The sequence below is a fragment of the Camarhynchus parvulus genome, chromosome 7, assembly GCF_901933205.1.
Source record: "Camarhynchus parvulus chromosome 7, STF_HiC, whole genome shotgun sequence".
NCBI lineage: Eukaryota > Metazoa > Chordata > Aves > Passeriformes > Thraupidae > Camarhynchus > Camarhynchus parvulus.
This window is the reverse complement of record NC_044577.1, coordinates 415,049-678,109: the sequence shown is the minus strand read 5'-3', so window position 1 is coordinate 678,109 and position 263,061 is coordinate 415,049. Positions and strand designations below refer to the sequence as shown.

Here is a 263,061-nt window from a genome sequence, read left to right as displayed (position 1 = left end):
TCCTTCCGTGCTGCAATTCCCAGATTTTCCTTGGAAAAAACCCCACTTTGTATGAGGGCACTGCCAAGCAGGGTTAAATCCTGGCTTTTCCTGGCACCCCAAGCCAGGGCTGAGCCTGCTTGTAAAATAGTGCAGGTGTGTTTATTGTAATCATCTCTAACTAAAAAGAAACAGGTTCAGGGGCTTTAAATATAATTAGCATGAGCTACACTCCTGCCTTTAATCACTACCTTGCTGGTTAATATAATCAAGAAGGTAAACAAACAAGGATTAACTCCATTAAATTAAAAAAATATATATTCTACTGGGACGCTCACGGAGGAATTTTGTTTTGTTCCGCTGCTGCGGAGCATCATTTTACTTCTGCTTGGCAAATTATTTTTAACATAGAAATATTCTTGTCTTGGAGGAGACCTCTTCTTTCTCTGCTTCCCTGAAGACAGAGACAAAACAAAACCCCCTTTATTCATATTTCATATCCGATGCAACCACTTTGCTCTTTCGTGGCATCTTTCTCTACAAGACATCCGAGCTCTCTGAAATGTTTCACTGCGCATCAAATTAAAGATAGGCTTGGAGTAACACACCTGCTGCTCTGACAATTTATCCCAAACGATATGTTAGGTAGAAAACCAGGTTTCAGGCACAGGCATCGCTGTTCCCAAATGTTCAGTCCCCACATTGTTGTAATGACCGTGGCTGGACCCTCTTTGATCCCAGAAAACGCTCGAATCTGGAACTGACTTTTGCCCGCTTGGACACGGGGCAGGATATTCTGAAAATGAGCTTTAGTGTAACACGCAGGGCTGAATAACCCTTCATTCCACCTGGAAAGCTCAGTTTAAACTGTGCCTAAACACAGGAAATGCTCTTATCAGCAGAGATAGAGGCACGAGGCTTTAACCCACGGCTCGCTGTGATCCCGAAGTTTCCCATGGGCAGGAGAAAGCCTGGATAAACGCAGCCACACCGGTGGGGCGTTCAGCATCTGAGCCTATTTTTAAATTTCTTTATTCATCTTAAATCACACCGTAACTGTGTAAAAAAAAAAAAAAAAAACCACACCTGAGGGGAAAAAAAGGAAAGAGAAAACCCCACGGCATTCTTCGGCCGTTCGCAAATAAACACTGACATTTCCACTTAGGGAGGAGAAAAACATGGGAAAGGGAATATTCCTCCCAAAATCCTGCATTTTCGAAGCGATGCAGGAGTCAAGGCAGGTTCAGGAGATGCCCTGTGGATAGGTGGTAGCTGAGACACGAGCCTGCAAAGCGTTACTGCAGCAACTGAGCCCAGTTCCCAGGAATTATCTGATAATGCAGGGATCTATTCCCTCTGAGCAGCTCCCCGGGCTCAGGGAATCTCGGTGCAGAGAGAGAAAAACCTTAGCGAAGGCTCGGCCACCTCAGAACCAGAGCTCGTGGGATCTTTACACCCTCCACGCTCAGAGAATGATTAAGAGGGACCCTAAATAAAGCCAGGCTCAAACACTTCACTAGATCAGAGATGAAGTAACAACCTCAGAAATTATTAAAAACTGCAGCTATTGCAAGGGAAATGTCCGTCAGCTTTCCTGTTCTAGCGGCTGGTTAGAATGGTAACTCTAAGTCCAGGTCTAATTAGAATTCTAAGTCCAAATCTAATCAGAATTGTAAGTCCAATTATAAGTGTAATTCTACATCCAAGTCTAATCAGAATTCTAAATCTAATTACAATCCTAAATCTCCAAGTCTAATTGCAATTCTATGTCCAAGTCCAATCAGAATTGTAAGTCCAAGTATAAATATATATCCAAGCCTAATCAGAATTTTTAGTCTAATTAGAATTCCAATTCTAGGTCCAAGTACAATTACAATTCTAAGCCCAAGTCTAATCAGAATTCTAACTCTAATTAGAATTCCAATTCTAGGTCCAAGTACAATTATAATTTTAAGTCCAAGTCTAATCATAATTCTAAGTCTAATGAGAATTCTAAGCCTAATTAGAACTCTACTTTAAAGTCTCATTAGATTTATAATCTTGACTTTAAAAAATGAAATTAGATGTACCCATCCCAATATTAATGCAAAGTTTTCCTCCACAATATCTGGGTTTTTTGAAGCCAAATGCTGATTTTACGGCACACTAAAAATGTTTCATAAAAACTGAGCCGACTTTTGCTTATAACCAACGGTGTTTTTCTGATTTTACAGTCCTAATTTTGCATTCAAAACGCAGGGAAAAAACCTAAACGAACACCCTTTTACACAGAAAATTTGGTTTTGCTGGGAAAAAATAGAAATCTTTAAAATTGGCCATTTCTAAGAACAACTGGGAAAGGGTGAAAATCTGAATAACGCAAGTCCTGTTTCTGCCTCTCATCATTCCTTGCCTATGGAAGTTCGGCTCCTGGAGCTCATCTGTTCTGTCAGACAGAAAGGTGACCTGAACCACATCTGTCCAGAGGCAAATTCTCCCAGAGGGAATTCTGTTTTGCAGCTACACGTGCTGGATGTGTGTTTTTTGTTGTAAATACACCGTGTCAGGGATGAGTTAAAGGGATGGCAAGAATGTAGCTCAGCTCCACTTTGAGGACAAGAAATATCCGTGCACTGTGTGCGTTTGGGTTTGTTTTTTTTATTTTAAGGAAAAGATATTCCAAAGTCAAATAATATTCAAATCATAGACTGAGCGCTTGGAATAAATTACAGCTCTCAGTGAGCGATAAATTTCTCTTGGTGCCCTTTGAAAAGGATTTCAGGTGTTTATGAGCTTCTTCTGCATTTCCCAGAGTTTTGCTCAATGCTGGGGAGCTCTGGAGCAGAGGAGAGGCCTGTGGGGCTGGGAAGGTCGGAGCCCCTTGGATCCTGTCCATCCCCATCCCAGCATCCTGGTGGCTTCATTCGGCTCCAGTGATGAGCCAAATTCCCAGCTGCTGGAAATCGAGGCTGGAGATGAGCAATGCCCCATCATCGTCCCATCGGGGCCAGGGCCGCTCACTGGGGGCAAAATGAGCCCTTTCCGCTCATTTTTTAGGGCAAGCAGTTGAAACAACAGTGGGATTTTTCCAAGGCAGCGATTTCAACGGGAGCAGAGACAGATTGCAAAACATTTAGAAACTCCTGCTGTCCCAGCACCTGCCAAATCTCAGGGCTTGCCACAGAGTGGGACTGAGCCCAGCAGGGACTTCCAAACACCATTAAAATTGGGCTGAGATTATCTATAAGAATGAAACCAGTTCCTTGCTGCCATAGGGCCTCCTCTCAGTCCCTTCCCGCAGCTCCCTGGAACACCCCATCATGTTTTCCCAAAACCTGCTGATGCCCTGGAAAGCCACGAGCCATCCATGATGTGTCCTGGATGATGATAAAGGCACAAAGAGCAGCAGCAGAGCCAGAGATGGTTGGGACATACTGGAGCAGGAGAAGAGTAGGATTGGTTTGGAAGCTGGAGGTCACTGGGTGGTTGTCACCACTCACTGATGGTGGGGACCAAAATGTCTCTTTGGAACACCAGGATCCCTCTAAACCTCCCATTTAGGAAGAGGCTGGAATGAGGTGGATGGCAGCTAACAATGATTTTTGGAGCTCTGAAAATTCATGAAACTGAGATAACTTAAGAAGCAGAGGAGATGTCACAGTCGTGTGCTTTATGTGTTCGTGGAGCATCATTAGGAAGAACATCACCACAGAACTTCAACCCAAACTTCTCTATTAAGAAAGAATGTGGATCCACTCCTGTTGAGTCTGAAATAAACCATTAGTGTTTTTCCCATTTGTTTCCCTCCCAATTCCAGAAAATGTTCATTTTCCCAAACATTTTTTCAAATATTTGGAAGTATCTGTTACTGTGGCTAACCTGACTGGTCACCCTCATGTGTGCCCCAAAGCAGAAACCCAAAAAAAGTGAGTGAAAACGAACAAACAAAAAAACAAAATACAGAAAAAGGAATTATTGCACTAAAATTCTGATTTTTGAAGCAGTATTGTCATGAAAAAAGTAGATTAATTTGGCAACGTAAAACAGGGAATCAAGAGGAGCAAAGGCAAAATTCTGCCATGCTTTCTTAGGTGCTTCAGCACAAGCTTTGTAAAGCATTTATTTTGGGGCTGGGTAGTTGACACACCTCTTTCTTCCTCCCCAAGAAAAACCCAAGAAGGCATCAATATTGATTGAGTTAAACTTCTTTTACTTTCATCCCTTAGGCCAGCAAACAGTAGGGAAAGAAATGTTCTGATCAAACACGACATTTCATTGTATCTGAGACAAAATGTTTCAGTTTTGGCTCAGGGTGAATTGTACACTATTTAAAAACACAACATTTAACCAAATTTAGCCTCATAATATTTTGTTGAACTCAAAATATTTCCCATCTAAAGTTTCAGAAATAAACCAGTTTTAATTAGGGCAAACCCCACCCTTTTCATTTAGATGTGACTTCTATTCAACACCAACTCACAAAGAGTTTTTGTCAAACTGAAAAATGCACAATTTGGGCACATCAGCTCAACATTTACTGGGCTTTGGTTGGAGGAGGAGCCACTCTGTGGTCCTGATGTGCACTTTGGGTACTTGATTATTGCCAGGTCTGCCCTGGGCTGCTTTTGTGCCAGGTGCTGTAGAAGACACTAAGAAAAATACTATTATTATTATTATTATTATTATTATTATTATTATTATTATTATTATTATTATTGTTGTTGTTGTTGTTGTCGATGTTTCACCAACAAAACAAATCAACAAAATTCCCCTCCTTTTCCTTTTTATCTTTGGATTGAGCCATCTTTCTTTTGTCATCCCCATTCCACATGGTCCCAGCAGCTCCAGCTACACTTGAGGCCTGATTTGAGGGACAGGATCAATAACAAAGAGCAGCAGAAAGAGATGATCACCCACACAAGATTATAATAACATCATAATATCTGCTCTGGCTCTTTGGTGGCTCCGAAAACGTGCAAGTATGGTTGGGGAGATGGAAAATAATATGAAACACTCACTAACAGCATGTAGCGTAGAAACTCCGAAAACCACCGCAGTCATTGACTCCCAGATGGTCAAATGAACAACATGTTTCTATTCCTGTATTTAATTAAATCTTAATTATGCCACCAACAGGGTTCAAAACAGCGTTATGAAACAGCTCTCATGAATAGCAGGACACGATTGGCTGAGGGGGCTTTGAACTGGGGTAATTATCTCCCCAAAAAAAGCGCTGACGGTGGGGCCGCGCCGGCCCTCTGCCAGGCAGCCCGGCGCACCAGGGCTGGAAGGAAACGTGTGGAGATAAACCCAGCCCAAGGTACGGGGCTGGGCAGAGGAGAGGCAGATGCCAAACTGCCAGCTGGGAGCAGCTGGGAGGTGCTGGAGTGCCAGGGAGGCTCCCCACACCTGGGCCGGCCGCGCTCAGCCTCTCACCTTCGCCGCTGCTGAAGAAAAGGGACCGACTCTAATTTAATTCTTCCACCAGCCAGTCACGTGGGTAATTAAAAGCAGCTGCCTGAAATATTCCTTTGATTTATCTTCTTCTGTCGTTGACAGAGGGCCTTTATGAAAAAGAAATATTTTGGAGGATCTTTCTCTTTCATTTTTAATATGGCAGCTAAAAAACCCAAAAGCACTTGTAAGAGCACTTTCCCAAGGAGTTCAGCTTTTTGCTTCCCTGAGCAAGGGGCTGGGAAGGCTCATCCTGAATTTATCTCCCAGGATTTTCTCACACCTTTTAATGACATTTCAAGCTCCTCGTCACTTGAAATTCAGACTAGGGATCACCTGCCCCTTCCACACTTAAAAACATCACAGGGAAGAGCTACTGCGTATCTGAGAGCATCCGAGGTTCACCCATCCCACAAGGCACAGGTTCCAGAAAAACACAAAAGACCTTAAAAAAAAACATTGCCAGATTCAATTTTTATGAAAGTTTCCCTTCTTTGGCAGTATTTTTATTGGGAGGCACTCACAACATCTCCAGCACTGGTCTGAAAAGATAATTTTTGTGTGCAGATCAGCAAAGGGCAAAAGAAGGAAAATGAAGAAATAATTGTATTTTAATTTTTTTTCCTTTAATGTACTAAAATTTAAGCCATTCCTGTGAAAATTCAGTAGGAAAAGGATGCAGTGCAATTCATGGGTGGTTACATGAACTCTCTGGGTTTTTATGGAGGTGGGCAGAGAGAAGGCAGAGAACAGGGCTCTGTGTGGATTTAAAATTTAAAATAAAAAATAAAAATAAAGAGAGGAAGAGAAAGAAGAAAGAAAAATGAAAAGAGAAAGAGAAAAGGAAAGTTAAAAAAAATGAAAAAAGAAAAAAAAGAGACAGAAAGAAAGAAAAAGAGAAAGTTACAAAACTGCCCGCAGTCAAAATTTTCTTCCCTAAATCCATACTTTGTGAGGGTTCGATTTTTTTTGTGAAAATTACATATTTTATATATATTATATTAAAATTATGTATTTTAGATTTTTTATGTGAAGATTATAAATGTGCAAGGAAAGGCTTTAAATTTTAAAAATTTTTACCTCCTCTGCCCACCTTTGGAGGCATTTTTCCAGATGAATTCAAATTTCTAGGTAAAAGAGACCCCTTCCAGAAAAACACTTGATAATGCAAAAAAAATTCATTGGATGAGGGGAATTGACTTCACCAGGGAACTTATCCCAGTTTGAATGTTCTGTTGGGTTGGGTCAGCTGAATTTAGGATTAAAAAAAAAGCAACCTGCATTGGAAAGGCAAATGTTCTTTGGGAAAAAGAAGAATGGGAAACTCTTGGAAGAAGTCTTGGCTGGGGACACTGCTGGAGACCATGGAAGTCTCCATGGAAGTCATCCCACCCCAAGCTCTGGATGCTCCTCAGCATCTCCCTTTGGGAAGTACCCACTCAGGGATGGAGGAACTGCTGCCACCACCTTGCTCAGGTGATAAAGTCCCTGGGAAAAGTGTGCATGGAAGCCTTTGCTCCCTTGAATTTCCATTCTGGGATGAAAACTTACCCACACATGCCCAGTGCTCCCATTTCCTGCAAAATCCCACTGGATTTCCCGAGACAAGAGCATTTTTCACACCCCTTACTCACACTCTTTTTATCTTCAACCTAATTTTTACCCATTCATCTCAAAAGGAGAGCACAGTTTTGCTCGGGCTTTCCTTTTTTTTTTCCCCAGTGAGGCCTCCCTCTGCCTGAAATCCCCAAAATCGCTGACACAGTGCGCTCCTCCAGGAATCCAGAGCCTTTCCCACTGAGTTACAAGCTGCCAAGGAGGCTATATTATAACAAAAGCAGTTTTTATATCCTCCTGTAGGCAGAAAACTGGAAACCGCCACGAAATGTGCATTATCCGAAGGGGATTTGTTGATGGATAGAATCAACTTATTTAGGAAATTTCCAGCTGATCTGTAAACACGGCCCAGGGAAGGATGGAGACAGCAACAGTGGTGCAGGCAGTGTCTGAACCCTCTTGGCCTCTATCCTGGGACTTAATACCTTAATAACTTGTCCTTATGAGTCACTGCAGGGAAGGAGCCAGCACTGCTCTTGTCACACTGGGTCAGTGGACTGAAAGGCTGTCACAGGCTGAGCAGCTCAGGATGGGGCTGGGTGAGACATGTCCAGCCTGCCAGGGATGCTGCTCTTTGCTTGTTTAGGGGATTGAAAGGAAAAACAGCACAGGGGGAAATAAAAGAGTAGGTAAAGATAAAAAGGAAGAGGAAGGGAGTGATAAATTTTAGGCAAACACCTCAGTGAATTGTCTCACCAAAGTTCTCCAGGTCCAAGAGATCAAACATTCCCGTCTGGCATTAAAGTTCTGGATTAAATCAGTGAAGAGCTCTAATGGATCCCAGGAGGCCAAGCCTGAATTTTCACCAGACCAGCAGGGTTTGGTCCATCCCAGATTCTCCCAGCTGTACAAAGGAATGCCCACAGGTTCTGCCTCTGCACCCAACAGGAACCTGAGAGGCAAAATGCAAGCTGTGACAGCAAAAAGATCTGGCAGCAAATGACCACAACCGACAGAGGGTTAAAAATCAGGGTGAGGGGTGATTTTCTTTCTGCCTTTTGGCTCTGCGTCACAGGCAACGCAATTTTTGCAGGCTGAGCTACGGTCACACAAATCCACTCCCTCCACTCGCTTGCACTGATCTCCCTGAGCAGAAGCTGATAGGAAAAGAAGGAAAGGCTCAGGGAAAGTGTTAGACTGCGCCCATGAGCGAATCCTGCACATCCCAAAACAAACCTGGGAGCAAACAGGTTTCCCTTGGGGGAAAATCATGTCTTTAACATGCAAGATTCGCAGGGTGAACCCAAACTCCCTCTGTAGCCAGCAGAGTGTCTGTAAGAGCTGCACCTTGCGGGTTCCCTGCACCCAGGCCTGCCAAGTGCAGCACAGAACCAGGCTGGGCGTGTTGAAGCTGCAGATCCAGGCAGGCTCTCCCAGGGAGATCCATCCCCGCTACGGCTCCCGGCTTCCCAGGACGCCTTATCCCAAACCCTCCCGCCCAGCCCAGCTCCTGGCACGGACGTGGGAACAGGAAGGAGCCCTGCGAAATGTTGGGGTCCCAGCCCACGTCTTGCAAAGAGACACCAGGTCTGCCCAGACATGGGGGTCGAGCTTTCCCACCCCAAAAATTCCCCTAGAACGGGGCTTTCCTCTGCAGCTCGCCGCGAACTCCGTTTCCTTGCCAAGAGTGGGGGTAAGAGGGGAAAGGATCTGTCATGCACTACCCCCCTCCCAAGATCATTCATCCTTCCTTTCTGTAAAAAGTTAAAAAAAGGGGAGAGAACCAGGAATCACTTGATAATATAGTTTAAATATATCTGTTTTTTCCACTCCCCGATTTTCTCTGCTTTATCCCCTTTCTGCTGACAGGGAGAGCTTCCCAAAGGAAAAGCAAAAGGGAACAGAGTAAAGGAATTAAAGAATTTGTCCCCAGAAATATTTGTCTGCTTTTCTCCTAAACCTCAGAGACTTTTATGTGACTATTTCAAAATGAAGATTTGGAAGGAGTTCTTTTAAAGAAGACATAAAAATACAAGAAAGTAAGATTTCTTCCATATGTAATTGTTCCCCAAAAAGAATGTGGGAGACCTGAAAGAAACTGGGAGTTTCACATTAATTTCCAAATTAAAAATGTAGACATATCTACATTTCATTACTTCCTCGTGGTGAGAAACACTGAAGAGAAAATATGAGAAAACTGCAACTTGCAAGAAACAGCAATCAGGATTTTTTGTGTGAGGTGTATTTTCCAGAAAAAACATTTTTTTAAAAAGGAAAAAAAAAAGAGAGCGAGAACAAATCTTATCAGTGACATGTTTTGGTCCCTGCTATCCAACAGCCTTTTGAATTTTAACCCCAGAGATTTGAATCTAGGTCAAGAGTCCGCCCATCCTCCTCCCCCGGCGCAAGACCGAGCCTATCATTCCTCAGGTTAGAAATGCCTTTTGCAAAACCCTCCTTGGGTCAGCGATGAGACCGAGCTCAAGGCCAATTCATATTCCATATGAATCGCTGGTCCATTCCCGGTGACACTGGCCAGGATATCAAATATACCCCAAAACTGGCCTGCTTGATGATATTTAAAACATATGGCACGGCCACAGGCCCGGCATTCCCATAGCTTCACGTGTGCCTGTTACTGATACGCTGGGCTCTATAATGAAAATATTGGGACACGTTGGATCGCTGGCCCCCTCCCCCTCAGCTCTGCCTGCAAGGATTTCATCACATGTCTGCTCCGCTCCGCTTTTGGGATTTATCTCCAAGTGCTCCGTGCCCGGCAGATGTTTGCTCGCAAATCGCTCTGCACCGGCCTCGCCTGGCTCCTGCAGGGCTCACCGGGAGCTGGTGCTCCCCACTCCCCACAGGGGCAACACTCCTGGGAATGGAGCTGGGAGAAGCGCTGGGAACACGCACTGGGATTGAGGAAACCCCACCCCATCTCCATCCCCCGCATTCAATCTGTCACAAAGCAGAACGACGGTGCCGACACTGAGATGTGCCCAAGGTCTGGGGATGTCGGGGTTCAGCACCCACACCCTGAGCACATCTGGCTGGCTGACCCAAAATTGTCACTTAAAGCCCATTTTTCCACCAGCAGGTTCCCATCATCACAAGACAGCACATGAAAGCCATCTCCTCCAGCGGCCCACACATCCTCAGCTGCACATTGTGTTTCTGGGTTTGCCAAGGCACCACCAAACCTCCCTCAGTCGTCCTCCCCAGAAGTGCTTTTGCACGAAGTAGAGCAGTCACACTTTGGAGCTTTCAAAATTCTCATGTCAGCAAGGTCATGGTTGAAGATTGATCTTTTGTAACACTTGTAGCAACCCTGCTGCATCAAACTTCTGCTTTCCACCAAAGAGAAATTTCCACGCTTGTGAAAACTTCCTTTAGAAAGTTCTCAGCTTCCTTGAAAACAAGGTGTCTAGTTGCAACCAATTATTTTTTTTTATTATTATTTGCTTTCTGAATCAGTTTTTCACCATGTGCTCCCCACAAAAATATTAGGACCTCGCTTTAAGAAAAGAAAAAATAAAACAGGGAGCAACACTAATTACAAAATATCAGAGCTCTGGTTGCACAACTCGCCATGAGACGCTGACGTTTCTGGCTGTTAATTTGGGCTTTGCCTCATAAGCCAGAAAGTATTTGTCCCACCAGCCATGCCAAAGGTTTGGGAAGTGCTGTCTGTGCCTGCGTGGTGATGAACTGGAGACCCTGGATCTTTGTGAGCCACCCAAATCTCACAAATCCCCAGGCAATGCCAGCCCGGGATACACTGGAGCTGATGGAAGCGTCACACCCCACCCAAAGCTGCTCATCACCCTTTTTATTTTTGGTGCAGCCAAGTTGTCTCCATTCTCCTCAGGCTGCTTTCCCTGCTCAGACAGGGAGGGGAGTTTTCCAGGGAAAACACGGTTTTATGGAGGTGAGCTCTGAGGAAGTGGCTGCTCATGTGCTTGCGAGTCGCTTGGTCCTCACGGAGGACTTCGCATGGAAATCGGGTGGTTCAGCTGGAATTTATCAGAAATGTTCCCTCTGCCTCCTGGTGAGGCCCCAAAAAATCAAGAGGGACAAGTGCTTCCCTGATTCACCGTGGAATGTGCTGCTCCCAGGATGTCCCTCTTGAGCAGGATCTAAAGGGATCTTGTAAATTGAGGATCCTTGAGACATTCCTGTTTTTTCCCCCCAGTCCTTCCAGTAGTTAATGGATCATCTGTCCTCCTGCTTGGACCTGAGTTTCCACCCAAAATCTGTTGCCTCTCCCACTTCACTCTCTACTATCCCCAAGAAAATGGCTCATCCCACTGCTTTACCCTTCCCTCTCCAACGAGACAGAATCATTTAGGTTGGAAAAGGCCTCAAGATCCTTGAGTCCAACTCGATTCCAGAGCCCTCGATGGCACCTTTATCCCAACCCCGAAATATCTGCCAAGAAGAGCTCCAGAGGAGCTGCATTAAAGCCCACCAGACACCTCCATTTCCAGAGCCCAGGGCATCCTGTGCAGTGAAGTGCCTCCAACTGTAATTCCCTCTAAATGAAAGGCTGCCCAGCAGCATCCTGGAAATCAGGCTTTGAAGCCGGCTCACGGCTCCCTGAGCCCATTATTGCTTTTTCAGATATTCCCCACTCCCTCAAAACTGTGCAGATGGCTCTGTCACGAGTGCAAAGGCAGCGCTCTCGGTGTCTTCCCCACACAGGAGATGTAAGCCAGCTCATACAGAGGATCTTCCAGCTCCATTTCCTCCATGTGTTATTTTTATGTATCTTCCAGGGAAATGCGACTGGAGAATTTGAATTTAATAAGTGCGGGATATGGGGCGCTATTAAGGCTTCAAAGCACCATCAAGCAACAGTGATGGATCAAAGGCCTACGAAAATATTGCATGGAATTATTGGCCCTTGAGGAGAGCGAGACACGACAAATGCCTACTGGATCCCCGCTCCAGCCCCCTTGGAAGGAGGGAATTATTAAAGGTCGCTGCAAAGCCTGCTGAGAGCAACATAAAGTTTTCTGCTGAGTGTGCAGGTTGTGGATCAGACCCCGAGTCACCTGACAGGGCCCAGAGTGGAACCGACAGCAAACTCGAGCCCTGCCAAGAGCGCCAAGGAGGAGGAAATGAAACCTCACTGCCGGATTGATGCCAGAAAAAAAAATAAAATAAAAAGCAACCAACAAATTGCAAAGCTCAACTGATAATGAAAAAGCTGGGGGAGGTTCAGGCCGAGGACAGGTATATTTTATAGCTCTCCTCCTCCAGCAGCCACTTCAAGGATGTTTTGAGCTAAAACACACAAAAATGCACAGGTTGGGCTGCTCGTCCTCCTGGCAGAGAGAGCTACCAGGGAGTGGTATTTAATTCCAGGGTTGGGTCACATGGCAGCTAGGCCATATCCACAGGCTGCAGCTGCTGCCCAGGTCACCTCCTGGAGAAGGTTTGAGCTCACCCATCACCGCCTTAATTTCATGCAGTGATTTATTTATACATTTGAAGCTGACCATGTAGGATTTTGTTCTCTCCCACTGAGACCAAAACCTGTCCCACTATGAGGATGCATCCAGCACTGGAATGCACCTCATAGCTTCAGCCAAAGGAGCGTTTCTCAAGGCCACCTCTCCTGGGAGATGCTGCAGGCAGGGTGTGGGCAGCTGGGACGGGAATTAGAGGCCAGGAATTCTGCTGGAGCACTGCTTCCCACCGGCCAATCCTACTGAGGTTCAGGACACCTAAAGGAGGCCAGCAAGGAATCTGGATAGGAAATTTGGACAAGGGCCTGGAGTGACAGGACAAGGAGGAATGGCTTCACACTGACACAGAAAGGGTTAGATGGGATATTGGGATGAAATTCTTCCCTGTGAGGGTGAGGAGGCCCTGGCACAGGGTGCCCAGAGAAATTCCATCCCTGGAAGTATCCAAGGCCAGGTTGGACAGGGTTTGGAGCACTCTGGCATAGTGGAAGGCGTGGGATGGGACCTCCAAGATCCTTCCAACCAAAGCCATTCTGGGATTCAAGGGCAGCAATGATCAAGCCAAGCCAGGCACACCAGGGATGTGATAGGAAGGGTGAAGGATGTCCTGGGTGCAGCAGGGCCCGGGAGGTTCATACCTGCTGCCTCATCCAGACATCTTCCCTGAGCCTACACATGCGAATCCACAGATGTTCTGCAGGAATGCTCTTCCTGTGCCTCTGAGGGGTGCAGCTGTTTCCCTGATCGTTTCATTCCCAGTGTTTGGGCTGCCATGCACACACTCCCTCACGGCAGTCTGGTGTCCCCAGCTCCTCTGTCCACAGCCACACCCTTGTCCAGGAGACTCCGTGCTGTGGCTCCTGACAGCCCAACAAACAGGCTTGTTGCCCCTGAGAAAACAGGCAGTGCACTCAATATTCCTGGAACAGCAGCTCAAACCCAATCACGCTCATTTTATTAATTTTTATGGTTTCTTCTTTTAAATTCAAACAAATCCTCGAGTTTTGAGGACTTGTTTGTTTGGCTTGGGGCTTTTCCACCTAATTGTTTTTGAAAGAAATAATGGGCCTTTCCTGCTTTTTCCTCCCCAGATCTCACTAGGAATGTCAAGCCTGGTTTCCCCTGGATTTGTTGAGGGTCCCAGAAGTGGAACTCGAGCTTTTGGGGGTCCAGTTGAGCCTTTAACAAAACTATCTTTTCTCCTCAAAGTTTATTCAGGTGCTCAGTTAAACAGGTGTTGGTAAAGACAAAGAAAAAAGCAGGAGTTTTAATCAGTCTAAGAAAAATAATTTCCTCTCTCAGCTGAGCAGCTTTGGCTCTCCCTTCTGATGTTGTGAGTATAGTTACTCAGTAATTATTATTTTTTTCTTCCTTAAATGGAAGATTTCAACCTTTCAGCATCAAATTAAACACCAAAGTGAAACCAAATCAGCTGGTAGCCAAGAAACTTGATCAGAAGGCACCAGCCCATTGCTGCAGCAGAAACCTAAACTGCAACACATGGAGGTGAGGGACTCAGGGTGCCTGGTTTTCCAAAATAAATCAGATTTTCCTAGGAATTCTGGCACATTTCACAGAATGTTGCTCTATTTAGAAACCTAACTTTTTTTCCCCCTCTGTAACTGGTTTTAGAAAACTGTCAGGTTTTCCTTTATATACTTGCAGAGGAGTCCACCAGTCACCCAGGGCATTGTCCCTTCCCTCTTCCAGGCCACTTAAATCCTGGAAAGCAATGCCCAGAGGACCCAAACCCAGAGACAGAAGGTGGAGCTCCCTGGTTTAAGCAGATGAATCTTCAGGGAGGACGAGCCCAATTGCCAAACCAGCAGAACTTTTCTTTCTGGGGGCCCAGGTCTCATCTCAATGACCCCACAGGGAATAGGAACGCTCCAAAGGCAGGACTTCTCACTGCTGGGAAAGAAGAAATTATAGGAGAAATGCAGTGCTGTGGGATGAGACATGAGGGCAGAGATTGCCCATTTTAACCAGGCAAATGAGAGCTCCAGGCCTTGCAAACTGTGAGGAGCTTGCTCAGGTACCTTCACCAAAGCCAAGGTGAAGTTCAGAGCTGGACAAAGAACCTGCAAAGGACTGATTTTACCCAACTCCATCCTCTTCTCCAGGACAATTCCATTTTTCCCGCTTGAGAAACCCCAACAAATCTTCCCTTGTTAGGCACTGGCGTTCAAAATTGTGACTGTTCCAAATCGTGGCAATTCCCAAAATCCCAGTGGGCTCCAGCAGGGAAAATGGCTCCCAGCTCTCCAGCTTCCTGGGAACAGTTTTCCCTCTGCAGGCACAGCTACCAGCTCAGGGGGCGGTCATTGTTTTGGCTTCCCTCTCCCCAGCATCTGACCTTGCTGCTCAAATTCCAGAGCCAACAGTTCCATCCCATCCCCAGGAGTTAAAAGTTTGCTTCGGGAGAGGTTCTTCCCTGCACCCACGAGGAAAACCATTCATTGCAACAGCAGCTTAATTACTCCAGGGCTTTCCTTTGTTTTTCCCAGCACCTTGTTTCTATCTTTTCACCTCACAATGTTAACTACAAGGCTGGTTCACATCTAGGATTCTGGTTAATCCTCAAAAATACTGGAACGCAGAAATACAAACAACAGGCTTGGAGCAGCCTGGTATAGTGGAAGGTGCAACACTCCCTTGAAGGCGCTGCTGCAATCCAAAAAAACATTAAGAGAAGCTTGACCCTTCCAGCCATTCCTGAATGCTGTTGGAACACCCAGGCTGGCTTTGGATTCACCTTTATATTAGTGGGAAGCCCTTCTTTCCCAATTTAACAAGACCGGAAACGGGGAAGGAAAAGGTGAGGAGAATGAAATATTTCCTGTGCTTTGATTTTCCAGTCCATGAAACAATATTTTCATTTTTCCTAGCCCAGGTTTTTAAGCTACGGTTGCTACTGCTGCAGCCACAATTAATATTCCACCTTCCAAAAAGAGGGAAAAAAAAGTTTCTTGCTCGTGGATTCCCAGGGAGACGTTCCACTCCGATCTGCAATTAGCGGTGGCCTCAGGCAAATGGTCCAAAATAGAAATGTTATTTTTGGACTGGTGATAGCCACCACGTTTTACTCCCCAGAACACCCCTTCTCTCTGCTGTGTGCTGTCATTAAAAATAGAACCCACAAGGGCCACAGCACTGCCTTTGGGTTTCTTTCCTATGGCAGGACATGCACTGCCATCCCAGTGCTGCGTCTGCCCATATCATATCACCAGTCTCATCCATCCCAGTGCATGCCATGCATCCAGCTGCCATCCCAGTGCTGCCATCCATCCCATCCATCCCAGTGCTGCCATGCATCCCAGTGCTGCCATCCATCCCAGTGCTGCCATCCATCCCAGTGCTGCCATCCATCCCAGTGCTGCCATCCATCCCAGTGCTGCCATCCATCCCAGTGCTGCCATCCCAGTGCTGCCAATGCCAGGAATTACACGGATTTCTCATTTTTCCAGGAGTCCCTGAGCAGATCTGACACACTGCACCCCATGTTTGAAGCAGAGCTAGGTCTGTCCCAAATTCTCCTCGTCCTCCTGACAGTGGTGCAGATGGCAATGGGTCCCCAACAGCTTCGGGCTTGAGATCCTGACCCAAAACCTGTAGAAGACACTGAAGGTTTCCCTTCTTATTCCAGAGGGGGAGAAATCCAGGCCTGATTTTAGTATATCCATAACTTTAAACACCTGCCTGTGGTCCTACAGGAGTTAAAAGGGCTCAGAAGCACCTTTCCTCTTCAAGACATGCTCCAGTGGGGCAGCCACAGCTTCTCTGGGCCTCACCACCTTCACAGGGAAGGATTTTTCCCCAGTATCCCATCCAAACCTTCCCATGGCACTGGGAAGCCATTCCCTGTGTCCTGTCCCCTCAGTGCCTTGTCCCCAGTCCCTCTCCAGCTCTTCTGGAGTCCCTGTTAGCCCTGGAAGGGGCTCTGAGCTCTCCCTGGAGCCTTCTCCTCTCCAGGATGACCCTTGAAATTCACACCTTGCTTGGTCAAAGCTTGGATGGAGCTGCCGCCTTCATAAAGGAGATGGACAAAGGGCTTGTGGGCATTTCCTGGGAGAAACAGACATCCACTGGGAAAATCTCCAAGCCCTCCCCTTGCCTTTTTTCCCCTGTCAGCCTCCCGCAAAGAGAAAGCAAGCTCCCTATTTCCAGGCTCCTCAAGCACCAAGCTGAGGGATCCAGGTGGATCTGCCGGTGCCGCTGCTGCTCCGGGGCTTTGGAAGGGGAGGAAGCGGAGGGGAAGAGCGGGCACATCAGCTGGTAACAGTTCAGAAACAGATGTACATTCCTGCACAGAGCCCCGGCCGGAGCGGATCCAATTTCTTTGCAAGCGCGCTCCGCCCCGAGCGTCTCATCCCTAAAAAGCCCCGCTGCCCGCACCTCCCGCCCCTTTATCTGCGCCGCCGCTTTGCTTTTGATTATGAACTTGTCACCGCAGGGGGACACGGGGCAGGAGAGAACAAAGCCAGGCACCACAAGCAGCAGGGACAGTCCCGGCAGCACGGCAAGGTGCCCACGCCGGGTGGCTCCACAAGCACTGAGGAATTATCCCCTTAAAAAAAGGAGGGGAACAGTGAATCAGCTTAGTCAGGTCCTAATCAGCTTAATCACGTCTTAATCAGGTCTCCTTCTGGCTGCGCTAGAGGTGGTTGGGTGCTGGGTGAAATTTGGGAGCGGGATGTTTCTGGAAGGAGAAGGGATGCTCTTCTCTCTGTTTTATAGCGGGAGGGAGCAAGGAGGAGGAAGGCAAAAAGCACAACAGCGTCTGGTTTTCCTCCAGTTCGCTCCAAAAATTGGCGTCCCTGGCAGCTCCCCCGGCACAGGGCAGCTGGAGGAGCAGCCAGGATGTAATGAAAGGATATTACCGGCACTGTCAGGGCATCCACTCTTTTCCTTCTCCCCATGACAAGCAGAGGGAGGGGCGGCAGGAGGCTAAAATCCAAACCTTCTCCTCTTCAGCACAGGGAGGCCAGAGGGTGATTTTCTGGCCAAACCCTGCCCAGGAGACATCTGGACCACAGGCTTCCTACGGAGAACAAGCACTGACCCCAAATCCCAGTCCACACTCATTACTGCCCGCTAACACAAAGATCTGCGAGCCTGGTAAAGGCAGGGAACAACATGATAGTGAGGGTCACATTCAAACATGGCATTACAATTCCACTAAAATTACTTTTTTACATGGCATTCTTCATTCCCGAGCCTCTCTCCCACCTTGCCGCGGCCGGAGGAAGGATGGATCCAGCCCAGCCCGCTTCGCCAGCGGCTCCCTTCGTGCTGCTTCCCGCACAAACCTCCCCAAACTCCCCTTTCCTGCAGGAAAGCCGGGTCACATTTCAGCCGGGGCTGGTCCCGCACTTTTGGGCTGCTCCAGGGCAGGTATTTGCAGGATTGTCACCGCGGGACTTAGCCCTGGCACCAAGCACTGCAGCAGTGGAGGGTCCAGACACACACACACAGCAGCTCCGGAGTGATGCTCGCCGGGGCCGGGCTCAGAGACTCCATAATTACCCCACGGCCAAATCCCACCATAAATTTCCCCTAATGAAGCCTGCCTGATACTAAAAGGCTTTGCACGTTTAGAGGTTATGCACAGCAGCAATTCCCTTAGGGAGAAATCCTGCCTCGATCCTGCAAACACTCCTTCGGTCTCATTTGCTGAAGCGAGGCGGGTTTTTATTTAATTTATTTACTTAATATTAGCTGTTTAACCCAGAGGAGCACGGGGCTGCTCTGTGCAGCCTGGAGAGGCACATCCCAGAGAGCCAGGAGCAGCAGCCACTCGGCTGCACCAGGATCACGCCACGTGGCCACAGCTTTTTCCCAGCACGGCTCCAGTGAAATGCCCAGGAGCTGTGGCCGTGCTTGTATGGGATTATCCCGAACACCCCGGGCCAGCTGAGAGCTGGGCATGTTGAGATCCAATCACACAGTCCAGCCCCAGAAGTTCTGTGTCGCTTGTAGGATCAAATCCCGCCCCATGGAAACACCTCACACTCTGGGAGATGAAGCCCCGCTTTCGGTGGTCATGGCAGGCCCATAAAAAGCTGGAAAATAAATGCTGGCAGGGCAGGGAGAGAGGAGAGGCACAACCAGCAGCTCCACTCGCCCTCCTCACCAGCTGGGATCATCTTCCCTTGCTCCTGGTGCTCTCAAACACAGCACAAAACATCCCTGCTCCCTCCCTGTGGGCACCTACAGCCCTCTTGGGCAGGGTGCCCCGGGAGCTCAGCCCTGCATCCCCCCTGGCTTCCTGTGCTCCATGAATCCCTGCATCCCCTCTGCCCTCCTGTGCTCCATGAATCCCTGCATCCCGCCATCCTCCCATGCTCCATGAATCCCTGCATCCCCCCAGCCTCCCGTGCTCCATGAATCCCTGCATCCCCTCTGCCCTCCTGTGCTCCATGAATCCCTGCATCCCCCCATCCTCCCGTGCTCCATGAATGCATCCCCTCATCCCCTGTGCTCCATGAATCCCCATCTGCCCTCCTGTGCTCCATGAATCCCTGCATCCCCCCAGCCCCCGTGCTCCATGAATCCCTGCATCTCTCTCCCCCCCCCTCGCTCCATGAATCCTGCATCCCCCCATCCTCCCATGCTCCATGAATCCCTGCATCCCCTCATCCTCCTGTGCTCCATGAATCCCTGCATCCCCCTGCACTCCCGTGCTCCATGAATCCCCGCATCCCCCATGCCCTCCCATGCTCCATGAATCCCTGCAGCCCCCATGCCCTCCCATGCTCCATGAATCCCTGCAAACCCACAGCACCTCAGCCCCAAAACGCCGTGCCATGAGCCAGGAACCTGTTTGCTGGGAAAACCAGGAATGGTGCCCCTCCAGCCTTCGGTGCTGGCTTCCCTCAATACTTGGGAAGGATCCCAGGCACTCAGGAGGCTCCTGAATAACCCCAGCACAAACCAAATGCCCCTCATAAGGGGCAGCATCAGCTTTGAGTTCCGTGGTAGGCGCCATCCCAGCCCACTTGCACTCATGGAACTCCAGGATTCGGAGACCCCAACCCTTCTGGAAGGCGGATTTGGGGTGGGAGTGGGAGCAGCACCCGGCCCTGCCCGGCCCACCGGGGCCTTAAATCGGATTAAAAATCTATTTGCAGAACGGCCTCGCTTTCCGACTTCTGTGCTGCACCTGAGAACCTTTCCTTTGGAAAGCAAACACAGGCTCTCCCCGGGGGCTGCCTGGGGAAGGCTTTCCACTATAAACATTACCTACCAGCAGTGCAGCCAGCGCCAGGCAAGCCAAAAATTCCTTCTCCTACCAAGGAACACTTTCCAATCAAACCAGACATTATTTTTTCCGTTAATGAGTGTTGATACCTACTGGAAAACTTTGTAAAGAAATCCACTCCAAACTAATTCTTCTGATACAACATCGACATTTTATGAGTTTCTTTTGTCTTATTTCTTTTTTTATTATTATTATTGTTATTTTATTTCCCTGCTCCGTACTGAAAACATGATCTTTGCCGCTCAGGAATGCATCTGTTCCTGCAATTTGGGCTGTGACTGAAGTCAGAGGTCCAAATCTGATTTTTCTCTGCCTTAGCTCCACAGAAGCAAGCAGAGTTTTCCCACATTTCCCCCCACGGCGTGATGGAGAGGAAAAAAGAGACCTGTTGTCTTCTGTTGGATAGATCAGAAATCCTGCTATCACGGTTTTTGTGTGCTGGGATACCACGAATTCAGCAGCAGGATATTCTGGAGGAGGAAAAAATGTCCTCCTACCTACTTTGGTTGCTGATTCCCTCAAATGTATTGTGGAAGGGGGGGAAAGTTGGGAGCAAATGGCAATGCATAGCCAGTGTTGCTTCTCCAGGGTCCTCTCCATGGGGTTTTCCATGAACTACTAGCTGCTTTCCAGCTCATCCATATTTTGGGTTTGTCCAGGAGGAGTTTTTCCCCCCACAAGTAGGGGTTTAGCCCCTCTGTCCCCAAATCTCCACCATTCCCATTCTTAGCGTGCCCCAGGGAAGTTCTGCCGCTCCGAGGTCACCCTGTGGGATGGGGAGGCAGGTCCCCACCCCATCCCTGCAGGACAGGGCATTTGCAGCACCCCCAGCACCAGGGGCTGGGAAACAGGGCCCCATTCCATGGAAAAGGAACTCTCTCTCATGTGTGGGGGGCTGGATGCCTCTGCACCCCAGAATCTCTGCAGCCTGGCCACGGAGCTGGGAGCAGGACCCCAAAAACCCCGGGGTGGGTTATCCTGGAGGGGTGCTGCAAACCCAGCATCCCCGGGGGCGGGGGGTGGCGTTCGCCAGCTATCTTTGATTTGAGGTGCATTCCCAAGATTTTAGTTAAGTGTAACATAAAACTGTGAAAGTTTAGCGGGGGAAAAGCCTTCCTCCCACCGACCTGGCCGGCCAATCAGGAGGGAGCCCCGCACCTCCCTCACTTCTGACAACTATTTAGCAACTGAGCTCAGCTAAAGTTTCCAAAAAGTTAGAATAACTTCCTCTCTCCAAGACCTCAATTTTTTTACACAACCTCGGTCCTTGAAATAAGAGCCCTTCAAGCAACCTGGAAAACGTTTGGTCAGCAAAAAAAAAAAAAAAAAGGAAAAAAAAAGAAAAAAAGAGTCCTCCTGTTTTTCCAAAGGATCTGTCTCAGGAATTTAAAGCACATTTAAGACACACACACACTCACATAACATAAGGAGGGGGGGAAAGGCTCTTCCCCTCCCCTTCTTGCAGAAAGCATGGAAGAAAGCTCCAGTTCTCCTGTTTCCCCTGTGGATAGCTTGGGGACCAGTGAAGAGGAGCTGGAAAGGCAGCCAAAGAGATTTGGCAGGAAGAGAAGATACAGTAAGAAGTCCAGCGAAGATGGCAGCCCCAACCCAGGGAAGAGGGGGAAAAAGTCCAGTCCCAGCTCCCAATCGTACGAAGAACTGCAGAGCCAGAGGATCCTGGCCAACGTCAGAGAGCGGCAGAGGACTCAGTCGCTCAACGAAGCTTTTGCCGCCCTGAGGAAAATCATCCCCACGCTGCCCTCTGACAAACTGAGTAAAATCCAGACGCTCAAGCTGGCGGCTCGGTACATAGACTTCCTCTACCAGGTGCTACAGAGCGACGAGATGGACAGTAAGATGACGAGCTGCAGTTACGTGGCTCACGAGAGGCTCAGTTATGCCTTCTCCGTGTGGAGGATGGAGGGAGCGTGGTCCATGTCGGCCTCCCACTAGCCACCGCCCGGGCCGGGCCAGCCCAAGGGGTAGGTACCCGTTTCTCTTCTCCTGAACGATGCTCTGGGTCTGTTTCCCTCCCTTTGCCCTTTGTGGAATGCTGGGGATGCTGGTGGGTTTGGGGTCGCCGACCTGGAGGGTAGGGTAGGCACGTCCAGTTCCTCCCGCTCCCCCCTTTGCAGGAGGAAATTCAAACAAATGGAGCTTCCAGGAAGGCAAAAATGAGATATCTCCAAAATTTTGGGGCTTGGGGGAGGGAAATAATATTCAGCATGCTTTTGCTCTGTGGGAATGGGGAGTAAGAGGGGGATGGTGTTGAGAGCTGGGTGATGAGGGACAGAGGGGAAACCGTCACCATGTGACATTTGCCAGAAAGCGCTGCTTCAGAGAAGGGCTCGGAGAGGAAAAGGTGATGGCCACAACAGGCTGACAAGGGGATCCAAAACAGCTGCTGCCCCGCTCTGTGGGTGCCTGCACCCCAAAAACACCAGGGCTGAGCCCCGTGGTGGTCACATCCCCTCCCAGCTGCGGGGCCGGGGGTCGGCAGGACCCACGCGGGGCTCGGCGACGGGTTCGCCCCAGGTTGTGTTTCTCTTAAAAGAAACAAGCAGCAGATGTCGGCTGCAGTCCCGGGCTGTGCCCCTTCCCCCTCACACAGCAAAAAGCAAACAGACATAGGAGAAAGTCTGCTGAATTTTTGGGTTTGTCCAGTTTCCCTTCCCCAAAGTGACGGTAAAGCAGCGGCTGGCGTTCGGCGCAGTTTCTTATTTACTCTCCTCACCAAACCCTTCGTCGTCACTTTCCATTAGCAGAAAATTACTTCCTCTTCAGCTGCCTTTGTAATATTTGGGGAGGGAGGAATAAACAGTCAGAAAGGAGGGGGGAAAAAGCCTTTTAATAACACCCTCATCTCCAGCTAATTAAGCAGAGCAGCTCTGCGTAGTGTCAGCCGGAGTTTGGGTCTGGCCAGGCGCTGTCTGGGGCTCCCTACATAAAACAGAGCTCACAAACCCATTTCACCAAGCAAACACTCTGAAGGGACATTTTTCCCCGCCACCCTTGTGATGTAAAAAAGAAATAATTTCATCATGTGCAGAGTAGCAGAGGAAAGCTTATCCCAGCCCATTGGACGGGCTTGTTTAAAGAGGCAAATCCATCTTTGTTCGGTCAGCAATGAACGGCCCCTTTGAATAAAAAATATATAGAACCAGGCAAAAACTTGATGCAACTGCAGTACCTCAGTTCAAAAAGGTAAAAAAAAGTGAAACCAGGACTTACTAGTGGCGTAAAATGGACTTAAAACCATTTTAGATGTAAATGTTTCACTTGCATCCTGAAATGGTTTGGAATTTGCACTTTGGTGCTGGAATTAAGCTCTTCTAGTGATTCCTCAAAATATTAAAAAGTCTCAAAATTGATTATTCTGCCAATTGCATGAGCTGCCTGGTTTTGGCTTTATTTAACTAGGTAACATTGTTGTTGTGGGGTTTATGGCCATCGCTGGTGTTCTTATATTTTGCACATCGTGCCCCGATTTCAACGGCAAAAATCCAAAACTGAGTGGGTTTTTCAAAAGCAAAACCCTCCGTTTATACAATAGAGAGCCTTTTCCCATGCTAAGCTGGCTAAAAAACTGCAGCAACAGATTTAAGAAAAAAATCCCCGCACAAAAACCCAGGCTTCTTGTCAAAACCAGATGTAAAATGTCGCGAACACATATTTCTTCAGCAGTTTAGATTGGCTGAATAGGAAAGTGCTGGGCTGGAACAATGCATTGATTCTGTTGTTTCCCAAATGATGTGTTGCCATTAGCCAAGGATGGTTGGAAATCTGTTATCTAATACACAACCCTCCTAGCACATGGGGCAAAACTTGCCTTTTTTAAACTGTGTTTTACACCCCACATTGACTCAATTATTATTAACATTGCTCTGATGAGGCAGACTTTATAGGTAGGTGCTCAGATTGTTCCTATCCCCCAAAAAATGTGTGGATATAATGGAAAAATTGCGATGCAGAACCAAACCCCGGCACGCTTGGGTTTGATTTGGAATAAATCAGAATTCGGCTCCTTTGCCGTAACCCAGCCTCCAACCCAGTGCTCCGAGGTGGCTCTTGCAGAGGAAGATCCCAAACTTTGCCCCTTTCCCTGTGCCTGTGCTGTGCAGGAACACGCGTGTGGTTGGACTGTTGAAAAGGTTGTTGACAAATGGCCTGGTGCGGTGCGGTGTCAAATTCTATCGTTTATGGCGACAGAAATTACGGCTGCCAGAAAATAAAAAATAAAGCTACAACGAGGTCCTCAAGAAACCCTTGAAAACAGGCAAGTTTAGTTGGGCGGTGGGACTTTTTATGGGCTAGAGGAGAGCAGCCTGTGCTGCCCCAATGGACAAAAAAATCCATAAGAAATTGCTGTGTGGGTTTGGGATCAGCGCCTGCCTTTCCTAGGGGATAGAAACTGCAAATGTGGGGTAAGCACTGCTCAGGCTGGGCTGCCATCCTCCCTTTTCCTGAGCTTTTGGGGAGAGAGAAGCAAGGAAAGGTTTTCTCCTTGGGGGAAGGCTCATTCCCCTCTGGCTGCAAGCAAAACAAAAATCAGAGGAGCTGTTTGATTAGAAAATCAGAGCCTTGGGAACTGGGAAAATGCCACCTGGCCCCTGCGAACGTCAGCAGGTCACTGCTGCTCGCTCCCCTGGCCACGAGAGCTTTTCCTGTTCTGCTCCATGGAATTCCAGACAACTGACTGCGGGAGTTGCAGGAGAAACAGGCACAGATTTTGCACCTCTAGGACTGCAGTGGGATGTTTCAGCCCAGCCTTCCTTCCCCCCAAAATCTCCCCATCCTCACCGCCGGCACCTGCGCCCTTCCCCTGGCAGCCACCTTTCCCTTTTGCTTTCAAAATGTTCCACAGGCTCTAAACTGAAAAGAACAATTCAGGAAAAAAAAAGTATATTTCCTGATACTCCTTTTAGTAGCAGGATAAAACCTGTCCAGCTGGGATGGCACGACCAGCAGCACAGCAGCACAGCCCTGAGCCCCGCACCAGTAAGACCAGGCTGCTGCTCCTTCCCACTCACTGGGAACGAGCCCTTTGCCTCCCCTGGGCTGGCATGGAGCTGGGAACCGCTTTTCCCACCTTTTCCATGCTGGAGAAGCCACGTTCAAGGCGTGTGTTCAACCCAGAGCCCTCATCCCATCGCCCCTTCAGATTTACAGGGCTGTTTCCAGTATAGAACACCAGCATCCTATTTCATTTTTCTCCTTAAAGGAGCAAACAGATGTTATCTCTGCTGGCCCTGGGAACAAAACCTAATTCTATAGTGTCTGCACAGTTAACTGGGGGTGTAGTGACACTGGAACGAAGCCCTTTTTTGTCCCAAAAGCCCCATTTTTTTCTATACGCATCCTTCAAAAAATGTAAATAAGTTAGTTTCCTTGACAGGAAGGATTGTAAAGTTTGGTATTTACATTAATAGCCTTGTAGCGGCGGGGAGGGGTGGGGGTTTCATCTCAGTGCATTTAAAAAGCCCAGCAAAATGCATTTTGGATCCTCTGTTTACGTTCGTGTCTTTCCTTGGGAAAGGATAAATCTGTTACCCAGCAGACACCAAACACGCTGCAGTCAGCCAAAAACCGCTCAGGCTCAGGGATCTTTGAAAAAGAGGGTGCAAGGGAAATGCTCCGGAGAAGGAGACATGCGAAGAGACAAATCTGCCAGGGGCCAGACGCAAATAAATGAATTACCCATCAGAAAGAGCTGGAGACACGCATGGTGGAGGGAAAATGCTGGATCGGGTCCGAAGGAACGCTTAGAAAAGCGGTAAAAACATGTTATTACTTAATCTGCTGGAGGCAGAGCTGCGGTGAAACTCCTATCGGGAGAGATGTGCGTTGAAGGGTCATTAAGGGAACAATCGAGGCAGACATTTGGGCTAAGTAGACCTAATTTGTCTCCAAATTAGTCATCCTCACACCCGCTCAGCTCCGCAGAGCAGCCCTAATTTTCAAAGCATCCTCATTAAAACGAAGGGAGAGATTGAAACGCTTCTCCTGAGCAGCCTCCCCTCACATTCCTTCCTACGGTGCTTTTTGGGGGCATAATTCCTGCAGTTATAGGTAGCAGCGATAAATGAGCCCTGGAGATCACAGCGGGCTCTTACAGAGCTGGGACAGATCCTGTAACCACCGCTGAGATCTCTTTTGGGGACATTTCATGTCACTCTTTCCCCCGGCAATATAATTATTTTTATAGCCGTAGCCCTCAGAATCATTTCCATGTGCTTCAGCACGACTTTTGAAATCTCCGAGCCCAAAGCCTCCAGAATTTATGTCTTGTTGGAGAGCTACAGGAAGGGTTTGATGAGGCCACGAACATGGAAAGGGACGGCACCAGAGCCCCGAAACGCAGAGCAAGCTGGAAATGCCGTCAGGGAATCCCAGCTGGATGGGGAAAGCAGATATTTCGGGGAGCTTTTTCACCCCCTCTTCCCGGGTTTTGCAGAAAATTGGGAAGGGGGAAGAAAAAGCAAATTGCTCCTTGCAAGCTGCTGATCCCACCAGACACCTCGGTGGCTGCTCGGAGCTCCTGATTCCCTTCTTCGGGCAAATTCGGAAGTGATGAAAACCAAGAAACCATCCAGCTGGATATTAGCAGGCTCGTGCTAATTAATGATCAGTTCTCAAGAATTAAAACAGTAGAAATATTTGCCAGAGATTTAAAAAAAGCCAAAAAAAAAAACCGAAAAAACAAACAACAAAACACCAAAACAACACTTGGCATCCCGGCATTAATTAGATTTGTAGTTGTGGACGATGACCACTCAGCAACAACAACTAATCACGCAGAAAGAGCAAATTAACTCAGCCAGCCCATAAATCAAGGCAAGGCAGCCCTTGCCCTCAGAGCCATCCCTTTAACCACTTCCACACGAGCCCCGATGTCCTTGTCCTTCCCCTGCCAGTTGCGCAGCAAAGACGTGGGAATCAGGGCTCTGGGAGCTCTTCGGGATGTGCTTCTCCTCCTGCCTTAGAGCGGTGATTTGGAGGCAAAAATAGAGGATCTCTCTTTGAATTTTATTTGTGATCTGCCACCCAGAGCCCAAGGTTATCAGTGTTTAGCAGTAAGGAGGGTTTTCCCTCGGGAATGGGGGAGAAAATTAAAAAAAATCAGTCTTTCTCTGTCACATCAAGGGAAGCAGCGTCAGGAATTTGGAGAGAGGTTCCTTGCTGGAGAAGGGTGCAAACGGGACAGGGAGGTTTGGTTACCACTCCCATAAAAACGTGAAATAAGGGACAACAACTCCTAAGCCCTGGTGTTAATAGAGGGCTCTAAGTGGCCATTAGATCCCTGAATTCTCCGGATTTGTTCCCCGACTTCTCCGGGGGGCTCTCCCCGTGGCCTGAGCCTTTTAGGTGGAAAAGGTTTGTTGATCTAATACTCCAAAACAAGCACAGGAAAGGCAGCATGGATTCTTCATTCCCAAACCAGCGTCCAGGGGGTGTCTGGCACTGCCCAGGGGCTGGGATCCACCTGGATCCAACCTCTCTTTGTTATAATTACGTGATTTGGCATTTTGAAATAATTTTGTTTTTTACACCCGTGCTTCAGCAAGGGGTGGGATTGAGGCAGATCCGCTCTCCCTCAGATCACAAAAGCGGTCAGACACCGAAACAGAAAATAATCCTTGTGCCCTGCACTCTGTGGTGAGCGACAGTCCCTGCTCTTCCTCCCATCTCCCCTCCACCTTTCAACCACAGCTTGGAAAACAGAAAAAGGAGGAGGTGGGGGTGAGAGAAGAGACAGATGTCTACGGGTTCAGCCTGAGATATATATTTACTGGAAGAGGTCCAGTAAGCCTGGCCTAGCTTTAATTGAATTCCTAATAAGATAGTTTTGCCTTGTTAGCTGCCACCCCCAAGAAGCATTTCCTTAGGAGTTATCAGACCTGCCAAACACACGCTTTAAAATGCATGAATTGGGTTTTGGGTGAGTTTAGCCACCAAAAATCCTCGTGCAGTCATTTATCTGATTATGCCCTCGGTTTTAGCTGTTTGGGCCTCCTTTAAAAATCATATGTTTGTGCTTAAATGTAAATAAACCCAATTGCTCTGCTGAAATGGGGGAATCACGGCTGTGCTGAGCCTCCTATTAAAAATAATTAGTTAATCCAGCTTGGAAAATTCAGTAGGGTATGATGGAGCCGGGGAGAAGCTTTCATAGAAAAAACAGTATTTTGGGTGGCTGGGGGTGGGGGTCCCCAAGGCATCCACACCCAGTGTCCCCAGAACCAAGCTCCTCAACAAAATTAACCTGCCAGAAACACAAAAATTCACATTTCAGGCTGACCCTTATGGCAAATTTTATGCACATCACGGTGTGATTTCTCTGTATGAGAAATTCTGCTCCTTAGGCAGAATTCCTCTCTGGAGGGAGAAGCTCAGAAATGCGAGGAATAAAACAAATGAAATTGCGGACTCAGGAGGAAGGTGAACAAGGAGATGCTTCCCAGCAAACAACTTGGCATTGGTAACTGGAGACAAACCACCTTGTTAAGGGAAGAAAGGAGTTTATAATTTAATCCATTTGCACAAAACCCACCTGAGCCCGCCAGAAACCCCAGTACCATCACCCGTGGATGCTGTCAGGACCATGGCTTGCCCTGCAGCACAAAAATCCCACCCTGAATATGGCCAGGAAAAAGACACAACGAAATTTAGTAATGACCCATTCTTCAAAGGGGTTTGGATGAGGAAAATAAGTTTTCTATTTGTCCCAGCTGAGCACCTGCCTCCCTGTCCTTCTCATGTGGATGTGGGGTGGAGGGATGCCCAGCACCACCTCCACCCCACAACCTCCCAAAATTCCTCTCACAGGCACTTTTATGCCAGTTCTTGTGAGTTTGAGTCTTTCTTCCCCCAAAAACACAGGTGAGCTCGTCCATCAGTGGGCTCCAGAGCGTAGGATGGGTGGCAGGAATTGAGCCTCTGCATGGAAACAGAGCATTTTCACCCATGGCAGTGCCTCTGGGAATACCAGGGAATCACCCCCATGGAAATTGCCCAGTGAGAAACCAGGGCATAAAACCACGTAATAAAAACAGGCCGGATGAGATAACAGCAGTTTTTTAAAAAAGCGTTCTGCACACAGCATATTAACTTGTACTTTTGCACATTGGATAAGATGGCTACTCCGCATATTTTAATTTATTTTGCTTTATTATTTTGCCTGATAAGCCCAGGAAATTTCTGATAGCACCAAGCCCTTTTTGCTGCAGTTATTGCGAGTGCGACGCTCCGGGCGCAGCCCCGCGATCTCCAAAGTTCCCTTCCAGCTCCGTGGGGGTTTGTGCACAGAACAACCCGACATTTTACAAGGGATTCTTCATCCCTGACCCCAAAAGGGGCTGTTTAAGATATCCCTGGGTTTGCCAGCTCTAAATAATCTATTTTATACCAGATGGGGCTGAAATGTGGGAAGGGAGTTGGAGTGCGGCGGAGCGGCCGCGTTCTCGCCTCCATCGTGGTGTAATGAGCTTGCACTTGGGTCTTGGGACTGAGAAGAGGTTCAGGCTTTTAAATGTTTAAATCAGCTTGCACCTCTTGAGCAGGGGAGATCAGAGATCCCTTTCCAGTGATTCCCTTGGAAACTTTACAATTGAACAACCTGATGATCAATATTTCTCGTTGTAATGCGCGCAAAGGACTAGCTCACCGCTGCTTTCCCTGCTCACTCCAGGGAAGTTGGTAGTGGAAAACACCTCAAAAAGACCCTGTCACACCAAAACCACAATTCCAGGCACCCTCCAGGGCAATGCCATGCGCTCAGAAGGCTGAGGGTAGGGAATTGGGAGCTCAAAACACGCTGATTTTCAATAGGACCAAGTTAATCTGGAAGTTTTCCTCCTAAGCGCTGTTATTTTGTAAACCAGGCAATACTTTCACTCTCAAGGAGTGGAAAAGGGTAAATATTTTAAAGTTGCCGAGGGAAACAGACACGGCTTTGAAAATTGTAGCTGTTCCTTAACTGTGCATATTCGTGAAATCGTAAGGTTTTTCAGGCTAATAATGTCAGAATCAATTTGTGGAATCATACGGTTTTTCAGGATAATCATGTCAGAATCAGAGAGAAAAACTCCTGGCCTTAAACACAACAGTCTGAAATCTATTCCCCCTTTTTCATACTGGTTTATTGTTCTCACATATGCATCACTGGCTTATTTTCTGCCGCAATTAGCGAGGTTTTCATGCCCACTGCAATGCCCGAGGTACATGTACAAGTCCCAGGGACAATTCTTAGATCTGCCCACTCAACCCTGCTCCTCCAGAAAATAAACCTCCTGTTTAGAGCACATTCAGAGCTATTTCCTAATGCCATCATTTCACCTGCTGTGAAATGTATTTTTGTCCTCCAAATGCTGTTTTTCCTTAATCTTTTGCTGAAATGCTACTGCACAGTTTCTCACACCACTACAGCCACATTTGTGTTGTTTGAAGATCCAAAAGCTCTTTCTGGAGAGGAAATCCATAGGCTCCCCCCCTGCCTTGAATTACTCATCCACTGCACTGCTCAGGCTGCCTTGCAGCTTCTCTGCAGCTCAGGCACATCCTTAAAATTGCACACGGGGCTAAAATATTCCAAAACACCAGGGGGGTTTGGGTCATTTCTGAAAGAGGGAGAGGAGGAGATGAAGGTTTCCTGGAGCTGTCACAGGGAGCCTGGGCCAGGAATCAATGCCTAAAGCTTTTCAGGGGGAAAGCTGCTGGGACAGTTTGGGACCTGGGTGTTTGGAGCTGCTCCACTGAGGCACAGGGCAGAACTCAGGAGAGTTGTGAGCCTGGTGGAGAGCTTGTTTTACCCCCACTCCCAGCTTCTCCCAGGGGAATGCCTGAGCCAGGAATGCCAAATCACCCCCAACCACAGCTCCAGCCCTGTGCTGGCACTGCTGGCACCCCAAGCCTTAACCCTGGTCCCCTCCCCAGCCCCTGGGAGCAGGAGAGCAGCCCTGGAATTCGGGCTCTCCCTCTCCCTGGCTGCCAACATCCCAGCAGCACGGAGGGATGCAGGGACACCAGGCTTTGCTCCAGCAGGTCCAGGAGGCATCGGATGGGGCTGGGAGGCAGATGAGGCTGCTCCATTTCCATTCTCTTAGGAAACTTAAGAATTTTTATAAAAAAGCGAGCGAGGATTTGGCAGCGAGCGGAGGGTGGGGATGCCTGCCAAGGCCTGGACAGCTGTACCTTCTTCACTAGCAAGTTGTGCGATCAGCTAGGGCCGTGCTGAAAGCCAAGAGGAGTTACCAGAGCTGCCACATCGCATTTGGCTGATCCTCCCTCTGGGAGACACCTTAAAGAAACAAACCCACCCTGAGAGCTCCGCCAGCGTCAGCACAGCAGAGCCGGGGGTCACCCCACAGGCTCGGGGAGCTGCTCTGGTGTTCCCCCCCGCCACCGGCCTTTCCCCAATTTGGGATCCAAGATGAGGGGACAGGGGAAGGAGGAGACTTATCCGAGGCTGTTTTTCCATTTTTGCTGGCGTTCCGAAGCCCTGCCTGCCCCTCCCGAGCTCGGCCGGACCTTCCCGACAGCTTGAAATAACCCAGGAAATTGTGCAAAGGCTGCGGCGGGCCCGGCCGGCGTGAGGGAGAGAGGGAGGGCGTGAGGGAGGCAGGGACACCCAGCCCGGCAGAGCCAGCACCAAGGGTGGCACCGCACCCCTGCACATTCCACACCTTTGCTCTGCTGGGCTCTTCAAAGTACCAGGAGGGTCAGAGCAGAGAGAGGGAGGGAGGTACGGTGGGCTGGGAGGGGATTTGGGGAGCACTGTTGTGCCTGCAGAGCCCCGGCTGTACAGGGAGCCTCCCCTCCTGGCAGAGAAGGAGACAAAAGGCTCTCAGATGAATTCCTAAACAGAAAATTATCCTCCCTTTCCTTCGAGAGAAAAGCAAGAGATCTATCTCCAGCTGTTACCCCATCCCTTACATCTCCAAGCACTTCCCAGGCTTGAAGATTTCACTTCAAGCTCATCATTGAAACAAGCTCCGAAGCCTCCCCTCGCACGGCCTGCCACGTGTATTCCCATTCCCCTCACAAAGCTCATTTTTCCTTGCAAACATCTCCAAAAGCTCCTTCCAACCAATGGTGCTCGCTCCAAAGCTGCTCTGAGGTGCCCGCTCCCCACACATTTGTGCACAGACACTTCTGGCCACATTCCTTCCTCTCTCCCCAGCCTGGCAGCCCCAGCAGCCGCAGATTCCCCAGGCTGGGAGAAGGAAAAGGTGGAAAACCACAGGAGCTGCTGGCTCAGCACCTGCTGGCACTAGAGGGCAGGGTAAACTGCATTAAATCAAGAATCAGGTGGGCTTGGGGTTGCATCCCAGGAGAACATCTCCTGTGTGTCCATCAGGGATATCTGGGAGCAGCCAGGAGCTGTCTCACTGCCCGAGAAAAGGAGGAACCAAATTTTGCACTGGGCACATCCCACGTCAGTGATCATCAGGAGAGCAGACTGCCAGGTTATTTAATTTAGGGTCAGAGTGTGCTTCCACCTTGCAGTCACAGCTGCCTTTCTAAAGGAAAAACTCTTAAAAAAAAAAAAAAATTTCTCTGCTGTGTTTTCCTGAGTACGTGATTAACCCTGTCCAATCCTCCTCTTAACAGGAGATTTTAAATTAGCTCTAAACACAAAAAGCACATGTCTACCCCATTCCTTTATCAACAGCCACTTCAACAAACAACCCCAGTTTTTAAAGATGACTCCAAGAGGGTTGGGCAGTGCAGTCCTTTCATGAGGGAAAAACCACACAGAGCTGGCAAGGCAATTTGTGGCCTAAACACAAGGAACAAAACCTCCCAGGTCGGCCCTAATCCTGCAGGACAAGCATCCTCCAGAGCTGCTGATAGCCACAGAAAGCATCTGCCCTTCCCTGAGGGACTGGATTCCTTAAAAATCCAAAGATTGGGGTGCATGAGAAGCAGCTGGAGCCCCGAGAGATGTGGTGCCCATGGGGCTCCTGCAGCACCTCAGCACAGGCTGAGACCCCAAACACTGCACAGAGAGCTGGCAGGACCATCCTGAAGATCCTGGGGCAAGGAGTGGGGAGGGACAGACCCCAAAATCTGAGACATTTCAAGGATCACTTAGAAGAGAGTCACTAAATGCTGCTGGGCAGGGGATGTGCAGGGGTTTGGTTGGGATTTGGGAGTGAAAATGTCTCAGGCCTGCTTTGCTGCTAAGGAACAAGGGGGGTCTGTGACTCTACACTGAAAAAAGGGGGTTTGAAGTGTCAGATTATACCCTTTTCTGACTTAGAGATGGGGTAATTGAGAAGCATTTTAAAAACTTTTATTTTGTTTTTAGTCTGATAAGAAGGGTGAGACAGTATAGACGTTATAATTTATGCTATTACAATCAGAAGCTATTTCTCTAAAGTATCTAGTCTTATTTGTAAGGTTTATTTTTTGAAACTTGTTTCTAGTTCTATTCCTCTCTCAATAATGTTTGTTTCATTCAAAACATTCATTAAATATACCCCAAAAATAAAAACCACACACATACACATGGAAGCACAGCAAATTGCAGGGGCGATGGGTGAGGAGGGAGCCCCCAGCTTGCTCCCATCTGCTCTGGTCATCTCCAGCCTGTTTCCCACTGCTTTTGGCAGGCAGCACAAGTGCCACGGGATGCTGAGGCTCTTTCCAGCTGGATGGTGCCTCAGTTTCCCCTCCAAAAAGCAAATATTAACTCTTGCAGTGCCCACCTTGCCCCTCCCCAGCAGGCAGGACCCTGCCAGCAGAGGGAAAGGATTCATGTGCCACCCAGGCTGGATTTACATTCAGCCCTTTATATTCCTTTCAGAGCTTCTCATCTCAGAGATCTGAATTGCAGATGTTGCTGTGCCTCAGATTTGGAGGGGGACAAAAACGGAAGGAAAAAGGTTAAGCAGCTCTGTGAGTCACTCCAACACACGACCTACTGTTGATTTAGAAACCTACCTCGGCTGTAAATACAGAATAAGCTTCTCTGAAGTGTTTAACCACTTGTATTCTGTCCAGAAAAACTAATAAATGAGAGCAAAACATCCCTCCTGAGTCACAGAAGCAACAAAGCTGGAAAACCCTGCCGTGGGTTCAGCTCTGAGGATAAAGTGACCCAAAACAAGTGACCTAAGGAGGGAGGGGAAAAATAAAAAAAGAGGCATTAGTGGGGCAGATAATGAAGAGAGCAGGCTGTGCTGCTCTCTGGGATCTGCTCCAGGCAGCAAGGGTAGGGAAAAACTTCCCAAACAAGCAGAGAGAGGCTGTGCCATGAATAAAATAAAATACAGCCCAAACCAATAGCAGGACTCTGGCTCCACAGGCACCCACTTGGTGCACCCAGACTCTCCTTGGAGTTGCACAGGCTCATCACAGCCATCACAACCCCAAATCATTTATCCACAGGCTGCTTTTCTTCTGGGGCTTTTGAGAGGCAGAGGACATCTCAGCCACATAGCTGGGGAAGGACTAGGAGAAGAATTGCAAACAGGAGAATCAGCTTTGCTACAGGTCTTGCCATGCATCAGTGCCAGGGCAGCTCTGGAGAGGGCAAGCTGAGCATGGAAATGTCCTGATTTCAGCTTTGGAAAGTCCTGATTTCAGCTTTGGAAATGTCCTAATTCTAGCTTTGGAAAGCCCAGTGAGTTTTAGAAGGCAGCTGAACCATCCAACTCCCTCCTCACACACACACACACACACACACACACACACCACCCCCCCAACTTCAAATATCTTGTTGAATCATCTTTTGTCTTCAAAGCAGAGGGTGTAGCAGCGGAAGGAGAGCTTTCCCTGGGATTTGAGGCACTGAGTGGGAGTTGAGAGAAAGGCCAGCATCTGCTGATCTCAGGGTACCACCAGGAGAATTCTGCCCCAGGATCCCGAGGAGGTCACTTGGGCTGGAGCCATCCCGAGGCCTCCGGTTCGAGCAGGATCCTGCAAAGTGACTGAGGGGGGCTGGAGAGTCCCAACAACCCCAGTGATTAAAGGGAAAGCTGATGAGCCAGCAGTTCCAGCATAAATCAGGCTGGCCTTAAAGATTTAGGCGTGATTTAAATCAGCAGAGATGTGGCTCACAAACCACCAGAGGTTTTTGTAGGGATGGGGATGCTTTAAATAAAAATAAAAGTCACCATTCTGGTCAGCACACAGATGTAAAACTCAGGGCAGGGAAAACTGCCTGAGTAGTGCTGTTGGATCATTCAGGCCCAAATAACTCTCGGAGTAATTTTCCTCCAGTCCCTCCTTATTCCAAGGCAATTTCCAGTTCTAATCAGACATGAAGTGAGGCAGGATTCCAGAAAATTTATTTTCAGCTCTTTTTTGCTAGTTAAAACTCAAAGATTACATGCTCAAGCTTTTCCACCTAAAACCCAAAGGCTGGAAATTTACCCTATTAAAAATACTACATTAACTGATTAATCAAGTTAATAATCTGTTGGGGTTGATGATGAGCAGACTGAAGCCAAAGAGATTTAGGGCCCCTCCAGAGCTGGGAGTGTTTTGAAAGACACCAAGTTTTCTTGATTCTTTTGAGAACACCAGCCTAAACTCCTATCCAGCAGCCTTTATCATTTAGTTACTCTTTGGCTCTCTAGGAAAAACTAAAATCCCTGACACACAAGAGCAGCATAAGTAAGGATGAAGCAGCATCGTCAAGTTTGGAGCACACAGCTCAAGTCCAAGTGAAGGCACAAGCTGGTCAGAGCTGTCCCCACATGTCCTGGGCTGTCTCCATGTCTGGTCTCAGCTCCTTTGCCTGGCAAGGAAAATCCCACAGGCTCAGCCAACAAGATGACTTGGCTGGATCTCACCAGGGAGCCAGGCAGTGAGTCCCCAAAAATTAAGCCCCAGCCCATGCACACAGGAGGATCTTGGCATCCATGGAGAAGTGGGGCAGATCCCCTCAGAGCAGACCCAAATCACCAATTCCTGCAGCCAGGGCCTGGCTGGTGTAACCAGGCACTGGAGGAATAAACTCAGGTCTTTTCACCCTCAAAGATCTTTCAGGTCTCTTCCAACCCAAACCAATGCATGATTAATGGAGCAGAGATGGAAATCATCTAGAGAATTCCAGGAGCCTCATCCCCTGGCCTTAAGGCCCTCCCAAAAGCAGAGGTGGAACAGCCAAGTGAGGAGATGGGAGCAGAATGAGATTATCTCTGGAAGGAAAAGCAATGCCAGCAGCTCTCCTGAAGTGTCTGGAGCTGGCACAGTCCTGCCAGCCTCCTTATTCCAACCCCACAGAGCTTGGGAACGGCATGCAAACACTTGGAAGGGAAGGAAGAAAGCATTTAATAAGTCTGAAATAATTTTCTTACAAATTCATTAGCTATTATTTCAGCTGTGTGACCTCCTGAAGGGACTTTCTAGAGGGCCAGATTATGCAGTCAACTGAAAATATAAATAAGTATGGAGGGGGCAGAGATCACTTTTTTCAGCCGAACCGTGTGGGATGTCAGGTTAGGGTTCCTGTCGGGTGCATCCGTGAGGGGAGGAGGCCCAGCACTTGCATTTCTTCTGCCATTTCAGGCAAAATCATCTCATTTATTGGGGTTGATTTCAATTACTGCTGCTTTTAGGGAGCCTTTAACCTGAATGTCTGTGCATAGATTCACACTGATGTTTACTGCTGGGGAAGTGCTGTGCTGGAGGTGAAAAGTGCAGTGCACACACAGATACAGATCTTCCCCAGCCCTGGGAGTGTCCAGAGCCAGGCTGGATGGGCTGGGAGCAGCCTGGGATAGCAGAGTGTCCCTGCCCATGGCAGGGGGTAGAACAAGATGAGGTTTCAGGTCCCTTCCAGCCCAAATCATTCTGTGGTTTTATGGTATGGTGAGGCCCATCTGTGCCTGTGTAACAACGGCAACTAGAAATTTCACAAGAAAACCAAAGCATTTTTAACACGTAAAAAGCAAACAGAGGAGTGAGAATTTCTTAAATTGAGTCACCCCAGACATCCCCCACACCCAGATATTTAATTGAATCTGGGATCACAGATGATCTGTGTGTTGTGTGCAGAAGCATGAACACGTTTCTCTAGACAGAGACAGATCCAAGCTTCCCTATTCTCTCCCTGCATTCAATCTGATTTCCTAATAAGCCTCCAAACCTCATTTCAGTCACTAAATGTAACACCCAGCCTCCCTCCCTTCACAAATACCACACGCTGGTTTAACCTGGAGAATTCCAAACTTAAACATCTTGTACTGCAAGTATAAACCGTGTGTAAAACTCAGTTGTACAGAGCAGAAAAGATGTTCAGCATCAACCAGAGGTTCCCTTCACCCCTGGGCTTGAAAAAACCCAGTCCAGAGGAAGGTGTCGGATCAGACGACCTGTAAAGGTCCCTCCCAACCCAAACCATTTTGAGATTCCTGAGCTGCAAACCCGAGCAGAGGAGCCCATCAGCAACTTCTGAGCAAGCCCCTGGCTCCCAGCAGCACCAGCTCAGCTCAGCTGGGCTCAGCTGGGCTCAGCTCTGCCCGCAGTGGAGCCCAGAGAGGAGCAGCACGGCCAAGCTCCAGCACGGAGCCTTTGTTGGGAGCAGATGCTGCTCCTCCTGCTCCCCCCAGAGCAGGGATTGCATCAGTGCCACAGGTTATTATCCCAGTGGGAACCTCGCAGGGGTCACTCACCGAGGCTCAAACAAGCCCGGCTTTTGCAGCTGGCAAACCTAAACAAGGCCAGCCAGCTGCTGCCGAGCTGAGTCAGCCGCGCTCACTCGTCCACTTAACCCGTTCCTTTAATCACCCAAACCCCAAAAACCTGACAACTGCAGACAGGAGAACACACATCTGCCCTTCTGCAGCATGACAGGCTGGAAAAGACCGTGGAAACCGATTTTCCAGGGCTTTTTTCCCCTAGGCTGCTGAGTGCGTGCTGCACACAAATCATGTTCCTGGGAGTCGCTGGCTGCGCTGCTCTGAGTCAGCAGAGCATGTGCTAAACCCCAGCCGGCCAGCGGGGCGAGCAGCTCGCACTGAAATAGTGAACATGTGATTGCATCCTCTGCTAAACACCAACCAGCCGATCTGTTTGCTCCTTGAGCAGCTCACTGAAATAGTGAACATGTGATTGCATCCTCTGCTAAACACCAACCAGCCGATCTGTTTGCTCCTTGAGCAGCTCACTGAAATATTGAACATGTGATTGCATCCCTCTTGCTTAAACACCAACCAGATGTGATTGCATCCTCCCCTAAACACCAACCAGCTGATCTGTTTGCTCCTTGAGCAGCTCACTGAAATATTGAACATGTGATTGCATCCTCCCCTAAACACTGCCCAGCTGATCTGCCTGCTCCCCGAGTGTGGTGGTAGCAGTTGTTGGTTTCTCTGGGTCTGGGTTGAAGGCACTTGAGGAGGTAGTTCATGTTCAGACTCAAGTGTTTATTATTTTTATCAGTAAAACAGTCTCACTGCTGTGAGTTGGGCAGCTTTTCATCAGAAGGCACAAAATGGCCAACAATCTCTTGTTATAAGGTCTCCTAAGACTAAACTATCCAATTAAGAACTGACACCTGGATTATTTCCCCTTTTAACCCGATAACTGATCCCAAAGAACGTGCAATGGGGACTTTTCTGCCCAATTACAAAATGCCACCCAAACCCATGGAGAAGGAGGAAGAAGAAGCATGAAGAAGAAACCCAGGACGACACCCCGTGCCCTCCATCTTGCTTCCATCCGCAACTCACTAAAAATCCCAAAAACCTCAATTTCTCACCAGTGACACACCTACACTGCTCTCTGTAATCTATTTCACACTTTTGTGGATTCTAGTTTATCTTGAACTCTAGGAAACTTTCTCCATGAATGAGGGTCAAAGTCAGTGCTGTCCTGGGGGTCAGGGCACCCCAGAGCAGACAGAGAAATATTCCCGGTGCTCTGGGGGTTTCCACACTCGTGCAGCACACACTGCAATATTGAACATTTGATTGCATCCTCTGCTAAACACTGACCAGCCAATCTGCCTGCTCCTCGAGCAGAGAGGTTCCAGCTCTGCACACTTCTTCCTCTGAAAATTTGAACTTGGTGTTTGCTTCCCTTTGGAAAGCAGCAGCAAGGGAGTGATAACTTTGTTTTACCCCTAAAATCCAGAAGTGTGATGAAAAGCTGACACGAGAGCTCTGAAGGGGATAATTTATTGATAGGAAAGGGACAGGGAGCAGCAGCACAGACAGCAAGCAGAATAAAAGAAGATTCTAGAAATCATTAGTCAGTCATTGCTTCGGGAATTAAACCCCTCAGGGTGTTCATTGATGGGAGGGGAGGCTTTTGGAGCAGAGCAGAGGGTTGGGAAGCTCCTGGCACTATCCAGGCTGGAAACTGAAGAGGGTGTGAGTAAGATCTGGCTCTCTGTACCACTCCCTGTGGTTTCCCTGCCCAACACGACCCATGGAGCAGTTTCAGGGAAGCCCATAAACAGCTGGCCAGCCCCATGCCGGGCTCAAGGCAGTGATGCTGCTCCTTGGAGTCTTGGAAAAATGATTCATGGATGCTCAGAGCCCGGACGGGGACTGGGGGGATGCGCTGACCACGGGAGGAGGATGGCAGCATCCAAACCCACAGAAATAAAGATAAAATATTCCCACCCTGACCAGCCCCAGGGGAGATTCACAGCCACTCTGCTGTTGCCTGCATCAAATCCAGCTCCTGGCCCTCCACAAGAGACCCCAAAGAATTGGGCACCCCCAGGAAGCCCTTGGGAAGAGGCTGGCAAGGAGAGGAGGAGGAAGAGGAAAGAGAGGGGTAGACATGGTTATAAACACCAGGGCAGGGAACAGGCTGAGTACCTTAAAGGGCTGGGGCTGAAATCCAGAGGGCTTGGTGTAAGAAGCCTGGTTTAAGGGTTTTAAACCTGGTTTAAATGGGATATTCTGTGATTCTAAGCATGGGCAACGCCATCTCCATGGAAGGCAGCAGCTGTAAAATTTAGGAAAACAAGCAGTACTGTGTGGTACTTGCTCTAAAGGCTGGAAGAAATGTGGGGCTGAGGGGAGATGTGGGACTCAGGGTGGCTTTTGCCAGGCTTGTGCTGTGCTGATGTAGCTGCCAGGACAAGGAAAAGGGAGAGAAAGAGCAAGAGGAGATAAGGCAGGCAGAGCAAGCTGGGCCTATCACACCTATTCAAATTTCAAGTCACTGTCACCATTCCCGGGGTGCCAAAACCCCAACCCCAATGGTTTACCCCAGCCCCACAAAATCCAGAGTGGCTCACTCCATGTCTAGGACTCCTTCCCCCAGCAGGACTGTTTGTCATATAAAATACAACTCCCCCTTCACGAGGGCAGCACCCTCTAACCCCAGGTATTTTAAAGAGTTGAGCAATTCTTGCCGTAAAAAAAAAGATCAGAGGGCCTTTATTGACTGCAGCAGGGTTAAGCCGGTTTATTCCAAGTGAGAATTTGGCCCCTTGACTTCAAGGAAGACATGCTGATTAATCCCAGATGGAGACCTGGCCAGGCACAATCCCTTCCCAAAGTCCTGGGGCTGAAGCACCTCCACTGCTCAGAGCCCGGGGAACAAGGAACAGCACCTGCCATGTGGGAAACACTGAGGATGGGGCCAGGGAATTGGGATTGAGGAATTCAGGGACTTTCAGGGTGTGCCTTATAGTGGGGGAAAGATGCCAGAGTAGCATCCTTTCTCCTGCAGACATCTGGGAATGTCACCTGGGATGGGAGTCCAAAACCTGGGCATTGAGCACAGCGGGCAAGGAGATGGGGAATCTTCCTGGCTTCTTCCCACTGAGGGCTCCTTGTGGTGCTCTGTAAGGATCCATGAGAGTAAAAACAGGATTAAATCCATCCATGCTGCAGGGAAGCTGCCCCAGCCTTTCTTTGGCAGTTTTGAGAAGCAAACACTGCTTCATTCCTATTCCAAATGCCAAGAAAAAGGATCTTTTTTCAGCAGTCATCTCCAAGGCTAACTCAGGACAGGCAAGATTTTGCTTCCCAGAGTTGTAGGCACAAGTGCCATACTTTTTTGCAGGAAAAGATAAAATACTTTACATATGTGCCCACGGAGAGATGGCAAAACTGTGGATAAAAACAGAATACACCAATTCCATGGCGGGTATTGATGAGGTTTTGGGGTCTTAAATGCAGAGGGGGTGGGACCTCCCCCACCAGGGGCAATTTTTAATGCAGGGGCATTAAAACTTCACAGCTGTGAGATGCCAGTGTCTCTCCCCAAATTTCCCCTGGGGATCTCTGGCCCAGATTTGCACGGTGCAGGCCAGGGGGACTCTTGCTGAGGGCTTTGCGTGCGGAGGAGACTCCTGAGAAGGGGGAGACGCCTGAGCTCCCAGCTCCCCCCTCCAGCCCGGCCCTCCAAGCTGTGTTTGTGAGGGCCAGCATCTGGAGCGGGGTGGGAGCCGAGGGCTGATGGGCAGCAGCACACGTACAGCTGTGCACATCTGGCCTGCAGGTGTCTCAGCTGCTTTGTGTCAGGGACATGAAAAAGCACCCCGAGTTCCCGGGGCATACCTGTCCTGTGGATTGTTCCCAGAACCCCCCAGAATTCCGTGGGTTTTATGTCTCTGCTTTTTAGTGGGTGGCCCCAATTTTTTTTTTGCTTGTTTGTTTTTCCATTATTTTATTTGAAAGAAGGAGTTTAAACCCTAGATGCTTTTAAAACAGGGGGGTTGTGTTGTTATTAATTCCACTGGCATGAATCCACGCAGCTGAGTCAGTCATAATGGATGGCTGTCATCCTTCCCCTGATTTACTCCTAGGAGTAGAAGTTACTACAGAGCCTTTGTGCTGCACTGATGAAAGAAACTGAGGCTGCTCCTCCTTATGCTCAGCCGCAGGTACAGCCAGACTTGCTCCCAAAATATTTAATCTGTGCAAGGACAGGCAAAGTGGGGAAACATAGGAAAAGTCTCATCCGTGGGGTAGGAAAATCCCAGAGCATCCCACAGGGATGCTGCTGCTGCTGGGGCTTGGGAACTGCAGCTGCACACAGGAAAACTGTGAGAGCAGAGGAGCTGCTGGCTGAGCAGGCCAGACCAACAGAGTTCCCTTGGAAAAAGAAGAAAGGCACAGATGTATATGTTTATTTTTAGAGAAGGTGTCTTTCCTAGAATTTGTATTATTTTGGCAGGAGCGCTGAGGGGGTGGAGGAAAGGTTTCCCTCTGGCCAATAATATCTGCTCTCCTAAAACGGAGTGGAGGCAGGGGGGTGTTCTCACAGCCCAGTTCATATCTCAGTGCTGTTTATCCCTGCAGAGGCATAGAGGGACCAGAGACCATGTCCCAGTGACTGCCAGCTTTGTCCTAAATCACATTAAATTCAATTAAATTCCCCCTTGGGCTGCCAGCTGTGTCTGTGCAGGGTGGGATCTGTCACTGTGAGCATCTCAGCGGAAGCAGATGGGCCACCTGTGACAAGTCCACCCTGCTCCCCTGATTTCCAGCAGCCATTCCCACTGCTTTGGCCCCGTTTTGGGTGTGCATTTCAGGCAGTGCCTGGCAGCTGGAGCCCGCCTGGATCCGGGAAGGCTGCAGGATGTGGGACCCAGGAGGCAGAGGAAGGTGGGATGTGGCTGCTCACTCCCTTGGTGTGAGCCTCAGAGCCGCTTTTTAGGGACACATCAGAGTCTGTGCAAGCTCTCCTCCCCAGCCTGGGTATTTCCCTGGAGCTGCACCAGCAGAACACCTCATTCCCTGCCTTTTCCCCCCTTTGTTCCACACCTTTCTCCTGTTTTTCGTGTGGGGCAGTGGATTTGAGCCAAAGAAAGCAACGATGAACCAGGAGGGCCATGGGGGCCACTCCTGCCCCTCTTTGCCCCTATCCCTGGCCCAGGAGATGCCACTGGTGTCCCTCAGTGCTTGTTGCCCCAAACCACCCACCAGGCAGCCAGGCAGCTCCTGGCTCTCCCAGACTACACGGGGCAGCTCTGCTGCTTTTCCCTGCTCCGCTGCTCATTAGTGGCTTCTGCCCCTCGGCAATTCCGAGCTGCCATTCCAGTGATGTGCTGCCAAGGTTTTCAAAAAGGGGGCTCCCACAAACCTGCCTCCTCCTCCTCCTCCAGCTGCCACCAGCCCTGCTCGGCCTGTGGAGGAGTGCAGGGCTGGGGGAAATGGGCCTTTGCTGTTTAAAGCTTTTTTTAATGTTGGTTTAAAGCTGTTTTTATATTTGTTTTAACTTTCCGGTGAGGGAGGGACGCAGCACCTTGGGGCCAACATTCCTGGCTGCCCAAATATTGCTGCAGAACCTAACAGAGAACATCTGAGCATCCCAGCAGCAAAATGCTTCACTTGTCAGCATTCCCTTCTTCTCCCTGTGGTGAGCACAGGCCCACAAGGCTGATTTTAGCTGGGCTACGACCTGAAATGTTGAAGAATTGGCTCCTTCTAGGTGTTTTGGGCCCCAAAGTTTTTCCATGGGAAGTTGCTGAGCCCACAGGTAGAAGCCATTGAATTCCTCTCCTTGGTGAGCATCCCTCTCTTCTTCTCAAGGGGTTCTTTCCATTCAAGGCCATGTTGGACAGGGCTTGGAGCAACCTGGGGTAGTGGGAACTGTCACTACCCATGGCAGGGGGTGAAATGAGATGGGCTTTAAGGTCCCTTCCAACCCAAACCATTCTGGGATTCTGTGGACACCAATAACCCTTTCTGCAGCTGTGTGAGGGGGGGAAAAAATATTTAAAGCAAAATTATGGAGTCATTTCTAGCAATATGTGAGAGGAGCACTCACAACTGGAGCTCTCTGATCATTGCCTAACCTCATGGCCATGCTCCATCCTGTTCCACTGGCTGGGAGCAGACCCAGGCAGGAAGGGACCAGGGCTCTCCCCTTGGCTTCTTCTTGTGGCATCACCTCTTTAGGATCCTGTGTTCTCCCTGGCCAGCGAGGTGTCAGCAAACTGATGCACAAGAGGGTCTGGAGAGGGAGAAACAGCCCCAGGGGGAGGAGACAAGGCTCCAACCTCCATCTCCTCACGCCACACACCCATCAAACTGCTCCTGATAACCAACTGGGGAGCTGCAGGATACGGGGAGGATGTTTCACCTCCAGGCAGCCGTGGGCAGATAAATCCCCCAAGCTCTGCAAAGGCTGGGGTGAGTCAGAGAGAGGCTTCTCCCCGGGGCTCAGGAATGAGCCTCTGCCAGGGATGTGTTTTGAAATGGTTTCCCAGCTGTAAGATGCACATAATTGTGGCTTTCCCTTCATCTGGGAGACTTCAAGAGCGGATGGTTGATAAGGGTAGAGCAGCACAGCCCGAGCCAGGGGATCTGGTTTCAGTCTGTCCCTACCCGCAGCACTCGATCTGATTTTGGCCCTCTCTCCGCCCCCTCGCACGGACACAATTATCTGAATTCCTTTCCCTGCTGCTTCCTCCCCTCTGAAGCCTTGCAGCCTGGTCCTGCTGCCTTTTCCAGGGCTCCCTCCTTTCCTGCCTTGTGGAAATCAAGGGATTTCTGCTGGGTTTGTGCTTTCCTGGTAACACCCCAAAAATCAAGGGATTTCTTCTGGGTTTAGGCTTTTGTGGTGGGAAACATCCCAAAAAATCAAGGGAATTCTGCTGTTTTAAGGCGCTTTCTTTTTTTCTTTTTTCTGCACCATCCAAATCACGAAATGGTTTTACATTTAAACAAGGACAGGCTTAAATTGAAACAGGTTTATATTTAAATTAAACAAGCTCAAATTTAAATGAATTTGAGCAATTTAAATTTAAGCAAGGCCAGATTGGATGAGGCTGTCAGCCTCATGGAAGGTGTCCCTGCCCATGGAATGGGATGAGCTTTAAGGTCCCTTCCACCCCAAACCACCCTCTGGAGTGGCTGCCATCCATTCTGGCTCCAGGGACAGCTGAGAACTCCATGAAATAATTTGGGAACATCCCTTCAGCAGTGATCCTCCTGGTCATGGGGATGCCATCAGCAGTTTTGGCTGTTTCCCACACTCCCCATACCCTGAAACAGCTGGGCCGTATTTTTATTTGCCCACAAGACAAAAACAATGGCAAGAAAGGAATCACCATTGGGCATGGAAAAGTCTGAGCTCAAGCAGCGAAAGTTCTGGGAGGTTTTTGAGGGGATCACACCCCATGGGATGCTGGGAGGCCAAGTGTCCAAACCTGACCATGGATCTTTTGATTGATCTGTGCCACGGGGCTTTTTAGGGGAGTTATTCCCAAAACAGCTAGGAATGGGATTTTAGGGATTTCCTAAAGCAGGAGCATCACCTTTTGTGCTGTAACCCAGCACCGCTTGAAGCTACTGGTGGGGCTATTCCAGAATAATTTTTTACACCAGAAAGAGGAGAGATGCAGTGAGGAAGAAAATTCCTCACTCTGAGTGTGCTGAGGCCCTGGCACAGGGTGCCCAGAGGAGCTGTGGCTGTCCCTGGATCCCTGGAAGTGTTTAAGGAAGGGCTTGGAGCAACCTGGGATAGTGGAAGGCGTCCCTGACCATGGCAGGGATGGAACAGGATGGACTTTACAATCCCTCCCAACCCAAACCATTCTGGGATTCTATGAACACTACATTTTCCTCACCTTGACATGTTTGCTCTATCCCATCTTGTTCAGGCCTTACCTCTGAGAAGAACCAACTCCACATGGGATTTTTCCTTCCCCATTCACCCTAAAATGTGCCTGCGATGTAGGGCAAGAAAACAAAAAAAAACCCTGGGGGCAGAGCCTTTTTTCTACACCCTCAACTTTAAAAGAACTTGGAAAAGCTACCTTAAAAAAAAAAAACCAAACCAAACAAAACAGCAAAACCCACCAAAACCAAAAAACCCAAACAAACTCCAGCAGTTTTCCTGCATTTCACATTTCATTTGCACTCTCGGCCATGTCACGGAAATGATTTCAATCCTTTTGTAACCAAACCCACCCCAATCCTGAATAAGCAAAGGCCTGGGGGACCTGTTGGGAAATTTCCTGCAGCCAGGGCCGTGCTCCTGCTGCCACCTTCCATCAGGCCAGCAGCTCCTGTGACATCCATGCTGGGCTGGGGAATGCTTCAAAAATGGGGAAAAATGGATCAGCAAGGCCTCAAACAGAGGAAGCTGTGCTGAGGCAGGGCATCACAGCTGGGCTCTGTGTTAGGGTGAGAGAAATGCTTGGAAATCCCCGAGAAATCCCAGGGGAAAGCAGTTCCCATCCCTGGGAGTGTGCAAGGCCAGCTTGGATGGCTCACAGAGGGTTTTGGGGCATTTCCCCTCTTCCTCAGCCCTTCCTTCCCACTTCCCCCAAGAGCCAAACTGGGCTGACATGAGGATCACAAGCCAGATTCAGAGTGTGATTTCAGAGTGATTTCAGTGTCTGATTTCAGAGCACCATTGCACAGAATCACTGCCCGGTTTGGGTCAAAATGCACCTCAAAAAAAAAAAGCCAATCCAGTTCCACAGAACCAGCATGAGGGGGAATGTGGCAGAGCCATCCCAGAGCTCTGGAAAATCTAAACAATCCACAGGGCAGGCCATCACCATCCCCTCACCATAACAGGGAGGGAAATCAGCACCGAAGTGCTGTGGAATTCCCAGTTCTCCAGCAGGAGCTGGAAACCAGAAAGAACCAGTGGGAAGGAGAGGCCTCAGGGCAGCAGCAGCCAGAGCAGGGGGTCTCAGCCAGGGTTAAAGACGTCAGCTCTGCCCTGGGAGCAGCTTTGTGCTGAGCTCTCTGCTCTTGGGTGGGATTTTAAAAAATCCCTGGAACCAGACCAGCTTTTTATCTGGTTTTACCTCGGTTTTGTGTCAGCCATATTCAGAGAGGAGCAGGGCACAGCAAAACCATCCTCCACCCCTTCCTTCTGCTGGCTGGAAAAAAATAATAAATTTAAAAAAAAATAAAATCAGCAAATTGCTCCGTGGTATCTTCCTGCTCCCTGGGTTTTATTTTGCTTTCCTGGAGCACTCCTGGATGGGGAAAGGGTCAGCCTGTCATCTGTCAGACGTGGGCATCCCCAAACCACCGGGAGAGGTGGAGCTCCCCTAAGTGCTCCTGGGCAGCCTGACAAGTCCCCGAGCTGGTCTGCAGAATGTGGTTGTAATTAGATAATTAATAACTTGGAGAGGGAAAGGAGAGGAAATCAGCTAAATGGAAGCTTTCCTCAGTGGGAGGAAATAATTATATCTGCTTTTTGATATCTGAGCTGAGGTGGCTTTGCTGAAGGCAGGAACAGCACCTTGCCTGCAAAGCCATCCCTGCCCTGAGCAGGAGAGGGGACCCCAGGGGCACTGCTGGCTCATGGAGTTTGTCCCACAGCATTTACCCTGCCCCTGGAAGGGTTCCGTGCCAGGTTGGAGCAATCTGGGATAGTGCAAGTTGTCCCTGCCCATGGCAAGGGGAGAGGAATGAGATGAGCTTTAATGTCCTTCCCAACCCAAACCATTCTGGGATTCTGCTGTTTTGATGGAAACATTGCTCCTGCCTATGGATTTACCATTTAAACCCCAGTGCAAACCAGGCTGTGACATTACCAGACTCTGAATTTAGGCTGTCTATCCAAAAGCCTAAGGAATTGTGCTTCCACTTGCACATTGGATCGTGCCCAGTGCCTGGATTAACTCCACGCTGCTGGAACCAGGAGCAGGATTCAACACCTGCTGATGAACCACAGCCTGGATTTGTAGGGAAAAAGCCCTTCCCACACAACCTAGCTCAGAAAGATGTCCTGCATTTGGTGTATTTATTTTTCTTCTCTTTTCTTTTTTTTTTTCCTTTTCTCCAGACTGTCCAGTGTCTGCGACTGAAGTGGAATTGGGATATATCCAAGTTTGTAGCTTCTGAAACCTTAAAAACCTCAAGAAAACTGGTCCAAAAGACCCCTCTTGACCTCCCTCGCTCTGAACTCTTGCAGAGCATTTCAGACTGAGCAGCAAAACGGCACCGAAGAGAAGGGGCTGAGCCTTTGCAGCATCTCTGCCCAGAACGACTGACCAAAGAGAGAAGGAGAAGCAACATTCCTGGTTGTTCATTGTTGTTGGGGTTCTGTGTCTGTCTGTCTGTCTGTCCGTGTGTTTGGTGTTTTATCGCTGATTTTTTTTTTTTTTTCTGGAAACAATCTTAATTCAGGAACGCATTTATGAGGCATCTCTGGGTTCGAGTTTTACTTCCCCTTAACTGTATTCTTCTTTTTTTATTTTTTTTTTTTTAATTCCAAACCTGATTTCTTGTACAGTCATGGCAAAACTGGACCAAGGCTCTCAGCAAAAAGAAGACAAGAAGGAAAAAAGCCCACCACTATGCCCCCAGCCCCCTGCATGAATTGTTTCAAGTACAGCCTGGATTACAGACTGCCCTCCACACTCTGCCACCTCTCCCTTATTGCTCCATGATTTGCTACCGCTCATCCCCTTCCCCCTTTTTTGATTTTATTTTTTTGATTTTTTTTTTTTTTTGTTTTCATTTTCTGTTCCAGTGTATATGTTGCTTATTTGTTTTATTTATTGAGATATTTTTAACGAGCTAAGAGACTGCAATGTCGCTGTGTATACTGCTTCTCTTGCCAGTAAAAATAAAGATGTCATGCAGCTACCGAGGGTTTGGGATTTATGTTCTCGACTCCACAGCCCCCAGCAGAGTCTGAGACTCTTCCTTGTGCCCCACAATGTTTTGACACTCAGAAATTTGGCTAAAAAACCCTTTCCCAGGGAGTGGGGTGATGGGGTGCAGAGGGTGTGAGCATCACTGATGATTTGGCTTGGAATGGACCTTATAACCCAACATCTTCCTCTAGACCAGCATCTGGAAACATGGGGCAAAATTAGCCCAAATGACCTTTTCTCCTCATCAACTATGGGAAGAAAAAAAAAAAAAAAAAAAAAAAAAACTACACAAAAAAACCCAACAAAAACTCCCTGCTGTGGTGTCTAGGGCCATTAAAAAATAAATCATGTCATTCCATCCAAACCAGCTTCGGGGGAAAACATTTTAAGATGCCAAAATCACGGCCCTGTCTGCGTGTGCATCAGATGCATTCATTCCCTGATAGCTTCCCGAGCCCCAATGTCAAGTGTTTATTTTAAAACAAGCCCCGTTGCGTGGAGGAAAATCCATCACATCCATTAGAAGCTCTTACTGGGGAGTAAATGACATCTCAGCCTGGGCTCTGGGTACCAGCAGAGCCAAAAGCACCATTTAAGAAGGTGAATTTAACAGCTGTCAGAGCACGCAGAGCACGGAATGACTTCCCCCCAGCCCCGAGGAATGTGTGCTTTCACATCAGTTACTGCAATTTTGGGAATCTCTAACCCTGCTCCACGTTGTCATGTCACCACAAGAAGTGACGTTTTTTTTTTCAAGCACTGGCACCGAAATCCAAATCCAGCTTTTCTGAGGGTTTGTCAGGGAGCCTGTGGTGCTGCTCTGCTGTGCCATGAGGTGCTCAGGAGCAGGAGGACAGGCTGGATTTTCCCAAGGATCTGTGCCATGTTTCTTCCTCGCTGCTGCAGAGGGCCAGGGCTGCTTCCCCCAGGCTCCAGTGCCATGGATTTAAGGATCCAAAGCCTTCGACCCCTCCCTGCAACTCTAAACAAACACCAGTGCTCACAAAGCACCTTTGGAACCTCTTCCATGAATTCTGGGGGTCTCCTGAGGCTCCTGTGGGTGTATGGCCTTGGAGAGGTGGATTTGGAGCCTGGAATTAGGGTACAACATTTGTTTTTAGGCAGAAAAGGGAGTAGCTGTTCAAATGGAGAGAGTGCCCTGCTATGGGGCTCAGATGGGTGCATGCAGTTCCTGAGGAGAACCAAGGCCATGAAATGCTCCATAAAGTTTGGGAGCAGTGAACTCCCCGGGTAACAGATTTTTAACAGCAAACACACCTGACTGCATGGAGGGGGAGGCAGACAATTCCAGCAGCTGCTGGGAAGGCTTTTTGTGTGCTTGGGGTTTGTCTGGCATGAGCTGGGCACTGAGGAAGCCCAGACCCCAAACTGCAGCTGTGTCCTCGTGGGCAGCGCATGGATGCATCTAAATTTTCTTCTCCACACACAGGAGTCTTTTCCAATGGCATTTATCCACCCCTAATTCCCAAGGGGATTGAAACTGTCCTTCCCAATCCCACCTGTGATGCCACAACTCCCTGTGGGAGATTAAGGGATGTCACCAAGGGCAGGGGCAGGGTGGCTTGTGCAGAAGAGGATGAAAGCAAGAAATCCCTAAAAGCAGCAGGATCAGATGATTCCCAACAATGGGATTTCTCCTCCGTGGCAGCACACACGCCCACGTGGAGCCTGGCTAAATATTGATCCTGGACTTCTTGGTCTCTGTGCACATGAAAGGCTACCAAAAAAACTCCCCACAAACCAGTACAAACTATTCCAGCAAACCACAAAGCAAAATATTCACTTGAAAGAAGCCAAGCACTGAGGTGAGGATGTAAAACTCACTGATCTGGGTTTTTTTAAAAAATAATTTTTACTCAATCCCAGCTCAGCTTAGCACCTCTGACCCCTCCATTTCTAAAAGGGGGGCAAGAAAAGTTTTTGCACTTTCAGCCAAAGTCAACATGAAAAAATAATAACTATTAAAAAAAACCCAAACAAATCCAACCCCCAGTCCCACCCCTTGGGATGTCTGCTCTCCCCAAGGCCACCCCGTTTCCACACAAAACCAAGGAGTGCTGACAGCAGGGAGGGATGGGGAAAGGGGGGAGCCCTGAGGATTTTTCCCAGGGATCCTTGGAAACTTGGAAGTGCTGGGACCACCCAGGCACCGTTTCTGGGATGGCAAATGCAGCCTTCCATCCCCCCCCTTGCAGGGTGACAGCAAAGAGAGGTCGGTGTCACCTCAGCACGGAGATCTTGGCTGGGGGAGCTGCATCCCACACAGACCTGGGAGAGCAGGGAGGACCCACGCGCAGCTGCTCGCCCAGGACAAGGATAAATCCTCTGCTTCCTGCTCTTGGAAAGGGCAGGGACAAAGGGACCTGCATCAGGCTGGGGCAGAAAGATAAAAACTGAGATCAGGAGCGATGTGAAAGCGACTCCCCAGCCCTTGGATGTGGTGCTTGGGGACAGGAATTATTGGCGGCCTTGGCAGTGCTGGGGGAATGGACGGACTCTGCTCTCAGAGGGCTTGTCCAGCCTAAGGGATTCTGCCATGCTTCAGGCAGACCAAAGCTGCTCCAGCAGCAGATGGATGGCTGGGAAGGGATGGGAAGCAAAAGGAGAGGTCAGTCCCAGCAGGACACAGCCCCTTCTTTGTCACTCAGACACGGCCTCTTTGCTTTACAGTAAAAATCCCACATTTATGTCTCGTCTTTAAACCTTCCTCCCACCTGCAGCACCAAAGCTGGGCAGAAGCTGCTCGCCTAAACCACAAAAAGAAGCAAACACCACAGACTGAGGCCCTGGCAGAGGAACTGTGGCTGGAATCCCTGCAAGTGCCCCGGGCCAGGTTGGACTTTGGGGCTTGGAGGAGCCTGGGATGGTGGAAGATGTTCCCTGCCCATGGGATGGGGTGACCTTCATCCACCCTTCCAAGCCTTCCATTCCATGGTTCCATGATTCCATTGTTGCCAGCATCCTGCCCGTGTTTTGAGGGAATAATTCCAGGTCTTTCAGCTGCACCTTGATGCTCTTTGTGGTCTCGGTGCCATTCCCCTCACCTTTGTAGTCTCAGGATTTGTCTGGAGCTTGCTAAAGTGCACTCAGCCCTTTTATGATTTCCTGTCCTGGTTCGGAGCCCTGCGCTGAAAGACTTTAGTTGCCTCCTAAATCTTTTTCCAGAACTCTCCTGTCATTTTAAATATGGGCCAGCATTTTGTTAGCTTCAAGACTTTGAAATAATATCAAAGTCAACCTCAAAGGAAAATAACGCAGTAAAGGGGAAGGTTGGGGCTTAATTCATATTTAAATAAAGACCCTTCACTTCGGCTTGGGTTACTGTGTAAAATGACTGGGAGCAAATGGAGCTTTTAAAGGCCTTATTCCCCCTCAGGGGTCTGTTTTAAAATGATCAGGGAGCCTACCAGGCCCAGGAATGAAATTGCCTTCCCAGGAAAAACTCCCACTGGGAAGAAAAATCCTTGAAGTTCTCCAGAAGCAAGATGGACATTTTTTCCTCCCTCCCCTCCCGAGGTGTGACCCAGAGCAGTGTTTGGGAATGGTGGGAAGGCAGACAGGATCCCTGTCAAAGCCTTTGGAGAAGGAGACGAGGAGCTCAGGATTGATTTGCATGTCATTTTTCATTCATTTTCTGGGGCTAACCACACATACTAACAGGAGACACCGCCCTTTCCCCCTCCCAAAATGCTGGTTTTCCAGGAGAGAGAGGAGGAACCGAGGGCTGATTCCCAGCAAGCCCCAGCACCTGACAGGGATTTGCCCAAGCGTCAGAATCCCGAGCTGCCTGCCCAGCTCAGGTCCCTCCACAAGAGCAGCCAAGCACTGGGCTCTGCTGGGCTTTATCCTCTGAAATTCCCCTCTAAGCTCCACATCCTGCTGCAGCCCAGAGCAGCAGTGCTGATGGATTTCGCCTTCCACGTCCCCTCTGCCTTTATTCCTGATTTCCTACTGCAGCCCCAGGAGCAGTGGGCGGCAGGGATGGCTTTTGCTAACGCCAGCAACCTCCAGATCTGCCAGAAACCCCGAACAAAGGCTGTGAGAAAAATATTTCTGCAGGAAGCACTGGCTGAAACATGATTCATTTCTCCAAGATAAGTCATATTTCCCCCGGCCAACACTTAGAAAAGGCTTCTCCTCCCTCATCCCTGCTCTGGCCTGGCTGATGGATACGGCCCCGGCATGTGCTTCCAGTTGAGGGCTGTGGAATTGCTCCGTGTACAAGCAGTTTGTGGCTCATTCTGGGTTCTCCTCATTGTCACTGGTGCCTTCTTCCTGCTCTGGAAGGGAACTGTCCCCATTCCCAAAGGGAACTGTCCCCATTCCCGAAGGGGACTGTCCCCATTCCCGGCCTCACGCCACCACTTCCAGCATCATTGTTTCCCAGCCGGCTGTGACATCCCTGCCTGGTCGCTGTGGCTTTCTCACCAGCTCCTGCAGACAATGGGCTCCGCGGGTCGTTTGCAGTTCATCACGTCTTTGGAGCTGTCCGTGGCAAAAAAAGAAAACCCCAATTCCTGCTTCCCACACGGCCGGGAGAGCCATAATGGAATTTCCTAACATCCCTCACGGCGGAAAGCCTCGTTGGAGAGGGGCCCTGCCAGGCTTGCTTTCCCAAATTAGTGATTGGGTGGGAGCTCAGCCACCACAGAACATCCCGGTCTGAGGACACAGAGCTGCTTGGGCAGCTGGGACCAGGTAAAATCCAGCAGAAGAATTAATATCCACCAAATCTCGAGCCCCAGCCTTCTCACATAAGGGCTGAGGTGAGGTTTGTCCCTCCTGGAGTCACACCACAATAAAAAGGAAAAAGAAGCAGGAGTGGGAAGGAAGAGAGAGGTGCAGAGAGGAAGAAGAGGATTAGGATGAAGTACAGACAGGAAGGAAGGCAAAGACCTGCTCCTTCTAGGCCACACATGCAGAGCTCAGGGTGGAGATGGATGGCTCCTGCAGGCCCCGAGTCATTTCCCATGGATCGGGTGATCCTTTCATCCCTGCTCGACTCTGCTGCTCTGCACGGGCACTTCAGCAGTGCCTTGCTAAGCCTGTGTTTGTTAGTACTGCCCTAAAATAGAATTACATCAAAAATCAACACCTTTGTCCCAAGATTTCGGGGAAATTTGGCCAGGATCCTGCCCCATGCCTCAACTTACCGGTGCTAGAGAAATAAAGGTGGCAGGGAGGTGAAACCCCACAGTTGCCTCTTCCTGGTTTTAATGGCTCTGCCACCTGTGTTCCCACGGGACCAGGGCCCTGTTTGACGTGCCAGGGGCTGGAAAGTGCAAAACCAAACCCCACTGTCTGGAACACGCGTGCTTGCTTTGCTTTGGAGAGAAAACAAGGGGAAAAGAGCAGGAGATGCAGCTGGCTTCCAGGCTAGTTCATGCCCCAGAAAAGAGCAACCCAAACTGCCCAGGACAAAGTGCAAAGCATCATCTGTGCTTCTCCTGCTCCTGGACCCCTCTGTTTTCTCTGAGGCCACCAAAAAGTTCAGCCCTGACATTGTTTTTTTTCTGGTCCTGAAATCTCTTACAGAACTTTTCCAGCAGTGGTTCTCAGGGCTCTGCCTTCCTCCTTCCAGGCAAGTTTCAGAGCTCAGCTGGCATGGGGAAAGAATTTGGTGATTTAGATAACCCCAGAACTGTTTGTTAAGAGTTTTGGCTGCTCAAATCCAGCCACGGGGTGATTTCTGAGCTGTGAGGTTCATGTTCAGGTTCAGCTTGGACAGGGCTTAGAGCACCCTGGGGTACTGGAAGGTGTCCCTGCCCATGGCAGGGGTGGAATGAGATGGACTTTGAGGTCCCAGCCCCAAACCACTCTGTGATGTTCCTGCACCACCTTGGCCAGGGAACAAACTGCTGCTTTGTCCCTGCTCCCCCAGCCCTCCTGGATTTCTGTCCAGGAAACTTTATCCCCCTCACTGGGTCATGCCCAGCTCCCCCTCCCAGCCCAGCCTGCAGGACAGTGCCTGGGGGCTGGTGCCATCGTGTGGATACAGCTGCAATCAAGAGGAGGACGAGGAGAACACTGGGAAAAGGACAAATCTGGCATTGTCCAAGTCTGGATGTAAACCAGGTTCCCTCCCAGAGATACCAGTGGGTTTAGGCGCTGCTTCCTCCAGCAGGTGAATAAATAAATCAGCAGGAGGATGCACCACCTGCCCCACTTGCACCCTACAGCATCTCCTGGTGCCACAGCAGATCCCAGAGGGAGATTCCCCTGAGGAAAGCAGCAGTGGTTGAGATTTAGATCCCTGCCAAAGGCCCAGAAGCTGGAACCACTGTACCTTGCTGTGCTTTCCTGCTGGAAGCAGGGCTGGAGCACAAGCCCTGCCTGTGTCATCCCCTCCAGGACCTCCAGGGCTGTCTGGTGAAGCAGCCCAAGCACACTCCAGGGCCTGCAGGAGGATCAGGCTGTGGATTTTGGCCCCTGGCAGAGGGTGTGTTCTGCACTCTGGGCTCGCAGCCTGTCCTGGAAGTCACGGAGCCCCCAGCCTCCAACTCTTGCAAAACTGAGGAGCAATCCCAGCCCAGGATAAAAATAAAGTGTCCACAGGGCCCTGCCACTCTGGGGTCAGCTGACACAGTGGATGCACATCCAGGCTCCTTCTTGTCATTTTTCCACTGCTTTTTACAGCCTGGAGCTGAAGCGGAGCCAAATGACAAGCAGGGGGGAGAGCAGATCAGGAGCCTGGGGTTTCCTTTGGGTGGCCAAAATCCCACAGCAAGCCCTGCTGGCTGGGATGTTCCCATTATGCTGCAGAGTGGAGCTCTGAGCTGCAGTGAGCTCCTTCCCAAACCCCATGGGCTGTGATGGAGAGCAACCTGCCCCGACTCCTTGGGACACAGGGGTGTGGGGATGAGCTTGGAGCCTCAGGGAGGGCAGGGATTCCCTGAGCGCCCTGTCCAGGCCCTGCCCTGCCTCCCTCCCACCTCTGCACCTCCCACTTATCCAGCCCTGTCGTGGTTTTGGCTCCCCCTGCCCAAATTCCCACTGCCAAGGTGTTTGCAGAGCGATTTCCTCTCCGAGTCCTGCTGGCTCTGCCAGGACGGCTCTGGATCTTGGCTCTGGAAGGGGCACAAAGGATGCACCAGCTGGCCAGGGCTCAGCCACTGAGCTGTGCTGGCTGTCACAGGGCTGGAGCACCCCTGGATCTCCAGTGATCCATCAGAGCATCTCCAGCACATCAGGGCATTCCCAGCGAGCTGCTGCCCCATCCCAGCCAGGTTCAGCAGCACCTGCATCCAAAACCCATGAAGGAGCCAGCCCCACGGTGCTGTTTCAGATGAAATGGTTCCTTCCCATTGTTATTTGGGAAATGCAGGAATTTTTTCCCATCTGCCTTTGACCTATAAAAAGAACATCCCCCAGAACCGAGAGGTTATTGCCAGCGAGGACGTGTTGTCATTTCTGGCCTTTAAGCACACATTTCATGGTTTGCCAAGACTTTTTAGGAGGCTAAAAACTCAAGGCCTCAACTCAGCAGAGTGCTTCCAGCACGTGCCAGAGAGGATTTAGGTGTACACTTGTGTCTGAGCACATGTTGCAGGCTGCTGGACAGAGGTTTGCCCAAACTGGTGCCAAAAATCATCTTCATTGACTCCTGGACTCTCTGATTCTGTCCTCGGCTTTATTCACCTGCAGGTGAAATTTGGTTTGCAGATGTGCAGCTCCTGGATTGCAGGGAGCAGCTCTTTATTTGGTGAATGCTGCATGGGGATTTGGGAAGATGTGAAAAGAAGAGGTGGTTGATGCTTTCTTGAAAACAGGATTTTAAAATCACAACAACTGCAGAAATTTCATGGAGTGTTCAACAACAGCAAAATCGGGAAGAAAAACTAAGAAGGCATATTTGAAGTGACTCTAAGTGAAAATTCTGATTTTAAAAAGAAATTTTACAATATAAACCACTGTTCAAGTGAAATATTTAACTTCAGGCTGACTGAAATACCTCTTTATAAAGAATATCTCTTCTTTCTCTCCTTTTCTTTTTTTTTTTCAGTTTTGGTTTGCTAGAACCATCATTTCATCATTCTTCCATCATTTCATTTTTCACCCCAAATCCTTATTTGAAGTTTTTGGAGCTGTGCTGCTAGGAAAGTCAAGGATTATGTATCCAAGTACACCCTGAGAACTGAAAACAGAGCTGGATAAACGAAGAGGGAACACAAAATTCCGACCCTCAGGTTTGTCTTTAAGACCTTGCCAGTCATCCAGGAGGAATTCAAGATACCCCAACTATCAAAAGACACGGGATCTGTGCTCTGCTTCCAGGAAAGACACATTTCAGCATCACAAGGAAATACACCAGATGACAACCAGCCCCCTCCAAGCTTCCAGCATTCCTACCTGCGCTGCTAAATCCCAAAATCCAGCCTTTTCTGCAGTGGGCCTTTTATCTCAGCAGCACTGCCCTCAAATGCAGATTCCAGAGGAAAGGCAATGCTGGATTTCATGGGAATTAAACCTAAAGCTTTTAGCTCAGCAAGGCAAGGGTCAGACAAATTTATTTGGTGAACCTCCCCTGTCAGGTCTGTCTCGTTCCCTCTCTCCTGTCCCATCCCTGGAAGTGCTCAAGGCCAGGTTGGATGAGGATTGGAGCCACCTGGACCGGTGGAAGGTGTCCCTGCCCACCTGAGCTGAGCTGTAAGGTCCCTTCCATCCCAAACCATTTGGGATTCATGGAGCTCCCATCAGAGCTCTTCCGCCCGCAGAACGAGGTGACCAACAGAGAGGGGGAAAAATGCTCAAAATCACTTTTTTTTTTTTAATCCTTAAAATGTTTGTTTAATCCTGAAAGCAATTAAAACCACCGAGGCTTTAATGGGGAGCTGAAAGCAGCAGCGGGGTGGGATCACCGGGGTGTTTTATTTTTTCCCTACTGTCAGATGGTGAAACCATCCCTGTTATTTAACATGTCAGAAGCCCGTGAAGCAAACAAAACAAAGCCCAAAATGATGGACACCAGGAAAAGGGCTGCAGGCACAAAACAAACCAACCTCCCCGAGAAGGGGAAAAGAGGTTACGAGTAATTTGTGGGAAATGCCGCGAAGAGGGAAGGATAAAAGAGAGCAAAAATAAAAAAAAATAAAGAGGAGGAAAGGGCAGAGGGAGAAGGGGCTGGGACAGGGCCGTGCCAGTCAGGAGGGATTTGGCCGGATGAAATGTGGAAGATGCTTTGATTAATTCTCGGAGCCCACCCCAAAGTCATCCTGCAACTCCCAGCGCGCTAATTACGGAGGGGAGGCGGGCAGTGACTCATGCTGGAAACTTCCCAACTTCCAAAGGGGGGAAAAATTTTAAAAAAAAAAAAAAAAAGAGGAAAAAGAGGAATGTCAGTTCTCAAGCAAAAATGAAGGTCCCTGGAGCCTCAGACCCGCGCTGGGAGAACGGTGGTGCCAGGGAGGTGGCCTTGGATGGGGTGGTCCCCAGGAGGGCTGGCAGAGGAGATGTCCCCAAGGAAGATGGGGAGGATGGGGGTGAAGCTGTGGGTGCCTCTCCAGGGCTCCTTGTGCATGCAGGACAGCTGTTCTCCCACCCCTGGAGGCAGGATCTGCTCATCCCAGCAGAGATGCCCATGGGAATGCCCCCAAAAAGCTGCTGCCAGCTGGTGGAAGATTGGGGCAGGAGCTGTGGGACCACTCTGTGTCCCTCCACCACCACCTGAACCAGTTGAAGGGTCTGGGATGGAGCCCCCCCAGCTCTGGGGTGCCTCAGCTCAAGGTGTGCTGGATCACGGAGGGGAAAACAAAGCCAGAGCCCCAATGTGGAGTCTCAGGTGAGCCTTGGCTCAGGGGGACGCTCTGGAGGAGGAGACACAAGCACAGAGGTGTTTGCTCAGCCAGGAGGAGGCACAAGCACAGGATCAGCTCCAGGAGAACCTCCTGGGATGACAGCGGAGAGACTGAGGGGAGTTCCTTGCCTGATGTTTATTATCCCATCTCATCCCGCTCTCATCCTCTCATTTTCGACTCTCTGAGTAGTTGAAAATGAGTTCCTGATAGACAGCACCAGGCCAGAGCATCAGATTAACAGCATCTTCCTTCTGCAGGCTCCTGGCCCCACGCTGGAGTCGGCCCAGCCCAGGAACCAAACTGACCCCGAGGATGTCACGGGCTGGGGACAGAGCTGGGGACAGCAGTGCTCATGCCCTGTAACCAATTGTAGCTGCATTTTTCTAGTTTCTCTCTATATGGAGAGAAGAGAATTAGGTTTTTGTTTTGGTTTTCGAAGACAGGAGTCTGCTAAGGAAGGCAGGAGCCTCCCCTGAAATGGAGAATGTAAACCCTCCCCACCCTCCAAATTGCTATAAATTTTAAATTAAGGAGCTCTCAGGCAAAGATATGGGAGCAGGAAATAACAGTTCTTTAATAGGGAAGAAAACAAAGAATAAAATAAACAATGCAGTCCACTAGAACAACACTGACAGAGTCAGAACCCAACCTGACACCCTGTGGGTCAGGGTGTTGGTGGCAGTCCGATTGAAAATGTGGCTGCAGCCCTCTGAAGTATCAGCGGTGGTTCTGTTGGAGCAAGGAGGATCTGTAGAGAAGGATGTATTCTTCCTCTGGAGATCCAGTGGAGGAAGAGGCAGCTGCTGTTCCTCTGGGGAATCCCATGGAGAAAAGCCGTGCTGGTGTTCCAGAATCTCAGGTTATATCTGGGTAGCAATGCTTGGCTCCTCCCTCTGGGCGGAGCATCTCACAATGGGATGTTATAGTTCTTATCAGTCATGCACTGATATTCAATAGCCTGTTATCAGCAGAGGTCACTCAAAGGGAGATAAGGCAAACTGCTCACTTGACAAAGGTAATCTGCCATACAGATGGGAATGGAAAACATCTTGCATGCAATCTTCAGCAGTCCCTCATCAGAGGGGACACAAAGCCACAGGGTCGCCCAAGAGCTCCTCTGACCATGGGATTCACCAATTGAGGTTTTGCCCAATGTGCTCCCTCAGGCGGAGCTTGGGCTCCTTGTCCTGTTGGCATCACAGAAACAAATCAATAAAATCTTCAAATGAACCCTCAATAAAAGGCTTGCGCTGATCAGAGCAAATTTCCATCTCCATTTTCCACGGAGAAAAGGCTGAACTTTTTTTTCCCCCTTCAGTTTGGAAGCCCTTGAGGTGCTTTTTATTTCTGCTCTCCAAATAATTTAGTGTGTGCCTCAGTGTGTCCAAGGCAGCCCAAGCACAAGTCACCAGGAGATGCTGGGGATGGTGGAGATGTACGTTATGCACAGGGAATTAAGTGCCAGGCATCCTGGGGCACCAGGAATATTTCTGCTTTTGCCATTGGGAAAACCTTACATTTTACATTTTACGTTATTTTACATTTTACTGCCCTGACTTCCCAGCCCACAGCGAGGCCATTATTAAAGAGCTGCAATATTAAGATAGAAACCAAATTTATCAGTTCCCCTTGCAGAAATGCGGTGGGGAGGCAGAGTGATCCCATTTATTTAGTATTTTTGTGGAAATGGGAAACGTGGGGGCTTCTCCCAGGGATATATCCTTCTGTAGGGAACAGATCAATATTTTGCTTGTGTCCATCCATCCGTGCATCCATTCAAGACCATGGTTCTTCCAGGATGACCTTGGTGTCTATGGAAAACAGAGCCAGGGAGGAGAGAGCCAGCTCTGCTCTCTGCCAGTCACTTGATTTTTAGGTTTTTTTTTTTTAATTTTTTAATTTTTTCTTCTTCCCAGGATCCAGGGGCAGCCACAGCTGCCTGGAGCTGCCACCCCTCCCAACCCTTCCCATGCAACAGGGAAAGGGAAAAAAAACCTCCAAACCTCTGAGCACCATAAAGATTTTATTATAAACAAACCCCTGGGAGCTTTTTTGGGAGCCGGGGTGATTAACATTCCTTAATGAGGACGGAGGGGGTGCTCAGGGCTGGGGGAGGGCAGGCCCAGCACCCTCCTGAGGGTCCCACTTTCCCTTCCCACCTCATCCCCCCGTTGCCATCTGGCCAGATTTACTGGCCCCACTAACGTGGCTCCCACTGATATAATGAGGAATTGCAGCCTGGCCTCTATTTCCTCATGAATTTCACTTCCCTGCCAGAAAAGTTCAGGCCTGGGTCAGATTTTATATATATATATATTTATGCATATAAAAATGTATATATAAATACATATATTTCTTCTTTCCAGGTGATTTCCACCTTTCCCCATCCAAAGACTCATCCACCCTCACCTTGCCCACCCCACCAGGGTTTGTTCCGTTGGCTGAGTTTGGGCTAAAGAAAACATTCCAAGGGCCAGCCCCCACATCCATCCCCTCCAGGGCTGGGGTGCTGCCTGCTGCTGCTCCCTGGGGGTGCCACAGCAGCGCTGGGCCTGTCCTCAGCCCACTTCCAGCTGGGAAATGCCGGTTGGACCAAGCTCAGCTTTGGGATTAAGGGCTGGAAAGGGGAGCTGGGTGCCTGGGCCTTCAAACAGCCCTATCCTTCCTCCCACACCTGCACAGGGCCGTGATCAGCATCCCAAATCCCTGCTGAGCTCCTCCAGCCTTGCTGCACCCACCCCAAATCCCCAAATCCTCCTGCTCCAGCCAGAGCTCACCAGGCCCCTTCTCTGAGGACAGTAGAGCCTCAGACGCGTTCCCAGGTGAATTTTGTAAGGATTAAAATGTTCCCAGGTGAATTTTGTAATGAGTAAAATGTTTCTAGGTGAGTTTTGTAGTTAATAAAAGCTCCTGGCGTGGCTGCTCTTGCAGGGCTCCCTGCTCTTGTTTAGCAGGAGTTCAGGGGGTGCTGGCGCTGCCTCTGCTGCCTGGAGGCTTTGGGATGCCAATTCCAGGCACGGATTGCTGAGGAACTGGCCATTCCCACTGGTTTGGGGTTTCCTGGCTCCTTTCCATGGGTCACCCCATTGCATAGCTGAGAATTCCCGTTGTGCATGGAACGCAGTCAGGATCCAGGAGGAGGAGAAGCCCGTGCACACCCTGGGGGTGTCCCGTGCAGCTCCTGGGAACAGAGTCCATGGAAAATTTGTGTGTAATCCTCACCTTTTGAGTTTCCTTTCCCCCTGCCTGCTGGAGGGAGGCACCCCTGGCTCAGGGGATTTCCACCTTTCCATCAGCAGGGGAAGGGAAGGGAGGGATTTGTTGTGCTCAAGGCACTCCAGCCCCTCTGTGAGGTAACTTTTCTTTAAAAGCTCAGAATCCCAGAACGGTTTGGGTTGGAAAGGACCTTAAAGCTCATCTCATCCCACCCCTGCCAGGGGCAGGGACACCTTCCACTGTCCCAGGTTGCTCCAAGCCCTGTCCAGCCTGGCCTGGGACGCTTCCAGGGATTGGGAAAAATAATCCTGCCAGAGCCTTGGCCTTCCCAAACCCCACCCCTGAGGCAGCCACACACCTTCTCACCAGAGGCTGCCTCTCTGAGCTGCCTTTTCCCCACAGTTTCAGGGTTTTACGGCCAGCATTCCTCATTTTCCATGTCATTAATCTCCACAGGCCCTGGCTCCAAGCAGGCAGGGAGCCAAAGGCTGCCAGACAGGTTCCAAGCGAAGTCTGGAAAGGAGGAAAATCCAGCTAGAAGTTGGGAAAGCCCTTGAGCCTCAAACTGGCCCAAGCACCCAGCAGGACGAGGGTGATGCTGCTCAGGTGGGTTTGGTGGCAGCCAGGGCATCCCTTCCCATCCCACTGGACTTTTCCAGCCAAAATCCAACGTGTTCCTTTGAGCTCACGGATTTAATTGTGCCCAAGGAGGGGAAAAAACCCAACAACCAACCCAAAGCAAAACTGGGAGATTATTTTTAAGTTTCTTTAGGGGGATGTTGCTCTGGGAGCTGCTCCTGAGCAGTCAGCCAATGCATTTTTTCAGAGCGTTTTTGCTGTGAGCTCTCATTTCCTCACCTTGGGAGTTGCTCTGCTGTGAATCCTCAACCGCCCAAAGTCCCAAAGCTGAGGATGACACAGGCAAAAAACTCTTTCAGGCAGGGCAAGGGAGGAGAAGAAATCTGTCCTACAGTAGGACAAGGGGGAAGAGCAAGAACTTCACCTGGAGGTCTCCAGAAGAACCTTTAATCCTTCTGCAGGTTGTCCCCATGGTTCAGTTCTGCTCGGGAGGACCAGAGAATCCCAGAATAACTCAGTCCCAGCCCCACTTTCAGCACTCCCAGGGTCTGGCAGAGCCCAGCAGATGAGCCTGGCCAGGGCACTTTGTTATCCCTGCACGGAGCTGCTCCAGCAGCCACAGGCTGAGCATTCCCTGTGCCCTGAAAGGAGGGGAAGCATCCCAGAGAGTCAGGGTCATTGTCGTCATTGTCGTCTTCGTTGTCCTCCTCGTCCTCCTCCTCCTCATCTTGTCCTCCTCCTCCTCCTTGGCATCCCCCAAAGTGGATTGGGGCACCTGGCTGCAGATATTCCCTAAAAACAGCTGGAACAGGGGTGCAGCTGCTGCTCCCTTGGCTGGCCTGGTGCTCCCCTGTCACATTCACATTCTCTGGAAAATCCTTTCGCCCAGGGTTTTCCTCCAGGAAGCTGAGGAGCCTCAGAGAAAAAGGAAAACAATCCTTATCTCATTTGCTTCTCCTGTGTTGTGCTCGTGTGGAATGTGTCTGGAGATTGTTTACCCACAGGTGATTGTTCCATTGGGTTCTGCTGGGAGCTGTTTTGGCTCTTTGGCCAATCAGGGTTGAGACTCCGGAAAAGAGACTCTGGAGAGAGTCGGGAGTTTTCATTATTATCTTTTTAGCATTCTGTAAGTATCCTTGCTGTATTCTTTAGTGTAGTATAGCATTCTTTAATATAATATAGAATGATAAAATAATAAATTAGCCTGCTGAGAGCATGGAGTCAGATTCATCATTCCTGCCTGCCATGGGGGTCCCCACTAATGCAATACTCCCCAGCCCTGGCAGGGTTTGGGATGGGCTCGGGATGGGCTCAGGATGGGCTCGGGATGGGCTCAGGATGCTCCCAGAGTTTTTCCCCATCTCTGCTCCAGCCTCCCTCCCTTGCAGAGAGCGCTCTCCCCCTTTCCCAGAGCCCAAAGGATTTCATCCCTTTTGGTCCCGGTTTTCCTCCTGCTGGACCCCAGCCCAGGAGGGTTTGGGAGCAGTCCCCTGCCAGGGCTGGGGACCCTCAGCAGTGCCAGGACCTCCTCCTGGATAAATAAACTGGCTCCAGATAAACCGGCTCCTGGATAAACCGGCTATGGGATAAACCAGCTCCTCCAGGATAAATCGGCTCCAGATAAATCGGTTCCAGGATAAATCAGTGCCAGGATAAACTGGCTCCTGGATAAATCGGCTCTAGGATAAATTGCCTCCAGGATAAACCAGTTCCAGGATAAACCTGCTCCTGGATAAACCAGCTCCAGGATAAATGGGCTCCAGATAAACCAGCTCCAGATAAACCGGCTCCTGGATAAACCGGCTCCAGAATAAACTGGCTCCAGATAAACCGGCTCCTGGATAAACCCGTTCCAGGATAAACCGCCCGATAACGTCATCCGCCGATAACGCTCCTGGATAAACTGGCTCCAGATAAACCAGTTCCAGGATAAATCGGCTCCATGATAATCTGGCTCCGGGATAAATGGGCTAAGGGATAAATAGTTTGGATAAATGGCTATGGATAAACCAGCTCCAGATAAACCGGCTCCAGGATAAACCAGCTCCAGATAAACCAGCTCCTGGATAAACCGGCTCCAGGATAAACCAGCTCCAGATAAACCAGCTCCTGGATAAACCAGCTCCAGGATAAATGGGCTCCAGATAAACTGGCTCCAGGAAAAACTGGCTCCAGGGAAAACTGGCTCCAAGATAAATCGGCTCCAGATAAATCAGCTCCTGGATAAACTGGCTCCTGGATAAACTGGCTCCAGATAAACCAGCTCCTGGATAAACCAGTTCCAGGATAAATCGACTCCAGATAGATTGGCTCCGCGATAAGCTGGCTCCGGGATAAATGGGCTAAGGGATAAATCAGCTTCTGGATAAATCGGCTATGGGATAAACCGGCTCCAGGATAAACTGGCTCCTGGATAAATCGGCTCCACCTGGATAAACCAGCTCTGGGATAAACCGGCTCCAGATAAACCGGCTCCAGATAAACCAGCTCCTGGATAAACCAGTTCCAGGATAAATAGGCTCCAGATAAACCAGCTTCAGATAAACTGGCTTCAAGATAAACCAGCTCCAGATAAACCAGCTCCTGGATAAACCAGCTCCAGGATAAACTGGTTCCAGGAATTCCCAGCACTCCCCAGTGGCTAAACCCAGCCAGCTCAAAGGCGGCTGCTAATCCCATGCTGGCTGCATTATCCACGGGGATTGGGGGGATTGCAGGAATTGCTCTCTGCTGGTGGGGAAGGAGGGATTTTTAGTTTTTCTATCTTTTTCCCCCCTTTCAAACTCAAACGTGTAATTGAAGAGTGAAACTCTGAAAACTTGCTCAAGGACTCTTTAATCGCCTTTAAAGCCCAGGAATTGCTCCCCATTCCCTTCCTGGTTTAATGGGAAGCAGGTCTCTTGTTCCTGCAGGCACTCTGAAGCTGTTGACCATTGGATAAGTGTGCCTTGGTGTGTCACAAATGCACAACTCTGACTGCACCCTCATCCTTCTAAATACAGTAAAACCCTTTTTTTCCCCCCTTTTTCCTTTAATTGCAGTGAATTTGGAGTCACTGGCCATGGCAGGGGGCTGGAACAAGATGGTCCTTTCAAGACCCTTTCTGTGATTCTCTGATTCTAAACTTTCCCTCTATGGGGCAGGGGAATGAATTAATAAAGAAATAGATGGAAAAGACTCAAAAGGGCCTGCAATAAATCAGATAAGGGGCACCTGTCTGTGGCTGGTGCACACTGATGCTCTGGCTCTGTGATCCAATCTACACAGGAAATGTTTTCCCCACTTCTGCTGTGCAGCAGTGAGATTTTGGGGTGGTTTTTCTTCAACCCCAAACGTTTCCTTCTGCTACTGAACCATTTAATTTGCTGTGAACATGGGCAGAGGTTTGCTTTTCCCTCGTGGGCACCCAGAAGACAGCTGGCCCCTCTCTGTGTCCCCCAGCCAGGATTCCTTTCCCTCCCTGAGGTTGGGATTTGCTCCGTTCCTGCTGAAGCCTTCCATGAGCACAGCTGTGGGATGAGAGCACATTCCCCATCCTCAGCAGGAGCTGGCTTTGCCAGCTGGTGCTGCTGGGAAAAAAGGCAGACTGTGCCTTCCCACAGCCTGGGGAGCTGGGTTTTTTACCACCACTTTTAGAATGTATTCTCTGTTGCTCTGTGAACAGCCTGGCTGAGGAGCTCTGGTTTTCCAGGCACCTCCGGGGGTTCAGCCCCTCCAGGTCCCTCTGGCCATGAACCTTCTCCAGCCTTGCCCACGCTGTTTTCCCAGCATTTTCTCTATCCCAGGGCAGCTCTGCAGGTCACACCAACACATCACACCCAGGCAGGGACAACAAATGAACCCTCATGTCCCTGAGTGAGCTTCAGAGATTTCCCTAAGAGATCAACCCAGCCCTAGGAGAAAGTTTCTGCTCCAGAAATTCTGGTGATCCAAATCCCATCATAAATCCAGGATGTTTTGCTGGCACAGAATGAGCTCCTGCCCCCTGGGTGCTCAGGTTGTACATTTGATATTGGAGCCTTTTCCTCCCCCTGCAGTGCTCCCACTGCCACGGGCAGGCATCTAAAGCACAAAGCCTTGACTTGCTGCCCAGAGGCAGAAACAGCCTCTTCCTCCTTTTAAAAATATTAGTAAAACAAGTGAAATTAATAAAATTGAACTCAGTGAGAGCCCTGGGCAGGGTGTGCCAGTGCCAGGCTGGGCACCCATCCCTCACACCCAGCCACGGGCACACACCAGAGGAGCCACGAGGGAAGCACCTCAAAACCCTGCTGGATCCCATCCACTGCAGCAAAATGTCGTTTCCTTTGGGATCTGCAGATTTCTGGCTGTAAAAATTCCTGAGACTGAAGCACAGAGTGCCACAGCACTGAGCTCAGCCCTGCCCTCGGGTTTCTGTCCCTGTGCCACGGTGAGCTCGGAGCACTGCAGGTGGGATGATCACCCAGGTGAGCTCGGAGCACTGCAGGTGGGATGATGCCTGGCACTGGGGCTGGGGTGGTGTCTGAAACAGCCCCCACCCCTCTAAGCAAGGGCTCTGCCTCAGCTGGGATTTCACTCCCAGGAATGAGCTGCTGCAGGTGCCCTCCCCAGACCGTGGTCCCAAAGCAATCACCACCCACACTCTGCACACAGATACAGGATCCAGGGAGCGCTCAGAGCCCCTGCCAGGGCCTCAAGGGGCTCCAGGAGAGCTGGAGAGGGACTGGGGACAAGGGATGGAGGGACAGGACACAGGGAATGGCTCCCACTGGATGGATGGGATATTGGGAATTAGGAATTGTTCCCTGGGAGGGTGGGCCGGCCCTGGCTGTGGCTGCCCCTGGATCCCTGGCAGTGCCCAAGGCCAGGCTGGATGGGGCTTGGAGCCACCTGGGACAGTGGAAGGTGTCCCTGGAATGTCAGGGGTGGGATGAGATGGGACCTCCCGGATCCTTCCCACCCAAACCACTCCACGATTCCATGAATGAGGCAGAAGCAGCAGGGGATGTTCCACTGCTGAGGGAATTGGGAGCGCCCCAAGTTCTCCCTGTGAGCTCTCCCCACCCCTCCCAGCAGGCGCCCTCGGGGAGCACCAAGCTGCTGCTGCTCCAGGCAGTCACTGCAAGGAGCCCAGCCCTGAAGCGTGGCCTTCCCCCCATGAGCACAGCACAATCCCAGTGACACACATGGAGCAGGTGGATTTTGGATGCTTCAGGGGGCTCCAGAGACAAGCAGGAAGCCAATCAGAGGGAACACACATATGAAAAAGGCTGGGAAAGGTGTAAAGCTGCAGCTGCTTCACCGGGAAACTCAATTGGTTTTTTGCAGCACTTGTCAACGTGCACCTGGGAGCCACAAGGAAACTGGGAAGCTCCAGAGCCATTCCATGAACACCCCAACGTAGACATGGGAATATTTTGCCCAAAAATCCTCTCTGGCACCAAGACCCCCTTCCATGACACATCAAGAACCCAGCAGATGAAACACCCCATCCCAGCAAAGGAAGGAAAGAAGATCAGCAGCAGAAACCCGGGTGGTACTATAATTAACTTTTTTCTTTTATTTACACCACAAGAATAACAAGTTGTCATAATGTGGTACAAAATACTGGACTCCTAATAAAGTTGAAATTGAAGTTGGTACTGTCAGAGAAAGACACCATTGGCCAGTAAAAAAAAAAAAAAAAAGAAAAAAAAAAAAACCAAACAAAAAAACCCCAAACAAAATAAAGAGAAAAGAGAAAAATAAAATAAAAATAAAGTAAAAACAAAGGAAGAAGAAAACGAGAATGAGAAAAATACTCCAACTCCACCAATTTAAAAGAAAGGACCGTCGGAAAGTCGAGCACAAAGAATGCTACCATCACTGAAAGGAGGGTCCGTACAGGGAGAGTGAAATTGTGTCTAAATTCCAGCGTAAACCGGTAGCTGCTACCAATGGTGACGTCATACTGAGCATGTATAGGTATAAAGTAGAATATAATATAGTTACAACTTTTTGATACTACATATCTGTAAATAAGCTCTCGGGTGAATAATGTTTCAACCCCTTCCCCCCCTCCCCACCCCCACTTTTATATATATATTATATATATAAGTTTGTCATCCTCATAAATTGGAAAATAGCGCCTCCACTATGGAGCACAGAAAAAGTGTTAATTTATTTTCTTTCAATAGGATACTTTTTTTTTCTTTTCATCATCAATATCAAAGACAAAGCGAAGATGAGCTGAGAACGAGCCCAACTTCATGACAATGAAGAAACACGTTTTGCCTTTTGCTGTAAAGTCTTGTTTTTAAACCACAGTGTTGCACAGTACACGACTGCTTAAAGTGAAACCGAGCAAAAAATACATCATGTAAAAGTAATTTCTTAAAAAAGTTAACGCAGCTGTGCTGAAGAGTTAACTCTTTAAAGTCCTCCTCATCCATCCGTCCGTCCGTCCGTCCGTCCGGCTCCTCGGAATGAACGACTCTGTGTGTGTTGACACAAGGGTTGCATCCAACCTCCCCACCCAGCCGAGAAATCAAAGCAAAAACACCAACCCAAAGGAAAATAACAATAACAATAACAATAATAATAATAATGACACAGGCAGTTTACTTGGTGTGTTCGGCGTAGTTTCCCTAAAAACACTGTTTCCACATAAATACAATAAACTCTATTATTGGTAAGTCACAAGTGCTAGATAAACGTCTTAGTTTTTTTTCTTTTCTTCTTAAAATGAGAAATGTTTAAGTAGTCCTTTTTGTTTTTTTTATTTATTTACTCTTTTTAACAATAAAAAGCACAATTTCTTCTTATTAAGTTCAGTAAGACTCCAAAAGAAAAAAAAAAAAGAATTCCCACTCTCCTTCCTTGGTGTGTAGCTGTGTGGGTGAGTGAGTGAGTGTGTGACAACAACATCCCAACCTTTAGTCTCCACAAATGCCACGAGAGCCAAAAAAAAAACCAAAACAAAACCAATATAAAACCAAAACAAAACAAAAACCAACCCAAAGAAACCCCAAACCACCTCTTTTTTTTTTTGTTGTTTTTGTTTTCTTTTTCTCGTTATCGTTTTCAAAGCTGCCAAGTTTGGCGTGCAAAATCTGTATACAATATAAAGACATGCCAACCTTACAGACCATGCAACCTCAAGGTGTAGGAAACTTAAAAAAATATATTCATATATATTTATATATATATTTATATATATCAATGCCCGTAAAAGAACATGGGCCCAAAAAAGTTTACAAAAGGAAGAATGGAATGAGTACATGACCGTGACTAATAAAAAAAAGGAATGTTTTGTATCGAAAGTAAAAAAAAAAAAAAAAAAACCAATCAAACAAAAAAAAAAAACAACCAACCAAAAAACCCCCAATGGTTACTTGTGTACTGCAAACTGGGCCTCACTTCACTGTAAAGAGGATTGAAAGATGTTCCTTTTCTTCCCAAGCAGGTACAAAGGATGCCCTGGGCAGCACGTGCGGGATGTGGGAGCACCCCGGGCTCCCAACCCCGCTGGCACGGCCGCCCCGTGGCAAAGTCATCTGAAATGAAGAAGCTTAATGGCTCAAAAAGGTGAAAAATCCCCCTGGAGAGCCTCAAAACGAGGGCTCCCTCCCTCCTCTCCGTGCCTGCACTGGCCCCGGAAAGCATCCCCGGGGAAGAGCATCCCCAGGGAAGGTCAGAGCCCAGGGAAGAGCGTTCCCAGGGAAAAGGGGGATGCTGCAAACAAATCCACATCGCCGGGAGCTTGGAGGAGACGAGCTCTGTCCTCTCGGGAAAAATCTTCCCGTCCCGGCAAAAAGCTGAGGGAAAGGATGGAAAGGAAGGAAGGGAGGGAGGAAGGAAGGAAGGTGGCACCCCAACAAGCTCCTCCGGATTTTCCAAAGGAACCGGCTCAGCAGAGTCAGCCGGTGGCTCCCGGGAGAGCAAAAAGGAAGGAAAAAGCTTTGCCACGACCGGGAGCAGAAATGTCAAAAACCTTCCGGGGAAGAGCTGACGAGACAAAGGGAGGTGTAAACACAGGCACTGCCCACGGCACAGGGAGCAAACCCCACGTCAGTCACCGGGTTCGGCAGCGGGATGGATTTGAGATCACAGCAGCAGCGTGGTCAGATGGACGAAAACCCCAAACCACAACATCCCCAGGTACGCGGTGCTCTCACACGGGGGGATTTTTAGGACATGCCGAGGACAGGCCTTGCCACTGGGGCTTTTTGGGGTTTTAGGACGTACTTGGGTTTGCACAACTCAAATACTGTAGTGTCTGGTTCTGAAACTGCACTAGAAATCGAGGAAGGAAACAAAAGCCTCCAGCGTGGGGTCACGCTCCCGATTCCTCCCGCCAGCGAGTCCTGAACGGAACGAAAGCGGCTGCTTCGAGAACTGGAAAGAAGAGAAGTTACTGGAAGCAACCCCACCAGTCACCAGGGGAACGAAGGATAAAAGAAGGAAGGGTGGTCAAGGAGAAGCTGTGCTGGGAAGAGGGATGTGCTGTCCTACACTGCTGGAGGAAGGCACGCGGGGAGCGCCGTCTCCGCGAGGACGCTCCGTGGCAGGGCTCGCGGCCTCTCCCACCCGGCGTTCCCGGGAGGCAGTGACCTCCTCGGGGTGGGGGGCAAACAACAACAACAAAAGCCTCCAAAACCCCTCCCAGCATCAGGAAGAGGAAGAGGGGAGAAAAAGAGGGAGAGAGGAGGTGGGGAGTTTGTGGGCATGTCCAGCGGAGAGAAAAGGCCGGCGGTCCCGGAGTATCCAAGGAGCCTTCCTGAGGGCAGGCAGCGCCAGGAGCCGCGGGCACGACAAAGGCATCGCCCGCTGAACACTACCAGGCAAGAAAATTCCTTATTTTCTTTACAGAGCTACTACAAGAGAGCTGAGGAAATATACAGTTGGCGGAATCAGTACAACAAAGGAGCCCATCGCCGTCCCTCATCCTCCTCCTCCTCCTCCTCCTCCTCCTCGGTAAAATGCGCCCTTTCCCAGAAAAAAACAAACTCTGTTGGTCTGCCCACAGTTCCTTACACCTGCAGAAAGCTGCTCACTGTACAAAAGAGTTGAGGAAAAGGAGAGAAAACAATACAGAAAATACAAAAAAAGAGAAAAAAAAATTAAAAAAAAAAAGAAAAAAGAAAAAAGGAAAATCCATGTATTATAAGCAAGAAAAGAGGAAGGAAGAAAGGTTTAGATGCTATTGCCGTTCAGAAAGGAAACCTGCCAAATGGAAAAGAAATGTCAGAGTCACACAAACAAGGCTTCCGGAGGGTTTCGGGAAATATCCATATAAAAATTAACAGCAAATTCAGCGTCTTTGCTATAAAAAACTTTTTTTTTCTCGTGTTTGTTAGAAAAGGATCATAACTAAAAACCTTAAATTAAAATACAAATGTTTAGGGTAGTTGCCCAGTGGCTAAAGTGTTGGCTTTCTGAAAAACTTCCCAACCTGTCGCCTGACAAGTCCTCGATTTCAACCTAGATCCTTTTCCAAAAGCACCTTTGACGTTCCAATTCCCAAATCTGTCCCTAGGGAGCTTCCAATGGCTACTGTTAGAGTATGCATTTATTACATAGATTTTTTTTTCTTTTTTCTATAAATGCATCATAAATATTTTTCTCAATAATTCATAGGAATCCGGTTTCTAAGCTTGGAATACATTTGGAATATACATTATACACATATATATATTTATACCTAACAATTTAAGCAATATCTCATGCTAGTTGCTTTTAATGAAAAGCATTCCAGTCTTAAAACCTGCATTTGTGTCTAATACATGCTTCAACAACCAAATTGGTAAGTTCAATTACTAGATAATGTAGAAGAGAGAGAAAACATTTGAAAATTGGTTGTTAAAAATGGTTGAATTTCAAAGACCCAACAGTATTTGCCACTTTTTTGGCAACTACCTTAATTTTTTTTTCTTTTTTCCTTTTCTCTGAAACAGCAATGAAAGAAAACAAAACAAATCCAAACTTGTCGACAGTTTTTGGAGACGCTCTGTTCAGCTGATGCCTGCTTCCCACCATCATGCCAGCACAAGCCAAAAAGTCTTCCTTCCTGATGGCAGTCCTTGGCTTTCCCAACCAGAGGAAAAATATTCAGGAACTGCTGTGTTCTTTTTTTTTTTTTTCCTTTTTTTTTGGTTTTTTTTTTTGTTGGTTTTTTTTCATGTGTGTTTTGTTTTTTTTTTTTAAATTAATTTTTACTTAAGGCATTGTTCCTCAAACTTCAGAAAATCCAGCTGCACCAGATCCATCAATTAAAAAAAAAGGCACAAACTCATCTTCAGATGGCTTTGGAGACAATAAAGCCGACTCCATCTGGGCTACCGTTCCCCCCCTTCTGCTTCCCTTTCCTTTAGGTGTCAGGTGAGTCCTCGTTCCCTGTCCCTCCCCGTTAAAAATCCACCATCATCTCCCAACGTTCCAGTTCCGACAAGAGCTGTCGTGACTCCCAGGCAGGCAAGAGCCATTTCCAAATATCCAAGAAATGAAAGTACACGATGGGTTGAGTGGTTCAAGCGGAGATTGCTCAGTTGTGGGTAATCAACTTTGTAAGCACCAGTTTTACATTAAGGTTTGTTTGATTTGTGTTGTTGAATCTTTGATTTCTTTATTATCCTCGCGTTTCGTTTTTTTTTGTTTTTTTTGTTTGGCAACTCTGCCAAAGACTTCCCGGGCATCGTTCCTCTCTCTGCTCGCGGTGAGGCCCAGAGGAACGTGAGTGCCCAACGTGTCAGTCCTTTGCTGCTCTTCACCAGCGGTTTTTATTCAGCAAAAAGAGACTCAAAGATGCGGAGAGATTTGTTTTTTGTGTCGCTTGCTTTGCTTTACACCTGGCTGTCCTTCCGTGTTCAGGAAATAACCGTGACAGGACGCAGGAGTAACAAGAGAAAGCTTCTTGGCAGAGCTTCAAGACGAAGACGAACAGACAGGAGAACTCCAGCTCGAAGGTGGCTGCTACAGGGGAGGCTCCTCTTCCATGGGTTCGTCCTCAGGTCTGAGGGATTGAGCAGCCAGGCAGGGTGGGACAGGGAGGGGAGAGAGAAAAGAGGGTTTGGCATGACATAGCTGGACAATTCGTGGTGCCAAGTCTCACTCCTTAGGTTCCCATCACCTTCCCACCCAGCCAGCTGGGATCACCTGAATTAAACTTGCTACCAAGAAAGGTTTTTGGACAATCTCACTTGGGCAACATTAAGATTTTCCCCAGCAAAATAAATTCCCTTGTGTGGTCCAAAGCCACGCCCGGAGCAGAAGGCTCAGGCGCAGGGTGCACGCACAGAGCTCATGGCTCTGCTGCTCTCCTGCAGCCTGGAAGGTTTTCTGGGAGCCCACGGAGGACAGGGGACGTGGGGAGCGCAGCAGCAGGGGCTGAAAGGGGAGGATTAACCTGCAAGGCTGCTCCTCCTGGCTGCACAGACTGGCAATGTGATGGGAAACCACTGACCTCTTCTCCGCCGGCTTCACACCCACCGACAGCGATGCCATGGCCGTCACCGTCTCCGCCTCCTCGTTCTCACACTTCTGGGCCTCCACCAGGGAATATCCCACCGTGGAGGCAAAACGCTGGAGGGAATGCCAGTACTTGCCTGGGGGAGAGGTGACAACAGGGCCATCAGGGCACCATTCCAGCTCTCCTGCTTTCCCAAGCCTGGCCACCGGGCCGGCTCGGAACTGCCCAGGAACGCTCATCTGATCCATATTCTCACTTTAAGAGCCTTAGGTGCTCAGAAAAGAATTCCTTTTTCCACTTCAAATACCTCAGAAACTTCTAGACCTAAGGACAAATGTGCCTGGAAATGTCTCTCCACCAAAAAATCCAGGAGAGGGAAGGATGCAGTCCAGGTCTGGATCCACCTGCTGACTGCCACGTACTTTCAGTGGGCAAATCCCTGAAGACTAAAAAGTCCAAAATGTATTTAGAACCATTAAAGTTGGAAAAGACCTCGAAGACCACCAAGTCCAAGCTGCAACCTCCAAAGTATTTTGTATGTTGGCAGTTCGACACCCTTGTGCATGGGGAAGAGCACTGGGAAGGCTCCAGAGGAAAGAATTGCCAAGAATTTCTCCAGGCAAGGTTCAGTGCAATGATTTTAAACTGCTTAGCTAAATAAACCTAAAATATCAACAACTGCCAGCAAAACTCATAGAATATCCTTGGAAGGGATCATCCCTTGGGAGAGATCATTGAGTCCAGCTCCTGGCCCTGCACAGGACATCCCAAGAATCCCAGCCTGTGCCTGAGAGCCTGCTTCACTTCCATGCCCATCTACTCCTAATTAAGGGGTGCCACAACCCCCAACAAGACTTGTGTTACTCAGAGATACTCAACTGCTTTCCAAGAAGTAAGAGCACCCTCTAATGGCAGGACAGTCTGTCCTTCACAGAGATTTTAGAGCTTTTAATTTTCGTTGGGTTAACAGCTAGACTGGATCCTCCTGAAGGTCTTTTCCTACCTAACCTGTGCTCTGATTCTGTAATTCCCGCTAAAGGCTAAAGCCCTGATGGGCTTTGTCAATGCACAAGCCCAGCTCAGGGTGCAGTGACCACCAGAAAAGTGGGGAGTGGGAGCATGGAGCTGGCAGAATGGTGGGGAAGCCCAAGGGGTGTCCCCAGGGACCCAGCTGGGTTGGTGGGGCTGCACTCACTGTGGATCTCGATGACTTTCTCCATGGAATGCACGGCGTTAGCGTTTGCTCTCTGCTGGAAAACCTTCTCTGGAAGAGGGTCAAGCTGGAGAGAGAGAGAGAGAGAGAGAAGAAACCAAAGGAATGTTACCATTGAATCCCAGAATGGTTCTGCTGGGAAGGGACATTAAAGCTCATGCCACTCCATGCCTGCCATGGGCAGGGATACCTTCCACTAGTCATTCTGCAGTGGGAACATGCCTGTGCCAGCCCAGGGAAAGGCCTGACAAGCACTGCTGGAGGAAAGTTTCAGGATTTATTTGATTTCCTTTAGAAATACTCAAGAAGGAGTACCTCTGCCCTCCCAGGTTCTCCACTAATGAATGAATTCATCCCAAACCTCCAAGGTGGGCTGTCCAAAACAAGGGATGTCCACTGCTGTTAACTGTGCTGAAAACAACCCAACCAGGGATGTTCCCCAGCAAAGAACAGCCAGAGTTCAACAGTTAAAAATATCTATGGCAAAGTTTAACTTCCATCAAAGCCAAGAAGCTGCAGCCACGACTGCTCTTATGAGCACATGGTAGCCATTCCATAGGTACTTCACAGGATGCTGCATTCCAGATTCAGTAATTATGGATTGCACTTTTTATTAATTCCCCACTCTAAAAATAGTTCTGCTCCAAACTGGTTTCTGTATGACATTAAGTGACGGCAAAGGCAATTCCTGGGTAAGTCTTTGAGCAAGAGCTTTCCAAGGCCTCTTGGTTGACACTGAGACAAAGCATGTTCTTGATTCCACAGCCCACTCCTCCTCCTGAAATAACACTCACAAACAGCCTCAGCCTGTGGAAAAGGGAGCAGAAAACCTCTGGGCATGAGGCACCTGGTTGTCACACCTTCTTGTTTGAAGGGTAGACGCTGGGGATGCCCACAATGGACTGAGCAGCTCTGCAGAGCAATGGGAGAGGAATGGTGGCTAACTGGTGTGGACTGCAATCAGCAGACCTCGAAATCATGGAATCATGGAATGCTGGGGGGTGGAGGGATCTTAAAACTCATCTCATCTCACCCCCTGCCATGGGCAGGTACATCTTCCACTATCCCAGGTTGGTCCAAGCCCCGTCCAGCCTGGCCTTGGGCAGTGCCAGGGATCCAGGGGCAGCCACAGCTTCTCTGGGCAGTGCCAGGGCCTGCCCACCCTGACAGGGAACAATTCCTAATGCCCAATATCCCATCCATCCCTGCCCTCTGGGTTAAAATGGATTAAAACCATTCCCCCTTTTCCTGTCCTATTAGACCCTTGTCTACAGCTCCTGTCCAGCTCTCTCTGAGCCACTTCAGGCACTGGAACACTTCCCCCTGGGAGCCTTCTCCAGGCTGAACAACCCAAACTCTCTCAGCCTGTATCAAAGTCTCTCTCTGATTTCCCACTCCTGATTTCCACAGCAGTGCAGGTCCATTCTCCAGCCCTGACCCCCTCCCCAGAGCAGCAGTCAGCAGCCCAGCCCCAGCTCTGGGTTCATTTCCTGGCAGCTTGGGAAGGAGCTGCTTCTCCTTGGGAAGGAGCTGCGGGAGTTTTGATCTCGGCCGGTGGACGCCGTGCTCAGGGGACTGGCACTGCTGCCCTCATTTCCCACCAGCCCCAGTGGAGCTCCAGCTTGGCTCCTGAGCCAGCCCAGCTCCCTGCAGCCCTGCCTGGCCACAGCTGCCTGTCCATGTGTGTGCAGCAGGCTGCTCCGACACGCTGTAGATCAAACCGCATCAAAGCGCCGCAGCACAGAGCTCCCCCCGACTGCCCTGCCTTCAAAAGGTTCCAGGAAAGACCTGGATAAAACCAGTGTTTCCTGCTTTCTGATGTGTGCCTAAGCCAGGGTATATTACCCTATCTGCACAGCCCACCTAGGACAAGTGAGAGCAGGTCTGTGTTTAAGTGTCCTTGTAGCCATGATTAAAATACTCAATGTTTTTTATCTTTATGGATCCATATTTCCTCTGCTCAATGAAATCACTCAGGCAGCTCCCAACACCCAAGGTATCCTGAGTGCTGAGCTCTCCCCACAGCCTCACATTCCCAAACACACCCGTGGCTTGGGTGAAGCACTTATTTACTGCTTGTGGTTGCAGTCAGCCTCCTGGGATCCTAGGAGCACACTGAGCAGGAGGAATGGCATCCTCCAGGTGTTATTCCCACTGCTTCCCTTTCAAAGTGCATCCTGCACCCAAAGGTGGCTGGAGCCAGAGGAATTGTCTGTAGAGACCACTTAAAACAGATGGATGCTACAATAAACACCTCACAGAATCCCAGGAAGGTCTGGCACACAAGGGACCTCAGACCTCATCCAGTCCCAAGCCCTGCTTAGGACAGGGACACCTTCCCCATCCCACGCTGCTCCAAACCTCATCCAACCTGGCCTTGGACACTTGCAGGGACCCAGAGGCAGCCACAGCTTCTCTATGAAACCTGTGCCAGTGCCCCACCACTGGAAGCCCCCTGTTTCCATGCTGGTGTGGCTGCTGCCTCCTGAGTTTTCAGCTGTCCCGAGGGCTGGGTGCAGGCTGGAGCCATGCCCTGTGCCCAGAGCCTTCTCAGAGCTGCCTGGCCCAGCACAAGGAGCAGGATGCTCCCTGGGATGCTGGATGATGGAAGGAGGTGCTTCTGATGAATCCCAGCTGGTTTATCTCCTGGCTGGAGGCTCCTCCAGCCTCCCACCTAACACTGAGTGCGGATACTCCAGGACAGAGCACTTCTCCAACAGGCTGGAGGTCAAACTGCTCCACACCTCCATGCAGATCCAAGCTCCCTCTCCATCTTCCCAGACATCTGATGGTCACTGAACTACAACCCTCCCCAGAAATCAGCTCCCACTGGAGACAGACCCACTGCTCAGCTCCGCTGGTGCTGCACCTCAGCCCAAAGTATCTGCACTCAAAATGCCTCCAACATGGTTTCAAGCTGCACCAGAGGAGGTTTAGGTTGGATATTAGAGAAAATCCCTTCACTGGAAGTGTGCTCAGGCATTCAGTCAGGCTGCCCAGGGCAGTGGTGGAGTCAACATCCCTGCAAGGATTTCAAAGATGTGCAGATGTAGTGTTCCTTCTTTCATCCCACTGACACTAAAAGTGGGGGGGAAAAGCAGAAAAGATGGAGTATCTAAAATTTTCTCTGTAGCGAAATACCCACAGCTCTTCAGAAACAGTATTTCTCTGTCTGGCTCTTATCTTGCAATCACCCCCCTAACCTTTCTGGCCAATTTTTCTGACACAGCCAAGACTCTTCCTGCACAGCAACGTGCAGAAAATAGAAAATGTAACTCCTAGGAAAAAATCCAGCTGCAAATCGTGTCAAGCAAGCTGCCCCATGTAGCAGGCACAGTCTGTAGGACTAGAGAGGGCAGCAAAGAGAAGGGAAGACTTGCACACTGAATTCAGAAATTAATTAAAAGAGTTGTTTTTCAAAGAGCACAAAGCAAATTATTTGGAGCAAGAACAAACCCAAAACCCATTCTTAGCTGTTTCACTCATTGCACGGACTACAAAGCACAGGTGGTTTTTAAGCACAAAACAAACACCGAGTGTCAGGAGGACACCAAACAACGACAGGAACTTGGCAGCCAGGAGGATGAGACGCCCAAACCCGAGGGGGGAGTGGGTTTGGGGGTGCCTGTACCTCGTTTCCCAGCAGGGCAGACACGCAGGCCTCCGAGGCGTCGCAGATGGCCGTGAGGTCGTGGCCGCCCTCGAGGGCCAGCACCACGCGGCCCCCAGCCAGCCCCATCAGCTGCTTCGTCAGGTACCCGAAGCCTGCAAGGAGGGAACAGAGGAAATGCAGCACAAGGGCAAAGGTGGCGGCTGGAATGGGGCTCCTGGCGGAGGATCAAAGAATTAGGGAGAGGAATTACATCATATTAAAAACCCAGCGGGGATTCGCAAAGGCTCAGCGCGTAACGCGAGCCAGGTTGGGCTTCGACGCGCGGCTCCAGCTGCGGCTTCCCGGGATGGATCCCTGTGTTCCCCAGCAGCACCACCCCGGCTGAGAGCATCACCATCCTCCCCCTGCCACCCCTGAGCACCCCAAATTAAAGCCAGCAGCCAACATTGCCTTTGGGAGCAGAGGAAGGGGTGGATTTCTGCTGGATGCTGCTTTGGGGGAGGGAGGAGGAAGGGGAACGGGCCCGGTTTGGGTCGGGATAGCAGCAGTGCAGTGCCCCAGAGAGATTTAGGTTTGACATCTCGTTCTCAGCAGACAGCTCTTCCCGTCCATAATATGCTATAAAAATTCCAGGGGCACCCGGCACTTTGATCAGATGACACACAATACATTTCTGCCCCCTTTAAACAAAACAGAACCAAGCGGTGAGGATTTAAAAAACGTGTCCTCAAAGCAACCTTCCCCGTCCAGGAGGAAAAAAAAGAAAAAAATCAAAATCAAAAAGCCAAACAAAGGAGAAGCCAGGGAATTTCTACCCTCCATCCCCACTGCCTGCTTTCTGCTTTGGAGCGAACCCCTTCGCAAATTAACAAATTAACAAGCAGAGAAAACCATCCACTGCCGAGCCCACAATTGGTTTTGTGAGAGGAGCACAGCATGGCAAATTCAACCAGCAGGTAAACAAGACCTTTCCTTTCCAAAGTGTTTCTGGATATCTCAAGGAACTTGCCTCTTGTAAACCTATTTCACTTTATTCTTATATAAAGTTTACAGGTTCAGCTCCCTTACGAGGTTTTAAAGTTCACTGTAGAGAACAACTTTCCTGGCTGGAACAAACTCTTAAAAAATAATAGTAAAAGCCTTTTTGCAAGAAAAACTGTCCTCTGGATAAATTTGAAGGAAACAGTGCCAGGTAAACTCCACATAACCTGGGGTGGGGGGGGAATTTCAGTGCATCTCCCAAAAACATCCCAGACCCGAAGCAAAAAGGAGCGTTTGTGGGTGTCTGTAATTAATTCAAAGGTGGAGAGCAAAAACATTCAGCTCAAAATTTTAATAAGGTGTCCTGGAGGAAGAAATGGATTTCTTGGTAGCAATGAGAGTGTTTACAGCTGGTATGGCCTTTTTCTGCAATTTTATATTAATGCCAGCATAAGTCTCTAATTCAGGAGAGATGTGACTACAAATAAATTACACAATATTACATATTGAATATTTCAAAGTTGAAATATGCAATGTTTAAAAAAAAAACCCCAAAATTAAGGCTTCAGCCAGGCTAAACTATGCATTATAAAAAAAAAATAAATGCCATGAAAATTCAAAGAAGAAAGATGGAAGTTTTGCCTTTGAAATGAAAGATCTGAAATAGACCCCACAAAGTAAAACCTGGGAACACTGTGCTTCAATCCCCAGGACAGCAGCAGAAGTAAAGGCCCCACTTACATTTTGCTGACAGGTTATATCCTCCCAGGGGTGTGGGGTGCCCTTCCACAGCATCGAAACCAGAGGAGACCAGCACAACATCTGGGGCAAACTCGTTGGCAATGGGCATCACTACTGTCCTGCAACACAGAAAATCCACAGCACACACGTCAGGGGAAATCCTCAGCAAGGCTGGGGTGCTTCAACCCTCTCACCAAACCCTGACTCCATGGCAGCAAAGTCCACCCAGTTCCCTACAGGGTGAGAGCCTGGCTGGAAGAACTCCTTGCACTCCCTGGGATTTCCTGCACTTGGTGTTTTGAGCAGGGAAATGAGCTGTCACCCCTTGTGGTTCCCATTTGGGATCACATCCTGATTTACATACAGGGGAATAAGGGGAAAATAAGAGGGCATCTGGCACAGGCTGGGAAACCTCACCCCAAGGCATTATCTCCAAGTCCTCCCTCAAAACATCTCCTCTAGGCTTTGCCAAGTGATTCCTTCCTGCCTTGCTGCACTTCTCATTTCCCACAATGAAAAGTTGGAGTGTCCCATGGGGCAGAACAGCTTTAAAATGCAAATATCCCACCCAAATCCACCTCTCCCACTGCCAGCTCCCCATCCTCTGATGTTTTGTTCACTAAAAAATGGATGGAATTGTTCAGCAACCCCATCCTAGTGATTGTTGAAGTTGTATTTAAATGAAACAAGGGGTTTGTTCCTGTGGTCCAAAAGATGTTTTTTCCCCTCTGGTTCCTCTCTCTCCAAACTCCACAATTTCTCCTCAAAACCAACAGGAGGTTGCAAACATCCCATCCCCATATCAAGACACACTTCCCAAATTGTGTTTTTTTCCATTGTAACTGCACGTACTGAATTCTGGATGTGTCCCTAGGGCAACCTGACCTGTAATTTTCCCATTTTCCCATCCTAGGAACAGCCACCAGCCAGGATAACTTTCTGGAGCAGGAACTGAGGTTATTTTACCCACATCCCAAAGCACAGACCTGTAAATCTTGGCACACACAAGAACCTCACACTTTATTGAGTCGAGTCTTTATGTGATGCTCTAAAAACAGAGCCCAGGGGGGCTGTTCCACGCTGAGATGGCTCAAGTGCTATCAGAAGTCTCATAAAAGCTCCCAGTTTTTGCCACAAGGATATTAAACAGGCAGGAGACATCTGCCAGAGTCAGCAGTCTGTGACATCCAGCTGAGCTCGTGCCCCTCTGCAGAATGGGGCATCAGCCTCTGCCAGGCACTGAGCAAACCCACCCCCAAGTCTCCACTGCCACCACAGAGCAGGAACAGGCACCCAGACACCAGAAAAACCTCCCCACACACCTCCCAGCTTTATTTTTTCCCCAGTTATTTGTCACAGCAACCCCAGATGCTCCTGCAGTGTCGCTGATCTGCGTGCGCAGGCACAGAGGCCTCTGTGAGAACAAAGGGATTTCATTTTCCCTTAATACACACAAAATCCCAACAAGGAATTGGAATTTTCTCCTCTGACAACCCTTCAGTGATTGCCCCTCTTTATTTTGTCCTTGGGTGATGATTCCATGAGGAAGACAAGAGCACAGCTCTGGCTGGTGACTTTACAGTTTGGTGGAACTCACAGAAACTTTTAGGAGAAACCACCCACCTCCCTCACCAAGGCCTGAAGCAGCAATTCCAGAGCAAGTGCAGCAGCCAAGGGTTTATTTTCCCTGAGCTTTTTCATTCCTAACCCAAGGAAAACCACTCAAAGAACCAGATTTATTTCCCAGTGCTGCCAAGCCTAGAGGCACAGAGGGATGGGGCACCTGGAGGTGGCTGTGGGTGACAGTGGCACAGTGACTCCCCCAGCACAGCCCCCAGGGCTCACCCTGAGCCCTGCCAGGGGCAGTTTTGGGAGAGAAAAAGCCTTTCTCCTAATTCCAGTGTGACACCCCAAAGCCACATCAAACTCTGTCTGATGCTCTCCATGGATGTAAAACTTGATCCAGGAGGGTCAAAGCCAGACCTCCCTCATTTTTTGTTTTCAATTGTAAGGAAAAAATGACAAAAATCCGGAGAGTTTCCCAGATTCCATCTGTGGACAACGTTTTGGACACATCTCTTTCAGCTTTGTGCTTTTGAATTTTCCCTTGTCCACAGATAAAACCAGCCCCCTCACTCAGATGCACCCCAGTAAAGCCAAACCCTCCAGGGGAAACAAGGATTAAACTGGAAACAACCCCGTGGCTTTGCCCTGCTGATGAGACTCTAAAAAAGCCAGAAATTTGAATTATTACCTAGGAGATAAGCAGTTCTGCCTGGAATTGGGTCTTTTAAGGAATGGCTGTGGTGGCTGTAAAGTTATTCACTGAGGAATGACTATTCCTAACACTGAATATTCATTCAATCCACGTAGAATTTTTTAAAAAACAAGGAAACTGAAATTTCCCTAATTTCAGAAGCTTGTTTTGCTTGCTTAAAATAAATGAAATCCTTTTATTTGCCTGGTTACAGCTGAGCTGAACAGCTCTACATGAGAGCAAACTGATGGCTGCTACCAGCAAAGCCTCCCCATTGTGTTCTGCAATTGCTTGGGAGAGGGAAAAAAAAAAAAAAAGCAATTTTAGATCTAGTTTCCAGAAGGCTGAATGAACAATTTTTAGCCTGGCATTAGCCAATTCCCCAATTAAATGCCTAATAAATTATAGCTAAATGAAACAATCCTACAGAGGATTATTTTGGGCTTTAAATGCTCAATTGCAGCAAGTAAATTGGTGAAACTTAGAAGGCTGAACACTTTTTTAGAGACTTTTCCCCATTCTTGGCCACATATTTTTATATGTGCTATGTATAAATTTATATATGTTAAGTGTATGTATTTATATTATGCATATATTTATATATCTATTGATATATTTTAGATTTCATATATACCATGTGTACATTTCTATATATGGTTTTATACACGTAACATATTTTATATATATATAAAATAAAAATTATCCACTGCTCCTCAGGCTAACCAGCTTCCTGAAAGTTCCAGTCTTCGCTTCTCCATGGTCATTTACTGTGTCCAAAGGGATTAGGAATTTGGGGATGAAATTGGTGTGGGGAGAGCATGAAATTGAAAATACAGCAAGCACCGTTCCAGGCAGAACAGCAGCATCTCTTCCCCCTCATCCTCTTCCTCGCTCCTCAAATGGTTTATGGATGGAGGGAAAAACCCAAATGCCCCTCAAATTGGTTTCTGAACTTGTTGAATGCTTTTTGAAGGCAGCAGGAGGAGGGGGAAGCGCAGTCCTGGCTTTTTCCTTCTGGCTGAGGTGTTTTAAATAAAGTCAAATGTGGAATCGAGCTGGACGTGGAATTATGGCTGGAATTATTATGGTGGAATTCCTGGGCCAGGGGAAGGAATTCTCAGACACAGCACAACTGCTGGCATCATCAGGACAACTTCCTTGCAGTAAATTCAGAGGAAAACTGCAGATAACACATTTTTAATTTCACTAATTGCTGTTTCTGTGTTATAAGGAACCAGCTGAACCCTTCCCATTTTTCCTGCAGGTCTCTTAGCTGGGTTTGCACCTGGATCAGGAGGATTGAGAGAGGCCAACAGGATTTCAGCTGATGTAAAATGTAATGAAACAACAAATCCTGGCCCAAAAAAACCCCCTGAATTTTACAACTTGTTTGTTTCTGTAACTACAGAACAACAGCGGAGGCACCGGGAACGTTCTGGGAGTTCAGGACTTTGGGAAGGACGTGCCCTGCATTGTTCCCTGCATTGTTCCCTGCATTGTTCCCTGCATTCAACTGCCCCCATTTCTGCCTGATCTCTGCAATCTGGGACTGCCCACACGCTCAGGGGGGAGCTCAGACACGGGATGTGGAGCTGACTCTGACACAGCCACAGCTGCCACAGGGTGCAGGAGGCTCCAGGCTCCCAAAAAACTCCCCAGGTCCCTTCTGAGCACCCCAACCTGGAGCTGGGGCAGGCAGTGATTCCAGCCCCAGGTTAGGAAGGCAACAAGTGATAAAGTGCAGGTAAAAACTAATTTTTAACTATTTTTCTCACTTCTGATATGTCTTGAAGGCATTAAGGACCATCCAGAGGTCAGGAGAGTTGGGCACATCAAAATGAATAATTTAATAATAATTGGAGAGAGAATGAAAATCACTGATCTGAGTTCCCATCTTTTTCTTGCATGAAGCAAACCCACTCTGAAACAGGTTTTCAGTTTGGGGATGAGCGGTTTCACTGGGATTTATTTATTCCCTAATTTCTCTCTTTCAGAAGGACAATTATCTCAGTTATTTTCATTTCTCAAACTCACACACACTGGCTTTTCCAGAAACACAACAACAAAAAATGAGGAGCACGTTGCTTATTTAAATCTTCTCCTTTTACACAGAAAAAGGACTTTTTTTTCCCCCTAGAAACAGACAGGCATGTGAAGAGTTAAGGCTTGAAAAAAAAAAAAAAGAAAAAAAAGAAAAAAGAAAAAGTCTATCAGTATCTTTGCCTAGCTCAAAGGATTTCCACTGATTCCTCTCCAGACTTCAAAGCCTCACAGTTTGGCATTCGGACTGGTTTGAATTAAAGCTCAGTTCTCCACTGTGAGTTTCCAAGTTCATGGTGAAAATGCCTCCTGCTTCTGGAGTTCATTATGGCCAATTTTCTTATCTTTTCTTCATCTTCGGTTTGATCCCCAGCAAATGCAACGTGGCATTCGACGGGGTGGAATAACAAGGTGCTGCCTTGAAGGCATGTATTGTCTCAAGGGGCTAAAGCAAGAAAAGAAGGGGGAAAAAATAGGATATATGACCCATTCCCTTCACTTTCCAACTCTCAGGGGACAATAAATTGCAAACTTCAAAGCGTTATTTTACATTAAAATCAATAGAAAGATTTGGGGGGTGGGGGTGGGGGGGAAAAATGTTTTTCAAAGGAGCTGGTTAAGATTTAAAAAGGTCACTTGATAATGTACTATCATGGCCAAACTTGGCACAGGATGAAAAAAATGCTTCTCATTTAACTTGTGGTTAAACTGAAGGTGTGCAGGCTCTGAGAGGAGCATCCCTCAGCTGCACCAAAACTCCCCAAAATCAGGGCTGTGACCCACTCCAAATGCTGCTCCCTAAAAAGCTGCAGTGTCCAGGCAAGCAGACCCCAAGAGTGGCTGGCAAAGGCCTCACTGTGCAGCCCTGAGCCTTTGCCAGGAGCCTGGACACTCGATTAATATTTAATGTTCCCAGCTCCAGGTGCTCTGGCTAACCAAGAGATCCATCCTGGGCACTGCTGGGACAGCCAGGCTTCCACTCTGGAGCAATGTTCTGCCTTCCTGAGCCAGGAGTGACACAAATGGCAAGGATTTGGTGTCATTTGAAATTGTGGGTGTTCCCTGAGGGCCTCATGATGGCAGAATGAAGAGGGGGGAAAAGGTGCTTTTTGCTCAGCCTAAGGGGATATAACAGGGAAGAGCAGAAAAGAATGCTCCCAGATTTAATGCTGTTCCACAAAGGTGATATCCCAGAAATTCACACCCTGTCTTCTGGCAAGTGTGTCTCTGCATGAATTTAGGCCACCAGAGGTGTGAGGACAGAAAAGCTTCACATTGTTAAAGGAGAGGCCAGGTGGAGCCATGGCACAGGGGAGCCAGGGGGTGGGACAGGACAGTGTCCAAGAAAAATCATGGAATGGTTTGGGTGGGAAGGAGGCTTAAAGCTCATCCAGTGCCACACCTGCCATGGGCAGGGACACCTTCCACTGTCCCAGGTGCTCCAAGCCCTGTCCAACCTGGCCTGGGACACTGCCAGGGATGCAGGGGCAGCCACAGCTTCTCTGGGCATCCTGTGCCAGGGTCTCTCTGGGATGAATAATATCAAAATTTTAAAGCTTATCAAAAGCAAAATCAGGGAGGGTGGCACAAAGAGAAAGAAACCCAGCTGAGTTGAAAAACCCATTTGTGAGAGGGAAAAACTCAGTAGTACCTGAAGGCAGTTAAATATTCCGTGTCTCCCATGGGCGGATCCAGGCCACCAGTAAATGCCATGTTAACATTGAAACCAACTCCAGCTCCTGTGCCAACCTGCAAAAGGGAAATGGGACTCTCAGTTAGCAAATTCTGGCAGCACTTCTTTGCTCTTTTGATCTTCTCCCAGTCGAATTTGGATCTGGATCCAGTAGTGAGGTCCATTAGTCCCTGGTCCCTGGAACAAGAGGGAAAATGAAGCTCCTCCACGCTCAGATCTTCATGGTGTTTGACTGCTGCTCACCCAAAAAAACCCCAACACCAACTGCACCCTCTTGATTTCTCTGCAGCAGAGTGTGCTGCATGTAGTACCTTTCCATAATTCATTTCAAGCCTGATTCAGGAGCATATTTTATATTTCACTACAGTTGCAAGTGGGGGAAAAAGTGTATTTTAATCAGAGTGAGCTCCCCCTCTGCTGGAGAAAAACAGGATTCACAGAGAAGGGATTTTGGCTGCTTGAGGGACACGTGGGTGGGAGATGTAAATACATCCCTCTCCTTGCTTGTACTGCAAATGTCCCCATCTGCCCTGCCTGCAACTACCTGAGAGAGGGGAAAACTGAAAAATAAACCAGGCTTTTCCAGCCTTTTTTTTTTTTGCCAAGAAGGTCTTTGCATATGAAAAAAAAAATAAATTAAAAAGTGAAAATCAATGTGTTGCACAGCTGGATAAAACTGCATGGCTTTTATTGCACATTATTCCTCATACTGGTGCAAATATTTTTGCTAGAAAAACACAGGGGTGGGTGTTCATCTACCCACGGTGGGTTATTTATCCATCACTGACTTAAATCAAACTTGTTTTGTATCCTTTCTTGTATTTGGTCTAAAATGACACATGTAAAAATGACTCCTTTTGTAAAGCAGATTGCTAAAAAGCAGGAATTAAGCCTGATACAAAGGGCTGCTGTTCATTCACCACAACAGTCAGCAGCATCACGTCACATTTAAATTTCTTTGGAGGTTGAGATGGAAACATTGAGGTTTTCTCAAGCAAAAAAATGTAAAATTGACAGGGGGAGAAGTTTTCAGGTGTCACCTGGAGCGCTATAAGTATTCAAAAAAATTTCCCTTTGCTAAATCCCTCTGAAGGACCATATTTCCTGCCAGCCCAGAGGGAAAGGAAGGATGGATCCATCCAGAGCTCAGCTCTCAGCTCCACTGGCCCAGCCCTCCTGCTGCAGGCTCTGAGGACACCACCAGGAAAGGGGGATTTGCTCCAGCAGCATCGTGGCTGGCCCCTAAATCCCACAAATTTGGGGTGGAGGTGCAGACTTGGTGGTGGTGAGCAATGCCTGGGTAGGGCCAGGAGAAAGAAGGGGAGGTGGAGAAAGAAGGGGAGATGAAGAAGGGGAGATGGAGAAGGGGAGATGAAGAAGGGGAGGTGGAGAAGGAGAGGTGGAGAAGGGGAGATGGAGAAGGGGAGATGGAGAAGGAGAGGTGGAGAAGGGGAGATGGAGAAGGGGAGATGGAGAAGGGGAGATGGAGAAGGAGAGGTGGAGAAGGAGAGGTGGAGAAGGGGAGATGGAGAAGGGGAGATGGAGAATGGGAGATGGAGAAGGGGAGGTGGAGAAAGAAGGGGAGATAGATGGAGTAGGGGAGGTGGACAGGCTCCATGGCTGTGCCAGGAAAACCGACTGTGGGCGGTGCAGCCATGGACAATCTTTTCCTTCAGCATCTGACAAACAACTTCTGCTGAGGAAGGAGAAATGCTGCACAGGACAGGGGGTGCTGGGACAGCTGGCAGGGGGCTCCTGTGGAGCAGGCTGTCCCCCAAGGGCTGGAGAGCTCAATTGCAGTGACTCCTTTGCTGCCGTCCCGCCAGCTCCAGCCAGGACACCGGGCCCGTGGCTGCTGGATCACAGGGACCTGGCGTGTCCCTGGATGGGAACACAAAACCCTGAGGAGCTCTGGAGGTGGCAGGAGCTCCTGTGAGTGCCAGGGCTCTGGCATCCATGTGCTCACCTCATCTGGAGCGCCGCTGCCTGGGAAGAAGTTGCCGTCGTCGTAGCGATGGAGTGAGATATAGAGGACGTTGGGGTCGTTGTAGAAGGCCTGCTGAGTACCATTCCCATGGTGGACATCCTGCAGGGACAGGGAGGTTAGTCCCTCACTAAAAACATGGTTAAAGGCATCACTTTGGGATTTGGAGGGGTTTTCCTTGCTGTTGAGCTTTGTTTTGTCCAACCTGGCTGAAGCAGTTTTTGAGGAATGAGAATAACCTGTTTGGCACACCTGGTTTGAGATTACTCTCCTTGTTTGACACATGGGATAAACACAATCCCAAATGTCTATCAAAGTGAGGATCATTTACCTGGATGGAAAGAATTGGATTCACACCAATCTTGGCAGATGGAGATACTGGGGTATTTGTTGCCCCAGATCTGTGGGGTGAGCACTGACACAAACTGGATCTGTTGGATCCAGGTGAAACAACACAACCCATGAGAGCTCCCCTATTGAGCTGCTGTGGGGTGCACAAACACGGCCTGTGACAGGACAGCTATCTCAAATGCCCCTCTCTGACATGAAAAACAGGTGGGAAATGAGGAAAAAATTCATCCAGTAAGTCCAAAAGACAAAAAAAAAGCATTTCAGCTTGTGGGTTTGACCCATGGGTTATTTGTGGCAACAGAACTAAAACTTTTAGCTGATCCCCAGTCGCTCCAATACCTTCCCAGCCACATAAAATCTATTAAAAAATAAAAATCTTAACACTGCCACAGCAGAATCCCAAAGAAGCCCTTTCTCTTTATTTGAAAATTCTGGTCCCTTGAAGAATTTTTTCTCTGATTAGAACACTTTTATTCAATTAAAACCCCAAATTTTGGCTTGCAGACAACAGGCAAGAAGCTTTTCACTGACTTACAGAGCTTGCAAGAAGAAAGCCACCCAGAATAATTTCCACCTGCTCTCCCAAAGGGAAAGAAGGGGCATTTACTCACCCAGTCCACGATGAGGATTTTGCTCACGTTGAGCCTTTGCTGGAGCAGCTTGGCTGCGATTGCCACGGAGTTAAAATAGCAGAAACCCCTGGAGAGGGGACACAAGAGGAAAAGAGAGGGGTTAATTACAGCTTCCCGTGGTCCCACTGCACCCATCACCTAGACAGAACAGGGAGGAAGGAGTTCCTTCTGCTCTCACTCCTCTTTCCTCCCTGCCAACATGGAAAGGCTTGTGTTGGAGGGACCTTGAAGTTCATCTTGTTCCATGGGCAGGGATACCTTCCACTAGACCTACTTCCCATTGGAAGTGCTGAATTGCAGCAGCAGGCTCTAGGGAAACAGGGAATGTCCCACACTGGCCCAAACCCACTGCTGATCCTTGCTAGGAAGCAACTCCCCAAAAGCACTAAGCAGGCTCTTACCCTGCTCCAGAGAATCTGGGGAGCTCTGAACACCACACATCTCATCTAGCAACAAACAGAAATTCCACAGTGACAACCTGACAGAATTCCTTTGGAATTGCCAGCTGTGGATCCTCCCCCAAAGGAGCCCTGGCTGCAGTCAGTGAAGCCCATACTCACATGGGTGTGCTCTCCTCTGCGTGGTGACCTGGGGGCCGGACAACAGCAAACCCATTCTGCACACAAAGAACAGGGAAAGGAAAAGGTCAGGGGGACAAGGATGCACACAGGGGTTGCAGCCTGAAGCCTTAATCCTGCTTGGGAGCTCTGGAGTTGCTCTTGATGGATTCCTCACAGGGTCATAGCAATGGATGATGCTTTTCCTCATTGTGGAGGGGGGAAAGGTCCTAGAGGTGCTGCACGGCCCAGCCCTGAGCAGCCCCTGAGCAGAGCCTGCCCAGAGCCCAGCTGAGGGCTGTTTCCTCACCTTCAGCTCTCCTGTGGCCACTTTGAACACCAGCTCGATGACACAGCCCACGGCCAGGCGAGCGGCGCCCGACGAGTGCACCTCGTTCCAAATGGTGTCACTGTCGACCTGAGGGGACACACACAGGAGCCAGGTTAGGGGCAAGGAGGGCAGCCAGGCATCAGGAGAGCCCTGTCTCATAAAGACAGCACTCACATGGGGGGATAGGACAAGGGAAATGGATTTAACTGAAAGGGAAGGGGTTTATTTCAGATATTGGGAAGGAATTGTTCCCTGGGAGGGTGGGCAGGCCCTGGCACAGAGAAGCTGTAACTGCCCCTGGATCCCTGGAATTGTCCAATGCCAGGCTGGAGCAACCTGGGCTAGTGGAAGGTGACCCTGCTTGTGGCAGGGGATGGACTGGTTTGGTCTTTAAGGTCCTTTCCAACCCAAACCATTCTGTGATTCTGTAACTCTGTGACCATGGGATCAGCATTTCTCTTTAACTGCTGCTGACCCAAGATGAAATAAAAAGGATTGGATTATTAAATAATCCAATGATTCTTTAAAATAAAAAAAAGAAATCCACAATAAAGAGGGATGTTTAGTGTTGGGCATTTAAAAGAAGACTGCCCTGGAATGACAGCAGCTTCCCTGGGGAGCCATGAGCTCACCCACCTTAACAACAGACCTTCAGCATCCTGTGCTGACCACACAGACTTGCCTCAACGCTAAATATTTCACAGAATCACCACATTTCCCCCCCAAAAAATGTGGGAACAGGCCACAGGCAAGGCAAGGCATGCCCACTGCTGTTATTCCAGACTGTGTCACCAGACAAACAGGACATTCCTCACCAGGAAGGGAAGGGAAGGACCCCCAGCCACTTTTCACATATTACTCTGCCCTGAGTGTATCTATGGGAACAATGGCAAAAAGCAGAGATGGGAGGAAAGGGATCATTTGTTGTGCACAAAGAGACACAAGTGGCCCCACAGAGGACTGATCCACCTCCTTCCCAGCAGTGTGAAGCTGCCATTGGAAGTGATTCCAGCTCTGGAATCCATGGATGATTTCTGGTAGTTTCCACCCCAAGGATGCTTTGGAAGCCACAATAAACTAGGAGATATAGTGGGCATTCCCCAGAGATATATTTTGGTGTTCTCCAAGTGCAATGAGGCACTTGGAGAACACCAAAAAGCCTCTGGGGAATGCCACTGCATTGTGGGAGAGCCCTGCAGTGACTATTTGTGGCCTCAGGGCTCCTGTGCACCCCTGTAAATTTGGGCAGTAACATGGGAACAGCAGCAGGATAAAGTCTGAATTACACAGGACAGCTCCAGGAATCCTGGATCAGGAGTGCACACATGCAGAAGCTGGGCCTGACCTCACCAGGTGTCTCCAAAAGGCCCTGAAGAGCTGGGAAGAAGCCCAAGGTGCTGCTCCTCCCCACTGAGCAGTGCACTGGTGCTCTGTGAGGGTCCATCCCTGGCCTCCTGTCTCTGCATCTGACCCCCAATGAGTGTATCCACCCCATCTCTGGGCACAGCCAACCCATCTTCCAGCAATCCTAACCCATTTTCCTTGTCTTTGGAAGAAAGTACCTCAGGACACCAGCAGGGAAGAGCTTCCCTCCCTGCCTGGACACAGCGAGTTCAGGGCTCTCTTCGTCCCCTGTGAGGCACCAGAGGAATGGAAATACAAAATACCCAAATTCACCTGTCCTGAGGGGCCCACAGACCCTCAGAGGGCTGCTGGGGCCAGCTTTTCCCATAAAAAAAGACAGGATACAGGATTCTTCAGTGCCATTCAAGCACTGCCACGTCCAGGTCCCAGCAGAAACCAGGAGCATTCCAGAAAGAATGTCCAAAATGAAACCCAAAGAGTTTTTCCTTCCTCATAATAAAAATTACAATTTCCTTACAATTATTTCCTTCCTTTAAGGAAAACCCAAGGTTTTTTTTATTAATATCCACGATGAGGCTCCCACTCACATTGTAAATTCCTCCTACTCACACTGTAAACTTTCCTATTCACTAATGTGCAGCTATCTCAGAATTAAGTGAGCACCTCACAATAGAGTTCATTATCCTACTGAATAAAAATGCACTAAAATTATTCTACTGAATAAAAACACAATAAAATTCTACTGAAAAAATCCACAGGTAAGAAATCAAGCAGCAGGACAGGTTGACACAGGTTGTACCAGAGCTCCAGACCCTGCAAAGTGAAGGAGTTCTGCTCGTCCCTCACAGAGGAAGACACCCCACCGTGTCTCCTCCTGCTCTCAATTAAATAATTCTCACATTCTGTTCCTCTGACTCCCTAATTAGTTCCTCCTCATTTCCATTCCACTGAAGTCCTTTCCGTGCTCTCTGCTCTGCAAGAACTTACTTTGCTTGCACAGTTACAATTGTTGATATGCTCTAATCAAAGCCCTTGAAAAACCCAAAAATAGAATCACCTGCTCTGGAGAAGATCAACAACACAAACACCTCTGGAGTTTTTAGGACACGTGCAGAAAAATGATGCAGATCTTCAGATATTTTTAGAAAGTGCGCAGCAAAACGCTACACAGGAAAGAAAACAAATTTATCAGCTCTCCTAAAATCAAGCCTTTGAGTGTTTTGAAGAATCTGGATGCAAGTGTGCTGGGATGATCTTGCAGATTTTCCAAGCTTAAACTCCTTTCTCCCAAAGTAAGAGCCTGAATGAGGGATGTGGCACTCCAGGGGCTCTCCAAAATGCAGTTTATTGTATCTAAGATGTTACAGCAGTCCAGGGTGGTGGGTGACAGAGCTGTGCCTACAGCTGTCAGCTCCAGCTGCAGGCAGCCCTGGAGACCCTTTGGTTTTTATTACAATGCATTTTATACTTTTCTTTTGGTTACAATGCATTAAATACTTTTCTTTGCTGAGCATCTTCATACAGTAGAACCAATCTATACCTTAACTTTTATCTACAGCCTATCATAACTCCTGTAATTACCATATTCATGTTACTGTTCTCCAATCACTAAAAGTCAGTACTTTACAGTTTAAGCTAGAAGTTGTTTTTCATTTTTCTTGCAGTGGAAAATTCTGAGACCTTTTTTCTACTTGCCACATTTGCTGCCTTGTTTGCCTGTGCTATCTTTCTGCTTGGTAAAAACATCTTCTTGTTTGGGGTGGGTTTATCCTTTGCTCTAAGCCATAAAAACCCCTCCTAACTAACACACCCTTTGCCTCCTTGGTTATCCAGTGAGACTGGCTCAGCAATTCTTTTCCTCTATATCAAAACTTGCTGCCATCTCTATTCCTTCTTCAGATTCTACATTCAAAAATCTTTCTGCCAAGCATCCACATCTGTGAGACTTTCTTGTCAAACTTTCATCCTTCCCAACATCCCAAGACCTTCCTCTAATCATCCTGGATTAGGTAAGGCCGTGGTGCGTGGAAGTTGGATGTGGAAAAAGGGGCGTGAGCTCCAGAGGAGAGAAGCTGAGCACAGTTCCCAAGTGATCAGCAGAAATAAATGAGTGATATTTCACTCAGAGCTCACACCTGTTGATTTCAGAGCTTCTGTGCTTTCTTTCTTCCTCTCCTGCTAGGACCAGAAGGCTGCAGAAGGGAGGAGGCTTGTCAGCCACGGGGAGGCTTTTGGGGATAAACCAACGAGGAAAAAGAATTCCCAAGCACCTGGGAACAAATTTACTCTTTCTCTCCTTGACTTCAATTCACCAAGACTGACTTTTTAATTACAAGAGAGAGTCTGAAAGGTGTTATGAGATGAAGGGATTTGCTCTGAACTGTTTCCTTGCTGCTTCACTCCCAGAGCTCCAGGATGTTCTCAGGGATGCACAGGGTGGGAGTGCAGGGGTGTCTGTGCAGGGCCAGGGGTTGGGTCAATGATCCCTGTGGGTGCTTTCAGCTCTGGATTCTCAATGATTCACTCTCCTGCCTGTCCCTCACTTCACTCATTGCTGAGGAGAACTCATGGCTGCCCATGCTCCATCCTTTATCCTGAGGCAAAACAGCTCTCCAGGGGCTTCTCTCCCCAAAAGTGCCCTGCATCCCCCTCCAGAGCCATCCTTCCTTTTCATCTAAAGAAGAGAGCCACACTTGCTTGCTTGCAGGAAAAGAGCCTGGTTTCAAAGCTTTCCAGCCCGTAATTTCACACAACACCCTCAGCTCCTGAATTCCAATCATCAGCCATCATTCTGCTTTATCCTGCTCCAGTATAAATCCAAAGGAGGAGCTGTCCCACATAATTCTACTGATTTTTAATTTTCTTTTCTTTTCCTTTTGCCTTGATGACATCATGTTTGCCCTCTGAAAAAGATCTGGCAAACAATGGGGAATGGCTTCCCACTGAGAGAGGGCAGGGTGAGGTGGGATATTGGGAAAGAATTGTTCCCTGGCACAGGGTTTGCTGATAGGATTGCTAAAACACTGCACCAGAGTCAGCAAATATTCAATATTAAGGGTCTGTGGAGACAACCAAGCAGCAAGCAGCATCTTACTTGGGAGCATATCAGGAATAGCAGCACCGAGGCGTTTCCTGCCCTGATTTGGGATTTAATGCAAGACTGCTGGGCCCGTGCTGGGCTCAGACACTGTCTCTACTTGTTACCATTCAGTCTTCATTTGCAAATGATAAATTTTTTTTTGCTTTGAATGGCATGCCTGACTGCAGGGCAGAGTAAATCCAAACCTTTTAAGCTCTGGCCAAAAATTTGCCATGAATTAGGCGACTGCAGCATATTTACAATACAAAATAAAATATCTCCACGAGTGGCGGTACGAATAAACGACGATTATTCTTTTTTTTTTTTTCCCTGACGGGATAATTTTCAAAGCAGCGATTTTGCAAAGACTCAGGAAGAAAACAATTTTGTTTCATTTCCATAACAGAATCCAGACCTTGAAAATTCAACCTCATGAGCTACAATTATGCAGCAGAACTACCACTGTGAATTTTCAAACACAATGCCTTTTATTGTCTCTTCTCATTCTTTTCCCCTTCCTGTTCTCCACGATTTTCTGTCCTGTCACCCTCCACAGAAACTCTGGAGCAGAAAGTCTGACTTGAAAGGGAAACTGTTAAGCTTTCAGGCTTCAAAGGAAAACAAGAAAACCTTCAAAACAAGGTATTTGGGGTTTGGGTTTTTTTCAGCTTTATGGGAACAAACAACAGCAAAAAGCCTGATTATATGGAAATTTGACAGCTGAAAAGTGACACAGCTTTTCCATGAGGGATGGAGGCGCATTTTAGTCACCTCCTGGAGAATCCACCTGGATTATCCTGGAGCTGGAGAATAAAAGATGCCAAATGCTGTTTCATTCCAGGGCAGAGAAACAGCAAACTTGCTCTTCAAAGGAACAAGTACATTCCCAAATATTGTCCTATTTCATGGCCACGTTTCCCACCTGCTCTGCAGCCCCGAGACTGAGGACGGAGCAGCTCCACAGCACGAGCACGTCCTGCTTTCCACAGGGAAAAAAAACCACTTTGGGATGCAAGGGCTGCTCCCAAACACAGCAACCCCTTCACCAGTGAACATCCCAGGCTGGGGAATGAGGTTTTTCCTCCTGGCCATGCCTCTGAGTGTCCCTGATGCTCGGGCTCTCCGGAGCAGCCCCGAAATGCTGCGGCTGCTTTTGAAAAGGCACGTGAGGCCGTGGCAGCCCCTGCTCAGGGGCAGCATCTGGCTGCAATTACCCACCCTGGAATGCAGAGCAGCAATTTTTGGTGCTGAGGGGAGCAGGGGGGGGAAGAACAAACAGGACATTATTTACACATTAAAGGGAGGTACTCACCCCGACACCACCGCAAGGCAGCCTGACAAACATCGACGTGAGGGAACCTGGGGGGCACAAGAAAGAAACCTGTGAGGCACAAAGGTCACCAGACTCTGGGGCCAACTTTGTGGCAACTCTGCAATCTTGCCAAGCACAGAAACACACACATTTCTCCCTGGGGGTTTTCTTCCCATTTTCACCCAGTTACAACACACACACACCATGTACACACTTAGGCTCCTGCAAAAGCTCATAAATCACTCATTTTTTAGCAAGGTGTGGGTGCTGTCTGATGTTTTGAGACTTGCCACCAACATTCACTCAGTGTGTCTTCTCAGATGTGCACTTTAACCCCTTCTCACCGAGGGAGGACAGGAAATCATAAAACCACCCCAATTGTCACTCATCTGCAGTTACTAGATGACTTTGAAGAGCATGGGCTTCATAAAAGAGGAAGACAGAAAAATAAACCAGTGGCAAGCAAAGAAAAAAACATGTGTTTTGACTGAAATAGCAAAACCAACAAGGAGAATGTGAGAAAAATTGAGAAAACCATCTGCAGGGCTAATTTTGAATCTGTAGGAAATGTAACATCGCTCTCTGGGCTCGTGTGTGAGCAAATTATTGGCTCGTGTGTGAACAAATTCTGTGGGGCCCTGAGCAGCCTGGTCTGGTGGAAGGTGTTCCTGCCCATGGCAGGGGGTGGAATGGGATGGGCTGCAAGGCCCATTCCCACTCAAACCATTTGGGATTCTGTTCCTGAGAGAGGAGTTCATGCATCTGGACTCATCTGAGCTCAAAGAGAGATGCCCTCCTTGATTAGATCCACGTGGAAGTTCTCAGATCATCCTGCCTCCTGTCACATCTCTCACTGCTAATCCACCCATTATTTCCCTATTTATCTTCTTGACAACAATTTAGAATTGCTCCCCACAAATTAAAAGCAGCTTTATTTGCCTAAGTCTCAACTTGTCCAACAGGTTCCAAGTGTTCCCACTGTCCAGAGAGAGATGGGTTTGTCCTTTGTATCCTTGACAGGACACAGGGAATGGATTTAAACTAAAAGAGGGCAGGGATGGATGGGATATTGGGAATTAGGAATTGTTCCCTGGGAGGGCAGTGAGGCCCTGGCACTGCCCAGAGCAGCTGTGGCTGCCCCTGGATCCCTGGAAGTGCCCAAGGCCAGGCTGGACGGGGCTTGGAGCCACCTGGGACAGTGGGAGGTGTCCCTGCCAATGACAGGGGGTGAGATGAGATGGGATTTAGGCTCCCTTCCCACCCAAACCATTCTGGGATGCTGTGATTCCATGAAGGCACATCCCCCTTTTCATTTGCAGAAGCTTAACAAGAAACATCCTGTGTCCTGAAAAGCCTTTTCCCTTTCAGGCTGAGGCTTCTCAGGCTTTTTTCTTCCTCACAGAGGTATCAAAGGCCAAGAGCTTACACGGAGTCATCAGACACCTGCCAAGGCACCCAGCCCTAACAAACTCCCATTTGCATCCCTAAACCTCACACAAAGCTTTGCCCTCAGCGTTCCAACCTGCCCTAAACCCACCCTCTAACGTGTCTCAAAGCACCCCACGAAGCTGGTTTGTAAATTTAAAAGCCTTTTAAACCCCCAACGGGAGAGAACAGCTGAAGGAGGGGTTTTTAAGAGGCACGTTCCCCTCTCCACATGAGCTCCTTGCTCAGGTCCTGCCCTGTGGAAGCCATCAGGAGAGAAGGGGTGATGTGGGCTGGCAGCCAGTGCCACTGTCAGCATCTCCAGGCTAAGGTGGTGCCAGGTGGGCTTAGGAAAGCAGCTCTAAGCCCAGTTAAGAGCTACTGGACCTCCCCTCCTACCGGAGACCCTTGAGGACCTGACCTCTCACAGCTTTTCTGCAAGTTGTACCCAAACAGGGAATGTTCTGTACTGAAATTTCTCTTCTCTACAGGATTAAACTCGACCTCTGCAAACACTCTCAAATGAGTGATGGAAACCACGGTGGGCACAGAACTACAGGAGCAGAGGCAGAGCAAGGGTTGCTTCCCCCACAGGTTCTCTCCAGAAACCATCAGGAGTGGTTCAGCAGTTTTTGGGGGGTCCCCCCAAAAATGCAATCCAAATAAACTCCATCTCCAAAGGCATCTGTGGCACTGCTGAGGCAGATCCTGCCCAGAGCCAAGGAGGGAGTGGGAAAGTATCCCAAGAGAATTTTCTCAGCTATCCCAGGGAAGATTTACCAAAGCTCCTTTGGGCTGTGGCTTTTCCACTCCCGAGCATATGACATCATAAATTCCTGAAAGTTTACATCCGAATGGAGCTATCACTCAGCTGGAGGTGTCTGCTTTTGGGTTCTCTGGCCCTAAAGAGGTGGGAAGTGAGCTATAAATACCGTGCTAATTGTGTGTTTAACCACTGCCTAATGGCTTCCCTCTCTGGGAGCTCATGGACACGCTGAGCAAAATCTTTCCAGCTCCTTTGCTGAGACCACTACATCACAAAGGCCACTGAGTTAAACCTCTTTTTACATCGTCCAAAGTCAGGCTAATCCCAAAATAAACTTTCTCAACATCTCAACGTTCCAGAACCGGTTTTTGGTTTGGCTTTTTTTTTCTTTTTTTTTTCTTTTTTTTTTTCCTCAGATCCCCACGTGGCAACTTCCTAAATTGTCCCTCCAGCCTGCTGCTGCAAAAAGGCAGGAAGTAAAGGGAGGTGATGATGACTCCACAGAGGTGCTAAAATCCATGTTGTTTGGTTGCTTTGGAGGGTTGGTTATCTGAACATGCATCCCTTAGAATTTCTGCTGGGAAAATATCATTTTTTTGGTATTTTTGTCTGTATTTTACAACAGACACGGCCTTGTTTCGGGAAGATTTGGTCTCCAGTGAAAGGGATAAACAACCCCACTCCACATTAAACAAATGTAGAGGCCCCTGCATCTCTTTTGCTGACTGTCCAAAGCTGCCAGGGGTTTGTTGATGCCTGTGCAGCTGGCTGGGGGCTGCAGATCCAAATTCTGGGGAGTGTGCTCCAGCTCCTTCCCTAGCCATGCATAACTATCTGTGGATAGCCCAAGGATGAAACAAACTGCCTGAACTATCTTTGTTCCTCAGGAAAACATCCATTTATGTTCTGAAGACATCAAAGAAAGGAGGTTTAAGCTCTCTAAGGGTTTAGGGGTCTGCCTGAAGAGAGGGAGATGGATCCCGTGCATGGAGCTGGGAACAATCCTCTTGGAGGTGCACAGTGCTAAGGATGGAGCCCAGCACTTCACCCAGGGGTCAGGAAGGGGGGTGTCCCCCCAGGGAATGGTACCTAGGAGCTTCTTGCTGTCCAGTTTCTGCCTGTTGAGAGGGTTTGTGCCGTAGAGCAGCGTGTGCGCCTCTGAGTGAACCGTCTGCAGCTCCTCCAGCGTCGCCTTCCTGCCACGGATGCACTGCAAGGGGAGGGAAAAGGCTGCTGAAATCACTGCTGAGGGCTTGGCTCTCTTGTCTGTCCCCTTAGCAAGCCATCAAGCCAGACAGCAAAACGCTAAAATGGGTCCTGAGGTGGAGAAATTCAGGTCTGGGGTTAATCCCTTACTCGCAACATTTATCTGCTCGACACGGAAAGCCATCTTCAGATCCAGGCAAGGTAAAGAAGGGAACTTTGAGACAGGAGGTGCTGGGGGTGAAGGAAAGGTGACCAGAGACAAGGGAGTGCATCCTTGAAATGGCAGGGCAGAGCCTGAAGAAAGCCAGCAGGGAATGAAGGCAGAAATTTCCTATAAGAGTCTGCTGGGGCTGACAGTCACCAGTGGTCAGGAGGGAAACACAGCTGGAAAGCAGGTGAAGATCAACAACAGCTCCCATCCTGAGAGCAACCAAAAGTGCCAAGGTAAGCACAGAAATTAAGGAAAATAAATCTTCTGTAAGGAAATCAACAGGAAATTAAGGACAGTGATATTGCCCGGGATCTTACAGTCACAAACTTGTACATTGGAGAACATCTCTCACACCCATTGAGGAGGCCAGGCAATTAGCAATGAGGTTCTTTTGGTCCCAAATAATCCCAACACTCGATTAAATGGGTATCCACAGACAGGTTTGAAAGGGATAAAGGAGGGCAGGACAGGGAAATTTAGGCAATGGCAATGCTGCCACCACGTGGATGTCTTATCTGATGGCTTGGGAACATTCCCAGCCCCATCCTGACATTGCTGGAATATTTATGCTCTGGGATTCAGCCCTCTCAGGTGCTCAAAGAATTAATGAACACACTTATACCCCCATTTATCACCACTGCTGTTAGCTGTAACTAATAACCACTCGTTAATTTGTATTATTAATCTTCATTCTTTCTGTTTAATACCTAAGCTTTTCTCTCCATTTGCCTGCTCTTAAAATACATCAAATAAATCTAATTTAACCTCTTGTGATGGAATGGTGCTCAGTGCCTTCCTCCTACCCCCACTCTTTCTACAGCATAGCTTGACCATTACTTATTAAAGAGTACCAAATAAAAGTTATTAAAGCACAGAAAAGCTGTTGCTTTTGCTGGAATAATTGGGAGGGATAACAAATGAGAGGGTTACATCATATCTTGCTCTTTTCTTTGGCATAACAGCAATATAATAGTAATAATAATAATGTTGTAATAATATTAATAACACTAATAAAACCAGCCATGTGGCCTGTTCTGGTGTTTCCCTTACCTCACACTTGCCCCTCAGCCCCGTCTCCTGGAGCCTGGACCAGATGCTCTGGATCCTGCCTGCGTGCTCAGGGTGGCTGTTGGTGTTTCCACAGGTGCACTGGTGCTTCAGCATCAAGGTGTCGTACACAAGGCCTGCAGCACAGGGGACAGAATTGCTCTTGGGTTAAAAAAACACCAAAAATTTGCCAGTTTGAGGGAGAAAAAAAGGATATTTTGCTGTGGAGTCAACGGTTCTAGGCCAGAACTGTGTCAGAGAACTCAAAACCCACCCCTTCCCATGGAAATCCTCAAGGGACAGGAGAAGCAAAATCAGCACCAAGATGTGAAATGCAATGCCAGGGGGAGGTGACACCCACAGGAATGGGATCTGGGGCTTTTCCCCTGGCTGCCAAAACACCTCCAGGGCTTGGGATCAAACCCAGAAGGACCAAGCAGTTCCTGGCTGTGTTTCACACGCAGCTCGTGCCCTATTTGCTCCTTGCAGCCATTACCACCCACCTGGGCGGGTTCCTCTGGTGGGAAAGACATTTTCCCTGGCAGTGCTGCAGTTACTGGGAGCAAAGGGAGCATCTTAGAGATTTTTGGCAACAATGCAGCTTTCTGAACTTCTTCATCAGCCAGGGGGTTTCCTATCACCTCGCCCACCATGCCTTGATGGTAACTTTTTTGGTAAATTCACTGTCACAGACACATCTTTTATGAAAAACCCTTAGGATTTTTCCTCCTGAGAAGCTGAGAGGCCTCGGGAACAAAATGTAAACAATGGTTATCTGCTGCTGTGGAATGCAACAGGTGGGTCTGTGATTGGTCTTATGTGGTTGTTTCTAATTAATGGCCAATCACAGTGAGCTGGCTCAGACAGAGAGTCTGAGACACAAACCTTTGTTATCATTCTTTCTTCCTTTTTCTATTCTTAGCTGGCCTTCTGATGAAATCCTTTCTTCTATTCTTTTAGTACAGTTTTAATATAATATATATCATAAAATAACAAATCAGCCTTCTGAAGCATGGAGTCAGATCCTCATCTCTTCCCTCCTCCTAAGACCCCTGTGAACACTGTCACAAATTCACCACTTCCAATAGGCCAGGGATTAGGCTCTCACGAGCTAAGGTCTTTCCCCTGCAGGTTAATAAACCTCTTTCTACCCATAATTTCCCAAATGCATGTGTGTCACCCCATTTGCACACACAGAATCAGTACAAACATTGCCTGTCTTGTCCGGGGATAACTGCAGGGAGGTGTTCAGCCCAAAGAGGGGGGCTGGGGCAGCTCAATCCCCCTGCATTCCCAGCGATTCACAGCATGACAGCAGCACAGGAGGCTCTCATTCACACCCCAGAGCTGCCTGGGTACGGTTCTGGAGGGGCAGTTGGGATTCCATAGCCAACAGCAGGTCCTCCCCAGTGACAGGAGTCATTTAATCATTTCTCTCGAGCAAAAGACGTGAAGTGAAATGTTGAAATCCATCTTTCCTTCAGGTGGAAGCTCCAGAAAACAGAATAAAAGTGGTTGGTTTGGGTTTTTTCCCCAAGAAAAGGGTTTCTTGCAGGAAGTATCTGTATGAGTTGGTCCAAGGGCTGGAGCCCCTCTGCTGAGAGGGCTGGAGGTGCTCACCTGGAGAGGAGAAGGCTCCAGGGAGAGCTCAGAGCACCTAAAGGGGCTCCAGGAGAGCTGGAGAGGGACTGGGGACAAGGCATGGAGGGACAGGGCACAGGGAATGGCTCCCACTGCCAGAGGGCAGGGATGGATGGGAGACTGGGAATGAGGAATTGTTCCCTGGGAGATGCTGACACAGGTTTTAGAGAAGCTGTGGCTGCCCCAGGATCCCTGGCAGTGCCCAAGTCCAGGCTGGAGCAGAATGGGCTAGTGGAAGGTGTCCCTGCCCATGGCAGAGACTTAAAACCAGATAGCCTTTCAGGTCCTTTCCAGCCCAAGGTTTTCCATGATTTCTATGGAATGCAAAGGTCTAGATGAGAATCCAGAGCCCCTGAAGGCAGCAGTGGCAGGAGGCAGCCCCAGCCCCTGATGTCCAAGGATGTGCAGCCCAGCTGAGAGCATGTGGGGGAATCCCAGGTGAGCACACCCACAGCTGCATCCGTGCTCCCAGCTCCAGCAGGGACACACAGACAACCTGGGAGCTCCCAGGGAACCCTGAGAGCAGCTGGAGCTGGAGCTGTGCTCCTGCAGGCTCCCAGGCCTGGCTGCAGCTGCAGTCCCACCTCCTGGCTGGGTGTGGGCACGCTGTGCCACCGGGAATCTTGGCTCCCTGCTCCGGCTCCTGCAGCTCTGCAGCCTCAGGGGAGGTGTCTGGCAGCTCCTCACTCTGCTGTAGGTGAGTGCAGAGGGAAAAAACACCCCCCAAAAGCCAAACCAGGATGGGTTCCAGCGAGAGAACAGAGCCCTGGTAATTGGCTGCCCTCGGGTCAGCCCAAGTTCACCTGGAGGAGGTTGTGCTGCAAAGCTCTCTCAAGGTCTCCTGTGTTTGATTCACAGCATCAAACAGCACCAGGAGCTGCTGGGCCAAGCCAAGCTCGGAATTCACCTGAGGAAAAGCTTTCACCCTAGTCTGAGTTTAACTGAGCTAGTGCAAGGTCTTAAACAAAAAGAAATTTAGATTGGATTCATGGGAGAAATGCTTCCCTGTGAGGGTGCTGAGGCCCTGGCTGTTCCATCCCTGAAGTGTCCAAGGTCAGGCTGGACAGGGCTTGGAGCAGCCTGGGACACTGGGAGGTGTCCCTGCCCATGGAACTGGATCATCTTCAAGGTCCCTTGCAAACCAAACCACTCAAGGAATCCATCCCACCCAAACCTGGTGCTCACAGACCTTGGTTCATCAATGGTTCTCCTTTCCCAGGGCTTCACTGATAACAGCAGCATCAATCACTCATCATTTGTCTTTCCTAGAAACCAGCCCAGTTGTAAAGGGAGCTGTTCCCAGTTCCTTCCTGTGGCTGGGGACACTCAGCTGCACACACACACACACACACACACACACACACACACACAAAGGGAAGCTCGGCAATTTAAGCTCAAAATATAAAACTACACTGGCTGTTACAAGTTAATTGAAGTGGTGCTGGAAGCAAGACTCTTTTCAGACATAAGAACAATAATTTTTAAAGGTCAGCACTAAAGCAAAACCAACTGGCTTTTCTTGGCAGAACAAACATATGATCTGAGGTTCAGATAATTATATTGCTCTGCACAGGAGAGAATAAATGCCTTCATCAGAAAGGAAAAACCCTTTAATGCAGAACATCAGAATAATTTGTGGAGCCATTTTTGCAGGAGATCAGAGACTGGATAATTGGAGCTATGCAAATTAATGGCCTAACCTGAGGATCCTTATTCAAGTGCATAGAACAGGGCAGGCACGAGTGTTCATTAAAGTCACAGGGGCTGCTGGAGCTAGAGAGGGCGAGTTCAAGGACCTGCTTTCTGGGAGGAAGGCAAATTAAATGTCATGCTTCAGGACATCAAACTGATGGCTGCAAGGATCCAGGAAGGGCACAGCTCTCCCTTTGATGTGGAGTAATGGACATCATGTTTGAGAGCTGCAGGATGCGGCTCTTTGCCCCAGACCTTTGAAGTCTCAGGTGCTGGTCACCGACAGAGACAGGAAAATCAAATACACATCAACCCCAGAACTTCCAGCTGTCTGCAGCTAACTCAGTGCAGGGAGAGCACCAGCTCTCTGTATTATTTCTGTATAATATACCAAACATGAAAAGGAGGAACAATTCCTTTGTCTGTTGGACAATGGCTGCTCTCTCAAGGGCCGCATTCCCATCCAGAGCGATCGCGGTTGGCTTCATTAGGGCCACGCAATGAAGTTTGCTTCCTGCAGCCCTCTCACCAAACCCTCACACCAATTCCAACCCTCATTCCTCTGCCTCAGGATCAGTCTCCAAAGCACTTATCAGCCAGATGGATTTTGCTCAGGAAAAAGAAGCCTGATGCACTTTGGGGCTGCTTGCTTTTGAAAAACACCCAAGACTTTAATTTCCTGCCTTGCACAGAATGGCTCAATCCTGGTGATTAAGCTTTAGCATCCACCTCCAGAAACACAATCTCCGACACGCCACCGTGGACAACTCCAACAGAACATGAGGCAATTTAACTCACACATGCTCAGCAGCTGAAGTGCCTTTCCTCTCCCCTTTCTCCTGCTCCCATGCCCGTGGCAGTGGGCTTTAGTGTCCCCTGCTTCTCCTATGCAGACAGTGCAGGTTAATTAAACCAGACCTAGGATTAGTTTTAGGACTAGTACAGAGGCCTTACCTTTATGCTTTGCACCTTAATTAGTGCCAGTGAATGCCTGATTTGATTGTGTTTTTCCTTCTCCATTCACCCAGCATAAATGCAGAGATTGAAGGAAAAAGAAAAGTAAAGTCTCTGGAATCTTAATGTGGATAAATGTTGTGGAAATGGTATTTTACAGGTGAACTACCTGAAGCATGTTGCACCTCATCACCCTGTGCAGTGCTGGATAAAAGCAGTGTGATATTCCACTCCTTATTTTAAGCCACTTTTTTTAGTTTTCAAACTCTGCCTCCGAGGAAAATAAACTCTGATACTGCAACAGCATCTTTTCCAAGCAGCACAGCTCTCAAATCTGCACTCTTACTGCTGTCTGCAATTTTGAATGAAATTCAGAGGCACAGATCTGAGTCAAACACAGATCCTCTGCTAGGAAATGTTATTTATTTCTGTGCTCAGAGTCTTGCATGTGATTGATTGGGCAGCTTCAATACTGACAGAGGAGGAGGAGGAAAGCAAGAGAAGGTATGAATAATCCCTTCAAGCAGGACCAGGCTTCCTTGTTTTTAAAGAAAGCCCCAAGGTTTGGGGTTAAGTGTATTTAAAGCTCAAGTTTCATCTGCTCTGACCTGAGCCAGGGGACTTTTCCTTGCACCTCTGGCAAAAGCCAAAATCTTTTAATCTGGCCAGAACCAACAGCAGTTCTGCTGAAATGCTGGGTTAAACGTTAACAGCAAATTGGGACTTTAAAGGGTTGATTTGCAAAACTTGAGCCATTCCCTGGATTTTTCCAGAGCTGCCAGCACATGCTTCCCACCCTGCCTGCAGCCAGGAGCTGAGGAACACTGAACATGCCACTATTACTACACCACCAGGGCCTGAAAATAAACCCGATTCACAGCACTGAGCCGAGTGATGCAAGAAGTGTAGGTTAAAAATGGAATAAAAGCAGAAGTGAAAGGGAAATAACATCACGAGTTGCTCTTATTTGGGCGTTGTGGATTCTCCCCCCTTCCTTTTCCTTTTCCCAGGGAACACATCACGTTGCAAACTGTTCATTCACAAAGTCAGAGCCTGACATTTGGGGAAGAAGAAATCAGTCCTCATCACCCAGCACAGGGCTTGAGCAGTGGCATGGAAAATCAACTTGCAGCTGTTGCTAAGGGCACTGAGGAAGCAGAAAGGATTCTGGAGTAGAAAAGTTGGCTGTCAGGATACAGGAAGAACAATTAAGGTTTTTTTTGCTTTAAATCTTGGTGGGGAGATCCCAGAATCCCAGGGTGGTTTGGGCTGGGAGGGACCTTAGAGCCCATCTTGTTCCACCCCTGCCATGGGCAGGGACACCTTGGCTGCTCCATCCTGTCTGTGAACACTTCCAAGGGATGGGGATCAACACCTATTTTGCACTTGTGCTTTCCAGACAAACACACGATTGCACTCACCACTTCCCTCCACATGTAAGCAAACACCCTTTGGTTTCTCTGTCTCCCCAAGACAAGTTGAAATCACCAGCTCACCTACAGGCACAGCCTCCTGTGTGACAGGAGGAGGGGAGGCTGAGTAGATCAGGGATGGCACAAGATTATGGAGGGACTGGAGAAGGTGAAGGAAACAGAGGCAGCATTGCATTTGGCACTCTGTCCTTGAGGAGCACTGGCTCTCCCTGCCTCGCCTCTAAATCAGCTCTGTCCCAGCTTGGGACTGGCTCTGTGTGCCTGAGACACAGCTCCAGGGCTGTGCTGCTGCTGTGTGTGTGTGTGCAGGGTATTTTTGCTCTGTGTGTGTGTGTGTGTGCAGGGTATTTTTGCTCTGTGTGTGTGTGCAGGGTATTTTTGCTCTGTGTGTGTGTGTGCAGGGTATTTTTGCTCTGTGTGTGTGTGTGCAGGGTATTTTTGCTGTGTGTCTGTGTGTGCAGGGTATTTTAGCTCAGAGGAAGGGCCAAGCAGGACAAGAGGGATGACTCAGTGAGCTCCTTGAGGAAGGCAGGATGCTATGGAGTACCCAAACGGGGATGAGATACAGAGCCCACGCTTATGGATTTGCAGGGACGGGGAAGAAAATCACAGAATCATCTCCATGGAGTGGTTTGGGTTGGAAGGGACCTTAAAGCTCACCTCGAGGGTAGAGCAGGGACACCTTCCACTGTCCCAGGGGGCTCCAAGGACTGTCCAACCTGGGACACTTCCAGGGATGGGGCTGCCACAGCTGCTCTGGGCAACCTTACCACGCTCACAGGGAAGATTTCCTTCCAATATCCCATCTACCACAACTCCCAGCCTAAAGCCATTCCCTCTTTTCCGTGCCCTCACAGAACTGCTCCGTGCAAAACAAACCAGTGAGCAGAGCCCCCCCACCCCAGCCCAGAGCCCCCAAAAAGCTCACCTGTTGTGAACCTTGGCTTAGTGGGAGGCTCCTGCACGGACATGGGGAAGGTGGCTGAGGCAGGGGAGGACTGTGCCCGGGACAGGGGCCGGTGTCCCCCGAAGGACACGGGCATGCCGGCCGCCTCCAGCGACGCCTGGTAGTTCCTCAGCTGGTGAATCCGCTGCTGCTCCAGGAGCAGGGCTTGCTGTGGGTCAGAGAAGCAGGCAGCTGCTGAAAGGGCCTTCCCAAAAGGGTTTGTGAAGGCTCTCAGGCTTGGACAGGAAGATGTGACATTTCAGACAAGCACAACACACGGAGCCCCAGTCAGAGCTGGTGCACACTGGCAGGGTCACTGCCAGGAGCAGCTCCATCCTCCCGCACAGCTCCCTCCTCTTCCTCCCTCTGTGCTCCCACCCCACTGCTCTGGGACATTTAATAGTGAAACAGTCCAGGCCATAGAACCAGTCCCACTCAACCTGATCCCAGGCTGGACAGGGAGCTCTGAACTGAGCTGCTTCTCTCTGCAGCCACACCATCAGCTGGACAGGCTCCTGGGCAGAAGGGATGGCTGTTCCATCCCATTCCCTCTACGAATTCCCTCCTGCTCTGAGGCAAAACAGTTGCAAAGGAGATGCTATTTTAAAGACTTCTAAGGTGTGACTGTGGATTCAGGATTAAGATGGAGAGGCTTCACCTTCACAGGAATGGTATCACTGATAATGGTCCATCATCACCAACTCAGAATTAGAAAATCCCAGGATGGTTTGGGCCTTAAAAGCTCATCTCTGCCATGGGCAGGGACTCCTTCCCCTATCCCAGGTTGCTCCAAGCCACATCCAGCCTGGCCTTGGACACTTCCAGGGATGAGGTGGCCACAGCTTTCCTGGGCAAATGTAGCTCCTGAGCAACATGCCAATGACATTCCTGGAGGAAATGGACCAGCTCCACTACACTGTGCTCCCTTGTTATTGGATTTATCACCTGCAATCCACAACCCTCGGGTGTTTTCCCTCAAAAGTGAGTCTGGCTGGAGGCTCCAGGATCTCTAATTCTGAAGCAGGAACACCCTCCACTTGTCCCCTGTTCCCTTAGGTGCAGTCTTTTGTCACAGACATGTTTTATGAAAAATTCCTTCCTTAGGATTTTTCCTCCTGAGAAGCCGAGAGGCCTCAGGAACAAAATGTAAACAATGGTTATCTGCTACTGTGGAATGCAACAGGTGCATCTGTGATTGGTCTCATGTGGTTGTTTTTAATTAATGGCTAATCACAGTCCAGCTGGCTCAGACTCTCTGGTCAGCCACAAGCCTTTGTTATCATTCTTTTTCTGTTCTTAGCCAGCCTTCAGATGAAATCCTTTCTTCTATTCCTTTAGTATAGTTTTAATGTAATATATATCATAAAATAATAAATCAGCCTTCTGAAACACGGAGTCAACATTCTCATCTCTTCCCTCATCCTGGGACCCCTGTGAACACCACCACAGTCTTTCTCTGGAGAAATTAGTTTTAAATCACTAAACCAAAATACAGTCTCCTGCTGGTGGTGGCTAGTGCTCAAAAATGTTAGGATACACTTTATCTTCCCAAAGAAACAGCCATGGAAGTGTTTCAGTGGCTCAGTAAACACAGTGACTGTGTTTTGTGCAGGTGATCCACACTCTCCTCCCTGGGGTTTCCCAGCTGGCAGGTGACTCCAGGGAAGGAATCACCTGATTTTACACCGGGTTCCTGTAACCACCTACTCCTGGTAGGTGACTCCAGGGAAGGAATCAGCTGAATTTACATGGGGTTCCTGGCAGGTGACTCCAGAGACGGAATCACCTGTAATTTTACATGGGGTTCCTGTAACCAGCCAATTCTCCTGGTAGGTGACTCCAGGGAAGGAATCACCTGTATGGGGTTCCTGTAACCAGCCAATCCTCCTGGTAGGTGACTCAGGGAAGGAATCAACTGATTTTACATCAGGTTCCTGTAACCAGCCAATCCCGCTGGTAGGCGACTCCAGGGAAGGAATCACCTGAATTTATGTTGGGTTCCTGTAACCAGCCAACCCTCCTGGTAGGTGACTCCAGGGAAGGAGTCACTTGAATTTACATGGGGTTCCTGTAACCAGCCAACCCTGCTGGTGGGTGACTCCAGAGAAGGAATCAGCTGATTTTACATGGGGTTCCTGTAACCAGCCACCCTCCTAGTAGGTGACTCCAGGGAAGGAATCACATGAATTTATGTTGGGTTCCTGTACCCAGCCAGCCCTCCTGGAAGGTGACTCCAGAGAAGGAATCAGCTGATTTTACATGGGGTTCCTGTAACCAGCCAACCCTGCAGGTAGGTGACTCCAGGGAAGGAATCAGCTGATTTTACATGGGGTTCCCGTGACCAGCCAGCCCTCAGGAGCTGTCTCCCCTCAGAGCAGCGCGATGTGACTTCCAAGCCCAAACCCGCGTCTCCCAGCCACGCAAGCGCCAGACCTGGCGGAAGAGCAGCTCCTGCTCCGCCTGCCTCTGGCCGGCCTCCAGCTCCTGCTGGGGCTCTGCCTCCTCCTCGTCGCTCTCGATGGGCTCCTGTTTGACCTGCACCAGGCTGGCCAGCGCTGGGGGCTCCTTGTGGCCCGCGGCCCGCTCGCCGTAGGGCTCCTCCAGCAGCGCCTGGTGCTCGCGCAGCTCCTCCTCCGTCTCCTCGGGGTGGCTCTCGTGCTGCCGCGCCGGCTCGGCGGGCTTGGAGATGATCTGAAAGAAGCACAAACTCATCAGAGCTGCCTCTCACCGCGGGGAAAGCTCGCTCTGCTCTCCAGGTTGGGGGGAAGGAGCAGTTCTGAGTTGTTGTGTATTAAGGTCAGGGTAACCCTGGCATCGAGGGCTCCCAAATCCCTTGTCCCGAGTGATGACACCCCCTTATTTTCCACTTCATCCTCTCTCTGAAGGAATAAGAGCCTCTTGTTCCTGCACGCCTCCAGATGCTACTCCATTCACAAACCCGTGGAGCAGCCATCGAGATGTCTGGCAATTAAATTCTGAAAGAATACAGGGGACACAAACCCTCCAACAGAGCTCTTGCTGCCTGTTTGCTCAACATCACCTCGGATCACTCCCTGAATTTTTTCTGTGAGGCTGAAATGATGATTACTTGAAAATCTGTACTCTTATGGAGCTGCTTAAGAGGGAACACAGGACATGCAGCTGAGAGCAAACCTCAAGAGCGGCATTGTTCTAACCTGACCTTCCTAAGCAGACACAGTAAACATCTCGGAGAGGAGCTCCTAAACCTAAAGGAACAATTTAATTTTCACTGTAATTCACTCAGGCTTTTTGTAAGTTCTTTGGCAAGATAAAATTCACGGTTCTCTGTCTCAGACTGCTTACGATTTTTATTTGGGATATAAAAAAAAGCCCCCAAATGTGACCTGTTTTCAACTCCAGAGTAGGAAAACCAATCCATTTCCTCCCTTTCAAAAAGCTCAGGCTATCCCTGTTTCACAGGCTTATAAAGAAACTGCTGCACTTTGAAAGTTGTCAGGGCAAGGTTTAATGAGGATTAGGTCATTGGTATGGTAAGCAATATTGATTTTAAATCTAATAAAGCTAAATCAAAACATTGTTATTAAACACATGCAGGAGGAGGGACTATTTGTCAGTAACTTGCTCTTTGAAGAACAGTGTCTCCAGTCTGGAACTAAGCCTTTTTCCCCCAAAAACAGGAAAGAAGCCTCTGCCATATAACCTAAGCAAGGCAGAGGGGCAGGAATGGAATTGAATCTGGCAAGGAACATGAAGAAAGAAAAGAGGAAGGCTAAGGAGGTCCTGGTGCCACTGCTGAATGAGGGAAGGCACCTGGTGGCACATGAGATAGAATTAATGCCTTATTTAAGACAATCCTTCAGGAATCCCAGGACTCTGACACTAGAGGAAAAGTCTCCAACAAGGAGAACTTCCCTTGGTGAAGGAATTACCACTTAAAAGATCTGGACATCCTTAAGTCCATGGGACTTTCACAGGTTGCACTCACAGAGGATGGGACAGGAAGCCATAGGCACAAACTAAAACCCATAAAATTCCTTCTGAACACAATAAAACTTTTTTTTTTCCTGTGAGGTTGGTCAAACACTTGAACACGTTCTTCATAGAGGTTTTGGAATCTCCATCCTTGGAGATCCTTGGGCAACCTGTTAGAGGAGGGACATTGCCCTCAGTGACCTCAGGAGGCTCCTGCAAAGATTCAGGGATCAAAACCCCTCAAGGATTTTTGTGAGGTTCCCCTGCCCCCCCTCAGTTTAATTCCTTACAACACACACTGAATAACAACCACATTAAGCTAAAAGTTCTTCTACCAATTTTCTTTAAGCCCTCTTAGGTTTGATGAATATTATCTGTTTTAAAGATCATTAAATTATCATAAACCATCTGCTGCTTGGTTTTTTGGGTTTTTTTTTTCCCTGCGTGGATCGAAAGCCTCAAGCTTTTGAACTTAATGTCTTTTGAACTTCTGAACTGCACGAGGTAATTGCTGGGAAAAATAACTTACAGTGCCACTGTCATACCTAATGGGAATGAGAGGCAGTGCAGTTCTCTGGAAGTTTTAAATTATTCCTACTCCTTAAAAATATAAGAATTAAATGACAGCCACGGTGAAGGCTGAGAAGACCAAGAGGTCGAAGGCAAGAACATTTCAGACATTCTGTCTGCAAAGGGAATCTCCTGGTCTGCCACTAGCTCCAGTTGTTGCAACCCCACCCTCAAAGGAAGATTTTGCAGAGAAGACACTTTCTTACCAACAAATTCCACATAAAACACTCAGTATCTGCATGCCAGGCCCATCCAAAGTCCCTACAAATCTTCCATTTGTGCAGTTTTACGAGCACGTGCTCAAGCAATGTAAAAATCCGAGGGAATAAAAGTGCGAGGGGCTGGCTGGAATGGCAGCACTGAGAATGCTTGTAAATATATCTGAAATAGTAAGCACAAAGCACCATAAATAACCTCTCCATCCCTTAATTAGCTGTCTGGCTTCCTCTGCCACGAGGTTACTCCTCTGTTTTCATACCCAGTGGCCTCTGGCTGTCACAAGCTGCCACCATAAACCTCTGGTAAAGGCGCTGCCTCTCCAGCCCCGGGCAGACAAGAACTACACTCCAGAATAAATTACTGCTCTCCAGTCACAAGCATTTTTAAAAGGCTCCATGCAGCTGGCAAGATTTCTCCTCCACAGCTTCGAAACACAAAGAACAGAAATTAAAAAAAAAAAACCAAAAACAAACCAAACAAAAAACAAAACAAACAAACAAAAAACCCCCACCAAAACACAACAACAAAACAACAACAACAAAACCCCAAAACAAAACAAAACAAAAAAACCCACAAAAAACCCCAACAAAACAAAAACAAAAAACCAAAAACAAAAACCAAAACCAAAACCCAGGAAAAAAAAATGAAAAAAAGAAGAACCAAAAAAACACCACAGCAAAAAAAACACATAGCAAAGTCAGGTCATAAATACAGGGGAATCCAAAGAGTTCATCATTTTTCTGTGGAACATTTCATGAGGGGGAAAAAAAAGCTGCATTTTTCACTAGTGACATTTCAGCTAGCATTGGATTTGTCCAGTAGGTGTGATAAATAGAGCCAGAGAATCATTAAGGATGGAGAAGACCTCCAAGACCATCAACTCCAACCTCTGAGCATCGCCATGCCCATCACTCCATACCATCCTCTCCAGGACACCTTTCTCCACAGTGGCAAATTCCTGGGACAGTAAAGACCTTGAAGGTCCTACCAACAGGTCAGAGACATCTATTTACAGATCAGAGATCAATGAGGAGTCCCCAGCAGAAAAACCATGGAACCCCAGAATGGTTTGGGCTGGATGGGACCCTGATCCCCATCAGTGCGGTGGCACCAAGGGTCAGAAAGCCAGAGGAAGAGAGGAGCCAGGAAGTGAAGGAGGATGTCAGCTCAGCCCTGACCATGCCAGGACGTGCAGAAGCCAGCAGAACCCTTCCTTTCCTCCCTCTGGAGATGAAGGATGAACTCAAGGAAGAAACAGAACAACTCTTGGACAACTGGAGACACAGCTTTGATGAGAATGAGTAAAAAACAGGAAAAAGGCTGAATTCATATGACTCGACATGGCTCTTCCCATGTTCCCTTTGGGTTCTGATCTTTAACTTTTATGGACTAAGGAGAAACAAGAGATGATAAGGGATGATGGGGAGAGGCTGACTTGGGCACCAGAGTACCTGGCAGAGCCTTTTGCAGCAGCCAAAGCCTACAGAAATCTCTTGATCTGATTTCTTTTCCCCCTGAAGTGATGGGACAGCAGGGGAAAAACAACTGTCCGAGGCAGGCTCAGTCCTACAGCTGGAAGGACCAGGAGACTGTGGAGCTTTTGTGCTTGGAGGAGAGGGAACAACCCACCTGCAAGGCTGGATGGGGCTTTGAGCAAAACTTCTGATAGCACAAATCACAGAACCCTTAAGGTTCGAGAAAAGCCATCTCACACAATCGAGTCCAGCTGTCCTCCCAGCACTGCCCAACGCAGCCCAAACCCTGTCCCCAAGTGCCACATGCACAGGCTGTCTGAGCACTTCCAGGGATGGTGACTCCCCCACTGCCTGGGCAGCCTGTGCCACTGCCTGAGCACCCTTTCAATGCAGAAATTTTTTCTGATCTTTTCCAACCTAAACCTCCCCTGGCACTTCCCTGTTGAGCACTAAACATGCAAAAAAGGTGAGAAACAGAAGCACAGGCTGATGGTGCAATATCAGGTCAATGAGAATCACAGGATGGTTTGGGTTAGAAGGGATCCTAAAGTTCATTCCATTCCACCCCTGCCAGGGGCAGGGACACCTTCCACTCTCCCAGGTTGCTCCAAGCCCTGTCCAGCCTGGCCTGGGACACTTTCAGGGATCCAGGGGCAGCCACAGCTACTCAGATGATTATTCTAAATATTTTCATGTAAAACAACATGTTTTTCCTTAGTTGCCTTCCTGGAAACAGCAAGATTTGTTTTGGCTGCAGTACCCTCAAAAATTTCATCTGCTGCAGACACCTAACAGGGAACGTTTAGGGCCAAACTCTCAACATTTGGAAAATCACATGGAATTAAGAAAAGCCTGATTTATGAGTATATAAATATATAAAATACTTCAGGAGTATTATTTACGGGAAATCCGCAAATAAAAAAAATTAACAGGCAGTGCTAGCGGTCCTGTTAAGAATTAAATAATCTTTTATTTTATTTTTAGTCCTGCCCTTAACTCTCCTACACACACAAGGGTCCTAAAATATCCCCAATCTGGGAAAAGTCTTTTCCCATGTCAGCACTTGGATGCTGTCCCATGGGATAAATCTGCCACACGCACGCAGCACTAGCACTGAAGTGATTTTAACTCATGACTCCTATAAATCAAACACAGGGAAATCAGTTTAATTGAACCCTCTCTGCTGTGGAGAGAAATGGACAAAGCTGGAAGTCAGAGTGCTCCACTGGCTCTCCAGCTCCTGGGAGGTCCAGGAGAAAGTCTGAATGAGCTCAGTGGATACGTCACATCCAAGGCTTTGGAAAAGCTTTAAAACCCTTCACGCAAAAAATCCCTCCAGCTGACAACTTCCCTGAACAAAGAACCCCAACTCCCTGCCCCACACCCCATGGCCCTGGTCCCAGGGAGTGTTGGGAGGGGGAGGAAATGGGATCCCTGTGGAGCAGCAGCTCCCCAGGGCCCTGTGTGCGGGGCTGAGCCGGGGCCAGGGCTGGCACCCGCGGTGGCAGCGCTCCAGGAGGACAGCATTGACGTCAGTGCCTTGTGTAACCATCCTGCCTCAGCCCGGCCCACAAACAAGGGTTTGGGGGTGCTGGGGGTGGGGGTTGTGGCTTCTCCCACTCTTTGATCCAGCCCTTGGCAGTTGTGTTTTCTCACAGGACTGGAACGGTGGAAATATTTGCAGGAACCTCTGCTGTAAATGGAACAGCAGCGATCTGAACGGCCGCCTGCCAAGGGCTTGTCCTGAGCCACAGAGCTGCTGCTGGAATTGCTGCTGTCCTAAGGAGAGCCTCCACTGGAACTCCTTGGGGGGAGTGTTTAGAAAGCCTCAAACCAGAACAAATCCCAGAACAGTTTGGGTGGGATCTCAGAAGATGATGCAGTTCTATCCCATGCCATGGGCAGGGACACCTCCCACTATCCCAGGCTGCTCCAAGACCCATCCAGCCTGGCCTGGGACACTTCCAGGGAACAATTCCTTCCCAATATCCCATCCATCCCTGCCCTCTGGCAGTGGGAGCCATTCCCTGTGTCCTGTCCCTCCATGCCTTGTCCCCAGTCCCTCTCCAGCTCTCCTGGAGCCCCTTTAGGCCCTGGAAGAGGTTCTGAGCTCTCCCTGGAGCCTTCTCCTCTCCAGGTGGATGCCCCTAAGTCTCTCAGCCTTTCAGCAAATGTTTCAGCGTATCTGAGTAACTTCCCTCACAAATACATCCTGGTGCTGTCATGCCAGAGAGAGGTCCAAGGATGAGAGTCCCAGGGATGTTGGAGGTAGAGCCCACCTGCACCAGAGACCCCGAAATCACACGCTCAAGGCTGCTGTGGAGGCAAAAAGGCAATGAAAGCTCGGTGCCCACCTTGTTGATGTGCAGCTGCTGCTGCTGGAACTGCTGTTTGTGTTTCTCCAGGAACTGCTGGTGCTGCTGCTGGATGACCAGCTGCTGGAGGGCCTGGGCGTTCTGGGGCAGGGGAGCAGACTGGGTGCGCCCCAGCGGGCGGTGCTGCCGCAGCTTGTGGATCGAAGGGGAGACCCTGTCTCCACCCACCAGGGGCTGTGCGTGCAGGGGCAGTCCTGAAAGATACCAGTCTGAAGATAATATGGAGGAAAAAGCAGCAGAGGAGAAACAAAAGGAAGAAGAAAGGAAGGGAGAAAACGGCTGTTGAGTAACGCTGACGGTGACAGTGATACCACGTCAAACCCAGCCACCTCGCCATCTACAGCTGGAGCTGCCTTGAGAGAGAGCAGATACATTAATCACCACTGCACACAGCAATGCTTTGCTTGGTTTGAGTTCTGTCTCTGCTTGGTGACTCAGAGACCCTCTGGAGACACCTCATTTCTTGAAACCAGTAACACCTTACTGACCTTTCTGGCGCTACATGAGACCACATTGGTCTGGAGTTTAAACCTCCCAGCTCACCTTGGTTTAGGGACTGATCCCAGGTTCAATCCAAGCTGCACGAACCAGCTGCCTCCCTAGCATGGCTAGGGCTGCAGTCACCTTTGGGCAAGAAGCTCTCTGCTCTCCTCAGGCTTTGGTTTAGGAGAGGGAGAAGCTGCCCAGAAGTCTGCAGCCAGCTGGATGCTGAGCATTGTAAACACCTTGGCATTTGTGTCCCAGGATGTGACCTCCTTTCCCACCAATTCCAGAACTGCCCTAGTGGAAGGAGCTGACTCATGGGAAAGCCTCTTTTCTCAGTAGTAACAGAGTTTCTCCCACTCTTTGCTTTTTCTGCAAGGGATCATTTGCAAGGGTATTTGATTTTATAAATGCATGTTCCTGCAGGTGTCGGTGTGCACACACAGAGGTATGAATACACAGATAACTGGGAAAGATGTGTTCCTTTTCCCTGAGAGCACAGCTCCTCCTCCCAAAAGTTCCAATCAGACAGCAGAGCCTGCAGAGGATATTTTGGAAGACTACCTTCCTCCAAGGCAATGGCCAAGGTGCTCCTGGGAAAGCTTTCCAGGAGACACCATGTTCACAGAACCCTGGACCTTAAAACTCATCTCATTCCACCCCCTGCCATGGGCAGGGACACCTTCCACTGTCCCAGGCTGCTCCAAGCCCTGAGTTTGCTCCATTAGGAATAAGGAACATCAGGACACGTACCACAACATGGAGGATACTACCCTGAGTAACCATTCCCAAGAGGAATGGCACAGCTAAGGAATTCTAGTCCAGCTTCCCAAACTGTCCCTGTCTACCTTCCAGCCCAGAGAGAGCCATCACAGCTAATTCTGCAGCTGTCAGGGGACTATCTCCAGAGCTCAAGGCCCTCCAGCAGAATCTTAATAAACTCCTCTTTATTTCCAAGGAGTTTCCAAATATTAGCTGCAGCTTGGCAGCCGGTGCACTCAAGGCTTTGGGGAGCACGTGTGAGCTCACTGCCTCTCAGCTGCTGCCTCTGGAACGTGTGTTTGTCCTTGTTTCCCTGTGCTGACTCTCTCTCCTGAGTGCTGGGCTGTAACACGTTGTTCTCTCTCAGCAAGCCCCGCACGGAGCAGGTGGAGTAGAAGGAATTTGCTTGGAAGCAAACACAGTATGCTGGAAACTGAGGGAAGCAAACACCACACCTCTCTGCAGCAGCCTCCTCATATCTATGTGCTCCCAAGCTCATCCCAACCCCGTGGATGTTCCTGAGGTTTGGATGTACAACCAGCCATGAGCTGGCTGACACCTGCCAGGAACTTCCAACAGAAATGGAAGGAAGGGAAGGAAAACCAACACGTCAGTAACTGAGGCAGAACATCCTTTGTCCCAGCACCACACACAGGAAGCCAGGAACGCATCCCAGTGGGAATTATTGCTTTGAATCCAGCTTATTTATAGCCACAGGCCTTCCCACAGGTAGCTCATTCTGAAAGCGCAGCACCAGGAGTGACTCAGGGCAATTAACATCCTGCAAAGGGAACGCACACACAAACAAATACAATCTGCTGGCAGGCAGCTGCCTGGGCCACGGCTCTGCTGTTCATATTCATGATGGAAAGGAAGTGTTTGAACCTGGGATTTTCTAAGGAAAATTTTAATTTTCTAAGGAAGTGTTTTAACCTGTGATTTTAACCTTTTGTATTTTCACGGAGTAGAAACCATCCACAGAAAACAGGAGTTGTTAAGATGCAATGGTTTTTGCCCTAACTTTGATATGAACTGCTCAGAAATCTAAACAAACAGAGTTCTCAACTTTTACCAACCAACCTTTGCTGTCCTGATGGAATAACAGCATTTATTTTCAGCTCACCAAAATGAGGTGGGAGATCCGATTTTGGAAAAATCACCACTAATCAATGAATCAATAAACCAAGGTTTTATGTTCACCTGCATGGTGTACAGGTGATGCAGGACCTCGAGGCTGCCTTGACAACAGCCCAACAGATCCCTGCTGATTTCCTCTCTTTTCCAGGTGCCCAAATGCTGCTCCCAGAGCGCTCACCTGTGACCAGGGGCGTTTGTGCAGTTGGCTGTTCCAGTAGGACCATGTGCTGCAGGAGAGGGTTGTGTGCAGTTCCCCCATCCCTCTCCAACGTTGTAGTGCTCAGGTAGGGAGTGAGGTGAGTGCCAGGGAATAAGGAGATCCGCTGCTGTAAGGCTGGGATTGCGAGCCTCTCTGCGTCCTGCTGCGCTTGGCCCGCCTGCAAATGCACAGCCACGGGGGTTAGGTGACAGCCCAGGGGCTGATCCCAGCCCTGTGACATCCCAGGGGCTGATCCCAGCCCCACTGCCATCCCAGAGGCTGATCCCAGTCCTGCTGCCATCCCAGGGGCTGATCCCAGCCCTGTGACAGCCCAGAGGCTGATCCCAGCTCCACTGACATCCCAGAGGCTGATTCCAGCCCTGTGACAGCCCAGAGGCTGATCCCAGCCTCACTGACAGCCCAGGGGCTGATCCCAACCCCACTGACAGCCCAGGGGCTGATCCCAGCCCCACTGACAGCCCAGGGGCTGATCCCAGCCCCACTGACATCCCAGAGGCTGATCCCAGCCCCACTGACAGCCCAGGGCCTGATCCCAGCCCCACTGACAGCCCTGGGGCTGATCCCAGCCCCACTGACATCCCAAAGGCTATCCCAGCCCTGTGACATCCCAGAGGCTGATCCCAGTCCCACTGACATCCCAGATCCCAGCCTCAGTGCCATCCCAGAGGCTGATCCCTGCCTCAGTGCCACCCCAGAGGCTGATCCCAGCCACCCCAGCCCTGAGGCACTCACGCTGGAGGGCCCGGTGGCAGGCAGTCCCAGGGTGATGTTGGGCAGGGAGGGCGAGGTGTAGAGCGGGAGCTGCGTCACGGAGCCCTCGCGGTTGACGAGCCTGTGAGCCAGGCTGGTCTGGAGAGGAGAGGAGAGGGAGAGCCTGGTGAGAGCCCATGCCAGAGCCATCCCCATCCCCAGGGCACAGCACCCACCGGGACAGGGCAGCAGGAGGGGACACAGAGTCTCCACAAGTGCACAGACACCCCAACAATGCCAGCCTGGGCATCCCTAGGAGCAGTGTCCATGCACTCCTGGAGCTCTGGCAGCCTCGGGGCTGTGCCCATTCCCTGGGGAGCCTGGGCAGTGCCCAGCACCCTCTGGGGGAAGAACCTTTCCTGATCTCCAACCTAAACCTCCCCTGGAACAGCTACGTGCTACTCCCTTGGTACTTGCCCTTCTCAAGCATTTGCCTTTTTAAAGGTAAAACCAATTATCTTAAAAACAACAAAAAAAAGCTTTACAATTGGTGTTTTTCTCTTTAGCAAATCACAGACAATTTCTGTTATTTACTAGCGTGTGTTAGCATAAATCAGACTTCAAAATCCCATCCAAAAGCCTCAAGGTTGCATTTATGGAGCTATTTCCTGATTTTCAGGGTGAAATGCAAGATTTGCTCAGTTATCTTACAGGCATTTGAAGCAAGAACACTTTAGCAAAAATACCTTTAATTTCTAAACAAGACTGATTTGAAATACGCACTAGAAAGCCCATTATAAAAATTACAATAAAGTGCCTGCTTTTCCTGTTAGGAAACCAGGGTTCTGATCACCCTGAGGTCTCTGCGGGTGATTTTCCAACGTAAATAGAATTTAGAATTCAAGAAGACTTCTGCAGAAGCCTGTTAAACTCAGGTGCTGCTGTGAAAAAGGGGATTTTGTTTAACTCAATATTCTATTATGGGGCAATCTGTGCCTTAGTCGTGGCTGTCCCATCCCTGGAATTGTTCAAGACCAGGCTGTTCCACCCCCTGCAATGGGCAGGGACACCTTCCACTATCTCAGGGTGCTCCAAGCCCAAAATCCAGCCTGACTGTGGACACTTCCAGGGATGAGGCAGCCAGAGCTTCTCTGGACAGCCTGTGCCTTATTTTTAACAGACTCATTGTAAAAAACTTCATTTTTCTCTCTAATCTAAAGTGACTCTCCATGTGATTATTTGTACCCACACACTTCTCTTTCCAAGTGATTTTTGAACACTCCTGGCAATTTTGCTTTAATTTAAATTACATAATGTCAGTGTGCCATTGAAAATAAGATACTTATTGTCAGCAGAGGAATGAAATATTTTACTGATATCATAAATGAAACAAAACTACATCCATTTTTCCTTTGAACAATCAATACTCTGGAGTTGTGCCTCAAAGCCTCTCCTGGGGATTTGATATAGAAAACAGAGGAGAGAAGAACACAGCAGCTTGATGCTCTGAGCATATGGGATTTGGCAGCATTATCAGCACTTTAAACACACAGCTCCCACCTCTGGGCTGAATTGCACACAGCCATTTCTGAATGCACAGCCTGCAGCTGTACTCCAGCAGTTTTTACAGCCTTGTACCAACTGCAATGGCAGGGAATGCTGTGTGCCTCTCAGAGAGGGAAAAACCTTTAAAAACAGTATTTCAAACCAGAAAGTGTCTGCTTTAAGGGAGGCAGGGCTGCAGTCTTTCCCCACTGAAGGCACCCAAATAATCAACTTGGGCACCATCTTCCAACACACCTGGTTCAAGGGCTGATGCAGCAAGCTAAGAACAGTGAGATATACTTCTCATTTCAAATGAAACATGAAGCTAAGAATGAAACACAGCATGATCTTTTCAGAAACACTCAAATATTTTCAAACATTGAATGGTGGGAGCATGGAAAGTCCTGGCCCATTGGTATGAAAGGAATCTCCAACACCTGAGTCCCCAGGTCATACAACTCCTACTGAAGAAGAGGATTTTAAAGACACCAAACCCCACTGATTCTTTTTCCCAAATACAGGCCAATGGATCAGCTGGGATCACATGACATGAATGCTGAGTTCTTTTTCTTTGGGAAGGGGAAAGGCTTGGGCAGGACAGGGTTTTTTTTTTTTTCCAAATCATTTGTACTGCTGGTGCCTCAGCCTAAGTCACAAAATTACAGCTGCACTACAAGCAGTTGATAGAAAAGACTTTTCCCTGTGGTCAGTGTCCATTTCATTAGGTGTTGGTGGTCTAGCCGCAGATGATCAGCTCTAATTATTAAGCTGAAAGATCAAATGGATGAGGAGGACGCTCCAGCTTCACATTTACCTGCAGGAGCTCACTCTGACCTCATGGAATGGTTTGGGCTGGAAGGGACCTTAAAGAGCACCTGATTCCAATCCCCTGCAGGGACTTTTGGGAAGTTGCCTGCTCTGTTTATGTCACAAAAAAATTGTGAAACCCACTACAGCAGTAACTGGGAATTTGCAGTTTGCTAAGGACAGACAAGACTGATCAGCAAAACCAAAACTCAGTGCTTGTTCTCCTGGGGCAAGTGAAGCTCCCACCATCTTAATTTTCACACTAATTACCTAAATCTGTGAGGTTTGCTATGGACTAGAGTGGCTGGAATGTGTGCTGCATCATTTGGCAGGGCAGAGGGTGGAGAAGGAGGCATGTTCCCCATATTAAATACTGTCACACTACATTAGAAATAAAAATAAAGTGCAAATCTGTACAAAACTAGAAAGCAATAAGGGCTGACATTTCCACCATCAGAAGGCCTTTTCAATTCTAAAGGAATATTTGTGGAGAACAAGCCCCAGCCTGTTTTTGGAGCCCTGGTGTTAAGACAGACTCTATTCATGGGGAGAACAGCTAATGGGAAGCTGGATGAAAAGAAATGCACCAGTAACATCAGACAACCACACTGGTTTTCTGGAGGCACAGTTTGTAGTGGGAGCCAGCTCACATGGCCCAGACCCTTTGGAAAGGCTTGGCTCCCAGATTCCTGAACACAGGAGCTGCTGTGCTCAATCCAACCCCACCTCAGCCTGCCCTGGCCATCCAGCAATGCCTCAAGTGATGGGGAAAATTTATGGGATTATAAACCAGCACAAGGCACCAAGCTTTCAGATCCCCAGTTGTGGAGGGAAAGTTTAAATCCATCCCCTTTAATCCAATTATGGTTTGGACATATTTAGACCATCCTACTGCACACAATAAATCCACCCTATATACAGGAATAAAGTCCCCAAACACTAAACTACTTGCATTTGACCTTGCTGAATCCCTTTATTTTTACTTTCTCCTCACTACAAAACCACTGCAAGCTACCACAAGCTGCCTGTGAGCTGGCCCAAACCAGATTTAATAAACAGATAAGGCATCCTCCAGGCTGAGAGGTAATTCCCAAAGTCTGCTCCGAGTCACAAGTCAGGCTTTTCCCTTTGTGTGGTTTAGTTCCCAAACTCTCCCAGAGCTGAGGGGTGTTACACAGCACAGGGAAGGGGGGCTTACCTCTGCCTGGATACTGGTGACTGATCCTGCAATTCCATTCTCAGTGCTGATGTTGTTGGAGCTGTTGTTTGGAGAGCTGGGACCAGATCCAGGAGCGCTGTTGCATGCAGAGTCTGAAAAACACATCCCAAACCCAACTTTTAGCATCAGAAACCATCTCTGTGATGGTATTTAGACAGATAACAACCCCTCAAGTTTTGTTTTGGATGAAAGCAGCCCTCCCCCTCCTCCCCTTCTTCCCCCTAAATCTTCCCAGGGCTCTTAAAATACCAACAAACACTTTCAAATGGTTTATCCAAGTACCCACTCAGCATATTTAAGTCTTCTCCCCATGGGGATTTCCCTTGGAGTGTATTAATAACTCGAAATATGATTGAAAGATAATAAAAGGCATGGAAGGTTTGAAGAGGTCAGACTGGAGGATGTCAGAGTTGTTCTGCTTCATTCTTCTGGAAGTGCCTCTCTCACCCTCTTTCCCTAAAGACATCTCCTTGCATCAGACCTCCCTCAGAAGGTCTCTCACCTGCTCCATGGCACAGCTGCCAGTGCTCCTCCTTTTATTTGGGAAGGTTAATAACATTCAAACCTTTTCATTTGAACTTTCCTCGCCCCCAAGCATTTGCAGCAGGAGAATCTCCCAGCAGCTGCAGTGGCTGAGGCTGCAGCAGGCTCCTCATTGCTCCAGGAGGAATAAAAGCTGATTTTTACAAGGGCCTGGAGGGGCAGGACAGGGGGAATGGCTTCCCACTGCCACAGGGCAGGCTTAGAGGGAATTGGAGGAAGGAATTCTTCTCTCTGAGGGTGATAAAGCCCTGGCACAAGGTGTCCAGAGAAACTGTGGCTGCCCCATCCCTGGAAATGCTCAAAACCAGGGTGGAGCAACCTGGTCAAGTGTAAAGTGTCCCACCAGAACCCCCTGTGTTCTTCAGGGATTAAACATCATTTCTATTCCCTAAAGTGGGACTGTTTTTAAAACTTATTTTCCATTTAAAAGTCCCCTCTTACCATGACAACTCAGATACTTTTCTAACAAGCTCCAGGGTGGCTTCTTGAACTGTGTCCATGCCAGTGAGAATTGGGAGCTTCCACTGCCATTTCTGATGTCATTGCAGGGAAAAATGGTCAGCCAGCAGAGGCTGATTTATCCCAGGAGCCATGTGCCATACAGCACTGTGTGAGTGAAGGAAATTGGATTTTCAGGTCTGAAAGGCCAGAAAACTCATGGAAAACACCCTCAGGCACAGGCTGGGATTTTTGTGGTGTCCTGTGCAGGCCTAGGGTTGGACTGGATTATCCTTGTGGATGCCTTCCAACTTGGGATATTTTATGATTCCACAACGTTTAGCTCTCGAAATTCTCCTTCCCCTCTGCAAACAGAGAGGCTCTGACCCAGAGAAGTGCTGAGGCACCCCAGAGTCTCCCAAGGCCACTCCCCTGTCTAAAGGGAGCTCACTTTGAGTTTGATGGAGTGATGACCGTGTGCCTCAGAGCCAGACAAGCCTGGCAAAGCTGTCACTGGGTGGTACTTACACAGAGACATCCCTAGATGGTGCTAAGAATTAACTTTATGGTAATCTCATCGTGTTCTTTGCTCTGATCTCACTTGCAAAACTTTGGTTCTGGAAGGACAGGACTTTTCAACAAGAAACTGTCAGTTGAGTAGTTCAAAAAAAAAGTTTTATCCAGCTGTATGTATAAAATTCCCGGCTCAAGAATCTGTTCGTATTTTCCATCCTAAGTGACACAGCTCCAGGTGTGTCCCAACTCAAAGGGAGCAGAGATGGGAACTGCAGATGGGGACGAGGCCAGGCTGGACAATTCCAGTGCCCTAAGCTGAGTTCCAGCACTGCTGAAGCACACCAAGGAGACATTTTGGGAAGGGAGAAGGGGCTGAAGGACTGAGGAATTGTCACTTACCCGCCGTACCTGCGACGTCCAGCGGGCGCTTCTTGAGCGCCGTCACCACGGGCCCGTCCTTCCTGCGCAGGAGGGGGCTGCTCCTCCTCTCTGCCACCTTCTGCTTTAGCCTGGAGCGCAGCTTCAGGTTGGGCTCAGAGGCTGCCCAGGAGAGGAAACAGTGTTAGCAGTGTCTCAGCTGTGTTTTACTCAGCCTGCAGCTGAGCTGAGTTGAGTTGAGCTGAGCTGAGTTGGCCGCGGTCGAGCGTTTGCAGGAAGCTAAATTAAATTAAGTCATTTGCTAACAAATATTTGGAACAGATTTTTAATGTAACAAACAGGTCCCAGCCCATGCAACATCTGAATTCAACAACAATGACAGGCATTTGAATTAAAAATGTAATAATCATCCTGCAAAGTCTTCTCTGAGTGAAGACACAGACTCTGGATTAGTGCAGAGTGTGCCCTCTGCCCAACTTGCTCCCAGGCCAGTGGCAAACCCAGCTGATGGGATCCAGCAGAGGAATGGCTGAGCCAGCTGAGATGCTGCTGTTGGTAATCTCTGATGTGCTGCTGGAACAGGCAGTTCCACACCCTCGAGTCATCCGACCCCAGGGTGAGCAGGCTGAGGGAGGGACGCCAAAGCATGGGAAAAGAAAACACCAAAATCAAACCCCACAAGCAAATCAGGTGATTGTCTCCCCTGCTGGTTCCTTGTGTCAGCTGGAGCCAGTGTCAACTCAAGGGAAAAGGCATGAGAGTGTGGCCAAGGAAAGCCACAGCCAGGGAGGAGGAGGTTTGTTTGTTTGTTTGTTTGTTTCTTTGGGAAGCAGCTTGGGGTTACATCATCACAGCCCCACAGTTCAACCCTATCTAACAGCACATCTCACACCTGGGAAGTTCCAGACTGCCCAGGGCAGGTGTGGATGCATTTCCTGTGACCATAGCCTTGTGTACACCACACTTTTGAGAGACTCCCTCCAAAACACAAATCCTGAGCTCCCAAAAAGCCAGGGCAGAGCTGCTGGGAAGCCCCAGCGGCCCTGGGGCCAGCGCAGCCGGTGACAGCGCACGCGTTATCAAACCTCCATCAGGGGCACAAAGCTTTAATTCAACACTCCTCCTGCAAGATGATTTCCTCTGGGAGCTTTCTGGTCTCCTGAGCCCTGAGTGAAATACCTGCTGGAGGGTTTGAGGGCTCCTGACAGAGCTGAGTGAAGCAGCCCCATCCTCTCCCTTCCTCAACAGCCCCACCACTTAATCCCTTTGAAGCAGCAAATCCTGTGCTCACTCCAGGACCAACCAACACACTCCAGGGCCAATGATCTACCTGTCTTTGGGAGAATTAAAACAGGGTTTACAAACTGATTTGAATCAACTCAGTCTGGCTGCAGCTATGTTTCCCTTGACCACCAGGTCACGTCGAAGATCAAGCCCGTCCACGTTAATTGCAGGGCTCGAAAAATCAGAAGGCTGATGAATTCAAGATCAAATGCTTGGAGTTAAGCCATCAACACAGAGCTTTGATGGAATTTTGGGGAGGAAGAAAAATGTTAAAAATAAAGGAAAGAGCTTTTTTGTGAATGTTTTGGACAGAAAAATACCAGCAAGAGATAAAGGGAGTGCTAAAAAAAATGCTTCCTCAAGATGATGCTTCAAATGCTGAATGAAGTGCATTAGCAAGGGTGGAATTATCTTCCAGAGAGAGAATTTGCATTTAAAATGGCAGGGCACTGAATGCAAATCTGCTCCCAGGGCAATAATAAAGACTGGACCAGTTCAAACACAAGCTCAGGCTCCAAGCAGCAGCTTCTGTGAGCTCTCTTCAAAACAGAAGTTGGCATGCTTTTAAAAGCAGTGTTTGGGTACACACCTCATCCCACATCCTTACATTCCCAGCTTTAATTTGTCCCAGTTTCTGAGCATTAATAGCTGCCTGGATGCCACACTCATGGCTGGAATGAGATGATCTCTAAGGTCCCCTCCAACAAAACCACTCTGGGATTCTGGGGAAGGGGAAGGTGCCACAGCTGGATGCTGATATGCCCATTTTAAATCAAGGAAATCTAAGCCTATGCCACATCTGTTGGAGGGATCTGTCCCCTGACAAAGGAAAACATGGCAATAAAAACTGCATTTCAGCCCAAAATTTTATTCTTGGTGTTCAGATGAGGGATGGTTTCTGTTGGGAACACACAATTAATTAGGTGGCTTTTAAATACACAGAAGGAATCGGTTCGGAACACCCTAAAAATGAGCAGGGAAACAAAAGATTTGGGGTCACAGATTACCTAACACACCCCATATTTTAAGCCACAATAAAAACCTCCTTCCATCTAACAAAGAGGTGAACAAACATGGGAGATGACAGCCTTCAAAGAGAAAATACCTCCAGCGTAAGTGATTGCCAAAGCAACGTATTGGAATTTGTCAGATTAATCTATTTTAAGGCAAAATCACTCTGTGTTTTCCCCTTCTGCTAGGGGCTGGAGTTTCAAAACACCAAAAGGTCTATTTAAAGCCCTGCTCTGATTCTGTTGTTTATCCCTCAGATATAATGCCAAATCTAACATGGCATCAGGACCTCAGAGAGCATAATCCCTACACGGATTTAATTGGGTGCTCCAGAGCCCAAAGTAGGCGAATTAAAATTCAGCACAGCCTCAAACTCACAGAATTTACATAAAACCTCTTTTATAGTAAAATAATTTAGGCTTGTTCACATGGTTTTTTAAACTATTATATAAGAAAAATATTTTAAAGCTGAAGAGAGCTATCTTTCACAAGTATAAAACAGGAATTTAAACAACACAGAAGCATCAATACCTGACAGTCAGTGCAGGCTCAATGCTGCCTCAGGAGTACCAATTCCATTAGAAATCTCCCCAAATTCACCCTGCCAGGCAATATGCCCAAAAAAAGCCTTGTTAACTGGAGTAAATTTAAAAACTGGAGACTGAACTACCAAACCTAAGTTAAAAAATTACTGCTCCTCCATCTCCTTCACATCTCCAGGTGAAGTAGTTAAAACAAATGCCATAAAATTAGAAAAATTCCCCTCCAGCAAACAAATGAAGCCCATGCCCAAATCTGAGTCAGCTCCCACAAAGCCAGTGGGATTTCTTAAGCACTGACATACTTAATTTGGCCTATAATAAGGATTTATACAAAGAATATTTTGTTTTCCTCCGAGTAAATTAATAACCAGAACATAAGCCAAAAGCTTCCCTGGTTTTCACAGGCTCCAAACCAAGTCACCCCTCTTATACATCACTGTGTGCAGCAGGACCCATGTAATCCAATTCTTCCAACATTTATGTCATTCCCATTGTTTGTTTTTTTTTTTTTTTTCCTAGAATTGCAGCCCCTAAGCTGCTGAACTAATTGGACATTAAGTCTCTGGAAGTCAAAACCCCACCAAGTCCCGGGCAGAGTTTGCCCTGTTCCCACTGCCCATCTACATTTGTGGAATAAAAGCAAACAATGCAGCATGAAACCCCTGCTCCCAGCCCCTGAACATCTTCAGTTCAGCAGGTGGGGACTGGAAAGGAATGGTATTATTATTATTATTATTATTATTATTATTATTATTATTATTATTATTATTATTATTGTTATTATTATTATTGTTATTATTATTATTATGATGTTCCAGATGAAGTTTAATAGTCAGGCAAAAGCCAACTGAATTATCTTGTCTCCCCCTTCTAACATCCATAAGAAAACTCCATGAGAGAAGGAGCTTAAGCTGGAGGAGGGAGAGGGATGGATGGGATATTGGGAATTAGGAATTGTTCCCTGGGAGGGTGGGCAGGCCCTGGCACTGCCCAGAGCAGCTGTGGCTGCCCCAGGATCCCTGGCAGTGCCCAAAGCCAGGCTGGACAGGGCTTGGAGCACCCTGGGACAGTGGAAGGTGTCTCTGCCCATGAATGGGATGGGCTTTGAGTTTCCCTCCAACCCCATCCTGGCATTCCATGAACAGTGCAGGCCCCTGGCAGCCCCTGGGGAGCAGAGATGGAGCTGGGAGGACTGAGGGGGAGGAGGGTGGGTTCCCTGAGTGACTGGGATCCCCCAAAGGTGACACTAAACCACAAGATTTTGTTTGGTCTCCTCCTGGAAGAGGTTTCTCTTCTGGTGCACCACTCACCAGAAGTGTCTTCATGATTCCACAATTGATAAGGCTGGACAAGACATCTGAGATGACCAAGGTGCAGCCATCAATCCATCATCCCCCAAACCCTGTTCCCCAGTGCCACAGCCCATTTTGTGAACACTTCCAGGGATGGTGATTCCACCCCTGCCCTGTGCAGCCTGCTCCAGTGCCTGAGCACCTTCCCAGGCAAGAAATCTTCCCCAAAATCCAAGCTAAGTGTTATTTTTGGATCAGACAGACTGACATCCTCCCCTTGGAGCAGCACAGGGTATTTCCAGCAGGGATTTCTCTGGGGGTCAGGGCCTCCTCTCAGTGTGTGGGAAGCCAGGTTTCCATGCTGGCTGCAAGGGCAATGTGGGTGGGGAGGCAGAGATGCTCTCGAACTGCAGCGACACTCCATGCCACACAGAGCTCCAAGATTTCCTCTGATTATACTCCCACATTACACCAGGGTTTCTGACTATTTTCTATTTCCTTCCAAACAACCTTTTGTGCTAAAACAAACCACTCCAAACACTGCAATAATCAGAACCAGCTCAGAGGGACATTATGCTTTCCTCAACAAATGCAGCATTATAATTGTTGACAAATCCTTTCATTTTCCCTTTTATTTCTTTCTAAATGCAACAAGTTCACACCAATTTCACCTGCTTAGTGCAAATAATACCCAAACAACTCCAGTTTCCTGCAATACCAACAACCTCACAGGATTGCTGGATGCTTTCCTCTCTCAGGCTCCTCTCTTTTGCATGGAAAAAGAACCATGGAGTCACAGAATCATTTAGGTTGGAAAAGCCCTCTAAGATCATCAAGTCCAAGAGGAAAAGCATGTTAAGAAGTGAAATAATTCCCTTTAAATCTTCATGATGGTGGTGGTGTCAGCTTTCTAAGTAACAGCATGTTCTAATACATCCACTGCTCAAATTTCAGAAAGCAGGGAATGCCATCAACAACCTCGTTCCTGGGGAGAAAAACGAGGACAGGATTCCTTGGAAATGCAAAACTGAAAAGCTCTGCTAAACCCCACTTCAGCAGCTCCAAGACAGGTGTTGACAAACAGCTCTTGGGGTTATCAAAACAGGCTAAAATCACTCCATAAGGATTCTCCAGAGATTTTCCTCAGAGGATCCCAGTGCAGCACATAATGAATGTTATTATGTTTGGGAGACACCAGCCTTGATCTGGGAGCAGAAGAGGTCACTTAGAATTTCCCCTCTCAAAAACTGTCAATAAAACTCTGACATTAAATCCTTAAAAGAACAAAATAAACTCCCCAGAAGGGGAAATAAAAATCCTTGTGCTAATCCAGGTATTTAACAGCAAAGGCAGGAGCAGCACCAACCTAACTGATCTAAGATCAGTGAAATAAAGGAAGAGCCCCAAAGTGCTTGGAGAGAGGGAGCAGAGTGAAATCAATCCCCCAGCCAGGCTAAGAACAGGATTCAAGCAATTAGCAACTGCACCAGGAAAACAATTTCACACTGAAACTAAACAGCCAAGAAACTGGAGCATAATTTAGGAAAACAAACCAGAGAGAGCTGGGTTGCAGGGCATGGGAGGCATCGGGAGCACGCTGCAGGAGCTGACTGTTCCCCCTGCTGAAGGCTTTCTAGCACTCTGAAGATATCTTTCCTGCACATCCTCCCTCTCCCATAACCTGTGACCATCAGGATGCTTGAAATAAGATTAAAGACACAGAGTGTTGCTAAAATGCAGGGAAATGGCAAATTTGATGGAATCATGGAATTATTTTGGTTGGAGGGACCTTAAAGCTCACCTTGTTCCAACCCTTGCCACGAGCAGGGACACCTTCCTCTATCCCAGGGTGCTCCAAGCCCTATTCAACATGGCCTGGGCCACTTCCAGGGATGGGGAATATTTATTCTTCCAAAAAATGTCTCAACCTCTGCAGACTGGGAGAAATGATAATTCCAACTGCCTTCCCACCACCCCGTAAGCCGCCCTCTCCCCAGCAATGGTGCTGGTTGGATTCCAGCCCTGGTAATCAGAGCTGTATTGTGATGGGTTCTGTTATTTGAGCTGCAAATATTTAATCAAATTTAATAAAATTGGACTACACGATATGGCGGTTTTAAATTACCAACACAAAGCCAGAGCCTTGCCTGGTGCCAAAAATCTGAAAAGCTCACCCGTAATAAAGAACTTTATTTAGGATGGGCTCCAGCCTTCCCTGCCTTTTGTTTACACCAGACTGTTCAGGAGCCTTTCTTCTCCAAGCAACTTAACATTCTTGGCATTGGGAATTCTGCAGGATATTGCTGTGCCAGAGCCTGACGTGCTGTTGCGTTGAAAGGAAAATAAAAGAAAACAATGAAAAAAAGGAAAAAAAATCCTCCCCTGAACCTCACAAAAGTGAACTCATTTGTATCCCAGACAAGTGCCCAGGAGATTGATGCTGGTGCCCAAAAAGAACAAGCACCAGCGTTCTGGCAAACCAAAATCAGCTGAACGTCCTCCTGCTGGAAAACAACAATGGGTTTGGTGGCTTCCACTCTTTAATAATGTGATTAGCTCCATCCATCATCCTTAATTCCCCTGTCTGACAGCAGGAGCTCACCCAGCAGGAGCTTTGGTGAGATCCCAGCTTGGGAAGCAGCACTGGGTGAGATGTGCAGATGTGTTCCTTCTCCTGCAGGAATTCCCTTCCAGGACACTGGGAGCAAGAAGGGTGACTGCTGCTCAAAGCCAATCTGACAAGGTGCCCTGAGGTGATGAGCCAGGCAGGTTTGGGAGCATGTCAAAGCCCATTTCTGCTGTGGTAATGCTAACAGGGTAGGAAGGGATCACCTGGTACCACAAGGCATAGGAGAGAGCTAAAAATCTCTACGAATCAGGCTGCCCACAGGCCCTAAGTGATAGGTTTGGTGCCAAGGGATGCTTCCCTGTGTGGAAACGCTGTGAATCCCCAGGGCAGCCTGGAAGCTCTTCCATTTCCCAGGAGCAGAGAAGAGAGGATGCCCTGTCCTTCAGCAAATCCAGTTTTCTAAGCTCAGCTTTTGGAGTCCTCCAGGAAGGGCACAGTCAGAAGTACCATCCCAAAGCCACAGGGGCACCTTTCCTGGGGAGAACCCATATCTTGGAGCCAATTTTTGACTGGGCTCCTGTGCAGCTGAAGTGCTTGTTACTCATGAAGCAACCAAGCCAAGGGGGAGCAGAGACAACTGCACAGATGGGACTCCATCCAGCAGGGCAGGTGCTACAGTTCCTAGTGGGACATCTCCAAAAGGGGAAAACTTCATCACTGAAAGGCTGGTCAGGCCCTGGAACACGCTGTCCAGGGCAGTGGTCAGTCACCATCACTGAAAGTGTTTAAAAAACCTGTGAATGTGGCACTTGGAGCCACAGGTTACAGGCAGCCTTGGCAGTGCTGGTTGAAGGTTGGCTGATCTTTGGATCTTTTCCAACCTTAATGATTGTGTGATCTTTCCAGAGAAGCTTTTTTTGCTGTCCTGAAGTGATTCCCAGCAGGGCCAGTGAGCAGAAGAGCTCCCTGAGCGAGGCTGAGCTCTCACAGCTGAGCTGTTCCCCGAAGGCAGCAGCAGCCCCGAGCTGGCCGGGGTGGGAGCCCGGGCTGTGCTGGCTCGGGCATGTGCTACGGAGCTGAGGAGCACAGCCAAGCCAAACAACCTGGTTTACATAATACAGGCCTGAGGAGTAACTGACCTGCTCAGCCACCGTGCAGGGAGAAGCCAGACTGAAAGAGAACTGTCTAGGTGTGAACCAAACCCTTGCAGGAAGCCCCGCTGCTCGCCCTGGCACAAACCCCCTTATTTACCTCAGGTACAAACTCACACATAAAATGCAAATCCCCCAAGAAATGAACTTTTTCTTGGTACTTTTCTCACTCAGCAAACACACTTGGGGCTGGAGACACTCAGATCTCTGTGAGAGCTTTGGGTTTGGGAAAACATCTCCCAAACTTTGACACGCAGCTCTCACACACCCCGGAGCAGCCCCAGGCTCCCTGAACACTGGGAGCACAGAGACAGGTGAAGGGGGAGCAGATGGAGAGGGAAACAAAGCACAGCCTGGAATCCAGCTTTTGGCAGCATCTCTTTTCCAGGCAGATCAGATCAGAGGGCTGAGTGTGATGCAGGGACAAGCAATGTGGCCAGGGAAGGGCAGCCCTACCTGTTTTTCTGAGTGGGAAGTCGTCTTTGGAATCGTACATCCCCAGGACTGGGTGGTTGTAGGTGCCGGAGACGCCGCTTTGGGGTGGGGAGCTCTGGTCCAGAGAGCTGTGCTGGGTCTTCCTGCACAGGAGGAAAGAGAAGAAGGGACAAGTTTTACACCAGTGACACGCAGAGGGGATGAGCCTGCCACCTCAGGGAGTGGGGAAGGGGACAAAGGCAAAGGCAAAGCTGTGAACCCCCAGGGCAGCCTGGAAGCTCTTCCATTTCCCAGGAGCAGAGAGGAGAGGATGCCCTGTCCTTCAGCAAATCCAGTTTTCTAAGCTCAGCTTTTAGAGTCCTCAGGAAGGGCACAGTCAGAAGTACCATCCCCAAAGCCTGGCTTTCTCCTCCTGGGCACTGCTACAAAAAAACCCCACTAAAATCCAATATACAGAAAGGCAATTAACTTAGTTTTCAGTGTAAGACTCCACCTTGGCTCAGCTCATACCACGAGTATAAATTCTAAGACTGTAACCTGGGCTGGGTTTTGCTAAGTCACGTTCCTGAACCTCAGCACAGGTGAGACCTCAACTTGAGCACAAGTGAAGCACTTCCCTCCCCAGAATAAACCCCCAGCTCAGCAGAGAGAGCCCAAGGCTGAAGCCATGGCACACAGGTGGCCCCCTGCCCTTCCTCCTGCCTGTCCTCCCATCCCAGGAGCTCAGCAGAGCCAGGGCCAAAGCACTCAGCACCTTCCCAGCTGAACTTCTCCGAGATGATAATTTATGGCTTTGTTTGAGCAGGCTGCTGGAAGTAAATTACAGTCTGTTTGCTGAGGATATTAAATAATGAATGAGTTTTCTCAGCCTCCTACCAGTTTGTTGGCTGCATCTTTCCTGCTTAATGACTTGTGCCCAGCTTTGCTGTTTCTCAGGAGCTCCACCAGCCTGGGAGAAGGCTCCAGCCAGCAGAGCAGCTCCATCAGCAGAAACAATTGATTTAGCCATGCAGGTGACACTCACTGGGCTCTCACAACTTCACTTTAAATAAACACAATTTAAACCCCATATTTCTTCTAAATACTAATGGATTTAGGACAACGGAGAGCAAGCATTTTGTAAAAAAAAAAAAACACCAAAAAAAGAGTGAATATTTGAAATTTTGTACTGCCTAAAAACCAAGCTGAAAATATTCTCCTACAGAAGGTTCTTCAAGGAACCTAAATGAACCATTCCCAGCTGGAAATTGCACGAATTCAGGCCATTTCTCGAGCAGTACTAATCCCTTGAGTGCAAGCTCAACTCAGAACTTGGCTGCTGAGATCCAGAGCATCAATTCCACTGCAAGTTAAAGCCTTCAAAAAATAAGGGGCTAATAAAATACTAGGAAAATACACTGAATTTTCTACATAATTACAAAAAAAAAAGAAACCCTCTGCAAATTTTATTTGAACATCAACATTTTCTACTCCCACAGACCTTCTAGTGGGAGGTGTCCCTGCCCATGGAATGGGATGGGCTTGAGGGTCCCTTCAGCCCAAACCATTCTGGGATTCTATGGAACTATGAATGACTGTGGTTTCCCAACCCTGCCTCTTCATTATCCAGATTTCTCTGCACATAAAGAAAAATGATTTCTGGGGCTCCTGCAGGGCTGTGTTTCCCACACCCACCCCATGCTGTGCCACATCCCCACCCCTGAATGCCCCCACGCACACTTCAGTCTTCACCTGCAATCAAAACAGAGACAAACTGGGAAAAAAAAAATAATCCCTCCTGGGAAGAGATGTGGCTTTTTCTGCCAGGATCTGCTCATTCCATGGGAAGGCAGCACTCCCAGGAATGATGTTTCACTCCCAGGAATCCTGGGTGCTGTGATCTGAGAGCCCCGAGCCCATCAAGTCACACAATGACATTTTTGGCTCTATATGAGCAACAGACTCTTTTTTCCTCCCTTTTTTTTTTTTTTTTTTAATTATGACCTAAGCAGCACAATCGAGTACATTGAAGCTATTTTCATCCCTTTGTCAGGCAATGTGCAGGAATTCAAAGGGCCTGTTTAGATGTGCTCCAGGGCTGCTGAATGACAGATATTGAGCTCTGCAAACAGGAATACATTCCCTGGCTCCAGGACTGGGGTCTGACGCTGCTCCCAGCAGCGTGCACTGCTCTGCATGCCCCTTCAGGAATGTCAGAGCTCTGGGAGGAGAGGAAATTGGACACTGCATGGAGCCTGCAGACATTCCTCAAAGCACATCCCTTCATCCAAGGCATCTCCTGTTCCCTGAGCTCCTTCAAACACCCACGTGCACAGACAGAAAGGCTGGAGTGATGATCTTGGAAGTCTTTTCCAACCTTAACAATTTCATGGTTTGATATTTCATCCTTCAATCATGTCATCAGCAAGGTGCACTGAATATACATTCAGACATGTGTACCTGGGCTGGAATGTTTTGTGTTCACACCTGTGGATGTTGGGATCATTCAGTGAATAATTTAATGTGCAATTTAAAGTGTCATTGTACCTGTGTACCTCCCCACCATGCAAACACTCAGTCAAACTCCCTTGCATGGCTGCTAGCACATGGAGTGGCTGCTTCCCAAGCACTGCTGACAGCTTCTCAGGGACATCACAGAGAGCAGAAATTGCTGGGAGCCAGGCTGCCCAGTGGGTTCAGGATCCAGGGGAGGACAGTCTGACAGTGCAGTTCCCAAGAACCTCCTCTGCTGCTGCCTATCACAAAATCCCAGAGTGGTTTGGGCTGGAATGGATGTTAAAGACCACCTTGTTCACCCCTTTCCACCATCCCAGGTTGCTCCAAGCCCTGTCCAACCTGGCCTTGAGTATTTCCACGGCTGGGACATCATCCTAGAGGTCTCTTGCAGCTCTAATACCTTTGTGATTCAGTGCCAGCAGAACATTTTTCCTGTCCCAGCCACTGATGTCAGACCATCATGGTGCTCAAAACCCTTAAGAGACAATTTTTTTTCCTAAGCAATGCTTTCCATTTAAGAAAAAAAAAACAAAAAGGAATTCACAAACCTTAATAAGACCAAGGGAAGTGCTTAAAAGCAGGCGTGCTGCTTCGAGAGGCTCTCCCAGCATCTGTTAGCACTTAATGGCCTGGCCTGCTCACAGTGGGAGCGTGGAGTGGATCTCCCTGCTCGCATGTGCTCAACCCAGCCACCACCCAACTGCATCACAGCACAGCTATGTGGGGACAGGAGGGCCTCCAGAGCTCAGCTGGTAACCTATGAGATGCCATATAAATAAATACTAATATGGCAGGAATTTAAAGGTTGGTTCTCCTTTTGAAAAAAAAATAATTTTTTTTTATAGACTGGAAAGGAAAAAAAATCTTCAACTTCTGCCTGAACAAGTGAAGGGTGCATTTAAAAAATCCTGTGCTGCTGCCATCTGCCCTCCTTGAGGGCTCAGCAGGACAATTCAGCACTGAGAAAGAGCTGTGAGGCCCCAAGGCTTTGTCCATCTTGGGTTAGAATCCAGAGTAACAATGCTCACCCCACCAGAGAACAGATGGAAAATGAGGGGATGGAAAATGAGGGGATGGTATGACCTGAAATCTTTATGCTATGATTTGTGTTGTCTCTGCCTGTTGGCATCCCTGGAGCATCACAGGGAAGGGCTGATAGGATGTCTAAGTGCCACAACAAACCCCAACCACACTTTGGTGCTCAGAAAGTTCTTAGCATCAGCTGAGGCAACATCCTGAAACCCCAAACACGAGGTGCCTAAAAACCTGCAGCAGCCCTGGCCTTACATCACAGAGAATCCCAGGATGGTTTGGAAGGGAAGGGATTGAAAGCTCATCTCATTCCTCCCCCTGCCATGGCAGGAACACCTTCCACTATCCCAGGCTGTTCCAAGCCCTGTCCAGCCTGGCCTGGGACACTTCCAAGGATCCAGAGGCAGCCACAGCTTTTCTGGGCACCCTGAATTCTAACTGACCTTGCACCACTCCTGCATTAACTGTTATTTTAACCATCCCTTAAAGAAATGGAGGCTCAGAGTCTTCAACCACCTTTAATGAAATCCCCAAGTCTCAGATTAGATTTTCAGAGATGTATTAAAGCTGCTCAATCTCACTTTGCCTCCAATAACATCTGAATTCTTCTGCCAACTCCACATCAGCATTTCTGTCCTGGCTCAGAGCTGGGATAGCTTTCAAATTTCATTGCAGCTCAGTTTCTGGAATTTGGAAACATCTTCTGGCTATGACCTCATCCTCCCTCTACACACGTTCATTTCTTAAGACTTAAAACACTGTCAGTACTTCAGCTTGAACATTAATTTCATGGCAAAATGAAATGACTTTTGTAACTTGAAATTTCATGAATTTTGAGGTCACTAAAGCAAACATCCAAAGCACTTTGGCTTTTTGTTTAATAAAGACAGTGACAAAATCATAGCAGTGGAAACTTCCAAGTCATATCGAATTTTTAACTGTCTTTAATAGAATGAAAAAGTTGATTTCTGAAATTGAAACTGGAGACCAGCAGTTGAATATTTTCAGTTGAAAACAGAGATGTTGGGGCAGTTGTAATTAGAAGTACAGACTGGACCCACTGGATGTTTCCAGTAAGAGCCAAGTAAACAAAACTTCCAAGTCTGAGATATTAAGAATAGCAGTAAGTGTTAAAAGTTTTAAAATGCAAGGCTTAAGTATCCTGAGCTGCAGGAATTCACTGAATCATAGAATATCCTGAGTTGGAAGGAACCCACAAGGATCATCAAATTCCAGCTCCTGAACATAAAAAACTATTCCTCATTTGACTAAAGTTCAAGTTTTATAACAGCAGGTGAGATCAAATCCTGGGTGAAAAGCTGGAGGACTTATAAAAGCTGATGTCTGACTGTAGAACTTGTGAATTTGAATAATTGTGGATTACAGATGACACAAAGACCTCTCTCTACACACAGAGCACCATAACACCATCACAGCAGACACGAAAGCCACTCACACTGGAACCCTCTGGAAAAGGCATTTTGGGAATGCACAGGGATCCTGCCACTGCTCTGCCTCATCCCACAAGCACAGGAGGTGCATTCCCTCAGGGAACTGGGGACAAAGGTGGCCCTGGCTGAGCCTTGCAGAGAGCCCAGCACCACTTACCCGTACCAGAAGCGAGGGTCGCTGGATATGCAGTGGTTGAGATTCCGGTGGGCCAGAGCCTTCTTCTTGTTCAACACAAATTCCTGCAACTTCATCTTCACTTCTGTGCTTGCCACTGCACCTGCAATTACAAAACAAAAATTTAAAAAAGGTTGTTAAATCAATTCGCATACTTGAAGGAATTTTAAATTTCTAAAATAGATCCCAAATCAAATCTTTCATTTCCAGTCCAAAAAAAAAAAGAACTTTGCTTTCAAAGACAGAAGAACAAAGCGCCTCCAGTAAGGAGCTCTCCCTTTTTATCCCTTTAGCTTGGCATAGATTCACAAGTTATGTTTGAAAACACAGATGAAATTGGGTTTATTGCACCAGAAGAGGATGTTACACTTGCAGAGAAGCACACTCAGAATAAAGCACTTGTCCAGGGTATCCCAGCTCTCTTTGAACCAAAGTTATTTAAGAAAAGGGGTCTTGTGCACCCTCAAGTTGTTAAATGTCACATCTAAAAGCAGAAGGGGAATGAGCCCAGTGGCTCATGTGTAGGTTTTGTCTTGAAAACTCCTGTAAACAGGGACCTCTTTGTTCCCAATCTCTGTGCGCACCACGACCGACGTAACATTTCGCTTCATTTACAAGCGCGCGGAGCTCTGGCTTCAGATAGAAAACCTAACATTGAAAAAAAAACCTTAAAGAAAGGGAGTCAGTCATTCTGCAGAGCTAAAATGTCAACTGTGTAATCCCTAATCATGATTTCCTGCACAATGGAGAGCAGGCTGTTCCCCTGCCATGACGGATCCCAGTGATCATCGGGTTGACAGCCCAGACTCCCAGGCAGAGCTCCTGACGGAGCAATGCATCCCAAGTTTGGCAAGGGGACACGTGGAAAATGATGGTTCATCCCCACCGTGGCGTAAGGCAGGAGCTCCAACGGAAAATATCTGGGCTAGGAGGAAAGGGAAAGGCCAGGCAAGCTGCTGGTTCTGCTGGGAACAAGAACTAAAAGATCACCCTGACATGTTCTCGTGTCCTGCACCCTGCTCGATGATGAGGTGATGCTTGACATGCTGGGAGAACAATTCCTGGGCTCCCTCCAAGAGCAGGGAGCTGCAGCATTCCCATAAGGCTCTGCCTGGAGCTGTAAAATGGTTCAAACACCAAAGCGAGAAAATTCCCTTTTTTTGGAGCTCTGCATTTCTCACCAGCTCCACAACATCAGTGTGGTGGAAAGTTCAAGTGAAGAGCTGGAGGTAAATTCCTGAGTAGCAGAAGGGGTGACAAATCCACGCTTGAAAGCCTTCTCCCTCCAAAATATGTCATCCTTAGTCCATTGGCATCCTTAGAACACTCAAACCTGGCTGTGTTCTGTCAGGTTGGTATAAACCTGCTACTTAAAAAACTTGAAGTTCAATGTTTTTGGAGTGTAAGGTTTACCTCCTTTACTGGAAGCTGAAAGATTTCATAGAACCTCAGAGAGCTTTGGGCTGGGAGGAACCCAAAGGATCATCTTATTTCAACCCCTGCCATGGGCAGGGACACCTTCCATCATCCCAGGTGGCTCCAAGCCCTGCCCAGCCTGGCCTTGGGCACTGCCAGGGATCCAGGGGCAGCCACAGCTGCTCTGGGCAGTGCCAGGACCTGCCCACCCTGCCAGGGAACAATTCCTAATTCCCAATATCCCATCCAGCCCTGCCCTCTGGCAGTGGGAGCCATTCCCTGTGTGCTGTCCCTCCAGGCCTTGTCCCCAGTCCCTCTCCAGCTCTCCTGGAGCCCCTTCAGGTGCTCTGAGCTCTCCCTGGAGCCTTCTCCTCTCCAGGTGAGCACCCCCAGCTCTCCCAGTCTGGCTCCAGAGCAGAGGTGTTAACAAGGAAGCAGAACAAACTCCACCTCTCTCACACTCTCTTAATATTTCAGATCAGGACAATTTTAGCTTCTCTTTGCCAAATTTTGTGATGTGAGAAAAATAACTTAAGTATCCTTAAGCACTGAGGTGTGATAATGATTCTACACCACAGCACTTCTTAAATAAAAAGTAACTTAAAAATAAAATCGTAGTCATGGGAACAGGATCTTCAACTTAACATCCACAAATTCTGGGCTTTTTCCTCTACACCTCTGTGTTTCACCCAAAAGATGCTTTTCTTCCATTTTCCAGAGATTTAGGTGTTTTAATTTCTTTCCAGATTACTTGCATGAGAATGGCCAAGTATTGGTTCTGAGGAGAGGCCCAGCAAAACCTGGATCAAACAGCAACAGCTGATGGGAGCAGCAGGGGAAGTGGAAATGCTTAGGGATTCTGCACCTCTGGTCTTTCTAGCACTTAAAAAGGTCTCCCAGACTCCAATTTTATCTCACTGAAAAAGTTCTTGGAGCTTTATCTTATTCCCAGTTCCCAGCCAGCATCCCATCCAGACCTGAGGAGCTGATGGCACAACTTGGTATTTTGGTATTTTGAAGTATTTTTCCCCCCATTCACTTGCAGAAAAAGCCCAAACAAGCAGCCCAGAGTATCTCTGATAAGGGACATTGTGAGGCCACAATGATCTCCTCAAGTGCATAATGACACAGAGTGGGGAAGGCACCCACAAGCTGTAACCTCCTGAAAAAAAATCCCCTTGTGAATGGAAACGCTTCAAAAAGGGGAGAGCTGTGAACTCGACTGTGTCTTAAAAAGAGTGAAATTCAGAGCAGCAGAAAGAGAAAAGGAGTGCAGCGTGCATCTGGTGTATTTTATGGGCTTAATATTCTGCCTCCATTAGGAATGCTGCCAAAAATACTTCAAAAAATGTTAAATCAAGGCAAGAGAGGATACGCTTCCTTTTGAAAAATGCTAAAATGGCATTTAGTGAGACAAAAATGAAGATAAAGCAGAGAAAGGCATTTCTCTCTTCCCCTCAATTCCCACAAGCTCCCTGTGCCCTCAAGGAGGTTCCTCCAGCTTTCTGAGGCTCCTCCATGCCCCCATCTGCCTGTCACCACCCGAAGCAGTGGTGCTCTGGCCACTTACTCTCTTTCCCCTTCTCTTTGTTTTTCAGCTGCTGCAGTTTCTGCTCTCGGTGCTGCTTCTCCAGCTCCTGCTCCTGCCGGTGCTGCTCCAACTTCCTCTGGTGCTCCAGCAGCTCCTGCTGATGCTTCATGGCCAGCATCTCCTGCTGCTGCTGCGGAGAAGGGAACAGGGAAAAGGGGCAGATTAACACCATGGGCCTCCCCAGAGCCAAAGCAGAGCCTGCAGGCAGGTGACAGTAACAATGTTCCACTCATGGCATGAAGGACAAGCATGGGCCTCCTTTCATCTCCATCACCTCATTTTAAATAAAACCCCACTAGGGCACCCTCAATATTATTTGTTGCACAGAGAAACTGTAGAAGTTGTGGCTGCCCCATCCTTAGAAGTGTTCCAGGCCAGGCTGGATGGGGCTTGGAGCAACCTGGGTTAGTGGAAGGTGTCCCTGCCCATGGCAGAGGGTGGAATGAGATGGAATTTAATGTTCCATCTAACTCAAACCACACAGAGATTCCATGATTAATTATAAAAATAATTGCTCCAATAGATAAAAGAAATAATTATCTCAACAATTTCTCCAGGAAGGCTTTTCCCTGGCCCTCTCAACTCACCCATATTCATGGGAATAATCAGGAGACATGATGTCTAATTAAGGTAATTATTTGCAAAGATGGGACATTCAAGACTGGAAGCACCAAGACTCCTGCCCCAGTGCAAATCCCTCCTGGGCTCCTCAAGTCCCAGCTGCTGGGAGGTGTCAGTGTCCCCAAAAACCTCTGGGGAAATTTGGGGTGCATCCCCCAGCCCAGAGCTCCCTGTTTGGGTGCAGAGGGGATTCTCCCAGCCCAGAGCTCCCTGTTTGGGTGCAGAAGGGATTCTCCCATCCCTGTTTGGGTGCAGAGGGGATTCTCCCAGGGCAGAGCTCCCTGTCTGGGTGCTGAGGGGATTCTCTCAGCCCAGAGCTCCCTGTTTGGGTGAGGGGGGGATTCTCCAGCCCCTGTCTGGGTGCAGAGGGGATTCTCCCAGGGCAGAGCTCCCTGTTTGGGTGAGGGGGGATTCCCATGGGACTGAGGGCAGCAGTTTGATGCGCTGTGTGAGGGCACACCCCGTGTCCTGCCAGGCTGTGGGAAAGCAGGTGTACAGACAGCACATCCCAGCAGCCCGGAGAGGAGTGAAGGGATCTCTGTGGGCTAAAAACCTCTTTTTCTTGAAAAAGCAGAGTCCAAAGGATGATCTCCCACCTTGCAGCTGGGCCTGCACCCTGCTCAGCGAGGCGCGGGCCGGGCTGAGCGCGCAGGCCGCTCCTGGGCCTCCCCACAGGCCTGCAATGGCGGGGCCCTGCGGAGCCTCTGGAGCCCAGCACAGCCTCCGGAGCCTCCGGAGCACGGCGCCCACCCCGCACTCTTTACGTTGGCAGCTCATAAACCAAGGGATTGATCGGAGCTGGCAGGCTCCAGCCCCAAAGGCCCGGCCTCTCCAGGGCTGTGCTTAATGGGGGCCTGTGCTCGGATACCACCCACGGCTCCTGCAAAGCCCCGAGGCAGAGCGGGAGCACGGAATTGTGGAATGCTTTGGGTTGGAAGGGACCCTAAAGATCAGCCTGTTCCAAGCCCCTGCTGTGGGCAGGGTCCAAGCCATGGCTGGTGAGACAGGGAATCTGCTCTCTCCAAGAACATCTCAATCCATCCTTCTCCAAACCCTGCCAGCTCCTGCATACCTGAGACTCCCACCTCAAAGTTTTTTCTTCTCCTTGAGCACATTTTCCTTTTAATCCCTTTAGCTGAGATCCTGTGCAGACAGAATCATGTCCTTCCTACTAATCAGCTGATGACATGGACGAGCAGAAGCCACACTGCTGCCCTTCAAGCCACACTTTACAACCAAACTGGGGACATCGGACTTATCCTTTGCATAGCATGACTGGCTTCCACCACAAACACCTGAGAAATCCAACAACTTCCCACTCCTTCCCAAACTCCTACATTACCCCTACTTGTCACTATAAGACACGAAAGAACACAAGAACACTACCTTCTCAAGGTGAAGGAAGAAAGAGGAGGTTTATTCTCTGACTCCAACATTTATAGTTTTCCAAAAGTGACAGCGGACTGGAGGGTGACAGTGCCACCTCTCCAATGACACTGGTTAAACCAACAGTCCATCAACTTTCTCCTCCTCCATAAAAGAAGACAAAACAATCAGTTGTTTACAGAAAGTGTCTGAGAAAGTTCACCACAAGAATGTCAATATCAGAAGGCCTAGAAAATCTTAAAAAACCAGGGTGACACCTACTAGGTCTCATTCTCGCTGCAACTGGAAAATCTGCCCAATTCGGCCTCCACCCACAACTCCCAGCTGCTATAAAAGGACCAACCCCACTTGGACCTGATGATCCTTGTGAGCCCCTTCCACCTCTGGATATTCCAGGCTCCTCTGATTAAATTGTGCCATTGCACATTTGCACCACCCAATGCTTCAGCCATGGATGCACAATAAATACAAATAAAATTACACTACTCTGTATAAAGATGGAAAAAAAAAAAACAATCTAAGAGGTATTTACAATCTGCCTGGCTATCTGCTGGAAACTCTCCATGGAGGAATCCCTGCTGCTGCCTGTTCCAAGCAGGCAGGCTGTTGTAAAACACCAGCAATCCAGTTATTTTTTGCAGTGACTGCACCTATGCTTCCCCTCCTCATTCTATTGAATTATATGTAAACCACCAAAAATCCACACTGAAAAAAAAATAGAAAAGGAGGAAAAAAAAAATAGAGGAAACCAGCTATTTTTGTTTTCTAATTAAGCAGCAGCTTCTACTAACACGTCTCCATTTGGGGAAAGAGTTTCTTTCCCGACTTCCAACAAGTCCACCACATGGTGGGCTTTGAGAACCTCGCCATGGAAAGTATGCAAATGAACAATATTTAATGCACAATATGGTAAAACAGGTTTTGTTATTTTTATGGAATCAGGAGCCTTTTCTCTCCATCTGCAGTCTCCTAGGCTCTGCAGGCTCTGCTTCCTGCGATGGTTTACATACATTAGGCTGCTTTAGAAGGAGCTGTGCTTTCATTGACATCTGGAGTGAAATGGGAATGAAAAGCCCAATTTGTCGCTGGATGGTTTAGGGAAGTTTCATTAGGGATGTATTGTCTCTGCTCATTTTGACCCCAGTTTCCACAAAGCCTATTCTTAATAAAGTTTTTCAAACGGCTTCAAAGTTGAAAAAAAAAATTAAAAAAATAAAATAATGAAGCCACGTCTCTGATTGTACCCACGAAGAATGAAAAGAAATCACTGTTGGTGTCTGCTGTAGCCTGGGAAAACAAAAAAAGAAAACCCATCCGGGTGTCTTCTCAGGGTTATTTCTCCACGCTTACCAGGAATGTTATGGGAAGACAAAAATTTAGGCTGGAGATCAGGAAAAGGTTCTACCCCCACAGAGTGCTGGGCACTGCCCAGGCTGCCCAGGGAACGGGCATGGGCCCAGGCTGAGAGAGCTGCAGGAGCATTTGGACAACGTTCCCAGGGATGCACAGCGTGGAACTGTTGGGGTGTCAGGAAAAACATCAGTTTCTGGTTCATTTAAAGCAATAGAGGCAAATTTGAACAGGCACTGCCCACTCAGACCCTGTGTGTTCAGCACAGGCAGCTGGGGCAGGGGGTTTATCCCCCAACTGTATTTCCCAAACACTCAAATTTCCTTACAAAGTGATTCACAGAGGGAAATCCCTGGATCTGAGACTAACTCAGCCCCGAGTTTGAGGAGCAGTGTGTGACAGACACACACGCTGCATTAGGGAGCTCAGAACATCCAAATTAGGTGCTCTTGCCAAAATCAATATTTGTAAATATTCATAACTATGGGGATTCCTGCATATGTTTAATGTCACTGCTCCCACTATTTCTGAAAACTGCACAAATGTTCAACTGTACCTGCAGTTAGTGTTGCTGGTGCTCCTTTAGCATAAATTAATATTAATAAAGGTAACAGGGAGGATGCAGAGCATTTCCAGGTATTTATCAACCGTCAGCCTACCATGAGGACTCAGCCATCCAGGGGATTTTGCCACCACACTCCTCAATTGTCTTCAGAGCTCCAGCTTGTCTGCCTGGGAGGGGGACTGACACCTTATCAGCATGGAAATTTTCACAGAGAAACCTCTTTTTAAGGAAATGCAGCTAAAATGGTTCTCTTTAGTCTTTGCAGTGCCCTCCCAGGAGTGCTGACACCAAGATCCCATTTCCCAGAGAGAACCAGGATGGATTTCATGGAGACACATTGCATTAGGACTTCCACAACCACTCCTCCAGATGCCAAACAAGAAGCCAAGCAAAGAGATCCTTCCTGCCCCCCCAGCTCAGACTGGCTCCTGGCTGTTTATAAGAGACATTTTGAATAGCAGCAATTAGTGGAAGGGAGAGCAAAATAATTGTGGAGATAAGCACAAGCCTGGGTGAACAGAACTTGGAACACTTCTGGCTGACAGATATTCCCTGGCATGCAAAGTTGCTGTGTCCAGCTCCCAACTGCATCTCAATCCACACCTGAGTTCAGCTCCAGCACGGGGGGATATCAGGGAAAGGCTCTTCTGCCACCTGTTCTGGCCAAATTCTACAGTTTTGGGGGTTTAAATCAGGTATTCAAAACGATCTTTGGGCTCAGGCTCTGTAAAAATAAAGTCAGATCGTAGGTGAGGATGAAGAAAAACTCTCCAAGAAAGTACACATCAAATCACCCCCTGAAAAACCCTTGGCTGTGGGTGGAAGCAAAGCACAGGTGCTGGGATTTCTGAGAGCTGGATTTCTGGGAGCTGGATTTCTGGGAGCACTGCTCTGTTGGGCTGTTTCACAGTGATCCCAACGCTGGCTGGACTCCGTGCCTCATGTTCCCCCATCCTGTTTACTGAAGTCTCGGGCTGTGGCTCCAGTTTCAGGATCTGCTCTCTTGGCTCCCTGGCAGCGTGTTTGGGATATCTCCTGGAGCACCAGGCAGAATAAATCAGCTGTGGGGGAAACATTGTGACTTCCAGCAGCAGCCAAGACACAAAGATCTGGGAGAAGGAGCACCTCTCATCTCTTTTCTGGGACACGCATCCCACGTGCCCCCTTCCCGCCATCGGGCAGCTGACAGCCAGCTAAACCCGTGCCAGAAATTCCCATGGGCAGGGAATTTTCTGCAGGGAAATGATCCCTCCCAGCCAGCAGCTCCCTGGGCAGGAGACTGATCTCAGTCAGACACATCCTACTGAGAATGTCTGGTGCTCAGGTTTATGAGGCTGAACTGCCTCCAGGACCGGGAATGATGGCGAGGTTCCCTTCACGCCAGCTCTGGGTGACAAGATCCCGTGTTTTACCTTGGCAGCTTTACATACGGATATGGAATTTTGTACCCTCGTCTCCCTCCCATGCCATTACCTCTCCCAAAAGACTGGAAGCCCTCTGAGCCCTGAATACCTACAAAAGTTCAGCACTGGGAAAGGTTCAGCACTTTTGTGTGAGCCTTTTGCTCCCTGACTCCCACTCCAGCCTAACTTTTCCCTTCCTCCAGAAGCAGAATATCCAACAGCCTTCCCAGAAAGCAGCAAGCTCCATTTGTAGTATCCAGCACATTCAGCTCCTCCTCCAATTTTCCCCTTTAAAGGTGAGGAAAACTCCTTTGAGTTTGCCTCTGGTGGGCTTTACGTGGTTATTGTTGAAGGGGAGGGAATCAGGAGCAGGGAGTGCCCATTCCAGCATGGATGGCAACAAGTAAATGAGAAAATTTGACTTAAACCAATCCCTGTAAACCAAAGAACCACATAAAATCCTGTAAAGGAGGAGCCCTACATGTTTGATGCTAAGTAAGAGATGAGACCTTGGTCCTTGAAGGAGCAGTCACATCCTCTGTGAACTGTTTTGGGGTGTTTTGGGTATTACAGGAATTCCACGTTTCTGGACATGAATGGATCAGCAGTGGTGTACATTAACAGGCCAATATTCCTGGCATAACAACAGCATCCAGTGGCTTTTTTTTTATTCCTGCCCTGATTCTCTGTGTTCTCTTTGATTACTTCCAATTATTTCATAAGTTCAAAATTAAGATAAAATTGGAATTGAACATTCGGGTGTGGGAACTGCCAAAATATCTCTTCTGCTGCCATTTACTCTGAAACTCTAAACTGACAAAAAAAATAGTCACAGTGCCCCACACGTATTTTACTCCAGAAAAATCCAGAGCTCCCATTGTGCTCCTTCCAGCCAACCAACCAGGGCCCATCTCAGAAGAAACCAAAAGGAAACGTTTCTTCTACCAATTTCCAGTAGCTCTGTAAGGCCCAGAGCAGACAAATTTCCCTGGATGATCATTCCAGCTTCACTCCTGACACCACCAGCAGTGCTTGGATGGCAGGAAGATGCCTGAGTTACCCCAACCTGATGCAGGACTCCTTCAACCAAGAGATGGGGTAGAAGCTGCTCCATGGATTTGTTAACAGAACCAACCCCTCCGTGCGCAGGTTTGTCCTCACCGCTCTCGCAAAAGATCCTGACTTTGAGGCTGAGGAAAAGTCACCACCCACCCCCTTCAAAGGGAGCAAACGCTCTGATCTTCCAAAAGTTTTCCCCAGGGTTGCTTCCATCAGAAGTTAAGTTTTGCAGGATCTAAGGTGTAAGTTTTGGAGCGGGCTCGGTGTGCCAGAAAAGCAAGGCAAGGTCACTAAGAAAGAACAGGAAGCCGTCTGGAAATAGCGCGAGCTCCAAGGCGTTCGAGTAGTAACGAGGCACAAAATGTTCAGTCTGGTCTTTTACCACCGACTGTACCCAGCTGCAGCTTCCTAAGATGAATAATCCTGTCATCCCAGAATCCAGACAGAGGCAGACACCTGGTATCGCTGGGCTTTTCAAGTTCCTCTTGAAAGGGACGCGGGCTGGGAGGGACGGGCGTGCTGCGGAACAGCGGCACAAAAACGAGCAGGGGGAGCCCCTCCACAGCAACTGCTGCAGGAAGACAGCACAGAGCAGACAGGCCCAGGAATGGGAGCTGGGATATCAGGGCTGGGATGGAAATTGGCCCTTGCAGAGCCCAAGGGAGGCAGGTGATGTGCAGGAGCCATGGTGCTGCCAGCAGCGTCCCTGGGGACACGGGGAAGGTGCCCCAGGGGATCAGCAGATGACACCAACCCTAGCAGCAGAACTGAAACATGCCCAGCTTTCCCTGCTGAGCAGGAATCAACATGGAATCAGCATGGAGAGGCCACCAAAGAGAAGCACTGGGACTGGCAGAGCTATGCTGAGAGCAGCCCCACTAAAGGACAATGTGATTGGAATGGGTTGGGTTGGGTTGGGTTGGGTTGGGTGGTACCCTAAAGATTATCCAGTTCCACTCCCTGCCATGGGCAGGGACACCTTCCACCACAGCCCCATCCAGCCTGGCCTTGAGCAGCTCCAGGGGTATCCTGCAGGCAAACCTGCCATTCCATGGGCAGTGGCTCCACATGAAAGCAAGGAGCAGTTTCTCCCCTCAGCATCAGCATGACAACTATCAAGTCTAGACATCTTTGGGAAAGAATTACATTTCTTTACAACACAGCAAAATCTGTCTGGAAGATTTCCTGCAAGATTTTCACTCCCTGAAACCAAAGGAATGGCCCAGGAGTTTCACCCCGTGTCTCTGAACAAGAGGCTGATCCCTCGGACATGTCACTATCCCTCACTTAACGTAGGAATTCATTCTGTCAAGGGAAAAAGAACAATTTCAGGATCACTGCACAGCAAACATCCTCACAAAGCTCCTTTCCCTGCTGCTGCTGCTTCCCTGCCCATCCTGTCTGTGCTGGATGCACAGCCCAGCATTCCCTGTGCTAGGGATGCACGCAGAGGGTGGGAAAACTGGGAATGGGATTGCACAGCCTCAGGTGAGGATTTCAGGCCCACGAGGAGCTGGGAGGCTTGTCGTAGATAATTTTATGAAAAATCCTTTCCTTAGGATTTTTCCTCCTGAGAAGCTGAGAGGCCTCAGGAACAAAATGTAAATAATGATTATCTGCTGCTGTGGAATGCAACAGGTGGGTCTGTGATTGGTCTCATGTTGGTTTTTTCTAATTTATAGCCAATCACAGTCAGCTGGCTTGGACGCTCTGTCCGGGACAGACGCTTTTGTTATCATTCCTTCTTTTCTATTCTTAGCTAGCCTTCTGATGAAACCTTCTCTTCTATTCTTTTAGTATAGTTTTAATGTAATATATATCATAAATTAATAAATCAAGCCTTCTGAAACACGGAGTCAGATCCTTGTCTCTTCCCTCATCCAAGAACCCCTGTGAACACCCTCACAGAGACTCAGCTGGCTCCCTGTGCTCTTACCCCACCACCGACGTGCGTCAGCATCCCCGAGAAGTTTCCTGTGGCTGTGGCTGTAAAACAGCCGGAGCTGGGACGAGCCCTGCTCCAAGCTGGGACACAGCACACGAAGCACATTCCCCACGACGTCCTTCCCTCCCTGTGAGCTCACGGCACCCGAGGCGCCTCTGGCCCTGCCAAAGCGCCCATCCTGCGCCTCCTCCATCCAGCCCTTGACCAGAAGGGCAAACGGAAAAGCTTTTGGTAACTTCCAGCTGATCTTGGCTGGGAATGAGTGACTCACAAAGGAAAAAATTCCCTGCCTGTTCCTCCGCGACCAAAGGTCAGGCAAAGCTTGCAGCGGGACCTGCGGAGAGGCTTTCCACCGTCTCACCCCAGAGCCAGGCCCCTGACTCCATCCTTGGTTTTGCTCAGGAAGGCAGATTTGAAGGCCATAAATATTGTCCCACATCTGGTGAATGCACAGAGGAGTGGAAAACCCACCTGGCTGAAGGTGAGTGGATACTGGAGAGAGGAGCAGCCGCCGGTGCCTCCAGCCTCCGGCCTCTCCCCCGGTGCTCTCTGGAGCCAGGCCTGGGCAATCTGCAGAGCTGAAAGGAACAGCCTGCCCTGCTCTGTGCAGTGAAGCTTTCAGAAGGCTTGGCTTGTTTTTCTCAGACATGTCAGGGTTTTCACAGAATCGCCCAGAACACTTTGGGTTGGGAGGGACCTCAAAGCTCAGCCCATTCCACCCCCTTGCTGTGAGCAGGGACATCTCCCACTAGAGCAGTTTGCTCCAAGCCCCGTGCCTCATCACTAATTTCTTCCTAATAGCCAATCTAAACTTACTCTCTTTCAGTTCAAAGCCATTCCCCCTTCTCCTATCTCTCTCTCCATGCCTGTGTTCTCTCCCACTCCTCCCCTGTGCCAAGCTCTGTGTCCATTATAGAGCCCTTCCACAAATATCATTTCACTCATTTCCTGGCTCTCTCCACCTTGCACCATCTTGGGGAATCTGGCACTTTTATGTGAAGGCCAAAACACACTGTCTATAAAAGCAAGGACTGGGACACGCTGGGGAAAGGATCACATGTTCAGGCAGTCATCGCCTTCTCCTCCTGCACTGGGTCAGATGATTAAAACTGAGCTGATGGAAGCAATTCCAAGCTCTGGAAAAAGCCAAAACTTCAGCTCTCCATAGGAAAAAGTTATCTACTGGGATAGAAAAACAGACAATCATGCCAGCATTTTCCAGGCCAAACTTCACTCACTGAAGTGTTCCTCACACTCCTGCTTTGCTTGGGAGATGGCACGGAAGGGTGCTCAGCCCTACTCAGTTCCTGTCAAGTCAGACCAGCTCCTCTGTTCGCACCAACACCACGGCAGTAAGAGAAATAAAACAACCCCAAAGAACGACTTCTCCTGTACTAGCAAAGGAGTCAACACTAGAAACAAAGGAGCTGTTTGAAAGCTTCATCAGCTGGGAGAGCTGGGGGTGCTCACCTGGAGAGGAGAAGGCTCCAGGGAGAGCTCAGAGCACCTGAAGGGGCTCCAGGAGAGCTGGAGAGGGACTGGGGACAAGGCATGGAGGGACAGGACACAGGGAATGGCTCCCACTGCCAGAGGGCAGGGATGGATGGGATATTGGGAATGAGGAATTGTTCCCTGGCAGGGTGGGCAGGCCCTGGCACTGCCCAGAGCAGCTGTGGCTGCCCCTGGATCCCTGGCAGTGCCCAAGGCCAGGCTGGACACTGGGGCTTGAAGCAGCTAATGGAAGGTGTCCCTGCCCATGGCAGGGGGTTGGAATTAAATGATCCTTAGGGTCCCTGCCAACCCAAAGCTTTCAGGGATTTTATGAAATAAATGCTTTGCACTGATTGATTAGAATGGTGGATGCCAGGCTATAGAGGAAAAAGCCAAAGTAATCAATTCTAGATAGCACAACATACACAGAACAGAGTAAAATGCAGAAATTCTTTCCCCTTCACTGAAGCAGCTACCAAAGCAATCCTGGGTTTAACATTATCACAGAATCACAGAATGGTTTGGGCTGGGAGGGACCTCAAAGCTCATCCCATTCCCAACCCCTGCCATGGGGTGTTCATGCCTGTGTGCACATGGGCTTAAAAAAAACAAAAACAAAAACAAAACAAATAAATTTCTCCAAAAAGACCTCTGCATCTTCACTCAGGACTGTTTCTATATCAAACTGCACATTTCCAGTGCTTCACTTGCAGAAGATAAATGTGTTTTATTTGCTTTAACATCCCTGCCCTGCTTTCTTCATGAGCTGGGCAGCTCCAAGTCCAAATTTAAAGTTATATATTTTAATTTTCTGGGCAAAATAATCACTTCCCTGCACTCACAGGCACTGGACTTAACACAGTTGCCAGTTCTAAGAGTCACCTAAATGTGGGCTGGCTCTGGCACACAGAGACAAGCAGGATGTTTTCCCAGAGAAAATGCACCACAGCCACACACTGGGGTAGTGTGTGTGTGAGGGTTATTTTCTTTGTGAGGCATCACAGGGCTTATTTCAATGAGGGGTTTTTTGATTTTTAAAGCAACTCTGGTCCCACTGACACACTCACCACTCTCAGAGATCACCCTGCAGGCCACCCTTGGGCACAGGATTATACCATCCCTATTTTAAGGCTCTGATTTAGCCAAGGCTTACACACAAGATGAAGAACTTCATTACCTAATGGGCTGGATACACTGTGGCATCTCAAAATTCCAGCTCAGCTTCCTCCTTACAGAGATTTTGAGCAGAGTCAGTCAAAGCTTTGACATAAATGAGAGCAAATATGTTCCTATCACCACTGCTTTGAGCTTGGCCATTAAATGGGAACGAGCATGTCTAAATTTTCATAGACAAATAACTACAGGCATGGACAATTACAAGAGAATAATGGAAATATTTGTCACAGGAATTCCCCATCCTTCCCCCACCCCAAGTGCTTGTGCCAGCCATGGGCAAACGTGCAGCCACAGAAACATGTGGATATGTAAATGTTCCATACACACACCCAGAGAGGCACACACTGTACATCCATGTACAAATATATTCACATCCAGGCACCTCCTCACCTCTGCCCTGGCCACAGCACAGAGGACTCACCAGGGCACAGGGGTGTTTGCTATTAATCCAGCTTCAAACAGGGACACTTCTCACAAAGCCCAGCTCCTCTCTGTACTAAGAAGTCTGTAAATAACACCCCATTAACTTTTAATCCCATCTTCCCCACTCTGACATGCATTTTGTATTGAAATGAAAGTTATATAAGGTTGAATCGAGGTTGCTTTTTAATATTACATTAAGGCTATTTACCATGTGCAGCACTAATCCCCCTTTGAAAAAAGGAGCCTATTACCAATTCGGAAAGCTTACGTTGCCATAGCAATAGTCCAGCACTGGGAAATATTTATATAATGTCTCATGTTTTCACTTGCAACAGCCATCTTCCAGACTGGACTGCCCACTGACCCTGCCTGGTGCTTCCTCCCTGTCCCACGCAGGGCACAGCACCCCCAAAATGTGAGCGTGTCCAGACGCACCTGCAGGCACTGCCACTGCACCCCCTGCTCCTGCAGTCCTACCACGGGCCACGCGCTCGGCCTGCAGCTTGTGCTGATGGCAAACGTCCAACGAGAAGCTCCTGTGCCACCACTCCCAAAATGTGTCAGCACAGGAGCAGGTAACCTCCTGCTAGGGTCAAAGCCACTGAGGCATTTTCTGTATCCAGGGAAGGGAACTGAGCTGGGATGGGGCTTGTCCCGGATTGCCAGGTAAATTGTATTTCATTTGCCATCTGTATGGCAGTTGTCTTCTGTTAAGTGGGCAGTTTTCCTTATCTCTTCCACAAGTGGGGGGACATCTGCTGATAACAGGCCATTGAATGTCCCTGCATGGCTGATAAGAACTACTGCATCCCATTGGGAGATGTGAGCCCAGAGGGAGGAGACAAGCATTCCTAACTGGATATAATCTGGAGATTCTGGAACACCAGCATGGCTTCTGCACTGGATTTCCCAGAGGAACAGCAGCTGCCTCCTCTTCCACTGGATCTTCAGAGGAAGACTGCACCCTTTTCTACAGGATCCCTGCTCCAGCAGAACCACCCCTGACACTCCAGGAGGACTGCAGCCACAATTCCAATGGGACTGCTGCCAACACCCTGACCCACAGGGTGTCATGTTGTGTTCTGACTCTGTCAGTGTTGTTTTAGTTCACTGCATTTATTTTATCTTTTTATTTTCTTCCCTATTAAAGAACTGTTATTCCTGCTCCCGTATTTTTGCCTGAGAGCCCCTTAATTTCAAATTCATAGCAATTCAGAGGGAGGGGGTTGACATTTTCCATTTCAGGGAGGCTCTGCCTTCCTTAGCAGGCACCTGTCTTTCCAAACCAAGACAGGGCTGCAGCCCCAGGAGAGGCTGAGGGAGCAGGGAAAGGGGCTCAGCCTGGAGAAAAGGAGGCTCAGGGGGGACCTTCTGGCACCCTGAGAGGAGGGTGGAGAGCAAGGACAAGACAAAACAGCCTCGAGCCGTGCCAGGGAAAGTTCAGACTGGAGATCAGGGACAATATCTTCCCTGATCAGTTGCCAGGTGTTGGAACAGGTTCCCCAGGGCAGTGGTAGACTCACCACACCTGGCGTTGCTCAGAAGCTGTGCGGGATGGAGCACTTGCGGACCATGGTGGTGCTGCTGGGTTGGTGGTTGGAATGGATGATCCTGGAATGTTTTACCAACCTCAACAATTCCCCAACCCCCTCATCCCCAACCCCCTTACCTTGATGTGCTCGTGCAGCTGTGCCTCATGCTGCCGAGAAAGCTGCTCGTGCTGCCGCTGGAACTCCGCGATCAGGATCTGCCTCTGGATCTGCTGCTTCTGCTTGAGGGCCAGCAGCTCCTGCTGCAGCTGCTGCTCCCGCAGCGTGGGCTCCGTCACTGGCATGGAGAACTGGTGGTCCAGCCGCAGGTCCATGGGCACCGAGGTGGGCGCCACTTGCAAGGGCAGGGCTGTGCTCACGTCAACTGCGGGGAGAGCACGAGAGCGCGGTCAGCGTGCTCCTCATCCAGCAAAGGATGGAGCAGCCGGGGCCTGGATCAAGAGCAGCGCCGTGAAATTCACACCATTCCCTTAGGGGTAACCAGGGACTACAGGAATTCAGGGATCAACAAGTTTTCCACCAGGCAGCACCTCCTACAAACCCCTGTGTTTGCAACAAGCAAAGAGCATCGTGTGTGACCCATCTGTGCCTCCCAAACACACACACAGCTCTGTTCCACTCATCCAGCACCACTGAAATGAGGAGCATAAAGAGTAATCTGAGACTTCACAGAAAGGATTAATCCTGACTTGTCATGGATGAACTGACGGACTGCCGTGCTCAGGAACATGAGGCTCTCCCTTTAAGAAACTCATGCAAAAACCACAATGTGTTGTATAATAAATCCCAAACTGGTTTGGCTTGGGAGGGACCTCAAAGCCCATCCAGTGCCACCCCTGCCATGGGCAGGGACACCTTCCAGTGTCCTAGGTGGCTCCAAGCCCTGCCCAGCCTGGCCTTGGACACTGGGCCTGCCCACCCTCCCAGGAAACAGTTCCTTCCCAATATCCCATCCATCCCTGCCCTCTGGCAGTGACAAGCCACAACTCTCCCTTTGCAATAACTGAACACAGCTTGTTTCTCCTAAAAAAAAATAAATTGCCGCCACACCATGAATGACTAAAAATCTTCTGAATTCCACCTGAGTGACAGTTCTGCCTTTCATGGATATTCTGTATTAGCAACATTTGCTCACTCTCTCTCTCTCTCTCTCTCTATCTCCAGGGCAATCCCTCAATAACTCTGCTGAGAGCTTTGAATGAACATCATTTACAGGATAACAAAGGCTAATCCCTCAGAAACACTGAGCTTCAGCAAAACTGGAAAATAAAGGTAGGGTTGTTTTTTTTTTTCTCCATATCCCCTGTCAGGACATTAATTTTATCCATCCCAGGGAGAGAGTTTTCATAGGGTTTTTCTTCCCAAATATTCTCATGGAGGAGAAGTCCAGGAGCATGTTCACCCCTCCCTGTACCCAGCTCAGCCAGGGAGAAGGAGAAAGAGGAGGAGGAGGAGACTTTCTTTTTTTGATGGAAACATTTTCGGCAAAAGGTCACATTACTGGAAGTGTTGCTATTTTTCAACCCACAAGCTCTCCCCTCCACTTCCCTATTGTTTTCCTTCCTGTGGCCTTTTCTCTGCTCCCCTCCCTCTCCCCAGCAGGACCACAGCGAGATTCCTTGCCATGGATTGATGCCCAAGCCACAACCACGGATTGTGGGGAGAGCAGCACACTCTGACCCAGAGATAAGCACTCAAACTCACCTTAACACTGTGTTTGAGGTCTCTAGGGAGACCTCAGAGCTCCTTCCAGGGCCTGAAGGGGCTCCAGGAGAGCTGGAGAGGGACTGGGGACAAGGCATGGAGGGACAGGACACAGGGGGGAATGGTTTTTAACTGATAGAGAGCGTAGATAGATGGGATATTGTGAATTGGGAATTGTTCCCTGGGAGGGTGGGGAGGCCCTGGCACTGCCCAGAGCAGCTGGGGCTGCCCCTGGATCCCTAGAAGTGTCCAAGGCCAGGCTGGACAGGGCTTGCAGCCACCTGGGATAGTGGAAGGTGTCCCTGCCCATGGGGGAGTGGATGAGCTTAAGGTCCCTCCAAGCCCAACCATTCTGGGATCCCATGCATTCCCCTTGTCCTGTCCCTGCCCCCAGTCCCTCTCCAGCTCTCCTGAAGCCCCTTCAGGCCCTGGAAGGAGCTCTGAGCTCTCCCTGGAGCCTTCTCTTCTCCAGGCTGAACACCCCCAAGCCTCCCAAGCATGCAAAACTCAACCCAGTTTCAGGCAGAAGGAACACCCTACCCCTTGTGACTGTGCCTTGAGATCCATTCCTCCCACTTTACTCCCCAAAAAGGAGCCTTAAATCGCCATTCCCTGCTGGAAAACAATCCTAAGAAAACTTGCCCAGTCTCCCATTTCCCATGCAATGGGAGTCCTGCCCCCACAGCTGCAAGGATGAGGACCACAATTCCCATTCAGGGCTGCGGCAGAGGCTGCGTCATCCCTGACTCTCGGCTATTTCAGGCTCCAAAATTCCCCTCTTTGCCCCGCCGCGAGCCGCTGACCCCAGAGCCCTGGCGAGCCCCAGCCAGCCCTCCCTGCTCAATGAACACAGCCCCACAACAAAAACCTGCCTGTGCTGCAGGAGGGTTTGATGGGACACTCGAAAATTGCTTTTCTAGGCCCTGCCTGCAGAAGGCACGAGCACAATCGGAGCCGTGACGCGAGCCAAGGCACAAAGACGACATTCAGGGCTGCCATGAGAAATGCCAAAGCCATGAATTAGGAGACAAGATCCTGATTATGAATAACAAACTATCTCACGGTCTCTCCCTGCTTTTATTTCTTCCCTGTAGGAGCAGAAAACCATCAATCTTTAAATTTCTTTTTTTCCCCCTCACCCTTGGCATATAGGGAATTATTTTTCTCCTGTGGTCAAGTTAGCCTGATTTTAATTCCATGGCCATGTTACAATGATTTTTATACTAAGTTAGAGCCATTCTGCTGGTGTTTCCCTTCCCAAATAAATAAAACATGGCTGTACATCAAAGCCTGCTTGCATGCTGCACGTTAATTAAGACCTAAAGCACTTCAGTCCCCCTCAGCTGCTGCTGGAGATTGGAAATTTGACATCTCTCAGCTGGTCCGTAACACACTGAGGGGAATGACCCAAACACAGGGAAATGAAGTGACAATCTCTGACCTGAAAGCAAAGTGAACTTTCTACAAAAAGTATTTAATCATGGAATCACAGGATGGACTGGCTTGGCAGGAGCCTTAAAGTCATCCCATTCCACCCCCTGCCATGGGCAGGGACACCTTCCACTAGCCCAAGGTGCTCCAAGCCCCAGTGTCCAGCCTGGCCTTGGGCACTTCCAGGGATCCAGGGGCAGCCACAGCTGCTCTGGGCAGTGCCAGGGCCTGCCCACCCTGCCAGGGAACAATTCCTCATTCCCAATCTCCCATCCAGCCCTGCCCTCTGGCAGTGGGAGCCATTCCCTGTGCCCTGTCCCTCCATGCCTTGTCCCCAGTCCCTCTCCAGCTCTCCTGGAGCCCCTTTGGGTGCTCTGAGCTCTCCCTGGAGCCTTCTCCTCTCCAGGTGAGCACCCCCAGCTCTGCCAGCCTGGCTCCACTGGAAAAATTAAAAACATTTCACATAATGACATTACATTTCACGTAAGACATTATCAGGGGACTTTGTATGTGTAGATTCTCCCACACTGCAAAATGGAAAATAACTTCTCCATAAGTCCCAAGTGTTTAGGAAGGGATTAGGGGAAGGTGACACTAAATCTGTGAATACACTTTTCAATAAAACCAACAGTAATAATTGAATTTTCTTTCTCTGATACAGCATTTTCATGCTGGTTTTTAAATGGAAATACAGGTTTGAGTCCTGAAAGCACATTAAAATGTTAAATCAAAAATTCAGTATGAGATGCACCAAACGAATATTTAAATTAAAACCTTGTTTCAGCATAACCTTTACTTAAGGTTAATTTAAAAAATATTCACAGAATCCCAGAACCACAGAGGGGTTTTTTTGGAAGGGACCTTAAAGACCACCACATCCCAGCCCCCTGCCATGGGCAGGGACACTTTCCACTAGACACAAAACTGAAGGTTTTTTATATCAAATGCTGCTGCCAAAATTACTCTTTCCTTTTTTTTTTTCCTTGATCTTATACTTTTTTTAAATTAAATTTAAGCAGCACAGAAAACTGCCTCTCACATCTGAAATCCAACATCACCTTCAAAGGGGAAGCGCAGGAAATGCTTTCCCCGAGCTCTCCCTCCCTGCGGCACAGAGCGAGTCCTGCTGAACACAAACAGCTCCTTCCCAGTTCCTCTTTCTGCAACAACTCCCTTTGGAGAAGGGAAAGAAATCCCATCAACCTCCCCAAACCTGCTGCAAAACCCTGGGGAATGAGAGTCAAGGCTGGAGGAAGAAATCAGCTCCCACTCCAGGACACATCCCACCTGCCCACGGCAGAGCAAGCCTGTGAGATTCCCAAAATCCCAAGAAAAGAGCATTCCAACCTCTTCTAGTGACTCTCCAATGCCTGGTGCCCTCCCAAATCACTGCCCTCCAGGAATGAGATGATCCTGGTGGTTGACACTCCCCAGCCAGGGCTTTCCAGAGCCCATGGACTCAGCTTCTCCCTCTCTCCCATCCTTTCCGGGCCGGGGCTTTATTCCCAGCTAATGAGTTTGGTTTTTAATTACTGCAGTGCCAGCCGTGCCCTGGGGCCAGGCTCTGCCAAGAGCAGCACATCAGCCTTTGGGCACCCACAAAAAGCAAGCACAAAGCCAGAGGATGTGCTCAGGATCCCAAACTCTTGGCTGCTGCCATCAGATCATCCCCATCCTGCTGAACCACCCAGTGGGATGCTGAGGAAGTGTGTGCATGGATCTCCCCCTCTCAGCACCACTTCCAGCTCTTTCATCCCCAGGGAAAAGCGAAAAAATCCTGTGTTTATTCCCTGACTTTATTCATCAGGGCTGTCCTCAGTGTCCAGCAACAGTTTTGGATTTTTAAATAATTCCCTGTGTTTTGAAAGACATTTAAACACCAAGTTGCTGCCGGCAGGAGTGCCTCGGGCATATGGGGAGCGTGATGCCTGCTCCGAATCCTCAAACGCCATTCCTATAACCCATCAGCTCAGTTTTCCTCCAGAACCAGCCTGGAAAGGAAGGTGAACAGCTACTGCTGACTCTGAGCACAGCCAAGGGAGCACTTGAGGTGGTTTATTCTGGCAGGAAGATGTGTGCCAGTCGAGCATCACTGGATTATTGTGAATTAAATCCATCCCCCCTCCCGGCAGTGGCTGGAGCTCCAGGATCCCCTCTGACCCAGGGATCCTTTTCCAGCAGGGCTCCCCCTCCCCAAATTGCTAAAACCCCCCGAAACACAGCGAGACGGTGAGATCAGAGCTATAAATAGCACTGAGCTGCTGCAGTATCTGACTGCAGTGCTGGATAAAAGCAGAGGATTTTGTGGGGAAGCGGAACGAAGCCGTGGCACAGCACCCTCAGAGCTGCTTCCATCTCCAGCACATGTCCCACCTAGGAGAAATTAATAGGAGAGGGGGGAACAACACACTACCAGCTTCACTCAATTCTGAATTTTTATTCTCTAGACAAGATTGTGCCAAGATGGACTGGAGGAACCCCAAACTTGTCCAAGAGCAGGTCACAGCAGGGCAGCTCCAGGACACCAACATCCCACTGAGCATCCCACGTGGGGGCAGGATGAGGGCACAGTCCTGCCCCTCTGTGGATCCACACCAAATTAAAGAACTATCACAGATTTATGGCATGGCCTGGGTTGGAAGGAGCCTTAAAAATCATCTGGTTCCAAACCCCTGCTGGGTGGGACAGAGGGAGGAAACAGTTCCTTCTGTTTCACTCAATTCTTACCTCTGTTATCCCATTCCCAAGGACCAGAATCCCAGGGAGGGTATTCTGGGCTGGAATTAGCCAACAAGCTTGAGCACCACAGCCCAGCTGGAGCCAAAGGCAGGTCAGCACCCTGGGAATTTTGGGACAGCCCAGGTGGGTGCTGCAAAGGCAGCCTGGATCCTGTCTGGGAGCACAAGCCGGGAGTAAACAGCAGCCGAGGTTTCCTACGAGCTCCACGCACGCTGCAGCTCGGCGAGGGCTGGAGTCACTCCCTGCTCAGGGAATATTTCCTGCTCTGTGAATGGGAACTGAAATTAATCATCCCATCAGCCATGGAAACACGTCGTGAGGCAGCACTCCGCAGGCAACAGATGGAGCTTTAAATGTCACTCACTCATTCATCGCAAGGAAACTTCTCCCTGATTACTATCGAGACCTGGAGACAGAAACAGGGTGCAGAGATTCTGGATTTCTGCATATCCAGCTCTCCTGAGCCTAATTCCTGCCCCAAACAGACCTCATTAGCATTTATTGGGAACCTACACAGAAATTTTATTCATGACAATAAGGAAGCCAAAACTTGAAGAGCAGACCACTTATCCTACTGTCTCCATCTTAGATTTAAAGCATTAAAAAATGTCTCCTCCCTTGAAGAGAAAGAAAACCCACCAAGCTACATCCACAAAAGACAGAAAACAACATTTTCCAGTAACATTTTCCAGTGTTTGCAAGGAATCCCAGAATGGCTTGGGCTAGAATGGATCAGAGTTTGGAAAATTATAAACTCCCATGGATAGATATCCAGGGGTATTTCCTTAATGAGAACATGGAGAGTTCAAGGCCAGCAGCAAACCTGTGATGGCACAGGCGTCTCCAACAGAGATGTCTCCAACAGATGAGCCTGTGCAGGACAGAGCAGCTCCAAAGGGAGACACTCCAGTTTTCTCCACCTCCTCTTCAACCATTATCCCACTTTATCTCCTTGCTGGTTTCATCAGTGACATCTCTAACAAATGAGTGTCTTGGATGGAGCCAGAGCTTTTTGAGAAATTAAAGATAATGGAATGAAAGGAGTTGGCTTGGACTATTTCTCATTTCAAACTTCACACAATTGTGGGAAACCTTTCCTGGCAGTTTCCTTGCATGGAGTGGATAAGCAAAATCCACTTGAGTTCCCACTGAAAAAGATCCCCATCTAAATAAATAACAAATAATGAAACAGGAAACAACAAAAATAAATGTTTAGCTCTTCTTAAAAGGCTCAGGAAGCTGTGGCTGTCCCTGGATCCTTGGAAGTGTCCAAGGCCAGGCTGGACAGGGCTTGGAGCCACCTGGGACAGTGGAAGGTGTCCCTGCCCATGGCAGGGGTGGGACTGGATGATGTTTAAAGTTCCTTCCACCCCAAATCATTCCAGGGTTCTGTGATTCCTGGGAACGTAATTTCACCTGCCTCTTTGCTTCAGGCATTACCCAGCAACTGAACCTCTTTGATCCATCTGTCTTGCTTTCAGAACAGGAAACTTCTCCCCTCAGCAGATCCCCAGGACAAAATGCAGAGCTGAAGGAAGCCCAGCTGCACTTCTGTAGAGACAAACCCACATGGATTTCTCACATGCTTCTCTCTAATCTCACTCTGAGCTTCCTTCAAGGGAAAATGACACTTTGGAGGAGAGAATTAGACATGGAAGAGATGGAGTGGGAGCCAGAAAGTCTCATTCTGAGATGACACATTAAAAACTTCCCATGAGAAAAAAAAATAAAAAATCGAACTCGTTGGGTCAGGATGGGGGAGTTGAGGAATTCCCAGTGAAGGTGGGGTTAGACAAACACCTGGACATTCCCACTGGTCCTCTGGAGTTTTCCCTGAAGCCTCCCAGGGGGTGAGCTCTCCAATGGCAGGAATAAAGCCAGCTGATGAGCTGGTGGCATGGCATGGTTTGGGCTCTAAGCCCATCCCATTCCATCTTGCCATGGGCAGGGACACCTCCCATCATCCCAGGCTGCTCCAAGCACCATCCAGCCTGGCCTTGGGCACTGCCAGGGATCCAGGGGCAGCCCCAGCTGCTCTGGGCAGTGCCAGGGCCTGCCCACCCTGCCAGGGAACAATTCCTAATTCCCAGTATCCCACCCATCCCTGCCCTCCCTCAGTCTAAGGCCATTACTCTTTCCCAAAAGGGAAAGTGAGACAAAATTCTGAGGGATTTCCTGTCCCATTGTATTTCAAACAGCAAATAAATGGTTCTTACTAGCAGGAGAGTGAGTTCATTTGTGTCACCAGCCAAGGGACTCCCAGCTGTCCAACAAGCCCCAAAATGTGCAACGCCATCTCCTCCATCATGACAAAAATAAAGCAGCAAAAGGAGTAGCTAAACAGCAAATTGCAATAGGAATGCTGTTCCACAGCTTTTGAAAACTCACAGATAGCTCAAAGGCTGTAGTTTGAAGTAGAAATCCAGACCATGGTGGAAGAGAAGCCCATCCAAATGGGCAAGAAGCCCACAGCTTCCTGTAGCCCCCTCTGGAAGGGCTTTACTTCCAAATAATGGATATATTGATATATCTGGATATACTCAGGTACCAGCTGCATTAGGACCAGGATGCCAGTTGTTGTCCATTCAATACAATGAAAATCCACATTAAAATACCAAAAAAAAAAATAGCCTTTTAAGAGAGTAGAGAAATTCAAGTAACCTCAACCCCTTCAAACCCCTGGACAGCACAGGGAAATGGCACTAAAACACTTTTTATTCTGGCAGAACAGGCAGGGCTTGCCCTACCTGGATGCACACACCTGGGCTAAGATTTCTCTTGAAAAACAGACATTTTCCTTTTTCCTCCCCCAAGCCTGAAGATGAGTTTTAACACAACAACACATCAGGTTAAACCCAGGTATGGTTGTGAAGAGTTTTGGATATTTCTCACAAGGAATCTCACTGGGATTCTCCATCTCTGCCCTGCTCTGCTGAGAGCCCACCTGCAGAGCTGCCTCCAGCTCTGGAACCCCCAGCATAAGAAGGATGTGAAGCTGCTGGAACAAGCCCAGAGGGTGCCAAAGGATGGAGCCAGGCTGGGAGAGCTGGGAGTGCTCATTTGGAGAGGAGAAGGCTCCAGGGAGAGCGCAGAGCCCCTTCCAGAGCTGGAGAGGGACTGGGGACAAGGCATGGAGGGACAGGACACAGGGAATGGCTCCCAGTGCCAGAGGGCAGGGCTGGATGAAATTCCTGGCTGGGGGCAGTGAGGCCCTGGCACAGGTGCCCAGAGCAGCTGTGGCTGCCCCTGGATCCCTTGGCAGTGCCCAAAGCCAGGTTGGATGGGGCTTGGAGCAGCCTGGGACAGTGGAAGTGGAGTGGCACTGGATGAGCTTTGAGGTTCCTTCCAACCCAAACCATTCTGTGATTCTGGGATTCTCTAAATGTTGTTTTTCAACTCATTTTAAACTTGCCTTCCTAAGGAACAAACACCCCCATCTTGAATGAACACAGAGAACAGCTTAATTTTGTCCCCAGGAGCTTCTAGACTCAAACCTCACTTCTTTTATGAGAAGCTCTGAGCTGGGTGGTCTCCTGCTGAGCATGGTGAGCAGCTTCCCAAACCACAACACACCTACACTGCATCTACTACAGCCCCCAGCAAGAGGGGAGCGAGTCCTCCCTCAGAAATTCTGAGAAATTCTGGATTATCTTGCTTAAAAATGGATCTTCAGCTGCGAAACTTGGACCTAATACAGGGTTTAGGGATTCTGGCAAATTCAATACTGGCTGCCTCTTTCAGTGGGAGGCTACAACTCTGCTCCAGCTCCGTTCAGGCACCAAACTTCCCTGCCAAGGAGTCGACTGCAGCCTGATCCTTCCACAAAAAGAAACAGGATGCTGTGAGAAGCCCGAAGGTGAGAGACATAAAGTATCTATATAAGGACGGAGCTCCTATACGTCCCCAAAATAACAGTGAGTCACTTTTCAGAGCACTGGGAGAAGATAAAAGACTCGGGGAAGGAGCTGAAGAGGGTTCAGGGATTCAGCTGACGAGGCTTAGGAGGACACCACGGACAAAAGGCACTTGGGAAGTTGGAGAAAGAGATGAAAAGGACATCCAGGCAGGAGGCAGGCTGAAGGGGAAGGCTTTTAAAAGCAAGTCTAAGGAGGTTAAACTGATTGAGTGAGAGAGAGATGGCAATGGCTTATCTGCTGCCTGCCTGAAGTACTACACACCCTGGGTATTAGCAATAAATGATGGAAATGGGACATCCAGGTTCACTTCAGCATTCCTGGCCAAAACACTGTGTAAAGAAGCTCCAAAGAGTACAGATAATCACTGCCAGAACCTTCTGTAGCTAAAACTTCTGCTTGATACACAGCTAATCCCTTCTCCACTGAGCAAACCACACCTTGCATTAACTGTATTTGACTTTCAGGGCACTTTAATGAAGCTCTGCACTCTGCAGGGTCATCCCTCAGGTTTAGGAGCCCATTCCTCCAAAAGACTACAGAAACAAGTCACTCTTCCAGGGAAAGCCAGACCAGCTGAAACATTCATAGAACAGAACACCATGAGTGAAAACACTGCCCAGAGCAGCTGCCCCATCCCTGGAAGTGTCCAAGGCTGGATGGGGCTTGTCCCATGGGCAGGGGACACCTTGCACCAGCCCAGGTTGCTGTATCCATATTTTCTATGTGAACCCCAGGCTATGCATCTCCCAAAGTTCCAGAAGCCCACAGGACAGGATGCCTTTGAAAGCCCCTCTGCCTTCCCAGCTGATCAACCCAAGGAGCCAACACAGGGAACAGCATTTCCAAAATGCCACTATTACCATTTTTTTGCATATGGAAAGGTCTTGCAAAGAGATGGATTCCTGCACATGCCTGTGTCAGACCACCCCTCTCAACAAGGGAGATAAGGAGCCAAACTCCAAGCGTGTTCAATCCTGCATCAGTGCTCCCAGCCCTAAATAAAGCTGCCTTCAATCACCACAGCCTAATCCTCCCCTGATTCCTCCTGTTTCCATGCCCGTGTTTCCACTTCACAGCTGACTTGCCTCAAGTTTGCTTCTCCAAGGGCAGCAGCCTTGAACTGCAGAGCCCTGCCTTGGCGGGGACCGTGAGACAGCCCCAGCTCCTGGCCACGGATCCCAGCCCTGGAGATTTCCTAAGGACCTCACTGTCCCTGCACAAGGTGCTCGGGGTCCAGAAGTGATGCCTGAGAAATGAGGGAGCTGTCAAAGCTGCAGGAGCTAGACGCTGAGGGGTTGGAGCGTGTCCAGGGCAGGGAACAGAGCTGGGAAGGGGATGGAGCCCCAGGAGAGGCTGAGGGAGCTGGGAAGGGGCTCAGCCTGGAGCAAAGGAGGCTCAGGGGGGCCCTTGTGGCTCTGCACAGCTCCTGACAGGAGGGGACAGCCGGGGCGGTTGGGGTCTGCTCCAGGGAACAGGGACAGGAGCAGAGGGAACGGCCTCAGGCTGGGCCAGGGCAGGAATCAGGAGAACTTTCTTCCCTGAAATGGTGGCCAGGCTTTGGAATGGGCTGCCCAGGGCAGTGGTGGAGCCACCAGCCCTGGCAGTGTTCAGAAGCCGTGTGGATGTGGCACCTGGGGACAGGATTGAGTGGTGGCAGTGCTGGGGGAGCAGGGGGACTCAGAAGGTGTTTTCCAGTTTTAGTGGTTCCATGATTCTGTCCTGTGTGAGGATGGATCCATGAGACACCAACAGACAGGAAGCTGGGGCAATTTTCAGAGGAAAATACCACAGGCTGTCCAGAGCAGTGCTGCTGGCCACAGGACACATCAGCAGAGGCAGTTTCAGACAATACCTTGTTTTACAGGTCCAACAGAACCAGACAAACCCAAGTAAACTGAGTCCCAAGGAGGAAGAAACAAGAGGCTGAAGCACATTTCAGTCACTTTGATCACCAGCGTGTTTTCAGAGGATGCAAAATTCATTCCTGACCTTACCCAAACTTTGACTTCCCCGTACGATCATCACTCTGTCAGAAATGCCATCTCGGTATTTTTAGGTGACAGTACATTTGTTTGTACTGTACATTTCTGGTGAGAAAACTTGTTATGTTTTGTAGGTCACTCGGTTTTACCATCTGCCTTGATTTCTGCTCAAGGGAAGTGTTGTTTCTGAAATCCTCAGTGCTGCACACAAACTGGGAGACGTCGGAACCAGCAGCAGCTTGGTTTTGCATCATCCCAGTGGAAATACAGAATTCTCCTGGAGAATGGGAAAAGGGCCAGCAAAATCTTGGGGGTGGTCAGTGGGAAGCCATTCCCCCTTGTCCTGTCACCCAGTGTCCTTGTAAAAAGTCCCTCTCCAGCTTTCCTGCAGGCCCAAAAGTTTGTAAATATTCTACAATGATCTTAATAAAAAATAAAAAATATAAAAAGCTTTTTGGTAAATGAAAGCTGAGGTGGGAGAGATCCTTCCCTGCCTCTCCTCCCACTGCCAGCCCATCTCAGATGCCTGAAGGAGCTTTACCACACTGACAGCGACGAAGTAAAGCACTGTGACAACTGTGCTGATCCTTGGGAAGGCAAACACAAAATTATTCAGTCAGGTCTTGGAATTCTATAACGGATTTGTCCTTGTTTTGACCATAATCTCACAAGTGATGCCAGCAGCAAACCCATCTGGCGCGTGTAAGACTAAATATCTGCTGCTCGTGGAGATCAGCCTCTCAAAATTAGCATTTCTGCCGAGATCTGGTTTGCATGGCTTAAAGAATAAACAAGTTCAGCTTCCTGTAAAATGCTGCACTCCTTCAGACTGCTCTGCCCAAGGAGTCTGGATTTGTTGACAGGTAAAGGAGATCCTGGAGTGATGCGCTGCAAAGAATCATGGAATGGTTTGGCTTGGAAAGGAAACCTGTCCTCAATACCTGCCATGCCCAGCCAGAGATGCACAGATCAGGATTTGAGATGTAAAGCAGCATTTGGGTAGAAACCAGCATAATATTTAATTCCAAGGCGTAAATAGCACCCTGAATTTTGTAACAGCTCCTCAGAAGCTGAAATTCACATCCTGTGCAAGAACGTCTTTTGTGGGATAAAGAGCAAAGTGCATTCTAAACTGCACAAAAACCTCATATCCACCATGCTCCAGGACTGTCTCAAACCCTAGCTAAAGCTGCTTTGAAAGGACTAGAATTTGTCTTAATATTATGGGGATTTTTAAACCACCTGTAATTTTCATTTGTCTGTCACCTCATGCACCTCACTTAAAAAGTCATTTTTCTCTTGTGGAAGAGAAGTGTGGTGTAGCTCCTGCACCAGCACCCTGACCAGCAGCAGGAACTTTGTTAGAACACGCAGCCAAATCTCTGCATTGAAGCCCAAACGATTTCCAAATAACACTGAAGAAATAATGAAACTAAAACACAAAGGAGAAGCATACAGACAACGTGGAAAAGCATACACTGTTAAGCCTTTTGGCAAAAGCCCATGAATATTTGAGTATATGAGTATTTACAAGCTGCAGGAACTTGGTGGGGCTTGGTGATGTACAGAGACAAGCTGCCAAGTGACTGCATTTTCCACTTCTCTGCTGCAAGGAGCCTTTTCCAACCCAGCAAACAGCAGCACCACTCCAAAGCTCCCCCTCTGTGCCCAGGAACACAATTTCTGCTGGAACTAAAGAGAAAACAGAGATTATCCAACAAATATGGGGGGTTTGGCATGTGAACAAACCCCACATTATTGACCCTGACAGTGAAAAGCTGGCACCTGTGAGTATTTGGGAAAGGGAGGGGGGAATGGGGTCTTGAATGACTGAAATCCCCTTCAGAGTGCATTAATGCACGTGTTCCTGTTGCATACAGGCAGAGATATAAAAGAAAGGCCTTATAAAATATGGTTTAGGCCCTGTTACTCCAGCTAAGCTAGCAGTTAGCTTGTGACTTCAACGTGAAAAATCCTAAGAATGAAAGCAGTTAGCACAACTGGTAAGAGAACCATTTGCACCTGTAACAAACAAGAAATGTGTCCTATGGGAATCAGTGACCAAAATATGTGAATTGACAAAAACCACAGAGATTTGACAGACAAACACCCTGGCCATTTACAGACCAATAAACTGAGTATCAGTGTATTGTTAGCCAGTCAGGCCTAGCACAGTGCCTCCTGAAATTTCCTATAAATATCAGCTTGGTGAATAAAGAATTGGCTTTTCCTGCATGGAGAAACTAATTCCCAGCTGTTTTACTGCAGCATGTTCCCAAACCAAGAGGAAGAGGAGTGTTCCTGGTGGCTCCCCAATGCCCTGCAGCACGGACAGAGGTGGAGCGGCTCCCCACGGGCACGCTGCACAGGGAACCAGATGAAGTTTCCTGGCTGCTCACCCAGGACACCTGATACTCGTGTCAACACAGCCAGCACCTTCCCTGTGTCACTCCTGTCCCTGATCAGCCTCGGGACACGGCCAGGTCGTGTGTCCAGAACCCAAACAGAAGTCAAACCTTTCCCTGCCATCCTGGAAAGGAAACTCTGGAGAATTCTAGAATTTCCTTCTCTGCAAGTTTAAGGACTACTCCATGCCAGTGTGGGGTCATCAAGGTAAAGTCCTCAAGGTCCCAAAAGCGATTTTTTTTTATTTTAAATCTATTAACTTATTTTTTAGTACCAGCCTTTCCTTCTGCCTTTTCCACAGTGTTATCTCCTAAGCCAATGGGCTTTGAACTCGTAAGGCTTTAGAGATTTTGTTACAGGGATGGGGGAGAGGGATCTGAGTTGTGTTTAGCACTAATTCAAGACATGATAAATCCCTGGGACAGGGATTATACAAGCATAATACAAATATATACACATATATGTACATATAGAAGCATATACAAATCCCTGTATCAGGGATTTACATGGAACGTGAAAGGAATTTTATTTTTTCCATCTGTAAAAAAGTTTGATACCTCCAAACACGGTAGGGTGTGGCTAGGGGTATTTTTTTCAATAATATTCCAGTTGTACTTTGCCAGCACAACATTTGGTTGAAGGTCAGGCCTGGTGTTTCCCAGCAGGAAAAGCTGGCAGCTTTTCAGACCCCACAGACTACCAAAGGCAGGACAGGGAGACAAGGAGCCGTTCCCTCTGGAACATCTGAGCTGCCTTTGAGGCCCAGAACATGATTTGTGAGGCTGAATGCACTCACACACACACAGTTCCACTGGAGGGGCAGCCTGGACACCATGGCCTGGCTGAGCTCCAGGGACAGAGCTGGGAGCTGCTCCCAACACCCTGATCCCACTACAAAGCCATTAAGCAGAAAGAGGGGCAGGGATGGATGGGATACTGGGGAGAAAATCTTCCCTGCGAGGGTGGAGAGGACTGGGATGGAATTCCCAAGAAGCTCTGTCTGCCCCTGGATCCCTGCAAGCGCCCAAGGGTTGGACTTTGGGGCTTGGAGCGGCCTGGGATAGAGGAAGGTGTCCCTGCCATGGCAGGGGTGGGATGGGATGAGCTTTGGGATCCCTGCCAAGCCAAACGCTCCTGGGATGCTGTGACTGCTGAGGATCCACTCGGTGTGCTGCTGAGTGCTGCAGGATCTACTCAGTGTGCTGCTGTGACTGCTGAGTGCTGCAGGATCCACTCACTGTGCTGCTGTGACTGCTGAGTGCTGCAGGATCCACTCAGTGTGCTGCTGGATGCTGTGACCCCTGAATCCTGCAGGGATCCACTCAGTGTGCTGCTGTGACTCCTGAATCCTGCAGGATCCACTCAGTGTGCTGCTGTGACTGCTGAGTGCCGCAGGATCCACTCAGTGTGCAGCACAGTGTGTGAAGGGAGCTCCTGGCACCCTCTAGCCCAGTTTTACCAGCAGACCTCTGCTGCTCAGCTCAGCCAAACCCCTGTGATGCACCCCAATGCCAGCCCAAGGCAGGTGCCCCTAAGTGACGGGCGCAGCAGCTGCCAGCATGGCTGGGCACGGGCAGGAGCTGGCTGCCCTCCCTTTGCCCCTCGGTGCATCACAAACACCTTCCCAAAGCTGCTGCTGAGCCCAGGGCTCCTCCCAGCCCCTCCTGCCCGCAGGGAACAAACAGAAATCCCCTCTGCCTGTCAGAGGAGGGGCTCAGAAAGGGAGGGACAGACAAACTCCCACTTCTGCCTGGCCAGATCCGTGTCGTCCCAGTCCCAGCACTCCCCTGGTAAACAACTCCAACTCTGCCCCGTCCATATTTCTAAAAGTACATTATTGCAACCATTTCCTCTGTTTTTTGAAAAAAAATTGAAAAAAAATTATAGCATTTTACTTAATCTGAGGAACAATGTGCACACAGGTGATAGGTGACTGTTCTCAGTGAAAATTAAAAGCTTCCCTTATGTCACTTAAGCAGGACAACTCAGGGTCTTCAAGAGCTTCATTAACGTCATTAGAGTGTGACTGTCTACAAGCAGGATTATAAATGGATCAAAACAGGCAAGTTTTGACCTAAATTTCACTGGTCATTCAGTGCAACTTGGAGAAGTCCTATAGTAACTTGGGAGTTCTCCTCTCCAATGGAAAAGATCATTGCACTTCATCAGAAACTTTTTTCAAAAATTCAATGTACACAATTCACTGGCAAGAACTGTCAGAGCTTTAAAAAGTACCCAGGAAAAGTATCATGAAAACGTGCAGTAGATTTATTCTGCATATTACAAATGCAGTTCCAAATCAGTGATTCCAAAGCCTTTCATTAGATCATAAAAAAACTTCAGGCCAGCTTATAATGAAATCTCTAATCAAATATGAATGAATCATCTGATATGACACAATTCCTTGAATGAGAAACAGATGGAAAAGTAGTGATGATTAAGTGGTTTAGATCACAAGATATTAGTTAAGCCAAAGGAGGAGATATTTAATCACAGAACCATGGAATGGTTTGGGTTGGAAGGGACCTTAAAGCCCATCCCATTCCACCCCCTGCCATGGCAGGGACACCTCCACTGTCCCAGGCTGCTCCAAGCCCCCTCCAAGCTGGCCTTGGACACTTCCAGGGATGGAGAATCCACAGCTTCCCTGGGCAACAAGGAAAGGTCTCTTTAATGAACCATCAGCAATTCCCCAGGGAAGTATCTGGAGACTGCTGCTGTATTTTAGGCATCGCTGCACAAAACATTCACCTGATATTCCCTCCACTGCCTGAAGAAAAAACAGAGCCAAATATAGCCCTGAAAATCAATATACACTGGGGAAGAGCCTCCAGGATCGTGATAAACGCGTGTCATGCCAGAAGAGGAATTCCTAAAATCCTGGGAGCGCAGGTGGCTGCTCTTTCCCCTCCAGCAATAAACTAGCCCAGTTAATTTTGGCAGAAAGCTCCCTGGGGAGCTCTGCAGTGCAGGGCACAGCCATGAAAAGGGCAGGCAGCAAAAGGAAACCCAGCCCCTGGGAATAACAGGGCCGTCCATCCTCCATTCTTATCCTGCAGCCAGCGCTGGCACCATCTGTGCGGGGAAGCTGATGGAAAAGAGGAACTGAGCACAGCTCCACTGCAGGCCCAGGATGAGCCTTACCTCCAAAAAGTGAAGGGACTTGGAATGAAATCAAAGCAAAACAACAGAGATTTCACCCCAATTACCTCTCTGAGGCTGCAAAGCCAGGTAAAGCACCCAGGCTGCAAACACACAGTGTGATGGTGTTCACAGGGGTCTCAGGCTGAGGGAAGAGACGAGGATCTGACTCCATGTTTCAGGAGGCTTCATTTATTATTTTATAATATATGTTATATTAAAACTATACTAAAAGAATAGAAGAAAAGGTTTCATCTCAGAAGGCTAGCTAAGAATAGAAAGGAATGAAAACAAAGGTTTGTGTCTGGGACAGAGTCCGAGCCAGCTGACTGTGATTGGCCATTAATTAGAAACAACCACATGAGACCAATCACAGATCCACCTGTTGCATTCCACAGCAGCAGATAAACATTATTTACATTGTTTGTTCCTGAGGCCTCACAGCTTCTCAGGAGGAAAAAATCCTAAGGAAAGGATTTTCATAAAAAATGTCTGTGACAACACACAGCAGACAAGACACAGCCTCCGAGATCCCCTCTGAGGCACATGGAATTTTTTCCCCAAGGAAGGCCTCAATCCATGATCTATTTCCATGAAACATTTATCACTTTTCATTCACCACACAGTACTGTTATTTTTAGCAAAGCCAGAGGCAATGGGAACAAATTCCTGGATAACCATTCAAGGGAGCCCTTCCACGCCTGCTCCTGTCCTGCCATCTCTCCTCCTTCCCTAAGCTTTCTTCACAAAGTTCCAGCATTCAAAGGCTCTTCCCTTCATCACCTGCTTTCATATAAATCAAAAGCAAAAAACAACCTTTCCTGTGGGTAGGGAATTGGTAAGAATTCTTATTTTTTAAAATAACACTTGGAGAAGAGTCAGGACTAAGGGAATCCAGTGAATTCCAGAGCTGATGGCTGCGAATTAATGAACCAAGCAAGGTGAGGGCAGAAGAAAGAAAAACCAGCAAGTTGGGGCTTGCAGCAGAGCAAACTTTCCTGCCTTTCATCCAGGAAACCAGCGCTGCATTCAAGAGCTTCACATTTAAGTGCTGCTTTCAGCTGTTAAAAGAGGGATCATCATTTATAATTCATGCCAGCTCTTCCAATTGATAACCATTTCCTCATGGGTAAGAAAGGAGACAGATAAATCACGACAGATAAATACGTTTTCTGAGACAAAAGACAACAAAGCAGAGTTGAGGAGCTGTGGGCTCCTGTTCTTCCCAACCCACAGGGATCAGGATATTCACATTCTGGGCTCCAAGCATCAGGGCAGTTCAGGACTGCCCATCCCTGGAAGCTCCCAAGGCCAGGTTGGACAGGGCTAGGAGCAACCTGGGATAGAGGAAGGTGTCCTTGCCCATGGGACAAGATGGGTTTTAAGGTGCTTTCCAACCCAAACAAGTCTGTGATTCTCTGATTCCCAGCTTGGCTAGAGGAGGGGTTTAATTCCATGTGAAACATGGATGCTGAAGCTGAGACAGGGGTGGCCAAGAAACTCATCCCTCTTCCATACAGCCCTGCACATGCACAGAGTGCTAAAGCAGAGTTAGAAGGACATTAAATTATCCCATGACCAACAGAACATGAGTCTGGGGACAGCATTAGTCCAGAAAAGAGGTTCTGAAGCTTGAACTTCCCTGCTCCTCTGCTCCAGATGTGGCACTTCCCTCCCCCCTCCTGCAGAAATAACCCCAAATTTACTGACTGCAAAGGGCTTCTCATAGCAGCACAACAATTCAGCAAATCCTCTGTGGAAATGGGGGAGCTGGCTGAGGGGCTGCCAGGGCTCTCCTTGCTGGGGAATGGCTCTGGAGTTTTCCTCCAGCAGGTGAAACACTCCTTTGATTGTCACTGCACAGGCCATGGTTTGGCCATTTAGCTCAGGGCTGGAAATTAAAGACAAATATTAATAAGTCATAACTACTGCAGGAAATACAACCTTGAGCTGATGTTAACTCTCAAGGCTTTAAGCTGCAGTTTCTCTGCTACCTTGGAATCATGGAATGGTCTGGCTGGGAAGGGACTCAAACCCATCCCTTGCCATGGGCAGGGACACCTCCCACTGCCCCAGGGGAGTGTCCCAGGCTGCTCCAAGCCTGGCCTTGGACACTTCCAGGGGTCCAGGGGCAGCCACAGCTTCTCTGGGAATCTTATCTTGCACCAGAGCATCTAAATGGTGGCCAAACTGTCCCACCATAGGAGCTGCAGCTTTTCCATAACCAGGGCTGAATCTGCTCAGTGAACATTGTAACATCAAAACGATTTTTCCCAGAACTCACTTTTGATGAGAATTTGGGGGGTTTGGATGGGTTTCTCCCCCATGCTGGGCTTCTTGTACAGATCCATATTATATATCAGGATATTTTTAAGACTAAAGGAAAAGCCTTTCTGAGGGGTAGCTACTTCTGGGGCACGACAAAACCTCACATTATTCCCTCACAGACAGAGATTGATCTCTGCCTGCAAAACCAAGGCACAATATTAGTCCAGAGGCTCGTGCAAACCATTTATGCCTACATACATCAACATTATTATTTTTGTGAATGACTGTGGAAGTGGGAGTGGATAACTACATCTAGCAGGGAGAAAAAGCAGCAGGGAGATGAAATCTCCCACTTAATGCTCTGTGTTGGAAGGGACCTCATCCCTTTCCAGCTCCTCTCCAAAGGCAGGGACACCTTCCACTATCCCAGGGTGCTCTCAGCTCTGTCCAGCCTGGCCTTGGACATTTCCAGGGATCCAGGGGCTGTCACAGCTTCCCTAGGAAATCTGGACCAGGGCCTCACCAGGCTCTGATTATTAAAAAAAAAAAAAAAAAGAATTAAGGGAAGCAAGGTTGCTCAATAAAGTTAATTTATTCCTTTTCCTGCCCCGGGCCAAAGGCTCAGTGATCCTCAGGAGCCCGAGGCAGAGCAGGCAGAGCTCTCCAAGGATGATATGTGCACTCCAGAGCAGGGGGTGGGCTGGGGGAGCTTGGTCTCCTTGTACCTCTGTGAGCACCTCAGAAATTCAGAGCACCAATTACAGGTGATATGTCTGTGAAAAGGGAAAATGTTTCCCTTCCTCCAGTTAATCCTTCATTTATACAGAAAAGAAGATAGAAATAATTTTCACTGCTGATGACTGAACTCAGTTCTATTCAAGCAAATCCACTCCTAAAAACCATTTCACAAAATTGCTGTAAATATTTCTTGGTTTGGAGTTGAAATGCCCTGCATTTCAGGGAGGATTTTTAGAACTTTCTCACCATTTCACATCAGAGAAAAAACAACTAACAAGGGTCAAACCTCTCCTTCACTTGGTTCGTGGTGAAGAGAAAAACATTTTGGTTTCCTACAAGCACACCGCAGTGATTTTATCTGAAATAGAAATGCAGCATAAAAGCTCATCCACCACTCAAGTTTATTCAACCTTACCCTGACCAGGGCAGGAGAATGTTTTAAACAAAACATCCCAAGACACAATCAAGCCATTATTTTTTTTCCCTTATGCTGTTTTTAACACCATTATTTCAGTCATGCCTGAGCCTTGGAACACCACCCGACAATCCCACACACAACTTGCTTTTCCAGGGCAATGCTTGGTGCTGCTTCTCCTTTCTTCACCCAGAAAGATCTGCAGCAAACTCCTGAAGACAAGAATGAGAAAAGCCAGATATGGCAATCCCAGAATGGGTTCAGTGGGATCTTCAAGCTCATCCCATTCCATCCCTGCCATGGCAGGGACACCTTCCACTGTCCCAGGCTGCTCCAAGCCCCATCCAGCCTGGCCTTGGGCACTGCCAGGGATCCAGGGGCAGCCACAGCTGCTCTGGGAATTCCTCATTCCCAATCTCCCATCCATCCCTGCCCTCTGGCAGTGGGAGCCATTCCCTGTGTCCTGTCCCTCCATCCCTTGTCCCCAGTCCCTCTCCAGCTCTCCTGGAGCCCCTTTGGGTGCTCTGAGCTCTCCCTGGAGCCTTCTCCTCTCCAGGTGAGCACCCCCAGCTCTCCCAGCCTGAATTCCATTCCCACAGCTCAGTTACTGGGAGAACCATTTGCCAAAGAGGCGCTGCCCATCTCTCATCCCACCCAGTTCACACCAGCACAGCTCCCCAGGGATCTCTGCCTCGTTGTTCTCCCAAGAGCACAGAGGTGAGTTATTAAAAATACTCAAAATGGAGTCCAAACAGCAAGAACGCCCTAAATCCTGCCTGGCTCCATCAAACAGCCTCATTTCACCTGGGGAAAGGCAGCCAGAGCAGACTCTCCCATCAAGTTCCCCAAGCTCTCAACCAGCACCAGCCTTTGGCCTGAAATACCTCCGAAGGAAACATTAAACTTAACCAGCAAACAAAATCAACCCCAAAATAAAGGGATGGAAGGTTCAAACCCATCCCCTTCACAATGCATGACCCACAGAGCCACAAAAGCCAGCCTGGCTCACCATGAGGTGCACAGTAAAACCTGTAAGTTGACCTGTGCTAGCACAGTGGCTTTAAAATGAGAATCCCTCTGAGGGTTAGGAAAATAGAGCCTCTCTTACCTGACAGACACGTTTGGGAGCACACAGAGGGGACAGGGATTTCTCAGCATCCAAAGCCAAACGCCCGTGCCTGGTAAACAGCCATCTCTTCCTTTTTACCCCCAGTGCAACAACTCTACCTCCTTGAAGGTTTCCTTCTCCAAACAGGCATTCAAGTCCACAAAAATCTAGGTTAGGTCACAGCCCACTTTTGTTCTCCCCCTCCCAGTGTACCAAAGTTGTTTTGAATAAACTTCGTTTACATCTTTCCAACTGGCATTACCAGAAGTGCTCAGATCTTCTGCAGGATCTCATCCTTAATAGAAAAGGGCCTGAGGGCATTTTGGAAGGCAACAGAGAAGGGAAAGTTGGGGGTTTGGAAGATCTGAGCTGCTCCCTGCAAGAAGAGATAATGTTTGCTATATCCTATCACCCCTGGTAAAAATATCTGCTTGTACCAGGGAGAGAAAATGGAGAAACATAAAAGCCAGCAGCAGATTGTTTCCCCCAGAATTCCACGTACTGGGAGCAGAACTTTGGTTTCCATCACTTGTAGAGCTGCAGCCCTGAGCTCTAAGAGCTCTCCCAGCTGGGCAAGGAGCAGGCAGGATGAGGAGCAGGAGGACAAGCCCCAGGAGAGGCCGTGGCAGGATCATTAGGAGAGGCAGAACAGCAAAGAGCCCAGAGCCCAGCGTGACACACTTTGATCAGCCCGGCCTTGGCTCCCTGCTCCTTCTCCCTAATGAGAGCAGCAGCTCCAAAAGCTCCTTCTGGGCTGGGGAGGGACTCCTCCAGATGCTGCTTTGTTCTCCTCTCCCTTCTAAGGCAAACCAAGCATCTCCCACCAGGCTGGGCTCCCCTGCAAGACTCCCAGGGCTGCTGTGCTCCATTCCCAAACCCCACTCTCCCAGCCTGGGAAAGCAGAGGTGTGCAAGTCCTAACAGACTCTGCTCCAGCACTCTGCATTTGCATTCTGCTCTCCTACTCACAAGGCAGAGCTGCAGAGCCTTTTCCTGCACCCCCCAGAACTGGAATGAGGTTCAATAGGAGGTTTTTTCCTTACCAGAGCTGGGCATGTGGTTCACTCGAGGTGGATTCAACAGCTCCACTGGCTGGTCTCTGCCAGAAAGCCCATCTGGAAAGAGGAGGGAAAAAGAAAATAAAATCACATCAACACTTTGGGTAGCTGAGCTATTTTTAGCCATTCCAAGCAGGAAAAAAAAAAATCAGCAACCAATTATCGATGCAGAGCAGAAACACAAGGAGCACAAATCAATGGAAATGAGAACATTCCCAGGACTGCTAAAGCAGAAAGTAAAGAAGACTCTATCCCAAATTACACTCAGGGCTTCCTGGTCTTTAAGTCCACAAGTGGTGCTGATCCCAGGCTGAGGAAATGTCAGCTCCCAGACCTTAGCAGAGAAAACTGCAACTCCTTCCTTGCTGGGGAGCTGAGCTAAGACAGACACGCAGCCCCACGGAGCAAAGTTGAGGAATGGCTGGAATATGCCGGGGAGATGTTAAGGAAAACTGACAAATCACTGCAGGAGATTAAAATGCAGAGACATGCATAACAAGCCCCATTTTGCATAAGTTTAGATTTCAGAAAGGCATTAAAAACATACTTTGTAAATGAGATGCACAAATCCATCTTGCTGAAGCAGTTCCCTATTTAAAATATTTCCAAGATTGTATCTTGCATCCAGGTAGAGTTAAACAGAACAACCAGTGTTGGAGACTGCCACACCTGAGTTTCTAGTCACCCATTCCCCTCCCAGAAAAGCCGAAGCAAAAAATGCTAAATTATGTTTTCAGTGTAATTACGAACCCTGGGATACAGAAAATTTATCTCAAACCTATTTGTTCCACCTTTGCCAGTCTGTCTCACTTTTCCCCTCCAACCCCTTTCTGTGCTGCAGCTCTGATAGGATCAAGCCAAACCCTGTCTGGAGACATCAAAGAAGCCACCCCATCTCTCTCAGGCACAGGACAGTGTTACAAAAATGTTAATATTTGTTTTCTTCTCCCTACTTTCTCTGTTTTTCCAGAGAGAAAGCACAGCTGGGGACTTCTCCATGTCTTGTCCGGGTTCACCTCCAGTGACCATACCCAGACAGAAGGGGAAGAGCAAAACATCACTATTTAAAATATAATCAGGCACTCCAGAGTCAGTGGAGAGCACAGCCCAGGAAATTCCCAGTTTTCCTGGGGAGCAGAGTATTCTCAGCTTGTCTGCTGGGCAGCTTCAGATAAAGGTGTTCCTTCCTAGGAGAAGAACCCATGGATCAAACAGAACCCTGTAGCAGCGGCCAGGTGCTCTGTGAAACAAATCCAGGTCAATTTGGGGGATTTTTGAGACTTGTTTAAAATTGTAAGAAATAAAGTACATTAATTTTTCCACTCATTAAAAAAAAAAAAAAACCCCATACCCACAAACCAATGCTTTGCAATCTTTGTTTCAAAATGAGGATTAGATTAATCACAGCAGAACATCCAGGAACATCTTTTAAAGCACAGACACCTGAAACACTTGAAGGAAAACCAAGCTGTCCAAGACCAAGGTTCTGTCTTTGCGGTGCAAATAAAGCTCCATAAAATAAAATAAAATAAAAAAACAAAAAATAAAGCTCTAAATCTCTGGAGTCCTCGCTCAGCACAAGGATGTGGAGCTGCTGGAGCACTTGCAGCCAGGGTTTGAGTCTCCTCACAAGCCATAAACCCTGGTTTGAGCACTGAGACAGCCCAGACAAGCTACAAAATATCCCCAGCTCTGCTGGCCAAATCAGTCCTGAGCCACTAAACAGATTTGGCAAGGAAACAGCCTCTCCACTTGGTTCTCTGTGAATCAGTCTGATGATTTCCCCAAAACTCTGCCACAAAGTGCTCTGTCCGTGGAGCCTGGAGGGAAGCAGACACCAGCCTGGCTGATTCATGGCTCGAGTCAGGGAACATTTTGTGTAGCTTCGTTTCCAGATGGGCATTTCTAGTCATTAATTAACAAGATGAAGCCATAATTCATTGATGGAAACTTGAACACTTTGGTTTTTATCTAAATCTGTTCTAAAGAGTTGTTTAAGTTATTCAGAAAATATAGCCAGGACAGGTTTGGGAGTAGCTGAGTTTGCAGGTTTTAAAGAAGCTGAAAATAGCAAAACAAAGGCAAAATATTTATAAGTTCAGTGCAGAATAAACCAGAAACATGACAGATAAAAACCCTCAGAAAAGATGAAGCAGCAGAACCAGAGAATTGTCAAGATTGGAAAAGACCTCTGAAATCATCAAATCCATCCAGGGCAAAACCAAACCAGATGAAGAGAGGGAAATACAATTTCTTCACTTAAAAAAGACAAGAAATGAAGAGAAATGGAAGGCTGAAACATTCAATGAGGTCTTAAAGAAAACTGCAAGCAGCCTGACTCTCATTAACTCTGATGAGCTTAAAAATGCAGGGCAGAACTGGGAACGAAGAGGTTATTTAAATAGTTTTCCATTTATTCAGATCTTTCAACCTGATGCAAATCACCCTGGCCTACCTGAATTCCTAGAGCATAGCAATGAGCAACTAAAAATTATCTTTAAAGGACACCCAGAGTGGAGGGGAAGTTCTACAGAGGTGTAGAAGTAAAACTTTAGGAGAGACAGGGAGAAAGGCAGGAGCAAGAGGTAGAGAAAATCAGCATTACTGACTCAGATCTGTCCCTTCGGAGCTTGAAATGCAGAATTAAAACTAAAAAATAAAAAAGGATGGGAGATGCAGTGACAAAAGAGTAAAACCTGCCCACTGTAATAATGATAGAAGAAAGTACAACTACAAAAGGGAAACACCTGGCCAAGCAAGGGCAGGAGAAGGAAAAGGCAAAGGGTTTTCCAAAACCAAGCACTCTGCATTCAGTGAGGATGCAGAGGATCCCAGTTCCCCCCTGGATGTGGCACCAGGGGCACGGCAGCCTCGGTGGCCACAGCTTTAGCTTCAACACCTGAAGATGAAATGTGGGCAACCAAGGGGAAACCTCTGAGGGAAGATTTTTTTAAAATGAGACAGAGGGACTGCAGAACTTAGCTTTGCCAGCATCAGCCTGGAGGGAAGACAATAGAGTGGCCCAGAGATTTTTCTCGGGATGAGCAGTTTTCTGTGAGTTTGAGACCACTCGACCAACTTCTGTCTCCTTTGCTCATAAATATTCTGGACAGCACCTCACTGCACAACAGCAACAGGGGCTTCTGAGCAAGCAGGCAATTTACTCAGAGGGTGCTGGGGCCCTGGCACAGGGTGCCCAGAGCAGCTGTGGCTGCCCCTGCATCCCTGGCAGTGCCCAAGACCAGGCTGGATGGGGCTTTGAGCCACCTGGGACAATGGCAGGGGATGGAACAGGGTGAGCTTTGAGGCCCCAAATCATTCTGGGATTCTCCAAGCCAGCAGAAGCCTCGTCCCTTTCCATCAGGCTGCTGGCAGAGAGGCCCAGGCTGCAGCAGGCAGGAGCTCCTGGCAGTGCCCAGCAGCTCTGTGCTGTCTCCGTTACACGTGTCAGCCCACAGCAATTCCATGCATCTCCCCCAGGCACAGGAACGTGGGGTTGCTTTCCCCCTGCTCTCAGCACCCACAGCACAGCAGGCTATAAAAAGCACCCTGCATTTTGTACCCGAGCTGGGCTGGGGGGAAGGACCATGTGCAAACAGGATTTCTCTGCCTCACTTCCTGGCAGGATCTGGGGAGGGTCCGTGGGTGGCTCGGCTCGAGCGTTTGGCTGAATTTAAAAACCAGATCATGCACTGCCCTTGGAGCTTTGGGATACCAGGCAGCTAAAACAGGCTGCCTGAGGAATACAAAATCTCCACCCCTGACCGTTCAGCACAGGCCACTGGAACATCCTGACTTGCATATCAAGCGTGTGTGACAAGTTACAATATTAGTAATGAGAACGCTAATTATCACGGATGCGTTATTTATTTGTCTGCTCACTCGAAATTTACAGAGTGGGGGGGAAAATAATCTTTCAACATTTACAAGAAAGCAATTAGGCCAGCAAATGGATTATTTCTCTTTAAACCTATGAGAAAATGCTCAGTGCATATTTCCTCTCTAATTTGTCTGCACTCAAGGATCTATTTTTGGAAGTCTCCCTAGACTGTATTGTAGCACCACATGTACTGTAATGGCATTTTAATTAGCCCAGAGAGCTGGAAGATGCACTCTGCATCCGAAAGAGAGGCAGCCTAACAAAATGAGAGCATCCTTCTCTTCCCTTCTCGGAGATTTACAGCAGCTCTCAGGCCGAAATACCAATTATGGCTTCAGCTGGAACCGACTGCGAGCGCTGTAAAAACCCAGCCCCTGGAACTCCAAACAGCAAAGCCAGGCTTTAAGCACTGTTTACTCCTGCTTTAAAGGTGGATGGTGAAATCAAAAACACTGCAGCCACACAGGGGCAGAACGGGGGACAGGGGGGGGAGACAAGTGAAAAAGGGATGGATCTGTGTGAGTTATCAAAACACCCATTCAGATGGAAGTTAATCCAATCCTGTCCATATGGGGTAATTCTTCAATTATTAGGGTTATTACTGAAGTGAGCCACCTTGCCTTGCCAGGGGTGACATCAAGCATCACCATTACCAGGATGCTCTGGTGTATATATATATATTTAATTTGCCTTCATTCTGACTCCTTGCTTTGCATGCAGTGGAAGTAGGTCAGGCTGGTGGCTTCCTCACTTCTGGAAGAGGCTGGCACAATGTGGAATAGCAAACCCCCCCCCATGCCCTTGACAATCCTGACTGCTCCAGAGACATTCCAGAGCCCCAATGTCAGTGGGGGGTTCCACCAAAGCCAGGAGCCCACCCCAGCACCCAGCTAGAGAGAACCAGGATGGGGTTCAAGCTTTCTTCTCCATTCGAATGCACACAAATACCTCACAAGAACCTGAAGATACCCAGGCACAACATTTACAAGACCTTGGTACTGCTCTCTTACCCTGGACCTTGCAAAGATAAATCCAGCAGGTCACAGTTTGGTTAGCATCAACGTAAAAGCATAAAAGGAAAAATAAAAAAGTTCAAGGCCAGGCTGGATGGAGCTCTGAGCAACCTGATCCAGTGAGTGGCACCCTGGTCATGGTCTTGAAGGTCCCTTCCAACCCAAACCCTCCTGGGACTCTAATGCTCAGCAGCTGTTAACACAAAAAGCAACATTTAATTTATTACTAGGAAGTTATCCTAGCAGCCAAAATACCTAAGAAGGGTTTAAACAGGAAGCTGTGGTCCTCAAGGCGTTGACAGACTGATATCCAAATGACAAGACAGCACTTCTCAAATGCTAAACCCTGGAAGCATTGTGTTCCACTTCCTATGCCATTATTTTCCTTAATTCTTTGCAGTGGGAGGATAAAGCAACTCCTCCTAAACATGACAATCTTCAGCCTCCTCAGCAGACTCCGATGACTTCATCCTCACAAAGCTGAGGAGATGTGTCACTTTGGAAATCCAGGGGAATAAAATAATCCGTTACATGCAAATGCAAGCGAGCAGAGGCTCGGAGTAACCCATCAAAGAGGTTAAGGCTCCCTGGCATCATTACAGCAAGAAGGAGGAGCTGCCCATTCCAGGAGATTTGCTTCCCTTCCCTTTGGGCAAGGAAAGCCAGAACCCCCCCCAGCCACCCTTCCCACTGCCCCCCAACAAAGAATGCAGAGAAGGAAAAATAAAACACCATAAAGGAAGAGAATGTATGCAACATTTTTTATGCCTATTTTTTCTTGCAAGAGAAAAAAAAACCCACATATTTAATGCTGATTTTCATTCCATTTTACTGTAGCTGGTTTCGAAATCAGCTCATTTGGCCCATAGGAAGCAACAAGGGAAAGCCAGGTAAAATTAGCCTCCTCCTATCCACTGCCATAAAACTCCCTCCAACCACACTACTCTACATAACCTCACCCTCATTAAACCCTACACTCCTAACTATCCTGCCTATCCTCTCAGCAGCCCTGGGAGAGGATGAACAGGACTCAACCAAACACAAATCCGAAAAATCCTACCTTTTTCTTCCACACCCCTAAAGGTAACAACACCCAGAGATCACCTGTGGCCCCTTGGGCACCGAGGATGGCTCAGGAGGGAAGGGGAACCCAGGGAATGCCCCCACGCACCTGGCACACGGCGTCCGGCAGCGCTGCGGGGACAGCGGAGCGTCCTGACCATTCCCGAGGGACAGAGCTGCACTCCAGCCCTGGATATTCTGCTCCAGCCCTGCCTGCTCTGCTCCAGTCCTGGATGTTCTGCTCCAGCCCTGGATGTTCTGCTCCAGCCCTGCCTGCTCTGCCGGGCCAGCCCCAGCCCCAGCTCTGGTTTCCCGGGCAGGCACCGCCCCCGGTGCCATTCCCAGGCACGGATGGGGCTGTGTGCCAGAGCCCGCTCTATTTCAGGCTCTCTCCTGAGCACGGTGACAGCTCCCCCTGCCCAACACACAGCTCAGGGATCCCCGGGGCACTGCGAGACTCCAGGTGGCATCTGCAGGACCCACCGTGTCCTGGTGTCACATCAGTGCCAGGCGAGGTGCTGTTCTGCAGGGACATCACATCCCCCTTATCACAGCCTTATCCCATAGAAAGCCAGGTTGGAGGGGCTTGGAACAACTCGGGCTAGTGGAAAGTGTCCCTGCCCATGGCAGGGGGTGTCACTGGATGAGCTTTAAGGTCCCTTCCCACCCACACCCCTCTGGATCCTGTGATTCCATAACACCTGCCAGCTTAGATTGTATATATCATCTTCATGTCAATTATGTACAGATTTCTAAAATTTGGACTTCAGATATTTTTAAAACCCGGATAAAAAAAAAAACAGACTCCCATTTCAAAGCATCTAAAAGTAGATTCCACTTTCACAGACTTGGTGGAACAGCAATTTTCCCACTTGCAACGAAGGAGCCCAGACTCCGCTGTTCATGACTATAAATATATTCATAGATATTTTCCCTGGCACAAAGCACTTCAATTTTAAAGGCAAGAGATTCATCAACTCTTCTGGAGAGCTTCATCCTTTTGCTGCTTTGATTCTGTCAGTGAGCACACGCTCCTGGCAGGAGTGGAGGAGGGCACAATCTGCCACCATCTGCAGGGTGCAATCCATCTGAAAAGGTGACTGTCCTCAAGAAATTAGCATGGTCCAAGCATTTAACTTCACTCTGGAATATTATGTTCAACCAACAGGCTCTTTCCAGAGCCATTCTGCAAAATGCTCCTGCTCCCTGTGTGGGGCTGGGATCTTTTGGTTTTAACTTGTAATGCAGCCTTTTAACAAAAGCGGATAAAATTTTCCATCCTTCTTGGGAGGCGAGCAGGATGAAGGCAGGATCCCACCCTGCCAGTTAAATGTTTCTCCAGGAGATCAGCACTATCAAAGTGAGGTGTTTAATCTGCTGAGACAGGTCCTGTGAACTTCAGCACAGTAAAAAAAGCCAACTCCCCAGGACTCCCTGAGCACACAGGGGGAGAGGCGCTGCTGGCACCCAGCCACTCCCCAGTCACCCACTATTCAGAGCACACAGATCCCCACTGGAGAGCCACAAACCCACAGACAGAACGCCCCTCTGATCCAAATGTTCCAGCAGGTTTTTCACAACTGATTGCTGATACAAGAATGAAGCAAGGGAAAGGGGGGGGGGGGGCTGGGAAAAACACCTTGAAATTATCTGCAATTGTCAGCAGTGGCAGAGAGGTGAAGCACATTTTCAAGGCAGGAGAGAAGGTTCAGTAGCCTGCTTAATTTTCCCTTCTCTCTGGATGAATAAAGTGTCAGGAAGAAATCCAGCTGAAAGATAGCCTGGCTCTTCCACAGCTTCAAATGAGGCTCCAGCTCCTGCCCACACGCTCACAGGACATGATGTTCAAGCTAATGAGATGCCAGGGGAAGAAAAGGCTTCCCTCCTTCCAGAAGGGAACAAACTGTATGTGATGGGAAGCAAAGAGCATGGATTGCCTTTCAGCCCCATGCTTGGCTAGCACATGAGCTAAATAAGGCTGTTCCACACAAGTGATCATTCTGGGGAGGTTTGGGATGGATATCTGGAAAAGGTTCTTCCTCCAGAGGGTGTTGGGGTGCTGCCCAGGCTCCCCAGGGAACGGACACAGCTCCAGGAGTGTTTGAACATCACTCCCAGGGATGCCCAGGCTGGGATTGCTGGTGTCTGTGGGGTTGGACTTTGTGATCCTTGTGGGTCCCTTCCAGCTCTGGAGATTCCATGATTTCATGAACTATTTCAAATGCAGGCTGCATCCAAAGGTTCTGATCCTTTCCAGTGCAGAAAAGGGACATGAGGACACTTATTCAACAACCCACTACACTCATGCTAACCCAGGAAAAATTCCTGGATGCAGCAGAGACTGCAGGGAGAACTGAGGCAAAGGAAACTGAGGCTTGGAGCTCTCCCTGGACACTGCTGGCAATGGGAACCATGCAGGATTTCAGGACTGAGCAGATGCCTTGTGGCCTTGGGAGCTGCCTGAGCACACGGCAGGATTGGAAAGAGGAGAGGGAAAAAAAAAGGGGAGATTTTTCATTGAGGAAAATAAATATGGAGACATGGAAACAGGATGGTCAGCAAACAGATCAGGCCTTGGGTTGGATGGAGCAGGGGCTGTCAGGCTCCAAAGGCTTTCAGCCCCAACCTTTCCCAGAGCTCCATCACCCTTCTTGCTACACCCACCATCTTTCAGGATGGAAAACTCATCTTCACATACAATATCACATCCAAGCCTGGAACAGCATAACATCTGTGGCTCATCAGGGAAAAATCCTTTTGGACCAGTGTTTTAAGGATCACAGACCAGCTGACCGTGTCACCATCATATTGTCTGAAAAATCCTCTTTGCCCAGGATTCTTTTCCTGGGAAGTTGAGAAGCCTCAGAGAAAAAGGAAAACAATAATTATCTGATTGCTTCTCCTGTGTTTTGCTGCTTTGGAATGTGGTTTGGAGATTGTTTATCCAACAGGTGGTTGTTTGACAGGTTTCATGTGAATTGTTTTAACTTAAAGACCAATCACAGTCAAGCTGTGTCAGACTCTAGAGAGAGTCTTGAGATTCATCATCATTCTTTGTAGCCTTATGTCTGTATCATTTCTCTAGTATAGTTTTAGTACAGCATTCTTTAATATAATACAATATCATAATAAATTAGCCTTCTAAGAACATGGAGTCACATTCATTCCTTCCTGCCACGGGGGACCCCAGAAAATACCACATGACCATGCTTACGAGCAGCCTGAACTGCAAGTCACCCCACGCCTGCTGGTGACAATAATGACATGTTTGAGTGCCACTCTCACTCTCAAAAGGGAGGAGGACAAGTTCTCTCCTTGCTTTGCTCAGATTTCAAGCAGGTGCACATAAAAATTGAATAAGTTTGTGCACAAACTTTGAACCAAAACTACTGCACCCAGAACTGGCATCAAAATCCCGTCCCAACATGCTAATTCAGGGTGCTCAAAACAAAACTGGAGATAGTGCTTGGTCAAAATCAAAATCATCAGTTCAACAATTCTGGAAGCACACAAACAAACAGCAATTAAACTGACCATGCAGTTAAAACCAGTCATCTCCAGAGCGACCATAATCCAAACTTCACCACTGGCTCTTCACCCTCAAAAGAAACAAACCCCCCCAGAAGTTCCAAGCACCAAGGGTGACTTTTAACTAAAGATAAGAAGGTGGAGTCATTCATCAAAAAGACTGTTTTACTGTAAAATGAAGTATTTCTGTGGGAATTACTGCCCTTAAACCAGAGCCATGAAGAATCTGGACACCTTCTGCAGAAAACTCTGGATGGAGACCACCAAATGCCAACCCAAAGGACAGCTCCCAGCACCCACCCGCAGCACCTCCTTTGACTCATGCTGATGATGGAAAGCAGCAGAAAGCTCCAAGAGAGGAAAATCTCACCACTGCCACAGAAAGGCACAATCCCCAACTCCCTCACGCTCAAAAATTCCCTTTATTCTGGTTCTATGGCACATAAGGGGTTCACAGCAGCTGAAATGCTCCTGCAATGCATAATGGGCTTTCTTTACCACAATGGATCATTATTCCATGGCGATCTAATCTAGTAATAGTAGATAATTCCAGTAATATGGATTTGCTTTAGTAAAAGCATTTTAAATTGCATTAAACACAGTAACACGAGAACGGCACATTTTGAAAATGGATATTTCTAATTCCTGGGGTGTAGAGGAGCAACTCCTGTTTCCAAGCCAAGGAGAAGCAAGTCTGTCTTAACACAAGGCCAACCCAAAATCATGGAATTGCAGAAAAGGTTGGAAAGGCCCTCCAAGATCATTGAGTCCAACCATCAACTCAGCACCACTGCTAAACCTCGTCCCTGAGTGCGGCCTCAACGCTGGACTTGATGTTCAAAATAACGTGACAAAGAGGAGAAAACAAACTAAAAAGCATTTTAATGAGTATTGTTGTCTGTTCCTTTAGGGCACAGAACTTTTAGCCCCAAGGTGCAGCTTTCACAGGGCGCTGAACAGCACCAAACCACCTCATGGGCTGCACTTCCACAAGCGGATCACTCCAGGTCTGTCTGGAGACAGCCTTCCCAGGGAATCAGGAATCTCAGGAGCTGCAACACCCAGGGGGCCTCTGAGTCCCTGAGGAGCCCTCTGAGTGAACAACCAGCATGATGAAATACTTTTCGTGTGTTACAAAAGGAAATTGATGTTCTAAAAAGTACTCGGCAGAGGTCTCCAGCTGTAATTGTGAGTAGGTGGTTTGGGCTGGGAGGGACATGGAAGCTCAGCCAGTTCCAACCTCCCTGCATGGGCAGGGACACCTTCCACTAGCCCAGGCTGCTCCAGGTAAAATTTGAACTCATTTCTGTGTCATTATGTTGGGTTTTGCTTCATCACTGCAAGTAGAAAATGTATATTAAGATACTTGGGTTTACTACTTCAGTTACTCCTTAAGGCACCATTTACTCAGAAGTAGTCAGACAAAAAAAGGATGATTTTGGGCTTTGTATTCAGGGCTTTTTTTCTTAATCTGGAGTTATTTATCTCCCATTTCTCGCCTTAAAGCCATGCCTTCCATAGCCCTCTGCATGCCCCAACCAAAATTCAGCTGGCACCTCCCAGAAATCCATCAGAATTCCTTTAGAGCTTCTGCAGCCAAGAGGTCCCTGCTTATCATGGGAGGGGAAAAACACTGAAAATATAATCAGCAAATAGGGAATATGGGCTCCACATAATAAACCCAAATGTGCTGGACCTGGAGAAAAGGAGGCTCAGTTTTCTCATTCCCAAGAACCAGTGCACATTGTGAGCCTGAACATATTATCCCACCTGGATGTTGTTTAAAATAAGAAACCACAGTGACTACAAATTTGCTAAATAGCAAATACCTCCATTAGTTTTGGCTGCATCCTCCAGTGTTTTACACCAACAGCTACTTCTGGGTTGCCTTCCTCCAGCCACTGATGGAGAATCCATCCCCTGTGCCTTTTGCTGGCCGGAGGCACTGCTGTGCTGACATTCCCATCAAGCCAGCAGTGCCAATCAATGGCCTCCCCAACAAAAAATCAATCCTGGCCCACATTCACATTTCAATCCCCCCCCTCAACACCCAGCCAGCAGGAATCGTTCATCCTTTGTGCACCACGAGCAAAGGAGCAGCTGAAAACACTTGACATTTGTCAATGCAGATAAGATTCCCTCGGCGCTGGGTACGGGTGTTCACTCCTGGCGTTGGAAATGCAGCAAGGCAGAGCTGGTCCCAGCATCACTGCAGCTCTGCACAAGGACTCATCCAATCCAAAGCCTCTCAAAGAGCCAGAGAACATCCTGAAAGGAACCCACAAGGACCATGGAGTCCAACCCCTGGCCCTGCACAGACCCCCCAACAGTCCCACCCTGTGCATCCCTGAGAGCTCTGGCAGCCTTGGGGCTGTGCCCATTCCATGGGGAGCCTGGGCAGTGCCAGCACCCTCTGGGGAAAGAACCTTTTCCTGATCTCCAGCCTCACCCTGTGGTTTGAGCCCTCTCTGCTGCACGTTAGGAAGCCACCGAGTAACACAAATAAATCCTCCCTGCTTTCCCTCAAACTCCTCCTCGATACCCAAGGCATGTCCTTGGACAGGTTTTTTTGAACATCTTGTTCTCAAGCCACAGTTTGAAATTCACTGTGGCCCTGCATCGCTGTCATCCTCTACTCCTGTCTCCAGCATACATGAGGTTTGACCTTTTCAGATTTACATTTACAGCGTTCACAATCCTTGTGAGCTTTGCTACAGACGGGGGGGGGAAAAAAAAAAACGAGTTGAGAGGAATTTCTGGAATGGTGACTGGGCTGCTGATGTTTCCTAAGGCAAAACACACACTGCTTCTATTCCAGCTTCCTAATACCCTGGTAAACAAGAGAAAATTGATTGACAAAGGAACCCTAACTAGCTGGAATCTTCTGAAAGATGGAAAACAGACTTCCAGGGCTGCCCACACAAGTGAAGAAGCTTCGGCAGTCACTGTTCAAGGGTAGCACAAACAATGCTCCAAATGAAGAATGCAGGAGGAAAAAAAATGCAGCCCAGCAGCTGGATTTCCAACTGAAGGAAGGAAAGCCAGGCACTTCCAAAAGTGTCCCAGCCACATATCCAGCCTCATGCTTCTGCCTTTCCTTTGTGCTGCAGATGCCGGGCTTGTTTTCCTGGTATCCTTGATTTATGTGGATCCCTTCCACCCAGCTGTCTCAGCAGCACACAGAGCCTCAGTGTGTTCCCAGGCTGTGGGAACCCCAGCCTGGAGCAGATCTTCCTCTCCCATCCAGCCCCCAGAGGGAGGCAGGCACGCTTTTCCGAACACATCCACCACTTACAACACAGGCACAAACCCCAAAGCTCCGGATTTTAACAAAGCTTGGAGGGACAGGACACAGGGAATGGCTTCACTCTGCCAGAGGGCAGGGATGGATGGGATTTTGGGAATTAGGAATTGTTCCCTGGGAGGGTGGGCAGGCCCTGGCACAGGGTGCCCAGAGCAGCTGTGGCTGCATTGCCCAGGTCAGGTTGGACACTGGGGTTTGGAGTAGCCTGGGATAGTGGAATTTGGTAGACCTGGATGAGTTTTAAGGTCCCTCCCAACCAAAAGCATGCCATGATTCTGTGATGTGCCAGCACTCCCATCCTCTGAGACCATATGAGAGCAGAAACAGGCTCTGGGATGAGGATGACCAGCTCTGGATAACAATGATCCTCCTCAGACATTTGTATTCCTTGGCTCATGAAGGTACCACAAACTTTGCCTTCCTCAGCCCTAAATGCCCTTCAGTGCCACAGAACACCCATGCCCAAATTTGTCTCATTTTTGACATGGAAAATAATGGGCACCAAGAGGAAAGGCTGAGTTCAAGGAATGGCAGCATTCCCCAAGCTGCTTTTCCAGACCTCCTACCCCAGACCTGCCACCCTGCCAGTCACTGGTCTCCTACCAAATCATGGAATCATTGAAGCTGGAAAAAACCTCCAAGACCAAGCCCAGCCATTCCCCAAACACTGCCAACTCCACCACTAAACCACGTCCCCAAGTGCCACATGCACAGTCTGGAATAACTTTGCCTCAAAACAAATTCATCTGCTATTTATAATAAATGGGTGAGATCCAAAATATTTTATATTTAATCACCTTTTGACATTTCCAGCACAAGACACCAATGTGCTTGTACAACACTGTTACAGATCTGAAACATCTACCTCTGCTTTTAGCAATTTTATTTCCTAGAATACTCCTGCTCTGCACATTCCATCTGTCTTGTCCACCATCAATAAAATCCATTGATCAGTGTCAGCCACCAAAACCCAGCAGAAAGGTAAAAAGAGGATAAGGAATTGAGAGCTGACTGCACAGGAGGCAGCTCCTGGGGCAGAGGATGTGGAATTACTGTGGGAAGGGAGATGGGCAGCACAAACTTTAGGAAAGGTGAGAAAAAGTAAGAAAATGGGACACAGCTGGTTAAAACATCTTCCTAGTCCTGCTTGGGGGTTTCAGCTTTGCTTGGGAAGCTCTGCCTGTGAAAGGGAGACTCACAGTACCCACAGGCTTTGAGCAAAGCACCAAAGAAGTGAGAGCCATCAGCAGAGCTTTGTCCCACCAGAGGGGTGTCACCCAGGGACCAGCTGCTCCTGCTCTCCCCTGTCCTTCCACAAACCAGGCAGCAGAACAGGGCATGGGGGTTTCTCCAGCAATCTGGGATATGTTGTGCACACAGCTCTCTCAATCTGAGTGCCATGTCCTGAAAAACACAGCAGAAAGCAGAAGCAGCACCTTGAAGTCTTGAAAGGATGGCTGGTTTTTTCACTCCAAGAAATTAAAAACTGTAGTGTGCCAAGAAAAGAACAAACTATCAACAGGCTGCCAGGTTATTGTACTGCTTCTTAAATTGTGATTACCACCACAAATTCCATCATCTGGGGCTAAGTGGAGCTCCAAAAAGAGATGTGTGGGATTAGATATTAGTTCAGACAGTTTGAATTATTCCCTCCACGCTTGGAAGGAGATGCAGAATGGAGGGGAGTTTGGGGGGGCTGTTTTGAGTTTCTTTGGTATCCTCCAGCCTGGTCTCTCCTTGATTCACTTCATTTCTACTCAAACAAACCCATGGGTAGGAGGGGCTTTGCAGGACGTGGAGCTGTGACTGCCCAGGCAGCTCCATGGCCACAAGTGCTGGGGACACCAGCCCTGCACTGTGCCTCAGCTAATGGGGAAGGGCAGAGCAAAAAAGGCACCAGGATGGGGGCACAGCAATGGGGGTTTTCAGAACAGGCCCCACGCCATGCCCCCGAGTGCCACATCCACACACCTTCTCACTCCCAGCCATGGTGACCCCATCACTGCCCTGGGAAACCTGGTCCAATGCCTGATCACCCTTCCAGGGAAGAAATTTCTCCTGATTTCCAATATCCTGAACCTCCCCTGGCCCAGCCTGAGGCCATTCCCTCTGCTCCAGTCCCTGTTCCCTGAAGCACAGACCGACCTCTCCTGGTTGTCCCCTCCTGTCAGGAGCTGCGCAGAGCCACAGGGGCCCCCCTGAGCCTCCTTTGCTCCAGGCTGAGCCCCTTTCCCAGCTCCCTCAGCCCCTCCTGGGGCTCCATCCCCTTCCCAGCTCTGTTCCCTGCCCTGGACACGCTCCAGCCCCTCAGTGTCCCTCTTGTCATGAGGGGATCAGAAGTGACCCCAGGATTCCAGTGTGGCTCCCAGAGAGGGGGAGCTGAGCCAGATCCCACCTGGGACAGCCCCACAGGCCAGGTTCCCTAAACACACATCAAAAACCATGAGCAAAAGCACCCGAGGCAAAGCTGGTTTTACTCTGTGGACACCATTAGAAACACAAGCTGGTGGGTTTTACTCTGCACACACCAAATCACCATCTCTCCTCAGAAGTAGATGCTCTGTACAAAAACCACCACAAAGGACTTTGAACCTGCAGTTTGGAAACACACAGATCCAAGGAGCTCTTGTTTACCCACACTTTAGGGATCTTCCCTCTTAAGGAGACACAGAACCAGTGTGGAGCTGGTGTTCCACCCAGTGGAAGGGACACCTTCTTCCACCATCCCAGGCTGCTCCAAGCCTCATGGACACTTCCAGGGATCCAGTTTCCCTAGGCACCCTGTGCCAGGGCCTGCCCACCCTCCCAGGGAAGGATTTCTCCCCAGTATCTCATCAAAACCTGCCTTCCTTCAGCTTAAGACCAATCCCCCCCATCCCAGCACTCCATGGCTTTGAGAAAATTCCCTCTCCAGCTTTCTTGTCAGAAGCCTTCCCTTCCCCATCTTGCTTCTTCATCTCATTTCTGCCTCTGCGATAACTTTTTGATTGAAGCAAAACAACTGTGCCTGCAGACCAGCAAAAGGATTAATTAAACCAAAATAATAATAAACAACCCCCTCCACATAATCTAATACAATCTAATACAAATTAAAACCCCTATTTTGAAGTACCAGGAACAAGTCAGTCAAAGCTGACTTCATATTTCCAAAGGACAGAGAGCCTTTGCACAGATCCTCAGAAATGAACCATTTTCATTTCAACTCAAAATCCCAGCTGGAAATTCTAGGCATACATATCTTATCCAGAGTTCAAGGAGCATTTGGGAAACACCCTCAGGCACAGGGTGGGATTGTTGGGGTGTCCTGTGCAGGGCCAGGAGCTGGAATGGCTGATCCTCGTGGCTCCCTCCAACTCAGGATATCCTGAGGTTTTATCACTCCATTTTTCACCAGTTTTTGTCTGTCTAATCCCTGGGAAGAGCAAGGAGCCAGGCTCCAGCCTGCCCACCACTCCAGCAGCTCTGCTGCCAAAGGGTAAAAGGCTTCTTGAAGCATCTGCAGTTCTCAAATAAAAGGGAACATCACTCACTAAACCAGCATAAAACACAAGGTCCTGGCCTATGGATTCTGTGTTAATATTGACAGGTTGGAGCTCACAAGCAGCACTTAGAAGAGTGAAAGAATAATGAAAAACCCAACACGAAGACTTTTTGTTGTGAAAGAGCTTAAAAAAGTTGAGGAGCAAATCAAGGACCCAGAAAATGGTGAAAAAAAAGCAGTCCCCAGAAAACTTCCAAGTGTAGTCCTAAGTTGGAGAATGACAGCATCCCGGAGTATTTAACAATTTCCACTTAAGCTAATAGAAAGATTGAACTTTAATTTCCACTGCACTACTGCCAAAAGCTTTCCTTTAGCTGAGGATGGAAAAAGCATTCTCCCTCCTGCCTTTTCAGCTTGCTCAGGATCCACAGCAAGGAAAGGAGATTTTCACAGGGGCACAGAGGGACAGGACAAGGGGGAACAGCCTTAAGCTGGAGGAGGGCAGGGCTGGGTGGGATATTGGGAATGAGGAATTTGGGCAGGCCCTGGCACAGGCCCTGGATCCCTGGCAGTGCCCAAGGCCAGGTTGGACACTGGGGCTTGGAGCAGCCTGGCACAGTGGAAGGTGTCCCTGTCTTTTTGTGCAGGCTGCCCTCTCTCCTGAGCCTTCACTGCAGCCATCCCCAAATTGCAAATGCAGCTGCTCATACATCAAAGGCCAGCAGGGGCTCCACAAGGATCCAGTGCTGCAGCTGTGACTGCTGAGCTCCGGTACCTGCTGGGCAGGGGAGCAGCAGCAGCAGCAGCACTCTGGGCAGGTGCCCAGCTCCCCTCAGAAAGCCCTGGGCTGTGCTCCTGAGCCTTGGGGAGCCTGGAAAGCAGAGTTAGGTGGCCAAGGATCCATGGAAACACTGGGGCATTAAGCAGCCACTTGTTCTGCATGACAAGGTGAGCCAGAAGATGCTAGAAATCCACTGAGGTGCTTCATCAAGCAACGAGAACTTGTTAAAAACCCACAAAGCCAAGCGGAACTTCTGCCCTAGGGATCCACCTGACTCCAGAGGGCTTTTCTGTTCCTGTCTCCCACCCCAGGCAGGCTGAGGAAGGGCAGCTCCCTGAGGGGCTCCTAAACACCTGTGACACACCTTTAAACAGGGACAAGGATCAGTACGAAATTCCAAACAGAGAAAAGACCTATTTGATAGGACCATAAAATCAACAAAAGCCCTCTGTGATCACCAAATCCAACTGTTCCCTCAGCATTGCCAAGGCCACCACTAAGTCATGTCCCCAGGCGCCACATCCACTTGTCTTTTAAATCCCTCCAGGCATGGGGACTCCAGCTCTGCCCTGTGGACAGCCTGTGCCAGGAACTGCCTCCAAGGAGTAAAACCATCTGGGAACAAGATCCACAAGTGTGGAGAAGGAGGGAGGCAGGCCCATGAGTGTTCATTTCCATGGGGAAACTCTGAGGTTGTCCAAAACCTGCCAAAATTAACGATCAGAGAGTCCAGAGCAGGAAAAGATGGGTGGAGAGGAAAAACCCTGCATGCTCTCTAGTGTTTTATCAACGTTTATTGATTTATTTTAAAAGCTGGGTGGAACATGGGGAATTAATAGACCACCATATGCCCATGTGCTGCATCTGCTACAGCGATTTATTCTTATAGTTCTTTTATTACCTTCTTTGGGAACTGAATGAGAGAAGGATCAGCATCCTGACACTTGGAAATTAGCTCGTTTTCACAACTGTCAGCAGGAAAGCAGGAATTAATCCTCTAATTTCAGCCTGAAAAATAGTGAGAGCAAGCCGAACGAAGAAAATAAAAATAAAAATTGTTCCTGTGTTTGTAAGAGGAGGGGATAAAAAAGTGCTTGGAAGAGCAGTGGCCTTATTATGCTGGCAAGGCTACAGCCCATGAGATCAATGTTTTGATGAGCACAAGGACTCGTGCCAGAGGGGGACGGGAAGCAGGAGAAGAGACTTCAATGGGCTGAAAGCAGGGAGAGAGGAAGAGGCAGAGAAATGGTTTGGGAATGAACTGGGTCAGGGGTGCGTTTAGGACAAGGGAGAGCAGGGAATGCCTGGACAGGGACATGGGAGCGGGGCAGGACCTCAGCTACCAGCCCTGAAGGCTGGGAGGGAAGAGGAGAGGAGGCAATGTGGTCACACTCACCTACAGGTGAAAGAGGATACTTAGAAGTGGAAAAGAAAGGAGAAGGATTTCCAGTGGACTTTGCACACCACAAGAGAAGCACCATCTGCCCAAGGCAGCCCTCAGCAGGCAGGCTCAAAGGGAACCCAGAAAACCTCAGCCAGCTCCCAGGAACAGCTCTGTACCCAGCTTGGAGACCTCTCTAATGTACCAGAGATTTGAAGTGAAGAGCAGATAAGACTCTTGTGGGGTTTGGCTGGCTTTTTGGGGTTTTTAGCACCTCTCCAAAAGCCTTCCTGCACAGCAGCAGCAGCAACATCAAGTCGTGTCCCACCCCAGGGCTGAGTTTGCCAAGGGGATTTATTTTGGGGCTTGCAATCCCCCTGGAGCTGGGAGCTGCATTTCAGCACTGCCTCTGCCTGGCTCATGATCCCATGGCAGTCACAGTTTCTAGGTCAGAAAGAGGATTCTGTAACAATCACAGAATTTATTGAGTTGGAAGACACCTGCAGGGATCATCCAGTCCAGCGCCTGACCCTGCACAGGACAACCCCAAGAATCCCACTCAATGCCTGAGAGCATCGTTCAAACACTCCTGGAGAAATTTTAATTCTATTGAAATTCTTATTAAGAAAAAACAAGAAACTGAAACCCACAAGCAATGAAATGCAAAGATAAACCTGCATCCCTTCACACAAAAACACTCATCACAGCAACCTCGGGCAGAAGCCCCGTGCTTCCACAGCGAGAGCTCACGGATCAGCCTCTCGAAGAGAAGATGCATTCCAAGATGAATTTATTTCAACACCCAGCATCCAGCGGGAGAGGGCTGGACGGGAAGGAGCAGCAAGTCCCCACCTCTCCCTTAAAGCAGGGGCTCTGTCCCCGGAGCTGAGCCCGGCCTGCCGGAGAGGAGCCGCTGGAGCAGCGCTGCCCCGGCCTGGCGTTCAGACTGCGAACAAAGGCGCCCTTAAATGTGGTTTGATTGACGCAAATCGGGAGCTGAGCGGGTGATTCATCGCTGTCAGAGCACCAAACCAGCACGGGGTGAACTCTCCGATGAGCTCCGACCCTCAGAGCACCAAACCAGCACGGGGTGAACTCTCCGATGAGCTCCGACCCTCAGAGCACCAAACCAGCACGGGGTGAACTCTCCGATGAGCTCCGACCCTCAGAGCACCAAACCAGCACGGGGTGACCTCTCCGATGTGCTCCGACCCTCAGAGCACCAAACCAGCACGGGGTGACCTCTCCGATGTGCTCCGACCCTCAGAGCACCAAACCAGCACGGGGTGAACTCTCCGATGTGCTCCCACCCTCAGAGCACCAAACCAGCACGGGCCGAGCTGGCCGATGGCTCCGACCCTCAGCGCTGCAGGGCCGCGCTCAAACCGGGCCCCTCAGGCAGGGGAGGCGTCATTCCTCCTCTTCCTCCCCTCCCACCAAAGACATTCTGCATTTTCCCAGGTTGTAATAAATCCTGGGACACAAATGTGTAGTTAGTAGCTCGCTGTACTTCCCCGCAGCTCGGCAGGGAAGATTAGTGTGTCAAATCCAGTAAAGAAAGGCACAATCCCGGCAGGGCTGAGGGATAACCCATGGCCACCCCACTCCTGCAGCGTGACCTTTCCATGGCCAAGCCCAGTCTATTCCCTCTCTCTCCACTTTCCCTCCTCTTTTCCTATCCCCTGAGCTCCTCAAGAGCAGGGCCAGGCTGGTTTGGGGCTGGGACAAAAAAGTTTTCCCCCATTTTAAAAGGGGGCCTTGAGAAAGAGCCCCGAACTGCAGCCCTTGTGACAAAGCTCTGCACAGGGCAGCCACGGGTGTGGATAATGCCGGGATCACAGAATCACCCTGGAGCACTCTGCAAGGACCCTGCCATACTCTGTGCATCCCAGTCCAACTTACCTAAAAGATTTACGAATTCAAGACGTGAAAAATGTGTATTTTATGATTGGCTTTTCACAAATATTAAAATGAATATTATATGTGCTCCAGGATCACCCTGGAGCACACTGCAAGGACCCTGCCATACTCTGTGCATCCCAGTCCAACTTACCTAAAAGATTTACAAATTCAAGACGTGAAAAATGCGTATTTTATGACTGGCTTTTTGCAAATATTCAAATGAGTATTATACATCTTGTGTTAGAAAGCAATGCTGTATTAATTTTTTTAGTAGTGTGCTAAATATAGTTTTAGGTTGTAACATAATGTTAAAATAGAAACGATGCTATGTAAGATACTTTTTTAAAAGAAAGGACTCACAGCGAGATAGCAGCCACAGGACACCTGAATCTTTCAGAGAAAGGGAATTTATTGCTCCATTATCAGAAGAAATGAACTTCTTCCTGCCTTGCTTGGCCCTGAAGACACCGCCAGGATTAAGAGGAAGAAGTTGACACTGACCAGACAGAATCCTGTGTTTGAATGGAATTTATGCATCATGGATGAGGTGTATGAATATGCAACAGGCTGTTGCTTTTAAGGGTTAATCATCTGTTAACCTGGGTCCTTTTTCGGGCTTATTTTGCCCAGAAAAGGTACCCAGACTGTCCATAACTCTTTGTTCTTATTGTCTCATATTGTCCTAAATCCTACTTGTCCAAATTTTTATTACTGTAATTATTTTACTATTTTTATAACAATTTTATTACTATTAAACTTTTAAAATTTCAAAACCAAGTGACTGGCGTTTTTCACAAAGAGACACAGCACGGATCACAAACACCTCGTTCTCCTAGCTGGAAAAGAGTGGGATTTGGGGGAAGGAAGAGCTGCTGGGCCACAGGAGGGTCCCTGCCACCAGCAGCAGGCTGGTGCTGTGCTGCTACAGCTCTCTCACCACACACAAAGACAGCAAACAAACTTCTACCATAATTAACTCATGAAAATGACACCATGACGTTCCTGCAAACAATTAGGAGACAAAAGAGAATGTACAAAGATCCTGCCAACACCACCAAACAAACTGAAGACATTGTTTCGTACTAATTTTCTCATAAACCATTTCAAGGCAAACGTGACTGTAGGTAAGAAAATTCTAACATCCACGACTTCTGAGGTCACTCATCAATCCAAGGAACACCTTGGGGTGGAAAAGTGGATTTCAGTGGATTAGGGGTGGTATCAAGATCTGCCAGTGGCTTGCACCAAACCTCTGCTCCTCAGCCTTCAGCTCTGCGAGCACAGCAATCCAAAGCCTCTGGATCCTGAACTGGCTTTGCTGGAACAAGTTCATGTTTGCACCTGAGCTTCCCAAAGAGCTGCCCTGATCAGTGCATCACTCACAGCCCTCTGGCTCCTGGTGTTTGGAAGCCTCTCCCAGCACCGCCTGGATTTCCCAGCCCCTCACCTCTCATCCCAGGTGCCCCACAGTGACCCAGGGAAAGCAGCTCCCTTCGGGATGAGCGATGGAAGTGTGCTCCCTGCCAGCTCCACAAGGCTCATCTCCATCCACCTCTGCCTTGTGCTTAGCTGGAGCTAAACCCTAAACCAAGCTGGCAGCAGCCTCCAGGACCCTGGGAGAAAGCAGACTCCAAGCAGAGAGAACCAGAGGAGGGTAGATGCACACCAACATCTCGGCTCAGTGCACTCCAGACTCCCCTCCTGGGACACTGCCCCTGCAGCAGGCTCAGCTTTGTGTCTCAGCCCTTGGGCTGGATGATCCTTGGGGTCCCTGCCAGCTCTGGAGATTCTGTGCTTCTAGGAAACAGTGATACTCTGCTATGGAGAAGAGATTTGAAATTAATTCCTTCCAGTGCCACACAACCCTTCCGCCTGGTTCAAAAACGCCTTCAGCATCTCTGCGCTGCTGCAGCTGGAGCAGCCTAAGGAGAAGTCATTCCATCAGCTCCAGCATTTCAGAACTAACTCCTGAGGGTGAAAACAAGAGAGGGAAGTGGAGCAGGACACAAGGAGAGATTTCTCAGAAACACATTACCACATAAGAGTGAAGCACACCAAGTTTAATCCCACAGCACTGCAGTTGTCACCCCTCCTCAGGTTCTGGCTGAAAAAAAAACCCCAAACACGACTCAAAGACAAAACCCTCCTGAAGTTTAGAAGTGACCATGCAGTCGTGGCAGGAGTTTTCCCCCCGGCACTGCTGCCCAGGAATCTGGCAGGATGTGCCTTCAGCTGTGCTCTCCAAACAACAGATCACTTCTTATTCTTATTTCAGGAAGGGATTCTGCAGGCAGGACCCTACAAGCAGCTGCCTGCAAGAGTCAACAGCTGGAAACTGAAGCAAATTATTTTAAATATAGAGAGGGCAGCAGGAGATCAACATGTGAAGATCAGGACAAGGTGACAGACAAGAGCAAATAATTGCATATACAAGATAAATTTCTATAGCTCTCAGGGTTTGGGCTTAGGAAACTGTCAACGTGACGAACATCTTTAGGAAGTCCAGAAATGAAATCCTGCCTTGTTTTTGGCTTAATGCAGGAAATCAGCTTTAATGACAACCTACAGCTAGCTCTGGAGTAATTTTCTTTCTGCTTCATTGACATACATGACAAGACTTTATTAGCAGGGCTAAAATTAAAAACAAAACATTTTTTCCCAGCTGCACAGAATGCTTAATGCACACACTGACACCTCAAGAAAAGAGACCAAAAAATTTATTTCAAAGCAATTCCATGACCTCTTTGTATTTCAGCTTTTCCTAGTATTTTACAGCAGAATTTTCACACTCTGCACAACCACAGCCACAGCTTTTTCATCATCAAGAATAACCACTGTCCGGCTTGTTTGCATGGAATCCCAGAATGACTGGGTTGGAAGGGACCTTAGAGCTCATCTCATTGCAGGGCAGGGACACCTGCCACTGTCCCAGGTGGCTCCAAGCCCCATCCAGCCTGGCCTTGGACATTTCCAGGGATCCAGGGGCAGCCACAGCTGCTCTGGGCACCCTGTGCCAGGGCCTGCCCACCCTCAAAGTAAAAAACTCTTCTTTTTTATATCTGATCTAAATCGATCTTCTTTTAGCTTAAACCCCTTGTCCTATCAATATTTTACATATCCTGTATTCTTCAACAGGTTAAACTTTGTGATGCAATCATTCAAAACACGTACAATCACCTCAAATTACACTTTGTTAAAAAAAGAATTAAGTCATTTTAAAACAATTTTGAAAAACCAAAAGTTTTAAAAGTTAAATGGTTTTAGGCCACTGAAGTAGTTTGCTGTTTGGTACCCAATAATCCTTCCATAATTTGTCAGCAGCAGCTCCCAAATGTTTCATCCTGCCAGGCATCCCTTCAACCTGGTATGGTTTTTAAAATCTTCCTGCACACAATGTTCCCTAAAGAAATGTTTTTATAAGAATCTTTCATCTATTCAGATGCTTCTTCTAATGATAGGACTTGGATTGTGTGAAATCCTAAAAATATGGAGCTAATTCAGGATCCGTGCTGCCCAATGGGATTGGGTGGTGAGGCCCTGGCACAGGCTTCCCAGGGAAACTGTGGCTGCCCCTGGATCCCTGGAAGTGTCCAAGGCCAGGCTGGATGGGATTTGGAGCACCCTGGGACAGTGGAAGCTGTCCCTGCCCAAGGCAGGGGGTGGAATGGGATGAGCTTTAAGGTCCCTTCCAACCCAAACCACTCTGGGATTTCACAGGACCGGTCTATGCAACAGCCACATTTTAAAATTCCAGACAATAAATCATGTCCTCTGTAAATATGAGATGCCTACTCAGGGTACAGATCTTTTTTAGGGTGTTCCACAGCATCACCTTAATTAACATTAAGAGCTGGTTAAACAGCAAAGGCAGCACTAAGGGATCTAATCCCACACTGGACATCTCAGAACTGCAAACCAGGTGAAAGAAGGAACTGTGCTCACACCTCTGGAAGAGCTCCTGTGGGTGATTTCCAGTTATCCAGTCTGCAGCAGAAACAGGGGTTGGCTTTTTGCTTCCCTTTAGAAATTCTAAGCAGGAGCGGTGGTTGAAAAGCTTCAGAAAAAAACTAAAAATGCAAAACCCCTAAAAAGATTTTGCTTGAGCCCCTCTGAGAAGAGAAAGGAGAAGGAAGAAAGAAAGAAAGAGTAAGGAATTATGATTGTGGAAAGAAAATTTGGTTTTGCTAAGCTCAGAGTGCTGCTGCAGAGAGGAAAAGTGACCCTGCAGCACAGCAAACCCCTCCCAGGACTCCCCCATCCACCTCCAACAGAAACACTCAGGTAAAAACCTCCATTATGGTAAAAAACACAAATCCTAATTTACAGGAGGTCAGCAAAAGCAGAGTCCTTGACACAGTGAGCAGAGTTTTCCCCTGGCTCCAAGGAGCTTCTCCTGGAACTCCAGCTCAGGGCACGAGAGGAACATGGGATGAGGCCACTAAAACCAGGGATCCTCACAGATGCCATGGCTCAAGGCTGCAGTGCCTGGGCTCTGCTCTGCTGTGTGTGCCTGAAACACTCTGTACTGGTTTGTTTGTTCATCTTGTGCTGCTCTGGCTGACTAAAAACATGTCGTTCACCCAAATAAAGCAAATATTGCCAGCATCGAGGAACTGTCTGCACAGCTGACCCAGTCATGTTCCTGGTACACAGGGCTTTGACTGGGACTCAAAAGAATCACCAAGTCCAGGTATTTACTGTAAAACTGCACAGAACTTTCCAGATATGTCAGGGATATGATTCCTGAAGAGCTTGGGCTGATCAATCACTCACATCACTTGGATATCAATTTGACATTTAGGGGAAGGAGAGAGCTGGGAGTGCTCACCTGGAGAGGAGAAGGCTCCAGGGAGAGCTCAGAGCACCTAAAGGGCTCCAGGAGAGCTGGAGAGGGACTGGGGACAAGGCATGGAGGGACAGGACAAGGGGGGAATGGCTTTAAGCTGAAGGAGGGCAGGTTTTGATGAGATACTGGGGAGAAATCCTTCCCTGGGAGGGTGGGCAGGGTGCCCAGAGAAGCTGTGCCTGCCCCTGGATCCCTGCAAGTGCCCAAGGCTGGGTTGGATGGGGCTTGGAGCACGCTGGGATTGTGGAAGGTGTCCCTGCCCACGGCAGGGTGAGGAATGGGCTAAGTTTTAATGTCCCTTCCCACCCAGACCATTCCATAATTCCCTGAAATTCAGTACAGCAGAGATCCAGGTAGGGAAGGGGCACTTTCCCATCAAAATCCCTGAGGAGCAGGGAGACCCTGAGCCCCTGCTTTCCCCGCAGCGGCAATCACTGCCAGTTCACTGAGCAGTTTTCCACCCCAGCAGAACACAAAGGCCCCGGAGCTGGCCCTTGGAAGAGGCACTGGAACTATTTATAGCAGCTCAAGGTGTGTGCTGCCGCTGCAGACGGGGAGCAGCTTGTTTTCCCAGGAATTGATCTGTACAGGCGGATTATATAAACAGTTGTTTCTCGCTCATTTCCACACCGCCGGCATCTCCCGGGGTACAAACGTGCCTGTCAATACAGCAGCTGCTCGCAGGCAGCAGAGCTGGCGGCAGCTGCGGCGCCTCGAGCTGGGCATTCTAGGTGAGCTCGGGAAAGATGTTCCAAAAATACAGCTGCAAAAGCCGTCACATGCAGCTGGATGCACGCAGAGGAGAGCCATAATCTCCTTCCACGCTATTCTTCTGCTGTCTAAAAAAGCCTAAAGCCAATTCTCTCAGTTTCACTCACCATAAATCCTGGTTTAAGCCTATCTGCACGAGCCTTTTGGATGATTTCTGTGGGAAGCTCTGTATCCAGCTTCTGTTTTGGGAAAGTCCAATTCCTCTGAAGGCTATTCCTTCTACTTCAGTAGTTATTTACTCCTGCCCCACAGCATTCTCCAACGATTCTATCGGAGCAAATAAAGACTGGGAAGCAGCTATAAACAGGCAGAGAAGCAATAACCACACGTGTGAGCACTTTCCTTTATCTGGCATCATCCAGGGCACACCTCATCTCTTTCAGGTTAATCAGATTTTCAGAGCAGGACCCAAAAGCTGCAGTTTAACTCCACGGTATGAGGAATGTTCCCTGCACAGAGATTCCTTATCGCTTTTCCATTTGAAAATTTAATGACAAACTGGAGGAGAGAGCCAAGGCTGCAGCCTGCTTACTGTACACTCAGAGCTCGGGGCCCTGAAACTCGCTTTCATCTGCAGCACAAGCCACTGGAAAAGAGGGGGAGAACCACCAGCAAGCCTTTTGTTTTCCCCCCAGTGATGCAGCCAGGTTAATTCTGCTGGCTGTGCATTGCACAAGCGGCGCTCACCTGAAGGGCTGCCGGGCTGTTGAGCAATGCTCCAACCTCTGTCGCAACTGCACAAGTTAACGCTGAGCATCACTAGAGAAAGCTAATCTCTTCCAGTTGAGGCAGCAGTGCATCGCTTTAGGGATCCCAAGGTTTCACCTGAGCAGCTGCTTTGAAACCCAGAGGAGTTCAGCCAGCACCAAAACAGCAGCCCTACCCCAACAGAAATCCCTAAATATCCATTACACCCCCTCTGAGCCTGCAAGAGCCTTCCCCAAGAGTCACAAACCCTTCGAGCTCCAGGCTATCACACTCCACACGCATCCTGCTGCAGCCTCAGCAGGTGAGAAGGCATTTTCCTCCTCACATCTTAAAAAAGAAGTGCACAGGAGACCTTTTTTCATTCCTTCAGATACAAAAAAAGGCAAGCTCAAGTCAGCCCTGGCCAAGTGAATGCAAAATACTGTGTTTAACCAGTACTGTCCTCACTGCTGGCTGCTGTCCCTCTCTGGGGATGGAGACAAGCTCATGGAATCACACAGTGCTGTGGGTTGGAAAGGAACTTAGGATCATCTCATCCCAAACCCCCTGCCATGGACAGGGATGTCACCCAGACGCTGCTTTCTGCACAGGAAATGCACATTGGTACATTTGTGCATAAATATCCATATTCAATGTGTGGTTTGGACATACAAGCATATCTAACCCCAGCAGAAATTCCCATTTATCAAACTCCTGTACTATTGACTGACCTTACAGTCTTTATCCAGGACATTTATGAGGCAAGACACTGGAAAAGCTGGAATTTTGTGGGATGGTGGCAGGGGATGAAAGCAAGGCCTCCCTCCCAGCATGGATGCCACTGGACAGCAGCTCCTCTCAGCTCCCTTGTCTTTTTAAGGGAAGATTACAGAGGCTTAGAAAGCAGCAGCTGCCTTGGGGTGAGATGTGAAACAATCAGCTTACTCTGTGCCATGCTCCAGCTCGCAGAGGAAGCATCGTTTGCAGCAGTGGCAGCGAGCCTGCAGGTGAGTGCAGCCCACAGAATTGCTATTTTGGAAAAAAGTCCCAAACACAGACGGGCTAGCAGCAGAGAAAACGGCATTTCACTCCACAGGCTTCATCCACTATGAAATTTGGGGAAAATCTATTCCACACGTACATTACCAGCTGCCTGAAACCAGCACCAAAATGTACTCCTGTGTCCAGGATGTTAATTAGTGCTCCTTTCCCTCCTGCCACGGGATGAGGGCCAGGTAAGAGCTCTGCACAAGGCAGTGTGATTAATCTGCCAAATCCATGATTGGCTGCCCATCCCGTAGGAGTCCCGCAGTTAATTCACAGCTCCAGAAGACACAAACACATTTCATGCCTTCCTGAAGCCAGCCAGCATCAGCTGCCTCCTCCCTGCAGAGCTGACAAGGCTCACGGATTTAAACCCACGATTCCTTGGAAAACAGACTGGAATAGTGTGACAAATTGAGAAAGTCTGCAAGTTAATTTGTATCAGCCTTTAATTAAGTTTGTTTCTAGAGGTTTCCCTTTATTGTTGTCTTGGTGTCAGGGTTAAATTAAAAGGTGCTGCAAGTGCATCCCCCCAAAACAGGCGCAGCTTTGAGAAAACTTGACCAGAGAAGCTGTGGCTGCCCCTGGATCCCTGGAAGTGTCCAAGGCCAAGGAACTGGATGGGCTTTAAGGTCCTTTCCAGCCCAAACCATTCTGGTATTCTATGGAAACTTCCTTTTGGGAAATCTTATGCTCCAGGAACCAGATCTACACAAGAGTGCTTTTAGGAAAGTTAGTGCTTTCTGCTGCAGTTGGAACAGTGGGATTTGGGGCCAAGGAAACCCCAAGAGCAATAATTAAAGCTTAAAAAAAAAGTAAATTACAGCAATTACGCTGGATGAAAACATTCAATAAGTGACAGAGAAATACACTGCACTCAAAGCCATACTGGGCTAAAACTTCTCACTTCTTTTCCTTCCTTTTTCACATTTAGTTCACTTGTTCAGGACCTATTTTCTATAATTCCTATTTGGAGAACATCCATTACCTGTCTATTCATGGAGCTATCCAGCCAGGACCCACCCAGGCTCATACCTGGTGCTTTACCAAGTCCAAGTCTGGTTCAGCATCTCTCTGCCAGCGTCCTTCTCCACCGAGCCAACATCATCATCATACCTGGACCTTCCTGGCAACCTGAATACCTAAAACTACCCTCCAACACTTCAAAAAAATCCCCACTACAGCACAGAAAGAAGCAGCACAGGAGAGAGGCAGACTTCAGGAACACGGAGGGCAAGGACACAACCGGGGCAGAGCTGTTGCTGGTTCCCCCCACAGCGGACAGAAATATCCCCATTTGTGTAAATACAGCCTTAGTCAACAGGGTGACAAATCCATACAGAGATAAATGTCACCCGCTGACGTCAGTGCCACAGCAACCTAATCAAAGTACAGCCTTCAGCTATTTTTAAACCACAGTTCAAGTATTTGTCTTTAAAAAGAAAAAAAAATTGTTAAAACCTATCTTAAAAAAAAAAAAACAAAACAAAACTCTTGAAAAATAAATGTATTTAGCAGTAAAACAGAGCTGAAATATTTATTTCTCTCTGATGCTGCGGCCATACAATAAAAGCTTTACCCAAGCCCGAAACTTGCTGTTCCATCTGATGCGTCAGTGCACTAGAAAGCAAAAGATAAGGATTTGGAAAGGCGAGCACATCAGATTGGCACTGGCCTTTGTATTGGAAATTTACCCGGACAGGTTAAAAATAACACGGGGAACATTGGGAGCCATGCTGAAGGTCGCTGGCGGCGGAGCTGCTGTTGTTATAGTAGGAGCTGCCGGGCACATGTGACCGCCCCTGCCAGCACTTGTGTCCCCAGCACACGCCGGGATCCCCGGGCTCACGCTCACAGAGCCTGCTCGGGACCGACACAGCGGAGGAGCTGAGCCCAAGGCTTCCTTGAGGGATCTGTTTTGCTTCTCAAACCCAGCCCCCTGTGTGACTGACACGTGGGAGTCGTTCCTGGCCAGCATTCCCGTTCTGCACTCCCGTGGCTTTCAGGGCCGGTGTCGGTGACATGGCGGTGTTTACACAGAGCTCGGCACACGGCTCCCCAAGCTCAGTGAGAAGAGCATCAGCATCTGTGCAAGAGAGCTGGGCAAACATCCACTGCGACCAACCTGAGGGGATGTTCTCCATGGTGGCCACATCTGGGCTCTCCATGGTCTCCATTTAGGAGAAAAAAATCACAGAATCCTCAAGGTTGGAGAGGCCTTCAAGATCATCCAGTCCAAACACCAACACAGCACCACCATAACTGCCCTCAGTGATACCCCCAGGTGCCTCTGGAATGTTTCCAGAGATTGCACTAGCTTCCTGGGCAACTAACTGCACCACCCTTTCAGTGATTTTTTTTTTCTATACCCAATATTCAATATCCAATCTGAACCTCCCCCTGAGAGGCCACCTCCTCTCATCCTTGCACTTGAGGCACAGCAGAAGAGCTCTGCTCTAACCCCCACTTCATCACAAGCCTCTTGTCAGGTACTTGTAAACAGCGATGAGGTCCCCCCTGAGTCTCCTTTCCTCCAGAAGGAGAGCTGGAAAGGAAGCAATTCCAAACTGGGAACATCTGATTCTGGACTTCAGGGTGCAAGAGGCTCTGCTGCTTCCTTGCAGTTGTAAAGTTTTCTGTAAACATTTCATGTGAGGGAAAAGTGTCTCCAACAGGTAAATCTTCAATTTCAGCTCAGACTCCACGGGCAGCATGCAGAAGTCACTACTGGGTGTTGGCAGAGTCGAGCAGTGACCACCTATCACACACCCAAGTCCTCTTTCCATGTTATCCTTGAAAGGAGAGGTGGCACGGATTGGATGCTGTTGGGAATGTCTGGCAGCAAGCGCTCACATTGATCTCTTCTCCTTGTTTGCTGGTTTTAAGGGAAGAAACTCGCTTTTTAGGAGGAGCAAGAACCTTTAATTCTTCCTTCATCTGGAAAGTACAGCTCATTTAAGGGTTTCTTGAGGTTATCTGTACTTAACAGAGGGATGCCCAAAACAGGTTCTGCTCCCACAGAAAAACTGGATCTCCAGCCCCTGTGGCCTTACTCAAGCCCAAACTCCACAAGCAAGGACCTGCTGCCCAGGGCTTCCAAGCTTAACTGGACAGAAGGAAATAAATCTTCAGCAGCAAGAGAACAGATATCAGCGCAGGAGGATGAAAAACACGAGGGAAGGGAAGAGGAAAATTCCCATCAGCTCCTACTCGGTGAGATCACACACACGCCTCGACTCGTGAAGATGCACATGAAGACCAAGACAGACATGCATCAATGCCTCTCTCAACCAAGAGCTTGCCTTATTTAATGGAAGGCAGCAGAGATAAACCTCTGGGATAAACTAGCGGTGGAAGAATCCATTTCCCCACCAGAGAGAATCAATGATTATCCATTTTCCCTTTTATCCTCCTCGTCGTTTGGCGAATTGGAGCAAACGAGCTAACTGCAGCTCCCATCTGCTCCCCTCCCAGATGTTCCTCCAGCTCCGGAATCCCCGGCAGAGCCCGCACCAAACCTGTTCTGAGGGGATTCTCTTGCCAAATTTAAACATGACAAGCAAAGCAGCTTCCCTTGGAATGCTAAATTTAGTGCGGCTTGACCGCGTAACCCACAGAGCTGGACGTGCGGAGGGGCTCTCCCGGGACTCAGCACTTGTGTCCAGCTCATTTCCAGTTGGGAATACACTGGCTCATGGATCTGGAGTAGCACACAGACTCTAATTACATTAAGGAACACCAGTACAGAATAACAAAGTCTTTAAGCAAGAGCCATGCTGAGAGCTCCAAGGGCCCCCACAGCACTTTCCCAAATAAAACCCCACATTCGGAGAGGGGGGCAAGGAACACAAAGTGCATTTACTGTAATGCTCGCAGATGAAAAATTGTAATTGCTCTGCCTTGACATCTGGTTTCTATTTCGCTCCCATTCTATCAGGTTACATAACAAACAGATGATGCACCAGAGCCCCGGAGTTCTTCAGCAAGTCTTGTGCGGATTTGGTGTTTACATTCCTCGGCATAAAAATTCAAGCTATGCCACACACACAGGCATGTTCGAGGCAGACAGAGCGCTCGGAGACAAATGAGCAGTTTGCAGAGGAAAAGGAAGGCTGATTGGGGAGTGTGGGCGTGTTTTTAATAGAAGATTCCGTACAGAAAATCCTCCGCTGTCCCGATCCAGTTCAGGAATTGAGTGTGCACACGACGGCGCTCGCAGCTGTGCAGACGGAGTTTACAGGAGCGAGCCACAGGCAACGCACGGGTTTACAGCCGGGCGAAACGCTCGGCTGAAGCCAGTGCCAAATTTCATGATGCAAACCACAAATTCCATCCTGCCCTGTTATCTAACCAAGCACGACCTCTGGGGCCTTCCTCCACCTTCTCATTTGGGTTGGTTTTTTGGTTTTTTTTTTTAAAGAAAATGGCACTTTTCACTCATTTCAGCTGTCGCAGTGATTCACAGCCTCAAGAGCACGCTGGAACTCAGGCATCCACATCACTGACCCTGTCCCCAGACATCACTGACTTTCTTCTGAGTCAACAGCACATCCTTCCTCGGCAGCAATTCAGGAAGTCGTGCAGTGCTAATAAAGCTGACTCAGCTGAGCACAGGTCCCAGAGAATCGCCCTTCCCTCCCCAAAACACTGGCACGCACCAAGAGCTGGAAAATCGTGGAGCTCACGCTGCTCCGGTGCTTCTCTCTGAAATTTGATCTGCAATAATCCTGAATTATTCACAAACCCCATATTAATGGAAAGTTTTGTTCACAAAATATTTTCCACGGTTCACACAAACAGCAAGTAGCCCCAAACTTTAAGTCTCCCCCCAAGCTTCTCACTGTACATTTAATTGCAAGCCTGGCCTTCTTTACCTTCACCTTTTGGGCCGGCAAAAGCACCAGGTTAGCAAGCACCAAAACAGCCAGAATTATAAACTCATCTCACACATGATTCTGTATTCTGCTCCCATTTTGGACTCTCTGTTTTGCTTCTTAGAGGCCAAAACACCTTGTGCTTCCCACTGTCAAGCAGGACACTTGTTCAGGGTAACATTCAGCTTCCTAAGGTACAGCCCAGCCTAGGGCTGGATTCATACCTTCAGGAGAGACCAATTCCCATGAGGACTGGCCAAACTCACCACCACAAGTTATGTTTGAAGGAAATAAGCCTGGGGCCCTCTCTGAACTGCAATGCAAGGGTGTAAAATGTGTCCTGTAAGAAGAGGGTACAAGATCCCTGTGCTGTGTTTGGGAAACGCCTGCCAGGGCTCCCTGTGGATGGGACCTCTCCGAGCAGGAGGTCACTGACATTTCAGCTGGAGCCAAATATGAAAATAATAAAAGCCCTGATGGACACTGCTGCAACGCCTGCCCTTTCCAAAGGCCGTGGCTGGCTTTTCTCCTCACACAAATCTGCACACACCCACGCGCCGCGGTGCGAGGGGCACACCAGGAATGGTGCAGGCATTAGGCATGGACAGGCAAGTGGAAAAATGCTCCAAAATACCAGTTTTCATGAGGCCTGTTCCTCAGGTACTGCAGGTATCTCTCCACTGCTAGCTGGGGCAAACACAACAGCAAAAAGGACATTTTCCTGGCCAGAGAACCACTTGTGGCCACGTCTTAACAAGTTTATCATTAAGCAGCAAGAAAGCAATTAATAGTATTGACTTTGAAGAAACACACAGCACTAGGTGCATTCTACTCCTTACCACGAGGTGTTTTTCCCACTGTTTCCACCCTGGACTAGGTCCTTAGAAAGCCCACAAAGAAGCAGTTTAGGGGAAGAAAGAAGGGAAAAAGAAAACAAAAAAAAAAAAAAAAAAAAAAACATCCAAACAATGTTACCTCCCATTACAAAACTCCAACAGCTAAAATACTTAAGGTGTCCCATGGAAATTAGGCACAGAGGACAAGAGCAAGGGGCAGAGGCAGTGCTGCTGTAGCCAACAGCCCCAGCACTGAGACAGCAAGGGACAGCAGTTCCTTACTCCAGGACGTAACTTTACACCTATCCACACTTCACTGCTCTTCTTCAAGCATCCAAATGAATGTGTTTATTCTTCCATTTCACCTCCAGGAGATCCTCAGGTGTCCATCCACTAAAATCCATCAGGGATTTAGTCTGTGGTGATGGCACGTTTATAGCTGGTGAAGGAGCTCATGGATTGTGCTCTGGATATCTCCTACTGCTGCTGGGGGCAAGCCAGGCAGCAAAGGGGTCCTCTCCAAAATCAGCACACAGCCCAGTCAAAACACGTCCTGGAGCATGCCAAGGGCAGAACAGGGAACCCCACAGGGAGGCCAAGGGATGTGGAGAGAGTTTTAATTCCACGCCTCCCAACACCTGTATTTCAAGCAGCAAGCAACACTCTGAGGAAAGGGACTGCAAGACTGACTAGCTCAGGGGCCAAGATGGAAAAGCTGTTTCTCCAGCACCAAAAATTTTTTAAGTGCTTATTCATCCCTGCTTGTCATCTGTAAGCAAGCTACTCCTCCATTCACTACGGGCTGGCAGAATGCAAAGGCGTCGCGCAGGAGCCTTCCCCTGTACTATTATAAACGGTGCTATTTTTGCCTCTGAGCCTCCGGTAGCACGGATCCCACATCCCTCACAGCCTCAGCCCGGCTCCCTGCGCTCTGCTATTGTGTCTTGCTGAGCCAGAGGTGTTTTCCTGCTGCAGCTTCACCTGCTGAGAGCAGAGCTGTGCCACGTGCCTGCTCCGTGTGCAGCCACTCATTCGGAGCACAGCACAATTCATCCAGAGCCACACGTGCCCAGTGAGTCCCAGTCCTGTCTGGGCTGCAACCCTGAGCTTTGGGCACTCCTGGCACCTCTGGCAACCAGGGAAGAGCTGCCACAGCCGTGCCAGGCACCAAACCCAGCACATCCCATCCCGCGTGTTCTGCCCTCTCAGCTCTTCCCACCAGCACCAAGCTTTCCCTGCTGGCCAGACAAAACATAAAACATCTCCCAGCTGCCAGCACGTGGCTGGGCTGGCACGGCCAAGGGCACCGGGCAGAGGTCAGCGGCTCCAAGAAGCCACACAGCAAGGCATGGGATGCTCAGAGTGATCCCTCATTAGATGTGGCAGCATTTGTCATCCTGCACCCACAGCAGCGTTTGGTGAGCCCCCCAGTGCTGAGGGGTAAAACACCCTCACACACTTCATTGTCCCAACATCTAAGCTGAAATTACAATTTGGGGACCAGAGACAGCGCAGCTCTTATGCCTCTTCTGCCAGCACCCAAGGCCTGAGCCAGGAGATGTGGAAGCTCCGAGTCAGAAGCATTCTAATTAAAAGACTCAGGAGATGACCAGTGAAAGTGGCCAGCAGCCTCCACTAGTTCCAGTTTGGGAGGAGGAGGAACATCCCAGGCGGATTTTTCCTCCCTGCATCTTTCCCTGTGCACAAAGGTATCCTTAGTCAGGGAAATCATTAACTTGGAAGAGGCAGAGCGGTAAATAACGCAGATCTAAGCAGATAAATCACGGAGAATTTGCCAATACCGAGAATATATTAACAAACCAAGATGTTATTAACAACTTGCAAATGTGACAAAGCTCACAGACACAATGGAAACACAGGCTGGGCTGGAAACAGTAAGCAAAAATATTAAAGGAGAGAATACCGAGCATTCTGCCTTTTCCAAAATCTTTGAAAGCTGTTGGTGAGATGGTGTCTTTGCCAGATACAATCTCACCAGCAACAGTTCCTAAACACTACCTAGTGCTTCTTACTTCAAAATAAAACCAGGTGAAGATTTTGGGGGGTGAAAAACCCACTGATGTTCAAAGGAAATTGTCCCACAGCTGTTTCTTGCAAGAAGAAAAAGGAGTTTCTAGCGAGACAGAACTCATCTCCCAACACAAGTGTGTATCATACCTCTGCCTGCTCAAGCCACAAATGTTTATGTGCCTAAACCAAGTACTGCATCATTATTTCTGAATAAAAACAAGCTCCTTCTGCAGAGCTCTCTGGCTTCAGGAGCCTGAAAAGCCAAACAAGACACCACAAGCAGACCCCTTTATCCCAGCTCACCTTCCCCAGGAGGGAGGGCTCGTCCCTGGGCTGCTGCAAATACAGAACCCAGCTCTGGGGACTGGTGGCTCCTGAAGGGACTCTCCTGCCTGCCTCTCTTGAAGAAAGCAGCCCCAATTGTGAAACACAAGCTGAAATAGGAAGGAAATATTCAATTTTAGAGACCACGTGTTTTTTTTAACATTTACAGAGATGGCAACTGCACCACTGCACCGAGCAGCCTGTTCCAGTGCTTTAGAAGAAAAAAGAATTGACCTCGGGCACAAAGGAATTCAGAGAGCTCCCAGAACCAACAACCACCCCATGTCCCAGCCTGATCAGTGGGGACAGGGGATCTCCAGCTCTCCAGCACCCAGGTTCAGGGGAGGAGGAAAAGCCAAGCACACCCTGAGCTGCCACAGCTTCACTCAGCAAACTGCAGCTCTGTGTTTACCCCAGCATCACTCACTGCCCGCAGCATCCCACGTGATGCTCTCTGCTCAGAGGCACACCAGACACCTGAGATGGGAAAATGAGAGTGTGTGTGTGTGTGTGTGTGTGATCAGCAGGCTCCAGCACCCTGACCCAACACCAGGCTGTGGAAAAGCCCAGCCCCAGCACAGCCCTAAGGAATAAACCCTGAACAGTTCAGACAGAAGGAGCCTGGACAGACACACAGCAGCCACATCAGGGGAGCTGCTCTGTGCCCACTGCAGAGCCAAAACACCAGCCTGGCATCAAGAAGAAGAAAGAGAAAAGCAGGAAAAGCCCACGCAGCCTGCGCCCCGACACAGGCACGGGCAGGGAGCTGCCAGAGAGCCCCAGTGACACAACCCCGCTGCCTTTTCCTCCAGCCTCAACCCCTTGTGGCTGCCCCAGCACCACCCTGCACATCACAGACCAAGGAATAAACAAACTGATCAGGAAAATGCTTTTGAACCTGCATTTTCACACTCAAAGCTCGAGCTCTTATGGGGGAAAAGGGCAGCAGGGAGAGTTTTGCACACATTCTGCATTTTGGCCCAAACACATAAATCTCTCAGCGAATATTAATTTGCAGCTCCAGAGAGGAAGGCCAAGAGAACAAGATGAGAAATCCTAGAAAATACAGAGTTTATCAAATCCCTGCATGAGGCTGAGGGCAAGCTGTGCTCTCCTCTCTAGCAATGCAAGTCACCTTTGAGCAGACAGCGTTCTCCCCAAAACAGGTGTTCTACCTCTGGAATTTCTTCCAAACCCAAATCCCATCAAGGCCCCCCTTCCAGTGTTGATCCACTGGCATCCACAGAATGGGTTGTTTTTCAAAGGACAGAAGGAGTACCTGAAGAAGTTTATAATGGAACAGTTTGGTTTAGAGCAGCTACAGCTGATTTCTCAAAACTGGCAAAAATACCTGCCAAGAGTTTTCATCCACAGGTGGGATATTGAGGAATTTCCCCCCCCTCCACCAACAGTTTGTGTTTGTATTTAGATGTAGATTAAAGAATAACCAAAAAAAATCTAAATTTTAGAAACTTTTCTAGATCATTCTTATTCTCAAGTCTGCTCAAGTGCTCCATTTAGAGGCAGGGCAGCTGCTGGGGCAGTGGGAGGAGGAACGTGCTCCAGGAAAGCCCAGAGAGCAGTTCCACCAGGGCACTCTGCAAGGAGGAACCTCTGCAGAAAGCCAGCACTTTCCATCCCACTCTCTAGCTGCCAATGGATGGGGCCAGCCTCTCCAGCAGCTCCCTCCAGCTTCCCTGCAAGAATCCCTAGTGCAGGAGGATGACCCACTTTGCAGGTTTCTCACTCCCCTCCCCATTTCCAGCAGCATCCAGCACCCCGTTTGCACAACAGCTGTTCCAGCAAATGGCTTTGCAGAAAGTCTCTTTCATCTGGTGGCTGGAACATCTAAAGATCAAGTCCCTGTTGCCCAATGATTTGGGCAATCACTCCCAAAACATCACGTTCTTTTGTGCAACTGCTATCCCACCGTTTCTCCAACAAAAGCAAACACCAGAAGTACCAGTAAAAAAAAAATAAAATGAAAACAATACAATTAAAAAAAAAAAAAAAAGAGTCTGAGCAAGCAGCTTGAGAAGGAGTGATGGGAGGTGAAGAAGTGAAACAAGGCTGGGAGTCAACTCCTGCTTTCCCAGTAAATCACACAGATGCACCCAAACGCGTGATGTTCTAAGCTGCAGAACAATATCTATCTTTATAACCAGAGCAGAATTCCAGAAGTTATGGAGGGGTGGGGGGTGAAGGGGCTGCCAGCACCAACTGCAGCAGCTCTGCCAGCCCAGCCTTGCACCCTTGGACTCGACCACCCTGCAGCTGCAAGCTGGGACCTCTGGCCTGCCTGGGGGCACGCTGGAGTCCAAGAGTATTTACGCTGACAGAGGCAAGCGAGGGCTGTGACGATTTATTGACGCAAGAGCTATTTTGTGCTCCATGCCAGAAATTAATCAGTGCAGGAGGAGGAATTCTCCTTAAGCGCTTTGGTGAGCTGCTAAAAACAACAGGCTGAGGTCTCCCATGACAAACACCGCTGAAAAGAGAGGAAAGGAAGGAAAAAAAATTTAAAAGGGCAATTTCCACAGAGCAGCTTCTTCAGAAGGATTCAGGAATCAGGCAGAGCCTGCCTGCATAACTTTCCTTGTGAAAAAGAAAATACATGAGAGGAATGAATCAGAGCTTTCCCAAAGCTCTGTCAACAAGACTTGGTGCTGTGTTTGTTCAGATCAACCTGTCTCAAGTTTATTTGGAGGTGGTGGTGGAGGTGTAGTGACCCTTCAGGTTGGCTCTACCTGCTGCAGTTAAGATAAAAAGAAGGAAACCAGGGGCAACAGCCCCATCAACTCCTTGAAAGAGCTACTGCACAGAGCTCCACTTTGAAAGGAAAAAATGAAAAAGAAAAGAATCTTTAGTGCAGGCTGAAGGAATAGCATCAGCCCTACCTGCCAAGAAGACATCACGATAAACCTGTCAAGAGTTACGAGCCTGCAGAACAGGCCTTGCACCTGCTGGAAAGGAAAAAAAGGAAGGGAAAAAGCCATCTAATGCCAATCAGATTCTTGCTGCTGGCAGGGAAGAGATGCCAGAGCCCTTCTCCTGGGTTTGGTAAGCTGTGAGGATCACATGCTTTCCCCTGGCAGAGGTTCTGTGAGACCACTGGCACCTTACTTAGAATAAAGCAAGTTCTGGGAAGTTGCAGAGATTTTTCCTGAAGCGACAGACGTCAAGGATTCAGTACTTGGATGGACTTGTGGAGTTTGGTGTATGATCTTTTTTACTGTTTTGGATGATTTTATGACCAGAAAAGAGAGGGTTGGTCTAGTTCAGGCTTTTATGTCTTCCCATAGGAGCAGCTCAAGCATTTTCTAGATCAGGAGTGGAAAAAAAAAACATTTAAAACCGTTTCTCTTTATAGGCAGCATAAAATAAAGGTCACAGTTAACAGAGAGGGTTAAGCCTTGCTTGAGTAGAAAGTGCAAGTTTTGAATGCCGAAACAGAAGAGCAAAATACAATTCTCAATGGACTATTTTAACATCACCACCAGGCTTTAAGGGTTTCCTGCCTGAAGAATTGTCAATTGATCAGAACTGCCGAAACCACCTTTCCAGCAGCAGACGGAAAAATCCAGATGTCCGAGCAGATCCCCCAGCCGGGGCCGCGTTTCCCATCTCCGGCTGCTCCCGTTTGCCGAGCCCTCGCATTGATCGGGGGCCATCGATCCTGGGTGACACAGAGAGTCACCCACGGGACACAGAGAGTCACCACACCGAGGTCATGGACAGCAGCAGCTGCCAGAGAGAAGCTCAACACCCACAGCACAGCCCACGAGGGCACACAGAGCCCACAGCCCCTCCGTGGTTTGATCCTGGTGGGATCACACAGCCTCAGCAGCTGCCCTGGAGCACAAAACAGGCACCTGAGGCCAAGGCTGGCAGCTCAGAGCTCCCAAAGCAGACCTCACTCCCATCACCATTTGCCCCATAAAGCTATTTATGTGGTTTGGCAGCACAAGGGCTTCCAGAATAGCGAAAGGGTGAGGATTGATTTTTAAAAAAAAAAAAAAAACAACGAGTGATTTCTTTGAATTCGGCCGCGATTTCTCCAAGGCGCTGCTGATGCCAGCCCTGGCACAGGGCACAGGGGGCTTCCAGCAGTCCCCTCCACTGCAAGCAGCTCTGTTTTGGTGGTGAGTTTCTCCTGGAGGAGAGGCACTCTGCTTCTGCTCTGTTCACAGGTAAGTCAGCAAAAGAAGTTGTTTTTCAGCGCTGGGATTGTTCGGCCCTTGGTAAAACCAACATGACAGAAAAGAAAACCCAAGAAACAACAAAACAACAAATAAAATTTACTCCATCAGCCCCCCCAAAATCCACATCACACATGAGCAGAGGCTGAGAGGGTGTATTTAATGGCTGTTATCACAATCCTGCCTGTCCTTCCCCCTTTCCCCAGGTATCCACAGGTAGCTGTGGTCAGGCTCCTGCCTCCCGGGCTGACCCTGCCCAGCCATCCTGGCAGAACCTCCTCACGCTTGGCAGCTCAAGCTTCCAAAACATTTCTTGCAACATCAAAGTGGAGCAGGGCAGCTACAAACACGGAGAAGATTAAGTCTGGCCTGTGGATTCCCTGGCAAAGCCTGTGCTGCCAGGGTTCAAAGCAGGACCAGCAGCGCCCCACTGAACCCCAAACACACTCAGGAGCTGCTGGGAACTCCCACAAGCACTGCTGCCACCAGAGGTGGCTGCCAGCTGAGACAGGAGGGTCTCAGAAAAGCCCACCTGGGATTATTCCCATATGGAATTCGCTTTTCAATAGGTATGAAGTTTAATGTCAGCCTCATCCTTCTGAAAGGCTAAAAATCTGCTCCCACACCTGAGCAAATGAGTCCATCAAGCCAAAGGGTGACAGCAATCCCCAGGGGGAGCCCCAAGAGCCGCTGAGCACCTCAGAGCAAGGCAGGGCACTGCAGGTAAAGCATCTTTAGATTTTCCCAGTAACTGATGAAACAACACTACTTTGATTTTGGTTATGGAAACAAAACCTTTAAAAGACCTGCTGATGTATTAATTTTAGTTTTCTCGGCAGAAGAATAAATTGTGTGCCCCATTTCTCAGTGGTTTGACCACTCCATCTGGGAGCTCAAACAGTGCATGTGTCAAGGCTTTCCCTGCTTAGTGGCCTAAACAGAAATAATAAAATACAGAAATAAAAGCGTGGGGGGGAGTTCCTGGTACATGGCAAGCTACAAGGAGAAAGGGACTGGCAAACCTTTACTGAAAGATGGGAGAATTACCAATTCCACAATTGTTCATTCTCCATGCACCTGCTACTCCACGTTCACTCGCTCCCAGCGATCTTCTGACTGCAAAGGCAGTTTCTGGAGATGTCAGAGGGTGAAAAAGATCCACTAAACACTACACTGAAAGAAGAAACCTCATTGCAATTGTTTATCCACTCTTCCGGTAACAAACTGAATTTGGGAAGTATGAGACACAGGGCAAACTGGGCTTGACCAAAAGTGAGTAACAAAAATGTAGTAACCTCATAGAAAACCGTTTGTCTCCTTTCCAAGTGGGACACAAGATCCCAAGGACTATCTCAAACATTATTACAGAATCACCCGACTTGAACCTTTTTTATATCCTTTCCCTATCCTGTACTTCATTCAAAATAATCCAGAGTTCTCAGCCTCTCATCACAAGTACCTGCTTCTCATCTTTGCACTGCAGGAAACATCACAGGCTAAAAAACTTACTTTAGAAACAGGCTTTTAAAGAATTCCTAAGTGCAAGAACTGCATTTAAAGAAAAAGCAGAAATGAGAGGAATGTACTTGGCAGGGACACTGACCTAGCAGGAACTTCAGCTTGAACCCCAAGCTGAAGCACAAAACTATTCTTCTCTTTTGAGGGTACAATCAAACCCTTGCACAGAAAGTCCCAACTATTTGAAGCTCCAGAAAGTGAAAACTTCACAGGTTTAGTGGGAGCAGACTTAAAACTTTCAAGGACCTCAAAATGACACCGTTCCTAGAGGAAATCCAGGACAGGCTCAGCTCCCACGTGGGTAAGAACAGGAATGAAGGTGGAAAAGGTGTTCTGTCGTGGGCTAGAGAAAGGAAAGCGAATGGAGACATGGCCAGTTCCATCTGCTGGAGTTTCCAGCTCTTCTAACCAGAGCTTGTTGCTGAGTTTACCCCACAGCCAACCCCAAAGTCTCCCCCCAAAACTGGGAGACCAGGCTGCTCAGAGGAGCAGCCTCTGAATTCCCAATCCAGAATAATCCAGTAAAACCAGAGCACCAGACTGGTAAGGGGAAGCAGGGCTCCCTGGAAGTGTCCAAGGCCGGGTTGGAGGGGGCTTGGAGCAACCTGGGATAGTGGAAAGTGTCCCTGCTCGTGGATGGAGTGGGCTCCACAGCCCCTTCCCACCCAAACCATTCCATGACTCCATCATACACCATGTCCAGATGTTCTTCCACAGCCACCAACACCCACCACGGCCCTGCTAGAGGAGGGCTGGAGCTCACCCCCACAGCCCCTGTGTTTATTTGAAACGATGCTCCTGCCCCCAGATAACTTCCCCAGACAGCCTCACTGCTGCCAGAAAGTAGGTCAGTGTCATTTAAAGCCACCTTGAAATGCATCTGCACAGAAACTTCTGAATCTTTAAAAAGAGAACGCATCAAATATTTATCGCCTGGCGCAAAACGTTGGGAGATGCTCATGGGGAGAGCTCCTGTGTGTGTGTGTGTGTGCTGCATGAAATGGCTCTCCATGCCTCACTGAGCTGTGGAGCAGGGCAGCAGAGTGGCTGGCTGCAGATAAAGCCCCGTGCAGAAGTCCTTATCTGCCCAGCAAATCACAGTACGTGACTCCCCAACTCGTTCTCCCGGTGCCGTGTGATCCCGGAGCTCTCTGCTTCCTCCGGGAGCTCCTCTCAGCCCTCATGATCCCTGCTGCAGATTGTGCCCTATCAGCCAGGCAGCTCATTCTCAAAACTTCAATATTCCTAATTATCAAACATTCAGCGCTGCAAAATGTAGCTGAAATTTGCATCTCTGCAAGAGTGGCTCTGAAGAAAGGATGGAGCATTTGCATTCAGACTGGTTAATTCCTGCAGGATAACATTTCATAAACAAAATGCTTCATTGAACATGGAGATTTTCAGCTTTTACAAAGGAAAGTGAACTTTAAACAAATACAAATCAGTTGAGTGATTAACTTTAAGTGTTTTGGTTTTTTAAAACTAATCTTTATGTATAACTAGTATCAGCAGAACAATCTTTACTGATTAAAGAAGAGAACGATAGTGAAACTCAAGCCACTGAAAATTAAGCAGGGAGGTAGAAGACAACTGCAAGGAATCATTTAAGGTAAGGAAGAGAAGGGGGAAAAACCCTAAAACATTAAAAAACCCTATAAAAACACCCCACACCTACTCCCAACCCAGTCAGCCTGGGTAAGGTGAGCACCACGGGTTATGTAAGGCAAGCCTAAATTGTGGCCAACGTGAACAGGTTAAGGAGTGAAACTAAACATGCTTTCCCCCACCCCCCCAAGCTTTGTCATAATCCTAAATGTTATCTTAATTAGCCTAATTGTCTTAATTATACTTCAGCAGCAACTTGAGCCTTCACAGCACAATTCCAGCATCTTTTTTTCCAGCTTTGTTCCAGCACTGGAAGAGGCGGCGACTCCTCTGCCAAAAGCCAAAGGCCACGTGATGCCTCCCAGGAAGTTTTCTCCCACCTGGGTATTCTTCTTCTTCTTCTCCAAAAGCTATTTCTTATTCCCTACAGAATCTCAGCCCAACACACAACAAAAGAAGAGGCAGTAGTGGGGGAAGGAGTCACACTGTTCTTAGCCAACTCAAATCTTCTCCGTATTTTTCCACCTTGCTCAGCGAGAAGCTCTCGGTGCCCAACACTTCTCACAAAAGCTTTGCGGAGTGAAATGAAAAATCAGAAAAAGCACAGAAAAAAACCCAACCCAAACCACTTCCATTCATCTATGCCGCAACAATTTCATGGCACAGCTCCTAAAACATCCCATTAGTGCTGGCCTTGGAGAAGATTAGAGAAGAAAGCTTGAACCCACTGAAGCAAGGCTTAATGGGCTCTTGAGTTAAGCCAGAGCCTTCCCTTAAACAATGCCCATCATTAGGAATAATTACCTGTAGCTGTACAATCAACATGGCTATGGTAACTGACATGAGAAATACAGATGTCATCTTTGGCAAGGCTTGGGAAATATTTCTGCTCCTTATTATACAACTGACTCTTGAAAGAGAAACGAGCAGCAAGAACACCGGGGGTGAAAAGCCACCAGGAAACACTGCAGAATTCCAACCCAAGCCTTGCAAGTACAACCAGAGTAAGAACCCAGCACCCAGGAAGGGCACAAGGTGGGTATCCAGCAGCATCCTGCCCAGCTGCCACACCCTGGCTTTTGATCAGACCACCCTCCTCAGCACCACTCTAGAAAGGGCCCTTAGAAAAACAAAGCTCCAGCTGATTTCTGGATCTACAGGAACGCTGAGCCAAAGCAGCAGAAAGAGGCAGGAGAAACAAGTGTTCAGTGATGAATTATGAAAGGAAGCAAGGCAAACCAGCATCAGGCTTCCACTGCCAACAGCCCAACCAGGAAGGACATCACCACTTCCCAAACCTCGGGAGAGCAGCTCCTTGAGAAGCCAAGAAACGCCCACGGCTGGGTTTGGACTGCAGGTGGGTGTTTAAGGTGTCCCACCACCACAAGGAGAGAAAAGCAGGTGGCCACAGCTGCCCAGCCTCACTCCTGAGTCATGGAAACACTGGAACAACAATTATCTGTTATCTGAAGAACAGAGCTCCTGAAAAACATCACTCTGCATTTGTGTCTCCAGTAAACACCTGCATTCATACAGACACACGTTTCTCAACTCCCTATAGTACCAACAAATTTCCTCATCTAAGACTGCTACATTATGGAAGCAGAGGCCAGGTTTGTTTTTTTCTTTTTGATAGTTCTGATGATTTTAGAGACTCATAAACTCATTTCAGTTGTGAGGAGAAGGTCAGGTCTCCCCCTGTTGCCTGTAGGCACCAGCACCCCTATTTATTGCAGGATTTCTTCCCCCACAAACAAGCAGTTCCTTCAACCTTAGGGGCTGTTCTCTGGCTTTTAGCACTTCAGCCCTAATTGTTAACCTCAACCTGATTAAACTGAAGTCACAGAGTAATCTCTCAGAGGCAGAGTGAAATAAGTCCTTCCACGTGCCTTCTTGTTGTTGGATTATTTGCCTCCCAGCAGCCAGTTCTGTACCATAAACTGAAACAGCCCAAGCACAATTAAAATTCCTCTCACAAAGTTCCAACTAACACAAAAGTTGCCCCAGACTCTCTAAAAACAAATGTGTGAGGCACCTTTAAGCTGGAAAGCAGGTAACTGAGCAGCTACAGATCCTCCTGACAGACAGAAATGCACAATTTGGTAGTGATGAATCATGCCTCAATTTACAAGACACATTAGGGATAATCCCCCAGACAGCATTGAGGTGGATCAATTGACTTTTGTTCCAGCAAAACTATTCCTTCCTGTTAAAAAGTCCAACAGGTTTCTTAAATATCACTAAAGGCAGCAGCAGAACCATGCCTGTTCCTTGGAAGTACACTCCATATCATTAGGGCTCACCAGCACGGATTTAACAAATTAAATATCTGGTTAATGACTCAGAAAATACCTATTTTCACTGGTGCAACCATTAGAAACCCAAATTTCAGAACAATGAGAAGTCTGAAACAGTAAAACTTCCTTGTAACTCTCGGGAACACCAACAGCACTTGGCACCTTCACACCAGGTATCAGACGAAGCAGGAAAGGGAGGGAGGGGGTCTGCATGAGCATTGCAGACCAATTAAAAGGTGTGTTCATGCACCAAACTGTGTTTTGGGGTCGCTGCTGGGACCCCAGTGGCCTCACCCTTACCTGGATGGCTTTGGGAGCTCATTGCTGGCAATGTCTAGTCCTTGGGAGAAGGGATTGGAGACAGATCAGTTCCCACGCGAGTAACAGCAGCTCAAAAGAGCTCCAGTGCTTCACCAATACATAGGAGTGGGAAGTGGGGATTAAATCATGGCCACCTTGTAAAATCCAGGGCACAGTGACATGCTGAGTCGTATGGGAAGTAATCCAAGAGGGTGGCAGAGTGTCTTCCAATAGCTTTTAAAATGGGAACCTGCAATTAAAGAAAAATCTGCATTAGCAAATGAAGATTAACAGCCATTTAAATTGTGCATTACATAACCTATTTATCCCTGAGATTAAACTACAATGCTATTTTAGGCATTAAGGGCTGCAGAGAGAGTAATTTTCAGAGTTGTAAATGTTACTTTGATTAATAACCATAAAGATGCAAATTAATACTTAACAATATTTTTAAAAAAACAATTAAACAACTTTCCAACGACACATTCACGTCTCAGAAACCCAAAATTCCGTGTTAATTCTCATCCTCCAACAGCACCATATGAAGCCACTTCAGTCCAACAGCTTCCATATTTTAAAAGCCATATGTATGAGTGGTAACTGTACTTCACGCATCTGTTCCCCAAAGAAGTCTAAAGAAAAATTCCTCAGTGCCAAGAAGTGGTCTTGGAGCAGGAAGGAAAAAAACCCACACAATCAATTCCACTCCCACTCTACCCAAGCCTCCAGCAGATTACTAAGAAGCAGCTCCATACTGCCCCAGGGGGAAAAAAAAGTCCACCATTCCCAATTATTTTGAAGCTGTGTAGTAGAAGGAGGGAGAGAGAACAGAGGGGAAATCACCCACAGTCAGCAACCCCTGGCCCCAGCCCCCAAAATATGGAAGTATAGAAGAAGTAGATGCCCTGGTTTGGAGAAACCCCACCTGAGGGCCATGCTGACCTAACCAGCCACCCTTACACCGACAGAACTTGCTCAAGTTCAGTTTTGGGGGCCTCAGGGGGGTTTTGGCACTATACCAAGTGACATCCAGCATTTCCCATCCTTGGAAGCGTCCAAGGTCAGGTTGCACCAGCCTTGGAGAAACCTGGGATAGTGGAAGGTGTCCCTACCCATGGCAGGGGTGGAATGGGACAGGCTTGGAGGTTCCTTTTCACCCAAACCATTCTGGGATTCCTGAGCATCCCAGTTGTACAGGCAGGCTGTCTCAGGGATTGTGCTGTGCCACTGGCACGAGCTCCCGGCCAACCCCTGACCCAGACTGACCCCAGCTGTGTCCTCCACGCAGAGCATCCCACTGCCACAGGTGACTTCCCTTCTTTGCACCACAAAACACCACGAAACCAGCAGCCCAGCCCTCCTGGGTACCCAGGGGAGCTCCTCCTGCCCGGCCAGGCATCACCCAGCGCCGGGGTGAGGTCACCCTGCTGGCAGCAGCCAGCTGCAGCCCTTCCCCACGGATCCAGCTGACTCTGCTCACCCCAAACTGCTCTGGCAGCAGCTCCCAGGGAGTGGTGCCCTGCAGCACCGCTGGGGTGGGGGATGGCAGCTGGAGCTGCCATGGGAGCTGCATGGGCACTGCTCCTGCCTTGCACGAGGACCCTGTGGCCACAGTGCCACGGCATTTCAGGCACTGCTGGCTGTTCCTGGAAGAGCTCTTAGCACACTCACGTTTGGGTGTTCCTTTCCAAGAAGCAAAACCAGGTCTGAGACTTCCAGCACCGGCACAGTGGCTCAGGATGGGCTTTCTAAAGTTACTTCCCTGATGTGCAGGAAAATGCCTGCTGAACACAGTCCCTTCCTTGCTGTGCTTCATTAAAAACCCCTTTTAACTGGCTGTTTCTCTGCAGCCCAAGTGTCTCAGCACCACCACTCTCCAAGTTCCTCTCTGCCCATCTTGCATTCTTAGAGGCCTGGAACGCGTTCCATGTTACGCGTCAAATTCGAGAGAAAAATCACTTAAATGTCATTTCCAATCCCTGCAGGTCTCTGCCATCCCCAATGTTCAAGATGTTCCAGTCCCATTAATCAGCACATCCTGTTAAACAGAGCTGGGTCAGCTTAGACCAGGCATTAGCAAGATACTAACATAATTTATTTTCATTAAAACCAGCAGGTACTGTTGGAGCATAAGCCATCTCAGCTGTAGACAAGAAGGATTTGGAGTGGAGTTACCAGATCTCCCTGTCCTCATTTTCCCAGCACAAGAATGAACAGTGAAAGTTTCCCAAAGAGACTGGACTGAACGAATAGCACCAAAACCATTCAACAGCACCACCAGTTTAATCCATTCCTACTTCTGCCCCACCCCTGGAAGGGTTCAAGACCAGGAGTTTGGAGCAGCCTGGGACAGTGGGAGGTGTCCCTGCCCATGGCAGGGGGTGGGATGAGATGGGTTTTAAGGTCCCTTCCAATCACTCTGTGATTCCATGATTCTCTCCAGGACACAGCAGCCCTGTCTTAAATTACCTCCCCCAAAAGTGTAATTTTCAGGTGGGCCTTGCACTGATCTCCATGCAGACCAATGCCAGGCCTCCACCTGTAAAACTTCTGTACCTTTGTCCTTTTGCCACCATCTCAAGCAAAACACCCCTTAAATTAAAAGAAGTAAAACGCATTCTCTGCCTGTGCCTCGGGTATCAGGAGGTCTAGAGGCTTTTCCAAGCAAATTATCTCGTTTAGGAAAAAAAAAATAAGATTAAAAGGAAAAACAACCCCGAGTTTGTTTAACTTGTGCTCCAGTGCCTCCCAGGACAAGGGCGATCACCTCTGTCCCGAGGAACAGCGAGTCCAGCCCGAGCATCGTTCCAGAGGCACGGGCAGGGACTGGCTCAGGGCCACCTCCCGCTGCCACCCCGCACACAGGAGGCACCCCAGAGCCCTGCCTGGGCCAGACGGGGCACAGCAAGGCTCCCTGCTGCATTTTGGGGTGCACCAAAAGGTTCTGAGCTGGATTTTTGGGGTGCACCTCAGGCTCCGGCTGGAGCAGAGATGGGCACAGCCAGGCAGAGCGTGCCACCAGCCCCAGGATCACCTGCTGGCCACGGGAGCTGGCCTGGCAGACAGCAAGCAGGGCCACAGGGACCGTGCCAGGGCTGGCAGGGCCACGGGGACCGTGCCAGGGCTGGCACATCCCTGGGCACGGAGCAAAGGAAGGGCTCGGGAGAGCGGCCACGGACAGGGCAGGGGTGGCACCACAGCAAGTGCCCAGCAGAACTGGCTTGGCAAACAGCACTTAACCAGCACTGGCATCATCAAGCTTCCTGCCCTGCAGGAGAGTTTGCAGAGTCTGGTCACTGCTGGATTTTTAAAAATCCCAGGAACAGCAGCACAAGGAGCCATTTAATGCCAGTTTGTTTCAGCCTGCTGCTTCTAGCAGGGCACACCTGAGAGCACAGGCTCCCTAAAACCATGGGGGCTGGTGCATCAGCAGCTGTACCCTCATCACATCCCTGGATCAGAGGGTGGCCACGGCCTCAGAGTGCCGTCACCTCCTTGTCACAGCCCCAGACGAGCCTCTGTTCCTGCAGGACAGACTGAGGCGCTGCAGCCCCTGCCAAAGCACCTCGTTTCTCCCTGCCTGGGAACCTCAGCAAACCACCAAGCCTGGCAAAGCTTTTTTCTTTTTTTTTTTTTTTTACAGTTCTGCCCCAAGATTGATTTGTTGATAGGAGGCCTGGAGCAGCTCCCCTACTGTCAAAGACAGACTGAGTGAGCTGGGGCTGCCCAGCCTGGAGAAGAGAAGGTTGCATGCTTGGTTACCTCAAAGCAAAGTTCCATTATCTGAAGGGGCTCTGAGGAGCCCAAAGAGGGACTCTGCATCAGGAACTGCAGTGAAGGGTCAAGGAATAATGGGCTCACACTGGAAAGAGTGGGAGTTTAGGTATTAGGAAGAATGTTTTATTGTGAGGGTGGTGAGACACTGGCACAGGTTGCCCGGGGAGCTTGTGGATGCATCCCTGGCACTGCTCAAGACCAGGCTGGATGGGGCTTGGAGCAATCTGGGATAGTGGAAGGTGCAGGGGGTGGAACAAGGTGATCTTTAAGGTCCCTTCCAACCCCTTATGGTTCTGTGACTGTGGCAGCATGAACATTCACCTTCCTCCTCCCAGCCCCTTCCAGATGTGCCTCTGCGCCGCCACAAGTCCAGATGTGCAGCAACCACTAATGAGGGCCACCAGAGAACTTTATTTACAGAGCTCCATTTTTCAGAGCTTTCATTGCTCTCCAGCCCTGATAAGAATCTTGGCCTGGGGCTGGGCTTTCAGGCTGACTCAGCCGGGTTACTGGGGAGCAGGAGCTCTGGTGCCCGGCTCTCTCTGACACAGCAGCACTGCTGCCAGCATCCCTCGGTGGAACAAAGGCATGCTGCAAGGCTTTCCACATCCTGCCTCTGCTCCAGCAGCACCCAGCACCCTGGGGTTTGCTCTCCACAAGCTCTCCAGCCACCACCATGGGTGCTGCCCCCATGGAAGCACCACCACCACCCCCTTCCAAAAGGCGTCACCGCTGATCCTCCTGCCTGGCACACATCAATTCCAATGGGATGGTTATTTTTCCCCCAAAATTACCTCCCTGGCTGGATTTAGAGGCAAACAGCTCTGGGTTTACACAAACACACCGAGCTGAAGGGAGGCACAGCCTCTCTCAGAGCTCCATCGATTCAAGCTCTCCTCTGACAACAGATCCTGCACTTTAACCAGAGCTGGGGAAAGCTGCCTCTGCTTCTCAGGGTTTGTTTATGAAATACTGCCAATACAGGAGCCACACACGGAAAGAGCAGGGAAGGAAGAGGCTCAGAAGTGCCTGGAAACAATTCACTGTGACCACAGGGAGCCTCAAAGCCCACCTCACTCCCAACCCCTGGCATGGGCACGGACACCTTCCACCAAGCCAGGCTGCTTTATTTAGAGCAGAGCCAGTGTGGAACAGCCTCCCGAGCTCACCTCCCCTCCAGGGACCTCCATCTCCCAGCCACCACTTTGCAAGGTGACAAAAGGAGTGGCAGCAGCCCCCAGGACCCCCAGAGCCCTGAGACAGCATCCCCTCAACCCCTGCTTCTCCAGCAGAACACAGCTGCACTGGGATCTGCCCCAGGAGGGCAGGGTGCACAAGCACGGCCCACAAGAGCTGCTCTTCCAGCAATACTCACACCTCTTCCAGGAAATGCATTTGCAAACTTCAAACACCCTCAGACACCCTCCTCAAAGAGTTTGGAGTCTCTAAGCAGTTTTCTGTCTCTGAACACACACTGTGAGAACAGCAGGTGACACTGTAAAATCTACTGTCAGCTTAATGCTCAGCTGTGGCCAGAAGAGCAACTGGATTACCACGGAATAATGAAAAATAACAATAAAGAAGCGAATTTGCTGCTGTGTTAGCCCAGTTCCGCCAAAACCACGTGGATTTTGTCAGATCTGGACACTCCCCTTCCTTTTCAAAGTAGCAGTGTAACAGTTTCAAAAGAGCAAGAAAACCATCAGAGGTGTGGTACAAACTTCTCATGAAGGTGAAGCGGATTATAATAAACCTGCAGCCCAGACAGAGGTGACTTAAAGATATCACAGTGATGCAGAATCATGATTAACACAGACAAATCATTCAGCTTTCCATCTATTTCTGTGTGAGCTAGAACTTTTTCCTCTGCTTTTTCTGGGTGAGAAGCTGAGCGGACCCAGGAGGAAGGAAAGGGTCCACAATTTGGAAAAAGCACAATTTGAAGTGTGCTCTCTGCATTACCTGCTCCTCTTTACCTGCACTGAGAAACTGACTGGGGGTGCTGGAAAAACCAAAAGTTTTCCTGAATTCCAAAAGCAAATGGACAAATTTCTTATGGAAGAGGACAAACACCAAGTGTAGGAGGCCAGGAAACCCACGAGACAAGTCACTGCTTGAGAAGTGTCACCATGGGCATGTCCTGTTGTGAAAGGCCTCCCAAAGTACATCCTCTTGGATGCTGCTGGAGAACGTGGCAATGAAGAACTTTTAAAGACCTTAAAAACCTTAAAATCTCATTTGAACACCAGCCTACAGTCACCAAACCAACCCAGCCCTGCATTGTCCCACACGGACGTGACAGCCCCATCTCCCAAAATATAAATTTTGCTCTGTTAACTGAAACCACATATCAGATTCTTTCCAGTTTCCACACCTGCACTCAGCAAGCGAAGGGAAATACTGGCAAGTGGAAGTGCGGACACAAAACTCAGGAATCCTCATGGAAGGGGGACAGGGAGCACAAGCAGTGTGAGCACTGAAGCCTTCACTGCAGTTAGAGCTGTGTAATGACAATTAAAGAGGAAACCCAAGCGAGAGGAGCTGTTACCAAGATCTCCTCTCCAAGGGAACACCAGGTACAAACATGCCCTGGCAAGGAGGATCCAGACTGACCAGTCCAGCCCTCTCTGCCAGGACATCCCATCTTGGCCAAACACACGGTTTCCCTGCAGCAGCAGCAGCAGCAGCACAGAGGTGCCTGCATCTGAGATCAAACGCTCAGCACGGTGATTCAAACACCCAGAGCACCTCAGGAACACGGCAGCACTTCAAGGAATCAGCCCCAGTGCATTTGTTTAGCAAATGCTGACTTTTCCCAGGCAGCCATCACAAGAGGCTCTCACATGACAGCCCAGAGCTGAACAAACACTGTGCTTCTGCCTCTCCCTGGAACTTCCACTCTCCAGCTCACACCAAACACTGCGACCTCCTGACAGGTTCTGTGTGGTGACACCAGCAGGGATCCCAGCTCTGGGCACATTGGTCCTACATGGTCAATTTTAGTGTGTGTGATTCCAGCAACGCCTGCTGCAAACTTCCCCAGTTCACCCAGGAGCTGCAGTGCCTTCCTGGACAGCCCCTGGGAGCAATCCTGCCACTATTCCATAAGCAATCCTGCCACTATTCCACGAGCAATCCTGCCACTGTTCCACGAGCAATCCTGCCACTGTTCCACGAGCAACCCTGCCACTGTTCCACGAGCAACCCTGACACTGTTCCAGAAACAACCCTGCCAATCAAATCCACTTTCATGACAACCCACTTCACGAGCAACCCTGCCACTTCCGAGCAAACTATTCCACAAATGACACTGTTCCCCAAACAAGTCCCTGCAATATAAGCAGTGCTATACCTGCACTGGAGTCACCGTCAGAAACAAAATGAACAGCCACAAATGGCAAGACACTATTAACTAATTATGAGCTGCTTTATTAACATCGGAACAAATCCGCAGCTATGGAAGCGTGGAAAACCTAGGTGGAAATAATTAATCTAATTACATGTAACAGAAATTGTCCACAAAAATAATCAAGGAAAATGCTTTCTACAGTTTCCCAGCCTTTTGCTTCTTATAGTCATGGAACGCTCCACAGCTGATTTCCAGGGAATCACACAGATTCCCTGAGTAAAGCTGCTTTTCCCAAGCTCTTTTCAGTTCTGTCTCAAAGTCAGGTGCTCAGACTGAGCTCTGGTGGAAGTCCAAGCACTGAGACACCAGCCCAAACTGAAAACATGGTATCTCAGTGAAAGTGAAAACACCCTTTGCCCACTTCTATGTCAAATTAACACAAAACTGACATTATTGAGTGTGGCCCTGGCAGTATTTTCCTCAAGAAGTTTCAAACTGAGGAAATCCCTCATGGTACCTTGCACAGACACTTTTGCAAATCACCACCCTGACCAGCACTTGCAGCTGCTCTGAAAACTGAAGGTGCCTGCACAGCCTAGAAAGAAAAATAATCTGGTGGACACCCAAAACCACCAAAGCTTTGTGCCCTTTCTCCTTCCTTGCTAGGAACACACAGGAATATCCACACGATTTCTGCTTCCACAGATTTCACAGCAATACCACTGGGCAGATCTCTCAGCAGCTTTTAGACCTCGACAAGAATTGATGTCTAAACCACTGCAGGCATCCCAAACACAGAGAGAAGCAAAACCACTTTGGGAACAACCAAGTGCACGAGGAGTGAACCTAAACCCTCCCAAGTGTTACCCACAACTCTGAACAAAAGATCCTGAGCAAATCTGGAAATGCCACCTCATGTTCACCCCATGGGAGCCCCAGGTTAAAGTGACCAACAGCTTGAGAATGATTTTTTTCGGAGTTGAGCAGGAAGAGCTGCAGATTCAGAACCGCCTGTTTGGAACCTGGGACTGTGCGAATGTGCAGGAATACAGAGCCCTCCTTGACTAGCAAGACTCTGGCAGAGGGTCTGAAAGAGCAGGATGCTTCTGAGCTCAATCCAGTTTCTCAGCAAGAGCAGCAAGAACAAGCAGTCTCACAGATGGATCCGCGTGGGAGGGAGAAAGGATAAAAGTCTGCCTCGGGAGCCGGTTCCAGCTGCTACCGGAGCCTCGCAGGAGGCAGCACCAATTGGGCAGAGCCACCTATAAAAATCCACTGCCTTGGCTTTTGCTGAGGCCCTCTCCTCTCCCCATTCCAAGTCTTTGCTCCATCCTACTGTTTCCACGTTTGAAGGAGTCCAAGTCAGATAGCTGGAAGTAGTGCTCGACAGAAGGTGAATGCAGACTGGGAGTTTATCCTGCTTCTTCATCCCTGCCTTGCAGATCACCCTCACTGCACACACTACTCAGGAGCAGAAAAATCAAAACTCCTTTTACATGCTTGACTGAGAAGTGATTAAAAATGGAATATTCGAGGCCAGGTTGGAACCTGAACCATGGAAGGGGGGTGGAACTAGATGGTCTTTCAGGTCCCTTCTGACCCAAACCCTTCTGTAATTCTATAATTCCACGTTATTTTTAACCAGAATCCCCCCAACAACATTTTCAGTGCCAGGAACAGGCTGTGTGGCCAGCAGATAGGGAGCTCACCTCACTGGCTGAAAGCAATTCTTTACCTGGGGTTGTTTTTCAGCTCCTCAGGTAGGCAAAGGCAGAGAGAAAAACATTTACCTTTTCTCTTCACGTACTTGAGCTGTTCCAGCCACATCTGAACTTCTTGTTCCTTCTGACAAGGAATCAGAATTACTGGTCACTAGCTGTGCCTAACCCATCTGGTCTCCCAGCATAAAATAGCTGAGTACATGTGTCATCAATCACTGTTAATTACTTTCATTAACTTGGAAAAAGAATATTGACTTTTTTTTAAAGAACAAACATTGTTTAAGGTCAGCCTAGTTCTCTCTCTTTTTTTTTTTTTTAATTGAATGCTATCTGATTACCAAGAGAAAATAATTTGGTCTGAACGCTCAAGCAAGCCTGCCACCCAGCTCGTGCAGTTCTTTTGTCTGGTGAGACATTTCCATTTCCTCAAGTCCTTTTCTGGAAGGGCCACTTTGATCCAGAAGCTTCGTGCTGCTCTGTGGTGCCCCGTGTTAACCTCGCTGCCATTCCCACCTACTGCCCCCGTGGCTTTGGCAGTGCTGACCTCTGGCATGCTCTGGGACAGAAACATGCCCCAAGGTCTCCACAAACACGTTGCATCACCGTGGAGTGGACATTCAGCCCTCTGCTGCAGAACAGTGACACGGGCACAGATCACAGCAGCCCGTGCGCTCTCAGCTGCAGCACAGCCTCTGCCAGCACATCAAACCAGCCAGGAGCCACCACACGGTGCCAGGCCGAGCTCCCCTGGGCTGTGCCCTGCTCCAGAGGCTGCCTGGGATCACCTGCTGGCCCCAGCGTGAGCCAGGGCTGGGTCCCCCTCCACAGAGCCTCATCCAGGCACTCTCTCTGGAGCAGCCACTTCCACTCCGTGTTTATTACATTTTCCATGCCTCAGTTACTGGCTCCAACACTGCCCACCTCCAGAAGCACTGTTTAGTCTGAGGACATCCCGTGTCACTGCTGTCCCCCTGTCTCCCATAACTCTGCCCCCCATTCCCAGGCTGTGCTTCCCAGCCCACAGGGCAGGAATGTGGGCAGAGCTCAGGGAGCACCCTCCACACCCTGGCTGGTGCCCAGCTCATTGGCACAGCACACCCTCGCCCACAAAAGCTTGGGGACCTCACCACAGGCTCCAAGGCTTACAACTCTGCATGTTTTATCCCTCCTACCTGGCACTGAATTATTGGTATCATTGGGTATCATTATGATTGGTGTTATTGGGTATCATTGGCACTGAATGCCAATAATGACACCAAAACACTGCTCCTTCCCAAGCAGCCAGACCCCAGTGCCAATGAACTGCAGGGGATCATGGAATCCCAGAGTGGTTTGGCTTGGAAAGGGCATCTCATCCAAACCCCAGTGTGTGGTGCCACTCTGCCATTTCTCCTTTTAAAGGGCCTGTTTTCCTATAGCCAATAAACATGTCTTGTGTATCTTACTCAAAGGATCTTCACCTAAATCCAAATTTTACATACAAGCATGAAGGATAATGCACCAAACAAAGCAAGAACTCAGAACTTTGCCTTTAAAGTGCAATATAATTTACTTTTATTAGTTGGGAAAACCTGTAACCACTGACAGCATCCCTCTGCTGCTGTGATCATCCCTCAGGGATGCTCACAGGGCACTCCTGGGCACTCTGCTCAGCCCTGGCTCCTCTGCCAAAGCTGCTGAGACTCCCAAGTCCCAGACTGCTGATAACTGAAGGGGCAGGAATCCCCACAGGAAGCTGAAATAAATATTTAGTTTTATATTCACAGGGGTGCCACCGTTTCCAGTTTAAAAGCACAATTAACATTTTCCAGCCGCATCCACAGCCAGGATAGGAAACCAAGAAAGTCACCACAAACCTGTGAGTTCCTCTGCTCCACCCTCTGAACAGGGTTACATTTCTCATAACCAGCATCACCCTTTAATGAAAACTAGAATCTTCAGGCAAATATTGCAGTCTTTAAAGCTGACAAGCAAGAAAGGCAAGGAAGGAGCAACTGGCACCTCAGACTCCAGGAGGTTTCAGGTTGTTTATTATATATTTATCTGGTTTATAACACCATCAAACCCTTTAAAGAAGTACCTGCAGGTTACCTTGACAAAGGCCAGCAAACTTTTGGGAAACCCCTTTCCAGGTGCTGCTCCCAACATCACAGTGGTTCTTTAACCCAGTGTGAAGGAAGAGCTCCATTTCCTTTAGGATTTACGTTTTATATGGCCCATTTTGCCTGTTTGATGTGAACACAGCGAGGCAAACTGGAATTGCTCTTGGCAATAAGAAAATTGGACTGTAAAGCCATAAAAAGGTTGGACATATTTCAAGGACTGGCACAGTACCTGCCATGGGGGCCTTTAAGGTGTGTTTTACAAAACTGCCAGTCACCAGCCAGAAAGGGATTTCAACTCTGTGTCCTCAAGGAAGCCTTAGAGCCCTAACGTAGGGTTTGTGTTTGAAGGGATCTTAAAGTCATCCCATTCCACCCCTACCATGGCAGGGACACCTTCCACTGTCCCAGGCTGCTCCAAGCCCATCCATCCTGGCCTTGGGCACTGCCAGGGATCCAGGGGCAGCCACAGGTGCTCTGGGCAGTGCCAGGGCCTGCCCACCCTGCCAGGGAACAATTCCTAATTCCCAATCTCCCATCCATCCCTGCCCTCTGGCAGTGGGAGCCATTCCCTGTGTCCTGTCCCTCCATCCCTTGTCCCCAGTCCCTCTCCAGCTCTCCTGGAGCCCCTTTAGGTGCTCTGAGCTCTCCCTGGAGCCTTCTCCTCTCCAGGTGAGCACCCCCAGCTCTGCCAGCCTGGCTCCAGCCCTTGGGGCATCTCTGGTGCCTCCTCTGGACTCTCTCCAGCAGCTCCAGGTGCTCCCTGTGCTGGGCCCAGGGCTGGGGCACCTGAGAGGGGCAGAATCCCCCGTTCCCTGCTGGTCACAGCTCTTTGGCTGCAGCCCAGGGTTTGGGATTTCTGGGCTGCAGAGCTTCTCATGCACCAACACCTCCAAGCCCTTTATGGCTTTTCACACCAAACAGCACAGACAGAACACTCCTCCCTGCAACTGCCTCCTCTTTCGGGGTGGGAATGAAGCAAAGTCATTTACACCTGCTTTTGTCCCTCTTCAGCCTCTAAAAACATCAAAGCCCAACCTTCGGGGTCTTGATTCACTTTCCTGGAGCTCGGCATTTTGCGCCTTTGCATGCTCCCAAACCTCCTGCTGTAACTTCTGGCGAACAGCTCCAGCTTCTGGAGCAGGAGGAATCGCTGGGCTTTCCAGATAAGCTGCCATTGGCCACCAAAGCTCTGCTCTGCAGGATCTCCTCTCACCCTATCCACCTTACCACCTGCTGCTTGGGATACTCTGAAATAAATGAACGGGACAGAACACAGGGGGAAAACAACACAAATCCAAAGACTCTGTGTGTAAGCCTTAATCTGGATCCATCTTGTCGCTGACAGGAGGTTCTGCTGAGCTGGGGCTGGTCTTTTCCCCCGGTAACAAGTGACAGGACAGGAGCAAACAGCCTCAGGTTGTTAATGGGGGAGGTTAATGTTGGATATTTAGGAAAATTTCTGCGTGGAGAGAGCTGTCAGTCCCTGGGCAGCGGTGGAGTCCCCATCCCTGGGGTTTAAAAGCCATGTGGATGTGGCACTTGGGTTAATGGCAGTGCTGGGGGAACTGCTGGATTTGATGATCTCACAGAACTTTTCCACCTAAACGACTCTGTGTTTCTTACGAACATAATGATTAATAAGTTACATTACAGCAGAGGGGAAAAAATGGCCTGAGAGCCAATGCCTGCAGCCACCTCCAGCCCTTCCCGAGGGAAAGCCAGGCACCTCCTCGGTTTGTCAGGCAGCTGAACATCCACATTTCAGCACCAGCTTTCCAGTGAAGCAAATGGCAGGGCCGCTGCAGAGCAAACAGAGTCCCATTAGCTCAGAGCACTCGGCATGCAAAGCACACTTCAGGGCTGGGGCGGGGGCAAGGAGATTGCAGGAATTCTTGCCTGAAATGGAATGGGGAGATAAGATCGAGTGAAAAGGAGCAGAGGCTGCTGACATATCTAGACTCCCAGAAGCCAGTAAATATGCAAATAGGCTGCCATTTCTGCCAGTAACACTCAGAAGCAACTTTGATTCTGCTCAAATATATCGCATTAAACAAGAGAGATAAGCCTGGCACTGAATCCACATAGAGCGCTCCCTTTGACCAAGACAGCTTCACTTCTCACTCCAGGAAATCCTGAACAAAGCTTTCTATTCAGAGTCTCCACTCTGACTATCACAGCGTTTATGAATAACTTTGGCCATTTACCTTTTAGCAGTCTGATTTGGAAGTGCTGTTAAAAACTCCACATAAAGCCATAAACCAGCCCGGAAAAGCTGCATCCATCCAGTCCCAGCCACAAACCCTTCCCCAAACCAGCACAGGGCTTGCTGCCCCGAAGCCACAAACTGCAAATCTCACACGAGATGCCAGAGAGGAGAAAAAGAAAGGGTGCATGGAGTGTGCATCCCTGGAGACAGATTAGAGAGCAAGGACTGAAGCTGATGTGACCTGATAGCGATGATAAACTCAGGAGATGATAAAGGCATTCCCTGGACATCCATCTGTTGTCCTTGGGGTTTGGACAGACACACCAGGCAGAAATAGGGATGCATGAAAATATTAAATGCAGACATGATTTGTGCTCATGAAGTATATACATGTGAAATAAACAGCTGTATATTCAAACACCAGAGGCAAAGAAAGCATTTCTTATTTTCACTCCATTTTATCTGCCTACCAGCTCTGAATCAGCGAGATGAGCTCGAAGGCCAGCGCCGGCTCTAGTCTGAGGTATGCATTTTGCACATTGCTAAACAAAAGCAAAAGCAGCTCTGCCCTGCCACGGCAGGGGCTGAACTCAGCCTCAATAACCAATTCCACTGCATGAGGCTGCTCCCTGAGAGAGGGAAAACAGCACAGCCTGCAGCCCTCCTCGACAGCCCTCGGCTGCTCTTCCGAGACTCCAGCACACAGGCAAGGGTATCCAGAACTAAAGCAACCAGCAGCATCAAAAAATCTGCATGTACAGAAGCCAGGGAGATGTAAAAAATAAACCCCAGACCTGTGCAGGCTGAACAAGCCTCCCACGTGTGGCACAACACAACAGGAACAATTTCCCCAGCCACGCCAGGCGCTGCAGGGAGATGTCAGGAATTCCCAGCAGCAGGAACCCATCCCCAGACCTGTGGCAAACACAACAGGAGGAGGCTGGAGAGGGCTCCCAGCGCAGCAGGAAGGTTATGACAAAGCAGGAGGAGAGGCAGAGACGTGCACAGGGCAGGGAGGGCCTGCTCCAGGAGGGAACAGCGCAGGGAACACCTGAGCTCAGTCTGTGCCCCTTCCATCCATCCCAGGCAGCGCTGCAGGAGAGCACCAGGACCTGGCCTGGGTTCCACAGCCACGCTCTGGCTCCAGCCCGTGCTCAGAACTCCCTTATCCCTGTCCCCAGGCTGCCATCATTCCCATTTCAGCTGCCAGTGCTGGGAAGGAGCCTCAGAGCTATATGCTGAGGCCCTGGAATTGAAATATACGATAACACTGTAAATAAAAGGAAACAAATTCCTTAAGGAAAACCTTTTCACATGCCAGATCAGTTCCCAATAGTAACTGCTCTGCTTTGACAAGAGATAAATATTTACAGTCTGAAACAGAGAACACCTTGTGTTGCAATACTGGAACGCAAACCTTGTCAGTCCTGGTATCCTGAAGAGAGGGTTTCGATATTTTAAAGAAAAAAAAATCAGAAATAAACCCCCAAGCTGAGCACTTAGAAGCACACACACATTATTGTGCTCATTTACCCCACCAAAACAAAAACCTGAAGGTAGTCACACGAAGAAATTGTCAAACATGCTGAATCCAGAACAGATTTTCTCAAAAGGAGACCTCATCCCCCAGGGAATGTAGACAGTTTACAGCAAAAGTCTAAATTATTGCCAAAAATATGCTGGTTTTTTTATTTATTTAAATACAGTCTAAGTTGCTCCTCTTAGACATTCAGCCAGCAACTGCAGACACTGAAGGTTTTTCCTACTGGAGCAAAAAGGCAGCAAGGAGGATCAGATGTCCATATCCAGCTCCTTGGACTGGGGCATCCCACCCCATGAATACCCTCGGGAAGAGGGAAGGGAGAGGCCAAGAGCTAAAGCCTGAGCTATCTCTGAGCTTCCAGCATGACTCCCAACCCCGGGGCCTGATCAGCTCCTTCCAGCTAAGGAAAGAATGTGGGGAATGTCATTCATGCCATAGTGGCACTTGGGAAGATGCAGGCATGGGAAGTGCACGATGGCTGGGTATCCCTGTCCCAGGAGGGTGACAAGCCTGCTGCAAGGAGCTGCTCTCATTCCTGCCCAGCTCAGGTTTGCTGCCATTTGCAATGAGCTGAACACCCCATTAAACACTAGTGGTTGGGTTTTTTTTTTTTGCTGCACTGTCTGAGCAGCCCCAAGTCCCCTTTCTGAGAGGACCTGCACGAGGCCAGCCTGGCTGGGCTGTTACAGGGCAGGATTTCATATCTGAGGTGCAATTTTCCTCACCCAACCGCTGTTGGGGTTTTTATGGCCCGCTCCCTTTGAAGTGGGGCAGCCACAAGAGTTCAATGTCTACCTGCCACTCTCAGCTCCCTCACTTCCTCCTCCCCTTCCCAGGGAATCATTCCTTCCCCTGGGCACAGCTGTCCTGCCTTGGCCCGGCTGCTGCCCCACCACCCCATCCCTGCAGCCAGCCAAGCCTTATGTTGTTCTGTGCTCAAGTTCTCCATTTGCTCCCCTGCTTCCAGCATCCCTGCACAGCAGGTTATTTTTAGCCCAGCATTTTTAGAGCAAAGCCCAGAAGCAGCACACTTTCGGTGCCAAACAGAATTCAGCTGTGACTCTGGTGCTGTCAGCTGACAGGAGGACACTTGGCTTTGGTGGCCACTCAAGGCTGGTGTCACCCCGTGGCTGCCACCCAGCAGTGGCCCCTGGGGGCTCTCCCAGCTGCACACACCAGTGGCACAAGGGATGGTGACACATCCTGACAACTCTTTCAGGGCAGAAATTCCTCCTGATGTCACTCTAAGTGTGCGGCCAGAGAGCTGTGCTGGCCCAGCAGAGCCCAGAGCTTGCCCCTTGCTGGTCCCCATGAATGTTTGCAGTTTGGGGACACCGCTCACAGCCAGCTCAAAGCAAAGGGGAAATCCCTGCTGGCCTCACCAGGTGCAGGATCGAGCCCTTAACCAGCAGCACAGACAAGAAGTGCCCCAGTGTACAAAGTGAGGCTCCTGCCCAGCTTTATCATCAGCTTTCTGGGGTCAGAGGTGGTTTTCACATTCTAAATACCAACACTTGCCTTCTTTTGACTATGGCTTGTTGTTTCAGTGCAATTGTAAAACAACAGAATCAGATCCAGCAGGTACCACCATCACCTTTTTCTGTTGACAGAACACAACCTAGTAGAGGTAACAGCAGTAAGAGACACCCAGACACAGCAACTGAGATGAACAAGACTGTGTAATCTGTGTAAATCCACCCAAAATCTGCAGGGGTGGCTCAGAAAATTGCACAGTAGAAGTATTTTCTACTCTCAGCAGCTCACAGAATGTCCTCCTGAACAAGACTGCAACGACAAGGCCATCTTCTGCAAGGCATAAAGCAGCCAGTGACAGAGCCACACTTTGCCCTGAAATCACATCAAGCCTTTTTCCCCACTGACCCAGAAGTCTCCAGCTTTTCTGCAGGTTTGATAATTTATAACACAAAACCTACGATTGCTTTACCCTGTCACAAGCTGGTGGTTTTTGCAAAGCTTCAAGCAGGAAGTGTTTTTCCTAATGTTAAATATTTCATTCACTGTTATGATTAAGCCCATCCTCAAAGCCTCCATCTGAGGCTGAAGAGGGATGAGCAAGGGGATGAAGAAAAGCCTGACAAGGAGAGGCAAACACAGCCCCCAAGGAAGCAGTAGGTACCTACCACGTACAATCAGAATAAATACTCCTTTCTAGTCCTCTCCCTTCTCCTTTGATCATGCTTCCAGGTCAATATCTTGTGAGAGGCAGTCCTGACTCAAATGTGTCCTTCGGCCCCCACCAGGATCTGACAGCAGGTATCACTTGTGGAAATGAATAAGTAAAGAACATTTCCTCCCAACCAATGCCCTGCTATTTGACTCAAACAGGAAATCTGTCTTGGGTAGGAGAAATGCACAACAGCATCCACATGGAGAGGAATTTATTTTATTTATTTTTTTCCCCATGCATCAGGTAGTGAGGAAGAACTGCTTTGCACAAGGAGCAAAGACAACCCAACAGACACCCTGCCCACATTCATGGAATGATTAAGGTAGTGCCTACCTCTCCCTGCCCTGAGCTCCCAAGGCCAAAACTCACAGACTCTTCCAGTTTGCACGACCCTCGTTGTTATAAAGGTGAGAAAAATGCAATTTTTCTTCACTCTCGTGCACATTATTTGAGCAGAGAAGCAAACCTCAGCCCTCCACACGCACATGGACCTGCAGTAAAAGGCAAGCCCGTGTTTTTGGCTCTCCAGGAGAAGCACCTGCATTGAGGACTTCACCAGAATCCACCACAAACAGTAGCAAGAGCTAGGTAACTGTAGCTCCCATGGGGGGAAACGTAACCTTCCAAATGCCTTGACAAACACTCCTGGGAATTTCTTGGGAACAGCACACACCAGGATTAATTCCTTATTTCAGGCTTTTCTTGGAGATGAAATTTTGTCAACACAACCCCAAAACCAAGCTGAGCATGATTTTCCCTGAGCAAACGCAACAGAAGCTGTTGGAGCACAGCAGGAAAATCCAGGCAGGAGAAGGATGTGACAGCCCAGTTATGAGTAACTGCTATTCCTCCAAGTTAACACAAATTCTATCAGCAAACCAATGCTCACGTGACAAATGGAAGTTCATTTCACAGGGAACAAGACACAGTGTACTAATGCTCCCAGAATTTAACTGTAATTAAGTCTCGCTGACAGACACCTCATTAAAGCGCCACTTCTCCAGAAAAATTAATAAAGTGAATTATTTCCTATGTGTGAAATATCAGGGTTTTTCACTGCTCATGAAAGATACATGGAGTTCAGTTCAGCTGGATGTCACTGCTCCCCGGAATGAAGGAGTGACACGCTTAAAAAGACATTTAAAACAACACTTTGCTGTGCTGCCAAAACCCAGGCTGGGATGCTCAGCCCCTGAATGTTATTTTATCCTGTGAGAGCAGAAAATAAAACCCCTGAAACACAATTCTTCTTGCAGCAGATACAGACAGATAGATACACAGACAGATGAAATAACTGGCTTGTTATTAGAAAACCAAACTAAATTAAGATAACCTAATTTTGGCCAAACTAAAAAAAAAAAAAAAAAAAAAAGGATTCTCATGAGCCAAAGATCCAGTTTTCAAATTGCAACATTTTGGGGTTTAAATGCTTCTTATGTGATGAACAAAGGTTCAGCCACTGATGAGGAGGGCAGAGGGCTGAGTCCAGACCCACGAGCCAACACAAATTCCTCTGCACTGGGAGATGCCTCTTGGAGGCACATTTTCATCAAACTTCTCTGAGGTGATATCCAACACAAAATGAGCTAAAAAACATGAAGCTGATCAAGATGTGCCCAGTAATGAATGCCTGAATTTTCAGAGGGGAAGGCCAAGCTGTAATTCCTTGCAAAGGGAAAACCACAGAGGCTTTCCAAGAGATTTTACAATCCTTTTCTAATTGTTCCCTTTTTCAACATCATTATGCAACCTCCGTGTGCTTTCCTGCTTCTCTACCCCCCCTTTATTTCACCCGTTCTCCCCCCACCAACTTCTCCTAAACGCTCTGAGGCAGCTCCTTTAAGACAGCCAGAAATACAGCGCAGATTTTTCTCTCCTCCTCCTCCTCCTCTCAGTTTAAACTGCCCAAATCTTTCCGGTGAAGAAGCATTGCCCAAAATCTGCTCGCTATTCAAGCAGCCCTGGCAATGACAAGCAGCACTTCATGAATCATCTGTTATATATTGCTTTATCAACACGGTCCACTGCAGGAGAAAGTAAACCTGGCCCACTTGGGCCTTGTGCATAACACAATCAAAATGCAAGTGGCATTAATTACAGGAGGGCTCTGAGGAGTTTCTTCATCCAAGCATCCAATATAGGCTATATATATATATTATATATATATATATATATACACACACACACATATATATATATATACACACATATACCTATATATACATATATATATACACACATATATATATCTTTATACACACACATATATATACTTATATTTATACACATATATATTTATCTATTTATATATATATTTTTATATATATTTATATATTAATATATATATTAATATATAGGCATTTTGGGTCGATTTAGGTTGCCTCAAATACATATAAAAAATACATATATATATATATATTTGAGACAACCTAAATCGACCCAAAATGCTACCAGCCATTTCCCCCTCCAGCACACACAGCTTTTACTTTAGTATTTTAAAAGGCTGTTTACCCCTTTTACTGGTTACCCATATTGCCACATTTCTAATCATTAAAGCAGACAGCTGTTTGTCAGCTTCGGCTATTTTGAGGCAAACACACATATTTTTATGGGGTTTTTTTCCCCCCAAGCTCAGCAAGTGATGGGAACCTTGCACTGCTCTGTTTCCTTGCATGGCATGCTTGGACTGGGGAAACTGGAAGCAAAGGTAAATGGAAGGGAGAAGCTGTCCATGAGGGAAGGGGGCTCAAAACTGAAAGGCAATTGTGAATTCAGTGACAAGACAAATCCCATTGGCTTCTCTGCCCACTGAAACACATCCTTACAAAAGCACAAACTCAAGGGGTTCCAGCAGGACTCTGATAAAATCCAAACCCACGTAGACTTGTTAGCAGGATTGAAAAAGAGGATGGAAAAGTGATGGGAAAACTGGAAACGAGCTAAAGGTGAACTGGCAGAGCGATGAAGTAGAATGTGACACCACTGAAGAAGCCAGCATGAAGAATACTTGGCAAATATTTAACAAATGGCATTGCCAGTGGCCCAATAAAATGTTCAATTAATATTTCCTTGTGGTTTGGGACAAGCTCTGCCATTTGAAACAGGCCAGCAACAGATCCCACTGAGCAAATGAACTCCTTTGTGTATACTCAACCACGGGTACCAGACGAGTGAAATACAGTCCCAAGAGCTGGGGTTCATATTTTTTTAAATATATAAATATAAATACACAATGCCAAGGAGCGCACAAACACTTCTTTGGCTGGAGGAGGACACCAAGGGAGTGTTTTAACCCCAAGGTTAAGCTGGCACAGCTGGGCAGTGAGCACTCAGGGTCTCAAACCCTGGAGGGAGCATCACTTGGCCCACAGTGGCACATGGGGACAGCTGGTTACAGGGACCCTACGAAGGCACAGCGTGGCACACCAGCACGAGGGGAACCCTGCAAGATGAAGGAAAACTCCTGAAATATTTGATTTAGCCCATCTTACGTATTTATGGGCAAGTTAGCTTGCCCATAGGTTTGCAAGGTGTTTGGGCACTCCAGGTATAGACAGTCTGCAGCTTCCCCTGATGTGAAACCTGCAAATGAACCTCGAGGACAAGTTCCAGGCACTGCAGCAAGTTTCTGCATCACAGATACACCTTAAGCTGGCTTTTAAAAGTCCATTCCCCAGAAAGCATGTGAAAGAGAGATAAAGAGAGCAAACTGAGCTAAACCCACAGGCAACTTTAACCTTTGTTTTGAACAAGTCCTGCTCCTCCCCCCTGCAGCCCCATGGGTTTAAGGCTGCTGTTTAAGGCAGCTCCAGCTTTTCAGCAGGGTATAAACAGGCAGCTGCTGTGCTTCCACCTCTGCCCATGGCAGCAAGGAATCTCCCCCAGCAGGGTGGGCAGGCCCTGGCACAGGGTGCCCAGAGCAGCTGGGGCTGCCCCTGCATCCCTGGAAGTGCCCAAGGCCAGTTTGGGATGGGGCTTGGAGCAGCTTGGGATGGTAGAAGGTGTCCCTGCCATGGCATGGGGTGGAATGGGATGGGTTTTAAGGCTTTAAGGTGCCTCCCAAGCCCAACCATTCCACGATTGTATGGCCAGGAGAAGCACAGGCACTGCCCATGGGGGCTGCAGCCACTCTGCCCAAGCTGCTGCTCTCCAGGAGTGGGCAAACCACAAGGCTGGTGCTGAAAGCAGAACAACCTGACAAGCTGGGCAAAGCCTCCACCAAAAATCAGCCCTCAGCTAACACAGGCCCATGGCACGTGCAAACCTTCCCCGTCCAGATGCTCCAAGGGCTAAGGAGGCAGTCTGGAGTTCAAGCCCTTAGAGATTTGGGCAAAACGTGTTTCTGCAAGACAAGCCACTGCCATCTGCACCTACCAAAATATCTCCTCTCAGGTCCTGCTACCAGGTAACTTCCTCAGGAGTTCATCAACCCCCAGGTGTCTGTAAACACACCACTACTAGTTTAAGAAAAACCCCTCATTCTCGTATTTACCTTTTCCTGCTGTTACTGCACTGCTGGTTTTTATCTTTTGTGCATTACTGGGACGTTGCCTGTGAAACATAAGCACAGCAGAGCTGCATCTTCACCAGCATAAAGATTACGCAAGAATCTATCCTTACTGTTTTCATCTACTCTTGGAAGGGTTTGGGTGAAAAAGGGACCTAAAGGGTCATCCAGTTCCACCCCCCTGCTATGGGCAGGGACACTTCCCCTATCCCAGGTTGCTCCAAGCCCTCTCCAACCTGGCCTTTCTTCATTTTCCTGGTGATTCACCATCAAAAGGCAAGCAAGAAAGTGAAACTAATTTCCACTATGGAGGCCACTGGCATTCCACACCAGGACCTGTGTCTCCTCCACCTTTTATGTCCCAGCCTGGAAACTCCCTGGGCTTCTCAAGAACCTGGTAACGCACACCTGGCAGCTCTCCTCTGCTTTAGGATAGTTCATTTAGGAGATTTTAGGAGGTGGCAGCACACAGACACAGGCTGCCCACCAGACATCTCCTCCCAAGGGAACACAAGCTTTTCACGCCTTCCTTCCACGCCGCCATCCCGCCGAGCAAACGACAAATTCTTCTGGTGTTCTGAGCTGATTTCCAAAATGCTTTCTCTAATCTGTCTCCTTTCTAAAGCTAAGTCCTGAAGCAAAACAAACAAATAAAAAAAAAAACAGGGTGGCAAAGTTAAAATTGAGAAGATTTAAGGATATTTTTTTCTCTAAGTTTAGACCACCGAGGGCACAGCTTAATATCACACCGGGAATCTGTCAGATGCACGTGCTAAAAACACGCCATCCAAGGACAGAGGGAAAGAGCAGAGAATCCTGGAAAGCTGCACCTTCCACATTTCACTTTACCCAGAAAATCTGCAGTCACTAAAACTTACTCTAACTGGGTGGCATTTTACATTTCCAAATGTAATTGAGTGAGCGTGTTGCCATGGCGACAGCAGGGTTCTGCAATAACTTTGTTGCCTTGTAATTGCTGTATATTTGTATACAAGCAGCTGAGCTTTCTTTAATTCAATGCCCTCAACTCTTCCAGCGAGGCTGCGGAGCGGCGGCGGCAGCTTTTTAGGCTGAGAACTCTCTCAACAGTGGTGCTGGAAACATCAGAAACGATTAAAAACTCAGCGCCGCGACCGACCGCATTACACACACACACACACACACACACAGAGAGAAAAAAAAACCCCACCAGGAAACCCGGCCAAGAACCAGATTATTATATAAACTTCAGAGCTCCTTAGCTTTTAAAAATGTTGCCGTTGCAACGACAACAACAACAACAACAACCAAGAAGAAAAAGCACGATTCAGATAATTAACTCCAGGTAGATTTGGCAACCAGCGGAGCACTTGGAGGGCAGGGAATAAATGAATGCAGCACGGGTCCCATTTATTGACGGGGCACGATACCAGTAAATCCAAACGCCTTGGCCAGGGGATTATTCCCTGGCTGTGGCTCCAGAACAGCGCTTGCTCCATCTGCCCGGCCTCCGAGCAGCGCTGCGAGCACAAGGGGATGCGGCTGCGGGAAAGGAGCAGGGCACGGAGCTGCCTGGTGCGAGAGGAGCGGCAGGACGGGAGGGAGCCAGAGCCTCGCCGCACGCCCCATCCATCCCAGGCTTTTACAAGGCATTTTCACACCCTCCATCCACCCACACCTTCCCGACACACATCCCCACTCCTTGGGAGCGTTTGCGGAGCTGTAATCCAGCCCGGAATATGAGGCAAGGCTGGAACACGAAACCCTCCCGTACGGGCGTTAGCGACGAGGAGCCCGATTGATGCAAACCTGCCAAAACAACCTATTGACAGGCAAAACCCCAAAACCCAGCGCCTTCCCCGCCGCGGAGTGGGCGCACAGCACAATTACGCAAGTGCTTCGAGCCAAGGGCAGGTTCCCTTCCCCTCCAGCCGCTGCCCAGCACTGACAGCGTCCAATTATTGTTATGTAAATCCATCAGCTCCGCCGAGCTGCCACCGACACCCCGGGGAGCACGGCCGGGCCGGTGGGCAGCGTTTTTTGGGGGGCAGCGCGCAGCATCTTGCCCTGATAAATCCCTGCAGCAAAACCCACACGCGGCTGCCGGGCAACACCTCCCTCTGGCCGCGCTGCTCCGCCGGCCCAGAGCTCGCCCTTTTCTGCTTCGTTTCGCCCCGCGCAAGCCGAGGCTCCAGCTTTCACCGAGCCACACGTGGTGCGTCCCCCCTGGAACCCCCAAAAACGGAGCTCTGCCCCCCGAGGCTGCAGCCCTGGGCCTGCGAGCCGTCATTGCCGCGGCCGGGCTCCCCGAGAGCAGCACCCCCGGTTTGCTCCTCCCGGGTACAGAAAAAGCCATTTTGGGGTTTTTCGTCCAGGAGGAGCTGAGTGCCGCGGGGCCCGAGCCCGGCAGCCGCGGGGAGCGCGGCGAGAGGACGCAAACTTTCCGCAAGTCGCGCGTTATTCCCGGGATGAGGACGAGGGAAGGAGGCGCGGGGGGGGGAGAGGATGGAAGAACCGACCCCGGGCCGCGGCCCGCCCGGCGCCGCAGGGCCCCGCCGCGGGCGTCGCCCCCGCCGCAGGGCCGCGCCCGCCCCGCCGAGCCGCGGGGCCGGGCCCCCGTGCGGCGCTGCCCGCGGCCCGCCGCTCGCTCGGGCGGTCACTCACCGCTGCCCGCATCGCCTCGCCTCGCCTCGCCCCGCACGGACCGAGCGCCGCCGCCGCCGCCGCCGGGGGACGAGGCGGAGCCGCGGCCGCCGGGAGGGGGCGGGGCGAGCGCGCGGGGGGGCGGAGCTGCAGGCGGCGGCGGCCCCGCCCGCCCCATTCACAAAAACCCGGGTCCCGCGCGCTGAGTGGGCGGCGGCGCTGCCCGTCACGCCCCCTGCGCCCCGCCCGGGCCGGGCCGATGGCGCGCGGCGGCCCCGCCCCGCCCGGCGCGCCGCCCAATCAGCGCGCGGCCTGGGGCGCCGCGCGGCTCAAATCCGCCCGCCACCACCGCGCGGGCGCCTGCGATTGGCCGCGCCAGCTGCCCGTCACCTCCCCCTCCCACGGCCGCGGCGCAGCGGCGACCAGCGGCCCCGGGGGCGGCCCCGCCGCCCGCCAGCCCGCCGGGCGGGGAGGCGAGCGACCTTAAAGGGCCCGCACCGCGGGCAGCCCGGGCGCGGCGGCGGGAGCAGCGCGGCTCGGCGGCGACGGAGCGCCGCGTACTGACCTGGGCGGCGGGCGAGGCGGGGACGCTGCGCGGCGATGGCCCCCCGGCGCGGAGCGCGCCACCGACGGACTCAGCCCGTGACGGGTTCCGCCATCTTGGAAATTTTTTTAGATGGGGAGTCACGTGGTGCGACCATTTTTTCCCCGCGGCCAATCAGCGGGCGCGGGTTATTTATAGCCGCGCGGGGAAGGGGACCAATCGGGCCCCGCCCCGCGCGCCCCGGCCACGCCCCGTGGCGCGCGGCCCGTCGCCATGGCGACCGGGGGGCGGGACAGCGGCCGCCATGTTGGCCCCCGGCCCGCGGCCCCGCCGGGATCGGGGTTGGGAGTCGGGGTCGGGTTCCTCATTCCCCCCAGCCCCAGAGGCCACAGCAACTGCGATCCGTGCCGTGTAGACGGTATTGCGGTAAAACGTGGAACTCTGGGGTGTTTTTACGCCCCGCAGCCGCGGTCCCACTCCCTCACGGGCCGTTCTGTGTTTTCCGCCAGGTATCGCCTGTAACAGCGAACAGCTGAGGCGAGGGGTGAACGACAGACAGGGCAGGGCATGATTCAACATATTTGCCTGAATTACCGAGGGGAAATAAAGAAATAAAAAGGAGTTTTCCGGCAATGCTTCCCTCTACCCCCGTTTTCGCAGCGATTGATTGAGTTTTTGAGTTGTACCTTGCATTACCCCGTTGAACTGACGCATCTCGCTTCACTCGGATTTTGTTGATTCACGCAGTGCCCAAAACTCCCCAAGTCCTGCTCACAAGCATGCCAGATGATGGGAAGGAAAATTCCTGCAGTGTTGGGTGCAAGAAGTTCATCCTGTGGGACGCAATCCGATGGGAACATCCCAGCAGCAATGTGTTAATCCATTATTTCTGTTTCCCAGAGCAGCTGTGGCTGCCCCTGGATCCCTGCAAGTGTCCAGGGCCAGGCTGGACAGGGCTTGGAGCAGCCTGGGATAGTGGAAAGGAGATTTCCTGCTCGGCTTCCAAGGAGTTTCTTCCCATCCTTGCCTAAGGCAAGCTGAAACATGACATTCCTTATTCGCAGGCAGCCATCCCAGCACGCTTCTGGTGGGTTTGATTAATTGGCTCTTGCTAAATTGTTTTTAAAACTTCCAGATTTCCTTTATAGCAAAAAAAAAAAAAAATTAAAAAGAAATAAATGAACTCCTGTCATTCAGCCATCTGGATTTACATAAATTCTGGGACCTGATGGGAATTGCTAACAACTTTGCCCCTCTCTCAAATTCTGCATATACATGGTAGTATATAAACGCTGCTCCTTTTCTCTTTCACTTTTTTGGACATATTTACCACCTGTGTTTTCATTTGTAAACGCTGCCATTACAAAAACCCTTGGCACATCGATCGGATCCTTAAAGTTTTGGGGTTTTTTCCCAGGCTGTCCACAAGCTCCCAGGAAATTATGCACACCTGAGAGCACCACTGGCATTAAGAACACCCCTTCTGCCTGAAGCCAAAGCCCTTTTTGTTTCATTTGCAGCTTCTTGGGGCTCCTGGGCTTGTTTGTTGTTCCTTGGCTGCTGAGGTTTCCCAGAATTGTTCTTCTCTCTTTATTGGGGCCAGCTCAGATGGGTGAGGGAACGTGTGCATCAATAACCCCCCAAATTATTTTTGGGTGGAAGGGCTTCAGGGCCAGAGGGCTACCAGGGCAGGGCAATATTTGCCAAGGCAACAGCTCTGCTGTTGGTGGCTGTGGCAGCCAGGTGAGCATCTGCCCTCCCCTGGTCCCCATTTCTGCTCCAGCCATGAGGGGAATTTGGTCCCAAACGCTTTGAACATGGCTTACAACCAACCCAGCTGCCTTGCCTCCCCACACTGCTGGAGCAGTTTGGAAACAGGAAACGAGAGGAGAGAACTGTGCCCTGGAAGTTGCCATGGAGTGGAAGTTCTACCTTCAGGTTTTGATTGATGCTGTACCTGTGGCTGTGGGTGTGAGTACGTGTCTCTATTAATACCCAGTCTAGGCTAACCTGTGCATAATGGCAGAAAATTAAACCTTTGTCGTTGCTCATGGAAATTAGACCTCAGAGATTCACAAGGGAAAGGCTTCTTGCTGTACGTTAAATCCAACATATTGCCTATAGCTGTATATAGATTGTTTTTACTGTATTTGCGGCTGAAAAACTTACTCAGAAGCCTGTTGGAGCAAAAAATAAAAATCTAAAATAAAAACCAACACCCTGGCAGAGCTAATTCATAAAGATTTAAATAAAAAGCAATTACAGAACTTCCCGCCTACCTGTGCCTCATCTTTAGCTGAACTCCTTGTTTGTCAGGAATGATTCCATTTTTTATGTTCTCAAGCAGGAAACAGCCATCACAACACTCCAGCTAATTTCCCTCGCTAGTCACGGGGAGCTGCTGAAAGTAAAAGAGAGTGCTTCAGCTTTCCACTCCAACCCTGCCACTCCACAGGCTAAAAAAAAAAAAGGAGGAGAGAGTTAGGAAGAGAGCCAGCAGGAACTTCCTCTGGAGCCCAGACACCAAAGATCTACTCCAAGTGCCAGTGCCATTGGGTCCTTGCAGAAAAGTCAAGCTTAGGCACAATTTCCAACCTGCTGATGGCTCCCTCTTCTTCCTCCTGATCATTTAGTCTCCACCACTGACCTCTCTTGGTTTTCCTGTCCCCCCATCACCCTCCTGTGCCTTATCTCCCACTCCCTGTTCTCCATCTGTCCCACTGGTTTACTCCTTTTTGCCATCCAAAGGAAAACGCCATCAAACCCCCACAGCTCAGAGCACAGCTCTGATGGGACAGGGAATGTTACATTTACGTTGCCCCCTTCTGTGTTTTCCTCCAGCACGCCTTTTATCGTGGGGTTTTGTTCTGTTCTTAGTGGTTTTTCAACGCTGGTGAGTTTTGCTTCAGCTGGAACTCCTCGTTCTCTCCTCGCAGCTCGCTGTGAGCCAGAACAAGGTGGTTCTCCTCCACTCCTGAGCCCCCCACGCCTGTGCTTGGCTGCAGGAGCCGCTTCCCAGCTTGTCTGCACGCCCCACACTTCATCAAGCCTGCAGCACTCAGGGCCTGAAGAGCTGAAATCCTGAAGCAGTGAGAGCCAAACTCTTGGAAACAAGTTATCGCTGTTGTTTTGGGCAAAATCAAGTCCCTGTCCCCTGCCTGGGGGAAAAACAAGCAAGTGAAGTTCAAAATGGAAGTCACAAATGTAAAGTTTGCTTTCTTGTCCATATTTACACTTTATTTTTGCTGATGGAGATACACTGGATTGTTACGGCAGTCATTTTGCAAGGACTGAGTACAATACACTTTTAAAATAAAACTACTTGCTGAAGGTTGTTTTCAATATTTTTCTGGATTTCTATCAACTTCCTATTTATTTAGCAGCTATGCTCTCAACTATGTTATGGAATATCCTGACTTGGAAGGGATCCACAAGGATCATCATTCCTACTGCAGAGAGAAAAATTATTCTGTGGCCATTACAAACCACTGCCCAAAAGTTCTTACAGTGTCATCATCCCTCCAAATTAAACTGAAGAATTAAGAGTATGAAAGAAATCTCTTTTCCCCCTCAACTGGTTGGTTTTTTTTTGGTTCAGTCAATTTTAGTAGCACATCGAGGCTTAAATTGAGATAAAAAGCAGAAATAAGTCTAAAATGAATATGGAATCTTTGTGAAATCGAGGCTAGAATAACTGTTGGATATGCTTAATTTATCAGCACTCATTTTCCCATTCTTAATATTAAAAATAAGGGAATTGTGCATCAATTTATCATATTTCTTTTCATCCATGGCAGCTGCTAGGAGAAAAATGTGGGGTGTGTCTCTCTATAGTGGGAACCTTCAAGGAAATATTGATCAATTTTTCTATTCTGTCTCTTTCAACCAGGCAAAAAAAAAAAGGCATTGTCCAGGGTGCAAAACAATTAAAATCGAAATAAATGTAAGAAAAATATGACAAGGAGGGGAAAAAAATAAAAAAGAGAAAAAATAGAAATAAAAACATTTGCAGCCTGGCCCCTGGGTGTTGGTTTTACGTGAAGAGACTGACTTGCAGCTGAATGACGAGTAGGATATTTTTCTGCTGAAATATTGATAGTAGATTACACTAAACCACAAACTATCTCCAGAAAGCCCATCATTTCTAATCCTAATGGTGTTTTCTTTCCCTTGGCTGACTACTACATTCATGAGATGATGGCTTTATTCTATCTGGGGGAAAAACTTTTTACCATACAGCTAAATTAACTTGTCAAAAGACTTCAAACTTCGGAAGCTTTTACAGCCCGATTCAAAGCTATTATTCAGGATTGAATGAGAAGGCTGTGGACTGTAAAAGCCAGCAAAAAAAAAAAAAAATTTCAGCAGCATTCAGGAGCTGAATGGAGCACTCACTTTTTGTTCAGGTTGTGTGTGTTTCATTGAGCTGTCTCGGAAAGAACTGGATTTTTTTGTATTTTAAAGCAAAATGCTCCTTTCTGCTGCTCTGGAAGCTGTGACCCAGTCCATGCTCTTTCACACACACTTGGTTATATTTAGTTTGTGCCAACCTAAATAAGTGTCAACCAGCTTTCCAGAAATGTGGGGAGCACAAAAGAGAACGGCCAGCAGCTAAATTGAGGCAGAACGAGAACACAATTAGGCTTATTTTTATCCTTTTCTTTTAAAATCAGATCACAGACTATCTTACAGTCAGCTACAGCTTTCTCATGCAAATAAAAATGCCTGGCTTCAGGAGCAGCAACTTTCAGATTTTGCAGACGAGGAGCAGCTGGCAGAGCTCGTGCTTGGAGTGTTTCCTGTCGCGGATCCAATCTACTGCGGGACGGATCTGGAATAAAAAGCCAAGCCTCCAACTGCAGCCCCCAGAAGGGAACCCAGGGCTCTCTGGGACTTGCAAACACGTTCAGGATGTGGCAGGATGGGATCCACGGGGAGTGGCCTTGGTTCAGCTCTGAGTGCTCTGGATGCGGCTGCGTGGGGAACGCTGAGCACAGGAGCAAGCAGCTTCTCACCAGGGCCTGCAGGGAGCTTCTGCTGCCCACCAGGGACCCACAGCTCACTGTCCCGTTCAGAACCTGCGTTAGAGTCCCTGCAGTGTTCGTGGAGATGCCCAGAGCCTGCAGCATCTTGGAGTTCAGAGCTCACCACCACTGTATGGGGGATCCAAGTGCACATCATCCCTCTTCTGCCTGCCGGGTTCCTCCTCCATGGGCAGGGACACCTCCCGCTGTCCCAGGCTGCTCCAAGCCCTGTCCAACCTGGCCTTGGGCACTGCCAGGGATCCAGGGGCAGCCACAGCTGCTCTGGGCACCCTCACTGCCCTTATACTAAGGGATTTCCTTCTAAATCATCGTCCCATGCCCTGAGCTTGGATGGGTTTTGAAGGAGCCAGCAGCAGAGCACCAAGGTGTTTTAGAGCTTGGCAGTCCAGAAGCCACTGGATTGCTGCCTTCATAACAAGGCACCAAGATGATCTCAGGATTTTAAGCACTTGACACTAAAGGAGCGCTGATAGATGATGTGTGTGGACAAAATTGCGTGGACCTTTCAAATTCCCAACTATTCCCTGCTCTGTTTTACTGCTCTAAGTGTTGTTTAATCTGATTTTGTGTGGGTCACAGCATTTCCTGAATACCAGTATCTATTAAAAAGCACCTGTGCTTTGCATCTGACAAAACCTCTGTCTTCCCTTTCCTATGGCAAAACCAAAACCACAGTTTTGGACTGGAATCCACTAAAGCACTAAAACACCTCAAATTTTCTCTGTCTGCTTATCAAGGAGCAAGGAATTTTTTCCTAATGCAAGCTCCTTTAAATGCGATATCTTAAAAATTTGCGTTCCTTACGAGCACCTTCATCGAGTTCTTAAAAAGCATCAGAGCAGGGCAAGATGTGCCAGCAGCAGTGTCAGAATAGCACCAGTGGCATCAAAATAATGAGAGGAATGTCTGAAAAGTCTGAAGGGTTACACTCCAACCCTGTCAAATAGCTGGGTGGGACTCTGGAATCCAGCCCTGATGCGTTGTTTAATAGAAATGCAAGAAGTGAGTGCTGGCCCATTAACGATAAAAATAAAGTTTAGAATGTGTGGGGATGAGAGGTCAGAGGAGTCAAAAACCTCTGCAGCCCTAGAAATGCCTGTGTGACTCTAAAACACAGGCTGAAAGGAGCGCTACCTCCCTCCTCCGGGGTCACAAGGCCTCTAAAAGACCAGGAGGTCCCTCTAGCTTTCTTCCACAAGGGAATGCACGGGAGACAGAAGGTGTTGGGGCTTTTTTTCCCTGCTGGTCAAAGGAACCATAGAATTCCATCCATCCCACCCGCTGCCATGGGCAGGGACACCTTGCACTATCCCAGGGTGCTCCAAGCCTGGCCTTGGCACTGCCAGGGATGGGCCAGCCACAGCTGCTCTGGGCACCCTGTGCCAGGGCCTGCCCACCCTCACAGGGAACAATTTCTTCCTCATGTCTAATCAAAATCTATCCTGCTTCAGTGGGAAGCGTTTCCCCTTGTCCTGGCGCTGCAGGCCCTTGTCCCAAGTCCCTCTCCCTCTCTCCTGGAGCCTTTTTGGGCTAAAATGGGCTCTTAGCTCTCTCCAGAGCCTTCTCCCTTCTCTCCAGGGTGAGCACTCCCAGCCTGTCTCCATAGGAAAGAACACTTTTTATCACCTTGCTGTTGGTAAAGGCAGACAAGTCTTTCAGGGGAGATTACTTGTTAAATTATCCACAGTGCTGCAGATGCTCGGCTCTTTATTTTGGTTGTATATTTCAAAGAACAATTTCTCCAGCAAACACTGCAACAGCTGTGGCTGATAAAACTCCTGGGTGCCATCATTATCCTTTTTCCTGATAGAGACTGTCACAGATTTACCATCGAGTTTTGGCTTGGAGGCTGGTGCTCTACAGCCAGCCAAAAATAAAACGGAGCTGGATAAGCCTTAACACAACAAAAGAAGAATTTACGAGGTTGGAAAACTAATTTGCAATTATCAGAGCAGAGGAAGGAGCTGTGTCCAACACAGGTACAAGAATTTAGTTTGGATGTGACAGGGATCTGCAGTGACACATTCTCCTGTGCTTGGCCACAGGGATCTTGCCACAAGACTGAGGATTTTGGAAGGTGGACTCCTGTGCCATCGTGAAAGAAGAAGGTTTCTGAAGATCTCTCACATATTTGCCAGCTGAATTCCCAGAGCATCCATCAGTTCGGGGTGCCTCAGTTACTGACTGTGTGTAAATCCATCTCTGGAGTCACACCCCAAAAACCTCTCCTGAGGCTTCTCCTCAGACATGGAAACCTCTTCAAAGGCATCCTCAGTCTTTAGCATGCAACCATACAGAGTGTGAGGTCACACCTTTGGCAGGATGTGCCCCTGCAGCTCCTGGAAGGATGGGATCAGGAAGGTTGGAGAAGATCTCCAGGATCATTGAGTCCAGCCCCGAACCAACCCACGTCCCCCACGTGCCACACCTGCATGTTGCTTTAACACCTCCAGGGATGGTGATCCCACCACTTCCTCACATGTCTTCAAGGCACCTTTCCCTTGGAAATGGACTTTCCAAGCCCTGAATCCCTCCCTCATCCAAGGTGCCAAGCCCACAGCCCTGGCCATTGGGTTTCCTCTGCTGCTCCACGGGGCGAAGCCAGCTGCCTCGCCAGCCCTTCTCAGCAGCAGCAGCTCCAAGGCTTAATCCCACAATTGTAGGGCTGTTCCCTGGAGTCAGTGGGCTCTGAGTGCTGGGGCTGGTGCTGAGGATGCCAGGTGAAGGGCTGGTTTTGGGATGCACACACCTGAGCACCGGGAGCAGGAGCCAGGCCACTGGGGAGCCACGGGAGCTTGGCAGCTTCTCTTCGCTGCAGCCTGGATGGGACTGAGCCCGGCAGGGAAATGATCCCTGCTCCCAAGGCATCCCATCTTCCCTGGCTTTTAATGAGCCAGCAGGACAGCCCCTTACAGAACAGCAGCCTTACAGTTGGGTTTAAAGGAGCGTTTTTGCTCTTCTGGACCTGAGCCCAAAATCCCGCTTGGAGTAACTCACATTCACGTCAGCAGAACTGCCCCAGCCAAACAGAAAGCTCTTTTTTTGTTGTTTTTTTTCTTCCCCCTTAATTAAACTGTTATTCTCTCAAATATCTCAAAAATCAAATGTAAGCGTTCTCCTCATTCCAGACTAAGAAAGATCACAGGTGAATGCTGCCAGTGAAATTAAAAACTGACTTTAGACAGCTTTGCTTTTAACAGAATGTATATATTTTTTTTTTCTTTTTGCTGGATTCCCCTTCACTGAGCCAACTGTTAGAACTGAAGTGGGGCAGGTTTTTAGGCTATCAAGTGCAAAAGATGTTTTCTGTCTGCATTCCTCCTTCAGAAGAGATAAACCAAGCCTAGAGAAATGAGGATACTGAAGCTCCTCGTGTCGTGGAGGGGTGACCATGCCCAGAGCACACCCGTTATCCACAGCTGCTCCCTTTGCTCCCCGAGCCACCATGAGCTTTGCTGGCAGAAGCAAACCCTCCCTGTCACTGCTCATACCAGGTACTGACATTTCCAAGGTTATTCATGCCCACAAAGTCCCAACACCAGAAGAGCAGCCCTTACACCCCTTGAGGTCACAAAAGAACCATTTAGGTTACAAAAGACATTTGGGACCACTGAGTCCAGCTGTCCACCCAGCACCATCACCACGTTCCCCACGAGAACACATCCACACAGCTGCTGAGCACTTCCAGGAGTGGTGGCTCCACCGCTGCCCTGGGCAGCCTGTGCCAGCTCCTTGCAACCCTTCCCATGAAGAAACATTCCCTTCAATCCACTCCAAACCTCCCCTGGCACAACCTGAGGTCGTTCCCTCTTGTCCTGTCTCTTGTTACCTGACTCCCACCTGGCTGCTCCCTCCTGTCAGGGATTTGTGGAACCCTCAGTCCCCACCAGACCTTAAAAAACCTCTTGTTACAACCCTCAGCAATTTATTTCCATTCTGCCCGGGTGCTTTGCAGAGGAACCCTGGAGAATGGCAGAGAACAACAGTTAAAAGAATAGAGTGGAATTACCCATCTCCTGCTCATTAACTGACTTCAGATGGTACCAGCTTGCTGGTGTTTTTTCTGCATCTCTGGCAGGGAATGTTTTATGTGCTTAGTAAAGTTTTCACATGCAATATGTTGTTGCTGTTTTGTTTTGTTTCTGAAATCCCTTACCTATATATTTATTACGGACAGATATTATACCCTGGCAGTAAAGAAACACTGCAAAGTGCTAGTTAACTTCTCAGAACTGCCTGAATAATTCCATAAATACAAGGGGACTGAAATGACAACAATAAAGGGATCTGTACTTTGAACAATAAATATGAACTGGAGCTCTGCTTTGGATTTGAGGCATGCTGCAGCTAATAGGTATTCAGCTTGTGTGGGCCACTGACATTTAAATAAACACATGTGCAGTCCAAGGGGGTTGGCTGCAGAGCCTCTTGTCAATTGAATCCAGCCCTGGGAACACTCAGAGAGTGGCTCAGGATTGCAGGAATTCCTGGGCTGCAGCCCTCGGTGGAATCTCTCCTGAAACCAAAATATGTCCTCCATGGGGGGAAGAAAAAGAGGTGGGGGACACAATGGGAATGAGGAGAGGGGGGTGGAAACAAAATATGTGGCTTCAAGGAAATGCTGAAAATATTTATAAGCAAAATGCCTGGCAGGCTGCCTGCTGCAGGCTGAAGGAGAACTCAGCTCCTCAGGCTGAGATAGCTCAGCAACCTGAACAGCATTCCTGCACTGCCCTGGGGAAAAAAAATCACCTCTGAGCAGGGCCAGCTTATTTGGGTCTGCAGAACCAGGCCAGAGAGTGCTCTGAAAGCCATTCCTGGTGGGAGAGGATGTTGAAGACTGCAATGCAGGATGTTTTCAATTCCCATCTGTGTGGCAGATTACCTTTGTCAAGTGGGCAGTTTGCCTTTGAGTGACCACACTCACACCTCCCTCGGGAAGGGACATTGCTGATAACAGACTATTGAATATCAGTGCATGACTGATAAGAACTATAACATCCCATTGGGAGATGCTCCGCCCAGAGGGAGGAGCCAAGCACTGCTACCCAGATATAACCTGAGATTCTGGAACACCACACGGCTTTTCTCCACGGGATTCCCCAGAGGAACGGCAGCTGCCTCTTCCTTCACTGGATCTCCAGAGGAAGAATCCATCCTTCTCTACAGATCCTCCTTGGTCCAACAGAACCACCCCTGATACTTCAGGAGAACTGCAGCCACATTTTCAATGGGACTGCCACCAACACCCTGACCAACAGGGTGCCAGGTTGGGTTCTGACTCTGTCAGTGTTGCTCTAGTGGATTGCATTGTTTATTTTATCCTTTCATTTCTTTTATTTTCCCTATTTAAGAACTGTTATTTCCTGCTCCCATATCTTTGCCTGAGAGCCCCTTAATTTAAAATTATAGCAATTCGGAGGGGTGGGGAGGGTTTACATTCTCCATTTCAGGGGAGGCTCCTGCCTTCCTTAGCAGACTCCTGTCTTTCCAAACCAAGGCAGAGGAGCAGCTCCCAGGCTGCAGCAGGAAGGATCCTGGGACAGCATCTCTGTGCAGCTCCTGCAGCCTGCAAAGGCAGCTTGGGTCACAAAGCTGGTTATTGCAGCTTGTCTGCAAAGGTAGCCCTAAAAATCAAAAATTATTTGGCAGCATCAGACAGAGAGGGACAGGGCTTTGTGGTGCTCACCCTCAGCTCCTCACACCAAAAACTGGAAGGCCACAAAGTGTCTCCAGCACTTGTTTTGTGTGATTCTCATAAACCTGAAGCATTCACGGGTCAAATATTCTCCCTCAGTATTGCAGAAAGCATAATTCACTTCCAGGTGTCATCTTTTCCATCACCAGGGCAAATGAGGGATGAGCCAGAATAAAGAAGACATCAGCTCTAGGGCTGTCAGCCTCAGAATGGAGGAAGTGGCCAGTTTAAAAAATAAAATTAAAAAAATAAAACAAAACAAAAAACAAACAAAACCCCAAACAAACAAACAAAAAAAAAACAAAAAAAAACCCAATAAAACAAATTTTAAAAAATCCAAAGAGGAATTAACTGAGCTACCGATCGCTGAGTTTAACACCGAGCACAGCAGTGGAAGCTGTGTAACAACATTACAGATAATTAGAAAACTGGGATGGAAGGAAGCTGTTCCTTTGGAAGCTGGAATCGTGGCTCCTGGGGAATCCTTTGTGGCCATCAATGCATGCAGAATAGAGGCAATTTACTTGGTACCAGGTTCCTCAAAAGCTTCCTCACTAGGGGCACCTTGGAAATTAATCTCCCCTGGGACTAGAAGAAAAATTCTCAAGTGAATTCCAAGCTGGTAGGAAACAGGAAGGGACAGGTAGGGATAAAATGATTCTTTTTCCCAGCAGAGGGGATCCCAGGGGAATCCCCAGGCAATTTGGGCTGTGGCATGTGTTCTCAGAGCCTAGAGGATCTGGAAAGGGGGTATTTGGAGCAATTTGCAGAAGATAAAGAATAAAATAATTACTTAAAGTAGCAGAAATTAGTGAGAATTAGAAAAAAACTTCACAGGACTGTGGGACCTGGAAATAAAAGAGAGCCCCAGGCGCAGTAACACAAAACCAGGCTGAGCTTACCAGAGCCCTTCCTTTTGTTGTTGCCACACAGCAGAAAGAGAATCCAAAGGAACCCTCAGTTCACTCCCAAACAGTGAGCAGAGGGATGGACAGCACAAGGAATTCACAGAATTATGGAATGGTTTGGGCCAGAAGGGACCCTAAAATCATCCAGTTACACCCCGTGCCATGGGCAGGGATGCCTTCCACTGTCCCAGGGTGCTCCAAGCCCCAGTGTCCAGCCTGGCCTTGGGCACTGCCAGGGATCCAGGGGCAGCCACAGCTGCTCTGGGCAGTGCCAGGGCCTGCCCACCCTCACAGGGAGCAATTCCTAATTCCCAGTATCCCATCCATCCCTGCCCTCTGGCAGTGGGAGCCATTCCCTGTGTCCTGGCATTCCAGGGGACATTCCCTTGGGAATCAGGAGCTGTGTGATGGTGGTGGCTCCTTCTCTCAGTACCACAGCACCTCCACTGCACATCACTGCAATGCTGCAGGCTACAAACCCAAAGAAGGCCCTTTTCCCATGCAGATTGTGGACTTCGCTTCCATGTACACTTGTGGGAGCCAGAAAAGGGAGCACTCTCCAAAGGCAGTGAGAATAATGGAAGGTGAAGCAAACAAAAACATCCAGAAAACAAAAAGAGAGGGGGAAACCCCAGTGAGAAGAGAGGCTGTGAGGCTGCAGCGTGCTGGGAGCCAGCACAAAGCCTGCTTTTATCCCATTAAACACCCCCTGTCCCCAGGCATCCCCTGCAGGCAGGGGCAGGGAGCAGAGCTCCCATTGCCACAGATGAACTCTAGATCCAGCCCTAATTGGGGCATGTCTTGGTTTGGAAAGACAGGAGTCTGCTAAGGAAGGCAGGAGCCTCCCCTGAAATGGAGAATGTAAACCCTCCCCACCCCTCCAAATTGCTATAATTTTAAATTAAGGGGCTCTCAGGCAAAGATATGGGAGCAGGAAATAACAGTTCTTTAATAGGGAAGAAATAAAAAAAATAAAATAAACAATGCAGTCCACTAGAACAGCACTGACAGAGTCAGAACCCAACCTGACACCCTGTGGGTCAGGGTGTTGGTGGCAGTCCCATTGAAAATGTGGCTGCAGTCCTCTGAAGTATCAGGTGTGGTTCTTTGGAGCAAGGGAAATCTATAGAGAAGGATGTATTCTTCCTCTGAAGATCCAGTGGAGGAAGAGGCAGCTGCTGTTCCTCTGGGGAATCCCGTGGAGAAAAGCCGTGCTGGTGTCCCAGAATCTCAGGTTATATCTGGGTAGCAATGCTTGGCTCCTCCCTCTGGGCGGAGCATCTCACAATGGGATGTTACAGTTCTTATCAGCCATGCACTGATATTCAATAGTCTGTTATCAGCAGAGGTCCCCTCCCGAGGGAGGAGTGAATGTGGTCACTCAAAGAGAGAGATAAGGCAAACTGCTCACTTGACGAAGGTAATCAGCCATACAGATGGGAATGGAAAACATCCTGCATGCAATCTTCAACTGGGCAGAAAGGGAAACCTTGGCAGGAGGCTGGGAGAGAATGTCCAGCATGCGTCCCAAATGCAGCCAGGGCTCCCAAAACAGCCCCTCCAAAGAGAGCTCCCAAAACCACTCTGATGGCAGGAGGCTGTCACAGGGGTAGGGAAAAGGAATCTGTGCAGAAATGGGATTTTGTTTTCCCCCCCACAACTTTCTTGCTGGAGGACAATCAGGGAGAGAACCTTGTGTGTTGAAGTGTTCTGGAAAAGAGTTTCGACAGCTAGAGCAAACAATAAAGTCACTGGAATCAATTACTTCCCATTAACAAAGTAATTTGTGCCCTGTAAAGGAAATTAGAGATGAACTAATTGAACTTGTAAGCAGTCGCCCTAAGCTTGGTTCTTCTTCCCAAATTCTGCATTTAAAAAGAGAGGGCACATGGAAGAGCAGGGACAGAGCCCTGGAGAATCAGCATCCTTCCTGTAAAGGGAGGTTTGGCCTCACCCAACCAGGGTGGTGCTGGGAGGGAGTCAACGCCTGGATCAGTTGTTCTGATCTTCATGGACTTCCAAAAACATTTCCAGTCTTTTTCACTGGAGGCTCTGAGGAGTCACAGGTTAGGTCCTTGACTAAAAAAAACCTTTTTGGGATACCACAGCTTCCTGGAGTGAGATCAGATTCTGCCCCCTTTTGGGTTCTTTTCCTTCCATGTCTTACCACACAACCCAATTCCTTCATTTGCCTGCAGTGACCACAGAGCTGGAATTATCTCAGCCAGGAGAAAGCTTCCCTCAAGAACTGAAGAGAGCCAAGTGCCCCCAGAAGATGATTTTAGCCCTGGGAGAAGCTGCTCTAATACCTGCAAGTGTATTTTGGTGATGTACTGCTGCACCTGGTGTTCTGCTTGAAGAGCTGGCTGGTGTTGGGGAGCTTTGTGTAGATTTGTCTGCACTCAGCTGAGTTACTCCTAACCAGGAGGCTCTGCTGGGAACCCCAGGGCTGTATTTCATTGTGATGGAAAGGTGGTACCATTACAGCAAGCCCAAAACCAGCCCCTGAGTTCCCTCACAGAGTGGCTGCCTGTGGGAATTCAGGAAATGATGCTGGAAGGGAGAGGGCTTGAGAATTTGGTGACAAGGAGTCAAATCAATCCCTGCTGTGGGATTGAGACCAAACCAAGGAGCTGCAAGGCTTTAACCTGACAGGCTGGGAGAGCTGGGGAGAGGAGAAGGCTCCAGGGAGAGCTCAGAGCACCCAAAGGGGCTCCAGGAGAGCTGGAGAGGGACTGGGGACAAGGCATGGAGGGACAGGACACAGGGAATGGCTCCCACTGCCAGAGGGCAGGGATGGGTGGGAGATTGGGAATGAGGAATTGTTCCCTGGCAGGGTGGGAAGGGGCTGGAATGGAATTCCCAGAGCAGCTGTGGCTGCCCCTGGATCCCTGGCAGTGCCCAAGGCCAGGCTGGAAAATAATCCCCACTGAGAGCTGCAGCAATGACAGCTCTCACAGGAGCTCTAAGGCAGAGAAACCCTTTTAGAAGCTGAGAGCTGCAGAGCAGCACTTCCCTCCCAGTTAATTTATTTCCAGCTTCTGCTTTTTTCAAGAGGGATTCTCCTGTGATCAGTTATTCCTTGACAGTTCCCTGCTTTCCCTGGGAAGCCAGGCTCCCCCAGCAGTTTATCCATCCCCTTTTTCCAAGGGGATTGCAGCAGAGGCTGGGGCTGCTCAGCTCCTTGCTCAGGCAGCCAGCACGGGGAGCTGGGCCACAGCAGCTGGGAGGGACAGAGGGATAAATAATCAGGGCAGTCACCAGGGAGCATTGTCCCTCCTGCTCAGCAGAGCTGTTTAACCCACAGCCACACCAGCCCTGGCTGTTTTCTACCAGAGCTTCTGGCCACAAAAACTTGTGACCTCAAAAAAAAAAAAAAAAAAAAAGAAGTCATTTCCAGATCACCCCAGCAGCAGAAAACACACACAGCCTGTATGGACCCCCATGGACTTCCCTCTTAAGGATAAAGAGATGAATTTGCTAAGATTCAATTTGCTGCTGAAAACTCCCTCCCCTCCAAAAAATTAATTAAAACTACAGTGAGATACTCTGCTATCTAAAAATATGGGAGAGAAAAAAATCAGGTTTCACATTAGCATTTTGGTTTCAGCAGTTCAGCAGTGAATCCATGGATTGTTAGAACCAGCAGCAATTGATTCTTTTATTACCAGCTACCTGCTGAGAGCTGCCTGTGTTGGTGTTTCACTGACAGCAGAACACTTCCTACACTGTTATTACCTGAAACCACTTGGAAAAATAACATATCCAGGAGGCTGCCATGAAGCCATCCTGGAGATGGGGCTGCCATCAGTGCTGCTGACATTTCAGGGGGTGTTTAGGGCGCCACGTGGGGTTAAACCATCTGCAAATGGTTTAAAACAAGTTCAGTCAATCAGAGCACTGGAAGCCTTCCAGCAGGCAATGGTGGTTTCCTTGTCACTGGACGGCAGAAATGGGGTAGAAATTATCTTTATGGACACCCAGATCACACTGGGACCATTCCCTCCTCTCTGCCCTGCAGGCAGCCAGGAGAAGCAGAAAAGCAGGGAGAAAGCAGGTGGGAGCCAAAAGGAGCCCACAAAACATTTCCAAAACATCAGCACCAGAGGGTTCCCCCTCAGCCCCATCAGAATTACCGTTCACCTGAAGGGTTTCTCACGAGCTGATTGAGCAGAGGTTGTCTCCACAGGTCCCTGGAGACATCCCTGTCCCGGACACATCTTCAGGATGCTCTTCTCTCCAAGAGCACACCAGTCCTAGCAGTAAAAACAAGCAGTGTTGGCTTAATGGTTGGGCTGGCTCCCAGGAGCCTTTCCCAACCTCAGTGATCCTGTGGTTGCACAAAGAGTGGCCTGTGAAGCTTCTGCTCCTCTTTTCCACACCTAGAAATTCTGTGGGCTGAAGGACCAGAAGAAAAAGAGCAGCAGGGAGAGCCCAGCTTCCCTGCACCACAGAATTCCCACAGATGCAAAAGGGTTTGAGCACAAAGCACACGCAGAACTGGCTAACAAGCAGGAGAAGGATGGAAAAGCAGGATTTTCCAAAGGGAATGGGCTGACAGGGGGGATGCTATTGCCACCTGAAGCAGTCAACATGGCAAGAACAGCCTGGAGTGGGCTGCAGGGGACTGGGCTTTACCAGGCCCATGTGGGAAGGGCGTCAGTGAGACAGAAACGCTCAGGGTTAACCCTGAATATGCAGCAATTCCTTTGGAAGTGTTGGCTTTGGGGTGGAATTCCTGCACATGGAGATCTCCTGGATCACCTGTCCATGATCCAGGGCAGCTGGAGGAGGATCCCAGCATCCCTCCTTAGGCCCAGATCCCC

The 263,061-nt window shown here is 48.8% G+C and overlaps 2 protein-coding genes and 1 pseudogene across 6 annotated transcripts; 1 reads left to right on the top strand and 2 right to left on the bottom strand.

The window, feature by feature from the left end:
- Positions 1-20,918: 20,918 nt before the first annotated feature.
- Positions 20,919-48,264, top strand: TWIST2 (twist family bHLH transcription factor 2). The gene is made up of 2 exons (XM_030952424.1): positions 20,919-21,686; positions 47,383-48,264. The coding sequence occupies exon 1, from the start codon at positions 21,175-21,177 to the stop codon at positions 21,655-21,657; it is 483 nt and encodes a 160-aa protein (XP_030808284.1). The 5' UTR covers positions 20,919-21,174; the 3' UTR covers positions 21,658-21,686; positions 47,383-48,264.
- An 18,769-nt stretch (positions 48,265-67,033) lies between these two features.
- On the bottom strand, positions 67,034-68,921 carry LOC115905534 (annotated as a pseudogene).
- Positions 67,326-246,738, bottom strand: HDAC4 (histone deacetylase 4). Of its 5 annotated transcripts, none has more exons than XM_030951789.1 (27): positions 246,606-246,738; positions 222,023-222,272; positions 176,344-176,415; positions 153,572-153,816; positions 140,463-140,613; positions 137,459-137,579; positions 132,344-132,465; positions 124,060-124,200; positions 122,143-122,255; positions 118,635-118,751; positions 117,861-118,059; positions 115,280-115,509; positions 109,141-109,398; positions 106,690-106,876; positions 100,045-100,178; positions 98,667-98,787; positions 95,387-95,433; positions 89,610-89,717; positions 89,303-89,358; positions 88,722-88,809; positions 87,742-87,861; positions 85,734-85,831; positions 79,786-79,904; positions 78,082-78,215; positions 74,433-74,517; positions 73,232-73,373; positions 67,326-72,781 (listed from the first exon to the last, which is right to left on the bottom strand). In XM_030951789.1, exons 2-27 carry the CDS (start codon positions 222,042-222,044, stop codon positions 72,742-72,744), a joined length of 3,270 nt encoding a protein of 1,089 aa, XP_030807649.1. In that variant the 5' UTR covers positions 222,045-222,272; positions 246,606-246,738; the 3' UTR covers positions 67,326-72,741. The 5 variants fall into 5 exon arrangements, with proteins under 5 accessions (XP_030807649.1, XP_030807652.1, XP_030807651.1 ...); XM_030951792.1 differs by having other exon boundaries at positions 115,280-115,494; XM_030951791.1 differs by having other exon boundaries at positions 137,465-137,579.
- Between the last annotated feature and the right edge of the window lie 16,323 nt (positions 246,739-263,061).

Coding starts and splice junctions, on each gene's coding strand:
- TWIST2 (XM_030952424.1), top strand. CDS start 21,175: ATGGAAGAAAGCTCCAGTTCTCCTGTTTCCCCTGTGGATAGCTTGGGG.
- HDAC4 (XM_030951789.1), bottom strand. CDS start 222,044: ATGAGCTCCCAAAGCCATCCAG. Junction 153,817..176,343: donor GAACCACATGCCCAGCTCTG/GTAAGGAAAAAA, acceptor CTCTCCCCGCAG/TTGACGTGAGCACAGCCCTG. Junction 79,905..85,733: donor GAATATTTAACTGCCTTCAG/GTACTACTGAGT, acceptor TCTGTGTTGCAG/GACAGTAGTGATGCCCATTG.